Genomic DNA, 265,389 nt, shown 5'->3' on the forward strand with positions numbered 1-265,389 from the left:
TTCGAGCCCTGTTTCTTATACACTTTCTTTGCATTCTCCCCTCAAGTTCAGGTGCTCTTCCCTCAGACACCAAAACCAGCTCATGCCCTCTGGAGGTAAGACATCTATATAGTCATAGGATAAATGCAAATGTTACCTATGTTCTGCTATATGGAAAAGAGATTCTACTTTAATTTTGTAATTTGAGTAGGATGAATTGTTGGTTTGTTTGAGACTTTGTGTGTTTTTGTCACTTGGATTAAAATCACAAACAGATCAAGCTCAGATTAGATTGTAGATAAAGCATAAAAAGAGGAGAACTACTGAGGCCCATTGAAAGAGACAGGAAGAGAACAGAAGGGGTAGCTTGGAGAATGGAGATCTGTGAAGAGAAAGACCCAACTCAAACCAACTTTTGGAAAATAAAGCTAGAGAGAAAGCTCGAGGGTAAGATGGAAAATAGAAAATAGGACTCAGTGATTATGCTGTTGAAGGTTATGCTTGCAAAGCTGAAACAATGTAAGAGTCTGAAATTGTCTTCCCATGTATTGGACACATATTTATAGCACAAAAATGTGTGAATGTGGGCATTGGCAGGGATTTACAATGGTGAAGGGGAACTACTCTCGGACCTTCCTTCGCGTTGGTTACCACAAGATTGCAGAGATTCCTGCAGGCGCGTGTAACCTCAGCATCCAGGAGACAAGAAAGAGTCGAAACTATCTGGGTAGGCAGACACGACCATATTTAAAGGCAGAACTATTCACAAAATAGAGTGATAGAGTGATAGACATATTTGGGGAATTTTCCAGCTCTGCAGACTAAAAGCGGCATCTCCATCATAAATGGAAACTGGGTGATTGACAGACCTGGCACCTACTCTGCTCTGGGAACACAGCTGATATATCGACGGCCTAATGAGATCCGCTCAAGAAATGGCGAGTCCATCACTGCTCGAGGGCCGTTGACTGAGAACATCAATCTTTATGTGAGATACAAAATGACACATCTTATACGGGTACCTTTGAGATCCCTTCCCCTTGTCTTTTAGGGTGTTTAGATGCACTTTTTTTTTCTTTTGCAGTTGATCTACCAACAACCAAGTCCAAGTGTACACTATGAGTACAACGTACCTTTAAACACACAACCCGCAGCTGAGCCAGGAACACCTTCTGATTTTCTTCTGGCGCCGCTGGGTGAGGGCAAGCATAACAGAGACTGTATTTGAGTAACACTAAATAGTAGCAGTGTAAAATAAAGTCACTCTTTGGGGTAAAAAAACAACAACTAAGTCCTGTGCCTGTTCTTGTGTGTTTGGATCAAATCTGACTGCTGGGTAATTGTAATGTCTTGATTTGATTTTCTAAATATCTATTATTTTTGTAAATTCATTTGGAATTTTGATCAATTTCATACAGTCAAACTTTGTTCCAGAAAGGAGCATTTTATCAGAAACTAAGACAACAATCATGTGCCATGTTTTTATTTAATCTACCAAGATTTGACCTTCATTTAATAAAACTGTATGTGCAGCAATTGTAATTAACTGTTTAGTCAGAGGTATCTTTAATTTTGTCCCTTCAAAAATGCACCTTATGCTGGTTATCATGACAGTAACTACTTTCCTGTTGAGTATAAAACAGAGGAAACTGACATCCATAATCATTTTATTAAAAAACAAGACAATACCAGTAGGAGTTGTAAAACTGCTACTTTTACATTTCCTTTTGTAAAAAAGATAGCAAAAAGTTTTTGTGTATTGCAGGTGTTCAGCATTCACCTGCACTATCAAGCGGATGGTTTTAGTATATATTAGCTTTGTGATTTTTTTGCATCCTAATGGAGTAGCAGTTCCTTTTTCTGTTCAGTGTGAATAACTAAAAAAGGGTTTGTGAAAATTAAAGAGAGCATGTACAGGCCAACACAGTCCTGAAAACACATCTAATCAGTCTTAGTAAGTGTTGGAGACACTGTTTGAACAACCTTTTATACGTCATGCACTTTTGAGTTTTGTTCTGTACAATACTACCTCATTTATTCCCTTTTTCCTACAATTTTGCTCCACCCCACATACTTCCACTTTCCTGTAGCTGAGACTGTAGGTCCTTCCTATGCAGATGAGAGGGTGGATGAAGATGATGTGAGCAACAATCACATCATCAAGGAGACATTCCATCCCAAACAGGCTTCCTCTGACCCCAGTGTTGACTCTGAACCTCGGACCATCTACACTTGGACAAAGAGTGGGCACACAGAGTGCAGCATGACCTGTGGCACTGGTAAGAAACCAGGTGGCATGTAATTCAAGGGAAGAATAGCCACTCAGTGCATTCATTCTTTCCAACTTTAATTCAGATCTGAAGCCAACAATAGTTTGTCAGCTTGCTTCGGGGACATATTGTAGTAAAGTGTGTTAATAACAAGAAGATGAAAGATTCTTTCAGATTGCAGAAAAATAGAAGGGACTCCAAGCATTACTAGAGGTACTAAATACTTTGTTTTCTGCGGGTAATGTAGGTGGGTATGAAATTAGTAAGCACACTCTCACTTATTCAATCTTTGTGTACACGTGTGTGTGTGTTTGTCTATGCTCTCACCAGGAAAGCATCATGTCTTCTGGAAGTGTGTTGACAGGGATTCACATATGACCGTTCCCATGGACCTTTGTGACCCTGCCACTGAACCAACAAACCAGGAAGAGGACTGCAACAAACAACCATGTCCTGTATAGTGAGCAACACACATCCGAACACACAAGCCTTATGCCTGTAAACTGCAAGGAAAATGATGGGCATAGCTCATGCAGAAGTACCTTAAATCTGCAATTATATGCACCAGCCAGAAGGGGGCAACATTTGTCACTATTATCAGTGGGAAAACAACTTCTTCTCAGTTCCAATTCTGATATTCTGATTCTTTCTATTGATTCTGATTCTCATCAGTTCCTCATGCTCAAAATGGTGAAAAAGTCTAATAATTAGAAAACAGAGATGTTTTTATTCTAAACACTGAAGCTTAAAATGTTAGTTTATGTATTTATAGGGGTCATGTGATGGATTGGTGAGATGTCCAGGATATACCCTGCCTCTTACTCCATGGTGGCTGAGATAGGCACATAAATCAAATAAATCATTGCAGTAAAACAGGAAGGTCCAGTGTAATCACATGCAAAGGTACTAACAGAGGTTGCAGAATAGCAGCCAATCGAGTGGGGAATTCTGGAACCTACAGGACTTGATAATGGTGTGCTGAAGAATTAATAAGAAGACCTCCATGTAATTTTCTTATGGATTACTATTTGGACTTGAGTTTCAATTTCCAAACCTATTTACAAGTGACATTTTCCTTGTGATTGGCTACCTCAATTGGGAATTTCAAGTCTTATTTAATAGAGCTTGATAGTAATTTTGTAAATGATGGTCCCTTTTAGAACAGAATAACCTAAATGATAAAACAGAGTATGCTTTAGAGCAGTGCCACACTGTAATCAGCAAGTTGCATGTGTAGTTTTATTGGTTCTCATGAGATCCAGTGGTGGTCCATCAGCGGTATGGGCCGTGTCTGTGTCCAAGTCCTCCTTTCTCTGCAACCTTATAGCTTGAACATTCAACTTGAGGCTAAAAATCACACACACACACACACACACACACACACACACACACACACACAAAAGGCTGATGTCATCTTGGCTACATCCCTTTCTTTCTTTTTTACAATTTGCTAATGCCCTATATTCATAGATGTGACACAAACATCCTTTCAGACACACATACAGACACTGCATTAGTTCCACATGGGGCTGTGACTTTTGGGATGAAGCCTGATCATTCACACTCATTCGACCCGTAAGTCGATCATCTGTCACAGTCAGTCACTCTGACTTGCTTTGGTGTGGCTTTGGCTTTCTTGTTTTTGTGGTAAATATTGAAAGACATGAGATTACCATCGCCAGGATTTAGTGGAGCTTCAGTACATTAACTTTGTGTTTGGATGGGGATCTGTCAGATGCTTTGCCCACAACGTCAGTTACCAGGAATATGATGAATATATGTTTCAGTTACACAGGATAGCTGTCATCCTGAAATATATGGTTCTACTTAGAACACAGCAGCATCAGATGACTGCTAAACAGAGACTGTAGAAGTAATAGAAGGAAAGATTTATGGAGAACAAATTAACCTACTTTGCAAGCTTTTCATGTAATCTAATTCTAAACAAACAGCAGGTTTTGAAATATTTCTTCAAGCCAGTGTCCTGTTATTACACTTATTACTGTTGCTCTAAAGGAAGACAGAGAGGTGGTAAATATTGTAAATGGGGATGGTCATTACTGACTGTGTTACCACCTCTGATGTGATGTATCGCACTTTCCATTTCATCCAATCCTCTCTCTGTCCTCTGTGCCTGGCTGTCAGCTGGGATGTTGGAGAGTGGTCAGAGTGCAGCAGGAGGTGTGGACCTGGCACCCAGCAACGCCAGGTCATCTGCCAACAAGTAACCCATGTTCATCTCAATGGAACGGAGACTTCAGTTCCCGTGGCACCAGAGCTATGCGGTTCGTCCGATAGGCCAGTGACCAAGTCTACGTGCCAGCTGAAGATATGCAGTCAGTGGGAGATACAATCTGAATGGAGCCCTGTAAGAAGAAAACACACCCCATTATTATGAGTCTGCCACTCAACTCCAAAGAGACTAAACGAGTTTCAACACAATAATCAAACCTGTGTCTTTCATTCTCCCCTAGTGTTCAGTACCATGTGGTGTAGGCCAGCGCAGCAGAGAGGTGGTGTGTTTGAGCAACCAGGGGGATGTGGATGATGATGAGGAGTGTAACATGAACCTAAAGCCAGAAACTCTGCAAAACTGCGACATGGGAGTCTGTGCTCGCAGCTGGTTCACCTCTCTCTGGAGCCAGCGGGTAACACTGCAACTGTTTGTGTGTGTTTGTCAGGGTGCCTAGAGTGGGGGCCACAATAAAACTACGAGGGAAAGAAAAAGCAGCACCACATTGTGCAGTCTTTGTTTGATATTCCTCAGTGCTCTGCAGAGTGTGGTAGAGGCAACAAAACCAGGACAGTGGTGTGCCTGATCGATCACGTGACTGATCTGCCACTGGATGGCTGTGAGGGGGATCGCCCATCAGAAGTGACGTCATGTGACTCAGGCCCTTGTCAAAATGAGCTTGAGTGGTATACAGGACCTTGGGGAGAGGTAAGTCACACAAACACATGTAAAAACTCACAGAAGTCATTCACACAACGCTCACTCAAAGCCTCACTTTTGTCCACTGGTAATGTAAGTGTTCTGCAGAGTGCGGGAATGGCACACAGACCCGGAGCTTGGCTTGCATTTTCACCAACAGTGGTCAAAAGGAAGTTGTGGACCAGGTAAAATGTTCCAGTCTGTCCAAGCCAGTCACAGCTCAGCTCTGCAGACTGAAACCTTGTGGTGTCCAATGGTATGTCACAGAGTGGAGCGCGGTAAGTGTCCCTAAGGGTTGGTCCTTTCAACCACATTACAATTATGTTTACCTTATTCCCTGTAGGATGAAACTGCACATAGTTGAGGTTTACAATACACTAACTAGCAGCTGTTTGAGGAAAGCTGAGCACCATTTTGTAGAATCCTCTCTGACAGAGATGAGCAGCAGCACATTTTTTTCTGAAAGCAGTTCACAGCAACATTTGCCAGATATCCAAAAGACAATGCACCTATGAAGAACAAGCTGATTTTCTCATTGGTGTGTTGAAGGCTCAAATGCAATTCGGTAAAATAACAAAGCCATGAATAAAATGTCCATCTTGAATCCTTTGTAGGGAGTCCTTTGTAGCCAAATGCCAGTTGAAGTCTGGAGCTCATGGATGGCACTTTAGAATGTGTTTCTTCCTGCAGGATGCTTTGCCAGGCCTTTACTGCAGTTCTTTGTTTTCTTTTTCAGAAAGAGATTTGCTGTTTAACCATCACAGAAAATTCTACTGTTTTAGTCAAAAGCGTCCGGATGGCTTGTCTAGCATATTTTGGGCCATTGTCATTCTGTACTGTGATGTGCTGTCCAATCAACTTGGCAGCATTTGTTTCAATTTGAGCTGACATTATGCGCCTCTACACATCAATACAGCTGCTTCTTTCTTCAGTCAGACAATAATAAACACTAGTGATCCAGTGCCGCTGGACTGCTCCAATAGGTCCATACTATCACATTGCCTCGAACATGTTATATAGGTGATGTTGTTCAGGACTTCTCCATATCTTTTTCCACCCATCATGTCCCTGTTTGTAAGATCAGCCAATGATCTAAGCTTCTGATCATATGTGTACAGTCTTATTTCCTTATCATCTCAGCCACTACGATCGTCACTAACAGAGCAGAAACCTGGAACCAGAATGAACCAGAATACTCCAAAAATCCACTCAGAATAGTGATCTGCATGTATAAATGCAGTCAGAGATATGTCTGCCTCCTGGATACTGTTGGCTAGGGTTGTGAGGAGTTTTTTTATTCATTGTGGAAAGGATCCTGCTGTCACCCACCACTGCTGTCTTTCACGGTCGCTCGGGCCTTTTATGTTTCCGAGCTCACAGGTGTGCCCTCCTTTTATGTCCCTGCTATCTCTCTGATGGATGGGTTTTATTTTGGGGGCTTGAGCATAGCCTGTCTCACTTTCATTGAGAGCTCCCTTGGCTGCATGCTGTGTTCACATAATCATCAGCAGTTTCAGCTTCAAGTGCACCACTCTGTCTGAATAGCCTCCACACCTTTTTCTTGCTTAATTTATAAAGAAATAATGAAGAAATAGCTTACACCTGTCCATGAAATGACTTGAGTCGATTGTCTGACTACTTTTGGTTGCTGAATAAAAGAGAATTCTACACATTAAAGAGCTGTAATATTTCACCCCTTTCTACTATTTGGATATGAATACCCTTAAATGACCACTACTATGTACATACAGCATCAGTTTTGACAAAGTGGTGTCCACATTGGTACAATCAGTCCTGTGATTGTTTTCTGCATGATTCTGCTCTCTCTGACCATCACCTCAGTGCTCTCGTTCCTGTGATGGTGGCTTCCGGGTACGTGAGGTGCGTTGCCTTGCCGACAACATTACCCCGAGCGACCGCTGTGACCCCAGCTCAGTCCCAGACAGTCAAGAAGAATGCAACAAACAACCCTGTCTAGATGAAATAAGTAAGTCTGCCAAGCAGTGTTGTGCCACTGCAGTGCTACAGCTCACTCTGTGGTCACAGCAAAGTCAGACATGACCTGATAGGATTGAGATTTCTCAGCGATGCTGTCAAGGAGGATAATGTTACGACGGTAAAGATGGAGAACTTGTGTTCTGCTGTTTTGACCAGAGGGAAATAAAGAGGTCTTAAAGACACAGCAAGGAAAATTCAGGGTTTTATATTTTATGTTCTGTAGGAGGAGGTTGAAGAAAATAATTCATATAAATTTGCAAAAGTGTTTCTCAGAAGAATAAATAGCAAATATTATTTTCAAGTAATGTTCAAAGCTGTGACCATGGGAGAGCATGCTCTGGCAAATCCATCCTCCATGCTCCTCCTACATCAGAGTTTTTTTAAATGTTATTTAATATAACTATCAAAAAGAAATACTATGACATATTTTCAATAATGACACATTTTCAGAGCTTAACATGAGACTTGAAAATGCTATGCGTGGGAGCGGGCAGTTGATCTGTGGGGGAAATTTTTGCATGTTTTTAAAAATCCATCAGAAGCCCCTGTTCAAATGTGCTCATTCACTCTATTTGTACATATTCAAAACATATATTAAAGATATCATATAATCATAGATCTCTCAAATCGCTTGACAACATTTGACCAAGGACTGACTTCTAGAACGTGTGAATTTATGTCAACACTTCCTCATGTAGCAATGAATGAATTCGCATTACTTTTTCTAATCTCTTGTGTTTTCTTCCCCCCCCCCACAGATCCATCGTGCAGTGACCAGTACCATAACTGTATGGTGGTGGTTCAAGCCCGCCTCTGCATTTACCCATACTACAAAGGCGTTTGCTGCGCCTCCTGCACTCGTGCCCAGAAAACATACCCCAGTTCATTTCAAAGAAACCACATCCGCAGGTGATGCTGCCCCCAGATGCTTAAGTTAAGGTCACGATGGAAAAACACAAACAAGGAAAAGGTCACAGCACTGTCACTGCCAAGATGACAGAAAGATTTGTTTGAGGTGTGACAAAGTGTGCGGTTTAGATTTCATGAACCAAACATACAGACTTGAGTTTTGATTCTGTTCACCCTGAAAGCTGCTCTTTAAGTTCTGACCCTGTGTCATCCGACACCAAACCAAATGAAAAATGTCCTGAAACTTTTCTTTGAGGCCTCATTTAATGTACTTGTACATATATCAACAGTAATGTAAAACTAATGGTCCTCAGCTAGCATTTGTTGTATCATTACAGGGTCAGAGAATGTGTCTGAGGATTCATTATCGTTGCTTATCGTCTCTGCTCGCATTTGGCACAAACAATAAACTATTCTGGGTTAAAATGCGTCTCACGGTGCACGTTTTTGTTATGGCAGCTACTTTGCACCATTTTCCTTATCGGAAGCAGTCTACATTGCATATATTTTTACATATTTTAAGTGTACCAGTCTTAACAGGCAGAAATCAACTGGAACGTGATTGGTTGGCAGCCATTTTGGTTGCTGAGGCTTTGTGTGTGTGTTGCACGTTTAAATAGGTAGAGTTGGATGATGATAGCTTTTACTTTGTATCCTCATTTGACGTTACCAATACTTAGGGTTTATGTTTGATTTCTAAGATAAAACCTACAAGCCAGAACTGGCTGCTTTTGTCGACTGTCTTCAATCCACAGTTGAGAAAACAAAAACGCTTGAAGTGTATGAATGCCTGAGAATGAAAGAGGTTTTTAGAGGCATCTACTCCAATTTAAAAATGTACGTTAAACTGAAAAAAATCCCACTGCATGTTTACACATTTCTTTTCAGTCAAGAAGGACGTCACAATGAGCTACACACTCATTCAGGGTAGTAAGACCATCGCTTTAATGGGACAGCTGGGTTGACAGCATGTAAAAGGCCATAATTCAATCACATGAACTCAAAGCACAGAAACAAAAAAATAAAATAAAATACAAAAGAATCCAATGGCAAATTCACGTTGCATTCCATTTCTTCTTAAGAAACAAATTAAAAGCATTGGGACCAGAAGTCTAACATACACTCTCTCTCCCATTATGCAGCTATAGATAAACGTTAGTCGTGTTCCCGAGTTGCTTCTGAGTTTGTCGTCCACGGATGCAAGGCTGCACGGGTTAGGGTCCATGCGAGTTGGCTGATGTCCAAAAAGGAAATTTAAAAGACAAAAAAAAAATCTTTAGGGTGAGCCTAGGCCTTTGGCATTGAGGGATGCAGGGTCCACATTCACAAGAAAAATATTCATGTATGCTCGACTATATTCTCTGACACCGTTACCCCAAACACATTCAAGGCTCTCTTTCCATGCTGATAAACTTTAACTCATTTAATATATAGAAGTATATTTATATATTGTATAATTATATTAACAGAAATGACAACCAATTTTCTTTTTTTTTTCTTTTTGCTTCGTCCTTGGCATAGGGTGAGAGACAATTGGGTTTTAATGTCATTAATACCGAAGAGTTCTACAATAAAATGTTAAAAAAAAAAAAACAAAAAAAAAAAACAGTTAGCTAACTCCTCTAAACTATCCAAAAATGGGACAACAATCGCCATTTTTACCAGTCAGTCCTGAAAATACTATGGCAAGAGACGGTTTCCACCTAAATTTCACTGAGAACACACAAAATATGTATGTGTGTATATATGTATGTACACATATATACACCCATCAGTTTTGTTCAGCTTATCAAATGCAAGAACTGGTCTGTTTCGCATCGTACCAACATTCACCGATTCTGATATTGTAGAAGTTGTACAAAGACAAATACAGTAGGATACAATACAGTAAAAAATATAAAAACTTGATGTTTTTCTTAAATGATAATTTACAATTTACGAAAAAAAAGAAAACAAAAAAAGTTACCCCCTGAGGTCAAATGATGAAAACAGCCTCGTCTCATTTCACTACTTTTCTTGTTATTATCAAGTAGCGTGCTATGTAAAGGGCTGTAGGCATTATTCTGGGTGTCCCTGTATGACACAGTCTACCTGTGCTATACAAGTGCACTAGTTTGGGTGTCAATAGTCACTTGCGAGACATTAAGCGAAGGGAAAACGCGAAGGCACAATTATCAGAGGCAGAATGTACCTCAAGGATCGAACAACTGTTGTGGTATCAAGGGGGAGGAGGATTTAAAAACGTGAAGGAACAAAAGAGGACATACAAGTACTGTTGAAAGTGTGGTTCACATCTGAGAACGACAAGGCAGTGAATCGAGTTAAGGCCAGATTACTTGGGAACGTCCAATCGGAACGCTCGGACAGCAAAGACGATGTTAGAGCTATAAGTTTAAAATCAGAACTCTTATTTTTGTCATAACTTGGCTCGCTACATCTTTCTCAAGGTTAAGTCAATTATATTAAACAAGGATTTTTTTTTAATAGGATGCTATTATGCACAATAAAGTATAAATGCATATTACAAGAATATACGGGCTTCAGTCTATAATATCTCAGTATGGAGTACATCCAAGCATTCCGGGTGAGGACTTTGGCTTTGAAAAGTTAGTCTACATATGCACAAATATGAAACGCACATAGAAAACTCGTCATAGAAAAAAAAAAAAAAGACAAAATAAAAATCTAAATGGACTACATGGCTCACGCGGTAATCTGACACAACCACTCTCTCATAAAGAAACATTTATTTCTTCCACAAATAAAAACAAAAACTAAGAACAAATGTTTTCAAGTTTCACCTTTTCACACCCCTCACATGTTATCTGTAATGAGATGTGTTCAGGGCTGCGGAGGAACGAGAAATACAAAAAGGAACAAAATCTTGAGTTTGGAGGGCTTCAAGGGCTTAAGTTCAAGTTTGTCATTCCTCATGTGCAAGTCAGTATAAAAATGCTACAACTCGTACAACGCTTTTGTCAACAAGGGGCAGGCCAAGCGCCCCATAGTTTGCTAAATAACAAGGGGCTTGGATATTGGCAGGCTAGCTTGTTCTTCACGGATGCAATGCATAGTCTCCACTGCACTGTGTTATCTTTTCAAGCTCTTCATCTCCTCCACTCATGTAGAAGGAAGAGCAACTGTTGGAGTCTATCATCCTGTCCTATCTCTCTCTCTCTTACGGCTGAAGGGTCACCACCTTCCATTTCTTTCCTTCCTATGACTTCTGTTTGGGTCGACTGATCCGTTCATCTGATCGTCTTTCCAGATGTTTCTCACTCGCTGTCAGTCTCCAAGTCTGAGTCGGACCACTGCACTGGGCTCAGTTTCCCATGTCGTTGGGCGTACTCGATAACTGCCGTGTAGCAAAAATAGTACTGGTCCCAAGTCTGGATGCTGAAAGCCCTCTGCGCACGCATCCTCCGCACCGTTTGGTGGACATCCACTGTGCCAACGTCCTCCAGCTGGGACAGGCAGATGTCCAGTGTGCAGAATGTGCCTTAACAGAAAGCAGGAAAGAAGAGCAAGAGGAGAGGTTACACGATAAAGAAAAAAAAACAAGGCAGATCAATATAAATGCATGAACAGAGGAAACAGGTAACTGAACGGATACACCTATGTTCATGAGACTCCATTCTGCCTTTTTTTTTTTTCCTTTCCCAATGTTCCTGATTAATAGTTTGTTTACCTGTACGTCCGATGCCAGCACTGCAGTGAACAACCAATGGGGGCCCCCCTGGAGGCCCTCTCCAGCTGGATCCCAGGCTCTGGACTGCAGCCTCCCTCGTTTGAAGTACATGCTCACGGAAGTCCAACATAGCAGAAGCACTTTTAGGGACCCCAAAGTCTGGCCAGCTCACATAGAGGTAGTGGTATATGTCCCGTTTCTCCCCAGACTAAAACCATCCGGCAGGTTCATAGGAGGACAGAGAAATACATTTGCCTCTTTTCTTTGTACCACTGAGTTATCTAGTCAGAGTGGAGCATCGTTGAAATTTGATGAACAAATCAACAAAAGCAATCCCATAATCTGGAGCTGTCAAATCGTGTAATCCCTTGTAAATTTTGAATAACTTGAATGCAACATTGGTCAGATTTACCTGTGTGTTGTATAGTTCAAGATGGGATAGTTTGAAATCCTGAAACCCTTGGATGCGTGTATTTCTAACCAAGAAGTATCCGTGCTGCTCTGTCCTGCCATCCTCCAGAGGCCAGTACTGACCGCATTTGACACGTCCACGCTCCACAACCCTGAGAAAGAGTTTCATTATCAGCAAAAACTGAAACTGTGACATATGGAAGAAGTGCAACACGCAATAATTCTTAGATTTATTTCAATTTATATTCAGACCGTATGAACCCCCATGATATTTGATATTTTCCCCATCAAATTCCTTTTCAAAAAGGTAGAAATATTAATTAAATGGGTAACTTAAAAAAAAAAAACCTCCAAAAGGCTTAATTTCTTTACATCGTGTATGCTCGATGATTCTTCATTGTTGTGGAAAAGAAAGGCAACATTACAGAGTGGTAAAGAAAGAACTGTCTCAAACTGCTTTTCGTAATGTGTTGCAGGGCTGAAATGTAAAAATGGATGTAAACTATTGAGTGAAACGAGATCGTAGAGACAAAACATGAAACATCTTAGTCTCACACCATCTACAATTAAATAGAGGAGTGGGTGTGGTAAAAATCGTTAATAAAACTGATTTCAGGGAACCAACTTCTCACCTGGTTGTCATGACAATGATAAGTACCATCTGTTCCCAAACCATCCGCCAGAAGTCACCAAAGGTTTTTGGCAAAGGACCTGAGGGACACAAGACTGTGAGATGGTGGCAGTACGCTGCACGTGTCTGATGGCAAAGCGTAAACTCAGATTATCATCAGTCTCAGAGTTCTATCAAGAGGGAAATCACCACAACTTGAAAACAATAACTATCCGAAGCGTTGATATTAACATCCAAAGCTGCTTACTGTCAGCCTGGGATTATGCAAAGTGACAAAACCAACTGAGACACATCAATTTAACAAAAAAAGAATGTGTGAGTGTGTGTATAGGTACTGGAGCGTTAGTTGCTGCATGAAATCCTCTTAAAATGTGCAAAACATTTGCACAACATGGCAAATAAATTATATCAAAATTCTAGAATGCAGTCAGCTACTCACCCTGAGTAGCGATGTAGGTGTTGCGCCTCTTATACCCATCCATGAAACTGGCATTAATGTAATCCGATGTCTGTAAAACACACGGCACCAAGATGAGCAGGATTCACCGCTTTAAAGTCTAATCTCCTGTTTTTCTTTTCACAGATTGGTATCCAAGTCAGTGAGAACACCTGAACTCCCAGGGTCTGTTGCTTTACGTTTGCCGGCCATACCAACTTTAAATGTAAGATAATGACCCCCGTGTCTAGTTACCATAACACAAACACCGATAACTCAAAGCCACCCAAACACTGCAGATATACAGTAATCATGCCACTGGTAATATACACACAGCATGTATTTTGCTTGCGTGAATAAAACAAATGCCACATAAAACTTCTACATTTAGACTGCAGTCACATAAATCCCAATAAAGCATTTTGCAACTGAAGCCAAAGCAGATTCAGTCAATCTTAATTCATGAGATTTTAACTGAACTGTGATACAGTGATACATTTCCTGATCTTCTCGATCTCTCATTACTCAACTGAAGATCACTCGTTTCCTAAAATAACAAGTGTGCGCTTCCTATGAGAAGACATAGATAGTTAATGTGCCCGCAGCAGCGGGAACCATCTTCAAAGCTTTTGTACTTCATCAAGGAAGCGATAACATCAGTGAATGACATTTAATCAGAGATAACAGAAAAGGGAGAAGCTAAGCATCACCTCGTCCTCATCATCACACAGCTGGCAGAGTCGTACTCGTGACTGGTCCAGGCAGAGGACGTCGCTGTACCGGTTCTTGATCTGATTGGACAATTTTCTACAAAGGTGGAATCAACTTTATTGATGCACAGCTATCACAAAACTGATTTTTCACTAGCAGAGACAGAAAGACAAATGTATGAGGAGTCTTACTTGGAGTAGTCAAAGGTGCCTGCTGGAGGCTCCTTGCGGATCTCCTCATACTCCTGATAGATCCCCTTCTTCTTCTTCATCTTCACATACTCCACCAGCTCATGAACGGTCATGCCTCCCTGATCTGGCATGTGAACAGAGACCTCCAAGCAGCGGTTTTCATCATCGGGATCCCACGATGAGGACAGAGGTGGGGATTGTGAGGAAGGCTGGTTGGGCGGACGAGGCAGAGATTTCTGAGGCAACGGAGGCACCCCTTCCTCCTCTTCACAATCCTCATCATCCTCCTTTAGACTCTCATTCCGACACCTGCTGGCAGAGTCCGCTGCCTTGCCAGCCGCTGCGTCCTCATCGACTTTCTGCGAAAGCGGCGTGTCCGGTGGCGTGTCCGACTGGGGCGGAGCTTGGCAGCCGCGGCCGTTCATATTTGCATTGGGACCGCCAACACTTGTGTTGGCTCCGCTCATCGCTGAGCCATTCCAGTGTTGATGGTTCACCTGTGACCTGTCTGCTGAAGAATTTGGGCTCTGCTGGTGCTGGCCTAAGCCTCGAGTCCTGCCCTCCACTGCACCACAGTGGTTGTGTGGGTTAGCATTGTTGTCGTCATAGCAATTTGAGTTGGCGATGGCTCGCTCGGTACCCAGCTGTGTATTCATGTGGGAGTGGGACAGCGTTTCACCTATGCTTGTGTTGCTGTTGTCTAAGCTGTAAGAGCGCAGCAGGCTTCCTACACAGTCATGTGTGTCGTGTTCTTGTGTGTCGCCCTTAACGGTGTTCGTTTGCATGTTAACACAGGACTGGATCCAAGCCACGTGGCTATACTGTGATGTCCCGCCCAAGTGTTCAGGGAGGGAGGAGACTGGGATGTGACTGGCCAGCTCATGAGCTTTCACGGTGCAGACCTACAGAAAGAAGGAGACACATTCTAAACACATAAACACCTTAGGTGGTAATGTCAGTGAATGACAGAAAAACACACGCACCCTTTCCCTCAGCTTCTCGCGAACAAAGAGGCGGAGAACCGCGAAAGGTGCTCGAAACCAAAGCGGCGACGACACAATGAAGACACATTTTAGGCGGGCTGGAAACGCCCCCTGGGAAATACAAGCAGACGCACAACGTGATGAAAGGGGTTTTCCATTTCAGAGAAGAAACTCAAATTTACGAGGCAGCCACATGAGAGAACAGGAAAAGGCATTTACCTTCAGCAAATTGAGAATCTTGACACAGAGCTCGTAGTCAAAATTTCCATAACTGGAATTTGTCATGTCATAAATAAATATGAGACCGTCTCGTTGAGTTTGTATACTGGAAAGAAATGAACAAGATTTTTTTTTTTTTTTTTTAATTAAACAGATGTTTGCCTTGAAAATTATTTCAGTTGATGCTCAAATTCGTTTGGTCTTGAAAGTGTAACTTTGGTTCTTGCTTATGTGAATTTCTCATGAAAAGAAAAGCAGAAATAAGAACAGGAACTTTCCATGCCTGAGGTAGGGAAGAATATATAAACTCAAATGTGAGGCTTTTCTTTAAATAATCAACAAGTCTTCACTCTAACATCAAAGAGTAAGAAAAGTTACTATTAAAAGGCAGAAAACGAGGGATAAATGGTCAGCACTTTACTTCTCTATGGCTTTGTCCAGCTGATAAATGATGGCCTGCAGCACAGCTTTGTGGGTGGTGACGTCTGGCCGATGGAGGCGGGCAGTGAAGAGAGCGAGAGCAGCACCTTTAGCATCTCGGCCAGGCTGGTGGGAACATCAACAGGTCACCATAAAAAGCACTGCTAATTCAATGAGAAATCTTTGCTCCACTTCAACTGACAACAAGAATAAAAGCAAACATGCATTTGAACAAAAACATTCACAGACACAAAACTCTTCTTTCATGATGAGCGTGTGCAGCATTTTTGCTTTTAGTTTGGTGCGTAACCGTCAGGCTCCTGGCTAACATTTTGCACAAGTGGCACTAGTGCTGGCAACACAACATTTTAGGGAGAACTTCCTACACAAAAAAAAAAAACCACCAACACAACATTTTCATCATAGGTCAGATTTTCCATTCCTAATAGCAGCACTGCAATTAAAAATCTGGTTATAAACAGACAATTCACTGAAAAATCCAAAATTCTGTTTTCTTCTAAAGGAAACATGTCAGAGTGAGGTGCAGCTTTAAAAGAAAGAAATCCTAAAGTTAATAAAATAGCAGTTTAGTATTTCTGAAGGCTAAACTGTATTCAGATATTTCTCAATAATATAGATATGACTGAATAAATACTCAAGTGTTGACTTGTACAATACATTTGGGGTAAGTGGGTTTGTTTATGCATCATATTGTATCCAGTCATTGAAAACAAATTCTATACTATTAAAATCACATACAAGTCCAGCATAATACACGCTCCCTCGTACAATTTATGATTACAATTACAGAAAATTGGTGTTTTGTTAAATCCCACCCAAGCTCCTGCCACAAAAAGCTACGAAGCGGTCGCAGTCAGTGAACTTCACTGAATGATAAACTGGGGCTCCATTGTATCACAAGACTCAAAATAACATTACTCACCAGAACTGTAAATTTGCCACTCAGCAGCTCAGAGCGCAGGGGCTCCTCGTCTGGGTTTATATTAAAGATGCCCTCTTTGATTCTTGTGTTCTAATTTTGAAACATGAGGAAAGGGACAGGATGGAAAATGTCAGAAAATAGTATCTCCTGACTAAACCAGCATCAAACAATCAATCACTTAACAGCAGCACAAACTATTAGCCTGAAGGACAGCTTCCTCAGTTTGTAAATAAAGGTAAATTTGAGCGATCACACTTATATTTCACATGTCCTGTCATCAGTTCATAACCTTCATGACACTGAACAGCTGTCAAAGCAATATTGTGTAGCTGGAAAACTGTACCTCTCAATACATATGATTACATGCTGTAAATCTATTTCCTGCTGAAAAAGAGGAAACCTTAAACAAATCATTAATTAACTCCTCTAACTTTCATAATGTACACAAAAGTTGCGTCTTCACGTATGTAAATACATGAACAAATCATTCGCACATCAAATGCTTCTACAAAATTGGTCAGAATATTTGAAAAAAAATAAATAAATAAATCTGCACTTTTTAAGCACCTTTGAGTCTTTTAGATGACAGATTGTCAATGGTGTCATCAATCAAAAATAATACCGTACCTTATATGCTTGAAATAGCTCAATGGCTCTGGAGACGTCAAACTTGCGGGCCATAAGAAACTTAACAGCTGTAGGTTGGGAGACGAGTCCAGCACTGTGAGGCAGCTCCCTGCTACGCACCTCACTCAGGAACTCCTCCACAGCCTGGAGAGACGTGGCAGAAAAGACGGGAGGAAAAAGGTGAGATGGCAGATGTGTGTCAAGAACAAAAGTAGCAGTATATGCTAAGAGCACAAGTCCATTTGAGTTTATAATCATAGGTAACAATCTGTAGCTCCTTCTCATTTGTTTGACCCAAACCTAAGTTGAGTTCAGACCTGACAGAAGGTGCAACTACAGCTTGGTTCATTACAAAGGAAAAAATACATTAAAAAAATCATCTTGATGGGATGCACTGGTGTTTATAATCTGAAACCAGCACAAGTATCATATCAGATATAATTTTTGGCATATGGGGTAAGCCACTCTTGTCTCATCAAGTTCATAAATGAAGGTGTCAACATGCCACTGATCATTACCAGCAGCTCTTAACTGTAGAAGAGGGGAGAATGTAGGGCTCCGTCTTATCTTTGTTCGGGGTGTAATGATTCTCAAATGTATTACAAATGTGTGTCTCTTGCTATGGTCCATCTTCTGATGGCTTGAGTCATTTCTCCAAATACATTTAAAAAAAGAAAAGAAAAGAAAAAAGAGCCACTACCAGTTCAGTAGAAGATCTTTTACAGCTCTGCAGTGTAACATTTGACACATAACTTACTAAGAAGAGTGACAATGCTACATGATCGACAGAAATCCTTAAATGAAACTTGTGATTTGATTGATAACAGACGACAATGCAGAAAACTGATCTACCACCACAAAACAGGAAGAAAAAAAGCCCTCAGCTGTGTGAAAAAGATAATTTCAAAGCACGTTTCTTCCCAAAAGTGATGAAATTTTGATAATTTCCATACACTGTTCTTTATACATACTGCAGCCATGCCTGTAAAGATATTTGTGAAAATGTGATGTACTCTGAACAATAAGCCAAGAAAGAAGTGGGTCCAACACTGCAACAAGACACTTAAAGCAGTAGATGTATTAAACAACAACGGTTGCAAACGACCAGTGAGATCAGACCTGAGGCTGATCCGATCTGGCTCAGTCAAGAGGAATTCTTAATCGTATTTGGCTAAATGGAAATTCTTCACATGTATACAACGAGTCGGATCGTTTCTATCCCATAGAAATAAATGCACATCCTTGAACCACACAAAGGTAAGGTGATGCAATGAGTTTCCGAGGGGAAAAAAAATAAAAAATGACCGAAGCAAAATTATACAGGTGTGTGACAAAGAGTTTTGTTTGATACCTAAGAAGAGCTAAAGATTGAACGAAACATTGTGTCAACGTGTTTTGACAGCATTTAATGTCTAGTCCCCCCCTCTGCTCCTGGATGGTGCACAGAGCGAACTAAACTGTACGCGTCTACTTTTACTCTCAGCTTGTTCATAGACCACAAGACAAAGAGACTTGCTGATGAACTGGGAATTGAGTTTGTATGACAACTTTTACTCCTCTCCTTTTGACACATTTTATGCAAGAATGCCCACTTTTCACATGTCAAAAGAGTTGAATTCTGGTTGAATGCTTTGCAGCATGTAAATGCACATCATGTCAAATATCTTTCTTTAATGGCCTTGTAAACACTTCCAAGTTGAATCTCTCATCAGGATGCTTTCAATCAGAATTTATTCATATTTGCCCATATCAACATAAGCTGAGGTGAGAGATGGCGAATGCAAATGAAAATCGTTCATGAGAAACAGAGTAAATGATGGAGACCGTAGGATTACCACCAGCAACTGAACATCAGCACCGAGATGTTCGATAACGTTAACGGGGGTGATCCAAATAGGAAAACGTCGATATCTACAAATGTTTCAAATTTCTTTAAACAGACAGTAAATTTGGCGTTATTTGATATGCATAGACTTTAACTACCAAGAAAGCTATTTGCCGATTAATGAAGCAGTCGTATAGTTTAGCTGTCAATAGCAGATGACAGTAAGACGAGCAGCCAGGAGATAACAGTCATCAGAGTCACAGCGTGACTTTTAATATTTGGTATCAATGTCAGGCCCACCCCTTTTATTACAAAGCGATGACAACAACAATGCTAGGAATCGGAGGATCATTTCTGTGAATTCCTGTGTGCATCCGATAGACAGAACGCTGCTTGTTAGTCGGCTCATAGCGAACACCCGTGTTGTTGAGAGAGTCACGATCTTTGTCCGTTTTCACTGTGTCATGGTATAAAATTGCAATATGCAATTAAAACAACCATTTGCTTGTCATTTTCCACTTAACAATTTGTCCAATACAATGCTTGACTTCTCGCAACGCAGCTGTTGAGGAAATTCCCTGCAAGTCAACAATAGCTATTAGCATTAGCTAACGGCTAGGTTACATGTGGTAGCTTAATAGCTGTCGTTAAAGATAGAAAACACACAAAAGGCACTTTTATAAGATTAACAATAAGCAATGGAATTTCGCTATTAAGTTAACATAAGCAATGTGGACATATCTACGTGGCCCATGCAACGGTGGGTTATTAAGAAAGCGCGTACACGAGACACACTGCCGGCTAAATTATTCCCTTCACTACTAGCAAACGCCATCATGCTAACATACATGCTAACTACTGTCAGTCACACCGGAGTCAGTCGACCCAGGAGAGAGCGAACGGGCCACGGCTGTTTACTACACTGCATCGTTCCTAGGAAAAATTATATGAAGAGATGTATTTTAAATACCACCGGTTAAAGAAGAAAATGATAATGACATAAGTTCACACAGAAGATGATGGGAAGACGAGGGGAAAAAAACGTCAAGAGAGCCTTACCAGCTGCTCCTGAGTTGTCAAGGCTTCCGCCATCTTGAAGCCTCCGCAACGTCGCAAACGGGCGCGCCCACCAGGCGCTCGCTCATGCACAGAAACGGATACGCCCATAGACATATATACATATATATATAAACATAGGTATATATGTTATGGCATGCCGTTCAGGAAATTAATCTTTGAATATATTGAATGAACCTTGAATATATGGAATGAAACTTTGAATATATTGAATGAAACTCTGAATATATTGAATGAACCTTGAATATATTGAATGAAACTCTGAATATATGGAATGAAACTCTGAATATATTGAATGAACCTTGAATATATGGAATGAAACTCTGAATATATTGAATGAACCTTGAATATATGGAATGAAACTTTGAATATATTGAATGAAACTCTGAATATATTGAATGAACCTTGAATATATGGAATGAACCTTGAATATATGGAATTAAACTTTGAATATATTGAATGAAACTTGACTGACGTCAGACTTCACGGAAGTGCCTGCAGCCATCTTGTCTAAGGTGTGGATACTGTGGCGAAAAGCGAATGACAATTAGTCAGTCCGCTCGGAATTTTGCAGGATGAATATTAAAGTATGAGAACATCATTAACACACTGGCGAATGCATGTACGGGCCAAAATCCTCCCGATAACCCTGCGCGTTCTTCTAACGAAGAAGTCGTGGCAGACTTACGACATCAGGCCAACCTCAGCATGCCTTCAACCTCTCAGGAGTGCCCCAAAACGGCAATGCATGCTATATATTGTTTAGATACAATAAGAATCACCCACATTCATAGACCAATGCAGGCTGAATATTTAGTTTAGTATTGAACGTATTTGATGATCCGCGACACAGCTTTGTTCACGTTACTCACAGCAGATTGCGGACAGACAAATGCATCGTGCCCAAAGTGGACATTGTGTCACGGATCATCATATACGTTCATTACTTAACTAAATATTCAGCCTGCATTGCCGTTTTGGGGCACTCCTGAGAGGTTGAAGGCATGCTGAGGTTGGCCTGATAAACAGCTGCCTGCCCGTTCTTCTAACGAAGAAGTCGTGGCAGACTGACTTCTTCGTTAGAAGAACGGGCAGGGTTATCGGGAGAATTTTGGCCCGTACATGCATTCGCCAGTGTGTTAATGATGTCCTCATACTTTAATATTCATCCTGCAAAATTCCGAGCGGACTGACTAATTGTCATTCGCTTTTCGCCACAGTATCCACACCTTAGACAAGATGGCTGCAGGCACTTCCGTGAAGTCTGACGTCAGTCAAGTTTCATTCAATATATCCAGAGTTTCATTCAATATATTCAAAGGTTCATTCCATATATTCAAGGTTCATTCAATATATTCAGAGTTTCATTCAATATATTCAAAGTTTCATTCCATATATTCAAGGTTCATTCAATACATTCAGAGTTTCATTCAATATATTCAAGGTTCATTCAATATATTCAGAGTTTCATTCAATATATTCAAGGTTCATTCAATATATTCAGAGTTTCATTCCATATATTCAGAGTTTCATTCAATATATTCAAGGTTCATTCAATATATTCAGAGTTTCATTCCATATATTCAAGGTTCATTCAATATATTCAGAGTTTCATTCCATATATTCAAGGTTCATTCAATATATTCAGAGTTTCATTCAATATATTCAAAGTTTCATTCCATATATTCAAAGATTAATTTCCTGAACGGCATGCCATAATATGTCTACGGATACGCCCATGTGCATTTACTGGCATTCCACATAACGTTAATGACAGGTGTGGTGCCAAGGTAACCATCCCTGATAAGTCTATCCCCCTATACGCGGGAACGCGCTCTTACAGTAGAGTTATGTCCACATTACCACACTCGAATTCACCCACGTAAACGAAAGAAAACAACTCATATACATTTTTTAATTAATTGTTTAAGTGTTGCTATGCTGTCAATAGAGTTTTGAAAGTCACGTGTAGCTCTTTGTAAAAGACATGCTTTAATTTTTCTGGACGTCTTATTGAGCCGTGTTCATGCAAAAATGATCATTATTGTTAAGATGAGCTAACGCATTGTATCTACGGAACATTTCTCTATGAGCCGAAATCTAAGTTAGCACATGATGTGTTTTGTTTTGCATTGATGCGTTTTGTTTTGCAAACACATCATATCAAGCTTCGTTACACTAATAAATATAGTCAAGTTTGTTTTTCTTTCCTTTTTTTCCAAAGAAAGCTACAGTCTGAAATCATTCACACCCCCTCTCTATGATGAGCAGAGTGTGTGCAAATATAATGCGCTTTATTTTACACGTGCCAGATCAGCATTCATTACTTTATAAATATTTTTTTCTTAAAGTTGGAGGGGCAACACTTTCTAGCAACCTGAATTAGTCAGTCTGCCAGAATCTGTGTCCCCAGTCTTTATTGCCCATTCTACCATCAGATGGTTTATTTTATATATATTTCAGATCATGCTATCGTAGATCACGCTGAATAACTCCACTAAATATAGGGAAGTTTAATATTTCTTTATTAAAGTTAGAGGGGGATAAAGATTCTGGTGAGGTGGACTAAATCTGTATCTGATCGCACCCCACTATATAGTGTTATATTATGCCATTTGGCTCTATTTGCTCTGTCGAGGGAGACACTTCTCATCAGGGATAACTACCTTGGAAGGACACCAATCACTGGTTAAAAAACTGTGCATAATAATAACAACAAAAATAATAATAATCAGTACTTAATGTGCAAAATCCTCTGTATAATAACCACTATATAATAATAATAATAATATTAATAATAATAATAACAACAATAATAATAATATAACAACAATGCGCAATTTCTTTTTACGAGTCCATGTACAACTACTGATACTGGAGGTATTACCTGCTACTGTATTTCTCTGTTGTCTTTCTTTTTTTTGTCTCTTGCTTACTGCTGTTACAATGTGAATTTCCTCATTGTGGGACAATAAAGGAAAATCTAATCTAATCTAATCTAAACCCAAATTAAGCTTCAAAGCTCAGCTTGTTTATCAATAAGCCCATCAGAGATATTTAGGTGTTAGTAAAAAAAAAATTGAACACAGACTGAATTAGTTCAGTTCCATGCATTAGCTATTTTACCGTTTGGAGCAAGCGATTCAGAAATTGCAAATATTGACAAATGCCACATTATTTACTCTTTTATTTCCCGCTCACAGCCCACAAACAGTATCTAGCCACAGCCTGACCCCTACTTTCATACACTCTTTTGCTTTAAATTTTCACTTTTGGGAATCTAATAATGTCACGATCATTTCAGTAACTGAACGACTTATCTAGGCTTTGATCAATAAACACTGAGTCAACATTTAGTATTCCCACTAATCAGTTTTACCTCTAATTGTGCACGCCGCTGATTTAGTAGTAGTAGAAGTGATGGTACTGGGAGAACTGCTCGCACGTGGGAACTGTAGTAGGTGCAGCCTGTTTTCCGCAGGACACATTTAGTGATACACCGAGGTGGCACTCCGGCGGTCTTTTTGATTTCTAATGTGTTGTTTAGCATAGCGCACCACAGCGTTTATACCCAGCAGTTCAAAAACATAAAATACAGTTTATAACCCCGTGAAAAGAGTTCCTTGGATGTCATGTTAGTTAACATTCAATTCCTCAGGCGTTTGTCAACACCAGTGTCAACATCTTCGGCATGACCTCGGGTCCTCCAAAAAAAAAAAGTTACATGGGACAGCACCAGATCAAAAGGAAAACAAGGTAAGTTTGGACAACACTTTACCTTTGTCGCTGTTTGATAGAGAATAGTTGCGATTCTTCCTGTTGCCTGGAAACCTCTTCCAGCGTGGTTAACTGACGTGTCTGACAACGTACGTCAGTTGTGCCTGTGTTAAAACATCATATCTCTGAGCGCAGCATCCAAGGTAATGATGAGCCACCCGACGGAGACAGACTGTTGCAGAATGCACGCTATCTGTCAGACAAAACAAGCAAATTGCACAGCATTAGCAGAGATGGCAGCATGGTGAGTCAGAGTTTTTGTAAAACTTTTTCTGACAACTCTTTCGACTGAAAATATGACAACCATTTTTTTTTTCTTCTCCCCATGTTAGGCTAAAGGAGCTTGGTTGCAGCCGGGGGAATCTTCCTTAGCTCTCGATGAAGAGATGCTGCAGTTTTTGGATGCTGCTGATGCTGTAAAGGCCGCTTGCTCAACAACACTGAACAGACCTGCTCAGAAAGAACCAGGTTCGGCAGGTGCCTTTGCTCCTCCTCGACCCTTTGTTCCGACTGCACACGAAAAGAAGGAGAACGGCTTAGTGCAGATGGGGAATGGGGCATCTCCACAGCCCACAGATGGGAGACCCAGCAGGGGCCCTCGTTCTCAGGAGGGAGACTGTGGGCGTAACGGGGATTGTAAGAGACCTGGATGGAGAACTGACTGCAGAGACCTTGCTCAGAAGCTTCTCTTCAGTGAGGACTCTGGGGAAGTGAATCATCCTCAGAGGGATCAAGACAATTTCCATTCAAAACCTGCTCCCGTCTCTGCCAAGCCTCTGCCTTGTCGGAAAGCTGTCAGCTCCAGCATGTAAGTCTTTACTTAGATGTTAAGTAAGTTTAAGATGTGTTTTTCCTTCATTTTGATGACCTGCTTCTATATTTTTCAGTTTGCATTTTCCTACTCACTCTTTATACTTAAATAGGCAGACACACAGAAGAAAGAGCTCACCTCCTAGCAATGACAAATGTCAATCAAGAACGGATGCTGATCCACCGCTGGATGTATCCAGGGACTACATCTTATTCAGCCCCACACGTCTTGCAGCAGCTACGAAGAGGGCCAAACTCCAGCGATCGTTACAGAATCAATCCGCCTCTGTGCTCACAGTGCCCACTGGCATGGAGCTCAGCACTCTCAGTGACACTCTACCTCAGCCAGGTGAGGTGCTTTGAGCACAACCGGAAAACCTTCTTCCTCTATTCGTGTCTCTGTCGTTAATTATGTTTTTTTTTTATTTTTATTTTTTTAAATTTTTTTTTATCCCTTTCACATCTTGTCAGGCTAGATTAAATTGCCATGGTGGGAAAAAAATGCAGAGGTACTATATGGACATTTTTTTCCCACATGTTATAGGGATTAACAATTTGTAAGCACAAAACCAAAAAAAGTAGTATAAAGTAGGAGTATAAAGCTTCGAAAGTAGATTGGATGCACAGATCCTCTTCAAGGCAGAGCTTAAAGACACACATTTGCACTCTTATTTCAATTTGTATCAGTCCGTTTGGGCTGTTTGCAAACAAGGCTTCAGTTAAATGAGCCAGAGAAAAGGCAGGTTTATGTAAATATATACATAAAGTATGTGTATAAAACGCACACACATAGCTGCCAGGAAGCTCAAAAATACTACATAAAAATCAGAAAGTGGTGGTTAAAAAAATAACTGGTGAACACACTGAGCTATTGAAGCAGAAAGCCAACATTGCAGGCTTGATACTCAAGACTTCTGTCAATAGTCTGACTTTAGTGGTGTGTAACGGCGGGACCTTCTGCTCTACTGCAGGCACTGCCTTCTGTGCTCCTGTGGAGCAAGCTGAAAAGCTGCTGTTATCCAGCTGGGGTTTACCGAAGCCCGTTCTGGAGCGCTACCAAAAGCACGGAGTGACTCGAATGTTTGAGTGGCAGGCTCAGTGCCTCACTGTGGGAAAGGTGCTGCAGGGGGGGAACCTGGTGTACTCGGGTAAGGAGCGCAACATTTGTTTGCAAAGGGATTCGTAGAGCAAAACGTCTTGGCTCATTTATTTATTTATTTGTGCTATTTTTATATATATTTTTTCATTGCTGAATTCAGCACCCACCAGTGCCGGCAAAACTCTTGTGTCAGAGCTGCTGATGCTGAAGCGCGTGCTGGAGACCAAAAGGAAAGCTCTCTTCATTCTGCCCTTTGTTTCTGTGGCCAAAGAGAAGATGCACTACCTTCAGGTGAGGGAGAGGTGGGCAGACAACTCAAACGCACGTGTTTTGTTGGATTGACAAGCGCTCTGTTTGCGTTTAGATGTCTCTCTGATTGGATCTCTTTCCTCGTAGAGTGTATTTGAAGAGGCGGGAGTTCGTGTAGAGGGGTACATGGGCAGCACCTCGGCCGCTGGAGGGTTCAAAACACTGGATGTGGCCGTTTGCACCATAGAAAAAGCAAATTCTCTCATTAATAGGCTCATCGAAGAAGATAGCATGGGTCTCTTAGGTATGGCAACTGTCGTAATTGTGCATAGTCAGATTATGAATTAGTCACTGGAAAGAAAAGTGATGCCAGATATTGGATAATTGTTCATTCTAACAATCTCCTAAATTCCTCCATTTTATGCCACAGCACATGCCTTTGCATGGACCTCTTGGACTGTATTTTTTACAGAAGATACTCTAGTAGAAATACTTGCTGCTTGTGGCTCTGATTGTACATAGCAGAACACAGATTGCGACTTTATGACAGGATTACGAAGTGTTGTCTCTGTGCTGCTAGGTATGGTGGTTGTCGATGAGTTGCACATGGTTGGAGATTCTGGAAGAGGATACCTGCTGGAACTGCTTCTGACCAAAATCCGCTACATCGCACAGAAACGCAGCACCACGGGGTCCGTGTCTATGAGCTCGATCTCCTGACATTTTCTTTACAAAAAGCTTTTGCAAATTACACTCTTCTGGCACACATGCTAATTAGTGTTTCTACAGATCTCTGTCTGAGGGTGTTCAGGTAATCGGCATGAGTGCCACTTTGCCAAACCTCTCACTCCTGGCGAGCTGGTTGGGTGCAGAGCTTTACCAGACAGACTACAGACCTGTGCCCCTGCACGAACATCTTAAAGTTGGCACTAACATCTACGACAAGAGCCTCTCTGTGGTCCAGCAATTCACCCCTTCTCTCCATATTAAGGTAACTGAAATGGATTATGGTTCAGAGATGATGCAGTTTACACTCCCAGCAAGTGAATAAGATGACAGTTCAATGGCTTTACAAATATTTTAAACTACATGTTTTCATATAGATAGAACAAAGCCAGTATGCCATATATTTAAACCCAGATTTTTCTTGTTTTGTTTTAAAATATTAATTTATTTTTAATTTGATGGCAGCTCCCTTTGAAAAGGGGCGACTGTGTTCCATCACCTGTTGTTTTAGCAGCACTCTGTAAGTGTGGCAACTGAAAACACCAGTTGCTACGGGTTTGAAAGTGAAAGATGTATGTGCAGAAAGAGTTCAGGCCTCATGTTGCTGAAATGAGCGACGCCTTCCCTGAAAAAGATGCCGTCTGGATGGCAGCACGTGTTGCTCCAAAACCTGGTGATGCTGCTTTACTGAGCTGGTCCTTCTTTCTTTTGGGCTTTTTACAATTACAAATTGAATGTATAATTGTGCGTATTTGAGATAAGCTCAGTGAAACCTACAGAAGTCCAACATTTCCGCATGATTTCCCACCATAAGATTCAGAGGACGGACTGACTGAAAGTGCCGTCATGACAGGACTGCTTCTTGTTTTCTTATAAAGGTGATGTGAAAATACAGCTGCATCTCTGAGTGAAATGCGTTTTTCTTTGCACGGTAGAGCTTAAAGTTGACTTTGAGGGTGATGAATTCTGCTCAGTTACATTGGTTGTTCCTAACTGAATTCAGTGAGTTTCACCACAGAACCGCGCCTGTTTTTAACACCGCGCTGACAGCCTGATGGCCTGAAGATAATGACCTCCTCCCACACATAAGAAGCTCTCTCCTGATGCTCTGAATCTTTGACTGATGATCCCTACATATAAACCCACAAATTCTTTGCAATTTTACATTGAGAAATGTTGCTTTTAAATTAATTGAACCATTTCATATATAATCTGCGATGGAAAGACGATCCCCGGCTCTCTTTACTTCTGACAAACTCATCGTTTCTGAGATGGTGTTTTATGGTCTTTCTATATCCAATAAAACTGTTGCTGGTTAGTCTAATTAGTGGTGAGATGTTCCACAAAATGTTTGCTTTTATTCCTTCAAGCTTTTCTCAAGAGGTTTTGGCATCAAATTCAAATGAGCATATGTTTAAAGACAGATTGTGCTCAAGCATTCTCTCACTGAACTAGAATGTTTCAGACACCTGTAAACCATCGCTTTCTGTTGCGTTTCCATTTTTCACAGTGTCATCAACAGGCGAACAGCAATTTGTTTAGTTTTCTATGATTTTCTCATGTAATTTGACTGACCGCTCCTCTGTTTACAGGGTGATGATGACCACATTGTGAGCTTGAGTTACGAGACGGTGAGAGAGGGCCACTCGGTGCTCCTGTTCTGCCCTTCAAAGAACTGGTGTGAGAAACTGTCGGATTCCATCGCTCGAGAGTTCTATAACCTCAGACATACTGGTATGTGAAAGCCGAATAAGAATAAGAGCAAGACTGTGCACCACGTATCAAATGTCAGATTTTAAGGGAAGTTTGAGCTTGTCGTGTTTTAGTAAACTGTGTCTAAAACTTTCAGTTGTCTTGTCTTTGCTCCAGACCGTCAGGGTGAAGCGGAGCCTCAGCCGGTGTGTCTTAATCAGGAGGGACTGGCGGATGTAACAGCCCAGTTGAGACGAACTCCGGCTGGTTTGGACCCCATCCTGCAGCGCTCTGTGCCGTGGGGGGTGGCCTTCCACCATGCTGGTGAACGCGTTCATGTAACCCTTTAATAACAGCATGTATTTCTCTTTTTTGTCAGTATATGTAAATGAGATGAAATTTCACTCTGCAGGTTTGACATTTGATGAGCGGGACGTGTTGGAGGGAGCTTTTCGTCAGGGCTTGGTCAAAGTCCTGGCCGCTACCTCTACCCTCTCTTCAGGGGTTAATCTTCCAGCCCGCAGGGTCATCATCCGAACCCCAACTTTCAATGGACACCTGCTGGACCCGCTCACATACAAACAGATGGCTGGACGGGCAGGGAGGAAAGGAGTGGACACTATAGGTACGGAAAAAGAAAAACACTTGTTTTTTTGCTAGTTTGGATGTCTGCGGTACCTTTTCTTTGCTATCGTATCATTCTGTTCAACCCCTGTAGGTGAAAGTGTGTTGGTGTGTAAGCAGGCAGAGCGCCAGAAAGGTATTAGTCTCCTTAAAGGTGCTCTTCAGCCGATCAGCAGCTGCCTGCTGAGAAGGGAGGGTGAAGGTGTCACAACTAGCATGCTACGAGCCATCCTGGAGGTATGATTAATATCTAACTTAAACCGGCAACAGTGGAACTACCTAATGCTGTCAAGATTCAGTTAAATCCCCTCTTATGCAGTAGTTTTCTCTATATTGAACTGATATACAGTCAAAGGTAATGACAAATACCTGCATCAAGATGTCTGCAATTGTTTTATGTCCCGTTTTCACATCATTTTAACTCACAGATAATCGTTGGCGGCGTGGCCAGCACTCCACAGGATGTGGGGTTGTATGCTTCGTGCTCACTTTTAGCTGCCAGCCTGAAATGCGACGGCAAGAAAGAATCTAATGAAGAGACCAACAGAGGAGCTATTGAGGCCTCTGTTGAATGGCTGATGGAGAATGAATTCATTAGTATTCAGAAGGAAGGGCAAGGTAATGTGACAGTTCTGCTAGTGCTGTCATACCCAACCTTTACTTGGCATTACCTCTATTAATGTGGTGATCAACTGGCAACAACAGATATTTGACACTTTAGTCATACTTAAACAAATTTTGCATGCTTCTCCAATGGATCAAAGCTAATTTATCATTTGAGCTTATATATTGTTGATTTTTCTCTGATTTCTTTGCACTTCCAGATGAGCGCTACTGTCCAACCCAACTCGGAGCTGCGACCCTTTCCTCGTCCCTCTCTCCTCCAGAGGCTCTGGGAATATTTGCAGATCTCCAGCGGGCCATGAAGGGCTTTGTACTAGAAAATGATTTGCACATTCTGTATCTGGTACACATACTTTAACTTCGTAAAAATGACTTCTTGTGACTATATGCTTTCTCTTGATCTTCCCAATACATGTTATAAAGCGTATCAGTTCTTATTTTTGTGGTAAACTAACAAAAGTGTTAAAAAACAGTCAAAAGCATGAAGTCCTATGTCTGAATCCTACTCAGATTACACCACTGTATGCGGAGTGGACTACCATAGACTGGTATCAGTTCTTCTGTTTGTGGGAGCAGCTACCGTCGTCGATGAAGAGAGTGGCAGAGATGGTTGGTGTCCAAGAGGGCTTTCTTGCACGATCTGTCAGTGGCAAACTGGTTGCCAAGACAGAAAAGCAGCGTAGACAGATGGCCATTCATAAACGGTAAAGCACACATTTGTTGATTACTGCACAGAAGGTACATGTACAGGCTGTCTTTGTTAACAGTCCCTTTACTGGTTCTTTACTTTTCTTCTGTTCCTTTTTATCAGGAACTTGCTGTTTGTGATATTACATCCAAATGTGTGTATGAAAACAGTTGAAACGTTTAACAAATTGAATTTTCCAGTTGCAGTTATCAGTTTTAAAGATACCTGAACGCTATACTTTGATTTAACACATCAGCTTTCGAGTAAAAGTTGTGTGCAAAGCGTTTAACGGTCTAGTTTGGGTGAGAGAAGGTTTAATCTTGCTGCCTTTATGGTACCGAATTACTTAATTCTGTTAATTTGTTCTTTGTGAGCTCAGTGATCCCAATCATTAAGGCGATTTCATAAAAGCTGAAAAACCCCACTGATGCATGTGCCCCTTCTTTTTAATCTCTCCTCAGGTTCTTCACCACTCTTGTTCTGCAGGATCTGGTGAATGAGGTGCCTTTGGGAAATGTTGCATCTAAATACAACTGCAATCGCGGGCAGCTACAGTCCCTCCAACAGTCTGCTTCCACATATGCAGGTGCGAGCGTGAAAGTGTTGAAACTAGCAAGATGGCATGTTAGGCTCTAAAATCTGCTGCCTTTTAACTCTCCACAAAGATATGTTAAAGATATGTTAAACAGGACCCTTCCTTCCAATAACAACTTGAGCAGCTTATAACAAGAGGCAGCATCACTTTTGACATGATTTTTTTCATAGTAAGGTATCTGTCAAGTGACTTTAAGATGGTCTAAATGGTCCTATTTTAAGACTTGGAGGTTAGCTATCTAAATGTGGCTCACAGTGAGTTTCTCTGGGTGCACATCGTCTGAATGACCTTTGTTAATCTATGTAAACGCAGCAAGAAAGTGAAAGAAGGACAAGACGAGCTCACTGATGGAAAATGACATACTGTACGTGGCTCCCTCAGGTATGGTAACAGTATTCTGCAAGCGCCTGGGCTGGCACAACATGGAGCTGCTGTTGTCGCAGTACCAGACCAGGCTGAGCTTCGGAGTCCAGCGGGAGCTTGTCGACCTGGTCAGAGTGTCCCTTCTGAATGGGACACGAGCCAGAGCGCTCTACGCCCAGGGTCTCTGCACTGTGGCAGAACTAGCCAGGGCAACTGTTGCTGATGTGGAGAAAGCCTTGCGGAATGCAGTCCCATTTAAGAGGCAAGTGTGTGTCAGTGTATGTGTAGTATGTGTAGGAACCATACTAGTCTCTAAAGAAGGCATTTGTTCATAACGTAGTGCTCCTAAAAATAAAAAATAAAGGCTTCTCATGCAATATGGAACACTGTATTTCAAAATGTTCTATTAGAAGCTTTCTAAATCAGCCCAACTTACCAATTGTGTCATTTCAGGATATGAATACACTATGATAAAATATCAATTTTATTTCCTGGCAAAACCTAAACCTATATGACTGCCTCTCAGTGGAACCTGGTAGATAAGTGATGGAGGCCGGGAAGATACCAAAGTGTTATCATGGAAAACTTGCTCATTTTTTAAAACCATTTCACTCATAAGTCCTTTTAGTTCAGGCTGCTACCCAAGCTGGATCATAATTATACGTAGAATCAAAACTACAAATTCTTTTAAATGTGAAACTTTATCGAAGTATGAACTTTGCAAACCAAAATGTCTCCAGCAACTTCTGTGTACAAGCCACAACACGATAGTCTCTGATAACACATGTGCGTAGCCAGCCGATTCATCTCAAAACATTTATAACTGCTGTTAAAAAATGTCCATAGTTTTCACTGCTCTCTCTATTTTATGTACCTCTGAAAATCTTCAGTTCTAAGCGTGCCGTGGATGAAAGTGAAATGGAGGCAGCAGAGAGGCGAAAGCTCCGCTGCGTGTGGGTCACGGGTGGACGAGCTCTAACAGAAGAAGAAGCTGCTGTTGAGATAGTGTCTGAGGCGAGGCTCCTCCTTCAAGAAGACCTGGCTCAGTTAGGAGTTCAGTGGGATCCGGCAGCACTTCCCCCTTCCTCTGTCTGCAGCCCTGATGATCATCCCAGTAGGGACTCAGACACTCAGTCTGACTCTCAACTCAGCACACACGATGCGCAGAAAGACAGCTCTGAAGGGCATCAAAAGAGAATGCAGAGAAAGAGTGGAGGCACGGACAGGTTTAGCAAGAAAGAAGAGAAAGATGTTAACAATGAGAAGAAAGTGGTTGAAGGGAAAAGAGGTCAAGACGGAGGGGCCAGAAATGAAAACGCTGCTGAACCAGAAGTCAGGCAAAAAGACAGAGAGAAAGAGCCAGTTCCAGTAGAAAGAGCCAAAGAAAAAAGGAAATCTAAGGCAAAAAAAACTGAGCATAACAGCACAGACAATCTAGAAGAAAAAAATGCAAACAAAGAGTCAGAACAAGATGGAGAGATGAGTAAAGGAAGCACTTCAATCAGACCAAAGAATCAGGTGAATCAGCCTGCTGCTGAAAAGAGCTTAACACAGGAGTTGGCTGAGATTGTGTCCAGCCCCCTACCTCTGCCTCTGCCTCTGCCTCTGCCCTCACCGTCTCCGGCACCACCCCCCCGCTTTAGAGCCCTGATATCCCGGCATGAGCAACAACAGAGGTTGTCTGCATCCACAACAGAGTGCCTCACTAAACTCACTACCTCACCTTTGCAGCCAGGAAAACTAAAGCACTCTAGAGCTTTAAGCAAAGTCCTCCAGTCCATACAAACAGACAGAAGCCCACAAGATGATATGAGGGCTGCTGAGACATCCTACTCAAAATCCACAGTGATTTCCTCTGTCCAAACTGCAGCGCCTTTAGGGCAGGTGCATACGACTTCTGTTCTTGGCCCTGTGCAAAAAACCCCTCATGCTCTTTCTGCGACTACACAAGCAGATATGCCGGACTCCCCGCTGTCTGTCTCTCCTGCCTCGGTTCCCTTTTTCTCTCCCAAGGCCAAACGAAGGCGGGTTGATGCTGCAGAGGTAGATAAGTTTTCATCACCTGAGCTGTACGCAGGCGATAAAACAGATGAAGATGGGGGACAGGTTAACGTGGGAGAAGAAAGTTTTGGGGACAGCTTTGAACTGGACACTCAGACAGAGAGAATAATCGTTCAACAGACATACAGATGCAGGGTTCAGAGTGATGGAGGTGCAGCTCAGTTGGTAGAACTGCAAGAGGTAAGAGAGGAGGAAAGGGTAGGAGCAGCTGTAGACCAAATGGGAAACCTAGAGGAGAGAAAGAGGGACGTTGAAGGCTCGAACATAACATCTCCAAGATTTAATATTTCTCTCACAGATAGCCAGATGGCGCTCATCCTTAACACCAGCCATCAGGTAAGTGACTGCAATCACCTGAAGGTCATGAATACAGTTAAGTATTAAGCTTCCATAAAAATCTAAAACTATGATCCTGTTTTCACAGATATCCCCTGCTCCAGTTGCTAGTGATGAAGGGGATGAAGATCAAAATGAAGACGCGCTTGATGATCAGCACCCTGAAGCTAATCAGGCTGCATCGGAAAGTCCTAACAGAAGCAGCAGCTTCCTGTTTGACAGCATGTATGAAAGTCCCGTAGTGGCAGCTGTGAAGCCACACCATGTGCCAGACCTACCAGATGAAGAAGAATCTGCCAGCCAGGAGGTCAGAGTTGAGTGTCTTCTTCCAATGACCCATCAGAGACGTCACAGCGAGCTTCTTGCCAACCAGGAAGCTGAAGAGCAGGAGGCAATCCAGTGGGGCGAGTCCTTCTTTAACCTGTCGGAGTGGGGTGACTCGCTGTTGGTCGGTGAACACTTTTTGGAGAGACGGAGTCTGTTGAGACACGCAGAGAACACTGAAAGGGAGCAAGAGGTGCAGCAACCAAACATAGACTGTCAAAATGAGCGTGACGAGGAGAAAGACGTCAATGCTGGTGAGAGACATGAAATGATTCATGCAGAGGGGGAAACTGCAAAAGAGAGGAAAACAAATGAGGAAAAAGAAGAAGAAATCGATGCTTTATGTTCAGATAATGCAGTTCTAAAACATTCACCTGTGCAGAATGCACCGGAAAGTACGTTTTATTGCAGTCCAGGTTTACAGGAAATCTTTGACCGTTGGCCTAGTATGACTGAGCAACCCGGCCACACAGCCTGTCAAACGCAAGCTGCTGCTGCTGCTACAAACACAGCAGATGCTCCACTGTTGCCACAGCCAGTGATACAACAGGTCAGAGAAGGGAAGAAGTCCCAACAGCATGATGCTGCAAACAATGACTCCCAAAAAGGACAACCCTCCCAAAAAGGCAAAGAGAATGCAACAGAGAGACCAGGCTCTGCTTGTGACCTCATCCCCCCGACCCAGGAAACACCACCTGTCACACCAAGAGTCAAACTGACCACCTCGTTTGTCCAGTCAACTGTCACCACTCGGCCACTCGGACAGTCAACTCCTTCAAACCCCCTTCAAGAGGAATCAGCAAACATAAAATGTCCTACATCTCACACAGGAAACAATGTTTCAGCTTCTGACAGTAAAAATGAGGCAAAAAAGGAACTGAAGTCTGTTCCACGCTCGAGTTCAAATACCAAACCATTGCTACACAGGAGCAAGGACCCCAGTCTTCCCACAGAGCGTGTTTCCCCCCCCTCACCACAGCCCAAGCCTCCCTCTGACACAGAGCCTCCAGAGACTCTCGAAGGCTTCACTCTTCAGTTGTCCCAGGATGCATCGCTCTGTTCTAGCAACTCTGAGACATTCTCCATCATAGATGTGGCAAGCAACAGGCGCCTCTTTGACACTTTCATTAAAGAATGGAAAACAAAGAAGCGATACTCTGTGGCTTTGGCCTGCGAGAAGGAGAAGCAGAGACAGCTGCCCGAGGCGGAAATAGGAGGGAAACACAAGAGAGGTAACTGAAACACGTGAACAAATCTCACATCTTCATATAGTATTTAACGTACGGCCAGCTCTCACCTCTTTGTCCGGCAACTATTTCTGTAGGGAAGTCTTTTTTATTTTATTTTTTCAGCTACAACACAACTGAAATGAATCTATGTTGAATGCAGGCTCCTCATCCATGCATGCTTTCTGTCTGCAGCTCCTCAGAAGCTTAACATGGCTGACGGTTTTCCAGTAAGAGACAACAAAGGACTTGTTTTGATAGGACTGTCTGTCTGCTGGGGAGCGAGTGATGCATACTACATATCTCTGCAGCACGAGCAGAGCAAAGGTACAAACCAGCACGTTGATACACGCCGTCACAGCTTTAAAAGTGCCTCCCTGAGTTTACTGTGTCTGGTACCCCTCAGGTCTGAGCGCCAGTCTGGCTCCTCCTGCGCTGGACGAGGATTTGCCAGTTAATGAAAGGCTGGAACAGGTGAAGGTCTGCCTGAGCAGACAATCAGCTGGTCACGAGGTGCGTGTGGTGGTCGCATATGACATCATCAAGGTGTACAAGACGCTAGTACTAAGCTGCGGCATCAGCTTGGAGGGACGATGTGAAGATCCAAAGGTGAGAAAAATGCTTCTTCAAACAGTAATATGAAAAAAACATCAATATAGTCAGGTGACACGTGTCTACCATAGGTTGCGTGCTGGCTGCTGGATCCTGGCAGCGAGGAGAGGACTCTTCCCAGCATGGTGACTGTCTACTGTCCTGAAGAATTACCTCTGCTGGATGGACTCGGGAATGCGCATTCACACTGTCCTCGTGTCAGGGCAGCAACCGAGAGCGTGCTGATACATGCCGTCATGAACCACCTCACTGGCTTGCTAGAGAAAGATGACACGCTAGGTATAAACACTGTCCCTGTACAGGAAATGTGGTGAAAATGATGTGTTTGGATGGACTTTCAGCATTGTTGTCCGTTTGTGTCAGATTTATTCAGGAGAATAGAGATGCCTTCCCAGGTTTGTCTGGCCCTGTTGGAACTGAACGGACTCGGCTTTAGTGTTGAAGAGTGTGAAAGACAAAAACACGTGATGCAAGCCAAACTGTCAGCGCTGGAATCTGAAGCTTACAGACTGGCTGGACACAGCTTCTCCCTCACCAGCGTCGACGACATAGCGCAGGTCCAACTCTCCCTTCACGACCCCAATTGTGCTTTTTGATTTAACAGCAAATCTCTCAGAGAAGTAAATGTGGAAAAAAATGTTGAAGAAAAGCAAAATTCTTAAATTCACACTGTAGGTTTTGTTCTTGGAGCTCCACCTTCCTCCAAACGGTGACGTAGGTGAACCAAGAAGTAAGAAGACTCTGGGCTATGCCAGGAGAGGCGGTGGCAGAATACGACTCGGAAAGCAGTTCAGCACCACCAAGGTTTCTGTAGCGATATGTGATTACTGTTTTTTTTTTTTAAATTTTATTTATCAGGCATGGCAAGTTTATTGTTTATTGCAGAATGTAAAAAAAAAACAATACAATAATTGTATTGAATCAGATCCAGTATAATATTTCATGCAGCATATATCATCAGTTGTCCTCTGAAGCACCTTCCAAGTGGCTTAAACCACAAGTGAACAATAGATGTTGACCTCAGCACAAGATTGATTTAGTAATAATGATGCGTTAATCACATGTTCTTCTCACAACATGGTTCGAGGTACCCTGCAGCAGTCAATTACATTGACTTCCGAGATCTAAGAGTGTCATTTTCCACATCAGGATGTTCTGGAGAAGCTTCGCCCCCTGCATCCGCTGCCAGGCATAATTCTGGAGTGGAGGCGGATCACCAATGCCTTGACGAAAGTGGTGTTCCCCCTGCAGAGGGAGAAGCAATATCACTCTATACTGGAGATGGACAGGATATACCCCATCGCCCAGACGCACACGGCCACAGGTAGAACGCATGCACACACCAGGACACCAGTAAAGATTTGACATTCACAAGTTTTTACTTCAACTTGTGATTAATCCAGTGTCAGTGTCCTGTTAAATCTTGCTATTGTAAGACACACTGTTATTTTATGTAAACACATAACTTGCAGTGTCATTCTGTTTTTAGGCAGAGTGAGCTTCACTGAGCCCAACATACAGAATGTCCCAAAAGACTTTGAGATTTGCATGCCCACAGTGGTCGGTGAGAGCCCACCTTCACAAAACGGCTTCCGCAGGACCAACAAACCAGGGTAGGTGTGTTCTGCATCAAAGGTCCCTGCTCATGATCTTCTTCTGTCTGCTAATGGGTTATCAGTGTTGCAATTTCAATAAAGAATGTACAGGAAATAGGATTCATAAATTCCCCAAATCTTCTAAACCTGCAGTCACGATAAAGGGAATAGTTTTTTAAGAGTTTAGTCCATAGACTGTCAGAAAAAGAAGGATGTAGCCGTCCAATCTCAAATATAAAGCCAGTGCAAAGACGCCTTTAAGTTCAATGCCTCTGCATGCTCAAGTATTGTTGGCTCAAGTAGACGTCCATTAAAAAATGACTTAAACTTCTCTCATAAAATGCAAAGCCTGAAGGTGCAAAACTTGGTTCCTTCTTAAATAATTTGTCAAAGATAACATGCTATTGTTCAGTCGGCTTTCATCACTGTCCAGGCCCAAATATGGTCACTTCTGGCTCCAAAAGCAGCAGGATGGTGAAAGCCTGAGGGTTCAAAAACCAATGGGGCAAGTCACAGCTGCTTCTTCCATCATTCATTTACAGTTCATGGTTCGACCAGTGCCTGGAGGAAGATTTTAAATTTTTCAAAAACAAAAGTAATGCAGCGTGTACTGATCCATATTTACTTCTTTTTCTTTATTTGGGATGTTGAATCCAGTCTTTCACAGTAATTTTCATGATAACCCCTATAGCTTTTCAACTGTGCAAATCTTGCTGTGTTGAATGGAGTTCAGTTTGAAAATGGATTTCTAATATAAAGCCACGTTACTCATATTGTTCACTAAAGTATCAGAATGCACAACGCTGCATTCTGTTAAGAGTGGAGATGCACTTAATTTTGTGAGGTTACTTCGAAGCTGACTATGGTTTGAGTAAAGAGGAATAAAAGGTGTTGGAAATGACTGGCTGTTATTAAAATGTTGTTTCAGAAAGAGGAGATCCTCTGTGTTGCCGACGGTTACTGCTGAAACTGCAGAACAGGGCCCATCCTTCTCCGTTAGCATGCGTCATGCTTTCATTCCTTTTTCAGGTTTGCATGGTAACATAAATCAGTCTTTTTGCATGTGGCTTAGTTTCGGTCATCAGCCATGTTTGTTTGTACTGGACTGTAGGCGGAATGATATTAGCAGCTGATTACTCCCAGCTGGAGCTGCGAGTGCTGGCTCACCTCTCAAAGGATCAGCGCCTTCTGCAGGTCAGTGGCAAAGCAAGACAACGTTTCAATTAAATCTGTCAGCGGAGTGAAGTCACAGAGCCTCTTTGTGTTCACAAGGTGCTGAATGGAGGAGCAGACGTGTTTCGCTGCATCGCTGCAGAGTGGAAAAGTGTTGACCCAGAGTCTGTGCAGGACAGCCTCAGACAACAGGCAAAACAGGTCCAACTAGGCGGGAGAAAAAGGTTTACATAAATGGAGATGCATGGATTCTCACTTGTAAGCTCACCTCTGTGTACATGTGTTGGTGGACAGATTTGCTACGGCATCATCTATGGAATGGGAGCGAAGTCTCTGGGGGAGCAAATGGGTGTGGAGGAGAATGATGCTGCCTGCTACATCGAGAGTTTCAAAGCCAGATACAAAGGTATACACCAACACTAACCCCCGATTTATTTCTAATCACAAGAAGTACTCTTTAAGATTGCGATATAGTGAAGGTTTGCTCGTTATCAATGGTATACAGTTGCTTTTAAAGGATCTGATAAATACTGTTCATGGCACAAAACCACTCAAAGTACGCTCTGGAGCAAATACAGATGGTAGAAAAAGATAGAACACACTCTTTTACGTCCAAGGTTTCATGATTCAGGACGGAATAAAACAATCCTCTGGTCCCAGCCAGATCTTAAAGTTAGGCACATTAAGCCTCAAATGAACATTAACGCAACATACTACATTGTGTAATTATTCAGTCAGCAAAAATTAAGCCAAAATGCCGAGGCAAACTAAGTTCACTCTGACTGTTTGAATAGGAGTTAAGAGGGTAAGTGGCAGCTAATTTCAGCTCATCAAATGCACTTTCTTAATTGATCAGCAGCAACTGTGAGCGCTTCTATAAAAGCAGGACTGCTGTAGATTCAAATATTGGTGTCGATTCTCAGTCGTCAGGTCATTATTACACTAGGAGCTTGAATAAAGGCAAATGGACTTTGTTTCTTGGTTCTTTAAAGCGTTTCACCTGTCATCCGATGGAAGTGCAGAGCTGAAGAAAGAACCCGATCCAGAAACCGCTGGTCTGAAACACATATGTCCATGTCCTGTCGTCCATTTCAGGGATCAGTGCTTTTCTTAAACAGACGGTGAAGAAGTGCACGAAGGACGGCTACGTTCAGACGCTGATGGGCCGTAGGAGATATTTAGCTGGAATCACCAGCACCAATACACACATCAAAGCTCATGTAAGCATGCTTGTCCATCAGAGTGCAGACACCGTGTTTTACAAAAATACACAAATCCTCATTTAATGCCCTTTCTGTGTGTCTCCTTTGCTGATTCAGGCGGAGCGTCAGGCGGTGAACACGACTGTACAGGGCTCAGCAGCTGACATTGTTAAACTCGCTACTGTAAACATCCAGAAACGGCTACGAAAAACATACCCTGCAGCACCTCTATCTCACCAGCACACACACACAGGTGATCTCAACACGGTCGTCTTCTTTTTTTCCTTAAACAAACAACCCATGCAGACAGAATCACATTTGAGACTAAATGAATCATGTCTATTCTCATGCCAGCTCAAAGTCGGCGCAGAGCTGGGACGGCTCCGCTCCGGGGAGCCTACTTTGTCCTGCAGCTGCACGATGAGCTCATCTATGAAGCCGCAGAGCAGGATCTCATACAGGTGTGAAAATCAGTGGTTGACCTGTCTAATTGTGAGAGGTATTTGGAAAATATCTGTGGTCACTTGATGGATTCATACTTTTATTCACTCTCTGGCAGGTTGCACAGATAGTCAAGAGGGAGATGGAGTCTGCAGTGAAACTATACGTGAAGCTAAAGGCCAAAGTCAAAGTGGGAACCAGTTGGGGGAACCTGCAGGACCTCGATATATGAAGTTAACATTTTTTAAATGCAATGAAAAGAAATGATTTTGTAATTTATATATATAGATGGATACTATCATTTGCAAATTTTTTAAACACTATACTGACAGCTATGAAATGTAAAATAAATTGAGTCTATTCTAGCGCTACAGGAACTATTTAATGTATTCATGGATAGGCTCATCAGTGTACAGCATCATGACATGTGTTATATACCACTGCAATCATACTTTGAAGATGTCAAGTGTAACGTAATGAACCGAAAGGATATTTGTACAAGCTCAGAAATGTGTGGATTCTTAAAACAAAGACACTCAGACAGTTTTAATCTTGAGGAAATCTCTGAATTCTCACATTTTATTGGACCACTGGTTGAGCTGGTTGCCACGAGAACATACATCATTATCATCGTCTCTTCAACACTTTAGTTTTACACTTGTGAAATTCACTGCTGGAGAAGGGTTTCTAACATGGCAGATATTCGCTTTAAGCAAAATGCACCGCCTCCGATTATGGGCGGAGAAATAAACGAGTGGCGAGGAAGGGCTTTGTGTGACTTTAGTCTCGACTGTGTTGATTTCGGGCAAGAAAAAGTTTTTCGAAGCAGATCTGTTCCTGGATCTTCAATAAAGATTCCATTCAAAACTACAAGGACAGCGTTGCCCATACAAGCAGTTCAGACCACCAGCATTTCAAAGAAACCTTCACAACCTTCAAGTGGAACTAAATAAAAGGGCGATTAATTTGCCTGGACAAACACTTGTGACGACTTGTTTTCGCTAACAGTTAACCAGTGCAACATGACTCCACAGAGCTCAGTGTGACACAAAAGGAATAACAAGTAAATAAATACATGTCGTAGACATACATCCCTAAATGTGATTAAACCATGAACAGCAAAGATTTCTTTAGACAATTTGTTTTTAAAGTAGGAGTGTGATCCCAGATGTTGGTACAGATGTTTTATGTCTGTATAAGGCTTTTCCTTGCGGCTAACAAGTGTTTAACTTAATCCAGTTTAATCCAATGAATTACCATTTTAACCATAATGTGTTTCAATGATGTCAGTGCAGCGACTAAGTAAATAACAAGTTAGGCGAGGCTGGCAACTACGATCAGGTGGTTCCACCTAATGGAGCTACACAGAGAAGATGCATCATGACTGAGTTGCAATGCGATAACAAACAAAAAAAACGCAGCTTTTCCGAGGATGCTTACATGCATCAACACTAAACCGTTCAGGTGATAAAAGAATGCATGTGTGGAGGAAAAGTGACCAATCATCTGCAGACACAGTGATACTGAGTTTCTTTGGTGGGTTTTTTGCCACTTTCCACAGACCTGATGAACCATTCAACGATGCATCATCTTGACCTGCTGCAATAAGAACGATCAACAACTGGCAAATTCTGAGAAAGCGGATGATTGAATGACTACCGACTAAAATCTGTCTCTGTGCCAACGGTCCTGCTCACACTCCGCTCCTTTAGAGCCAAACAGATTTGAAAACAGAAGTGAGAAATGAGCTGTGTGGGTGTAGCTTTCTGGGAAAAGCTTTTTGTGTTGTTTTTTTTTTTTTTTTTAATGTTCTGTTGTTTTTTTTCCTTTAAGGCTTACAGCCACAAAAAAATAAGATTAATTAATTAAGGCATCAACACAGGCAGGGCTGTGCATTTCACCAGAGTAGAAAACAACAGAAACAAAAAGAAATATGTACAGAGGTACAATAATAAGTGCTACTCAGGCAGCCTCGTGTTCCACTGGCTAGATGTGAGGCAAGAAAAACTGGGGCCACTTGTGGCCCCTCTTGCTCCGTGAAGTACTGGGTGATTGTGCTGGGACCAGGAGCTTTTATGATCCTGCAGGAAAACTCTTGGCCCTGGCCTACGATCTTTTTTTTTTTTTTTAACAGTTTACATGAAAGAAGAGACATAAGGACACATGAGGTTTAAAGATGACATCTCAGAAGCTGTCAGGGCGTCTTGTCGTTGGGACTGAAGTAGTACCTAACAGGAGGGCCGGGGAGGTCCTCGTCGCCGTCGGCCTCTGGAGCGAATGATACGGTAAGGTCAACGTAGCGGCGATCCACTGACGGTTTGATGAGCTTCTGCATCCTGTGGGAGGCCGAGGTTAAACGCATAGATAGAACTAAAGTGGTAGTAAATATTTCAGCGTAAACAAGTGATAAGAATCACATTCTCCCCATTGTCTCAACAAGCGTCACAAAAATGGGGTTTAAAAAAGACAAAGAAGGAAGCACTTACGTCAGTTTCAGTCTCTTCGAGTGTCCGGGCATCACGGGTACATAAAGCATCTTCACACCGTGGACAACCATAGTGGGTTCAATCCCATACTTTTCCTACAATAACACAGCAAATGGTCAACTAAAACAAAAGAAATACTATAGCTGGGTGATATGAACCAATATTCGTATGCCAGTAACCGTAGAATGTGGCTCCACACCAAACAAAAGAGCCTGTTGAGATTACCATAAAAATGTGAAGTCGGCGAAGTGAATGTAAAGAAGGGACTCGAGAGTCACTCATGCCTGCCTGGATGATTCCGATTCACACCGAATGGACCTAAACTGGAAAATGTGTGACCGTACTTTTCCCAGATAAAAAGGTTTTCCTCAGAACCTTTTCGCCTTTACTCACATTTAAATGTTTCCTCCACACTGGAAGCAACAGAATGCCTTCATCTTCCTCTCTGCCACATTTGCTCAAAAGGTTGCTTCATTTTTTTTTTTTTTTAAGAAGAGTTCTGAAGTAATCAGTCACAAAGTCTAGCTGGCAATGGTGTAACCCAACGTGATTCCTCCAGATCAGGTGTTTTAACCAGGGGAGTGACCTATGTGATCACCCCTCATGTGTGTGATGAGGGGTGTAATCGAAGTGGTTCCCAAAGCGCTGCAGTAGATTTCACCATTTCGGCTGGTACAAAACAAAAAAAATATGAAAGTGGTTACCCAAATATATTTGAGCGACCATTTGCTTTAAATTACAACTGCCTGTCATCGAGGAAAAGTTTTGGTCGGGTAGTCCAAGTTGACAAAGGGCAGCTTTTTTTTGGCAGAACCACGTGAGGGAGGGAAAACATAAGGACTCTGATGTGGCTGCTCCTGCAACACACTTCCACAGAATTTAGCTAGTGTGGCCAACATGTGGCTACAAGTAAGGGTGATGCCTTTCTTAAGAAAATCAGAAAAAGCTAGAGGCAAGTACAGCTCAATTTCTGGCTGACTTACAGAGGGAGAAGAGTGGGCGGGGCTGAGCCGGAAAGAGAAATACGCACAGGCAGCTTTACAGGAGAAACAGATGGTGCTTATATCAGGATAAATGGTGTTGTCTGATTTCACACCTTCTCTGACATACATCTGAATACCTCTTATAGATTAAAAAGTTGGTATATCGCCCCGGCGCCTCAGCAAATGAACACACAACAATTAGGGAACAGCATCTGAGGTAACAACACTGAACAATGCAAGCGGATGCCTCACCCTCACTGCATTCATGAAGTCCGAGAGAGTGAAGTCCTCGTGGCCAAAGATAGTCCAACAGTCCCAGATGGAGAAATAGATGTTGTTCCTGCAGAAGACACCACGATTGGTAACATCTCAGACAAAACGCAAAAAGGGAGAAAGCGCAAATATCCTCCTACCTGATGAGTGTCTGCTTAACAGGGGCCGTCTCTGAGAGCACCACAACTGGAATGGCCAAGTTAAAGAAGCAGTTTTTGAACGATTCAAAGTCATAGCCTCCAACCACCTTGATCAACTCCAGGGACACCTGAATATGAAGAACTAAATGTTACTGTGCAGCTTGACATCGAACAAAGGAATCCTTTAAAAGACATTTTCTGACAGCTATGTGCAACACAACACATTTTATTTCTAGAAAAAACAAATCAAATAAATGAATGCAAAACAAAATCCTGATCGACACTCAAATCTGAAAAATCGAGGTTACAGTCTGTTCTCACCAGTCCAGCTACGGCAGCTGTGGCTGTGGCGATAGCGGGGATGATCTTGCCGGCAATGCGTTTGGTCTTTAGCCTGTCGGCTGGCTGGATTGAGTACATCCTGGCTCTGAGGGAGGATGCTGATGTGACATAATCTATGTGGCCGTTGCTGTCGTCATCCTTTTCAAACTGAAGGGGACTCATCTGTAAACCCTCTGCAGTGAGCGGAAACAACAAGTGTTAATGGTAAAACATTGTTTAGAGATTAGATTTACAGACTAAACTGGAAAGAAAAAAAACAATCTCACACACTTGCAATATATAATAACTCAAGTTCTGGGATAATAATTTGATCATGCTGAAATGTCTGGATACCTGGTGTGACCCTGTCGGTAGCAATGGCTTCGTCCAGCTGTGCGATGGCCTCCCTCTCCTCCTCACTGCTTAGAGGCAGCTTCATATGATCAGGCTTCTTTGCCGACTCATCTGTCTCTATACACTGCCAGTGAAAGATCCATATGAGTCTATTACTCCCCCCCCCCAATACTCAGACAGAAATCAAAGGCTACGTTTAGTCAGAAGCTTACTTTCTCTGAAGGTCTGTACTCGGGGATCTTCACATCAGAGAGAATCCTCGTCACCGCCTCTTCAGAAAGATCCTGACACAGATAAAACCCAGTCAGTAAGCGATTGAGTGCGTGTGTGGCTCAAACTGATTATACACAAGGGTAGTTGACCTACCTTTTCTGAGTAAGGGATGTTATAAATCTCAGCAAAGAGCCGTGCAGTACTGACGATGAAGGTGAAGTGCCTGATGGGAAGAGCAGTAAGATTGGACGAGAGAAATGCAGCAGGAGAAAAGGTATGAACTCTAACGTAGGAGCATACTCACAAAGAGTCTTTCAAGTCAAATTCAAGAGGTGTTGGAGGTCTTTTTGGGGACTGCCAAAACAAACCTGTGGCGGGAGATAGTTAGAGACATGTCAGGCTGTAGTTATGCATCATGAATTATTGTGTTACGATCGGATCACTTTATCGGTTAGCAACTGATTCGTAAAATAACTCACTTCCATCTTTTAACCTCGTGTCCAGAGGAAAGCAGTGCAACAGTTGTAGGGCCTAGATAAAACCAGGAAATAAACAATGTAAACAATGCGCAGAAATGATGTAGCACTATGGGCCTATCCTCTATGCTTTAAACACATTTTTAGGGACAGACCAAATTACCTTTCTCTTGAAATACTTTTCAAATTTCAAACGAGCCATAGTGATGCACTGCTCCCACTGACTGGGCCGTCTGCTGAGCAGCTTAATGACCTGGAATGACCCCTCCAGACTTTCCCCTGCCTGCATCCTCTACACACACACACCCAGATAAACAGGGCAGGTTTACAGGCATGTTAAATGAGCGAGAACAACATGTGCGACATAGTAAATCTTACCTGTGTCACTACTTCAGCTGAAGGGTGCGTCTGCCAGAATGAGTTGTACATGGAGGGCTTGTGGAAAAAGGCACTCTCAAACTAGACAAGGAAAGGGAAAAAAAAACAAAACATGAAGCAGTCTCCATAACAATATGTCCAATATAACAAAATGCTGTTTTTCAAGCTGTGAGACCTTGTCTCTGGCCCACTGAATGGTGTGCTCTATAACAGATGGGAACGACTTGAGAGTGCAGAATGGGATCTCCTCCTCTGGGGGGTCTCGCTGGAGGCCAAAAGCATAGACATTTAAGGATGATGACAGAACTGAATAATTCAGGTATTTATAGAACATATGAGGAAAAAAATCTACATACAAACATCACCAGAAAATTAAGACTCTTGCATAGACTCACATGGCTATTGTAGGACTCCGTCAATTTTGGCACAATGATCTCAGTGTGTCCTTTAGTTCCCATGGTGCCAGAGTCCAGGAGAGGTCTCTGATTGGACACACAGCGGCTGGAAATAAGATTGACACCTTTCAGTTGCATGAAACACTTTCATGACTCGAAATTTGTACATTGATGCCGTGAGAAAATTTAGAATGAGAAGATGGAGACTTGAGATAAAAAAAAAAAGCTACAATACTTAGGAAGCCACTGGATGTTGGATTAGAGCAGCAGAAACTCGGGGCAAAACAAAAAGAACCATAACCATAAGAACTGAAACCTCTCCATCTTGAAAAAGGCAGACCAACGTTGACTGGCTGCACGGCACCGACTCGCATGCATGAGGAAGCTTAGATTATATCACACACAGAGAGGCAGTGACTTTGTTCTCCAGGAAACACACCATTACTCCCCTTTACAGTGCAAATACGTTTTTGCAAACCTGTCCACATATCTCCGCGCCTCCACGTTGTCCAGTGCAGTGACCACCACGTTCTGCGAGGAGTAGAAGGAGTCATTGTAGATGCCTTCAGTAGCTGGACACACCTTGTTTAAGTGAGCATCGACCTGCAGGTCGGGGTTGATGTCATGAGTGGCCTCTGCTGCGGTGGTACTTTTTGGTTTCTGAGACAGGTAGAAAGGATGGAAGGGATAAAAATTGTGCGTGAGAATCGATTTCAGCAGACACGAAAACCATGAATACGACATCTACTCACCTGTATATGATAGGGTCTGAAGAGAAACTGCCTGTTGAGGTTCGACTTTTCTATGAGGTCTGGGTCTGTGATGCACACCTGAGAAGTAGAATATGCAGCACAGTAAATTCCGGTAAAGTCGCATTACCAACAGATGAAATACATGCCAAAATGCAGTCAGATAGCAGTATGAAAACAAATGGAGGAGACGCCCACCTCGCCTGAGCTCTTGGACAATCCCACCCCGAGCAGAGCAAAGTTTTTTAGCATCTCACAGCCTATTGCACCACAGCCAACCTTGAGGAAAACAAGTAAGGGTTGACTTGGATATTTCAGTCATGACCTTAAAAACCATTCAATGTCCAACTTCATTATGCTGATAAAGTCCAGTTCCTACCATGAAAACCTTGAGCTTGTGTAGATCAAGACACATTGATTCCCCAATGCAAGCTCGTAATCCGTCATATCGATCACCTCTGGGGATAAACTCCTCAGCAGAAAGAGACTGAAGAGGCCTGACTACTTCAATGGTGTCAAGATAAAACTAAAGACATGTGAGAGAAAGAAGAGAATGAGATCACTTTGACACTTTGGAGATAAAATGAAAAGAGTAAAGAAAAATGTATATAAAAGCACTAAGGGAAACTTAGAAAAAGTTAGCGGCCCTACATATAGTAGAAAAAGGGCTGTTAAGCATCAACACACACTGTCTTTTACTTGTGAAATAGAGGTCTACGACTCAAGTTTAGTAACCTACCCATTGCTGCAGTGGTGCAAACTTCCCTGTGATGGCCTTGAGAACTTCCTGACTGGCTATTCCTCCTACAGCTGCAGCTAGTGGTGGAAGAGTTCCTCTTGCTGTCCTGGACAGGCAGCGCACCAGCTCAGTATTCAAAGGAGCCTATGAGGAAGGAAGGAAGGAAGGAGTGGGAAAAGAAAAAGGGCAACATTAGTCTCTAGTATATTAAAAAAATGACAAGATTGAAGAGGCATGATATCAGAACAGCCAATATCCCATATGTCAGTTATTTCCAACACATTATGGATGATAGTTAATGCAGAACTCATTGCAGAGAGCATCAAGGCTCTCCTGTAGCAGAATTAACATCCTACTGTGTTTGCTCATACTGCACACAGGCAGATGCAGACATAAAGCACAATGCTACACAAAACTACTTGAAATAGCATGTAAAATATGACATGTTTATCCTTTAGCATTTGAAAAAAAAAAGTGCACTTATCCTACTTTAACTTGATTAGATGAGGCTCTTCCAGAGTTCTGACTACAGCCACAACATGGAAGGCAAATTGCATGTTAAATTCAGAAAAACTCACTTTGTTCTTCAGAGTTGCATTCACTTCCTCAGTCAGTTTCAGTAAAACCTCAGCATCCTGTAAACACCTGAAGGATGCAAGCAAATCTGCTCAAGACCTCAATTATCATCCCATCACATTTCATCAGCGTCACACACTGACAAGCAGCATAACCGTATCCTCCAGTACTGAGGGAAAACAAAATACAGAGCAGTAAAAAGCTGAGAATGGGAAATCTTGTTTACCCAATGTTGGGAAGTCTACAATGCTGCTCCTGGAAGGTGTCCAGTGCCAACATGGCTGCATGGATCTGTAGCGGGGCCTGATGGGTGAAAACAACAACAAAAAAAATGGGATTCCACTTGTTTGTGCATGTGCACTCATGTTACTCGGAAACAGGAAGGCAGTGTTATATTCAGAGTTGATTTTCTACGTATTAGCTTCACACATTAGCCATGCTGCTTAGCTGATCATTGTAACATGCCTGATGATGTAAGCCAGCTTCATGAGGCTGGAAAAGCCAAAGCTAGCTGGTTACCTGGCCAGCTAAACTCACCTCTGGTTTACTGAAGTCTGGAATCAGCACCTGAGGATCACGCAGCTGCTGTTCTAATGTTTCCTGAAAAAGTGAACATATCCAAAAGCACTTGGTTAATATAGTTAATTTGAACATCTAAGCATTTTTCCTCCAACTGTGAGATTTCTGAAGGCAAACTATCCAACTTACAAATTTGTATGTCTTAGGCATTTTCACCAGAACAAAGAAACCTCCGTGTGCATATGGTTGGAACTGTGATGTGTCTCCTACTGCAAAACTGTGAGGGGAAAGGACTAGTACAACACACACACAAAAGATGGGAAAACATTGATTAAAACATAGCTTTGATTATGTTACCTTTATATTGTGTGGCCTCAAACAGCAAAATCTGCAGATGGAAGCAACGTAGATGCAATACCTGAAACCTGTCGTACAGTAGCGTTGAGCTCCTCCATGCCCCTGACCTCTCTGAAGATAACATTCTGGCCTGTCTGTAGACCATGCGGCTGGTTGTCCATGCAGGTCACCACCCCAGGATTGTCCTGAAACAGAAAAAGTAAAGAAGCTGAAGGAATTGCTTTTTGATCATGCAAAAGTGCCCAAATTCCAGCTAAATCTCCTCACGCACATCTGCAACTGGTTTTAACATTAAACAACAGAGAAAGGAAACTTGTGGAATGTGAGAGCATGGGCTTTACTTGGGATATGCTTTGGATGAAAATCTCCTTTGGCTCCTCTCCTGTGGGATCAGACACTTCAAACTCCTCTCCAAAATCACAAAACACTCGCACACAGATACCGTATGCGTCGCAGCAGATGAACTGGCAAAGAAAAACAAAGGCAACGCAATTTGATTAATCAACAGGCTAAATGTTTTCTTTGGACCGTATGGGTGTTTCCATAGGCAGGACAAGGTTTAGCTGATGCTTTGTTGCATAAAATCACAACAGGGACTGCACACTTACTCTGATGGGAGGCTGTTGTGAGTGGCAGAACTTATTTACTCTCTTCTGTAGGCTCAAACTGGCCTCCGTCAAAATAACACACTGCAAGAGAAGATACAGACAACCACTGAACGTTACCCGCAGTTAGCAGTAGCCAGTGGAAAACAGCACTGCTTTTAATTTAGGTTAAATGCAACCTGAACCCAAATAAAATTGGAAAACATATCATTAAAGTCCAAAAATTTTCCAAAATTTCATGCTGATGCTCCTAAAATATTTAATTAGGAGCGCCAGTGTGGCCATTGGAAAAAGTTCATCTGGAGTCTTGCTGCAGGAACAGCCTTTCAAATTTTAGTCATTATTTGAGACTTTCCACACTTACAATCTACGCATCAACACCAGGAGGCGTGCTAGACAACTATTTTGCTTAGACTGGGTGTGAACAGATTCTGAAAGGCTTTGACTTACCTGATACTTTCTGAGAAAACCGAGATCAGTGTTGTCGTCCAGTGGAGAGGAAGACATCTCAACTTGGACATAAGGGTTCAACTCTGCGACCCGAGGACACACTGCCTCCACTCTGTGATAGCAACATAAGAGCCTGGATGATCAGGTCTAAGACCTAAATAATAAACATGCTCAGTGCTCACCAACCAATCACAAAAATAATCACAATGGCACAGCTAAAAACAAATACTTGAGGATCTCTTTCAATTTTTCTCTTGTATGGCCAAGGAGACTAGTTTTGTTAGTTACCTTGACCTCAATTACTAAAAAAGCCTGGTTTATTTTATCCAAGCCAGGTACTGGAAATGTTTTACTTTTTTTATACCATGTTTCAAAAGGTCACTTAAATTATTTTTTAAATGTATAAAAGCACAGCGTCCTCAATCATCATCCTTAAAATACCAAGTAAGGTGATATCTTTTGGAGGAGTGGCGTTTCATCGCTCCACTAGAGCCTTTTTCGAGTCAAACCCAAGACTCTTTCTGGTCTTTTTCCTTCAACTGTCACACAGCTGCACATGACTCACGACATTTCACCTTTGAGGCGAGCATTACCTTTTCCTCTGGTTCAAAACATCGTCTTTGCGGATAAAAAAGTTCAGGCCAAGATCCCAGGTCTCACACAGCTGTGTGTCGTGAAGGGTCACCGCCTGCACAGGACACACGTGTACACAGATTATTGTGCTGTATGTGCAAACAAATCTGATTCTCAGGATGCACTAAAAAAAAAATAAAAATGAAAAGTCCCAAGATGAATCAAGCGAGCTTACCTTCACACCGGCAAGGGTAATATTCTTTGCTGTAAAACCAAAAGTCAAATTGTTTAGTCTCACATCACTCTTGGCACTGCGGGTCATCTGATAAATTTGGCATTAAATATCATAGAGTGATGTGATGCTAAAATATGTTGTCTTGCCTACCTATCTCAACCCCCAGTGCTCCCATTCCACTGAGAAATACTGAGGACTGGGCCATCTGGTGCATAGCACTGTCTCCAAGCACATATCGCTGGCGGCTGGAGGGATGAAGGATAAAGAAAGAGTGTAGTGAGGAGCACTGAAGAACAAAAATTGCACTGTCATTTCCTGACTCGACTGCCACACCTCATTATCTGTAGTTTCATGATTACTGATTAATCAATAAGATGCCAAAAGGTGTACTTGCCTGTAAAGAGAGTCGTCAATCTCCATCAGGTCTGCAGCCATACTGGGAGGGGAAGGGGGGGTTCTGCAGTTTCAGAGACAGCGACTCTACCTAATAAAAAAATATATATAGACAGTGATTAACACAGCTTTCGCATACATTATTTAAACCAACGCCCTGTTGTATGTTAGCTACATAGCTAACTAACTATTAATGCCAGCCAGCTGACAGCAGCGCAACGCTGTTGGCTACACTAGTGTCAACTGTGGGACAAGGGGAAGAAACTATTTCTAACCGTCAAAGTATTGTAACAGATGTAACGTGACTACCTTAATAAGTCGAGCTGGTTTATAAAGCTGCAGAGGAAAGCTCAACGTTAGCAGCTACAGCTAGCTAGCAATGAGTGCCACTACTGCCTGGTGCCGGTGGCCAGGAAACTCGTGAACTCGTTAAAAGTGATGACACATATGTTAGGCCACATAAAACTCGTCACATAATCCAGATACTATAGGCAACACCATCTTTATCAGGCAACTTGTAAATTATCTTGTTAATGATTTTAAAATTTGACTAAATATCCTACGTAGATACCTGACAGTTCGCGAGAAGGGCTACGGCGAATGAATGGCTATGACTGGTTAAAATCTGAGAGTGGTTCCGGGTTACAATAATCACATGACCAATATAATCCAATTATATCAGAGTAGTTTTTATTCGCTGGATTTGTGAATAAATTTAGCATGTTTTGGTGTTCGGTTATGTAACACAGCCAAACTTTAAAATATTTTTTTACGGGAATCTCAACAGATAATGTTTAGCATTTAAATTTTCATCAATTCACCCATCTATTTAAATCCAGCATGTTATACAAGATGTCAAGAAAAAAGAGAAATAGTAGAGGAGAAGGCAGATGGGGTTCTGCATTTCCTTTTAAGACTCTAAACTTTGATACTATAAGAGATCTGTTCACTTGAAAATAGGAAATAGACTAGAATAGAAATAGACTGATGTTTTAGACATTTTGATGAACTTGAGGAGTATGGTTTATCCCTTTGGACTTGAAGTTTGACATTACCTCCATCAACCAGAATGTTCTGGTTTTTCGGTCTGAGCAGAATCATTGCTGTGATGTCTCAACTGTTTTCATTATGCTACAGACAAGGAGAGTTTGAACATTTCAACCCCTTCCTTTCGAACGATCATGATCTGTTCAATGTACTATGTACAATGTGTTATGCTGGGTATCAGTGCTCAACTCTTTGACTGATCTCTAATGTTTAAAAAGCTTTGCATTGTATAACTACATTTTAGGGATCTACAGAGAGCTTGGTGAACCGGTCCAAGCTGGAGAAACAGATCAGAACAGCTGGTGTGCCACTGTTTAAAGAAACAAAGGTCAACAGCCAAGTGAAACATTTACATCTGTCTGACTTCAGTTCTGAACGGTGAAGTGTGCAAAACAGAATTATTCTTGCCTTTGGTATGTTAATGTAGAGTTTATTTCTTTGATCTCTTTATCTTTGTTTTGAAGTCAGTTTGGTCTGAAATATTAAAGGCCTCCATGTTCACTTAATCTAGGACAAAGACTGACCTCAGAGATTTTGTGTTCTGTTTGTCTGGGGAAACTATCCCTCACCTTCAGACCTCTGAGGCACCCTCCCTTTCATCATATTGGTCAAACTCACATGGGAACCTCCCCCTTAAGTGCACCCAGAACTGTATGCTTGCCAACACCAAACTTTAAACTCCAAAGTACTTCACTTTCATCTCCTGCAGGTTTTTACCAACTCTTGGCAATGTGGAGCTGTCATATGGCACTACGTCGGCTCCAGAGGATTGCTGCTCCTTTGAATATCCCCAGGAGCGTAACAAGTAAAGTGCAGAGAGAGATGTCATCCCTGCCAAGGGTCTACGTCACCAGACAGATCCCACCAGAGGGCCTGAAGATCCTCAAAGAATCTGGACAGTGAGTCAGAAAATTGTCCTACTATGTTATTTAGAATGACCTTCTTTTAAAATACAATACCTTAACTGACCAATGAAATGTCTGCTGCATCGAATTTAATGTGATACCCACACGTAGTTAGGATTATCTGCTTCGTTCATTATGTACTTTGAGTTAACATTTTCCTGTTGGTTGGTTTAAGATCAGACCTATCAGTCTAAAGGGTATTCCCTCACATCAGTGCTAAATAAATATTTCACAGGATCTTAAAGTCCATTTTTCAGCTAGTAATAAATGTGCCACAGGTTGAAGTATTCCATATCAAACCAGGAGCATTGTCTGCGTCATATTTATGTTCTGGATGTGTTTTATGCACTTCTGACCACCATTATTCCTGATAAAGAGGTATTTGATTTGCCCCAGACCTTAAGTTAAGGTTTGTGTTGCCCCCAGGGTACAGTTTGAGCTGTGGGACTCAGACGATGTCCCTGTTCCAAGGAAGGAGCTGCTTCAGAAAGTCAGAGGTGTCGACGGTCTGCTCTGCGTGCTGACAGAAAAGATTGATGCAGAGTTGCTGGATGCTGCAGGTGTGAAGTTAGTCTTCGAGTTTGTCCGTTAACCTGAAGGCAATAAAGAGTTTTTTCAGCTGATGTATGCGTTTGTATGTGTGTGACGTCCTGTAGGTCCGAACCTGAAGGTCCTCAGTACCATGTCAGTGGGTTTTGATCATTTATCTTTGGAGGAGCTGAAAAAAAGGTGGTTCCTATCTTTCTCCTTCCGTGTTACACAATAAAGTCAACAGGCTTTCATGTGTGTATACTTTTTAAAGATTCTCCTATTGGAATTTCTACAAAGAAAAAGGCTTAACATGCAAACATCTAGAGACATAGATGTGTAATGTTGTGTGAAATGTCTCCCCGCAGAGGAATCCGTGTAGGTTACACCCCTGAGGTTCTGACAGATGCGGTTGCTGAGCTGACTGTAGCCCTGCTGCTCACAACCTCCAGGAGGCTCATTGAGGCTACACACGAAGCCAAGACGTAATGCTTTACACGCAGTCACACACAAGCTCAACACTAATAATGCACAGCACACCAAAGTTTATAAAGTGCACATATGTGGAACTTTCTTCTTCTTCTCTTACTCGTGTTAGTGGTGGCTGGGGCACATGGAGAACTCTGTGGCTGTGTGGATATGAGCTGGCCAACAGCACTGTGGGTATTCTTGGTCTAGGAAGGATCGGTATGTGTGGCACAATTACATTAGCACATCATGGAGCCATTTTCCCTTTGATTTAGATGTTTTCCACAGTGTTTCTGGGTCTGTGTGTTTGTGGGCACTAAGGTGTGGCTATCGCAGAGCGTCTTGCACCTTTCAAAGTAAAGAAGTTCATCTACACAGATGTGGCCCCCAGGCCCGAGTTGGCCAATGAGATCAATGCAGAATATGGTAAGGAATAGACACAGTCCCACCAGCTTGTTATCCTGTTACGTGGATGGGAAATCAATTCAAGGGGAATTTAAAGCACTGGCTTGTCAAACGTAAAGATCATTTCCCACAGATTTCATCCTGCAAAAGATACATCAGAGTGATTGTAGTTAGCTACATACTTTGAATATAATACTATACTATTGCTGAATCTCTCACTTGTTCTAGTGTCTTTGGATGAGCTGGCAAAGCGGTCGGATTTCCTGGCTGTGTGCTGTGCTTTAACACCAGAAACAAAAGAGGTCTGCAACAAGAGCCTCTTCTCCAAGATGAAAAATACCTCCATCTTCATAAACACAAGCAGGTACCCCAACCTCAATCAAAAGCACACCTTCAATTAGCTTGGAACATATTTCTAAAGATGCTCTCCAGTTATAAACATCTCCAAGTGAGAGCCCCTGGCACCAAAAGGAACTCCAAAGCAGCTAATCGTGATGTTAATCACAGATTAACCAGGAGTTCATGTAGAATGTTTTCAGCATCAATTGATAACAGTTCAATATATACAAAAAACGGCAGGAAATTGTAACAAAAATTCCCAAATCCTTCATTCATTCAAACTTTAAAAAAAGACCACAGTGAAAAAAAGCCCTTTCTGTGTTTGTCTCAGTCGGTAAGTATGTGCTCTCTGTTGTGTCAGAGGTGGGGTGGTGAACCAGGACGACCTGTATGAGGCTCTGTCTACCGGGCAGATAGCAGGCGCTGGATTGGATGTCACTGTCCCTGAGCCTCTGCCAACCAGCCATCCGCTGTTTACCCTCAAAAACTGCGGTGAGCCTCTCAGACATTCATACTGGCCGTTCTACTATTATCCCCCCGCTCTTTTCTCAATCATTTGTCTTTTGAATTCTCTCATCCCACAGTGATTCTTCCACACATTGCGAGTGCCTCCTACACCACCCGTAACGCCATGTCTGCCCTGGCGGTGAACAACCTCCTCCTCGGCCTGCGGGGCGAGCCGATGATCAAAGGGCTAAAGCTGTAATTTCACCAATCCCTTCCCTTCCGTGCCTTTTCACAAAATAATGACAAGCAAACTGAGTTTCATGGTTTTTATTAAATCTATACAACAACTGAACATACCTTACAATCTTCATGACCTTCAACAGTAAAGAGACAAAACATAGGGCCACCTCATGGTTACACAATGCGAGTTACATAGAAAAAGGAACACAGAAATCCATCTGTTTTGGCATATGAACCAAAGCCCAGCTTTAAAAGCAACAGGGCTTAAGGCAGTGACTTTTATAACGAATTTACGCCTTTGCGACATTATCAAAAAAATCTGGCATATTCATACCGGGGGTAGTGCAGTCAGTGCATTTTTCTCACAGAGACTCACATGAAAAGCTTTGAAGACAGCATCATTACGACTCTTTACGGGCTTCTCTCTTTGAAACATGGTGACCATCTTGGAGGGTGAAGGCTGGCTGTGAGTCAGGTTAGAGATTTCATCATCAGTGGGTATTTTAAACTCTGCAGCCCAACTGCAACAACTTCACCACCGATTACACGTGATGACCGGCAGGTTAGATTGTGTTAACAAGGCCATTTTTCTTCTGAAATAAAGTGTCAAGAGTGTAGATTAATGTCTCAAATATAGGTGATGCATGTACTATGACAGTGTAATGACTCAACATTAAGGTGCCGACAGGATTGGAAGCAGTGCCCCAGGTCACGATACATCAAGAATATACAATACAAAAAGGCAAACGGGTCAAGTGTTACTTTTCATTTACGCTCACTAAAACAGAACTCTACAACACTGCAGGAACAATGGTCTCAGTTAACAAACTCTTGACCAGTGAAGCTGCTCTTATATACAACCTAAAGGCAGGTTGATGTACAATTACTGATATGAAGTTGCTCGAGTCCTATGGTGAAATGTAGTTATCTAACTTATCGTGAATGTCAGCACATACCAAATTACACGTGGGCAATAAGAGACACGTAAATATAATTTCAAAAAGCCAAATAAAACAAAACAAAACAGAAAGAAAGAGAGCGAGAGAGAGAGACAAACCCTGTAAAAACATTTTGCTTTTGAACGAACAGCGTGTGAAACGCTCCTTCACCTCTGCGGACATGATTGGCTGCCCGCTGAAGGAGGAAAGATAAATGCTAAACTCCTGGCTTTCAGAGCCAGATTTCAAAGTGAGCAACATTTTCACAAAGTTCTAGATTCCAGTAAACACATTAGTTGTATAAAAGACTGATTTGTCGAAGTGCTTTCGTGTCAGATGCAACACAACGTGAACCAGAGGAAACATGGAAAAAGCACTTGTAGTACAGTAGGAAATGTTTACTTCGCGAGCTGTTCTTCAATATTTACATTTCTCTTTTTTTTCCACCTACATGCACGATGGACTCCTGTCCAACAGGTCTTTCAGGAGGCAAACAATTACCAAAGAAGCTTCTCTACGGGTGGCGTAAATTTTTTCCCCCGTTTTGGCCACAGCTGAACTTGTTTTGGTGTTTTTCAGTCAGCGACTCGCTCAACGGCACATCTTTTACGATCATAAACCACATTAAACTGCCAATCGTGACACTAAATAAGCTGTATCTCCAGTGGATTTCCCTGTCAAACTCACATTTCAGTGTTCAAATGTCACCGTTACTCAGTATCATACATTTTCTTTCAAAAATAGAGGCACGGTTGAGAGGAAAGAGAGGTTTTCTTTTTTTAACTCCCCCAGGGGAGGGGATATTTAGAGTTATTTAAAGTCTCCAACAACGTACATGTGACAAAGTACTGGTGCCAAACCTTTCAAAGCGAGGAAGTTATTATGTCGTGTGAAGTAAGGCCCCATCATTACAACGAGATTCAATTTGCCTGCTACAAGAAATATTTGACATTGACCAGACTAAGCGACACCATCAATGATCGTTGGACCAAAAGGCAACTGCAGAGTTTTATAATCTCACGTCTTGATTTAAGGATTGAGTACGCATGAAAAAAAGTGGAGTATCTATACATTAAGTGTTCTTTACCTCGATTCCTATTTTTATTATTTTTTAAAAGCTTCAAATAGAGTTCATGACATTTTAACTGCATTACAATGACAAAGTTAAACAAATCAAACATGAAGCCTATGGTTATGCATTTGGCAGATGTTTTTATGCAAAGTCACTTACAGGGAGGCAGTTAGGGTAAGCAGGTCTTGCCGAGGGACCCCTACTGGAGGTGGCACCTTTCGTGCAGGGGATTTGAGCCCAGGTCGCCCACATGAAAGGTGGAAATCATATCACTACACTGACCAGACCCCCCATCTACTGACTCTGTCGTCTCCTGTTCGTCAAACTGTCAAAAAGCTACAGATTTTCCAGCACTACGCAGGCTTGCCCAACAGCACCGACTCTTTTTTTGTTTTGCACAATAAGTTCTTAAGTAATTACATACTTACAGTTCTCCACAGTCTACATGAAGGCCCGTAAACAGAACAAGGCACAGTCAGTGTGAACAGTTGGGAGAACTCGATGGGACGCTGCTACAGATGCCGAATGCAAATTCTTCAGTAACAACCTGGTCAAAGTTGCTTCCAAGAGTAACTACAAACGATTCACTTCGACAGCTCACGATTTTTTGTTTTTTTTTGGAAAACACAATACAGTCAACTGTTTTGAAAGCTGACCTGGCTTACACGATGTAATGATAGACCTTCATAGTCTTTATATTCATAGAACATACACTACAGTGGCTAAAATACAGTCGAGTGAATCAAAAGCAATCTATGTTCCATTTTTGCTCCTCCTCTATTGTTATCATTTTTTCCTACAAAATAAAAGGGTTCACAACAACAGAATCCTCAGAGTAAGGGCTTGTCCTGAACAGCATGTAAGATTACACCACCGTGGTGGGACTGGTTAGTTTGGACAGAGCAGATAATGAGATCAAGTCGTTCTTTCAGAGCTCGACAAAAAAGAAAAAATGTTACCGCTTTGGGGACTAAACGTGTTGAAGTTGGCATTATGCACTCGACTCACTTTGACCCTACAGCAATGCGTTGGACATGTTGCTGTTCTGCCAGCGCAGACATGTTGTCTTGGAATGCTTGTACAGGTGTGACGACTGGCTGAAGCGTTTCCCACACTTCAGACACGCGTAGGGTTTCTCTCCTGTGTGAACGCGGATGTGTTTCTTGCAGTCGGTCAAGGTGAGGAAGGTTTTGCAGCATATCTTGCAAGCGTATTTTCGTGCTCCCTCAACCACCAGGACGTTGTGCTCTGAGAGAGCCTTCTTGCACTTTGACAGAACATCTGCTGAAGCCCTGGTAAGCTGAGGTGGGAGGGAGGTGGGCCTGCCACTGTCATATCCTCCGCTCTCGTTGTGAAGCAGGGGATTGGCCAGACTCGAGGAAGAGGAGGCGGCATCTTGAAGAACTATTCCTACTCCTTCACCTCCCATGCCAGCAGTCATTTTTGGAGCGATACGTCTGTAGCTTGGATAACCCGAAGCGGCTGCAGTCGCTCCTCCCGGCCCTTTTGAGGGGCGCCCCAGTGAGTGAAGCCCGAGACTGGATCGCTGGAAGTCCAAACCGAATGGATCTACCCCTCCTCGCCCTCCACTTGCACTTCCACCGCTTCCTCTGGGGTTTCCTAGACCATCATGCAGGGGGCGGAGGAACAGAGAATCAGCCTGCAGGTTATCTCCAAAGCTGTTTCGACACTCACTGCTGAGCGCACCCGACTGCAGAAGAGACGAAGTAGCGGAGCCAGACGGTCCAGCACCGTCCTGTCTCAGGAGAAAGTGATGTGCGTCGGCATCTCCGGTCGTTGTGTTGGGAAGGTCATCCTCTCCAGCAACCAACCCCGACCCACCACTCCCAAAGTCCTTGGGGCTGAGGAAGCTGGAAATGTTGAAACCAGATTTACCACTGAGTCCGTTACTGCAGCCAAAACCTCCAGCGACTCCAGCACCGCCTCCCATGCCGCTCTTGAGGAGGAGCTGCGAGCTGGACTGGAGCAGGGGGTCGGAGCTGGGCTGGGGTTCAGAGGTGAAGCTGCGGTCGCTGCTCTCTGAGCTCAGCTCCACCTTCTCCTCCTCTTCCTGACACCCAGGCTCAGCCGGGTAGCTCCCCTCTGCCTGTGACGTCACGTCACTGTTTTCATCTGCTGCCTCTGGCGAACTGAGCGGCTCACGTTTAACCATCACCTATGTTGAAAAGAAAAGAAAAAAGTAGAGCCAACAGAGATTTAATAATGATCAGAACTTTAAATGTTTCTCTAATAAAATTAAGTGAAAAAAATAACAAGAAAGTCATATCGCAATCATCAGAATATCAACATTTTTACCTTCTGCTCCTCCTCCTCGACCTCTTCTTCCTCTTTCCCTGATTTGACCCCTGCTCTGTTGTCCTGGTGATCCTGGTCACTGATGTCCTCTTCTTTGCTCACACCCCCCTGCATTCTCTCCCCTTCACAGTGTCCGCTGTCTGACTGACTTGGCATTTGAGGGTCATCTTGAGACACTGAGACTAACCCAGTGATTGCAGGATCTAACTTGGATTCATCTCCCATCTTGTGGGAGTCGGGTGAGAGAAGTGCGCCGTCCTCTCGCTCTGCATTCACCCCGTCTTCTCCTAACAAGCCCAGGTTAGGGGCAGAGGGGCGCTGCCTCTGTCTGGGCCTCTCCTCTGAAAGTCCCAGAGCGAGCGAGGGCTTACGTTTGTGGAAGCGCCGGACTGGGAAGGAGGCCCTCTGCTCGACCCCTCTGCCGCCCACCCCGTCCTCCTCCATCCCTCCCAAAGCAGAGCTCACCAAGCTGAGCCCCAGCTGCTGCAGCAGGAAGGAACGCTGCAACTTCGACGTGGCAGCGCTGGCAGCGAGATTAGCATTAGCCCCTAAAGTTGGATTCCCTGCTAAATCTGCCACTTGCTGCTGCCTGTGCCTCTGCTGCTCCTGCTGAGGGTGGTGACGGGTGGGTCTGTCGGATGAAGGGGACATAGGCAGCGTGCGCGTGGTCAGGTAATGCTTGCAGGCCTTGACAACATTGTTGAGGTGCAGGTGCGAGGCAGCAAGGAGGATATCCATGACATTGCTCTCCCCCAGCATCAGTGTTGACGTGTACATCATGTCCACCAGAGCAGCAAAAGCTTCAGCTGTCACCACCTGCAAGCACACAAAGTTTAGTATCATGCCATCAGTACACAGGAGCGACACGGTCTCTGTTAAAAGTCCAAACCTCGCTGTCCAGCTGGATCATGTTCATGCTGGCATCTCCCTCAGCGACGGTGAACAGCGCTCTGAAATGGGTGCTGCAGGCCGCAAGCACCGAGCGGTGGGCCTTGAAGTGCCGGCTGCCCACCACGATGACACAGTCGCACAGCTGGCCGTGAACGCGCTGATAGTTGAGCTGCTGGAAGATCTGTTCAAAGTGGCCTGGGAAATCCATGGCCCTGCAGACACAACAGTCCACACGCAGAGGAGGAGGCAAAATCACATGTGGGGAAAAGCAGCTGTAGAGCTGAAAGATTCAACATCAACAGAGCATCAATCAACTCCACATATGTGTCTTTATGCAGATTCTGAAATGTGACGGTCTGCTAATTTTCTCTGTTTAGGTCTGCTGTATCGGATCAGTCATAGTAAGCAACCTCACCATAATCTGGCCCATTATATTAATCAAAATGACAACAAATAGCCTGTATGAAAGTAAAGCTGTAGTTTCACTGAGGGTTTGCACATGTGAAAATGAACTGTTTGATAGCTCCGTGATCAACTGTTGTTAGTAATGATTAAAAGGCTGAATCCTGCAGCTTTTTAATGAGGGCCTTAAACTGTTGTTAGTTAAAAAGCACCATGAATAATACCTGCCTGTGGTTGACTATGTTGCTACTAAGTAACATTAAGGAATAGCTCGCACGTAAGCTAGTCTAGTTGTTTACATATGCGCATGGTGAGCAGTTAACTTTCAACTCCTCTTACACAGTAGCTACAGAGCACACCCATCCTCATGGACAGCTAGCAAGTCACTGGTCAACATATGATCAGTTAGCTAATTAAAATGCAGTAGCATAAAATATCATTGTGTTGTTAGCACAGTGAGACATAGAGCCCAACATATGTAACATTACCTTGAATTTTCCAAAAACGCTAATATCAAGAGCCAGAATAAAGTCCTGTTCAGAAGCTGACGAAGCTAAATTTAGCTGGCTGTTACCCAGCAAACTGCCTGCTAGCTACAGCACCAGCGGCGGCATTCGGTACTCCTGGGATGATCCGCTTGTCTCTTTCGGACTTCCCCCTCACCAAATTGTCCCCTCAAATGTAGCTATCGACAGCTAACGCCGCTGCTGCATCTCCCGAGGTCCACGTCCCCGCAGTTTGCCCGTACAGGATGATGGTTTTAGCTGCCGGCGGTAATACGGTCACCGTTGGTTTCAAACAGACGGACAGACAGGTCTTATTCTCACAGCTACCGGCGGATAGAACTAATGGCTAACATTATGATGATGGACATCGGTCCCATCTGGAGCGAGATGCAAGTGTTGTATGTAATTTAAAAAATTTGCCCTAACTCAGACGGTTTTTCCACCCAGACTCACAGGGTGGCGCTGTGCTTCACAACGACTTTCACGAACCCCGTGAGGCAAAGTGCTGCAGTTTTATAGTTTCACCGCACGGTGTCGCTGCTGTGTCTCAGAGCATACTCTGAGCTCACTGCCAAAGGTTTTAATCAGTGTGAGGAAAATACACATTCAAAATGTCTTTCCTTTATCAACATTGGAAAATGGTCCTCTCTTTAGAATGTTTTTCATACATCTATTCACACAAACACTCCTGCAGTGTCTAATTAGTTAAATAGAAATCTAAAGAGTGAGATATTGGGCTGTAATAATACAAATTACAAATTGGCTGCAAATTTGATGGGTCAGTCAGTCAGTTTTTGTGTGTGTGCAACATGAACATAAATGTCATTTTTAGAAATCAAATTTATACTAATTGAGGACCAAGGAAATGTACATCATTGTTTGATATTGCATAAAGAGTGTGGCAAGTCTACAGACAATGGTAATTTATTTTACTGTTTGCCTCTTATTAATAAATTTTCCACCAATAACAATAATACAAATTCATTTCAAATCTAAATTGGGTCATAACTGAGGTTTTGAAGTTGAAATTGAAAAGTGGTTTAAAAATAAAATAGTGGGAAAAAGTTTAAAAATCGAATTCCCATTTCTATCAATTAAATTTAAATTCGAAGCTAATTCTGATTTAGCAACTAGCAGAATTCCTAACTAAATATGTCAGGATTCTGACCTAGTATCTTATAAGTCGGACTTACTATCTCAATATTTGGACTTTGTATCTCGAAATGTTAAATGTAGCATCTCAAAACTGAATTTGCATCTGGAATTGTGACCAAATATAGATATAAAAAAAATACTTCAACATTAAGTGGGAAGTCTGACATATTTAGTCAGTATTTTGACGTCTTGGAACGTCATTTTTTTATAAAACATTTTCAGTGGCAGAAATGGCATCCCATACTATGCAACATAAATCAGAGTCACGGTAACAAATCTTGAATAACTACCTCAGACGCTCAGAATTAGCCCTGTTGTGCTGAATGAAATAGTTTTTGACGAAAACGGAAGTTTGGCGGAAGGTAACATCCTGGCACACATGAAACTGTCATGGCTGCCTCCTGCTCGTTGGTTTGTTGCGGAGAGGAGACGGAGTCCGATAAAGCCGTTATAGGTGACTACCTGACACTTATTTCACATTGAAAGTCCTGTAAAGATGATTCTAACAGCAACGGTGACAGCGGGTGTTATGTCGAGCTGAGCGGGGCTGTTTAAATAATGCTGTGCGCGCACACGTGGACGTGCCGCCCTCCGCCAGGACTGTGTTGACTGTGTTCTCACATATCACACATACACCTGGGAGTTTACCAACATGATATGGGTAATGTGATGACCTGTTCACCTTTGTGTTTCTCGCGTACAGTTCGCTTTTCAAACGGCTGCGTCCAAAATGCAGACAAACTGGATTTCACCATGTTCAAGGACACAGATGAAACCAACCCAAGGAAAAGGAGCAGGCGGATAGTGGTGAGGGAGATGATGTACTGTGTGACACAGGTTGCCTTGCGTTGCTCTCAGCACTCAGTGACTTTGTTCCCTCTGTTCTCTTTTGTGGAGGTTGCTGAATCAGACAGGCTGTCCTATGTTGGACAGAATTTTGGAGAGGGATCGTTGAAATGCAACAATCTTTGCAAGTAGGTGAATTGAGTATGTTTTGATACATCACAGCTTTTTGTCTTTGTAAAACAGGAGTGATAAATGTGTTCGGTGCTTCTTCAGATATTATGTTGGAGTGTTGAACAGACAGACCATGCAAATGGAGGTACACAGCGCTCAGATGTTCAACATGAAACCTGTCATACCAGGTAAAGAGAAAAGCAGTCGTCAAAATACGCTCACAGTGAGAACGAAGCATAATCGCCAACCAGCATATGCCAAATCAGTCTTAACTGGCCAAAAACATGCTGGTAGATGCCATTTAATCTGTCTTTGCCACCAGGAGAGATAGCAGAGACTGAGAACCCACAAGACACTACTCTGTCCTATAGAGACAAGGTACAGGGTTTTATCCTGATGTTTTTTTCCTTCTTCTTGGAGTTGAATAGGACTGTCCTCGAGCAAGGAATGAAAATAAAAACAAATCTAATGTCTCATTTTTTTCTTTAGGTTGACTCATTGATTGAAGCCTTTGGCACCAACAAACAAAAGCGAGCGCTGAGCTCCCGCAGGCTCAACCAGGTGGGCAGCGACACCCTCCAGCATGCAGTGGCTAAAGCTGCCAGCACCGTGATTGACAAGAAGGGTGTGGCAGGTGAGCTGCTCCTCTCTCTTATTTGTGTGAATTTCAGGGGTGTTGAGCCTCTTTTTGGAGAATTCTAACCCTAAATATCTGCTGCTCGAATGGTCGTCTTTCTCTATCTGTTGTCTCATTTGATCAACTTTTTCCCCACTCAGCTCTTCAACAGGAAGTGGCTGAAACCGAGTCCCAGGAAGCTCTGACCTCCCACCTGCCTCCCTGCAACTTGGACGCAGACAGTCGAGAGAACGTCTACCCGTTCGATGAACGTATCTTTTACCCGTTCTGTGTCACCGTGTGCTTGTGTGGCTGAGACGAACGTAAGGGAACACAGTTTTGCGTTTGGAGCTGCAGCAGAGTTTGTCTTCACCCTTAACTGACTCCAACAGTCCTGAGTCCAGTTGAGTTTGCTGCTTTGGAGCAGGCTGGTTCCAAGATGGCTGCACTCACCCCCGAGGAGCTGCAGAAGATGAGAGATGCAGGAGGGTAGGTCAACAAAGACCTCTGCTTTCTGGGATCTCAGCTTTCTGGGACAAAAATTCTCATTTTTCCTTGTACTTTTTCACTCGAGGTACCTTTGCGTCTTGAGGCATCTGGAGAATATGGCAACTGTGGGTGAAGCCAGAGACAGAGTGTCACGCTGCGCCTTTTACCTCTCGATGCTCCTTAAGCTGGCACGGCAGAAGAATGTCTCCCACAAGTGTGAGTGATGTTGTTTTTCTGTTTCTCATACAGTGCCGACAGAAAGTTTTTGCACCCTTTGCAGTTCAGGATTACATCAGAATACAGATACAGGGGAAAGATGCAAAAACCAAATATGGCACATTTTTGGGCATTTCTGCACTCATCATATTGAGACGTATAGAAAATGGAAGCAGTGTGCCTAAAATAAAATGGAGCAGTAGTCATTCCAAACGCAGCTGATTTGATTTTAAGCTCAAAGGTGTCTTGTTTTAGTTGGTTGCGTATCAGACGAAACGAAATGGCCCTTTAATGATTCTGACTGGAAACGGGGATGAAGGAAGAAAGGTTGGAGGTTTCAAAGGAAATGTTGCAATTCTGATTAATTCTTTTTATATAGACACTTTAGCAGAGTGTTTCCCAGCCATGTGTTCTTCCTCCAGCACACCTGATTCAAATAAACGCGTCAGCTCTTTCTAAGCTCTGCAGAAGGCTGATGAAGACCCGTTCATTTGAACCAGGTGCGCTGGAGCAGGGAACATGGAAAACATGCCAGGTGGTGTGCCTTGAGGACCAGGGTTGGGAAACCTTGCTTTAGAAGTTAGATTGAAAGTTATCCCGACCCACAAACATCCTTCAGTTGATGTTTTTCAGTCAGTGTACTGTGTGGTTGACAGTGATTTCCTTTGTGCTTTCTGAATGAGAATTGTGAGCAGTGTTAGACGACCTCTGAGAGAAACCGAGGTGCATGCTGAATGTGCAGCCTCTGTGAAGCGTTCTTAAAAAGCTGTGATGCTCCCCGTACAGTAAAACATGGCGATGGCAGCGTCATTCTGTGGGGATGTTTCTGTGGGACAGGGGCAGAAAGACGGAGACTGAACCTTTTCTGGAGTGCGTAGGATCTCCTGCTGGTGTGGAGGTTTTACTTTTCAGTAGCGTCATAAATCATTTCTGTGGCTTTGGGAACGAATGCACAGTGAAAACGTGCACACTTCACACATTCCTCGGGGCATGCATGAACTCGTTTTTTTACAGCAACGTGGGCCTCGTACCAGGCGAAGGAGAGGCGACGGCGTAAAGACTGGTGATGGCTGGAAAACTATGCTAGAGACACTTGAGGTTACCAAAGGGGCTTAGCAGGGAGTCCAGTTGCTTCTTACGTGGAATATTTCAGTATTTCTTCTTTGATAAATTTAGGAAAAATCTGGTTTTGCTTTTTTGTGCAGATTGAGAGAAAATGAACTGGTTCCACGTTGAGTTTGAAACTTTAATGTGAAAAACCTGTCCGATAGCTTTCTGTCTGCACTCCGCATGTAAACTGACCTAAAAACCTGCTTCTAAACTTTAGCTAATAATGGCTCATGTTTGTGTGCAGTCGGGAAGGAAGAGGGCTGCCCGCGAATCATTCAGATCAAACTGCTCAGAACCTTCACCGTTGAGACGTTCAACAATGGCAGGTATGATGATCGGAACGGGCTGCTGCTTTACTTTCTAAACCAGAACCATTTGTGTCACACAACAGTGTTTTTGATATCGAGTTTCAGACAAATAAACTTGATCTTGATCCTTTTTAGGGTCCAGAACATCGTGTCGACATCAATGCGTTCCAAAATAGCAGCATACAGCCTGGCTCTGCTGCTGCATATGGCTTGCATGACTGCTGACCTCTCATTACTGCACCGCGACCTTGGAATTACTGAGACCAAGTAAGAATAAGAGCTTCATTTACATGCAGTGTTCTAACACAAAGTTTCTCTGGTTAAATAACACCGAGCCAGTAGTGTCCTCTCGCTCAGGTTGACATTGCTGTTCTTAGTCAAATTTCTACTTTCATACACATAGCTGTGACACCTCCCACTGTACTGAACCGTCAGCATGAGGTGTGTTAAAGGAGCTCTGAACATAGAACTGATGCATGCGTTTACCTACAGGGTGATCGAGATTGCAAAGTCAATGGGACTGACTTTAATCAAACCAGCCCGGGGCAAAGGTGAGGAGGCTGGACTGCGCAATGACCACAAACAGGCCTCGCTTATTCTGCCTCTGATCAAATACGATCAGTTCATGGAGAGACGAAAGCGTAAGAAAATGCACTGAAGACCTTAAAGGAAATGAAAGAAAAGGACTAAGGGAAGACTGTGAGAAGTGGAACTGTCACAAACAAGAACTGTTTATTCGTGTATTTTGTAGACAAATAAAGTGGTTGACTTTGAGCTATACATGATCTCATTACTCGACGCTTACAAGTTGAAGGTACAAAAAAAAAAAAAAAAAGACTATCGGGCTGTAAACAACCTCTAGATGATGGAACATCCAGCTTAAACATGTAGGCACATTTGTAGACATCACATATTGCACACTAAACATCTTTCTCCTTCTTTGGTTGTTACCAAGCGAGTCTTTGTGATTGTATGTCACCCTGCAGCATGTTGTCACCATCCTGAATGCTAACTGTAACGTGTCCCACTGAAATTTAAAAAAAAAAAAAAAAAAAAATCAAAGACAGCTGAACAACTTGGAGGACATCTTCAGAAACTGCAGACTCACCAGGAAACAACATCTCTGTGCAAGAGGCAGAAGCTTAATCTTGACTTAGGTTTTCTCTTTTTTTTTTTTGCATATACACCTCAGACCACGACACACTCGTTCTCCTCGCTACAATCATCGATTTACTTTAAAAAAGTCAAAACAAGGCACAGCTTTACTTAGTTGACCATGGTTGAAGCTGGCATCTCTGAAACCTCCGGCTGGGACTTTTAAATGTGCACGTACTAACCCGAGTCCCGGAGGCAAACTGACAAAACCGACAGAAGTTCACGGTGAAAAGGAACATGATCAAAGGTAAAGCTTTAGCGTAATCTGTGTCAAACATACGGTGATGAAAAGATCCAAATGGGCTGCGCCCAAGCTTCACCTTGTTCTGTATTTTACGGGCGCACCGTTATTGTATCGTAAAATTAAAACGAGTCTGATTTACAAAATGATTCGCCGTCCTTACATACTGTGGGACAGGTGGCCCGCTTCTACCCCTTCGGTTGCGTCTCTTGACTTCTTGAGACGGTTCACTGCATGAGGAGGGCATTGTGTTGGAAAGTCGAGAGGACTTTGGACCGTGGACAGTTTAAAAAGTGATGCGTCATTGACGTCTGGCCACTGGAATCCACGTTGGTTTGTCAGGGCTTGCCAGGATTCACAGGATGGAGCAGAACATGCTGCCACTGTGGCAGCCACTTTCCACCGTAGCGCCGACCCTGGCAGTCATGGAGATTCCAAGTCGGGAGGGATACTGGGATGAGGACAGGCCGGCATGAGAGCTCGCCAGTGGGCGAGGAGGAGGGTTATCCAGAACCCAGGGTGGAGCAGATGTACAGCTGGAAAATGTAAAAGAGATTACCAAACGTATTCAGACTCCTTTGAAATACATTGTGGCAGATTTATGTGTACTTCACACATCTAACGCCAATATTCAGTCTCTTTATTTTAATTGTCGTTCTTGGTCTTTGCTCTTTAGGTAGATGTCACACTTTATATGCTGAATCATCAGCTAGTTTCCATCAATCTGCTGTATGGTGTTAAAACTGCAGCCCAAAACATCACTATGAAAGTATTAATAGTGACCATGAACTATAACAAAAAAAAAAAAAGACCCCACTTCAAACACACCTAAAAGTTCAGTTTAAAAAGTGGCTGCATAGCCCTTTAACTTCGTTAGCAGAGGGATCTTCTTCAAACTCGGCAGTAAAGTTCGCTTTGGCTGAAGGATGAACTTTTACATTCAAGCTTTGATTAGATTTGAAGTTGGAAAAAGTGACATTCTTCTCCACAGAAGGAGTCATACATTAATGATACAAAATCTGACAGAAATGCCTAAAAGGAGAATCTGGCCATAATGTCACACCATCACTCTGGAGATGAAGGGCAGATTGTGATCATTTATCTTTTCAGACTGAGTCCTGAATTAGTCACAATTCATCTTGAAACTACGCAGATTGTATAGATGTTATATGTTCAAAAGGTGGATGTGAAGAGAATCTGCAGGTCGGTTGGCATCTAAAAATAAGGCGGAAAAGGTGCAGACGGATAAGGCCACTGATGCCTCTGAACACTGCTATATTTCAGTTGCTTAGTTACCTGTTATTATGCCTCAGAATACTGTTGTTGCACAGCACGCAGCTCTCATTGCCAGGGTCCATGTGTAGCAGTGTTTTTTTGTTCTCTGGGTGGCCCTGGAACAAGATGTTGTCATGCACAACACCTTTTACTGGCCCCAGCAGAGCAATACCACAGCCCTGTGCTGGTTGCACACGGTTGCGCAATATCTAAAGACAAAAAAGATAGAATTTATTTCTTTTTTAAATCACTAACGTGCTAAAGTGATGTATACATCGTGTCGATTGCATCTGAAATAAGTCTAGTCCTATGTTAGAGTCTTGAGTCATCCCTCTTTTCTTTATAATTTCCAGACTTTCTGGTAATCTTTTTAAGCTGTTGTGAGCAACAGTTCTGAGAACGGAACAAAAGGCAGCCAACATCCAAAGAAGAGCTTTAGGATGTCCTTCCAGAAGCCTGGAGAGCTATTCCCAAAGACTTATTAAAGAAATAACAGGAAAGCTGGTCTAAGAGTGTTCAGACTGTGTTGAAGAATAAAACTGATCAAACTAAATATTGATTTTCATGCTCGTTCCAAATGTACTCTCTCAATTTTATATAATGCATACATTCCATTCATGTTTGCCCATGTTTATTGCACTTATTTATCCTGGCAATATACAGTATAAAGAAACAAGGGGAGGCTCAGGACTTTTGCACAGTGCTCAAGTCTACCGGTGTATCACTCAATCTCACCTTTATATCAGTGCTTGCAGACACCTGGATCCCATATCCGCTGTTACCAACCACATCGTTCTCTACTATCTGCCCGTTACCACTAAGCCTGACTCCATGGCCACTGTTTTCGTAGATGCCATTACCACGTAGCTCAACTCTGCAGTCCTTCTCCACTGTAATACCACCTCGACTATTTTTAAGAATGCAGTTTGTAACAAGTCGGGTCAGCTGACTGCTCTGCAGCACGGCGATGCCAGGGCCACGGTTGCTGTTTATGAGGTTCGCGAACACATTCAGGGCTTCGCTGCTCTTCACATATAGGCCAACTGCTGCAAAAAGACAGAAAGCGGGAGAGACCGTTGGAGACAGAGAGCCACTGTTTGCATTTGGTTCAACGGATCGGTTTAGTACCTCCGTTGTAGCTCACGCAGTTGCCTTCCACCAGGGCCACGCTGATGGAGCGGCGAGCAGAGTGCCGCTCATCCTCGCTGTCCAGATCGCTTTCCCAAGCAAACAGTTCGCCCTCCTCATTAAAGTTCTCCTGACCTTCTCTTCCTTCTCCTTCCACTCCTCTCCTCTCTCCAATGCCTGCGTCTCCACCAATCCCTTCCTGTCCAGGCCAGCTCCCCTCCCTGGCCTCAATGTTCTCCGGGTCCTTTCGGCAGAACACTGCCAGCCCATACATGCAGTTATGGAGGATGTAGTTTCCTAAGAGCTGGGGGAGGCTGGACGACATAACCCACACACCGCAGCCTTTATTACCTAAAGAAATCAGAGGAGGAAATTAAACACTTGGAGCAAAGCGTTGAAAGAGGAGCTGTTATGCACAAACAATCAGGCTGAAGTGACATACAGTAGACATGGTTTCCCTCAATAAGTCCACGTCCTCGTTCTCCCACCACCACACCGTCTGAGTAGCCATAACAGATGTAATTGTTCCTCAAGATGGGGTCACCTCCTCTGCGGATGTCCACACCCCCCCACTGGTTCTCCCTGATCACATTCTCTGGAATTAAAATGCCGTCATATACACATGATGAATCCAGTCATCCCGATGGGTGATGTAGACCATTAGAAGGGGCGGAGCCACTCACACACCTGTTATCATCCCTCTGCCATTCTCATTGATGGCAATCCCTGCTGCCTGGCCTTGAAAGATGTGATTACCACTAAGAAAGAAATGAAGAGAGAAGTGGATTAATTGCTTAAGTTCAGACTTTGCACAGACACTGAATAGAGCAAAGCCAACAAAAACCCTATTAGGAATGCATGTGCTTCAAAGTCAAAATATCTGAAAGAAAGTATGCAGTTTCTCTGCTAAACAATACTGCTTTTCATTTTATTACTGAGAACCTTTGTCCTCTCTCCCTACTGAGAACACCCATCGAGAAACTATGAACACTGAACAATATCCAAATAATGGCAAGCGCAGGGTCAACGCAATCCCAGGCAAGTTGGATGTTTGTGGAGTCCAACCTACCTCACCACGGGATTCCCGCTGAAGAGAATATACACACCGGCTTCCTTGTTGTTGTAGATCAGGTTGCTCCGAATAGAACCTTTCCCGTTGCCAAGAACAACAACCCCAGAACGAAAACCACTATGAATTTTGTTGCACTGCGGAATGAAAGATGGTATACAAACAGAGTAGTGCATACAACACTAAGACACGTTTCCAGCAGAGCTAACATGCCATGAGGTTACGGGTAAGAGGGTGTTAACGACCAGTCATGAAATGCTTTTGAAAAATCAGAGACAAGCTGTATGTGGAGTTATGTGAGAATTACTGACGAATGCTTCCAACTTTAAAAGATGGTAATTTACCAGAATGGTGGGGTTAGCCCCTTTTCGGATGTCCAGCCCCGCCTCCCCATTCGAGTGGATGTTATTTTCCGCAATGAGGCCCCGAGCAGACAGACGTAGAAACACGCCTGACGCACGGCACTCGCACACCTCATTTCTCAGCATCACAATCTAAAGGAGGGGAGAGAGAAAGAGGGAGCTCAAGTAACAGCTTGACCTGGAATTTGCTGCTAAATTACTAATGATCAAAGCCACTTCCTTAACTTGATATGCTCCTCAAACGGTACTCTGCGTATTAGAGTCACTAAACCTGAGAAATCTTAACGTGTAAGGATGATAATTGAGATTTATCAGAGACAAAGGTATAATGATTGAATTTACTGTGGAGTTCTGGATGCAACGGACAGCATAGTTCAGCCCACGGAATATATTGTCCTCCAACCGAGCTTGTCCATAATTGGACACATGTACACCGCCCTTCCCGTCTCTGAAGAGGCAGCGTCTGAGGATGCAGCCAAGTGTCGATGTTCCCAATATCAGAGCCTCAGGGTCCCTTTCTAATTCTTGCTGAAGGGTGAGGGGTTCAGGGGTTAAAGATGGGGGGTCAGGGGATGACGCAAGTGGCAGAGAGCCATCTGCCCGGAGCTTGAGTAAATGAGATAGGCTGTGATGGTCACAGGGGATTTTGTAATCCAGTGTAAACTGTTTCTTAGTGTTATCATTTCTCTCGCTGTCTCGGTTTTCCTCTTCTCTCTCACTGTGCTCACCATCACTCCAGCCATCTTCAATAAATGTGCCCTGACAACCAGAGTCTCCACCTGTCCTTCTCTTCCAGTCCTCCATGCTCACACGCTCCTTTTTAACATTACCATGGGGAGGGTCAGGCTCACCAGTGGAGCTGGCCTGAGGGCCTTTGGGGGAGCTGCAAGACCCAGATGGGAACGTCCTGGCTAGGGCAGCCAAGTGTTTACAAGCCCAGTTCCTTTCTGACACCGGAGGACCTTCCACAGTCACCGAAGCTGTGTCACTTCCTGAGAAATCACAGCTGTCCAACAAACTGAGCACAACACCCAGCAAGTGGGCAGAGCTGCCTTGTGAAAAGGAGCAAAAACGAGCCTGGCAGGTTCCGGGACCACGGATTTGCAGCTGGGCCCCCTCAAAGTTGCAGTTATCTAGCTGGATGTGACCCCATGATGTCTAGAGGAGAGCAGGGAAAGAAAAGTGATAGCAGTCAGACAGAAAGAATGAAATAAACTGGAATTAAACCTGATTTGTGGATTCAAGAGAGAGTCAGAACCTCTAATGAGACATAGCGCTCTGTGAAACCACAAGCTTCAACTTCACCTTGTAGACAACAGTGGAGAACCAGGGTGGCATGAAAACCAGGTTACACAGCCTGGCAGTAGGGCACTGCTGCTCCATACACACCAGGAGGGCCACCTCGCCCAGTCGGCCCAAACCAACCAGCTCCACTGGCACTTTCAGCGACACCTCAGCCTGCTCCTCATACACCCCTGGATGGAGAACCACACGATCATATGGCCCCACCACTCCAAGAGCCCCTCGCAAGGTCTCAAACTCACAACCGGGCCCCACATGCCAAACCCTGCGGTCTTTTCTCCGACGGAAGAAGAGGAGGCAGGCAGAGGACTGCAGCTCTGGTCCATTCCGAGTCCAGGTGCGGGTGGCGAGGGCGTGCTGCTTCAGTGCCTCTCTCCAGGAGGGGGGCTCAAGATGGGGCTGACTGGGCCAGTTGGGATGCCGACACTCGGGGCAACCAAGGCAGAGCTGCCTCCAGCGGGTGTTATCCAGAGAGAGAATGAGCTCCCGCCAGGCACGGCACACCTGGCAGCAGCGGCCCAGGTCTGGGAGAGGAAGATAGGCCAAGATAACCCTCCACAGCTCCATGGGGAGGCTACCCACCTCCATGGCAGCAGAGACACCGGCTGGGGGGCACTGTGACGATGGGGAGTACCTGGAAACAGCATGTAAGACGTGCACACGCACGTGCAGTTAAAGCAACAGGAAACCACTCAACCGTTACACAACAATAACATACATATATATATATATATTTACATATAAACACCACCATACAACTATAACCCTCCGATGTCCAGTGTCGCGGCATCAGTGGGTTTTTTTTTGCTTTGCTTTTTTTTTTTAAGTAGGAAAACAACAGCAAATATTCAACATTTTTTATTTTTCCTGTCAAGTTCACTTCCCCCAGCGACATCTAATATTTACACACAGGCCTGCAGCTTTTTTCTCAAAGTTTACAACGGTTAAGGATGGTTAGCTAGCGAGGTGACGCTAGGTATTGCGAACTAACCCTCTGCGCAACTAACGTTAGCTACAAACATCATGAAAAATGAGAGGCTCACCTTTTAGCAGTTTGCCATAGTTCGAATAATCAACACATGCCGGCTCGATGTTTACACCAGCGATCTACCTGGCGGTACAAGTCTCCTCACAGCCTCCGCCAGGGTTCACAGTAGTCCATGATGACTGCAGATGTGCCATGGAAATGGAGCTCAGGCGAAGGCTACCAGTTTACGGCAGGAGACAAAAAAAAAAGATCTCCATCTTCCGCTTCCAAAAAGTGGGCGTTGACGTTAATCCGCCCCCTCCTCCCCCTCAAAAGACGCACGCGCGCGCACCTTGGGATGGAGCATGGGGGCTCCTGCTGCGGTCAGGACAGATGCAGTTAAAGATGGCCAGACAAACCTTCAGTAGCTACCAGACAAAGTTCGGTTAAATCACCGCCACAGTGCGTTTCACTGTTGTGTAATTTGAAAGGAATTTCGTCAGTATTTTAATGCGCCACACCAAATAATACCTGCAACTTGCAGATGAATACTGCCTCCATGGTCGTTATTGGCAGTGCCAAGTCAATTATCAGGATTGGGTGGCTGTCGGGATCAAGATGGCATAATCAGATATCAATAATAAGAGTTATTGTGACTTCTCTAGATTAGATGATAAAACGGTGTAATTATACTGTAGTTACATTTCCAAGGATACTTGGTTAAAGTAGTTATACATCTAAAGTATGTCAACAAAAACTTTACAGAAACCAAATGCTTAGAGTTAAATAGCATGTTTTTTCCAATGACAATTGTACTTGACCTGTTCCAACTGCTAAACTTGTTCCACTATAAATCAAAGTTCTTCTCAGGCTTCCAGTTCTGTTAATGGTTAACCAGCTAATTCCTGAATCTGTTTTTAATTTTGCACCATTTTCATTCTCCTGTCTTGACCTTTGTAGGATTTTATTTATTTTATCATAACTTAATTAGAATTTTTGTTCTGTTGTCTTCTGAGCGGCCCCCATGCAGGGGACACTAGCAACTTGTTAACAATAAATTAGATTTCAACAGTTTAATTATGATTTAGTGCATTTAGTGATTTAGAATCAGAGTTTTTTTTAGATGTTGAACATGAGTCTGTGTGCAGCTGTTGTCCAAACGTTCAGTGTGAGCCAGGAATGATGGAATAGTTTACAGTAAAACTTTGCGGCTGTTTAAAATAAGCAAATGCATGCTTTTTTTCTTTTTTCATTAGACACGTTCTTTCCTTCTTTTTGACCAGTCGGTGCATATCTTAAGGCTAAGAACAACCAATTAGCCTTTTAGATCGACTCACTTTCACTGAAGTGTGAAGAGGGGAAAAGAATTCAATTTTTTAAAACAGCTGCAAAGTTTTGTTTTGTTTGAGGTTGTGCACACACACAGTTTTACAAATGCACGCACAGAACTCTGTCATCCGATAAACGACTAAACATATGAAATCATAATGGAATGTTTTGGGTAATTTCATTAATTGGCCTATTAAGATAAAATAGAGGGCATTAACTGTTGAAAATGAGTTGGGTTTTTTTAAAATGCTGCTAGTGTTCCATGCTCTGCAGTTTAGAGTGTCCTGACTTCTGTCCACTGCAGCTGGGACACTGACAATTCATAACTACATCACATGACCCCATTTTAAAAGAAAAAAAAGTATAGTATTTGAAGTATGTGGCCCCAAAGATTTGATTTACATTGTGAAACTGCAGCAGAGGGCACATAGCTGCTCCAGCTCGCTGCATCTCATTTCAGGGGTTAAAAAGTTGAATCGAAACATAAAAGTTACTTCTCTCTTGTAGCTCTGTCCTGAGTCTGTCCCATAAAGTGGTCAGTTTGCAGCACATGTGGGTTCTGCACATCTCACTGGCCAATAGTACCGTTTTTCTCTGACTGTGGTGTGGTATGAAAGGAAGAGCTTAAATGTGTTTTTATGTAAATACATAGAGAATTTACTCTTGGTGGTTTACATAAATAAGTGAACCTATTGCATCATGCAACAGTTATCTAATTATTGTGGATAAAAAGTACTCTAAATCTGCTGATCGGAGACTACACAGACAGACCAGAGAATGATAAAAATGAGTGAGCTGAACTTATATTCAGGCTATTTAGACACAAAAGGAGAGAAAATGACCAATTAGGCAATCAATCCTATTCAAACAGATCTAAGAGAGCTGGGACTCCTTTCATTAACAATCCAAGCAACCCGAGCAGCAACATTCCAGGAAACTGGTCACTCAAAGAAAAATGTACTGACTTGATACGAATAGGTTAACTGTGGCAAAAGTGACAAAGAAAGCCGACTCAGTGTGTGCACTTCAAAGAGTCAACCATAATGTCAAAATTTGCTGATAAAAATCTGAAAATGGGATGAAGGAAATCCGAGTGACCGGTTGTTCTAACTGTTTGTGCTTGTGCATTTTAAAACTCAAGTGTATTAAACCAAATGCATGACCCAGCATGACCGCGGTTCAGTGTGTGGCTGCTGCCATCACAAGCCAAGTCTCTCAAAACTGAACCAGAGAGCATTCACTTGTTGATTTGACTTCACAGCTGTAATGGCTCACTATTTGGATCTCAAGGCAGAGCGGTAAGATCGGCTCATCCAAAGAGATGAAAAGAAAGGGGAGGGAAAAAGAGGATAAAAAAACGGGGGTGTTCAGAAAAGGCCAATCTGGCCAGCAAAAAACAGGACTCAAACACAGGAAATACTAAACTCTTTCGCAGACATTTCAGGGAGTTCCATTTAAAAGTGAGTTTAAAAGTGCAATAAATCATTTCCACATTTCCAGAGAAGCCCTTGCAAAATCACTGACAGAAAGCAACACGTTTTAAGTCAATAACAGCTTGCACTCCCTAATCATTTGGGTGGAAGGGTGGAAGGCAGCCATCGTTTTGCTTGTGTGGAAAAACTTTCATTTTGGGATGATGTTACACTGATAGCTTCAGCTGTGACTGAAGTGGTGCTTCAGATTGTGTGCATCGATGCCCAGAAGATGGCGATGTTCTTCTGTAGAAAATTTGACTCTGTCTGTAAAACATCCTCCATGGTGCAACTCAAGAAATGTGTATTTCCCTATTTCAGCTCAATGGAAAGGATTTCTGTGCCTCTGTGATGAGGGCTATGCAGAATATGAGGAGGCAGTGTAGTGTTCTGTGGGACACACCACTTTTCAAGACTGACCTGTTTTATTAAATGTCTTCTTGAAAGCAGTATTGGTGAAATGTTCTTTATGTCCTTCCTGGGGAGAAATAATGAAGAGAATCCATCCATCTATCTGTTCTAAACACCTGCTTTGAACTGTTTAGGGTCAGAGGGGGTTGGAGCCTATTGATTTTATATCAGGCAAGAAGTGGGATGCACCCACTGCAGGTCTCCAGTCCAACACAGGGTTAACACAGAGACAAATAGCCATGCGCACCCATATGCTTCACATGCATTGTGGGCGAGAAAGCCCGTTGAGATCTGTGAGGTGACAGATCTAACCGCTGCACCAACATCCTACCGCAACCCCAAAGAGTCAGCTTTATTCAAAAGCAATATCAAATCAAACAAGGTTTAATGATTGATTCCAAGATTGTCATTTAAATCCCAAATGTCAACAACCCCCTTTTATTTTTTCTCATGGTAAAAGGTTTGAACTTTGTATTAAGTTTTCCAAAACCACAATAAATGACAAGGCGCTTGATGAAATCACGCCAAAATGAGCAATCATCGCTGGTATTAGAAAGGATTGCGTTTCATTCACAATTGTTTTTTTAATGCAAAGAGCACAAATGAATATGTGTGTTTACATTATGCATACATAGGCATGGATATGTTTAACTGTTTGAATAATGTCAGATTTCTGTTGTTAAAGAAACAAAGACACAAAGCTGATAAGTAAAACAACAGCAAAACCTGAAACATGCCTTGTTTTTTTCACAGACACTACCGCAAAAATTTTTTACTCCTGCTTCGTGTGAAAAATAAACAAGCAAGCAAGCATTTCATTACTTACAAAAACCGCTCTTTTAAATTGAGCAGGCATGTGTTTTTTTTTAAGATGTTGAGCACAAAATCATTTCCTGTCACTCTGTCCCTCTTTGTATTGGCACTTGGGTCTGGGCAGTCTTCACGCAGTCTCTTCAATGCTCCAGCTGCTGCACAAATCTTTCCTATGAAAAAAAACTTTGTGCTCCAAAGTTACAATCAGTGGTCCCATGCTGAAAGCCCTGATAGCGAAGGTATGTTCTTCAAGGTGTTTGCCTGCAGAGTAGAAAAAAACCCCCAACATGTTTTAAACAGCCAGGCCAGATCACTTTAGTGTCACAAACTTTCTGGGAAATTTGTACTAATGGCCACTGAATGGGAATTGAGATCAAAATGTGTCAATTTAAAAATATGAGTTAATTTGAAATGAAATGTTATGTGAATTCCCCTTTAGCGTTTTGACTATGATTTAGATGATCAGAAATGTTACAGTATTTCAAATTTTCTCTGCAGTCATTGTCATCTTTCTCTAAACTCTGACTAAGGGTGAATAACCACTGAATAGCACATGGGGCATTCAGCTGAAACCAATGTAACAAAATACCCCTGTGTTGCAAGATGCTTCTCAGATTTCCCGGTTTCTTTCAGCTGGATAACCAAAACAAGTACTAATCCATATTTCTTTGCTCTCGTGCTAACCTATTCACTCAAACACAAAAGTAAAGGTAGACTCACCCAGGAAGTTTGTGCTTCAGCACTTTTTTGACCCATGGAGCATTAGGATCCAGACAAATCTTTTTCTCATCCTTTTTAAGAGTTGCACTGCAGGATCAGAAACACATCCCAGACGTCAGAAACAGTTTAAGACCTTGCAACCTAATTATCCCAAACCCATCAAGACATAAGAATTCGGTTCAAGAATGCTTAAAGTATTTTGAGTGCATATAATCATTGCAACTTTGCCCAGAGGACATACATTATCTCAGTGTCTTTGCAGTGAGAGCTTGGAAGGTTCACCTCCACCATTCCTATGAGGCGCCCAATAGGCCTTTTCTCCTTGGTGATGCATCGGCATCGAATAATTACACCTTGATCCCCCATGGTGCTACCTGAGATTTTTAAGATGTCAGAGAAAAGTAATAATCAATCAACCAAACAATCAATGTCTGTACTTTAACAAATACTAAATATATGTCTGTTTGCACATGACTGTAATGCTAAGAAAGGATGTTACATTTCCATCCCCATTTGCATATTTAGTAGCTACACTCACCTTCAGGTATGGTCAGGAGGAGCAGGAGTGCCACAGTAATGATGTGAGACATACCTGCCCGGAGAAGGAATCCAGATCTCAGAGCTATAATCTAAATCAAAAGACTACTGTTAGTCACTAGACTGCAAACATTTGTTTAAAGCTCAGCTGTCTCCTCTGCAGCTGTAAGCTGTGTTGCAAGTGTGCTCTGCAAACACTTCTGCTCTGTTTATATGTCCCTCCTCCAATCATTCGAAGGAAGAGTTTTTTTTCTTTTCTTTTTTTTTCTAATAAAACTGATGAGGATAAGCACATCAACATTTAGGGAAAAAAAGGAAGTGCAAGATTCTAAGGAAACTGCTTTATTTGTCTTCTACTCCATTCATGATTCAATTTGGCATTCATTATCTAGTTTTTAGGTCTTGACTTTCTTTTTGAAGTTCTGCATTTGCTGTGACTCTCAGCAGGAGTACTAAAGAAAATAACTAACTCATTGAAACACTGCTGCGTATGTGACCACTTAGCAGATGGTTATCTGTAACTTGAAATTCAGCACAAAACCAAATGCAAATATTTTTCTTCCCTATTCTCCTCAAAACTTTCATATGTGAGATCAGTTATGCAGTTATTTGACAGTGGTAAGCTATGGCAAGCCAGCAAGCTTGTCCTGACATGACATTTAACGTCAGAGGAACATAATCACACAGATGGGGAATGTAAGCTGCGGGCTACCCACCAGCAGACAGATACCCCAATTTTATGTTTTATATGATTTAGGGATGACAACAATCAATTCTTAGTCACAACCCTACTATTCTCCTGGCATTTGTTGTCTTAAACCCCCCCTATCATTTCCTGGAATTCCCTGGAAATACTAATTTCCTCCAGCTCTCACTTCCCTGTGTTGTAAATCCCTGATAACAACAGTTCAGCCCATACTCACACTAGCTGTATACTTCTGTAGACGCCGTAGAACAGAGCCAACTTGGAAACAAAAACCGGTGTGACAAGTTCATGATTCAGTCTTGGCTTTTCCCAGCATTTGTTTTAATTGTTATCATCCTTTGCTTTTGTGCTTAGTATCAGCATGCAGAGTTTTGTGTACTCAAGGATTCTTTAAATCACACATGACAAAACAGTGAAGATAGAGGTCAACTGGCAAATTTGCCATTCAAGATTAAGCAACCTCTGTGTATAGCAGTGAAGTCTAGCATGCCATACTAATGTTTACTGTAAGCTTTGTAATGGAATGCTATGCAGTCTTCCTTCACTGTGCAATCTGCAAGTTAATCACAGTGTGGAAGACAGGATATGTTGCAAAATAATTGTCTGGTGACAGTTAGATTTAGTTTGTATTTGGGGTTTACTTTACCTGCATAATTTGTACACATTTATCTGTGAACTTTTAATCTCTCCACAAAATCATGTATCACACATTTAGTAAATAGCGAGAAACATATTTCAAATTATACTTCTGTAAAAGCTTTACATGTTGCTGTTAATAGTTTAAAAGTAATCAGAAGAAATTCTCTTGAAACTTTGTAGGGGACACACGATGAAAAAAGTCACTTTTTTGCACTTGAGAGCACATAGTTTGATGTCTGACGTGACATATCAACTCAAAAACAAAACCTTTTATTTTGTTTTGAGCCTATGCAGTCTAAAAAAACATGATTCACTGAGAGGCTCAAGTTTGAAGTCAACCGTTAAGTCCCAGTAGCACCTCAGTGTAGTAACCAGCCTCCCCATCTTTATGAAATAAAAATCATTGGCGGAGATAAAGATGTGTGCTGCATTCAGTGTACCTTGGAAGTGGGAAGTCGACACTCTTACTTTTGCTCTTTTGCTTTGTTATTAACAGCAAATCTCATCGGCAGTTCTACAGTTCACTTAACTTAAGAAAGAAATGAGCTTTAATACATTTAATGTTTTATATTCCAATGAGGAAAGCTGACAGCTTGTTGGCCTTTCTTTAATCTTTTTTTTTTTCATCGTCGGAAGTAGGAAATTCCAAGTTATATTTGTTACTGAACGCAGCATCAATTGCAGAACAGCAATAACCACAATTAACAAAATTAAATATTTAAACACTGGTAAAAATGTTGCTATTGCCAACTGAGAAACTAATATTTCTTAATGTTAGCCTCTAAAAATCTAAAACGATGTCGATTGACAGCGAAGCCCGGAGTTTATCGAGCCTGTATGTGACAGATGGGCTGCAGTGTAATTATTGACATGTCTGTTACCTACTGACAGGCCATAAATGACTTGTTTCTATCTGTGATGCAATGACTTCCCAACCTGGGCCATTTTAACACCTGACTTGCGACACAATTGTGCCAAATAGAGGGATTAGCGTCAACTGTCAGTAACTGAACTGCAGATGAAGAAGAAGCTATTGAGAATAAGATCGGTGTGAGTAAGTTTTGGAACTACATCATCTTTCATTTGATAATAACATGCAGAATGTTACTTAGTGGGAATCTACTTTTGCATGGGAGTTGAACGATTTCAGAAAAGAGACACACCTCGCCTGAGAGAAGGGTGGAGTGGAGTCAAATGGCTCATTCCACTCCCATGCACGTGTAAACTGTCCCCTTTATATATTTGTGTCAGTTTCACATTTTCATCTCTTTACTGTTATTTCTTAGATATATCCTACAATATTGTTGAATAATAAGTTAAGACAGTTATCATTACACAAAGCCAACTTCCACAACTAAGGAAAGAGCTGAGGCTGTCACAATCTATGTATTTTTGTGTTTTTCTGTCTGGTTTCAGTTTTTTGCCATTTCCCTGACCTTTTTCCTCAGTTCCCTCCTTCTCATCAGCTCCACTCCCTTCACCTGTGTTCAGTTTTCCTCAGCTGCTGTCATTCACTAATCACTCTCCCCACAGTATTTAAACTCCCGGCTGTCTTCACTCTTTGTCAGATCCTCGTCGTTGTTCATCCGTGGTTTTCCGGTGGTCCAGTTCCTGCGTATTGTTACATTCTGGTTGTTGTTTCTTTGATGTTTTTTGTCTTGACAAGTTTAGTTTATAGTGTTCCGGCTTTGCTGCGATTTTTGTTACTCTCCAAATAAACTGAGTTTAGTTTTCCTGGCTATCTTCCACACCTCCACTGCCGAACCGTGACAGAGGCAGAAGTATTGTTGTCTGTCTGTCTGCCAAATTTCATGCTACTTGAATTTAGATAGGAAGAAACAATTTTGTAGCACATTCAGGTCTGTCATAAAGATTACAAATGTGCACCTTTCTAATTTGATACATGTATTCATCATATTTGGGGGATTTTTTTTTTCTCTTCACAACAATGACTGACGGTTCCATCTGGGGTCACAGAGTTTGGAAATATCCAAAAATCTTTTAAAGAAAAGTTTTCTTTAACTTCCTCTGTGGTTGTCAGAGCCTGTTCCCTCTATTTGTTGTGTGCCTGTGTGTGGGTGTTTGTAACACAATTCTGCTATATACAATTTAATCTTCAATTTGGTTACTGTAATTTAAGGTTTAACAGTTTGCTGTTACTACTGTTATGTATTTAAGGACAAAAAAGATGCCATAAACAGAACCTGAACACCTCATAGTTTAAAAAATGTATGAATGTAGAATCTGCAGAATTCTCAGTTCTCTCTGCTCCCAGAATAGGAGCAATTATTTTGAGGAAGAACGTGGTCTTTTTAGGACCTACCTTATGCTGGTCACATGCCTTTTCTCTGCAGCAGAGAAAATTTTAAACCAGGAGATTTCCAGTAAAATTTATCACATGTTTTGTATGTAACCATATTATTTTTTTTTCTTGTTTCACTTTCCATGCAATAAAAGCAGAATTGACCAAAAAAGGGCATGTATGACCAATCAAAGGTGGCCTCGATTCTGTATCAGCTTTAATGTTTTATTCAATAAGAAAAGAACAGATAAATACAACTGAAACAACTTCACACTTTTAACTGCTGGACCTTGTCCTCTGTCCAAAAACCTTGAATCCTTGCATGTGGTTTAAGTAAGGCAACATCTGATGTATTAATGTGACAAAACTGTAAAATTTGCCCCATTGTTACTCAATACATCCCTCTGCTCTTCTGTGACGTGATAACGGATGTGTTTGAGCCTATTGAGGTTGCATCAGGCTTAAGTCCCATGAAAGTTTCTGGCACTCTGCCTGCTTTAGGAATGTCTAATCATGAAGTGGCAGTTCAAAACTTTTGATGGGTCCATTAGTAACACGTTTGTCAGGTTGTTTAAAGGTCAGTGGTTAGAACATTGAAAAAATAAAGACTGTATATTTACATTACATGGTGTGTCTGATATATATGTACATGTTATAGAGCAACTCACAAGAGCCCCTTTCGTGAGCTTAAGTGCTGTGACAAAACTTTGAGGTAACATTGATTGGCCACTCATTCACAGATTGCATCTAATTGTTCTTTTCATTACACACCAGCCGTGAATCAGCTGTCCGTTGATCAATCTCAAATGTGTGAGCACTCATGGAATGCAAATGTTGACAGAACATGAATCAACAGTTTGAAAAGATTTTCTTTCAAGCATTCTTGTTACAATAATCAGTATATTACAGATGTTTTAGTCACTGTGATTTTCCTCGTGTCACCTGGATCTTTCATGATAAATCAGCGACAGTTAGAATAGGTTAGCAGAGGAACTCGTGCATGGTAAATTCCCACTCAGCAGGAAACACTCCAGTGTTGTGCAACCTGCTTGAACTAACAAAATGAATCATTTCCAGAAGTTGGCTATAAAAGGAGAAGCCTCTCAGCGCTAGATTCAAACAGCACAAGGAGAAAGCAGCTGAACCTGGAAGGGCAGAAAAGAAACAGAGCTGAGAAAAAGAAGAATAGAGCAGAATAAAGCACACCCTCTCACTCTTCCTTGGCTTTCTGAAAGGAATAATATCCTTCATTGTTAATTACTGCGTTTCAGAATTTGAAAAAAAAGGAAAAATGACAAGCAGCAGAGTTATTGTCACCTCCATTGTGGTGTTCTTGGCCTTCCTTGCCATCAGTGAAGGTAAGTCTCATTTATCAGAAACAGTAATGAGCTAATTATTTTATCGCATTGTTCTTTTCTTCAATGCACAGAGAGATATTGGCATACACTCTTGCACTTTGTGACCATGCAACTCCTGTGTCTGTATAGGGATGAGTCTGAGAAGCTTGGGAGTGGAGCTGCACTGCCGCTGCATCCAGACGGAGAGCAGACCCATCGGCCGCCACATTGAGAAAGTGGAGCTGATTCCTGCCAACTCCCACTGCGAGGAGACTGAGCTCATGTAAGAATCAAAGTGTTCATCATCTATGGATTGTGGTGATGATTGTACTTGACCGATTTTGTCGTGGTCACTTGTTGGCTCTTAATCAAAACTTACATCTCTGCCTTTTGCTTTGTTTTGCAGTGCCACCCTGAAAAAGTCCCGCCAACAGGTTTGCCTGGACCCTGAGGCTCCCTGGGTCAAAAAAGTGATTCAGAGGATTTTGTCTAAGTAAGTTGCACCTTATTAACATGTCTGCTAAATAAGGAACAAACATACCATGTTTGACTCCACTCTTGTCTGGATACAAAAAAATAATAACCATTCTTTTCTCTTTCCCTTTTTCTGCAGTAAAAGGCGCTAAAGAGAAGCAAGAGACGCTTTTTCACGAGTTAACAAATTCAAAGTACCACAAAGTATTTATTGATCCAATGAAAAGTGCCATTATACTTTCATTTTAATACCACATAGTTAATGTCCTGTTGAAATTGACAACAGAATCTATGTCCTCAAGTTGTTTGTATCAAACATGCAGTTTATGTCCATGTCTCCTCTTGTTTGAATGTCACCTACATTTGGTGTTGCCAGTATCTTATTTAGGCTGTTCTTGCAGTTTATAAACCTGCACTACTGTTTTCTTCTATTGTGATTGAACATATTTATTCATGTATCTATTTATGATGTCTATTCTATTCAAATAAAAATATTCACCTCAAATCCTGAATAGAAATGCTTTTTTTTTAAACAGTTGTTATAGACTGATTTATTGTGCTGCATGTCCTTTGCAAGGGAGGAATTTGGGATGTATACTACTCGTTAAGAATTTAAACCTTTTATATAGAATATATCTATTATATAGACATAATACTTAGCAGTCAGACCCTCACCTTGACCAGAACATTTGACAGTAAAAATACTTAAATCTAAGACATTTATTCTGTTTAACAATGTCCCCGCTTTAGACAGTCATTGCTGATGCCTCACTGTAAAAGTGACCTCTTTAAGTTTTCTTTTATTACTTTGTAAAGGCATCTGCAGTCCTCTAGTTCAGTCCAGAGCTTCCATACATCAGGGACATCTCCAAAGCATTCCGATATAATGCGAAGAGATTCCAGATGATAGCTCAGATAGGAGAGAACAGAACACTGCAAGACAGATTTATATCACTTTTGGCCTTTTATATTCACGTTTTCTTTTTTTGCACAAGTCGAGTTTATTTGTATAGCACATTTCATGTGCAAAACAATTCAAAGTGCTTTTCATAACATAAAGGCTTTGCAGCGGGGAGTGGAAGAAGCATTAAAAATACATAAAAAATATAAAGAGAAGGAAGTAAAATAATCGAAATTATTAAAAACAAGTAACAGATACCATGCAAATTTCATGCATAGACACATGAGAAAAGAAATGTTTTTAACCTGGATTTAAAAATGTCTGACCAGCTGACCTGAGTCCTTGGATCTAAGAGCTCTGCTGGGTTTATATTCTCTGAACACATCACAGCTATACATTGGGCCTAAACCATTCTGGGATTTGTAAACCATCAGTAGGCTTTTAAAATCTATTCTGTGACTGACTGGAAGCCAGTGTAAAGGTTTTAAAACTGGTGTGATGTGTTCAGATCTCTTAGTTCTGGTTAAAACTCTGGCAGCAGCGTTCTGGATGAGCTGCAGATGCTTAATGCTCTTTTTGGGAAGTCCAGTTAAAAGACCATTACAGTAATTGAGTCTACTGGAGATGAATGCATGGATGAGTTTCTCTTGGTCTTTTCGGGAGAGAAAACCTTTAATTCTGTTGATGTTTCTGAGTTGGTAAAAAGCTGCCTTGGTGACAGCTTTGATGTGACTGCTAAAGGTCAGATCTGAGTCTATCAACACTCCAAAGTTACGAACTTGGTCAGTGATTGTAAGGGCCAGAGTCTCAAGATATTTACCAATGCTGACCCTCTTCTCTTTGCTACCAAACAGTATGATCTCAGTTTTGTCTTCATTTAATTGTAGAAAATTCTCTCTCATCCAGGTGTTTATTTCCTCCAGACACTGACACAGTACGTCTGCTGGGGTGCAGTCATCTGGTGACAGAGACACATTTGTGTATCGTGTATAACTGTGACAATTGATGTTAAAGTTCTGCAACATCTGACCCAAAGGGAGCATATACAAGTTAAACAGAAGAGGTCCAAGAACTGACCCCTGGGGGACCCCACAAGTCATGGCCACTCGCTCAGATTCATAGCTGCCAATTGTAACAAAATAACTCCGGCCTTCTAAAAAGGACCTCGAGAAAGTCCAACCCAGTTTTCCAGCCTATGCAACAGGATCCAACAGATCTCCAACAACACAATAGAAAGTTTAACTGCTTTGGGCCTCTAAAGTTTCCCTTAACCATCTTAGAGTTTTACTGGAAAATATATTTCGGCTATGGTTAAGAACTGTGAAATGTGTCAAGGAGTGCCAGTTTAGTATTTTTAAGATGTCACTTTGTTTTCAAGTATCAGCTGAATAAAGTTTTCTTTTTTCTTTTCTATTGCTGTTTAATTTAATGAAACTCCTACTTGAAGCTTTAATGATACATACATTTATTCATTTCATATTATTACTATTATTATTATTGTTTTTGTTCTAATATACAATCATTACAAATATTGTAATTGAGCTACATAACAATTTGATTTCCCCTCCAAGGGGGATGAATAAAGTATTTTCTATTCTATTCTAATACATATTTCACATTTTGGAGTTAAAAATTGAGTAACGAAGTAATTCAGAACTCTACCCGAGAGTAATGCTTCTTTTGGTACACCAGTGACTTTAGTTTACCCAAATCAGTATGTTGCTTTCTTCCAGAGAGGCTTAATTTCGTGGTAACCTGAGTTAATTAATATAAAGTGTACCATTCATACTGATTCAAATTAAAACTTTAGTTTATCTGCAGCAGTAACCGTATCAGTTAATTAAGCTTTGATAATTCCCTTCAAGTTGTCACATGAGTTTTGAAAATGTGAAACTTATTATGTCTAAATTTGCATTCTTTTGCCATTGAAGGCATTTCGTACCACAGTTAGAAAAACAACTCTGTGTGCAGTTACTACATCAAATCACAACAGTCCAGCAGTAGGACTTTAGTATTAACCTTCACCCTAGTTAAGGCTAATTTTTTATCATTATGTAAAGAAACTACCATCTTAACATGGCATGCGAAGGACCCTGCAAGTTTCCATCTGCTTATATGTTTTATTCAAACTGAGTCTCTGGAGAGTTTCAGCTCAATACATATTGCATGCAGGAAAGTCTGCTACTCTGCTGATGTTGCTTAAAAAACTTTAGTCAATGTTCAGCAGTTCATTCAACTCATACATATATTGTGCAGAAATCTTGAGCCACCACTTTTTTGTTGATATATCAACAGGATGATGGGGGCAGTGATTCACATAAACGGAAATCTAGTATAGCAGACAAAAACACACTTTGTACAATTCTAACGAGGTTGAACGTTAATACTGGTTATGGCCACCTTCTTTGAAACAGTCTGAACCCGCTAAGACAAGCTTTCTAATTTCTTCAAGCAGTCTCCAGGAATAGTTCTCCAGGCTTCTTGAAGGACATTCCAAAGCTCTTCCTTGGATGATGAGTGCCTTTTGTTTTGTTCTCTGTCACGATTATCCCACCCTGCCTCAATGATATTGAGGTCCAAGTTCTGAGGAGGATTCATTCATCCCTCCATAGGACCTGTTGCCACTGATTTTCAGTCCAGTTCTTGGATCATTTGGCATACCTCAGTTTCTCTTCCTTAAGAATGGCTTCTTGATAGCCACCCTTCCATGAACACCATTTCTGATGAGACTTTAGTGAACAGTAGATAGATCTCTATCTTTTAAGGACATCAGTTTCAGATACTGTTGCAGATACTGTTTTTCAGTCCTGTCACTTCTTCTTTTGTCGTCCTTGGTCCAGTTTCAGGACACACTGCACACCATGCTGAGATATGCTTCGCGTTTTAAACTGATTGGTGTTGAGAGACAACTTGTTGGTAAAAATATTACATATGATTTGATTTAAAAAAACTGCATGCTGTCAAACTGTGTTATCTCTGTATTTTACTTTAGATGCATCTCAAAAAGTGGGAGGAAATTATGTGTTTTTCAACAGCCTGCAAGTGCCAATAGATACCATTTAAAACAAGTTCTTTCCTAAGTTGTGTATTATGTGAAGGCACAACAGCGTCTCATCCTTGAGTTAGGGGCCTTTCTTATGCTTAAATGAATCAGAAAAGTGTTAAGTGGCTTAAGAATAAAGAAAAACTAATTTCTCTGCAAATGATCAAGTACAAGGACTGAGCTGAAAATGAGTGAAAAAGCAGCCAAAGTACTTCAAAAAGCCTGGAGAACTATCGGTCAAGACCACTTTAAATGATTACTGGCTCTTGAAAGTCTGGCTCCTTGGATGAGTGGAGACTCAGAGTTTAGTAAACAACTGCATGTTTGGAAGTGATTTGCAAAGAAAAACAAGAATTTTCCCATGACATCACTGATACTCTGACACTGGCTTCAAGTATTGTACAGTCACTGAAATCTGTTCCTTTTTATTTATTTACTTTGTTTGACTTTTTTGGAGTCTTTACTTTCATCCAACAAAAGAGCAAAGCATATCTCATCTCATCATTAATTTCTTTTTGTATCATATCAGCCAATACAGTAATACCTTTATATGTCACGGTGGATGTATTTGTCACTGTACATGATTGCCAGCTAACTTCTGCTTCTTCTGTACTGTTGCATCAAACATCCCAAACACTGCCCTTAATTGCCCCTGTTGGATGACTCCTCACGTCACACTGTGACTTGCAGTTTGATCCCCTGACAAGCTGTTGATCATAGACATTCTATTGCAGCCTTCATGTACTTTCTGTTCTCCATAACCCAAACTGACTGAGCCTTGACGATCATTTTTGTGATTTATGAGCCTCCCGTCTGTTATTTGTTTAAACTCATTTCACACCTCCATGGCAAATGTGTGTTCCCACCCTTGTGTGACAGATTCAGAAGTTTTTTGACAGTTGTTAATCCCCTCATTGGTAAATAGTGGCTTCAAACTAAATATGTGCCCATTTTTTAAAAGACTGCTGACAGGCGTAGCAAAATGCTGCATATTTAGACATGTTGTACTCCAGTCATGCATAGAGGTACAATCAGCTTTTGTTAAAAATATTCAAGAAATATATATTAAAATATTTGGCTCACAAATTGTGGAGGACATGGAGGCCGCCAGAGAGCCTACCTCATCAACATCCTCTGTCCTCTTTTGGCCGTGGGCAGCGACCGCTAGGATTGTATCTGTGTGTTCATGAGACCTGTCGACATCGCCTGTAGTGGTTCGGTCAGGCTCAAAATCGCTCTTCTTTTCTTGTTTTGACTGAATCTCCAAATGAGGATGTTTTTGTTGTAAGACACGATCCATTATGATGCTAAAGCTATAGCTCCTAGAAAGCTCAAGTAAGGTCAAAAGTTCAATGCTTTCTGCACCCATTGGTTGAATGTTATCCCGCATTTACCATTTTTTTATTTTTCTTGGTCTTGAAATTATATATTTTTTTGAATGAAAGTTATAGTTATATTTCAAATCAGGGAATAGCCATGGCACAACCCAGCTCCTCTCTGGTGCTGCCTGTTGAGGCCCTGAAACCTTACTGGTAGGGTACATATTGTTTATCCACTATTCTTTCAAGTATTTTACGGAGAAAAAGATGATTTGCTAATGAAACAAAATCAAAGCATGAAAAGATTTGATTTAAGACAAATTAGAGTTTTGATTGTAAAGAACTTGTTTATACATTTCCCCCCTCTGCTTCAGCTGTTGAATACTTTCTAGTCCTCACAGATGCCATTGTGATACATGTATGTTTTAGCCAAATGCAGTATGGTTACTCGGCTTTATGGCATCTGCACTGAAAATGGTCACGTATGGTTAGCCTAGTGCTGTTAATATTATCTTTACACAAACATGTACTGTTTTTGCCATGTTGTTCATTGTTACTGTCCTGTGAGAGGATGCAGGGAAAGGGGCGGAGCAGAGCGCACAGTTGGGGGTAGGTGCGGTAGTGCGGCGTCTGATGCGTGCAGAAAGACAACACATCGTTGGACGGAAACGCTCCGGAGACACCGAAATGCACACAAAATGCTGCGTCCACGAGCTGTGACAAGCCACTGCATGTGAAAAGTAGGAAGAAAGCGCGACCAATAACGCCGGAAGCTCTCGCGTCCTGACCGAAGCAGCTCGCGCAGGCAGTGCTCTTGCCGCAGAAATCATTCCAACAGAGCTCTTTGCTGATGCGACTGAGCCGTGCATGAGTCCCTCCGTTTGGTTTGCAGGTTCAGGACAAAATCGGGCGGTGTTGACGACCGAGTGAGGGTGATAGAGCTTGTGAGTGCACCTTATCCGCTTCTCCATACAGCCTTTGGCACCTGCTTGAGGATGGCGTTAACGATCTGCACTCGATTTACCGACGAATATCAGCTGTTCGAGGAGCTGGGGAAGTAAGGAAGCATGTGTTTTTTTTTCTCTTTATCATATGGCATCGTCCCTATGTGATTTGTCGGCTCGTTATGCAATGGGCCGAATGTCTGTGTGTGTGTTTTTTTTTGTGCGCGCCTCTGAGAGTTTAGTCACTAACCTATGATGCAGGGGGGTGAATAAGCTATCGAGTGAATCTTGTAGGCCTGTGCATTGGATTTTTGTTCGTTTTAATCCCTTAACCGAAGCATTGCTTTGTGCTTACGAAAGAAGATGTCGTCATTTTCCTCCATCCTATGCAGCCACTGATGCTGCATTTCGATATTTGCGGTGCCCCAGCAGGGCGAGGAGCACCTGCGTTAAAAAGCTCCACCAGGGTAAAAGGCATCGGTGTGTGTGTGTGTGTGTGTGTGTGAAAGGGGGGAATTTGCAAACCCACCCTCTTTATCTCTACCTCTATCACTCCCCTCCCCAAACCCTCCTCCCGCGTGACAGCAACGCACACACACACGCGATTGCATACCACGTAGCTGAAGAAGACACACTCCCCTGCCATGCAACGACCTGCGGTCAATTATTAGACCCCCGGCAGGGAATCCCTCACCCCTCAGCGAGAGTTGGAAAGAAAGATCTGCGTACCTACACGCGTGTGCATGTGTTACCTTGTTTTAAAAGTCAACGTCTTAAGTCGAGCTCATCTGGAGGCCTGCGCCTATGTGTATTTTTGTAGTCTGACCCGCAATCTGCCCAGCACCCTGCAGTCAGTGTACACAGTCCCAGATGTCTGCAGCTACAGTAGTGTTGACCTCCAGAAAGCAGAAAGCGTTAGCCTAGAATATTGTACTCTCCATCCGCCTGTCTCCTTCCTGAAGGTACTGATCTTCTGCAACCCACCTGATGGAAATCTCTTCTTCCCAGTCCTTTTCCATTATAATCATATGCAGCCTTCATCTTACACCATGCTGTAACACTCATTAATAATGCATTCATGTTGCTTTTATAGCACCTCTTAACTCACCTGATCCCTTAAATACTGCAGCACTATTTTCTTAGACAGATGTGAAATGGATACACCCCTATGTTTTGGCCAAAATGCATTTTTAGGTGATATGACAATACAATTATAAAAAAGATATGGCATTTAAATTCATACAGCATAATGAGCATAATTTTTACAAAGGTGATAAAATTCAGATCCAGCTGTGAAAGCATCACTTTGACTTTTTTTTATATATTTTTTTTTCCTAACTCCCCTAGCAACATGGCTGTAATGTTTCCAGATGTTCAAAAACAAGCCACACAACACAATTTATTTTTAGATTTAAATTCCCATCAGTCCAGACAATCTTTGGTTCCATACAAAAATCTGTTAACAGACTCTTAAATATTAGTTTAAGTTCAGATTGGTGTTACTCTGCTGCATCGGACGAAAGAAAAGGTATCACATTCTGCAGATTTGAGTGTTGAGTATAGAAATTAATTACAATTCCAGGGATTTTAGGGAGTGTATTTATTAATGTATTTGTGCATCTGTCTTCATTGAGGTATTATGTGAAATAACCTGGGGAAAAAGAGGAGCAAAAAAGGAAAAACAGAAACCCATAGCACAGATGGCTCATTTCTCGCAACAGTTTTTCGCCCTTTGCCCTTTATTTACTTCCAATTCAAGTGCAATTACACTTTATTCTGTCCTGTTGGACACCACAAACATATGCTCTTCACAGTGCCATGCTGGCCAACTACATTGGACTGTCAGCAAAAAATCTTATGTAACATGTTATGCTATGATTTTTTTTTCCTTTAACAAATCCTCTATAAATTAGAGGAAAGCTTTAGTGGCAAGCTGCTCACTCCAGAGGATGTTAGATAACACGCTCATAGTACTCATCGCTGTGTACTCAGAAGCTAACCATTACATTGACTCAAAGCATAATCTATTTCTGAGATGCCATGCTGATTAAATCAAATGATGTAAAGTACAGTAACCTCACCTCTCAGACATTAAAGGAAAAAAAGTTAAACATCAGGGTTGATTTGAGGGTGAGAATACACACTCATTTGATCTTTTCTTGAGTTGGTCAAAAGGTGTTGATTACTAAAGCTGCCTGCATGGCTGCAGAACCGAGCAGATTTGAAGCAGGTGGACCACTCCATGGCTGCATTTAGAGATGAGAGACGCAGCACTCGTTCCTCTCCTCCTTCAAATATAGCTGGCCTAGTTTTTTGATCTTCATACACGTCCCTGACACACCAGAGCAGCACATGGCTTAAACAATAGTAGGGCTGGTTGGCACGTTTGTAGGTGCTAATAGCCATTTGTAGAAATCTGGACAAAGTGTACTGCAGGCGTGGTTAGAGAGTGAGAGTCTTTGTGAGTAACCACCGAGCTACTGCATCTACACATTGGTCATATTTAAAAATGTAATTTCACTGCAAATAATAGAATGTATTTCATTAAAAAACAAAATCCCTTTTAATAAAATAAAGTTTACTATGGTTACAATGGAAACACCTCTACAGACTAAGTATGGGCTGATATTATTAGATCCTGATGGTATGTTTAACTTAAGCAAAGATATCACAGTTTCACAGTATTTTGGTAATGTGATTACAGAATAAAAGTGTAATTTTTAAATGTCTGATTGAAAAAAAACTACTTTTTTTTTTCAATTGAGCCCAATCTTGTTTTTAAACAACACATAGAATAATTTGGAACATCAGTAAACATGCATTAAACACTAAACACTACTGCATTAAACATAAATTGAAACAATTTAGCATTATTTTATCATTAATTTTATATAAAAACATGACTACTGTCCCCACTAAGAACAATAGAAAATGTGAAGGTCACGTCTTCTTTCTTTTTTTTTTGAATGCCATATTGTGTTTTTGCTTGTTATTAGGTTGTCTTTTGTATGGAAACACCCTGAATTCTAATTTCAGGATAGTGTTTCTATGCTCAAATTGTAGGACTTGTCTCTGAAATTACATCCAAGTCCATTACTAATCCTCATAACCAAATTATAAACATATTTGTCCACTGCGAGAGAATAAAAAAACAAAACAAAACACATTTTTATGACTCTATGACAATAATGACTCATAAGATTCTCTAAATGTAACAAATTAGCTAAAAACAAAAAGGGGTACGATTTTGCGAAGGACTGGATTTTCACTAGATTTCATAGTTTTTAGCCAAATAAAACCAAAACTAACCAGGTAACAATTGTCTTGAATGGAGGTAACGGGAGAGCATTCCTCACAAGATGATGTTCCCGTCCCAGCACACAACACTGCGTAACATATCATCACATTCTCTATAATCAAATAACGGACTGTATGCTACTGATTCAGTTATTTTAATGTTGGTACACATGAGAGTACTGTGTACAAACCAGATAACATGTCATTTTAAAAAAAGTCCCAATAACAGATGTTTAAGATGTAAATGCATACATAGAAGTGATACCATCTTAACTAAAATTACAATATTAAAGTAAATGCAACAACTTAGCAGGAGATTAGTTCTTCTTTGCTTATTTCTGGTTTGTGGAGTAATATTAAGAGGGTAGCTCGCTGATGTCAGCTGGTCAATTAGAAATGTTATCTGCCTCGGCAGCAAGCCAGTAGTAAATTATTTATTTCAGCTGTGCTATACATGCTAACTCTCAAAGCTGCTTGGAAACCATGATGGTTGATGCTCCAATAGATGGTAAAATGTATCATATACTTACCACAGGAATGGCGGGCCTATTCCACACAAGCCTAAGTTTGGAGGGCAAGTCTACCTCAGGTTTAACCATGTTTGCTGCTATCTTGCATTAATACTGAAATGCAGCATTACACTGCATTTCCTCCCCATCAGTAAAGTCACAATCAAATATTCTTAATGTCCAACACTATATGGCAGTTTGACAAATGCCGCTGATAAATGCTTATGGGAATAGAAGCTCAAACATTTTTTCAGTCTGAAGCACCTGGCTCACATTGAAAGGCTAATTTAAGTCAGGCTTTTCACATTAAGCCCAACTTTTCTTAGCCTGTTTTGAAACCCTTCTGAAGGTTTTGTGTGTGTATGTTCATTTTCAGGGGCGCGTTCTCTGTGGTCAGGAGGTGCGTGAAGATCTCCTCTGGACAGGAGTATGCCGCCAAAATCATTAACACCAAGAAGCTTTCTGCTAGAGGTAGGACACACAAACGCACATACAGAAACACAAACTGCGCATGACCAGAAAAACATTCCCTGAGTGTCACCGAGCTACATGCTGATGAGCTCTGAACATCGCTGCCCCTGAAACAGGCTTGAGGCACGGAGAGAGAGAGTGTGTGTGTGTTTGTGCACGTCTGTGTGGCAGGGAATAGGAAGACAGACAGACAGACAGAGGGAAAAAGACTCATCTGCATTTCGGATGATTAAGTTTTCTGTAACAGTGAATGTATCAAGCAATATGTCCTTTATTTCCTCACTTGCACTTTTGTGGTGTGGGGTTCTCACGTCATATATTTGTTCTTAGGTTTTAATGTAAATGTTTGCCACACACAACCATAAGTGTGTGCATGTGTTGCGTATTGATTCAGGGCTCTGGCTGGTCTTGTCGTCCCAGGGGCAGATCTCTTGCGAAGCCGACCCAGTTCTTTCACATCCGTCACTGTAATTGTAGCCGCTGGCCTGGTTGCCTCAGGCTTGGGACGCACACACATGCACACACACACATACACTAGCTCATAAATACACACTCACAAATGTGCACGCACGAGCACAGGCTTGACCCAACCTATTTGTGAATACTAACCAATGGTGTCGTGCCTCTAAGGTTTCTCCTTTTCTTTAGCCTATGTTGAGTTTTGTCACTAAGAGTTTGTTTGTAAAAACTGGCGACTGATATGAGAACACACAAGCAACTAAACCAGGGCATAAAAATGTATATGTCATAAAAATAAACTGTTAGACTACAAATGTCTCAGCAAGGTCTGCCAATAAAACCAGAGCAGCCACCTGTAAGCACGATTTCATATGAATGTATACACTATATCACTTCAATTTGAAAAAAAAAGAAAAGTGAAAAAAAAACCTTAGTTATCTACAAAGGAGTTTGTGAATATTAAATTATACCCAATAATATACGTGTTTCAGCCTCGTCGTTTTTGTTTATTTCAGCTTCAATACATCTCACTTAATTAGAGATCTCCATATTCTATGTTTTAGCTACTTAATATTAATGGGAAATTTTATGATATAATCATATTATTGTTTCAAAAGGTAAATTAAAACCTTAATAATAATAATGATAATAATAATAAAAAATTATGTTTACAGACTCTGGGGTTTGCCTGTTTTGAAGAAAACAGGTTTGGGGCTTGGAAACACTTTTTTGGGAATTGTGTCTCACCTGGCAAAGATTAAAATGAGGGCACATCATAAACTTATGTGACTGACCAGTTTCAGCCCAGAAATGATATAGTATCCCAGTTATTCCCAGAGTTGAAAGTAACTCCTGAAGAGGAGCTCTTTTTCACTTTGCTCTTGCAGATGTCCACCGCAGTTTTTGTTTTTTACTAGTTAGGACCACTATGTCCTTAATTGAAGTACAACCACAAAAGATGTTGCCTATATGATGGAAACGTGTCTTAATTCACATTTATTAGCTTTTCAAAAGTTTTACTTTCGATTTGCTTCCCAAGTGAACGCTGACCCAACTACTTTTTACCTGTATAATCTTTAGAAATGACAGCTTTTGCAAGATGAGCATGCTTTTCAACCAGGCATTCATGTCACATGGATGATCATTGTAAGGAAAAGCATTAAATGTACCTAATACCTTTTTCTCAACTTGATTCCTTAACCTATATTTACACACCGTTTACACAAACAGAGCGCTGTATAAAAATAGCTCAACAGATGGCCATTTAAACTATGCATTTATGCAAAAAGCGTGGCTAACATTCTTATGGGTATGAACAAAGTCCTGCTGTTTCTCGGCCGCAGCTCTGAGTAAAATGCTTATCTTTGTTTGTCTCTACATGTTTCCAAATTCTTAGCGACTTTAGTGCTCCTGACCACTGCCTCTGAACAACATTTTCATGGATTTCTTGCGTGCTGTAAATCTGCTTATGTAAACCTTCTCACTACCTCCTTCCCTCTTCTGTTGCATAGCAACCAGTGTTTCCTTGGCTATTAATGAAAAGGATATTCTTTTTGTAGGGTTGAGTTAAGTGCTTCTGAGTAGTTTGTCTCCTACCTTCAGTAGTCTGTCAGAGTGCTCTCAATTTGGAGAATCGAGGTGGAATTCTGATGGTGGAGCCAAGCTAACAGCTTATCAGAAGAGACACAGAAAAAGTTTAAGCGAACACTAAATTATGAACGTTATACTGAAAATAATTTACCTCCACTGCATGTTCCCAGCATCAGAACCTTCATGTTACAACACAGTCCGCTGTCTTGTCTTGTGGGGGCGAAGAAAGACTCTCTATGCTCCAATATACTTTAAAAAAAAGTTAATGCAACACAATGTTCTGTTCCACATTGGGCCGTCTAAAACTGAACCATCTGCATGTCACACGGGTAACATGACTGTGTTTCCTGTTGTTGTTTCAACATCTTCTGTGGCTTTGGCTGTCATAACTCAGACTTGCAGAGAAAATGCGCAGAAAGCAGCAACTTGCGATGTTTCCACAGCTTCAGAGAGGAGCTGGCTGGGGTGTTGTAGTGAGCTGATTCCTCTTGCATAGCCAGACTTATCACCTCTATGTTAGAGATGGATTAAGTGTGGCTGCATCGCCTTAACATTCTTGGATTGGGGAAAAAAATACATTGTTTATTTGTATTTCCAAACCACAGTTTACACTACCACACCACAATCGCCACAGTTGTCTTAGGCGGGTGTAAAAACAGGATGCAGTCAAGGTGCCCTAATCAGATCGCAACAAACTCTTTTCAGACCTTTACCGCCATATATCCAAATAACAATAGACTGTCTGCATTATCTCAAAGTACTCCACAGTTAGATAGGCAGTCTGAAGCATACATATCCTTTATATATCTGGTGCAAGTGGTCAAATCTTTGTAGATGTGATCTGAGCTTTTTAACCAAAATCTGTACTTTTCACTTAATTTTTTATTTGCTGTTGTGCACGCGTTTTGTCTTTACACATTTAATTTTGATGATGGAAATGCGTGTTCTGTCATGAGTACAGTGTATTAGATCTGTATTAAGAAACAACCACTTGCTGTCTTTGCAATATTTTTCAATTCATTTCACTCCAACAGCCCCCTGTCTCTCCCCAACTTGGCAAACTCCCTCTGCTTGTTTTCAGCTCTTTTGCATTTAATTTTTCTCCTCTTTTATATCTGCTCTCCTTTTTTGGTTATTTACAAGAACCGTCATATTCTTCACCAGGAGCCAGCACCCATCCCCTTCTTGCAAAATCTTCTCCACTAATACCATATATTCCTGCCTTCATCCCTGCATCCTCTGGCTTATCATTTTCTTTGCTCCCTTAATCTTTCTTCTCTTTCCTGCTTCCCTCTCTCTTGTCTCAACAGCCCTTTTGCACTTTCTCTCTTTCTGTCTCTCGTCTGCCCATGTTGACTCTCCCGCTTGCTGATTGCAGTGCTGGTAACAGACACGTCTGCAGATGGATCAGTGTCTCGCCATTTGCATGGCCAGATTTTCCAAAAATCCCTGCAAAGAATATTCTCACCTCTTAGCGTGTGGGTCAGTGTGTAAAAAAACACACTCACTTTATGTGTATGCATTTCAAGGTTTACATACCGGACATGCTGGTCTGTCAGATATGGTCTTAGCCTCTTTCTGCGATAAGCTTTAGAATTGCAACTCTGATTCCCTTCTCTCTGCCAGGATCATGACCTCCCCCACCCACCCTCTACCACTATGTGTTTGCGTATGCGTGTGCATGCGCGTGTGTGGGTATATATAATTGAAAGGGGTTTAGGATGGGATTGGTGGCTGAAATGCAGGCAGATCAAAGCGTTTGCGTTGGATGTTTTCTGGTTATGAAGGCACGCATGTGTGGTGGGCCTGAAGGACCCGTCACAGTCCTGCAATCTACAATCCTGATTATGCAGCATTTCATTAAGAGCAGCAGATGAGTCAGTGAATGAGAGGAGGCAGAGGGGATAGAAAGGGGAAGAAAAGGGTAGGAAGCAGACAGAAAGGAACAGATAATCAGAGAGAGGGAGGGATGATGATGGCACGTCAGTATTTAAGAGTTTTTGTTTGTGCGTTCAGAATATTCCTCACAGCAGTTGTCCTCTCCCTTCATGCATGTCAGTGTCCTGTCACCACTGCTCTGTCTCCTCTCTCTTGTCACTTTATATTTGCTTGTGTTGTGCTGTGTGTGCGGCTGTGCTGCTGCTTGTGTATATGCCTGAAATCCCTTATCTGTTCGAGTGTCGTCGCGTAGGTGTCTTGAATTTTTAAAATGAAATTTCCTGTCCATCTCACTCTGCAAGTATTGCATTTCACTGAGAGCAACAGGGTGGAGAGACAGGACTATATTTAATTCAGAAATATTTGTTTTGATGCACCAGTGGAGGATGTTTGTCATCATGTTTAATCTCTTCGAATTTTTATTTTTATTTATCTGAATTAATCAGAAGTGTATCATTTCGTTATATCCCTTTGAATCCATTTTGCATCGCTGATGAATCACTTTGTTACTGATCTTCCTTCAGGATGGTTTCATAATGTGGAGGCATAGTTCTTACAGTTATTTACTCTATTTCTATATGTTTTTTTTTTAATACGGTACACTTTCTGTGGTTTTCCTCTATTATACAAGATAAAGATTTATGTGCCCACCTGCTTTCCCCTCCATCTTTCTTATCGTTTCCAATCCTGTGTTCCTCAGGTATCACTGTTACTCTGCATCGCCACACTTTGAAGTGAGTTGAACGGGGGATGGAAAGAGAGGGGTGGGGGTTGAGGTACGATTGTGGAAGAGGCAATGATATTGAAATGGAGAAACAGGAGGGAAGGAAAGGAAGGAAGGATCAGTGACACGAAGGGGGGCGGGTCACATGACTCATTGGGTACTTGAAAGCTAAAAATAAATGCCAGTCGTGTCTCGATCTCACACACACACACACATGTGCACGTACACAATGTTGAAGATATCTCATCTTTTAAAAGGAGCCAGGTTTTTGGTTTCAGTTGATGCTCTCTCGGCTTGCAGATCAGTCTGACAGTGGAAATCGGGATGGTGTGAAACATGTGACGAACATGTTTTAACATGACTAAATCCTGAGTACAGTAAAAACTGAAATTCTAAGTTATAATTACACTCCAGTGTTAGGATTTGTAAATTTTTTTAAAAATTTAATTTCCTTGCCTTTCATTTCCTGTGTTTCTGTGCTTGTTTTTTTTTCTTTTTTGGGTTCTTAGTGATTTGAGTTATTGGTTTTTTAATTAGGACTTATTCTCTGTTTTTAGTCTGTTCTTGATTTGCCTTGCCAGTTTAATTTATAGTTCACTCTGTGCTACATTCTCACCAATAGTTCTCAGTTCTCCTGTTTGGTCCTCAGTCCCACACTCACCTGATTTCAATCTGTCACGGCTGCAGTCAGTTCCCCCACAGTATTTATGCTCCTTGGTTAGTTTGGTTAATCTTGGGTCTGTTGTCCGTTACATATCTTGTAGTTATCATATGGTTAATTTGGTCTTTTGCTCTTTCATTAGTTTCTGTTTTTTTCACCTTGGCTGAGCTTTTTGTTTGTTTGAATTAAGTCACCTGTTAAATTTCCATCAGCCTCCAGTCAGCTGTTCTGCATTTGGGTCTTCTTCTCTCCACCACCGCCAAACCGCAACGTCCAGATGTTTCTTTTTGTGCTTTAAAGGGGAACTCCGGTATTTTTAAACCTAGACCTTATTTCTGGCCTGAAATACGTTTATATACTCACAGAGAATAGTTTGGTGAAAGTCGGCGTCCTTTGGAAGATATTTAGATTACTTGAGATCTGTGTATATTCATATAACGGGAGAGAACAGGGCATTGACAATACAGCCTCTAAATAAGGCATTATCTGTCTTTAGTTCACCAATACTTTAAGACGAATAAATGAATGAACACGTACTATTGTACTGTAAGCTCATAGCTGCTGTGTTGTTGTTATTGGCGGCTATCGGGGGGCTTATAGAGGGCTTTCTATACACTCGTCTATTGGGATGACGTCATCGACGCACGCTGCTGCAGCAAAGTTTATTTACTCCTTGCTTCGTGACAGTCGGCTAACTTCACACATAGTTTGCTACTGATAGTTTTGTGCAACATGGCAGGATATTTATCAGATTTTGATGACGTGAACGACGACTTTGAGTAAGATGGAAGCCCTTACCGGAGTGAATGAGCTGTGCTCCAGCGGCAGGCGTCGATGACGTCATCCCAGTAGACGAGTGTGTAGAAAGCCCTCTATAAGCCCCCTGGTAGCCGCCAATAACAACAACACAGCAGCTATGAACTAACAGTGCAATAGTATACGTTCATTCATTCATTCTTCTTAAGGTATTGGTGAAATAAAGACAGATAATGCCTTATTTAGAGGCTACATCGTCTAAGCCCTGTTCACGCCATTATATAAATCTCGAGGAATCTAAATATCTTCTGAAGGACGCCGACTTTCACCAAACTGCTGTCGGTGAGTAGATGAATGTATTTCATGCCAGAAATAAGGTCTAGGTTTAAAAATACCGGAGTTCCCCTTTAATGTTGAATTACAAACCTATTTAGTTTATTTTTGGCCAGAATAAATGACACAGTTTCTATATGTATGTTTGAACTTCATGCTATAACACTGCTAGTGAATATTCAAAGTTTGAATAAAGGAAAGAAGATCAGACAGTTGATTGTGGAAACTATTATTAATTTATGGAAAAACAAGCAGCTCTACCACAGCTTGTCTGGGTCACGTGGGCCTTGGCTTCTGCACTGAATTAACTGCATGATGGACAGGAGTCAAGCAATGTCATGACTTTTTACTGATTGAAAATTAAAGGTAGACTTAGCTGAAACTTCAAAGACCCTAAGCAGTCTAAGCAATCTGTAAACCCTAGACTGTAGTTAGGAATACTTTGGATTCTTCATCTTTTCTTTCGAGATTTATTCTAAAGCTTTCAGCTACTCCGGCGCTCATTAGTGGATAGAGTTTGGTTATATCTCACATAATAGCAACTTCATCATCCACATGACAAATTGGCATACCTTGTCTACTGATAAAGGTCACTAGGTGTGATAGCTCCCTCCGACCTCCTCTGATATCATGATATGATTTACCTCAAGGTTTAACGAAGAGATTTCAGTTGCAGTTCAAAACTGACCTTGTTTTGCCAGTTGAACCTAATAGCTGCCTTAATAATTTGCACTTTTTTTTAAATCTTCAATTTTCATCGGTAAAACAATCTTTCCGTTGAATACAGTATGAACTGATACAGGCTCAAATAACTGTACATTACGTTGATTTTGCCATCTCTTTATTTTTTATCAGATCAAATAGAGGAATAAAATGCCACAATGAATGAAAAGATTCATAGGTCGTACTGTCCTGCATCTCCTCTGGCTTTCATGACAGCTTGAATTCTCTGAGGACTTCACCAATGAAAAACAATATTCTTCATCAGTCAGGTTCCAACTTTCTTGTACAGCAGTCGACAGATTAATTTAGGATGGAGGATGGAGCCTTTTCACGGACCTTTCTTTTTTTTTTTTTCAATTTCCGCCACAAATTTTCAGTCCGATTAAGATCCAGACTGTTTGTGCAAACCAGTTTCTTATAGTTCCGTCACAAACATTGACTCCTGTTTCTGTCCATTTGTTTTTCATTTCTTTTGTTGTGCCTTTTCTATTTTCAAGGCATATTGCTCCTAGTTTTCTGTCCTGATGCTTTGACGTTTTCCTTGGTCGACCTGTATGTTTCCCTTTTACAACCTTCCCATTTTGCTTGTACTTCATGGAGTTTAAGAATCGTTTCTTCCACTGACAGCTCACTTGTTTGGCCATGGAACCTGATACTTAGCCTATTGCAACAGCTCTTTAAGCTCTTGTAGGCCCCATTTTTGCTGCAGACTCATTTGCGTAAAGAGGCTTGTGCAGGTGATTCCATAATTTTTTCCTCTATATTCTCTAAACAAAACAAAACAAAAAAACATTTTTTTTAGGCATGCTTCACTAAGTTTTCAGCACCTGTGCTTGGTTTATTAATTTACAAAATTCAAAAGCCAAATGAACATCCTGCAATTGTGGTGATTCCATACATTTTGCCTGGGGTTGTACCACTGATCCTGATGAGACCAGTGATTATACCAGAAAACCTCCCAATGAGGTAACAAAAATGAGTATGCACACACACAATTTTTACATTTTAAAAATGTCAGGATTTAAATAGGTTTAGGTCTGCAGAGAACCCGCAGCATGACTAACAAACTTATTAGGCTGCAGAAGGGCATCCTTAATTACACAGTATGTGCCTCCTACCTCTCTGCGTATTGTATGTCAGCCTCTGTTTTTTCCTCCTTGTCTGACTCTGTGGTATTATGTTCTCAGAGCAGTGTCACTGCTACAGAGCTACTAATAATGGGTATTTCATTGGTGAATCACTAGCCTGTTCTCTTTCTGCAGATATGTACAATTCATTGTATTGCAGTCTCCTCTCTGAGAGCCTACTTGATAATATGTTTATGTGCATTCAGTCAAAAGCCACATATCGTAAGAGTTCAACAGTGACTCTTGAAGACGATCCGATTGTTTGTCGAAAACATGCATTTCTTATTTATGTCCAGCCGAATTCTATTAACACTGTAGTTTGAGCACTTTAAAATTAAGTCATGAAAGTAAAATGAGCATAAACATAAAAACTGCTTCTTTTTCTTCGTGTCAAGATGCTCGCAGACCATCAGTGTTAATCTAATGTGTGCGTCTTCATTACACTTGGTTTGCTAAGGGTAGACATTAACGTATGTTATGAGAGTCCCAGACATACTCTTGGAACAGTTTTATCTCTGACACCAGCCACCTTTTGTTTCTCCTCATAGGGGAAAGCAGGGGAGTTATCAGTTTCATAATTCTTCTTCTATTGGGAACCAGCCGAGGATGACGATGTCTTACTGTCTGATAGTTTTATTAGGCCCCCGTGCTTTGCAGGGTGCAGAATGGAAGTGTAAGGAAGAGAAATGCTTAGCTGCCAGCTACAGAGGATATTACATTCACCCCGCTACATATTTTTAATTAAAACTCTTAATTAAATTGGAGCACAGCAATTACTGCAACTTGTTGTGGTGCATCTGGTTTGTGCATTTGTGTGTGTATGAGGGTTAAGACTTCAGATGAGTCTCATTTTCTTTTTTTTTTTCCATCAGTTAAATTATTGATTGTTTAAAAGGGTTAATATCATCCCAGAGGATGTTTTCAATTAGTTTTAAAGCTTTGCAACTTAAAGTTTTACATTAAATGACCTTTCCAGGAAAACATCTGAAATGTTTAAATGTAATTACGAAAAATAGTATAGACAATCTAAATTGGTTTTCTTTACTTGGCAAATAATTTGTTCTATTAATTGACCATCAGAACTATCATGATAATTGCTTGCTCGTATGTCTACTTTTCAGTTGTAATCAAACTACTTCCAATTCTTTGAAGGTGTACAATGCCCAGATGTCTGGTGTTCTCTGTGTGATGTGAAAACAAGGCTCTGTAAGATTCAAATTCTTTTGTTTTACTTTTACCTCCATGCAAACTGACCGCAAATATAGTGCTATCATAGCATAAACTAAATAGATGTCAAGAAACTGACACATATCCATAATTTACTTCATCAGCCATTTTTAGCTTTCATCTGTCGGGGCAACTTTGATTGCGCTTTCGTCATGGAATGGTAGAAAGTGAATAGTTACTGGTGTTGGTTCTTAGCTGAGGAGCCATTTTTGGTTCAACCCACTTCTAAAAATACTTTGGTATTAGCTCCCTTGATGACTGGTAATATATACACTGTGGAGAAGAGCAGGTCAGCCTGTGTTCTGCTTTTTGTACCTGGCACGTCATCTGTCAACACTGGTGGAGGGTCAGTAAACAAGACTGGGGTCTTGGCTATTTTGTCTTGATTGATTAGAGATCACAGAATTCAGCTCAATAAACCTTTCAACTTCAAGGAGATGCGTACAACCTTGGTTTGATCAGAAATTTTATTTCAACATTAACATTAAGTGTCCACAAGAATTTAAATAGGTGCAAAGAAAATGTTCAAAATCAGTATTCAGACACAGAAAGTCATGTGCACGTTTTTCCACAAATAGAAGAGTTTACAGCCATAGTTAAACTCTTCCTCATGTCAATGATGTCTACATGAAATGTAGTTAGCTTACCACTTAACATTGAAATTGTTCTTACTTAAAGAAGAATTAAAGAAATTAGGAAATAAAAACTGCAGACAGATGACATCATCTTGGGACTGAAAACCCACATTGTTCTTTTTTATCATGAAAGTGACAATATTATGTGGATCTGGTTAATCACAGAAGGCACACATCATATGGTCACAATAACCTCAGACTGAAGCTGCAAAACAGGAGTACGAAGATTGAAGTTAATTCAGGTGCCGACAGGGCCAATAAGCAGCCTTGGAGGTTGAAGAAAAAAAAAACAAATTCACTAGTTATAGGTTGTGTATGCAGCCTGCCTGTCCTTGTTTTGTCTACTAATGCTTCTTCCTCTGTTACATTACTGCTGCTGCAGTTTTTCTTGTCTAACATTACTTTTTCCCCCCTTTTTTTTACTATATTTATGCAGCATATTCTAAGAACCAAGCCTCACTAATGAATACAAATGAAAAACAATACTGATGATCACAAATTTAACGCAATATTTTCAACACCAGAAAGGTCATGTTATCAGTTTGCCTCCGCTTGACAGAATGCTTCTCCATCTAGCGACACACATGGTGTCATCTTTGTTTGGATCTTTATTTTGTACATGTAACTGTTCTCCTCGGTGAGTTTTTTGTTCAATCTTCATTTCTGACTTTTTCCCTCGCTCATTTTTCATTTAGTGTCTCTGTCCTCTCCATCTGTTCCTAAATGTGATACCACTGGACTAACAGGATGTCAAAGAAGACACTACACTGCTGCAGTGCGGTTAAAAAATGCCACACATCAGAGGCTAAAAGAAAAAGAAGCAGCAGTAGGGAGAGTCTGGACGGTTCTGTTGTACAAATGATCTTTATCTTGCAAAGCAAAATTGTGAGTGGATAACTTGTCAGTAACTATTCTGTCCAATATTTTATAATTAACAGATTTTTGGATGTGTTATGCCTCTTTTCAGATTTTAGGATAGTTATTTTATTTTTCATTATTAAATTCATCAAAGAACATGAAAGATTTGTCAGTTGATGAAAACCGTGCCAAATGGCCAATGCGATTGTGAGGCAGAAACCAATCCAACTTTAATATATGATAACAAAAATGCTCTGTACATCCACCCACAGATGTCTCTCAAAATGTCCATTTTCTATTCCTGTTTCATAGAATTGAGGATTGAGTGGATGTCTCAGCAACTGAGTAAAAAAAAAAAAAAAAATCTTTCTGGACCTGATATGCATTGAATTAAACAATATGTCAAGATCAGATTTATTTTCATGCACATGAAATTCGTCCTCTGCTTTTAACCCAGGTTGGCACCTGTTGACACATGACACATGGTCACACACTCTGTGACAGATGCCATGCACTGGAGCAGCCAGCCATTCACAGCGCCCGGGGAGCATGGGGGTACGGTGCCTTGCTCAAGGGCACCTTGGCCATGACAAGGAGGTGGACTGCCCTCCACCCCTCCAGCTGTCAGTTTCACCAATCTTTTTGAGTGGCGAGAGTGGGAATCAAACCACCATCCTTCCAGTTATTGGATGACCCACTGCAACCACTGAGCCACCCATAACTTTTTGAGTAATCCTGCTAAAAGGGAAATAAAAAATCTTGATTGTTCTATGAACAAATGTTACAACAAACAACAAAATCATATTTAGTGGCATATTTGTTCCCCAGTCTATTATTTTGATTGCACAGAAGGGCCCAGCATTACATTTGTGAATGATCGGGCAATGAAAATTACCACCAATTATTAAGCTGAGTTTGAGGTTATATGATAAACAAAGATTAAGATCTCTCCTTTCTGCTCCCACAGACTTACAGTGAGGTGTGTCTGACTGTTTGTCTGATCATATGATCTGATCATGAGGCACCTTACCACATGGTTTTGTAATTTAGAACAAAATTGTGGAGACACAGAATAACTCTGATAACCTGTTATGTTGTCACATTCAGCACCCTATCCTTTCTTTCTTCTCCCTGCCTTGCTCAACTGCTGATCTCCCAACATTTTTCTACATGGATATTAGTATTTAGTACTTTTCAAAGTAATAAAGTTAAATTAGAAATACCAACTAAGCAAAAGTTAAGCGTTCAGCCTTTTGCCTAAGCCATTTTTACACATGCGCTGTGATGTGATGAAATCCTGAAATTTTCCATAGATGTTTTAGAGAGGTGGTATATACGAACACATATTTAAATGTATTATATAGTAAATATATATGTAGGTAGGAGTTACTCTTTCATATCCTATTCTACTGACCTGTTGTTTCCTATCTTTTTGCTCTCTTATCCTACCTTTCAAGTGTTTTTGAAAAGTCTGCAGTAACTCCCTGTCTCCATTCCAGAGGGCTATGTTTTTTATGTTCAACAGCTTTTCCAGATCACTGGATTCGGGGCTTGCTCTGGGGAAAACTTTTTATTGTTCTTGTTTTGACAGTCTCCACCCAGAGGTTGATGCAGCCTGTCACACACTCATAATATTAGCCAATCTCCATGTGGATCCAGTCTCTAGCCTCAAAGCACCCTTTCAGAGTTTGTTCAGCTTCCTGAGACCTTTTCTGTCAATGCTGCATTATCGTCTTAATTCCCTTGTTTGAAAAAAGTTTAAAAAGTTACATTTTATAATTCGATAGAGTAAACTGACTGACTCATGGAGTTGACAGCCTTTTGTTTTTGCTCATGTTGTTTCATGCCTTTCCTCTGACGTGTACAAGCCATATTTGCCATGTGAAATTTTTGTTTAGAAAGCCTAAAAGGCTCAAAGATATTTTTCTTTATGTTATTATATATGTACTTGTATTAATATCCGATGAATGGCTTTAATTAATGGCTATTTATTCTATATTCAGTTGGGTGAATTTTTAAAATATTTTTGTAGGCTAATAGTTTAATTATGCCATAGAAATGGAAAGAGACAAGTGAATGATCAAATTTACAGAACTGCGACAGCGCTACTTATACCGACACCTAATGATGACACCATGCAGCTCACTCCAAACAAATAAATGTAAACTAAATTATGCACATTTTCTAAATCTATAAACTGTTTTGGTGGGCTTTGAGTTAGGTTTTACTTTTAATTTTGGTTCTGTTTGATGTGATCTGAGTTGGTGCTTCTCAAGCACTACACCCAACTGCCCAATTTATTTGTTTATCTATATATATCTATTTTATAGCACAGTGTGTTTCTTTTTGGCAAAATCAAACAACATTGTATTTCCCTGATTTCGCTGGCAAGTGGTTTATCAGGGGCTGAGCATCAGACATTGTGAAAGCTCCTATTAAACCTGTTCATCATTCTTTGTACTTGAGTGTGTCAGTGTTTCACTGTGTAAGATTTCATGACAGATCTCTTTATTGACACGGAAGAAAAGAAGGCTGCTCTTCGCTATTTTCCTCAAGAGCATATTCAAAGAAAAATGACTTCATATTTAACACAAGTTAGAATTTAAAGAAATCCCCATTCAAATGGGGGAAAAAGATGTATAAAGAAGCAGTTTTATCTTTTAATCTTAGATTAAGTGGCTTGCCATTATATTGTTTGAGTTGTAATTCTGTGTGACTGAGTAACATACTTATAAGCACTGTCAGCACAGAACAGGCCAAGTGGCTCCACACCTGAATGATGGTAACTTACTTGAGTAGCTCCACATTTGTCTGGACAACTACAGCAGCTTCACATTCTGTAGAAATGCTGCTGTCAGTTTTAACTACGTAAGCAAAGTGTCTGTGGGAACACGGCTCAAGCCTGCACATGCATAATCACATAAGTGTTCGAAAGCTTTTCTGTCAGCCAGTCTCAGCTCATTGTTGTCAGTTCTAGTTTTCTTAGGGGTCAGGCAGAGTCAGATTAGCTTGTAGCTGAAATGAAAGTGATTTACCCATCCATTACAAAGTAGAAAAAAACAGTTAAGCCAATTCAGACACTTGTGCACTTATTTGCTCTGATCTAATGTATTTGCATGTCTCTGAAGTTTGCAAAGATAAAAAAAAATCTCTAATCTCTGTAACCTGTTCATATCTTGCGCATTGTTTCACAAAAATTCAACCCACCGATAGTAGCATAATATCAGATTTCCCAAGTTTGGCAGAGATTTTAGCCAGTTCCTATTTTACACTACAGCTGTATGGTATTAGCTGCAGTCCTTTTCTTTTCTTTTTTTTCTTTTTTTTTTGTAATTTAGATAACATGCTGCAGAGACCTGCATTTGACAGCGTTTAAGTAGAACTTAAAGGTCAATTCCTTACTTTTCATTGCTACTCAAGTTGACTTTATGTGTTCCATGTGTGATAGATTGAGTGGTTTTACATTTACAAAAGCATATATGTTTGAATTAAAGATGGAACTATGTGTGCTCCAACAGAACTAGTCACTTGTGCTTACCTGTATGTTGTTCTGTAGAGTTTGATAGTTGTGTGAGAACTCTCAGATGTCTGCCATTTGCATGCAAGGCTGGTTCCACTGCAGAGGAGAGGGGAGGCCTGACGCTCTGATTGGTGCAGGAGTTGCTAGACAACAGATGTCCAGCCATCTAGGCAGTGTACTACCTGTGGAGGAAGGAGAGAGAGGGGAGGACAGAGTGAGAGAAAAGTAGAGGTGGAAAATGCTGGAGTGAAGTGAGGCATATGACAGACGTTTGCAGTGTTGTGTTTGTCAATGATTAAAGCAAAAAAAACTTAACATAACCACCTTTTTGTGCTGTTGATTTAATTAGAGGAGAAAACACTTTCTCATTTAAAAAAAAAAAAGATGCTCATGAAATCCTTAATCAGCGATGTGCTGCAGGGACAACTCCTCTGTTTCTTGAGTATTCAAGCCTCAGCCTGGGATCGATGTGCCTGGTAGAGACCAATTTTATTCAATTCAATGTTATTAATATCGCCAAATTACAACAAATGTAATCTCAAGGCACTTCAAAGATACAATCCAATTCAAGCCAATTAGAATCCAGCTCATTGTAATACAATCATAATCCAATAATTAAATTCCAAATTAGTCCATTCATACAAAGCCAATTTAAAAAAAGTAGTGCAGAAGAAGAATTACAGTAGTCCAGTCTTGAAGTAACAAATACACGGACCTTTCTGCATCAATCTAAGACAGGATGTTGCTAATTTTGACAATATTACAAAGGTGAAAGAAGGCAGTCCTGGAAACCTGTTTTATATGTCGACTGCATTTGAATAAAAAAAAAAAGAATAAAAAGATCCACATTTTCCCCATAGGTTGAGATATTTGACCTTTTATGGTGATAAACTCCAATGATGGGAAGCATCAACCTGGACATGGTAATCAGAATCTGAATACACCAGAACAGAGGAGTTAGTATTCCTGCTGAATGAACTTGAATAAGCCATTATTGAAAGGCTTACATAGGTTTTAAACATTCAACCAGATTGCTAGATAGTCTTTTTTGGAGGGCATTGGTGATTGATTTGTATCTGTGTGTGCAGCTAGATGTGTTTTACAGAGACTTTTCTTCTCCCAGAAATGAGGTGAATGCATAATAGTCTTTTTTAAAATTATTTCTAACCCTAACCAAGTAGTTTTGATTTTTGTTTTTATCCTAAGCAAGTGATATTATAGCCTAAACCTAGCGTGGAAGTGACAAAAGTGTCGCTCTAACATGTTGTGTTGATGTGTCACCAATACAACTTTTAAAATGATGTTCATTAAGCTGACGGTGGTGTTGTTTAAAAAAATGCATGTGAACCCAAATAAAATGAAAAACAGAGTTTGTGTTACACTTAGAGAGACTCTAAAGGCTTGTGTCTAATTCTGTAGCGTGGTAAGACTGATGGAGGGATGAGTGACCTTGCTCAGAGGGTCCTGCTAATATTGCAATAACGGCTGAGCTGCCCTTGTCTCTGGCTGTGCCCCTGTCTGTCTGCTGCTGTGCCTGTGCGTACAGCTGGCAGTGTATTTTTCGACAAAATTAGAACTGGCCTGCTCTCGCAGATAATATGGCAGACGTGCGACCTCACATAAGTGCTGTGGGAGTAATTGCAGACCTTCTTAGACATTTCCACTCAGTCTTCTTACAGCTGTAGCTGCTGCTCTAAGGAAATAATTATTTTTAAGATAATCAAGTTCATTGTGGTTGTCATTGCTCTTTTGATCATTTACACTATGGTATTTGATGAAGGGATGTGAAAAAAAAAAGAATATATATTAATTTAATCTGGAAGGTCAACAATCTGATTAGCAGTCTTCTAACAACACACCTCTTCATCCATTGTTTATCACCTCCTTTTCTGTTTTCGCCTCAACAGCTCATGTTGCTCAGTTGTTAAGTGTTTCATTGTCAGATTTTTATTCTGAATTCTTCAACAGTTTTCACAATGAGCATATAGTTCTGGTATTTTAACTAAGCTGTAGAGATATTATCAAGTTTCTTTTCTGGATGCGTGCCCTTTCCTTCCTATAGATGTACCACACACTGATGCAAAGCAAACAGATACCCAGACCTATGCATAGAGCAAGCTGCCTGGTGTTCTTTGTTGGTCTTTCCCTCACGTTGCACAGAGCCTGCAGTTTCCATAGCATCGAGAGGAGCAGAGGAAGAAGACACAGATGAGAATGAAAAATAGGCGTCCTATTTTATTTGTGAAAAAAAGAAGCAGAATCTGCTGCTCTTGTTTCTCTCCCTCACTTTTTCCTGCTCTCTGTGCCTTGAGGAGAAGTCGAAATGGGTCGCCTCAAAACCCTGCTCTGTTACTCATGGTAACGACTGCTGTTCTGACTTGTTCAGAATCAGTCACTGGATCTAGGTTTCTTCAGACACACATATTTGTTAATCACTTCACATACAAGAAGTCAGATAAAATCAGTTGGGCTTTACTGAAAAGAGATTTGAGATCCTCTCTGCGTCACCATATTTCTTGCTTGAGGGTCTGTTGCAGCGGAGTAGTGATGCAACATCTGGTATTCTATCTTTCTTCAGTTAATGAAAATGAATAGTTTTGTGTGATTATTTGACATGTGCAGTAAGGCTTTTTCAGTTTTTAACACATGACCTGGAGCAAAATTGACACTGTTTTACCTTACAAGCCCTGAATGATGCATGTATTGCACCAGCATTGTTAAGACACATTAATATAATAGTTACTAATTACTGATTGACATGACGACACAGGCAGTGATTCAAAATTATATGTTTATAAGGTTTCACCTCACAAATGGCTTTTATTTAATATTTCTAGTTTCCTCGGAGGCAGAGAAATAAAAAGTTTTAATGGACAGCTTTAGGTTTTCCAGAAAATTCTTAGATTTTAGAGGACTGTTTTAAACTTAGCCTTAAGTCTGAATAGGCTCAGCTTAATCTCCACTTCTGAAATAAAGCTAAACAATTGCTTTAGGTGGTATTAGACCAAAGTATATGTAATTGTGGTTGAGGTCTCACTGACTAATTTGGCGTATTGATGCTCTAAGATCGGATGAAATATGAATGAAATCCTTCATGGCAATAGGCAAACAGGTTTTTCTCATGAAGGGAATAACTGATTAATTATAATATCTTGTTTTTCCATTGAATATCTGAACATTAGAAACTTGAGTCCAGTATCATTTAGGGGGTTTCAGTAGCAGGAATAACCCCCCCCCCCCCCCCCCCCCCCCCCCCCCCCCCCAAGAAATCAAGAATTATTGTTATTTTGTGACCTCAAAACTAGCCATTTACATCAGCAGATGACACAGGTCATCTTACCGACAGACACACCAGTTGCACCTCTGCGTAGTTACAATAGTCGACAAAGTTTTTCATGGCTTTTGTTTACCTTGCAGGCTTGAAAGGTTATTGTGTGGTTATGGGCATTCAGGCAGTTACAGTATGCACCAATCGAGCACGGATGTCACCAAATCCTACATTTTTCACATTTTTTTAAAAGTCTCAGTATCTTAGAAAAAGGTGACTATAAGAGGATGTTCCCGAGGATTGTGTTTTGGAAGTGTTTTCCTACACATAAGTTTCAAGAGGATGTGATGTGATTCTTTTGTGTCGAAACTGATGATTAATGACATAAAATCAATTATGCACATATTTCCTTATGACTACATTCCAGAGTTCGTCCACAGTCTTCAACAGGCTCTGGTGCATCATAAATATCATTACAGAAAGGAACATCAGACATGGTAGCAATGTTTTGAAGGAAATTTTGAGGACTGGTAAACCATGTATGTGATTTGGAAAAGAATTGCTTTGAAAAACTCCACAAAAAAATCAAATGGATCTCCTTGATGGAAAAAAAATGGGTTTTCCAAATCCCCAAATGTCCCCAAGTGTTTTTTCACCTTGCCTCAGAAAAAAAGAACAATCTACATTTTTACATTGACTGTAATGTAAGTTAATCTTTAGAGTTTGTGAAACATGACTTGTTTTGTCCTCAGGGTGGCAATGGGAACCTGCAGGTACATTTGAGAAGCTTAAGAATAGTTTCACACCAAAGGTCAGTGTGTTTGTGGTTTGCTGAGGCATGCCTGTTTGTGGCACACAACCAAGCACATATCAGGTCACATTATTTCTGTCAAGCATTTCGGTTCTGATAAGGAAAAGAGCAGGCTGACGCAAGGACAGTCCACAGAGACAGACTCAACTGATACAGACAGTGATGCCCTAATGCTTCTGCATCCTCCACTGAGGCAAAACTAAGTTTCAGTCAACTTCACGTTAGATGTCTTAAAGAGCCAGCCGAGAATGTTAGAATGTTAAAATGTTAAAATAACTCATCTCTGTTTGTGCCTCCTCTGCTTTTCTTTCAGATCATCAAAAGCTGGAGAGAGAGGCGAGGATTTGTCGTTTACTAAAGCACCCCAACATCGGTGAGCCGAGTGTCCCCGATCCCTAAATACGCACACATAAAAAAACCACACATTTTGTTCAGGTCCCTTGTGATTTCCGATACGGCTATTCATCTTCGAGACACAGTTATGAGACAGCTGGAGAGAAAAAGAGCATAAGTGTGTGTGTATGTGTGTGTTTTTCCAAGTATCTAATGATGATGTACCTGTGTGCTTTCCCAGCTGAGTCATCAGACAAAAAGGGGAAACTACCGACCCTTTACACTCTTTCTTCCTCATTGTACCTCTGATAGAATCTTTCTCTATCTTATTTTCACACTCATCTGCAAAAGCTTCCCTTTCTTCACTGTTCCTGTTTCAGATCTCTCATATCATTCAGCTTTCTATGATAAGTGTGCTTGTATAAAGTTTGAGAACAACTATCATTGAAAAGTTGTCTTGTTAACTTTAAAAGCTTGAAATACAAGAGGACAGTACATGATTGAGGTACCTTTCTGGCAAAGCCCAAATGCTCAGTGGCTCTTGTGAACATTGTTCAATTTTCAGTGTCAGTATGCTGTCTCTACGCATTTTCCATTTTGAACAGCTGCAGGGATCAAGTGAAAGCAAAGAAGGTGTTTCTTTATATGGAATTGTCAGAAGAAGAGAAAACAGTGATTTATAAGTGAATAATCCTTGCCTGAGTATGCATTCATTACTGGGATTATCAAGATTTAGTGTTAAAAAGTTCAATAAACTCAATGCTTATGTGGCTTATACTGCTAAGCTTTCCCATTTAAAGTGAGTTTAACACACTTTATAGGAAACACTCTGTTTTAATTTGTAAAGATCTGACCAACATTGGTTCATCAGTGGTGGCAGCTTTTGCTGCTTGATATGGGCCACATTTACAAGGACATTTTTGAAAATAGGATTATTCTCCCTTTGTTTCCAAATGTCTTTTACAGGGGAACATTTTTTCCCCTCCTTCTGACCCTTATTTCTCATCTGTCCTGTGATTGTGTGTTTTTTTTTTGTTAAATTTCCTCTACAGTAAGACTCCATGACAGCATATCAGAAGAGGGTTTCCACTATCTGGTGTTTGATCTGTAAGTAATAGACTTTCTCTGTCTCTCTTGTCACAGAAATGCACAAATGAACACTGACATTTGACATTTTTAGCTGTTTGAATGACGTTAACATCATATTTAGACAGGTTATTTCTCAACTCCATGAAACCCAAGCAATTGCTTTGCTAATAACAACTTAGTCTCCTTCTTGGCATTGGTTGAACCCATGAAAAACTGCATGTGCATTAAAATAAGACATTTTAGTTGAGTTTTTTTTCTATTTTCCCAGTTAAGGAGGATGTTGACAGTTAGAGTGATGGGGACTACATTTGGAGTGGAATGTGGCAGTCAGACATGAAGGACAATTTATCAGAGATTTCTTTCTAGTAGTGTTAGTGTGCAGCGCCAGATTGTGTAGATGTCATCTTTTCAGGTGTTGGATCAAGAGAGTGAGCAGGTATTTGAATCCAATATGCCGATTCACTCACTCATTCATCTTATATACCTGCTCAATAGTATTAAGGGTTGAAGAGGTGCTGGATTTTATCCCAGCAGCCAGCGAGAGGCAGGGAACACCCAGGACAGGCTGCCAGTGGACCACAGCCAATAAGCTAATTTAGGCGCATTTTTTCAACGCTGCACAGTGGTGTGGTGGTTTGCACAGTCACGTCACAGCAAGAGCGTTCCAGGTTCGATTTTCCAGCTGGGGCCTTTCTGTGTGGAGTTTGCATGTTCTCCCCATGTATGTGTGGCTTCTTTCCCCCCAAAAGCATGCATGTTAGGTTAATTGGTGACGCTAAATTGTCCCTAGAAGTGAGTGTGAGCCAGCCACTGGGGAGCACAAGCCAGTGTATCTCTAGTGCCGGTCCCAAGCCCGCATAAATTGTGAGGGTTGTGTCAGGATGGGCTACCGGCATAAAACGTGCCAAATCAATGATGCGAGACCTGATAAAGGGAGAGGCCGAAAGAAAGTGTATTTCTTCAACTTTCAACTTTGTATTAGCTTTGAGGTTGATTTTATTTGTCACTGAGACTGTGTTTTTGTACATTTAGGAGTGGATATATATTATTTTCCCATTTGTAGTAGCTTTTTAATAAGTTTTTACAGGTTTGAAAGGATTTTTTTCAGTATTGTGAATTTGATACTTTTTTTCTTCTTCTAGTTTGGATATGTACTGTGTTACTTTCTTTTTATGACTTATTCGTGTCATTTCCCCACACCCTGATACAGTAAGCTGTAGTTTTAAGGTTACTGGGCTTGTGCCAATATGTTGCTCCACACAGCAATTTAAAAGTAGTTTAAGTTTATGAAGAGCTGTTGCAATCAGCTTTTGATCTTTCACCTTTCCTGCATGTACTTGTATGTGCTCACACAAAAGCTATTATTTATTCTCACACCACCTTTTATAAACTAAACTCTTACAAAGATAAAGGTAGCATTGTCGTACCTCATGCAACCATACAAGTTCCCAAGCAGACATTCTCCAACATTAGTTATGTAATTGGACTCTATGTTGTTTAATGGTGTTTGAGACAACATGAGCTGCAATGTGTGTCTCAAATGTGTACATTTGAAGAATATTAAGCATTTTCTTTCAGTTTTTAAAAGTGGAAGAAAGAATCATGTCAAATCTAATGTTGTCTCTGTCCCTATAGGGTGACAGGAGGAGAGCTGTTTGAGGACATTGTAGCCAGAGAGTACTACAGTGAGGCTGATGCCAGGTAACACAGCCCCCTCCACCCCCACACACAATCACCACTAACACACACACACACTGCTGAACACAGCAGCTTTCATGCATCTCTTTCTGTTACTGGTGGGAGCTTTATGTGCACATTTGTGGGTTTCACATATGGTCGTCTCAAAGGTATGATATCGTTGCCTTGTCTCTGAGGCATCTCGTGGAGTTATTTATACAGATGATTAATGACACAAAGCCTGCAGTATTAATCATACACTGACTACCGTAGAGTACCTGCTTTTTGCTGAAATATGGCCTCCTAAGAGAAAGAACAGAGTGTGCACTGCATGTGTTGTGTGTGTCTTCTTGACTAAGACGTTGTACAGCACTGGTGTTACTGTATTGTTTAATACATTAAATCTACTGAAATATGTCTTGCTGTCTTGTGACTTTATGTCATCAGTCTAGAGAATAGCCTCGCACATCTGAATTCTTGTGAGGAAAACATAGATTGTTATGAAATTGTTTCTTTCTCTCTTCCCCTTCAGTTACCTCCTTTCATATCCTCTTATTGTCTGCCTTTCGTCCTTTCTTTTCGGTCTCTCCTGCTAATCACGATCCCGTTCACGCGCTCCCTACAGCCACTGCATACAGCAGATCTTGGAGAGTGTCCATCACTGCCATGTCAATGGGATTGTTCACAGGGATCTGAAGGTTTGTATGACCACAGACATTGCTGCAACGCAGACCACACCAACCAGATGACAACGTTCAGAAAGATCCACATTCTTTATCTTTCCATCTTTTGCCTCTTTTATGATTTCTTTGATGGATCTAAAATAAAGTAAAAAAAAGTGGTTTAGCCATCTGAGAGAAAGCATAGGTTAAGTAAAATGGATTATTTGCCTCATTCTCTTGTTCTTCTTAGCAGACAAGGATTTATCCCTCGCTCCTGCTCTGCTACAGTCATGTGACAAAGAAAGTATGCCCTCCTATTCGAAGGTTATATGTATCGGGACCAAAAAAAAAGATAATTATGTGGTCCTTGCCAGGTCTTAAATGTAGTTAAATACAAAATCAGATAATACCACTGTGTCATGTTTTGTTTCACAAAATCTAAGCCAAAATGCAGAAGCAGTGTGTGGAAAACAAAGGCCACCCTTACTGCTTTTGTAGGATTTAAGAAGGTAAGTAGCAGGTCCTGTTAATGATGATTAAATGCTATTCAGCAGGTGTAAGTGCCTTTTATAAAAACAGAAATGTTGTCAGTTTGCTGGGTTAGAGCATTCAGGTGTGTGTTAATGCAATACCAAGGAGGAAAGACATCAGCAATGAGCTTAGAGAAGCAGTTGTTGCTGCCCATCAATCTGAGAACGGTTATAAGGCCATTTCCAAACCATCTGGTGTTCATGGTTTTTTAACTTGTGATTATTCACAAGTTAAAATACATTCAAGACAGTTGCTAATCTTGCTCGGAGTGGACATCCCAGCAAGTTCACCCCAAGGTCAGACCGTGCTATGCAAAAAATCCAAGAACTACTTCTCAGATTCTACAGGCCTCAGTTACCATGTTACATATAAACATTCATGACAGTACAGTTAGTACTTTGGGAGTACTAAGTTTGGGAGGGTTAGCAGGAGAAAGCTTCTTCTTTCTAAAGGAACACACCTGCATGGCTCATTTACAATGTTACACCTCAACAAACCACATGAAAGAAACAGCAATGTTCTTTGGATAGATGAGCCCAAAGTGTTTGTGCGTAATGCACTGTGCTACCTTATACCAACTGTAAAGCACAATGCCCGAGAGGTCATGATTTGGGCTTGTTCTGCATCCATCGGACCAGGACATTTTGCTGTCTTTGAGTCCAGCATGAACTCCTCTGTATACCAAAGCATTCTAGATTAAAATGTGAGGTTAGAGCTTGGCTGAAACTGTGTCATGTAACAGGACAATGATCCAAAACCCAGCAGCGACTCTACAACTGAATGACTGAAAAAGGAAAAGTTTTTCAGTACTCCAATCAAAGCGCAGAATGCAACCTGGTTGAAACTCTGTGGTGGAACCGTAAGTGAGCTGTGCATAAACAAATGCAAACATCCACATTTCAACAAACTGAAGAAACATTGCAAAAAGAGTGGGCCACGTCATACTGAAAACATTTGGTTGCTAATGAAGGTGGTTCTCCAAGCTCTTCAAGCGTGGGATGATGCATTTAATTTTTCAGACACCATTTGACATTTTGGCTTAGTTTTTGTTAGATAGCTATTGAGAATATGTAATATGTCATCTGTTGCTGTTCATCTGAAGTTGTATTTACACATTTTTAAGACCTGGTGAAGACCAGATGCTTTATGAGGATGTCTTGACACACAGAGCTTTAGAACTGAAAGAGGGCGCACTTTCTTTTCCGCATGACTGTTTATTATGATGTATTTTTGATTTTTAGGAGCTTATAGGTATTCTTGGTTTAATACCCATCCTGCCATTATCTTAGAGTAAGGATCCTGCTCTATTACTAGCTTGATGTTGCAGTGATCATTGCGGCACTTTTTCAAGTGTGTGTGCGATAGGACTGAATGTCGTGAAGTATTGATAGGAATAGGAACAATCGGGAGTCAGAAGCTCAGATTGGATCCTCATTTGCATAATTATGTAAAAATGGGAACGGTAGTCTGTATTCTCATAACTTCAGATGAGTATTTTTTAAAATGGAGGACAAAGGGAAGAAAATGCAAAAAAGCTTTCTTGAATGTGGCAACTGCAGCTAGACACGAAAACTATAGGTAGTTATGACTGCACATGAGATGTCCAAACCCACTGACTTTGTTAGGACAGATATCCTTTCATAAAATAATGTGAAGTTTTTATGTAGTCCGTACTCGGGAGGATTTGTTCATCCTCACGTAGATAACTATGCAGATGTGTCCAGTTGTCAGTGAGCGTCTGTGTCATGTTGAGTTAAATATCTGCTATGAACTGACTGCTTGCAGGCTGTCTGTGTTTAGTCTCTAAATGTTAGGAAATGAATTATTCAAAAGAGCACACTGTCTCACTGGCCTTGGGTTACCAAAGACCTTTCTGCACCTGTGTCCATGTGTGTTTTTGAAAGTGTGTGGGCATGTCTGCACGCTGTGGGCTCACAAATATATATATGATTGTGCCAAACTGTGTTAGTGTGCACTGTGTGTTTGCTGTTACTTATACGTGGCTGAGTCACTTGTTTTTACACCGCACCTTCCCCCTGTATCTTTCTCCCTTCACTGTGCACTTTGCTCCCACTCATGGATTTTAACGGTGGATTGGTGGCACTGTGGACAAGAACGTCATGTCCACTGCCATATCACTCCCTATGAATCCATGAGGCAGCGAGTTCACAGCTCCAGCATAAAAAAAAATGTCCATGGTCACCTAGAGAGTTGGTCCCGTGCACATGTTTGTGTCTCTGTCATTTGTGTGGCAGAAAGGGAGTTGCCTCAGACACTGATTTAAGAGCAGTTTAGTGTCACTGACCCCTAATGCCTTTGATTAGGATTTGGTTTGGCTAATCTGATTTTAGATCTGTGTCTGTGGGCAGCTTGGTCCCTGAGCGTGTGACCTCTCACTTCTAACCTGTTTGACTCCGCCCCCCCCAGCCTGAGAACCTTCTATTGGCCAGTAAGCTGAAGGGGGCGGCGGTCAAGTTGGCTGACTTTGGGCTGGCTATCGAAGTACAGGGGGACCAACAGGCATGGTTTGGTGAGTATTCACCCATCCGTTTCTTCAATCCTAGACAGTTTGTCACTCAAACAACCAACCAGTCAATCTTTCATTTTGATAGTTGACACTGGTGGGGAATTTCTTCCTTAATAGCGAATAAAGAGAAATTCAACCAAAACTATGAGCCAAATATAAAGCTATTTTTCAAAACTCAGTAAACATGTATGGATTATTTCAACAAGTTTTGTAAACGTCCCAACCTCACCTTGCTTTTTTTTCTATCAGAAGATTTGCAGACATACTAGTAAAATCCAAATTAAAGCCATTGGGATTTGTAAAGTTAAAACTATTTTACAGGGAGGGAGTCACAGTCACGATTTTGGTCTAAATTAGTGCGTAAGCTCAGGTGTTCAAAAGGGCTACTTAGAAATGACATATTGGGGCTGTGGTTCAGTTGGTGGTTTTGTTGTCTACCAGTAAGACGGCCAATGGCTTGGTCGATCTACATGTTATAGAGTCAAAGACACAGCACTCCACATGGTCCCCAAAGTGCTCAGTTGTATGTGCATCTCTTATGGAGAAAAAACTGGACTGAAGATTAGAGGCAACAGGTCTCATGGAGTGATGAATCCTCCCCATACCTCAACGTTATTGAAGCAGTGTTGGATCATCTTGACAGAGAACGTAACGAAAGGCAGCCAACGTCCAAAAAAGAGCTTTGGAATGTCCTTAAAAAAGCCTGGAGAATTATTCCTGAACTACTTAAAGAAATGACAGAAAGCTTGTCCAAGAGGGTTCAGGCTGTGTTGGAGAATAAAGGTGGTCAAAATAAATATTTAGAGAGAATGATGTGAAATTAGATAAGAGGTGGCTCAAGACTTTTGCACAGTGCTGTACTGAGCCGAAAAGCTCTTGTTAGTATTTTCTGTTTTCTGGAATATCGAAAAAGATATTCAAACTGTAATACAGCAACAAAATGAAACAAGAATTTGGAACCTTTGGAGTCCAATTTTTTTATTTTCTAAAATATGTTGAAAAAAGCTGATTTTTATAAAAGAAATAATAACTTATTTGCATATATAAAGAATTTCACAAGACTTGCCTGAGAATTGTTGTTTAAAAGTTCACAACATACTGTAAAAGTTTTGTTGTGACGTGTTTGTTCAGATATTTACCCCATCTGTAGTGTGTCACCTCAACTAAATCTTCTTTTCTTTTCCCCTCTGTAAAAATAGTTGATTTAATAAGCAGTATCCCAATGGCTCTAATGTTTTGGATACAAATATTGAGACGGGTCTTAGGAGTATTTTTTAAAATAAATTAGCACCGGCATTATCCTTTGGCAAAGGTACAGGGTGAAAGCAGTCTTGATTCAGTCTCCCACAGATTTCCCAGAAATCAGTGAGTGCTTTGTATAAACACTCTCTTATCTAAATAATTAAACTAAAACAATGTTACTGTAAACATTCCCTACCAGATGTCCCCTGCCAAAGTTTAAAAGCAATGATGGCAATGGCATTAATTGTAAATATTTGTTAGACACCCATGTAATTACAATAAATTTCCTCGCAAAGCGCTGAATTTCCTGCACCCATCTATCATTTCACCTCTCGCCTTCTTTCCATGTTAAACCTCTAGGTTTCGCCGGAACTCCAGGCTACTTGTCTCCAGAAGTTCTGAGGAAAGACCCGTATGGGAAACCAGTGGACATGTGGGCCTGTGGTAGATAACACTCAAATTCTTTCATGTCAACTATATATTTGAATTTGATGATGGACCTTAAGTCTCAATAACCTGAACCATGAAGTGCAGCTTCATGTTGCTGGGATTGTTTGTTGAAATGAAATAGAGTGTGTACTTTATGTTGTTAGAGAATTACACAGGCTATATAAGTAATAATATACTACTCGTATACGTGGCTTGACTTCACATATAATTTCCTTTTAGGTGTGATTTTGTACATCCTACTGGTGGGCTATCCTCCCTTCTGGGATGAAGATCAACATCGCCTCTACCAACAAATCAAGGCTGGGGCCTATGATGTAAGCATAACTGAAAACATTAAGCCTGAACAGATATGATTTATTTGGATTAATTCCCCCTAAAGTGTAGAACTATACATTTCTTCTTATTTTTCCTCCCTCCTCTCTCCATAAATTGCTTGAATAGTTTCTTTTCAAACTTGATGATTTTAGCCTCACTCATATGAGAATTGACCTCCACATACAGGGAAACTCAAGCTGATCTCATCTCAATCCTTTTGAAACCAAATCCTTTAGAGAAATTTTGTTTACAATCTTAGAAAAATATCAAATTTTCAGAAAGTTCATCATAACTTCAAACCTGTAGTGAATGATATCATACATAACTTGACGTTTGTTGGTCATGCCAACTAATTTCCATTATATGTATGGTCAGATGAAAGTTAGGTTCTATTTATTTATTTTTTCCTCTTCTGGCCTGGTTGTTAATGTTCTCCTCTTCTTTCCTTCGCTAAAATAAGGAGCATCCCATGTGCTTTATTTTGTCCCTGTCAGCTTTTTCTACGTAATTAGTGTTTTTGTAACACTTGTTTTTTGACAGTTCCCATCCCCAGAGTGGGACACTGTTACTCCTGAGGCCAAAGATCTGATTAACAAGATGCTAACAATCAACCCCAGTAAACGCATCACTGCTGCAGAAGCCCTCAAACATCCCTGGATCTGCGTATGTGAAACACACACACATTATGATGCACAAATACATGCACACAGACATATTCAGACACTCAAAAGAAAGACATATACACTGATAATGATTTACTACCCTACACAACACTTATTAATAAATGCTTAATTACCTACAGTAATTACCCTGAATCCTAATAACTCTTCACAGTTGCATCAATGTCTCTGTCCCCTTTAATCCTTCAATCCTCTCAACCTCTTCCTCCAGCAACGGTCCACTGTGGCTTCCATGATGCACAGGCAGGAAACTGTGGAGTGCCTGAAGAAATTCAATGCCAGGAGGAAACTCAAGGTGAGACTTCTGCCAATCGGTCATGTTTCTATTTAAGCTTAACAATCCATCAAACCATTTCTCTTCCCCCTCTCTTTCTCCTTCACTCAAGACTTCGCTGTAACTTTAAAAAAAAATGACTGTTCTCTAAAACCCTTCACATTGCACTGCTGCTGTGCCTCTCTTTTCTTGCTGCAACCTTATAATAAGTCTTCCTCCTCCTCTCTGTCTCCTCCCTGTTTTATACCATCGTCATTTCCTCCTTTTTCCCTTCTCTTCTGTCACTGCAGGGAGCAATATTGACCACTTTGCTGGTCACCAGAAACTTCTCAGGTATGTTTCTCTCAGCCTGGTGTTCAAGAACTGCTTTCCAAAACATATCTTCTCAACTAGAGACATATACTCTAAGAAGGCTGGTTGGTGGAAAGTTTCTTAGCCTTTTATGCTGAAAGTAGTTTGGTAAAGTGGTCTTCTCCTGACACTGTGTCCCAACAAAGTTGGTAATAGAGTGGAGAAACTCTAACGTTGTAAACAAAACGAAAAGAGATGTTTTGATGTATTTTGACATGCCATTGATCTGTTTCTGTATGAAACAAAGACGATTTTGGCACAAAAGAGGCCATATGTAAACAGAGTCATCTCCCTATGATCTCTGTAGCTGTTGTTCTATCACTCTATCTCTATTTTGCCATACTTTTTTGCATGTATTTCCTTTGACATGTCTCTAATTTTCTGGGTCTTACTAGCCCACTTCACTCTTCATTCTGCAATGAAATGCATCTGAGCATCTATTTCTCTTTTATTCATCATTTTCTTCTTTTTTCAATTTTCTTTCCTTTTTTGGGGGGGATTTTGGTGTCCATTTGAGGTAAGATTTTATTTGGAATGATGGGGAAATGTGTGGGGTTGGTGGGCCCAACCGATAAGTTGTGATAATTAGGCTCTTGTAATCTCTTTAATAGCCTGTTAAAGATGCATGAAGATGAGGCATTTGACATTGGCAACAGTAATATTGAACCTTGCATCGATATAAGTTTGCGCTGTAAATTCACAGGAGTGTGGCATGCATTTTGAAATGCAATTTAGTGTTTTAATTCTTAATACTGACATAAAGTGAGGGATAAGTGGTGATACGTGTGGCTGCTTGGGGTAAAGTGCATGTGTGTGAATGTCAGTTTAAGAATTTTGTGTGAGTCTGGTACTCATAGGCTGTCCCTCTCATCACCTGCTGTGTATACACGCAGTTGACCCCCTACCTATCAGCCCCTCACTTATGAATTAGTATGTGGTAGGATAGCGGTCTTGCACAAAACATTGACGTTATTCAGAGCACTTCTTTGCCTTGCTTTATGAATCTTGCGGTTGGGATCTTGCCCCTGGAGTTTGATGACAAGCACAGTTGATTGATATGCTTGCTGCATGTTAAGAGAAGCCTCAGGCACAGAACTCTGTTCGTAAACTCTAATGCTGAACTCTTGTCTCTTTCTTTGCTTCTACAGCAGCCAAGAGTTTGCTCAACAAGAAGGCAGACGGCGTTAAGGTGAGTTGCTTTCCACAGAGAGGAAGGTGCTTGGTTCTTTGCATTATTCTCTTGGAACGTTCAGTGTTGGCGGGCCTTATTGATTATTATTACTATGCATTGTGCACTTAGCATCATCATTCAGGGACAGTCACTCAAAGCTTTGGGAAGTGGTTGTAATTTACGGATCACATAGATTATATGGTATGGTTTTGGGGTATATTACTGTCTATATTCAAAAGCGTATTTCTTATTTGAGAACAAGATTCCTTGTCTTCTCGCTCACGTATAACACTGCTCTCCCTCCCATTCAACAAGCCTCTACTTGCATGGAAATATGCTCTCTTTCCTCTGAAAACTGTGTTTCTCGTCTCAGATCCACTGCTGCTTGTACAAATCTCCTGCTCTCCGTTTTTAGACCTTTCTCTTGCATTCATATTTCTTCTGTGCGCTAGTGTCACTCTTTCTCATGGATTTTCCCTTGTTGTGAAACAAGCCCCTCAAACCTTTCCCAGCGAAAAAAGCCACAATATGAAGCTGAGATCACCGCTTCCTTGTCGTTCGCCGTGCTCATTTCACTTCACGGCGTATCAGTACTCGTGTGACTACTGCTTAACTGGCTTCAGCAGATCACTTGACAACATGAATCACACAAACCAGAGAAGTAAGTATATATCTCATCATAAAGATGCTATTTTAAAGCCAAATCTGCAGTTTAGGTTTGTATCTGGCTGGCTGAATTTAATTGAATTATTTTTCAAAGATGGATCAATGCTGTGAGATTTATAGCCATCGAACAATGGTACATTTCTTGTAGTTTATTTACTACATTTTTACTGAAAAAATAATAAAATTACATAAAGCTAATTTATTGAAATCTTGCTGTGGCATAGCCTGAATAGAAATAATATTTGTAAAACAACAGTATTTTTCTACACCTGACCTCACCAGCTGTTTTAGTCACATTTGCTCCTGACATGTTTCAGTTGATAAACAATGGTATGAAGATGATAGAAGCAACGGTATCCCTCATTTGATTGAATTGGGTTGTGGTGAATTAGACTTTACTTTACTTTCTTTGCAAACTGCCCCGAGGTTACATTTATTGTAGATTGGTGCTACATAAATAGAAGTGAAACGAAGTGAATTAAGATAAAATTATCTGATATTATGATCCATTGAACCCAGTTTACCAATAATCGCCTGGATGGAATGCTGTGGAGTAAAACCAGTACACCCACGAGGTGGCACTGATGCGGCAGAAATATTTGTTTCACAAACATGCAAAAGCAACAAGTGAAAATCTTGACTCAAAGGTTTTGCAAGATCACAGAAAATCCCTGATTCCAAAGAGAAGGGCACAAACTGGAGAGCAGGATGTTTGTACACGAGGCAACGAATGTGAGAGCAGGAAAAAAGCAAGTTCAGTTACGTAAGGCATGTTTCCATGCAAACAGGGACTATTTGAGTGTCAGGGCAGAGTTTAGAAGAGCAGTATAATGCAGGGGGGTGAAAACAACAAGTCCTACTTTCCATCTGAAAAACACGCTTTTGATTAAAGATGGCAGTATACTCTCATTGTATAGGAGTTACATGTCTCGCTTTATGACTAATCTCTTTCATTTCTGTGTGTATTTCCTGAATTTACCATGTCATATATTTTCCATAATCATTTCATCTTTACTGCAGAGGCCCTGTTGTGCTCTAACCTAGTTTCTTTCTGAGATTAAGGTTCAATCTGAAATCCAACACCTGACGTTCAGTAGAGGCACATGTGCTGACATCAGTGCAAGTTTCGACAAGCTCCAAAGAGATTTGTGTGACTGAATTATTTGTACGGCTGCTTTTCGTACAAGTTATTGTTCATTTTTGGATTGGACCTCTGCACACAGTGTTTGAATCAGTGTTTCTGTGTTTGGGTCTTGCTAAGGCCGCCATGATATCACACGACAAGATCCACGACTTCCTAAGTGTTTCGTTTTTGGTTTTTCTCTTTTCAAGAAAATTTTTCAGGAGATCCAGTTTTTTCACGTAATCAGCTCATGAATGAATGCTTGTTTTTCTCACCTTTTTCTTACCTTTATAATTACCAATTAAAACAAAGATTGGGTGGATTAACCGCATCACTCAGCAGAGGCCATTAATAAACAGGGAATTCCAAACAGACGAATGTCGGTGAGGACGTGTTACAGTATGAAACTTCCAAATCAGTATTGCTGTTTTCTTTTAGATGAAAACACTATTTATGACAGTGTCTTGGTATATTACACAGATTGCTTCCCTGCTTTCTATTTTATAGAACTGTTATTTCATTTGCTGATTATGAACTCATCTTTTTGTGTAATAATAGTTCTCTCTTTGTTGCTCTTGTGCTTGTACAGCGCTATATATAGATAAAACTGAAGTTGAACTCCCTTCAAAGTTGAGGTACTTATATGGAAATTCTGAGCTTAAATCTTGAGCAACCTTATTACAGCATCAGTTTATAAAACTTCCTAAAAGTTCCATGGCTCATAATCTGACAAACACTCAACGAGCTGTGGTTTCCGTGGTGTGATGGCACTGATGCAAATTAAAGCATGTGGTTCCATGATCAAAAATAACAATATTTTGCCATTTTCCCTATCTTGCACTTTGATAAATATATAATGTCAGACAATACTCAGGTTAGTTTTCCCTTTAATGTATAGACAAATAAAAACATGAGCGAGAAAAGCTTCTCTGAGCACTTAAAGTAGATTTTTGAGAAAAAAACACCAACATTTTTTTAAGAAAAGAATCTATGCACCTATTTTTCTTGGAATCCCATCCTCTCGCTCGACAGGAATGCATGCACATGTTAGGTAGGAGGGGCAGCAGTATGGAACATGGCTACATCATCACCTCATTCAGGATAAGTGATTTTCCTCTGAATATGCCCAATTCATGTCTCTTCAAAGTCAAGACGCTTACAGTATGATTCTATGATGATTGTGGGTCAGGATGCTTTCATTATATTGTGTTGTGATTTTTTTGCTTGTGAATTTACAATTTATTTAATTTATTATTATTTTAAACTATAATATGTGCTTTATATTGACAGGTAGGGTGATCAGAAATATTTTATTTTATTTTTTTATTGTTATCTCCAACGAATCTGCCAAAAAGTTTACATTTAAAGAAATCTATTAGGATGATAGTTCCCCTCCCAATTATTTTGGTATCGCTCCAGTACAGCTCAGTTTGATATACTTGTTGTGCTACTGCCAACATCTGATGCTAGCTTTCCTCAATACATCCTCCATTCTCATATCTTACAAGGTATACCTTATGTAAGATGCACAGCTGCCATAATTTGGTCATGGGCCTTAACAGTACAGCGCTTGGTAGCATCACATCTTTTGGACACATGAGTTGGGTTGCTCACTTTGGAATGGGAGAGAGAGAGAGAGAAGGAGAAAGAGAGAGAAGGAGAAAGAGAGAGGATGCACCTCTGCGTGCCCGAAAAGTGTGTATGTGTCATGTCCCCTCTACACTGCCCCCTGCAGGTCAACAACAAAGCCAACACAGTGACCAGTCCTAAAGACACAGGCCCTGCCCCTGCACTGGTATACACACTCAGTCTCATCCACACCCACACCTTCTTTCACAAAACATCTGAACCTCACATGCCACTGTGGAGCAGGTGCAGGTTCACCATCTCCACAGAGTCAGAACATTTTCCCCTTGATCTCCACCATGCTTGACAAGATTTGAATTCTTTATAGGCTGTGTAAGAATGTTGATCAAATCAAGGGAAGTAACATGAAGTGAAACAGCTGTCTAGCTCAGTATCAGGCTATCCCTGAATGAAATAGTATGTAAAAGCATTTGTGAGTGCACAGCATGTCTCGGCTCCAAAGTCTTTGTTACAGCAAGCCTTGAAAGATATTCATAATTCAGATTGGTGTATTCATTTCCTCATTCATCTGAATTAGATGTGCATGCATGGTGAATGTAGAGCTTGGCCAGACTGGAGTTTTGCAATGCTAATCTTGGGCTGAAACAATAATCCTTTATTCACATTGGGCTTTGACTGGTGTGGCCCTAAATCTGTGATTAGGGCATCCTCCTGCCCAGCACCCTCTCCTTGTCCCTTCCTTATCATCTCATTACATGCATGAACTCGTTCCATGTCATTGGACATGTCTTATTCCTTCCAGTTTTGCATTAGAAAGCAGAATCTCTGACAGGAATCCACATGTGCATAATGCAGGATGTTTTGCTGACATAGTTTGTCTGTGCATGGCATGTTATCGGCTTCTCAACTGTCTCGATTTGGCTTTTGCGTAGTTTCTGCATTGGCTGCGTAAAGGCCACATGACCTCTACTCTGCATGATGTAAAAGATTTTCTGTTCCCTCGTTTGCTGTCAAGTTGATTACGCATGAACACATGCACATGACATCTGCTGTCTCTTTCTCTCTTTATCCCTCTTTCTGTTTTCATCATCATGCACACACAGGCACACACATGCACACAGTTTAGACTGCTGATGTTATAATCTAGTGTAATCTGTGTGAGTGATTAGAAGGACTGAGCTGGTCATCAGGATCGATTCCACAAAAGATCTCTGATTACTGATGCAGAACACTGGAAGACCAAATAAGACCAGAACAGACAGATAGACATATAGATTTATAGATTTATCAATGTTGACTGTCTTCCTTTACTTAGAATTCTAAATTTCACACGAACACATTCCCATAAACAATGTCTGTGCCATCATGCCTCTTTTAGTGTTCTTTTGTTATTTGATCTCTCATGTCCTCGTCCTATGTTCTCTGTAGGAACCACAGACAACAGTGATCCACAACCCCGTGGATGGAAACAAGGTAGAAAAACAAAACCATAGTTTTGATTGATATTTACTCTTAACTTCAGAACAGTTCGCTCCTGTACAGAGGGCTCTTTTCTCCTTTCTCATTTACAGTGAATAAATACACCCTCCCCCTGCTCTCTCCCTCCCAAACTATCAGCTGTAGTAGACTTTGTTGTGCACTCTAATGATCCGTTAATAACAAATGATGTTCGTCAAACTATCTTAGTCTTCCCAAGGATTAATCTGATTAAAGCCCAGCCGTGGACCTCATTGGATGTTGTTCCTCCTCTCCATCCTCCCTTATATCCATCTGGAGATGTTACTGCTAAAGAATAAATGCCAAACCTGAATTTGCAAGAGCAATTGGCAGCCAAAGCTTTTTATTTTAGCGCTCACTGATATTTATGAGGACTGGTGACCTGTCCTGGGCGTACCCTGCCTTTCGCCCAATGATGGCTGGGATAGGCTCCACCCACACCCCACCCACGACCCTACAGTGGGATTAAGCGGGAATGGATGATATTTACGAAGTAAAAGCCAATTCAAGGTTTCCATGTCTGCGCATGGGTAATTTTTCTCATCTGCAGCAGTCTGCAGGGGCACAGTGGATTCTTTGCATCTGACGGCAAACAGCTCAAAAATGTGAGAGTGTGGAAACTGAAACACTTTAACTGACAACTCATGCATCTGGATTGCTCTCCCACTGTGAAAAGAAAAACGAGGCCCTCAACAAACTCTTACCCCCTGCAAAAAAAGCATTTTATGTGCCTGTTTCAAATGTCTGTATTTAATTAAGAGGTGAACAAAAGAATCCATTACAAATAAAGAATCGTTTTGTCATCCTACGACAGGAATCGGTTGAGAGTGCCAACACTACCATAGAGGATGATGATGTTAAAGGTAGGGAAATTACACAGCAGTCTGGCAGCAACAGTCAGACCCCAACATTTCCAATCAGACTGACCGCTCCTGTGTTTGTTTTTCTTCATTCTGTTTAACCACACAGTTGGTAACTAACTACTGCAAAACCCCCCTTTTCCTTACAACTATTGCAAAATGCTTTTTTAATTTATTTTTTTTATCCTGGCTTACCCTCGAATGCAACTTCTTTCTCTCATTTTATGTCTGAATGTTTTTACACAACATTTTTTCTTCAAACAATTTTATATTTTCAGTATTGTATTTAATGTCACCCCTCTCTATTTTTCTCCCTTTTCTTGTGTTTTGCTGCAACTATCATATTTCCCCCATAATTCCTGACCTATAAAAACATGCTTGTCTTTGTTTCATCCCCCACCCAACACACACACTTGACACCCAAATCATGCACCCATCACTCATGCAACCTCTGTCAGCCCTTGGTCTGGGCAGCTTAGTGAGCGGTATGTTGAGCTCTAAGAGTCGTTCCTCACAGATGTCTGACTCAAGACAGACTCCCACCTCCACAGTTCAGAGTAAGTCCCTCTGCAAAAGGGGAGATGCCCTGTTTCATTTACATTACGTAGAACAATGACCTCTCTGTGTAAAGTGTCTCAAATCCCATGTTCCTGGTATTAAAATAATTTCCTACAACCTCATATTTAATCTGAGATTTGATAGTCTGTGATTTTATCGTATTGTTCCTTATTCTACTCTAGTTATCCCCTCTTCAGTTGAATTAAACCACTGTTTATGATCCTTGAATATTTTTTCATTTAATTTATTCTTACGTCTGTAAAGAGGATGCTGTCCTGCATATTGTGGCTTGTAGATAGAGATCTCCTCTCTTGTCTTTTGTTCCGACTTATCCAAATACTGTAAAATACAGTAAAGAGCTAATTTATATCTACATCCATACACTCCGTATTGTAGTTGCTGTCTGTGAAGGAACTGAAGGTGACAGAGTAACCTACAGTTTTTTATTATTTAACATGTCTCTTTTGTTGCAATATTTAAGTAATTTTTTCAATATCCCCCAGCCTGCACCAATAACAATAAAGGTAACTGTCAATGTTACTTAGTTAAATCTAGATACATTGCATCTGAGCGTTGGCTTGTCTGTCCATTTTGAGCTTTGTTGGGTGAAAGATTCCTGTCATCCTGCATTTTCCTGCCTGATATCACCATTAGTCATGGGAGGCTTTATCCCATTTTTTTTCTTCTTCTTCTTTTTTCTTTCTTAAACTCAGACATGGAATATCTCAAGAACATGTATTTTTTTCAAGCCTTCCATTTCTAATACTTTTGAAATCCTGCAAATGCGTAGCCTAGAACCCATCTGAACCTGATTGGATGTCAGATTTTCTTTATCTGCACTCAGAACATTTGCCTAGAAAACAAAACCACAGCGTTTGCTCCATCTTTGCTGACGATGATCTGTGCTCTTGCGTTGTAGCTCGCAAACAGGAAATTATTAAAGTCACGGAGCAGCTGATCGAGTCTATCAACAATGGAGACTTTGAGGCCTATGCGTAAGTCCACTTCTGTTTATGTAATGATATCTAAGCATCTGATTATTGGTTTGCTGACTCTTCTGATTCTGTGTTCCTTTTTTCGTGTAACAGGAAGATTTGCGATCCTGGTCTGACTTCCTTTGAACCCGAGGCTCTGGGAAATTTGGTGGAAGGACATGACTTCCATCGCTTTTACTTTGAGAACGGTGAGCTTATGTAGAATCATAGAAGTGCCACAGAAAAGAGTACATAAGTAAAAGAAAATGAGTGAGAAAATATAAAGAGATGCAAAAGAATAAATAAATGTTTATTTTTTTAATAATATAACTTCATTAGATCATTTATATTGCTGTCTTTTTACTAAATCTTTTCAACATGGCTTTTTTCCATTTCTTTTTTGCTATTCCTTTGTAAGTTTGTCCATAGCCTTTGCTGTTTTTCACTGTATTTGCTGTTTCTCAATTGCTTTTACTTTTGTTACTTCTCATTTCCCAAACTCTCTTGCTATTTCCTGTTTACTTTTGCTTTGTTTGTCAGTTGCCTCAGATTTTTCCATCTCCTATGTTTTGCAATTTCTGTGCTCTTCCACTGAAAAAGCTGTTGAGAAATAAGCAAAGCAATTTAAAAAGCAAAAACATTTTTTTCCCACATTTGTTCTGTCATCAATTCGTCTTTATATTTCCTCATTCACATTCTTGTTCTTTTACAGCTTTATTGTTTTTTGTGGCACTCTTTATCATTCTATAATCTTAAGAACATTAATTGTGGAGAAAACAGATAAGCTTAGCAGTGAATGTTTAATATGTTTAGCAGAAAGTGGAACGATATGTTCAAATTTTATGACAAAATGTATGCATTTTCATTTGTTTTTTTAAAACAAAGAACTAAAGATTAAAATCTCTCTCATACCATGTTTTGTATGATTTGTAGCTTTCTCCCAATGGCGCCAGCAAGTTGTGTCTCAATGAGACATTAAGATGAAGGATTTGCAATTGTTCTTATCAGTTTGTTGAACTTTTGCTGGCCAAATGTGGTCATTTACATTTGTCAATGACCAATCTATTGCACAAGTTAGTTGCTGCAAATCGCTCTTGAACAAACTTCTTGTTTATTGTCAGGGGTTGAAATGATATTATAGTAAATGTTTGCAAAAAAAGACAAACAACAGTGATCACATGCATCTATCTCGACACTCTCCTTTGTTTAGGAATAGTGAAGGTCTCCAACACAGCGAGTGAGTTCTTGAGAATGTTATTGGAAGAGATTATAAATAGGGCATTTGTATTAATGGCATGAACTGTGTGCTAAATATCAATATTAGGTCCTGTCAGTTTACAGTTTGTGTTTGCTGGTACTCTGCAAGGGCATTGGTTAACCTTGGAGCAAAAACTCACTAATGAATAATGACTGCCATAAATTGCAGAATGTTCTCAGTCTGGGTAAAAATAGTTCAGATAAACCAGTTATGTCCCAGAAACCTCAATCACTTGGCAAGCATGTGGTTGTCTGCTATCCAACATCAACATATGGAGACCTCAGTTCGTTGTGTTAGTTACAGGAAATATCACTGTTTTGCTTTTGCACAGTAATACAGCTGCATAAGATTTTCTTTCTTGTCCAACACAAGGTGAGAATATTTCATCCACAACATTCATGCAGTCTGTTCTCTTTGTGATCTCTTATTTACAGCACTGTCCAAAGGGAATAAACCGGTGCACACCATCCTCCTGAACCCACATGTGCACCTTATTGGGGAAAATGCAGCGTGTATTGCTTATATTCGGCTCACCCAGTACATGGATAGCAGTGGCATGCCACGCACCATGCAGTCTGAAGAGACCCGTGTGTGGCACCGTCGTGATGGAAAGTGGCAGAACATTCACTTCCATCGCTCAGGCTCCCCCAGCATCCCATCCCAGTAAGAGCCCGGAAGAAATACACAACAGAAAGTCTTGATTTTGGTGAACTCATGCAGACTAAGACACACGCATACATTAATCTATATATATTTGTAGCACAGCGAATGGCGCAGTTTACCTCTTTGAAGGGAACACATTTACAAATACCAGTTAGCCAACTTTGCCAGAATGGCAACTGCACATTTTATGAGCTGTAGCTAGTAAATGCAAGGTGCTAACGGTAACTTTTTCTTTTATCTTGACACTTACAACTGCTCATATGACGATGTCCTAAAAGCTTCTGGTTTACAGCACACTACCTTACTATAGTTCTATATTTATAACAATATACTGCACATGAATCATTAGATGCGTTGAAATCACGTCTTAATGTAGACCACATCTTGATTACCAATGTAAAATGAATTTGGCAACACACCTTCACACTCATTCAACACACAACTGAACAGATGATTAAAATCAATGAACACATTTGATTTGAAAATGTGTCACACTGATGTTGTAATTGCAGTTTAGCTGGTTGAGATGTTAAGACTCTCCCATATGATTGAGTTTTCATAAAGAAATCTGAATTGAAATTCTGGTTGGGAATGCTATTCCTGTGGAAGGGATAAAAAGAACATAGACGATGCATTTCAGAACCCTTGTGTGGGTGGACCTTAAGCGTTTAAGGTCCATTACTAGTTATTAATGCCACTGAGCTGTTGCATAATGGCACTGTGTCAGAGTCTTTAAATGTGACCAACCACAATTGTGCTTTTTATGCTATTAAACATCCTTGTATACTGATCAGCCTCTACATTAAAACCATGTGCTCAATATTGTCAAAATTTTGACTTATCAGGAACATTAGACTTAACAGTGTGTAGATGAGTTTCCGTTGCGGTTTTCACATTTAGAAGATGTTAATAAGAAAAAGCGAAAGGAATTGGTAGAAATATCCACCTTCCACCTTTCAATTCAATTAAATTCAGTTTATTTATATAGCGCCAAATCACGGCAAATGTCATCTCAAGGCACTTCAATGATACAGTCCAATTCAAGCCAATTAGAGTCCATGTCATCATGATCATAATCCAATCAAATCAAATGAATTAAATTCAAAATGAGTCCAATTCATACATACAAAGCCAGTTCAAAAAACTATTTCTTAGTTAAGGAAACCAACAGATTGCACCGAAACCTTCATGTTTGCTTGAAATGGCTTTTGTCTTTTTCAAAGAAGACTTGATGGAAATTAGGGGGAATGGACGCAACTTTTGAAATTGCTTCTGACCAGATATATGTTGAAATGCCATGACTCACTAGCTGTTTCCAGTGTGGACCGGCAAAAAATAATCTCATGTGAAGGACAGACGTCTTTCTAAATATGATATAATATCCCAGATTTCCTTCCTTCTTCTACTAAAGAGCAGACAATGACAAGATAGCCTATGTTCCATAGAAGAGCCATAGAGCATAGATATATAGGCCGAGTCCCTGACCCCACATCAACAATCCATTTAGACCTGAAGCACCCTCTAATCATGGGAAGTCTGATACCCATATGTTGTATCAGGCATTAATGGGTTAACGACTTGCAAAAGAGCGGTTTCTCAAAAGGCCACACTCTGGCACCTGGAAGCAATCAGTGAGTAGGACATACAATTTGGGGGGACAGAAATGCTGCATGAATCTAATTCTTGTCTCCTCTGCAACATAGCTCCATTTACCTGCTTTCAGCCAACTCACAAGAATGTCCCTCACAATGGTAGGAGTCATAGTAAAGCCTGTATGAATGCTTGGACCTAAGGTTTCCCCTACAGAAGGCTTGATTTTAGCATGTTTATTTGTGATCAACATGCTAATTTTTTATACTTGTCAGTGGTTTTAATGTTGTGGCTGATGGATTTACAAATGAACCAGTCTGATTTCTTGATATTTGATGTGTCACAGTAAACTTTTTTTTTTATGCTCTTTGTACCGTGTCAATGTTTCTTCACATCATTGTTCTCTTTCTTCTCTTCTTGCAGTTAATGGAATATCAGTATGTGGTCTAAAAAACAAAGAAAAGAAAAAAAAAAAGAAAAAGAAATCCCTTCAGCATATCTAGTGGAGCAGTCAACTAGCCAAGCCACGACTGCTCTTTAGACCTTTGACCCTTCTATAAGGATATGACGTCGCACAGGACACAAGTATTATTACATTTTACCATTATGGCATTTTATGAATGGACATCATTCGAAACCACCACCGGGTGGCTGCACACCGTATTTGGACATAATGAAACGAGCATATTGAGAATGGTTTTTTTGTTTGTTTGTTTTTTAAGATGTTTTGGTATGCATTTTAAATATGAAGTAGAGATGTTTAAAATTCTACGACTCTAACCTCTCCCGAAAATAAGTTCTGTATTTTTATGTGTATTTATGTGTGTGCAACTCAAAAACATTTGGAAGATCAGAATGTTAAAAATTGAGCTTGCTTTAGTTCTGGTGATGTATATACATTGTGATTGTTGATTAAAAAGAAAAAAAAACAAAAACAAATACTGAAATTGCTATTCTTGCTATCAGAGGACTTAAGAGTTTACGTAAAATCCAGTTAATGAGCTACATTTATGTTTGCTATGAATCAAGTCATACTGTTTAAATTGTCAGATTTCAAACTATAGTACTAATTTAACTGTAAAGAAAAGCAAAGCAGCTTACACTTTGCATTGAGATATGTTTGCCTTTATATCAGTGAAATAAGAAATAAGAGAATGTAGCATATATGTAACATATGAAAACTCAAGACTATTGTGTAGTGCATGGCGGGGGGAGGGGTCGTTACTGTGAGTAAGAGCATATGAAACTATATTATCTTCTGTTTAAGTTGTCAAGCACTGACTTGTTTGCATTTGTTATTGTTGTGAATCAGTCCTTTCCCAAATGTTTCGAATCCAGAATCATGGAACTGTTGTAAAATCTATAACAGCGTTATGGCTACCCTCCAGCATAATCAAAACCTCATGTAAAACAAGAGGGGAAATACAATATTGGTTGCCGAAGCACCCCTTAGATTTTGTATAAAACGGAAAAAAAAACCAAGATCATTTTTCATAATGTTTGTACTTGTATTGTATGACTGTATGTGGGGTTTCTGTTGTCATTCTATTGTTGTCATACCACTGTGTTGCTTTGCTAATTGCATAGAGAAGGTTTGGATAATGAAGATGGAGCTAAAGGCCCTGGAGTCTCTTTCTTCATGTCAAGTGAAAACTTGACCATCACAAAAGCATTGGACTGTAAAATATTGCAGTCAGGAGAATGAAAGAGAGTTGGACGGTGATAAAAGTTGGGATGTCTTCCTTGTTGATCAGTGCTTCTGCTAGCCAGTGGTCTAACCATGGCAGGACTATGACAAAGTCTTTGTTGTCCCTACTGTTTGCTATTTTCAATTTGTCTCTTTTTTTTAAGGGGAAAATATGATAAATGTTTCTTTTGACAAAAAGTATGATGTCAATGCAATGCACCACTCCTTATAAGGTGTGTACCTGTTGCCAGCATGGCAATGGATGGCTTAACATGTTTAAGAAATAAATATATCAGCTAAAAGGTGTGATAAAAAAAAGAGTTTGAACTTGGCTTGAGTGTATGATTTGCTATCCTCTCAAGAGCAGGAAAGGAGGATGGCATAATAGGAGTGCCACAAATAAATTAATTTGTAAAAGAATTAAAAAATTAAACAGGAAATATAAAGAAATACAAAAAAAACAATGTTTTTTTTTCTATTTTGTAATATAATTGTATTAATTTATCTATATTGTCTTATTTTTCCTTATACTTTACACCTTTTGCTTTTTTGTATTTCTTTATTGCTAATGCTTTTGTTATCTCTCAGTAGCTTTTGCTCAGTCGTTATTGCTGTTTCTCAGTTGCTTTTGCTTTCCCATTTCACCATTGCTTCTGCTATTGCCCCTTCCATTTTTCTTATTTTTTTGTCTATTGATTCAGATTTTCCCGCTCTAAGCTGTCTTTTTACTTTTTCTGCTGTGCATTCCCCTAAAAGATAACAAAAGCATTAAAAAAAGCAAAAGCACTGTGCAAGAATAAAGAAGAATGGAGCCGTATGAATAAGTTAATTTAGTTATATGGAAAATAAATTAATCTTTTAAAATACATTTTTTCCATCTCTTTATAGTAACTCTATTTCCTTGTTTTTTTTTCTAGACTTTTTGGCCCTCTTATCCTACCATATTATACATATATGTATGTATATGTCTATATTCATCTCTCTATATATACATATATATATATATAGACATAGTAATAGTAATAAGTAGTACTTAAAGAGTGTAGCACAAGGACTGGGTCATCATAGATCTTTATTGATGAACTTATTTGTACTTTTATATTTATTCCGAATGAAAATGAAACATTGGTACATTGACTACGGTGAAACAGTTTTTAAATCTGTAAAATTTAAATCTAATATCTTTGGTGGTATCGATGTCCAAAATATTAAATGAAGACATAAAAATAATGTAGCTTTTTAAAAACTGGTTCCCACCTGACTGGCCATTGGAGAGCTGACTTGGCTGGCTCATGGTGTGTAGTTAGTAGAGTTAATAATAGATCTAGTGGAGGAGGACAAATTAACATTCTTTACTAAAGTAAAAGTACAAATATGTTGTAGAATTATTGTGATACATTTAAATACCCTGCATCGAATACTTAAGTAAACGTGTTTATCATCACAGAAATGTCCTCAATATATTTAGTGTTAGCAAAAATATCTCCCATGTGACTGTTAGACTGTTACTTGTGCATCAAGGCCAAAATAATCTATAACTTTTTAGATCTTGGGCTGTTTTGATTCTGTAAAATGTCTAATTCCAGACTCGCACAAGTAAAAACAACACATCTAATTATTTATTTAATGGTATCCTACCTATTGTACATTCATGCCATCCAGTTTTTTTTTTTTTTATCCCTACATAGAGGCTTCCAATAGAAATATGTGGAATTCAAATTCAGCAAAATGAACAAAATTAAGCTAGCTAAACCTAGCTTTATCCAAAGTTCAGATATCTGCTCTGGAAATGAATCACTGACTCCTCTAATTGATTGATTGCTTGGTTTGTAAAAATATTTGGCATAGTTGTTTCAAGTAGTTTTCCAATTTTCTCTGAATTTCTACTCTTTATTTGAGTGTTTTGCTGTGCATGTTTAAAAGGTTGGGTGCATCAGTTTATTATTAAAAAAAGGCTGTTTTATGAGTTCTTATGTTTTGTATTAAAATATTTCCTTTGTAAAGTTGCAAGTGACCAATGCTGTAAGATGAATGCCCTAAATTAAAAGTTCAGTGTATAGGTTCCCCCCAATTAATGGTGGCGTAGCAGTAGAAAGTGGTAGAGTTATCTCAAATGTGTACCACAATAAAGTACTTTAGTAAAAAAATCAAATTTGGACATGTTGAAGACTTTTTTTTAAAAAGTGAAACATAATTACTCTATGTACCTCCTTCAGATTAATGGATTTCATAAAAGCCTGTGTATGGATGGTATATCTATTTCTTCTCCCCACTGTTATGGCAGCTACTTTGATCATTTTGGTGACATTTCTTCTCCAACTTTTTAAGTGTCTTCATAACTAGGCATTTGCCGCATTATGAAGATGGCTGATCGACTTACTCGGAATTAAAATGATACCTCTCACCAATAATATTTAGTTGTGTGATAATATTTTTTATCTCTAATCCAACATTTTTATACAGGTTTAACAGAAATCCACTGCTGAAATTCTGCTGATATCCAACAGAGGACAGCACAAGATCTGCGTTTTCCTCAGACCCATGACAGATATGTCCTACTTTTCTTGTCTCAGACCCTCAGCTTTATGAAGGACAACTTAAATATATTACAGCACTAATGGTTCTTCATGTGCAGTAAAAAAAAAAAAAAAAAAATTTAATTATATAATCACACCCGACACTATATTTGAAGACTTTTATTCTCTATCAGTCATAGATACACTGCAGCCATTTTGTTTTTGTCTTTTTGATACAGTAATACATGCCCCTGTAGATATTTATATATGCATTGTATATGTATATAACTGTCATCACAGAAAAAGGGATGCTGATTTTTAAATTAAAAGCATACCTGTCACAGTGAACTTTCACTAATTTGCATTTTACATTTTTCTGAATCACAAAGAAAACAGTGATAGTGAAATAAATACATGTTGTAGGTACATACATTAGCGATGGTCAGAGGTGTGGATAATTGTGTATTTAAGCTCTCAACCTGCCTATCTGGTGTTACTACATCTAGTTACTGTACGTGTGCACAGAAAGCATGGAGGCGTCCCCACCTGACATTCAGGAGTGCAAAAGCAATAGTTTTTTTAAAATAAACAGTTCTTTTCTTTGTTGACAGAAACCAGCACACACTCTTTGTCCACTCACACAGACCCATTCACTCTCAAACATATCATACACCGGGTTCAATACTTTGTGATTGAAAAGGTGAACCTTGAATGAAATAAAGATGTTATTATCCGGCAACTTCGTCAAATCAGACGTATTTGATGATGTTTTACCCAGTGACGAATACTGAAGAACCTGATAAATGAACTGGTACTCTATGCTAATCTGTAAAATATACCAAAAATTTGAACAAAAATAGACTCTAAAATAATACATCTTCAAACAACTGAGTTTATAATTCTGTAAAGATAATACCAACGATATTCTCCTCAAACTAGCAGTCAGTGCAGGATTTCTCTCAACACATGCATAGACAAACATTCAGTGCCTACAGTCTAGCCTCACTCACACATTCGCTGCCCGTACAATATGAGTCAATATCAAACATTTAGGAGAAAGCCCAAAAGGGTGCACATGATAAAAAAAAAGACACACATAGAAGGAAAGGAAAGGCTAAAGGACAACCCACTGAACAGCAAAGCGGTCAAAGCTAGGATCAAACTGCCAGATGTTGATTAGTCATGCCTGTTCTACTTCACGTAAGTGATTATTAATTCCTAGGCTACAGATGTCAGTAATTTTCAGATTACAGATAATATATAATTACCAAAGGACAGAGTGCACATAGTTTACGCAAAACACGACAGCAGCAGTTAAATTCAGTGTTGATACAGTCTGGTTTGGGACATCTTGACCACCTGCATCAAAGAAAAACAAAACATGGAGACTAGAACAGTGCGTGAAAGTTTCTCAGAAAAGAACATCTGAGTTGCGTGAGGCAGTGCAATGTGAAGTACTGTCTTTCAGTGTGAGCACCGACTTCGACAGCAGTACCAGTATTTTGTTGGTGAAGTGTGCTTCACCGAGAAGAGATTTGTGAGTTAGCTAGTGTGATCTGTGTTCCTCTGTTTTCTTTACTGGCATCTATTTAGTATTTTTCTTTGTTGTTGCTCTACCACAGGATCAAGACAAAACTAAGACAATTTTGACGTTCAAAACAGAATTAATCAAGAAAACAACAGAAGGCTTTCTTTGGTCACAAAAGGCAAAAGAACAGCAGAACACAAAAAGGAAATAATAAATACATAATTTCAGTTCTTTGCGATCCAAAAGGTCATCTTCCAAAACTAAAATGGGAAGACTGTGGTAGCTCTGAGGTGCCGAGGTACACACTGGGATTGCATGTGGCTAATGCATAGGATTAGGAGGGATGTTAGCATGGACAGAGCCAGGGAGAACTCATTTTTCTACTCTTCCTCCTTCTTTTTGTCCTCATCATTGTCCGTTTCTTTTTCAGGGCAGCGATGAAAGAGCTGGTGGAGTCGCTGCTGGAGGTCACAGGGTTTTCTCCCTTTTCTGTGGTTGTCTGTTTCCCTTACAAGGACCTGTTTGTGTGTTGTGTGGACCAGCTCCCTTCACCGTTGTTCGTCTGAAGGTCTTAGCTTTACGCATGTGGGCCCTAAAGATATCACAAATGCAGAGGACAGTTCAGTATCTTAAAAGAACTGATGACATCTATTGGAATAAATGACAGATTGCAACCAACTGAATAGGCCCCTTGTCATCAGTGAAAAATGTGAAAGACCCACACACATTATATCATGCTTTGTAAATCCAACATTCATATGCAATCACATGCACTGCAACTTCATAGTTGCTTTCAAGCTGCAGATGCCTCGATTTCACGTATGAATGATGAACAATATCATAAATTCCTATGTGTAATCTGCATTTATTTGTCTCCACTCATTTAGACAGAAGTTTATTTTTGAGTTCCCATTCCCATGTTAAAGTTGTCTCCTAGTGCAATGTACCATTACTATGGCGCATATTGAATTTTACTTCTAAGAAACATAATTTTTCCCAGCTTTTCTATTGTGTGGCTCCTTCATTTCTTGGGTTTTAATATTCACTGTGTGCACGTGCAAGTTTCTCAATACAACATAGAATCAACAAACATTTATTAATACAACTATAGCTGACTTAACCATGTGACAAATGTAAGTGAAACTGCATACATGGGACAATCAATCAACCATCATCAAATAATTTGATTTAATGTCAGACATTAGGCTTAGAAAATGTTGTCTCTGGCACAATGCAATCCTAAACTCAAAGCTAATATGTCTATTGTATGTTATATTGAGAGGACAAGACATTACAGTACACTTACCTCAGCTAAATTAGCAAATATCAGTCAATATTAGTTAATTAAAAAATTCACACTCATAAGTAGTCACACATAATTAAACAGAAATACTGCACCTATCTCACACACAATCACACACAAACAAACACGTACACATGTACACACACAAACAAACCTCCTGACAACAGTTCCATCCTCCCTGACAATTTCTCTCTCTACCACAGGAGGGAGCTCTGCTCTGCTAAAACCACCTAAAAAACCCAGTGCCTAGCAACATGAAAATGAGAAATGGCAATGATACACACAAGGATTGAAGCTTCATGATGACAAATACTGATGCAAAAATGTTATCATAACCTTATTTCCTTAAAGCAGGGTTACTGTGAAAATATGTAAATGGTAACAGAATCATAACCGATAACAGAATTAATTGATTAATTGCAAATCATTTCAGCTCTGTTTTAAAAGAAAAAGGAAAATATGTCAAATTTATGTTTGAAAATGTTGGCTTTTTTTTAAACTTAATGGCAGCAGCACATAAAAAAACGGGGGGAAAAAGACCAGTGGCTGTATTCACAAAGCTTTTTATCTTACTGCTAGGAGTGCTCCTAACTTGCGCTAAAACATTTTACGTAGGAGTTTTTCCTTAAAAGTAATTCACAAAGCCGCTGAGACCTACTCATAAGGATAAATCACTAAGAGCTAACTAAGAGTGACGCACCGTTGCTATGGATTCCTTCGATTGTCGTGCACGGCTTTAGAAGCGCTCTGTACAGTGATTGGTTGTAATATTCCTAAATCGTCGACATTGCAAAGTTGCATTTTTCCTGTTGTTAAATAGTTGGGGACATTATTGCATCCATCACTAATTCTACCACAAGTTTAACACCCTCACGATTTAGCCTATGTCTCTGCAGTCCTCCAATGCCTCCAAAACATTTCGTCTCGCTGCAGCCATTTTCTGATTCTTTGTGAATAGGTCTTGCTCAGTTAGGAGTCCTCTCGAGGACTTTTAAGCTCTCCTACAGTTAGATGCTACTTTTAAGCCTAAAATCCTTTGTGAATTGCTCTTAGTGTAAATAATTAGGAGTCCTAAATTTAAGACTGACATGCCCATTATTTTTAGGAGTTTCTCCTAAATTCGCCATTTAGGAGCTACTGTTAGCCCTAAGATCTTTTGTGAATACGGCCACAGACCTATATGAATATACATACACACACACATATATATATATATAATATACATACATACATACATATATATACAACTGGCAGGGGGAGCAAACAACTGAAAATAATGTTTCTATGCATAATACAACAAAAACATTTGCTGATTTTATCATCTACAGCTGAGGTTTTCAAAGTGAGAGGCAGTCCTTCACAAGAGGGCTCGATGAATTGAAGTGAGAGAATACAACATTGTATCAATAGAATCACTGAATTGTTTGTGATATGGTTAAAGAGCTCAGATACTTTTCATCATTTTTTCAGATTTACTTTTCAGGGAATTTGTTTTTTCAAAAGTCAGAAACTAGTTAATTTTTTAGGACTGGACTGGCGACCTGTCCAGGGTGTACCCCGCCTCTCACCCACTAACTGCTGGGATATTTCCAGCCCCCCTGCGACCCTGAGTTGGATTGGGCTGGCATAGAAAAGCGATGAATGGATGGAGACCATTTATGTATTTAGTTCAGTGTGACTATATCAATCATCAGTACTTGGTTATCTTAGCTCATTTGCTCAGCGCGTGTGACATTAAACAACATCATCGTAATCCTATTTGCCTCCAGGAATTGAGAAGGAAAAAGCAAAAATATGGAGTGCGTGTTATGTACATCATTTAGTGGTGTTACCTGCTTGAAATCGTCTTGGGCTGAGGGGAGGTCAGATGCCAAAGATGGATCACCCTGGGAGGTCATTTTCCTTTCCCCCTCCAACACAGTTGTGTTTTCTGTGTAACTGACCTTACAAACATCGGCTGTCTCTTGCTTTGATGATGGGAAACCTTCAGATTCAACAAATGTGACCTACGCCAGGACAGATAAAATCATATTTTTATTCTGCTATGAGTGAAAATGCTATTGTCTCTGACTTTCTCTCTTACAAATAGAATGTTAAGACAATGATAATGAATCCATGTAACAGTTGGCGGTATACATACCTCCGTGTGGTCTCCATCACTCATGAGTATAGTCTGCTTTACCACCTTGGAGTACCCATCTCCCTCCGACAGGGTGACAGACCTCTGAGGAGCTCCTTCTAACGACACCTCTTCATGTTCCACGCCATCCGCAGAAACACACTTGCGGATAACTTTTCGGGTAACCTGAGCAAGACAGTGTGTTTAGACATCAGTAATTAATGATGCATTCATTTAGGGTACCAAGTAGCCATCTATACATTGTGCTTCACATATTTTAAACACCACTCAATTAAAAGATTTAGCAATCCAGAGACACTCTTTATATTCACAAATGGACCTACCAGTGAAAATACATACATGTAATACATTTATGTGAGGATGTATAGAATCTTGCTTTACCCTTTTGACAACTATGTGTCCATTTTCATCCTTGTACCTCTCCTCTGTTACTGACTGATTAGGGAAGTCAGGCATTTCATCAGCCTGAAAGGGAGGCAGCACAAACAATTATCAGGAATGCCAACTTATGGTGCTCATGTTTAAGTCTTAAAGGTGACGCATGTCAGGGAGGAAATATGACACACTTTAGGTTAAAAGACAAAATAGGGATTTGGGGAAACTGCAACCAAACGGAATTAAGTTGTTAAATCAACATAACAACTAACAACAGCATAAAACACTTTCAAAAGCTTCAGCCATCAGTGCAAAAAAATAATGGCAATTTATGTCCAGAAACACACATTTGAACTCATTCTAGTTTAATCAAACGTGGTCAGGCAGTAAACAGTGAAGAGCTAGTCTGGTTAAGGTCTACTTTCCACACGCTAGTGGAACACCATCGACCATGCTGAATCAGATACCTGAATGACAACTCTCCTTCGTACTATTCTTGTGGTCAAAAATTCATCATCTGAACTTTCTGACATTGATCCAAGCTCTGCGATGATCTCCTGACCAAGGAAAACATATCTGCTCAGATTTAATGGATGACAATATGCCCTTTAAATAGTACATCTGCAGCAAAGCAAGCAATAAAAAGAGCGACATGGTGCACTTTCCAGTGCAAAAAAGCATTTAGAAAAGAAATCATGCCTTTATTTCTAAAATAAAATATACAAGTTGCTAAATAAAAACAGCTCATAGCTTATGTTATCACCAAGTGATGCTGCTAATTACAAGCAGCAAAGAGACATGCTGATTAAGGATTAGTTAAATCTGAAATTAAAACAAAGCAAGGGTTATAGGGTGTTTTAGATCCAGTCCATGGGCCAGAGGGTTAGCAGTCATTCATCTCTGAAGGAAATGTAACATTTGTTAAAACTTAACTTTTGGGAACAACTTGCAAGTTTTCACCAGGTCTCATCTTACCCTTCTGAGAGACTTATTAGTATAAAATGTTCCAGGTGGTTGTGAAGCCTCACACATGGCGAATTCTTCATCTGATGTCTCTGAATAGTGGAGTAATTCTTCACTTTCTTTGCATACATGATGAAGGGGCTCACTAATAAAAGGAGCATCCTCATAATCTTCACTTCCAGAAGACAACAGCCCTTTCCGATTCACCTTTTCCTGCTCTCCAAGATGGCTGAGCTCATCCTGGGCCTGATTTCCACTTGTTCTTGTCTCAAGGGCATCAGGTTCAGTCTCAGAGAAATCAGACACCCCTTGTTTGCAGTCAAAGTAAGGCTCCGGGTCAGAATATTCAAAAGTAGAGCTGTCTGCGCCACTGTGCACCACCTCTGCATACCCTGGAGGTATGTGGGTATAGATATTTTCAACAGAGGAGGTGTCGGCATCCCCAAGAGGGATGCTGTACTCCTCATCAGAAGCCGATGAAGCCACCTCAGCTTTTGACTGGACTGAACCAGACCGAGAGGCAAAACATTCGTAGCTGACAGGAGTCTGGATTTCTTCAGAGCGCTGTTCACAGGTCTTTTGCCTCGAGTCATCTGAAGATATCTCCAATTTCCCTAATGAAGGATACGGCTCTAGTTCCTCAAAGCTGAACTGTCTTTCAGTTGTAACTGAGTCAGGAGTCAAATCAGACAGAGACTGAGAAGAAGTTGTTTGAATGGAGGTTCCGTCACACAAAATTTGATCTTGGATACTCTGTGTTGATGATTCTACTGTCACACCCTCTGACTCATGACACTGTGTGGTTGCGCCTTGTCCTTCATGACTTGGATGAATGTTGCTTGTAAACTCTTCCCCATGAAAATGAGTCAGGTTCTTCTCAGGCGTTTCAGCATCTGAAGGAAGTTTTTCAATAACATTTGAAGCACGTTTGCCGGATGCTTCAACTTCTTCACCAAGGCTTTGGGGAAATTTTGGAATTGAAAGAGCTTCAGTAAGGGATTCAGGAGTATCTTCATCAATATCAAGACTAGATGTAGAAGTTTTTGCCATATCAGGAGTGGCCGCTACATTAGTGTTACTTTCTGCAAGCAGTGCAACAGATGACATGCCGACTCCTACGATTTGACTATTTTCTGGAGGACCTTCAGGTGAAAGCTCTTCAAACTCGGAAATTTCACCAACTTCCAAGCTGTCATCAAGGGATTCTGACAAAGATGTATCAAGTGTCTCTGGTCTACACTTAAGTCTCATCTCCTTCAGATCTGACAGAAGCTGGTCGAGCTGAGGCGACCCAGAGCCTGGTGGTGTTGGCGTGGAGTCCGAGGACACGATGGCAAGTTTATCCAGACTGTCTTGTGAGTCTGGGGTCAAAGAACCTGGTTTAGCGAAGCCAGAATCTTCACTTTGATTGGGCAATAAGAGCTTTTCATCCTGTGGAGAGCTACCTTGACTAGTCAATGTGATATTGTCATATTGTGTTTTACTTAAGTCCGAGGTGCTTGGAATTGTTAATTTCAGTTTTGCAATGGAAACTGCACTTGGGTCAGTTAGAAAGCCCTGACTTTGTCCTAAATCAACATTTCTCTGTTTGGATGATTGTGAAATATTGCTCTTGGAGGATGAAGATGACACCTGAAAGAAATGATACAATGGAATGGGGAAACAAATTACAAACAAAAATCATTTGTGGTTCTTTGGGGATGAAATTAAGACTCAAATGAAACATGCATTTGTCACAAATACTATTTCAAGCACGGCAGCAATATCTCCAATACATTTTAACTTCTATTCAAAATGCATACATGTCACAATTATCAACATATTATTAACATCTACAGACAGATGACAAATGAATTGAAAGATCTGAACCCTTGACCTCTAATGCATGTATTACATGTTTTCAGAGGAGACTGAACTGGGCTAAACACCTCATCTGCACACATTTTTATTTACTTTGTCATCTGTCTGCAAGTTAATAACATTGATTTAATCAATAACATAGAATCTAAAAAGCAATACACCACCGATTAAGATGCTTATAGAGGGGGGTCTCTTTAAAACATTCTTAATAGCAATACGTTTTTAATAATGACACATTTTTTATGTGTATATCTGTAAATACACATATATGTGTATTTATATGTCATTTTACAAAATAATAGCAGGGGACACATAAACTCAAGTGAAATTCAGGATTTGAAATACCATGACAGTGAGAATGTCAAAACTGTTTCCAATAGGGGAATATTTGTGATTGTCATGAAAATACTGTCTGCAAGTCTACCCCGTCTCCTGAAGGGTAAATTATTCTGTTCTTACCATTAAAAAAAAACAACCACTAACTAATTTACCCCTTTTGTAACAAATAATAATTATTAAAAAAAAAGTTTAAAAAAGATTACAACATGATGTTGTGTTCCGAGTAAAGACGTTCGAGGGGGCGGAGGGTGGGAGGAGGGAAGCAATTAGAAGCCGGACCTTGCTTAAGAGAAACATTTATGTCATCACATTTCATTTTGCAATTGAATTAAATTGGTAGTTGAGCTTACTGTATGGCTGCCACTGGGGCATAGTCTCAGAACGTTTCCATTACAAATTGAGAGCAATGTCTTTATAATCCTTTTTTCATTGTGGTTAAGAAATGAGTGGGAACATGTGCTTTACGAACAGGAACTCACATGGCAAACAGTGCATACCTCTCACAGCTGCAAGGTTAAATTTTCATGGCTGTTAATGAATATCTTAAGAGGTCAATGCAAGTCCAAAAAATTCTAATCTAATTATAATATCACTTAGTCACAGTCATCTCTATTAGCTTTTCTTCACTACAAGATCATTATGTCTGCTCCAATGCAAACATGCCACAGCAAGTCAGTAAAGTCTTTGTTTGTTATTAGTCGAAGCTTGAGAAGCACCTACTACATTCAAACTTCATATATAAATATATAAATATATATATCTATATATACGTTCCTCTACTTTCAAAGCCAACACTGCACTCACTGACAAGCAAGAGCTTTTGCTGGCTTACCGACACCATGGAACCTTTTTCTTGTTCTTTCTCAATGATTTTCTTTTTGTGTTCTTGGGGTAAGAAACTTGAGCAGGTGTCATCTTTTTAAACGTGATTCAGGTACTGTCCATTCAAGTTCACACACAAGTGGGCTTTATCTCATTGACTCTTTGCTTTGTTCATGGACAACCTCTTCAAGCCAGACAGCATGATGAAACCATTTTTTTTGTATCAACAGATGGTTATGTGACTCAACTCACCACAAAATTGCCTCAAAATGTGTACCTGATCTAAGACTATTCGGTACCTTTGATATCTAGGGAAGAGGCCTCATAAAAAAGACTGCTCATTAATGTTTAAAATAAGGATCCTGATTCAGCTGACTCAGTTTGTGTCATCAGCGTTACATTGAAAATCTGTGAGCTGTAAAACGAAGAGACATTGTTACTATGTAAAGCCAATAAGAGAAAATGAAAATATCTGGCAGAAAAAATAGTTCTAAAATACTTCTCAGACCAGTTATCGACTCTGTCTTAAAAAAATAATCCACTTTAATAGAGTCAGAGACTGTCAACTGAGTAAAAAAAAAAGACAGAAACAAAAACTTTAGGTAGATGCAAATACATTTTATCTATTGACGTTTATTATATGGTCAAACTTTTTTGGTACAGTATACAACAGAAGTCGCTTTAAGAATCCATATCAGGTAAATTCAGAATATTTTGTGATACATCTAAGAAAATTACTGTTGAAAACATGAACAGTTTGAGCAATATGATGTACTGTGGAGTTAGACTTCTGAACAATTTTAGTCATTTTTATGACTAAAAAAGACTCTTTTCTTTGGGAAATCCAGATTTCTGGAAATCCAGAAATATATGATGAATAGCAGGTTGTTAACTCAGTCCATAAAACAATTACCGGATCACATCATCATAACTAGCTAAATATTCTATCAAACTATACATCGGACATCTAGCTAACTATGCTACTTACATTTTAGTCCACGGCTAGATATGAAAGTATGCGTTTGGTAATCCACATGTAAAGTGTTTGGTTTGACCTCTGTCAATCAGTATCTTCAGCAGACATGCCCCATGCTAGCACGCAAGCCCGATTTTCAAAAAGAATTGTCAACCCGTGACATCCTTTTCACAGCTTCATCAGTCTACTCCATTAGAGTCAGTCTATGTCATGGTCGAACTCAAGATAAGTGCTTATTTTCTGATGACTGTAAAATCTTCACAGGATTCAAAGTTTGTGTCGAAATTAAAATGTTCTCTCCTCTGTACATACCTGTTTGATTTTGGAAGTGTGCTTTGGATTATAAACATGCTGGAGTATTACTCTTCTTCAAAGTCTCTACAAGACATCTTGTAAATCCAGCATTTTGGGATGCAAACACGCATTTATGGTGCTGTCTGTGAATGTCATGTCTCAATTTCTTTTTTGATATGAAACCAAGAGATGAAGACATGAGATTAACAGGATAAAATGAAGAATATTCTGGGTTTGACAAGTAATTTAATTTTCATTTCAATTACATAGTTCGGAAGACGAAATGACCAGAAAAATGGTACCTAGCTTTTGAAAGTATGAAAAAATTTTGGATGTGCTTGTAAGTTGTTTTTTTGCAAATCATTTCTGCTGTGTGGTCCACATTTACAATGTCTCAAGCTTTTGATTTTAATTGCACATTTATTAGGAGGTGACTCAGATTTAAACGATTTGGTGTTTGAGAGAAATTGTTGAAGGGTGACTGACTTCTGTTGTATATTGGAAAAGGTTGATCATAGTTAAGGTTCTTTAGCAGGTTCAGACAAATGGTAATGACAGTAACAACATTTCCCCTTATAATGTGGATCACATGAGTGTGAAATAAGCAATGGCTGGCATTTTTTCATTGTTTGCTGCAGTGAAGAAGAGCTCTCAGCTGACAACGGTTGGAGAACAAGTGAGAAAGGGCTGAGTGAGACTGAATTATCATTGGAAAAAAGACCACACTGCTTTTGTGCCCCTTCTGTGTTGGCCTTAACAACATCTGCATAAGTAAAAGGTCTGTTAGCAGACAGCAGAGGGGATGCAGTTACAGTTACACCTGAGTGTTTGGCCTCCACAGCTGAAGGAAGTAAATCTGGTGAATCTGCTCTGTTGTTAGCAAACATGTGTTCGAGATTAAAGTCAAAATCATCACATTCTGACATTGTTGACAGAGGTGATGTTGGTCTGTGTTCAGAGTATTGTAAGTAATAGTTACAGTGTTGATTATTTATTCGACCAAAGAATATGAGAGGAGACAAAGTATGATCTTCATCCTCTGCAACAGATTCTGGGGAGGATGCTCTAAAATCTGCCAGCCAGTCATTTAAGAGTGAAAAGTCAAAGTCAGAGGACACAGATTCTGGGGACAACACCCTGCTACTAAATAACTTATCCAGTCCAAAGTCTGATAAAACTGACTGCGGGGACTCTGGTCTGTCCTCTTCAAAAAGAATTTCCAAACACAAATCAGCTCCTTCCCAGTCTGATGAAGTAGATTCTGGTGTAAACGACCTGTGTCCCAGGAAACAGTCAATATGAGCACATCTGAACTGAGGAACAGGAGAGTCAGGAGACAGGAGCCTCAGTTCACTGTGAGAGTCCAGAGACTCTGGAGAATGTGGTCTTAACTCAGACACCCAATCATCTATGAAGGAGAGGCTGTACTGATCTTCTGATGACACAGAAGGAGGTCGCACATCTTCAGACTCTACAGATGTTTTCCTCTGAATTGGCTCTCTCTGTTGTTCATAAGTAATGCCTCGCACAACATCTGCATAAGTAAAAGGTCTGTTAGCAGACAGCAGAGGGGATGCAGTTACAGTTACACCTGAGTGTTTGGCCTCCAAAGCTGAAGGAAGTGAATCTGGTGAATCTGCTCTGTTGTTAGCAAACATGTGTTCGAGGTAAAAGTCAAAATCATCACATTCTGACATTGTTGACAGAGGTGATGTTGGTCTGTGTTCAGAGTATTGTAAGTAATAGTTACAGTGTTGATTATTTATTCGACCAAATATCCAGAGAGGAGACAAAGTATGATCTTCATCCTCTGCAACAGATTCTGGGGAGGATGCTCTAAAATCTGCCAGCCAGTCATTTAAGAGTGAAAAGTCAAAGTCAGAGGACACAGATTCTGGGGACAACGCCCTGCTACTAAATAACTTATCCAGTCCAAAGTCTGATAAAACTGACTGCGGGGACTCTGGTCTGTCCTCCTCAAAAAGAATTTCCAAACACAAATCAGCTCCTTCCCAGTCTGATGAAGTAGATTCTGGTGTAAACGACCTGTGTCCCAGGAAACAGTCAATATGAGCACATCTGAACTGAGGAACAGGAGAGTCAGGAGACAGGAGCCTCAGTTCACTGTGAGAGTCCAGAGACTCTGGAGAATGTGGTCTTAACTCAGACAGCCAATCATCTATGAAGGAGAGGCTGTACTGATCTTCTGATGACACAGAAGGAGGTCGCACATCTTCAGACTCTACAGATGTTTTCCTCTGTATTGGCTCTCTCTGTTGTTCATAAGTAATGCCTCGCACAACATCTGCATAAGTAAAAGGTCTGTTAGCAGACAGCAGAGGGGATGCAGTTACAGTTACACCTGAGTGTTTGGCCTCCAAAGCTGAAGGAAGTGAATCTGGTGAATCTGCTCTGTTGTTAGCAAACATGTGTTCGAGGTAAAAGTCAAAATCATCACATTCTGACATTGTTGACAGAGGTGATGTTGGTCTGTGTTCAGAGTATTGTAAGTAATAGTTACAGTGTTGATTATTTATTCGACCAAAGAATATGAGAGGAGACAAAGTATGATCTTCATCCTCTGCAACAGATTCTGGGGAGGATGCTCTAAAATCTGCCAGCCAGTCATTTAAGAGTGAAAAGTCAAAGTCAGAGGACACAGATTCTGGGGACAACGCCCTGCTACTAAATAACTTATCCAGTCCAAAGTCTGATAAAACTGACTGCGGGGACTCTGGTCTGTCCTCCTCAAAAAGAATTTCCAAACACAAATCAGCTCCTTCCCAGTCTGATGAAGTAGATTCTGGTGTAAACGACCTGTGTCCCAGGAAACAGTCAATATGAGCACATCTGAACTGAGGAACAGGAGAGTCAGGAGACAGGAGCCTCAGTTCACTGTGAGAGTCCAGAGACTCTGGAGAATGTGGTCTTAACTCAGACAGCCAATCATCTATAAAAGAGAGGCTGTACTGATCTTCTGATGACACAGAAGGAGGTCGCACATCTTCAGACTCTACAGATGTTTTCCTCTGAATTGGCTCTCTCTGTTGTTCATAAGTAATGCCTCGCACAACATCTGCATAAGTAAAAGGTCTGTTAGCAGACAGCAGAGGGGATGCAGTTACAGTTACACCTGAGTGTTTGGCCTCCAAAGCTGAAGGAAGTGAATCTGGTGAATCTGCTCTGTTGTTAGCAAACATGTGTTCGAGATTAAAGTCAAAATCATCACATTCTGACATTGTTGACAGAGGTGATGTTGGTCTGTGTTCAGAGTATTGTAAGTAATAGTTACAGTGTTGATTATTTATTCGACCAAATATCCAGAGAGGAGACAAAGTATGAACTTCATCCTCTGCAACAGATTCTGGGGAGGATGCTCTAAAATCTGCCAGCCAGTCATTTAAGAGTGAAAAGTCAAAGTCAGAGGACACAGATTCTGGGGACAACACCCTGCTACTAAATAACTTATCCAGTCCAAAGTCTGATAAAACTGACTGCGGGGACTCTGGTCTGTCCTCCTCAAAAAGAATTTCCAAACACAAATCAGCTCCTTCCCAGTCTGATAAAGTAGATTCTGGTGTAAACGACCTGTGTCCCAGGAAACAGTCAATATGAGCACATCTGAACTGAGGAACAGGAGAGTCAGGAGACAGGAGCCTCAGTTCACTGTGAGAGTCCAGAGACTCTGGAGAATGTGGTCTTAACTTAGATACCCAATCATCTATGAAGGAGAGGCTGTACTGATCTTCTGATGACACAGAAGGAGGTCGCACATCTTCAGACTCTAAAGATGTGATTCTGGGAATTGGCTCTCTCTGTTGTTCATAAGTAATGCCTCGCACAACATCTGCATAAGTAAAAGGTCTGTTAGCAGACAGCAGAGGGGATGCAGTTACAGTTACACCTGAGTGTTTGGCCTCCAAAGCTGAAGGAAGTGAATCTGGTGAATCTGCTCTGTTGTTAGCAAACATGTGTTCGAGGTAAAAGTCAAAATCATCACATTCTGACATTGTTGACAGAGGTGATGTTGGTCTGTGTTCAGAGTATTGTAAGTAATAGTTACAGTGTTGATTATTTATTCGACCAAAGAATATGAGAGGAGACAAAGTATGATCTTCATCCTCTGCAACAGATTCTGGGGAGGATGCTCTAAAATCTGCCAGCCAGTCATTTAAGAGTGAAAAGTCAAAGTCAGAGGACACAGATTCTGGGGATAACGCCCTGCTACTAAATAACTTATCCAGTCCAAAGTCTGATAAAACTGACTGCGGGGACTCTGGTCTGTCCTCCTCAAAAAGAATTTCCAAACACAAATCAGCTCCTTCCCAGTCTGATAAAGTAGATTCTGGTGTAAACGACCTGTGTCCCAGGAAACAGTCAATATGAGCACATCTGAACTGAGGAACAGGAGAGTCAGGAGACAGGAGCCTCAGTTCACTGTGAGAGTCCAGAGACTCTGGAGAATGTGGTCTTAACTTAGATACCCAATCATCTATAAAAGAGAGGCTGTACTGATCTTCTGATGACACAGAAGGAGGTCGCACATCTTCAGACTCTACAGATGTTTTCCTCTGAATTGGCTCTCTCTGTTGTTCATAAGTAATGCCTCGCACAACATCTGCATAAGTAAAAGGTCTGTTAGCAGACAGCAGAGGGGATGCAGTTACAGTTACACCTGAGTGTTTGGCCTCCAAAGCTGAAGGAAGTGAATCTGGTGAATCTGCTCTGTTGTTAGCAAACATGTGTTCGAGATTAAAGTCAAAATCATCACATTCTGACATTGTTGACAGAGGTGATGTTGGTCTGTGTTCAGAGTATTGTAAGTAATAGTTACAGTGTTGATTATTTATTCGACCAAATATCCAGAGAGGAGACAAAGTATGATCTTCATCCTCTGCAACAGATTCTGGGGAGGATGCTCTAAAATCTGCCAGCCAGTCATTTAAGAGTGAAAAGTCAAAGTCAGAGGACACAGATTCTGGGGACAACGCCCTGCTACTAAATAACTTATCCAGTCCAAAGTCTGATAAAACTGACTGCGGGGACTCTGGTCTGTCCTCCTCAAAAAGAATTTCCAAACACAAATCAGCTCCTTCCCAGTCTGATGAAGTAGATTCTGGTGTAAACGACCTGTGTCCCAGGAAACAGTCAATATGAGCACATCTGAACTGAGGAACAGGAGAGTCAGGAGACAGGAGCCTCAGTTCACTGTGAGAGTCCAGAGACTCTGGAGAATGTGGTCTTAACTTAGATACCCAATCATCTATAAAAGAGAGGCTGTACTGATCTTCTGATGACACAGAAGGAGGTCGCACATCTTCAGACTCTACAGATGTTTTCCTCTGAATTGGCTCTCTCTGTTGTTCATAAGTAATGCCTCGCACAACATCTGCATAAGTAAAAGGTCTGTTAGCAGACAGCAGAGGGGATGCAGTTACAGTTACACCTGAGTGTTTGGCCTCCAAAGCTGAAGGAAGTGAATCTGGTGAATCTGCTCTGTTGTTAGCAAACATGTGTTCGAGGTAAAAGTCAAAATCATCACATTCTGACATTGTTGACAGAGGTGATGTTGGTCTGTGTTCAGAGTATTGTAAGTAATAGTTACAGTGTTGATTATTTATTCGACCAAATATCCAGAGAGGAGACAAAGTATGATCTTCATCCTCTGCAACAGATTCTGGGGAGGATGCTCTAAAATCTGCCAGCCAGTCATTTAAGAGTGAAAAGTCAAAGTCAGAGGACACGGATTCTGGGGACAACGCCCTGCTACTAAATAACTTATCCAGTCCAAAGTCTGATAAAACTGACTGCGGGGACTCTGGTCTGTCCTCCTCAAAAAGAATTTCCAAACACAAATCAGCTCCTTCCCAGTCTGATAAAGTAGATTCTGGTGTAAACGACCTGTGTCCCAGGAAACAGTCAATATGAGCACATCTGAACTGAGGGACAGGTGAGTCAGGAGACAGGAGCCTCAGTTCACTGTGAGAGTCCAGAGACTCTGGAGAATGTGGTCTTAACTCAGACACCCAATCATCTATGAAGGAGAGGCTGTACTGATCTTCTGATGACACAGAAGGAGGTCGCACATCTTCAGACTCTAAAGATGTTTTCCTCTGAATTGGCTCTCTCTGTTGTTCATAAGTAATGCCTCGCACAACATCTGCATAAGTAAAAGGTCTGTTAGCAGACAGCAGAGGGGATGCAGTTACAGTTACACCTGAGTGTTTGGCCTCCAAAGCTGAAGGATGTGAATCTGGTGAATCTGCTCTGTTGTTAGCAAACATGTGTTCGAGATTAAAGTCAAAATCATCACATTCTGACATGGATATGGATGAAAGACGGGATATTGGTCTGTGTTCAGAGTATTGTAAGTAATAGTTACAGTGTTGATTATTTAATCGACCAAATATCCAGAGAGGAGACAAAGTATGATCTTCATCCTCTGCAACAGATTCTGGGGAGGATGCTCTAAAATCTGCCAGCCAGTCATTTAAGAGTGAAAAGTCAAAGTCAGAGGACACAGATTCTGGGGACAACGCCCTGCTACTAAATAACTTATCCAGTCCAAAGTCTGATAAAACTGACTGCGGGGACTCTGGTCTGTCCTCCTCAAAAAGAATTTCCAAACACAAATCAGCTCCTTCCCAGTCTGATGAAGTAGATTCTGGTGTAAACGACCTGTGTCCCAGGAAACAGTCAATATGAGCACATCTGAACTGAGGAACAGGAGAGTCAGGAGACAGGAGCCTCAGTTCACTGTGAGAGTCCAGAGACTCTGGAGAATGTGGTCTTAACTTAGATACCCAATCATCTATGAAGGAGAGGCTGTACTGATCTTCTGATGACACAGAAGGAGGTCGCACATCTTCAGACTCTAAAGATGTGATTCTGGGAATTGGCTCTCTCTGTTGTTCATAAGTAATGCCTCGCACAACATCTGCATAAGTAAAAGGTCTGTTAGCAGACAGCAGAGGGGATGCAGTTACAGTTACACCTGAGTGTTTGGCCTCCAAAGCTGAAGGAAGTGAATCTGGTGAATCTGCTCTGTTGTTAGCAAACATGTGTTCGAGGTAAAAGTCAAAATCATCACATTCTGACATTGTTGACAGAGGTGATGTTGGTCTGTGTTCAGAGTATTGTAAGTAATAGTTACAGTGTTGATTATTTATTTGACCAAATATCCAGAGAGGAGACAAAGTATGAACTTCATCCTCTGCAACAGATTCTGGGGAGGATGCTCTAAAATCTGCCAGCCAGTCATTTAAGAGTGAAAAGTCAAAGTCAGAGGACACAGATTCTGGGGACAACGCCCTGCTACTAAATAACTTATCCAGTCCAAAGTCTGATAAAACTGACTGCGGGGACTCTGGTCTGTCCTCCTCAAAAAGAATTTCCAAACACAAATCAGCTCCTTCCCAGTCTGATAAAGTAGATTCTGGTGTAAACGACCTGTGTCCCAGGAAACAGTCAATATGACCACATCTGAACTGAGGAACAGGAGAGTCAGGAGACAGGAGCCTCAGTTCACTGTGAGAGTCCAGAGACTCTGGAGAATGTGGTCTTAACTTAGATACCCAATCATCTATGAAGGAGAGGCTGTACTGATCTTCTGATGACACAGAAGGAGGTCGCACATCTTCAGACTCTAAAGATGTTTTCCTCTGAATTGGCTCTCTCTGTTGTTCATAAGTAATGCCTCGCACAACATCTGCATAAGTAAAAGGTCTGTTAGCAGACAGCAGAGGGGATGCAGTTACAGTTACACCTGAGTGTTTGGCCTCCACAGCTGAAGGAAGTGAATCTGGTGAATCTGCTCTGTTGTTAGCAAACATGTGTTCGAGATTAAAGTCAAAATCATCACATTCTGACATTGTTGACAGAGGTGATGTTGGTCTGTGTTCAGAGTATTGTAAGTAATAGTTACAGTGTTGATTATTTATTCGACCAAATATCCAGAGAGGAGACAAAGTATGATCTTCATCCTCTGCAACAGATTCTGGGGAGGATGCTCTAAAATCTGCCAGCCAGTCATTTAAGAGTGAAAAGTCAAAGTCAGAGGACACAGATTCTGGGGACAACGCCCTGCTACTAAATAACTTATCCAGTCCAAAGTCTGATAAAACTGACTGCGGGGACTCTGGTCTGTCCTCCTCAAAATGAATTTCCAAACACAAATCAGCTCCTTCCCAGTCTGATGAAGTAGATTCTGGTGTAAACGACCTGTGTCCCAGGAAACAGTCAATATGAGCACATCTGAACTGAGGAACAGGAGAGTCAGGAGACAGGAGCCTCAGTTCACTGTGAGAGTCCAGAGACTCTGGAGAATGTGGTCTTAACTCAGATACCCAATCATCTATAAAAGAGAGGCTGTACTGATCTTCTGATGACACAGAAGGAGGTCGCACATCTTCAGACTCTAAAGATGTGATTCTGGGAATTGGCTCTCTCTGTTGTTCATAAGTAATGCCTCGCACAACATCTGCATAAGTAAAAGGTCTGTTAGCAGACAGCAGAGGGGATGCAGTTACAGTTACACCTGAGTGTTTGGCCTCCAAAGCTGAAGGAAGTGAATCTGGTGAATCTGCTCTGTTGTTAGCAAACATGTGTTCGAGGTAAAAGTCAAAATCATCACATTCTGACATGGATATGGATGAAAGACGGGATATTGGTCTGTGTTCAGAGTATTGTAAGTAATAGTTACAGTGTTGATTATTTATTCGACCAAATATCCAGAGAGGAGACAAAGTATGATCTTCATCCTCTGCAACAGATTCTGGGGAGGATGCTCTAAAATCTGCCAGCCAGTGATTTAAGAATGAAAAGTCAAAGTCAGAGGACACAGATTCTGGGGACAACGCCCTGCTACTAAATAACTTATCCAGTCCAAAGTCTGATAAAACTGACTGCGGGGACTCTGGTCTGTCCTCCTCAAAAAGAATTTCCAAACACAAATCAGCTCCTTCCCAGTCTGATAAAGTAGATTCTGGTGTAAACGACCTGTGTCCCAGGAAACAGTCAATATGAGCACATCTGAACTGAGGAACAGGTGAGTCAGGAGACAGGAGCCTCAGTTCACTGTGAGAGTCCAGAGACTCTGGAGAATGTGGTCTTAACTCAGACAGCCAATCATCTATGAAGGAGAGGCTGTACTGATCTTCTGATGACACAGAAGGAGGTCGCACATCTTCAGACTCTACAGATGTTTTCCTCTGAATTGGCTCTCTCTGTTGTTCATAAGTAATGCCTCGCACAACATCTGCATAAGTAAAAGGTCTGTTAGCAGACAGCAGAAGGGATGCAGTTACAATTACACCTGAGTGTTTGGCCTCCAAAGCTGAAGGAAGTGAATCTGGTGAATCTGCTCTGTTGTTAGCAAACATGTGTTCGAGGTAAAAGTCAAAATCATCATATTCTGACATTGTTGACAGAGGTGATGTTGGTCTGTGTTCAGAGTATTGTAAGTAATAGTTACAGTGTTGATTATTTATTCGACCAAATATCCAGAGAGGAGACAAAGTATGATCTTCATCCTCTGCAACAGATTGTGGGGAGGATGCTCTAAAATCTGCCAGCCAGTCATTTAAGAGTGAAAAGTCAAAGTCAGAGGACACAGATTCTGGGGACAACGCCCTGCTACTAAATAACTTATCCAGTCCAAAGTCTGATAAAACTGACTGCGGGGACTCTGGTCTGTCCTCCTCAAAAAGAATTTCCAAACACAAATCAGCTCCTTCCCAGTCTGATGAAGTAGATTCTGGTGTAAACGACCTGTGTCCCAGGAAACAGTCAATATGAGCACATCTGAACTGAGGAACAGGAGAGTCAGGAGACAGGAGCCTCAGTTCACTGTGAGAGTCCAGAGACTCTGGAGAATGTGGTCTTAACTTAGATACCCAATCATCTATAAAAGAGAGGCTGTACTGATCTTCTGATGACACAGAAGGAGGTCGCACATCTTCAGACTCTAAAGATGTGATTCTGGGAATTGGCTCTCTCTGTTGTTCATAAGTAATGCCTCGCACAACATCTGCATAAGTAAAAGGTCTGTTAGCAGACAGCAGAGGGGATGCAGTTATAGTTACACCTGAGTGTTTGGCCTCCAAAGCTGAAGGAAGTGAATCTGGTGAATCTGCTCTGTTGTTAGCAAACATGTGTTCGAGGTAAAAGTCAAAATCATCACATTCTGACATTGTTGACAGAGGTGATGTTGGTCTGTGTTCAGAGTATTGTAAGTAATAGTTACAGTGTTGATTATTTATTCGACCAAAGAATATGAGAGGAGACAAAGTATGATCTTCATCCTCTGCAACAGATTCTGGGGAGGATGCTCTAAAATCTGCCAGCCAGTCATTTAAGAGTGAAAAGTCAAAGTCAGAGGACACAGATTCTGGGGACAACGCCCTGCTACTAAATAACTTATCCAGTCCAAAGTCTGATAAAACTGACTGCGGGGACTCTGGTCTGTCCTCCTCAAAAAGAATTTCCAAACACAAATCAGCTCCTTCCCAGTCTGATGAAGTAGATTCTGGTGTAAACGACCTGTGTCCCAGGAAACAGTCAATATGAGCACATCTGAACTGAGGAACAGGAGAGTCAGGAGACAGGAGCCTCAGTTCACTGTGAGAGTCCAGAGACTCTGGAGAATGTGGTCTTAACTCAGACACCCAATCATCTATGAAGGAGAGGCTGTACTGATCTTCTGATGACACAGAAGGAGGTCGCACATCTTCAGACTCGAAAGATGTTTTCCTCTGTATTGGCTCTCTCTGTTGTTCATAAGTAATGCCTCGCACAACATCTGCATAAGTAAAAGGTCTGTTAGCAGACAGCAGAGGGGATGCAGTTACAGTTACACCTGAGTGTTTGGCCTCCAAAGCTGAAGGAAGTGAATCTGGTGAATCTGCTCTGTTGTTAGCAAACATGTGTTCGAGGTAAAAGTCAAAATCATCACATTCTGACATTGTTGACAGAGGTGATGTTGGTCTGTGTTCAGAGTATTGTAAGTAATAGTTACAGTGTTGATTATTTATTCGACCAAAGAATATGAGAGGAGACAAAGTATGATCTTCATCCTCTGCAACAGATTCTGGGGAGGATGCTCTAAAATCTGCCAGCCAGTCATTTAAGAGTGAAAAGTCAAAGTCAGAGGACACAGATTCTGGGGACAACGCCCTGCTACTAAATAACTTATCCAGTCCAAAGTCTGATAAAACTGACTGCGGAGACTCTGGTCTGTCCTCCTCAAAAAGAATTTCCAAACACAAATCAGCTCCTTCCCAGTCTGATAAAGTAGATTCTGGTGTAAACGACCTGTGTCCCAGGAAACAGTCAATATGAGCACATCTGAACTGAGGAACAGGAGAGTCAGGAGACAGGAGCCTCAGTTCACTGTGAGAGTCCAGAGACTCTGGAGAATGTGGTCTTAACTCAGACACCCAATCATCTATGAAGGAGAGGCTGTACTGATCTTCTGATGACACAGAAGGAGGTCGCACATCTTCAGACTCTAAAGATGTGATTCTGGGAATTGGCTCTCTCTGTTGTTCATAAGTAATGCCTCGCACAACATCTGCATAAGTAAAAGGTCTGTTAGCAGACAGCAGAGGGGATGCAGTTACAGTTACACCTGAGTGTTTGGCCTCCAAAGCTGAAGGAAGTGAATCTGGTGAATCTGCTCTGTTGTTAGCAAACATGTGTTCGAGGTAAAAGTCAAAATCATCACATTCTGACATTGTTGACAGAGGTGATGTTGGTCTGTGTTCAGAGTATTGTAAGTAATAGTTACAGTGTTGATTATTTATTCGACCAAATATCCAGAGAGGAGACAAAGTATGATCTTCATCCTCTGCAACAGATTCTGGGGAGGATGCTCTAAAATCTGCCAGCCAGTCATTTAAGAGTGAAAAGTCAAAGTCAGAGGACACAGATTCTGGGGACAACGCCCTGCTACTAAATAACTTATCCAGTCCAAAGTCTGATAAAACTGACTGCGGGGACTCTGGTCTGTCCTCCTCAAAAAGAATTTCCAAACACAAATCAGCTCCTTCCCAGTCTGATGAAGTAGATTCTGGTGTAAACGACCTGTGTCCCAGGAAACAGTCAATATGAGCACATCTGAACTGAGGAACAGGAGAGTCAGGAGACAGGAGCCTCAGTTCACTGTGAGAGTCCAGAGACTCTGGAGAATGTGGTCTTAACTCAGATACCCAATCATCTATGAAGGAGAGGCTGTACTGATCTTCTGATGACACAGAAGGAGGTCGCACATCTTCAGACTCTAAAGATGTGATTCTGGGAATTGGCTCTCTCTGTTGTTCATAAGTAATGCCTCGCACAACATCTGCATAAGTAAAAGGTCTGTTAGCAGACAGCAGAGGGGATGCAGTTACAGTTACACCTGAGTGTTTGGCCTCCAAAGCTGAAGGAAGTGAATCTGGTGAATCTGCTCTGTTGTTAGCAAACATGTGTTCGAGATTAAAGTCAAAATCATCACATTCTGACATTGTTGACAGAGGTGATGTTGGTCTGTGTTCAGAGTATTGTAAGTAATAGTTACAGTGTTGATTATTTATTCGCCCAAAGAATATGAGAGGAGACAAAGTATGATCTTCATCCTCTGTAACAGATTCTGGGGAGGATGCTCTAAAATCTGCCAGCCAGTCATTTAAGAGTGAAAAGTCAAAGTCAGAGGACACAGATTCTGGGGACAACGCCCTGCTACTAAATAACTTATCCAGTCCAAAGTCTGATAAAACTGACTGCGGGGACTCTGGTCTGTCCTCCTCAAAAAGAATTTCCAAACACAAATCAGCTCCTTCCCAGTCTGATAAAGTAGATTCTGGTGTAAACGACCCGTGTCCCAGGAAACAGTCAATATGAGCACATCTGAACTGAGGAACAGGAGAGTCAGGAGACAGGAGCCTCAGTTCACTGTGACAGTCCAGAGACTCTGGAGAATGTGGTCTTAACTTAGATACCCAATCATCTATGAAGGAGAGGCTGTACTGATCTTCTGATGACACAGAAGGAGGTCGCACATCTTCAGACTCTAAAGATGTTTTCCTCTGAATTGGCTCTCTCTGTTGTTCATAAGTAATGCCTCGCACAACATCTGCATAAGTAAAAGGTCTGTTAGCAGACAGCAGAGGGGATGCAGTTACAGTTACACCTGAGTGTTTGGCCTCCAAAGCTGAAGGAAGTGAATCTGGTGAATCTGCTCTGTTGTTAGCAAACATGTGTTCGAGATTAAAGTCAAAATCATCACATTCTGACATTGTTGACAGAGGTGATGTTGGTCTGTGTTCAGAGTATTGTAAGTAATAGTTACAGTGTTGATTATTTATTTGACCAAATATCCAGAGAGGAGACAAAGTATGAACTTCATCCTCTGCAACAGATTCTGGGGAGGATGCTCTAAAATCTGCCAGCCAGTCATTTAAGAGTGAAAAGTCAAAGTCAGAGGACACAGATTCTGGGGACAACGCCCTGCTACTAAATAACTTATCCAGTCCAAAGTCTGATAAAACTGACTGCGGGGACTCTGGTCTGTCCTCCTCAAAAAGAATTTCCAAACACAAATCAGCTCCTTCCCAGTCTGATGAAGTAGATTCTGGTGTAAACGACCTGTGTCCCAGGAAACAGTCAATATGAGCACATCTGAACTGAGGAACAGGAGAGTCAGGAGACAGGAGCCTAAGTTCACTGTGAGAGTCCAGAGACTCTGGAGAATGTGGTCTTAACTCAGACAGCCAATCATCTATGAAGGAGAGGCTGTACTGATCTTCTGATGACACAGAAGGAGGTCGCACATCTTCAGACTCTAAAGATGTTTTCCTCTGTATTGGCTCTCTCTGTTGTTCATAAGTAATGCCTCGCACAACATCTGCATAAGTAAAAGGTCTGTTAGCAGACAGCAGAGGGGATGCAGTTACAGTTACACCTGAGTGTTTGGCCTCCAAAGCTGAAGGAAGTGAATCTGGTGAATCTGCTCTGTTGTTAGCAAACATGTGTTCGAGGTAAAAGTCAAAATCATCACATTCTGACATTGTTGACAGAGGTGATGTTGGTCTGTGTTCAGAGTATTGTAAGTAATAGTTACAGTGTTGATTATTTATTCGACCAAAGAATATGAGAGGAGACAAAGTATGAACTTCATCCTCTGTAACAGATTCTGGGGAGGATGCTCTAAAATCTGCCAGCCAGTCATTTAAGAGTGAAAAGTCAAAGTCAGAGGACACAGATTCTGGGGACAACGCCCTGCTACTAAATAACTTATCCAGTCCAAAGTCTGATAAAACTGACTGCGGGGACTCTGGTCTGTCCTCCTCAAAAAGAATTTCCAAACACAAATCAGCTCCTTCCCAGTCTGATAAAGTAGATTCTGGTGTAAACGACCTGTGTCCCAGGAAACAGTCAATATGAGCACATCTGAACTGAGGAACAGGAGAGTCAGGAGACAGGAGCCTCAGTTCACTGTGAGAGTCCAGAGACTCTGGAGAATGTGGTCTTAACTTAGATACCCAATCATCTATGAAAGAGAGGCTGTACTGATCTTCTGATGACACAGAAGGAGGTCGCACATCTTCAGACTCTAAAGATGTGATTCTGGGAATTGGCTCTCTCTGTTGTTCATAAGTAATGCCTCGCACAACATCTGCATAAGTAAAAGGTCTGTTAGCAGACAGCAGAGGGGATGCAGTTACAGTTACACCTGAGTGTTTGGCCTCCAAAGCTGAAGGAAGTGAATCTGGTGAATCTGCTCTGTTGTTAGCAAACATGTGTTCGAGATTAAAGTCAAAATCATCACATTCTGACATTGTTGACAGAGGTGATGTTGGTCTGTGTTCAGAGTATTGTAAGTAATAGTAACAGTGTTGATTATTTATTTGACCAAATATCCAGAGAGGAGACAAAGTATGATCTTCATCCTCTGCAACAGATTCTGGGGAGGATGCTCTAAAATCTTCCAGCCAGTCATTTAAGAGTGAAAAGTCAAAGTCAGAGGACACAGATTCTGGGGACAACGCCCTGTTACTAAATAACTTATCCAGTCCAAAGTCTGATAAAACTGACTGCGGGGACTCTGGTCTGTCCTCCTCAAAAAGAATTTCCAAACACAAATCAGCTCCTTCCCAGTCTGATAAAGTAGATTCTGGTGTAAACGACCTGTGTCCCAGGAAACAGTCAATATGAGCACATCTGAACTGAGGAACAGGAGAGTCAGGAGACAGGAGCCTCAGTTCACTGTGAGAGTCCAGAGACTCTGGAGAATGTGGTCTTAACTCAGACAGCCAATCATCTATGAAGGAGAGGCTGTACTGATCTTCTGATGACACAGAAGGAGGTCGCACATCTTCAGACTCTAAAGATGTTTTCCTCTGAATTGGCTCTCTCTGTTGTTCATAAGTAATGCCTCGCACAACATCTGCATAAGTAAAAGGTCTGTTAGCAGACAGCAGAGGGGATGCAGTTACAGTTACACCTGAGTGTTTGGCCTCCAAAGCTGAAGGAAGTGAATCTGGTGAATCTGCTCTGTTGTTAGCAAACATGTGTTCGAGGTAAAAGTCAAAATCATCACATTCTGACATTGTTGACAGAGGTGATGTTGGTCTGTGTTCAGAGTATTGTAAGTAATAGTTACAGTGTTGATTATTTATTCGACCAAATATCCAGAGAGGAGACAAAGTATGATCTTCATCCTCTGCAACAGATTCTGGGGAGGATGCTCTAAAATCTGCCAGCCAGTCATTTAAGAGTGAAAAGTCAAAGTCAGAGGACACAGATTCTGGGGACAACGCCCTGTTACTAAATAACTTATCCAGTCCAAAGTCTGATAAAACTGACTGCGGGGACTCTGGTCTGTCCTCCTCAAAAAGAATTTCCAAACACAAATCAGCTCCTTCCCAGTCTGATAAAGTAGATTCTGGTGTAAACGACCTGTGTCCCAGGAAACAGTCAATATGAGCACATCTGAACTGAGGAACAGGAGAGTCAGGAGACAGGAGCCTCAGTTCACTGTGAGAGTCCAGAGACTCTGGAGAATGTGGTCTTAACTTAGATACCCAATCATCTATGAAGGAGAGGCTGTACTGATCTTCTGATGACACAGAAGGAGGTCGCACATCTTCAGACTCTAAAGATGTGATTCTGGGAATTGGCTCTCTCTGTTGTTCATAAGTAATGCCTCGCACAACATCTGCATAAGTAAAAGGTCTGTTAGCAGACAGCAGAGGGGATGCAGTTACAGTTACACCTGAGTGTTTGGCCTCCAAAGCTGAAGGAAGTGAATCTGGTGAATCTGCTCTGTTGTTAGCAAACATGTGTTCGAGATTAAAGTCAAAATCATCACATTCTGACATTGTTGACAGAGGTGATGTTGGTCTGTGTTCAGAGTATTGTAAGTAATAGTAACAGTGTTGATTATTTATTTGACCAAATATCCAGAGAGGAGACAAAGTATGATCTTCATCCTCTGCAACAGATTCTGGGGAGGATGCTCTAAAATCTTCCAGCCAGTCATTTAAGAGTGAAAAGTCAAAGTCAGAGGACACAGATTCTGGGGACAACGCCCTGTTACTAAATAACTTATCCAGTCCAAAGTCTGATAAAACTGACTGCGGGGACTCTGGTCTGTCCTCCTCAAAAAGAATTTCCAAACACAAATCAGCTCCTTCCCAGTCTGATAAAGTAGATTCTGGTGTAAACGACCTGTGTCCCAGGAAACAGTCAATATGAGCACATCTGAACTGAGGAACAGGAGAGTCAGGAGACAGGAGCCTCAGTTCACTGTGAGAGTCCAGAGACTCTGGAGAATGTGGTCTTAACTCAGACAGCCAATCATCTATGAAGGAGAGGCTGTACTGATCTTCTGATGACACAGAAGGAGGTCGCACATCTTCAGACTCTAAAGATGTGATTCTGGGAATTGGCTCTCTCTGTTGTTCATAAGTAATGCCTCGCACAACATCTGCATAAGTAAAAGGTCTGTTAGCAGACAGCAGAGGGGATGCAGTTACAGTTACACCTGAGTGTTTGGCCTCCAAAGCTGAAGGAAGTGAATCTGGTGAATCTGCTCTGTTGTTAGCAAACATGTGTTCGAGGTAAAAGTCAAAATCATCACATTCTGACATTGTTGACAGAGGTGATGTTGGTCTGTGTTCAGAGTATTGTAAGTAATAGTTACAGTGTTGATTATTTATTCGACCAAATATCCAGAGAGGAGACAAAGTATGATCTTCATCCTCTGCAACAGATTCTGGGGAGGATGCTCTAAAATCTGCCAGCCAGTCATTTAAGAGTGAAAAGTCAAAGTCAGAGGACACAGATTCTGGGGACAACGCCCTGTTACTAAATAACTTATCCAGTCCAAAGTCTGATAAAACTGACTGCGGGGACTCTGGTCTGTCCTCCTCAAAAAGAATTTCCAAACACAAATCAGCTCCTTCCCAGTCTGATGAAGTAGATTCTGGTGTAAACGACCTGTGTCCCAGGAAACAGTCAATATGAGCACATCTGAACTGAGGAACAGGAGAGTCAGGAGACAGGAGCCTCAGTTCACTGTGAGAGTCCAGAGACTCTGGAGAATGTGGTCTTAACTCAGACAGCCAATCATCTATGAAGGAGAGGCTGTACTGATCTTCTGATGACACAGAAGGAGGTCGCACATCTTCAGACTCTAAAGATGTGATTCTGGGAATTGGCTCTCTCTGTTGTTCATAAGTAATGCCTCGCACAACATCTGCATAAGTAAAAGGTCTGTTAGCAGACAGCAGAGGGGATGCAGTTACAGTTACACCTGAGTGTTTGGCCTCCAAAGCTGAAGGAAGTGAATCTGGTGAATCTGCTCTGTTGTTAGCAAACATGTGTTCGAGGTAAAAGTCAAAATCATCACATTCTGACATTGTTGACAGAGGTGATGTTGGTCTGTGTTCAGAGTATTGTAAGTAATAGTTACAGTGTTGATTATTTATTCGACCAAATATCCAGAGAGGAGACAAAGTATGATCTTCATCCTCTGCAACAGATTCTGGGGAGGATGCTCTAAAATCTGCCAGCCAGTCATTTAAGAGTGAAAAGTCAAAGTCAGAGGACACAGATTCTGGGGACAATGCCCTGTTACTAAATAACTTATCCAGTCCAAAGTCTGATAAAACTGACTGCGGGGACTCTGGTCTGTCCTCCTCAAAAAGAATTTCCAAACACAAATCAGCTCCTTCCCAGTCTGATGAAGTAGATTCTGGTGTAAACGACCTGTGTCCCAGGAAACAGTCAATATGAGCACATCTGAACTGAGGAACAGGAGAGTCAGGAGACAGGAGCCTCAGTTCACTGTGAGAGTCCAGAGACTCTGGAGAATGTGGTCTTAACTCAGACACCCAATCATCTATGAAGGAGAGGCTGTACTGATCTTCTGATGACACAGAAGGAGGTCGCACATCTTCAGACTCTAAAGATGTGATTCTGGGAATTGGCTCTCTCTGTTGTTCATAAGTAATGCCTCGCACAACATCTGCATAAGTAAAAGGTCTGTTAGCAGACAGCAGAGGGGATGCAGTTACAGTTACACCTGAGTGTTTGGCCTCCAAAGCTGAAGGAAGTGAATCTGGTGAATCTGCTCTGTTGTTAGCAAACATGTGTTCGAGATTAAAGTCAAAATCATCACATTCTGACATTGTTGACAGAGGTGATGTTGGTCTGTGTTCAGAGTATTGTAAGTAATAGTTACAGTGTTGATTATTTATTCGACCAAAGAATATGAGAGGAGACAAAGTATGATCTTCATCCTCTGTAACAGATTCTGGGGAGGATGCTCTAAAATCTGCCAGCCAGTCATTTAAGAGTGAAAAGTCAAAGTCAGAGGACACAGATTCTGGGGACAACGCCCTGCTACTAAATAACTTATCCAGTCCAAAGTCTGATAAAACTGACTGCGGGGACTCTGGTCTGTCCTCCTCAAAAAGAATTTCCAAACACAAATCAGCTCCTTCCCAGTCTGATAAAGTAGATTCTGGTGTAAACGACCTGTGTCCCAGGAAACAGTCAATATGAGCACATCTGAACTGAGGAACAGGAGAGTCAGGAGACAGGAGCCTCAGTTCACTGTGAGAGTCCAGAGACTCTGGAGAATGTGGTCTTAACTCAGACAGCCAATCATCTATGAAGGAGAGGCTGTACTGATCTTCTGATGACACAGAAGGAGGTCGCACATCTTCAGACTCTAAAGATGTGATTCTGGGAATTGGCTCTCTCTGTTGTTCATAAGTAATGCCTCGCACAACATCTGCATAAGTAAAAGGTCTGTTAGCAGACAGCAGAGGGGATGCAGTTACAGTTACACCTGAGTGTTTGGCCTCCAAAGCTGAAGGAAGTGAATCTGGTGAATCTGCTCTGTTGTTAGCAAACATGTGTTCGAGGTAAAAGTCAAAATCATCACATTCTGACATTGTTGACAGAGGTGATGTTGGTCTGTGTTCAGAGTATTGTAAGTAATAGTTACAGTGTTGATTATTTATTCGACCAAATATCCAGAGAGGAGACAAAGTATGATCTTCATCCTCTGCAACAGATTCTGGGGAGGATGCTCTAAAATCTGCCAGCCAGTCATTTAAGAGTGAAAAGTCAAAGTCAGAGGACACAGATTCGGGGGACAACACCCTGCTACTAAATAACTTATCCAGTCCAAAGTCTGATAAAACTGACTGCGGGGACTCTGGTCTGTCCTCCTCAAAAAGAATTTCCAAACACAAATCAGCTCCTTCCCAGTCTGATGAAGTAGATTCTGGTGTAAACGACCTGTGTCCCAGGAAACAGTCAATATGAGCACATCTGAACTGAGGAACAGGTGAGTCAGGAGACAGGAGCCTCAGTTCACTGTGAGAGTCCAGAGACTCTGGAGAATGTGGTCTTAACTCAGACACCCAATCATCTATGAAAGAGAGGCTGTACTGATCTTCTGATGACACAGAAGGAGGTCGCACATCTTCAGACTCTAAAGATGTTTTCCTCTGAATTGGCTCTCTCTGTTGTTCATAAGTAATGCCTCGCACAACATCTGCATAAGTAAAAGGTCTGTTAGCAGACAGCAGAAGGGATGCAGTTACAATTACACCTGAGTGTTTGGCCTCCAAAGCTGAAGGAAGTGAATCTGGTGAATCTGCTCTGTTGTTAGCAAACATGTGTTCGAGATTAAAGTCAAAATCATCACATTCTGACATTGTTGACAGAGGTGATGTTGGTCTGTGTTCAGAGTATTGTAAGTAATAGTAACAGTGTTGATTATTTATTTGACCAAATATCCAGAGAGGAGACAAAGTATGATCTTCATCCTCTGCAACAGATTCTGGGGAGGATGCTCTAAAATCTTCCAGCCAGTCATTTAAGAGTGAAAAGTCAAAGTCAGAGGACACAGATTCTGGGGACAACGCCCTGTTACTAAATAACTTATCCAGTCCAAAGTCTGATAAAACTGACTGCGGGGACTCTGGTCTGTCCTCCTCAAAAAGAATTTCCAAACACAAATCAGCTCCTTCCCAGTCTGATAAAGTAGATTCTGGTGTAAACGACCTGTGTCCCAGGAAACAGTCAATATGAGCACATCTGAACTGAGGAACAGGAGAGTCAGGAGACAGGAGCCTCAGTTCACTGTGAGAGTCCAGAGACTCTGGAGAATGTGGTCTTAACTTAGATACCCAATCATCTATGAAGGAGAGGCTGTACTGATCTTCTGATGACACAGAAGGAGGTCGCACATCTTCAGACTCTAAAGATGTGATTCTGGGAATTGGCTCTCTCTGTTGTTCATAAGTAATGCCTCGCACAACATCTGCATAAGTAAAAGGTCTGTTAGCAGACAGCAGAGGGGATGCAGTTACAGTTACACCTGAGTGTTTGGCCTCCAAAGCTGAAGGAAGTGAATCTGGTGAATCTGCTCTGTTGTTAGCAAACATGTGTTCGAGATTAAAGTCAAAATCATCACATTCTGACATTGTTGACAGAGGTGATGTTGGTCTGTGTTCAGAGTATTGTAAGTAATAGTAACAGTGTTGATTATTTATTTGACCAAATATCCAGAGAGGAGACAAAGTATGATCTTCATCCTCTGCAACAGATTCTGGGGAGGATGCTCTAAAATCTTCCAGCCAGTCATTTAAGAGTGAAAAGTCAAAGTCAGAGGACACAGATTCTGGGGACAACGCCCTGTTACTAAATAACTTATCCAGTCCAAAGTCTGATAAAACTGACTGCGGGGACTCTGGTCTGTCCTCCTCAAAAAGAATTTCCAAACACAAATCAGCTCCTTCCCAGTCTGATAAAGTAGATTCTGGTGTAAACGACCTGTGTCCCAGGAAACAGTCAATATGAGCACATCTGAACTGAGGAACAGGAGAGTCAGGAGACAGGAGCCTCAGTTCACTGTGAGAGTCCAGAGACTCTGGAGAATGTGGTCTTAACTCAGACAGCCAATCATCTATGAAGGAGAGGCTGTACTGATCTTCTGATGACACAGAAGGAGGTCGCACATCTTCAGACTCTAAAGATGTTTTCCTCTGAATTGGCTCTCTCTGTTGTTCATAAGTAATGCCTCGCACAACATCTGCATAAGTAAAAGGTCTGTTAGCAGACAGCAGAGGGGATGCAGTTACAGTTACACCTGAGTGTTTGGCCTCCAAAGCTGAAGGAAGTGAATCTGGTGAATCTGCTCTGTTGTTAGCAAACATGTGTTCGAGGTAAAAGTCAAAATCATCACATTCTGACATTGTTGACAGAGGTGATGTTGGTCTGTGTTCAGAGTATTGTAAGTAATAGTTACAGTGTTGATTATTTATTCGACCAAATATCCAGAGAGGAGACAAAGTATGATCTTCATCCTCTGCAACAGATTCTGGGGAGGATGCTCTAAAATCTGCCAGCCAGTCATTTAAGAGTGAAAAGTCAAAGTCAGAGGACACAGATTCTGGGGACAACGCCCTGCTACTAAATAACTTATCCAGTCCAAAGTCTGATAAAACTGACTGCGGGGACTCTGGTCTGTCCTCCTCAAAAAGAATTTCCAAACACAAATCAGCTCCTTCCCAGTCTGATAAAGTAGATTCTGGTGTAAACGACCTGTGTCCCAGGAAACAGTCAATATGAGCACATCTGAACTGAGGAACAGGAGAGTCAGGAGACAGGAGCCTCAGTTCACTGTGAGAGTCCAGAGACTCTGGAGAATGTGGTCTTAACTCAGACAGCCAATCATCTATGAAGGAGAGGCTGTACTGATCTTCTGATGACACAGAAGGAGGTCGCACATCTTCAGACTCTAAAGATGTGATTCTGGGAATTGGCTCTCTCTGTTGTTCATAAGTAATGCCTCGCACAACATCTGCATAAGTAAAAGGTCTGTTAGCAGACAGCAGAGGGGATGCAGTTACAGTTACACCTGAGTGTTTGGCCTCCAAAGCTGAAGGAAGTGAATCTGGTGAATCTGCTCTGTTGTTAGCAAACATGTGTTCGAGATTAAAGTCAAAATCATCACATTCTGACATTGTTGACAGAGGTGATGTTGGTCTGTGTTCAGAGTATTGTAAGTAATAGTTACAGTGTTGATTATTTATTCGACCAAAGAATATGAGAGGAGACAAAGTATGATCTTCATCCTCTGTAACAGATTCTGGGGAGGATGCTCTAAAATCTGCCAGCCAGTCATTTAAGAGTGAAAAGTCAAAGTCAGAGGACACAGATTCTGGGGACAACGCCCTGTTACTAAATAACTTATCCAGTCCAAAGTCTGATAAAACTGACTGCGGGGACTCTGGTCTGTCCTCCTCAAAAAGAATTTCCAAACACAAATCAGCTCCTTCCCAGTCTGATAAAGTAGATTCTGGTGTAAACGACCTGTGTCCCAGGAAACAGTCAATATGAGCACATCTGAACTGAGGAACAGGAGAGTCAGGAGACAGGAGCCTCAGTTCACTGTGAGAGTTCAGAGACTCTGGAGAATGTGGTCTTAACTTAGATACCCAATCATCTATGAAGGAGAGGCTGTACTGATCTTCTGATGACACAGAAGGAGGTCGCACATCTTCAGACTCTAAAGATGTGATTCTGGGAATTGGCTCTCTCTGTTGTTCATAAGTAATGCCTCGCACAACATCTGCATAAGTAAAAGGTCTGTTAGCAGACAGCAGAGGGGATGCAGTTACAGTTACACCTGAGTGTTTGGCCTCCAAAGCTGAAGGAAGTGAATCTGGTGAATCTGCTCTGTTGTTAGCAAACATGTGTTCGAGGTAAAAGTCAAAATCATCACATTCTGACATGGATATGGATGAAAGACGGGATATTGGTCTGTGTTCAGAGTATTGTAAGTAATAGTTACAGTGTTGATTATTTATTCGACCAAAGAATATGAGAGGAGACAAAGTATGATCTTCATCCTCTGCAACAGATTCTGGGGAGGATGCTCTAAAATCTGCCAGCCAGTCATTTAAGAGTGAAAAGTCAAAGTCAGAGGACACAGATTCTGGGGACAACGCCCTGCTACTAAATAACTTATCCAGTCCAAAGTCTGATAAAACTGACTGCGGGGACTCTGGTCTGTCCTCCTCAAAAAGAATTTCCAAACACAAATCAGCTCCTTCCCAGTCTGATGAAGTAGATTCTGGTGTAAACGACCTGTGTCCCAGGAAACAGTCAATATGAGCACATCTGAACTGAGGAACAGGAGAGTCAGGAGACAGGAGCCTCAGTTCACTGTGAGAGTCCAGAGACTCTGGAGAATGTGGTCTTAACTCAGACAGCCAATCATCTATAAAAGAGAGGCTGTACTGATCTTCTGATGACACAGAAGGAGGTCGCACATCTTCAGACTCTAAAGATGTTTTCCTCTGTATTGGCTCTCTCTGTTGTTCATAAGTAATGCCTCGCACAACATCTGCATAAGTAAAAGGTCTGTTAGCAGACAGCAGAGGGGATGCAGTTACAGTTACACCTGAGTGTTTGGCCTCCAAAGCTGAAGGAAGTGATTTTCCTCCTGTAACTAAATTGTTTTCCATGTTCTTACCATCTTCTAACTGTGTATCACAGAATGTTTCCTTTATATTTTCTTCTGATAATGTCCGTCTTTTTGATACTGTAGTAATTTCATCTGGGAACTGCAAAACAATTTCTGTTCTATCAACAAAGTTAAAGACCATTGGTCCGGGTATTTCTCTGTGTTTCTCGTACTCTGAGTTAAAGTTTATTTTGGATGATTCAGCCCCATGCCCCACTTGATTTTCCTCTGAACAGTTTTGTGTGTCAATTTCTAACTCATCATCCATCCAATTTGATGATCCTACATTTGTAGAGGATTGTGGCACAAACTTCTCATACCAGTAACTAATGTAGGACTGAGCGCTTTCATTCTCCTTTGTTGCGATTTTAGGTGCCTCTGTATTCAAATGAATAAGCGAGTCTTCACTGGGTCTTAGATATTTTTCAGACGAATCAGCAGGTGGTCTTTCGTCTGTGTTTATATGACATATTTGTGTATCTGGTGAATCAATACTTTTTCTACCTGACCTTTCATGAAGAGATAGTGAAGGAGCATTAATAGAATTTTGCATACGAACACATTCTTTAAACTGGAACTGGGAAACTGAAAAGTCTTGGTGAATATAGACATCTGATGTGCCAGATTCTTGAGGTAGAGGAGTAATGTAATCAGAACCTTCCAGTTCTTTTGTCAGATAGCTACCTGGATTTACCTCCTCACCAAATACTGCAGGGTAAGCATCAGAGATAAGCGGTGGTGACAATGAATTTCCTCCTGAATATAGCAAATAATAATCACAGTATTGTTGCCTAAGTTGGCTCCGGACTGGTTCTGAGTACAAGAGTTCGAGAAATGAGAAACTGCACTGAGAGGACTGAGATTCTGGAGAGAATGGTCGACCATCCCAATCGGATCCATGACTAGCTGTAAGTAAGTCAGGTGAAAGTGTTTTTCTGGCATGTGAGACATCTTCAACAAAAATCTCCTCAGATTCAGTATCTGATGTCACAGGTGAGAATGCTCTGCGCTTTCTCTTTATATGTATGACTTCAGCCGCAGTCTGACTGTGTTTAAGTACTTTTGAGTCAGGGGACATTGGCCTACACTTATCCCATGACTCAGAGAAGTCAGAACAATTGGGGTGAGAAATCACAGGGATGGTAAAATCTTTCAAACCAAACTGTTGTTTATGTTCATTTGTTTGTGTCTGACAAGGGTTCACAGTGTAATCCTGTGTAACTTCTGGTGAAATGCACCTGTCAGACATGGGTGAAAGTGCCCGACTCTCTTCCAATGCACTGGAAAAGTCTGCAAGCAAAACTCTTTTTTTACCCAGAGGAGAGTCTGGTGACATTGCTCTATAATCACTGACTGACATGACAGAATCAGGAGACGACATTCTAGATGTGTAGTTATCTAATGTCCATGCGTCTGCAGGGAGGATGTCCTTGTCATTACCAGGTGAAAGTGAAACACGCTGCTTCCCAGACTCCAAAGAATCTCGGGTCAAAGGCCGGTACGCAATAAAAGCGGAAGCTGATGTTTCAGCCCTCTTATGCCCATCTTGTGGGGTGAGATGGGCGAAAAGGCCTGAGGAGCCACTCTTCGTATTTGCCTCGGCTATGACTTTATCACTGTCTGGACTAAGACAGCACCAATTACAAGAGGTATCAGTTGAGTCACAAACCATATGAGGACGGCCACTTTTGGTAAGACTGTGTGGCAAAATAGCCTGTGTTACCTCCATTTTGTTTGGTTTCACCATGCTATACTTAGTGGTAGCAGAAATGGATTCAGCTGTCTCTACATCATTGTTGTCATCAATGAATGGCATGTACCCATCCTTTTGTACTTCGGCTTTTGTGCTCTCTTCCTGGCTTGACTTATGAGGTTTGAATTCCACGTCTACATCTGAAATGTGTGGGATCTTGTCATGACCATACTGCACTTTGTAGAATTTGGCTGTGGCCTCATCAGTACTCCTCTCAGAGAGCTTGCTCTTTTGAACTACATCTGTGTCATCTTCCGTCATCGCCAGAGTTGGGTGGTGGTCCTCCGGTGCCAAGGCTGATAGGCTTGGTTTGTAGATTCTTCTTACATTGGTTTTGGCTGCCTCTGTATTACCAAGTTGAGGTGTACAGCTGAACTCATCACAAAGCTCACTGAAGTCAGTTTCAGCTTTGTCTGACTCAGACAGACTCAGGCTAAAGTCTCTGATTGATATGGGTGAGAGCTGCTTCAGAATTACAGCCAACTGGCCTTGTTTATCTTCATAACCAAACTGCTTCATCTGTAAGTTTTGGCTGCAGTCATCTTTGACTGGAGGGCCACCCTGGGAAGACCTGACGAAATGACCTTCAACACTGCTGCAGACTTGCTGGTGTTTCACTTTGGGGTCATAAACCTGGGTTGCTTGTCTTCCCATTGCTGCTTCTTTTGAAATGGGTGGTGTACTTACTTGCTCATCTGAGATGTTGTGACTCGCAGGCTCTTGTGAGATTACATCCTCGGAGGTCCAGAGATGAGGATTAGATTCACTGTGGGAGGAAAGAGACTAGATCAAAAACCATGACTTTGATGATGAATTGGATATTACAGAGTAGGATTTGGTGGTATTTGGACTTTTCAGTAATAAACAGTGATTTTTCTCAAACAACATATAAAATCAGATCATAATCTGACTCCATCTGTTTCCCCTGTAAAGCTGAGCCAAACTGAATTTCTCCTGCTCATCACTTGCGGTTCTGCCCTGTCCCAACGTTTTGGTCTGTATTTGTCACCATCAAGCTGAGCTGAATGTGCCTCCAACTTCTCCTAATTGTTGCCAGCTTAACAACTTTTGTTTGCAAAAGCAACCATCCTAACATGTCAGGGTTTCCCCCAGTGCTTTATAGGCCTGGAGGGCTGCCAGGCTTTTCTCAGAAGATTTTAAAAGGCAATGTTGTGTTTGTAAAATCAGTGACTGCTAATCAACATGGAGTTTTAATATGGGTTATTTCACTAAGCAGCTATATATTTTCAAATTAAGTATTTTAATAAAATTCTTGTGAGACTATAAGTGTGGCATTAAGTTAAAACTGACCATTTGACCCATATTCATTTTGGTTCATATCACCCAGCCCTATACCAAAGTCTAACAAAACTAAAGAGCAACCACCTCTAACAATTTAACCCGCTGTGTAACTGCAGTGTGAAGATGTGGCATTGCTCTGTTTCCTAGCATGAACACGTTAGGATTCACTGTCCTCCAGAGAAATAACAGGTTGCTTTTCTTTGTGACCGTCTCTCCTTGAAAATAAAGTTGGGTAATGTCCTTTCACACATGTAACACCCAACAGTGAACTGTCCTTCTCAGCCATGTTCTCAATAGAAGGAATATCCTGTTTGAGATAGGTAAGGGCTGCTGTCTGGGTAGAGTGTGCAAGAAATAAGATATGATGTAAAAAATATGCTGCAGGTACATGGCAGTTACTAATTAGGTCATATACAACAGAGTCTCTTAACCATGAACATTTCTGTATCAGTGTTGATACAAAAAGAGTCACTGCTACTGAAGTTATCAGGAATCAATGAGTAGTTTTGTCGATTTTGTCTTCTTATGATTTGAAAGCAGAAGCATGATAGAACTGGCACTGACATGCCCACTTCAAGAACTCTGTAGAAGTACCTGCTCTTTTCACACATTTGCTCAGTTGGTTAATACGCTAATGTTGTACTATGGCAGCGCCATATTACTCCTCCTGGTGGTGTCTAGAAATATTTGGGACTGAGTAGCATTTGTGAAAGTAGCTTAGGTTACACTACAGATATGCATTGCAGAGTCAGGAATCAATTCAAATGAAAAATTTACTGTGGGATCTCGAGCTCCTCCGACAGGTCTCCATGCATGCTCTCTGAGTGGATGTGTCCCACAGGCTCCGCCCACGAAGGAATATCAAGTAGGGAGGCGACTGAGAGGTCTTCCTCAGAAACGGCTGGAGGTGGTCGGCGGTCGGACTCGACCCTTCTCACAATTCTGGGGCTGTCGGCATCTTCTTGCACTGAAGACAGGGCGACTGACACTAAAAAAGAGACATTGAATTAGAGAACAAGCAAAGACACAAGTGGGCATGGTATCAGATTGAGCTCTCAGTGAGGTTTTACTACCTTCGCTGTGATCTAGGGTCTTCTCTATCTCTGCGTAAGTCCTGGATGTTTGCTCTTGAATGGACTTGTTCATCTGGGTTTCAATAAGGTGGACTATGTCCATGCGGTTGATCTTGGTTAGTCTCTTAATCAAACAATCCTCTGTGGAAGGATAATAACCTAAAATTAACATAAAATGACTAAATGCCACAGACAATGAAACTAAAAATTATACAGTTTCTTAAGTATTTGAGGCTTTACCCACCCTAATACATTTTTGTTTGAAAGTTCAAGCGGGCAACAAGTTTACCACACGCCTTTACAGTTACTTCAAATTTGTTTGCTGTTTTTAATGGCCAATGACACAAACCAGAAAACCAAGGAAAATGTAAGCACTGATTCAGAGAAGCAAGAAAAAAAACCCTCTCATATTGGTCTGATTGACATAAAAACCACAACGCTTATGCTGTGTTTTCCAAAAATCCACAGTCATCTATATTGTTCTGGACACTCTGATGGTAAGGAAATGACGTCATACACAACTGGGCCATGAGTGTCTTTCTTGAGAGGAGATATGTGGATTTTACCCTGCAATGGGCTTGTCTGTACGGATATGTGAACAGTTTTATTTGTATAATTCTGGAAAATTAGGGAAAAATGAAAATATATTTGGGAGGAAAAAGCTTCAACTACAGAGATAAAAGAGATAAACAGAGATAAAATATCAAGTGAAACTTGTCAGAACCATCTGCCAAGTACCTGTAGCATGTTTGCCTTCCCGTTCAACCCATCGCTGCAGCAAGGCATGGCTCTGCTCTTGCAGGGAATTAGGATTCTTAGACCTCACCAGCTGAATATCATCATCACTGAATTCAAGTTCTCTAGCCAACTCTGGGGTGATAGATAAAAGCAAGGAATGGTAAAATAAAATAAAAAAACTACATAACATATATTGTGTTTTTCTGCTACAAAATGGATATCACATGTTTTATGTTTCAGGCTAATTCAATTACAAGGTCAAAATAAAAACATGTGATACACATGATTTTTTTTTTGCAATGAACTTCTGATATTTAACTTGAAAAAAATAAATAATTGATATAATCTAACAATTTGACAGCTTACCAGTCCAGCTGAAACCAAGAAGATCTGCAATGATGGCCAGTGTCTCCTCCTTTCTGTCAGCATCGTCCTGCCAATCAACTAAAAATTCCATCATAGCCAAAAAGTACGTTTACCATTATGTCCAACAGTTCAATGTTGTTCAATGAACAATATCGTTTTTTTTTTCATATTGCAGGTACATTTCATGTAAAATGTACTTCAGCTTGGATGTAAAATGTAATTTCCTGAGGATCTTATGCTATAGGCTGGAAACTAAATGTGAATCTGTAATGTTGACATGGATGATAACATAAAGGTTGGATTTGACAGAAGTTGATTTGCTTATGGACAATTACCATTTGGTCACAATAAGCGCAACATGCTTTTATTCATTAGTGTAAGCAGTGTCGTTGATGTGCTGGTTAATATAAGTGCTTGCAATGTGCTGGTTAATATTAGTAAAGCTGTATTACCGGAACTGGTAATACCAACAGGTCAGTAGTCAGGATCAAAATTTTTAAAGCTAGTTCCTTAACTAACATAGCATTCAATCTTGAGATTACATCTGCACAAACTCAGATGGAGAAGAAACTTACCAAAATGCAAAACACCATAACCCACTTACACAAACAAGCACACAAGTGCACACAAAATACAAAAACAGTACAAGATGGGACAAACAAATCATAACATTAAAGAAATAAACGAGTACTGCTGACATAGTTCTTTAGAAGAGAAAAAAGGATCCCACTGCTATGGAACGGAAATGATAAAAAGCCCCATATAGGTCAGGCCATACCTGTTGTACATTCTGGAGTTTGATCATCAACGATTCTCTGCATCTGAGTTTCCACTGTGTCATCCCAGCCAGGCCTGGATTCAAATATATCCTCTGTCCCGCATGATGGATGCACTGCTGGCAACTGATTGCCATCAGAATCTGAACTGTATGAGGCTGGAATGTCATATGTAAAGATAACAGAATCTGGACTCATGTGACTGGCGCTGCTCATATCATCGGTCTCCAAAGAGGACCTAAGAGATGTTTCTAAAGTGGTGGAGGGTTGGAGGTCTTTCCTTGAGGGAGAACTACAGGGGGTCTTAACGACTAAAGGTTTATCTTGCATGATGTCAGCAAGCTTGGAGGGAGAAAGGCTGGATATATTAGTGGGTTGACTACTGTCAGAATAACTTCTACCTTCTTTAGAAGAGGCTTTACTTGTGTCGCTAGCCTCAGATCTAGTCCTACGAGAGAAGGTTGAGCTTCTTTCTGCTTTTCTGTTAACCTGATCAAGCCTCGATAACTCGGGGTGTTTCATCATTATTTCCTCTCTAGTGGTGCCTGGGTTGGTTGGCATGGGTCGGGGTGAATCATAATGATGTGCTTGAACGCCGGGCTGTGCAGCTGACAAGGTCATTTCTATGACTGAGCACTGGCCATCATCATCCTCGTCAAACTCATCATCATCATCAGGGGAGGAGTCTGAGAAATCACACTCATTTTCAGAGGACATCCAATGGGCAACTGCCGATGTGTCTGATTGAAGGTCCGCTATTGTGGAGTCTAGATAATCAAGACCAAGGCTTTGAAGACCTCCATCCTCAGTTTGAACATTTGATAGACTTTTTAGAGCACTGGGGGAAGCCAGCTGAATGTCTATTGTTGTCTCCGGTTCTGATTTATCAAGCAAAGAATTGATGACAATTTCAGATTTGGGACTAGAAATTACGTCACTGATACCCTGCGTAAACTGGGATCTTGGTGTTCCTTGAATATTTGCGTCCGAAAGAGAATCAGTGCTTTGGAAAGTTAAGTTTGACTGAGATTCCGTTGTTGCTTCTGGGGCATAATCATCAACTGGATGTTCCCCAATGGGAAAAAATGCATATCCTTCCCCTTCCTCATCAAAGGTTCTTCTTGTCATGTCAATGGCTCCCCCTCTGGTCATTTCAAATAGTTTTCCCTCTTGGAACTGAAATGGATTAGGGCTTCTCGCACTACAAGGTGTCTGAACAAGCATTTTCTCAGGTGTTGTTTGGCCCTCTGCAGAACCACAATCCATTTGTTCCTCAGACTCAGCCTCTGTCTTTAACGCTAGATTGCTGTAGTCCTCACACTCTTTGTCACGGTCAAGCTCTGAAGTAGATGTTACAGCCTGAGGTTGGGTGAGAAACCCTGAATCATTTGTCAGTGAGGCCCCAACTAGTTCATCATCATTTGAATAGTACTCATCTGTCACAGAGAGGGAAACAAGTGTGTCAGTGACTGGGGAACACACATCTTTGGTCTTGGCTTGTCTGTGAATTTCAGCTTCTTTTTCTGTTAACAGGGACACAAAGTTCTCACTGTCTCTATCAGCTTCCTGTTTGTGGGCTGCAGTTAAACACTGTGAATCATCAACTGACTGAGTCGTTCTGAGTTGTGACTGAATTTCTACGTTCTTTGTCATGCCCGAACTATATGTCTCCTCATCAAGACCAAGACTGCTCTCTGTTACACATTTCTCAAACTTGTTTTGTAGTGTTTCCTCTGAAGCAGACTGTATAATTGGGCCACATTTTAGATCTAGCTCACCATCTTCATGATCACCTGTCTGAAATAGTGAAGTGGCACCTAATGGTTTGTCTTTCATCAGTTTAGACTCCTGTTCCATCTCATCAAATGTTTTAATCTTTACAGCCATTTTAAACATCTCCTCCTCTGGGGTGAATTGTTTATTGGTTTTATCATTCTCGCTGTCATCTGAGTCAAGAGAGTCTTGCCTGCTTTGCATGTGAAGACTCTCACTGGAAGACATTTTATCATCGGTTACTCTGTCTGTGAAATTGGAAGACTTATCTTCTTTAGTTTCACTGTCCATTTGGGTGATCTCAACATTGACCTCTCGCTTGTCCTCCTCACATTCATCAGGGAAAATATTTTTGTCATAAGCAAAGCATACTTTGAGCTGGGAAGCATAATCCTCATACACAGCTGTCTTGGGAGGCAGCTCGTGTTCTGCATCCTTCAATTGAGTAGGACTTCCTTCAAGAGAGTCTTGACATGGAGAGTCTTTGGTAGGGCTAGGCTCTATTGAATCTGGGGATTTCTTTGAAGACCTATCCTCCATAAGAGGACTCGCTTCTAGTGAATCTCGATGACACAGCTCTATATCTGAGTCATCGAACGCCAAAGTGTTAAGGTTCTCTAAATCAACTGGTCGTTGTGGTGTGTTATAACTACTTGATTGTTGCACAAAATCATGTGTCTTAAGAATTACTTGAGATGCATCAAGCATGATATCTTTGGGGTCAGTTTTACTGTCAGCTATTGTTGGATAGAACTTTGTAATGTCCACTGTCCTTTCAGTAGAGTCAGTGAAAGGCGCTGCTGCTCTTAGTGAGGTGTTGGCTTCATCCTCCTCAGATGGGACTCTCTTGGAACCATCATCTCCACCAGAGCATGTATGCCATCCACTTTCCATAGCTCCTATCTTACTGATGTCAACAATGTCAAAACTTGTATCTTCAGGGGAAATCATCTTTTGTTCATGAGACAATGTAAGAGTTTCTCTTCTACTGTCTTTTGTCAGGATAATTTCTTTGAAGCTCTCATTTACAAGATCCTCCTCTAGGAGGCTTTGTTTTGTCTCTGGCTTTTCTTCGAGATATTCATCTAGGTCATTGCCAAGAAGCGACAACATGCCTGACATATTCTTATCAGTTGTCAACTGCTGGTGTTGTGCCTGTCTCTCGATGTAAACTTGTTGGAACGGGGTCTCTGATACTGAACTTGATGTAGGTTCTTTGATACCAACTTCCTCAGTCAGCAATTCTTCACTTTCTTGTTCCTCAGTTTTGTCTTCCAAATGTCTACTTGTCTGTATTATTTGTGAGCAGCTTTCATGGACAAGATCCTCTTCTGCATGGCTTTGTGTTGTCACTGGATGTTCTTCGAGATATTCATCAAGGTCACTACTCAGAAGCGACAACATGCCTGACATATTCTTCTCAGTTGTAGACTGCTGGTGTTGTGCCTGTCTCTCAATGTGAACTTGTTGAAATGGAGTCTCTGATACTGAACTTGGTATTTGTTCTTCGACTCCAACTTCATCCTTCTGCAAGTTTTCCTTAGCTTCTTCCCAAATCCTGTCTTCTAAATGTTGTCTTGTCAGTATCATTTGTGAGCAGCTTTCATGGACTAGATCCATGTCAGTGTGGCTTTGCTTAGACTCTGGCTTTTCTTTGAGGTATTCATCTAGATCACTACCCAGAAGCGATAACATGCCTGACATATTCTTCTCAGTTGTAGACTGCTGGTGTTGTGCCTGTCTCTCGATGTAAACTTGTTGGAACGGGGTCTCTGATATGGAACTTGATGTAGGTTCTTTGATACCAACTCCCTCAGTCAGCAATTCTTCACTTTCTTGTTCCTCAGTCCTGTCTTCTAAATGTCTACTTGTCTGTATTATTTGTGAGCAGCTTTCATGGACAAAATCCTCCTCTGGGAGGCTTTGTGTTGTCACTGGATGTTCTTCGAGATATTCATCTAGGTCACTACCCAGAAGAGATAACATGCCTGACATATTCTTCTCTGTTGTAGACTGCTGGTGTTGTGTCTGTCTCTCGATGTGAACTTGTTGAAATGGGGTCTCTGATACTGAACTTGGTGTGAGTTCTTTGACTCCAACTTCATAATTTTGAAAGTCTTCCTTAGTTTCATCCCCAGTCCTGTCTTCTAAATGTTGACTTGTCTGTATCATTTGTGAGCAGCTTTCATGGACAAGATCCTCCTCTACATGGCTGTGTGTTGTCATTGGATTTTCTTCGAGATATTCATCTAGGTCATTGCCAAGAAGCGACAACATGCCTGATATATTTTTATCAGTTGTCAACTGCTGGTGTTGTGCCTGTCTCTCGATATAAACTTGTTGGAACGGGGTCTCTGATACGGAACTTGATGTAAGTTCTTTGATACCAACTTCCTCAGTCATCAATTCTTCACTGTCTTGTTCCTCAGTTTTGTCTTCTAAATGTCTACTTGTCTGTATTATTTGTGAGCAGCTTTCTTGGACAAGATCCTCCTCTGCATGGCTTTGTGTTGTCACTGGATGTTCTTCGAGATATTCATCAAGGTCACTACTCAGAAGCGACAACATGCCTGACATATTCTTCTCAGTTGTAGACTGCTGGTGTTGTGCCTGTCTCTCAATGTGAACTTGTTGAAATGGAGTCTCTGATACTGAACTTGGTATTTGGTCTTCGACTCCAACTTCATCCTTCTGCAAGTTTTCCTTAGCTTCTTCCCAAATCCTGTCTTCTAAATGTTGTCTTGTCAGTATCATTTGTGAGCAGCTTTCATGGACTAGATCCATGTCCGTGTGGCTTTGCTTAGACACTGGCTTTCCTTTGAGGTATTCATCGAGGTCACTACCCAGAAGTGACAACATGCCTGACATATTCTTTTCAGTTGTAGACTGCTGGTGTTGTGCCTGTCTCTCAATGTAAACTTGTTGGAACGGGGTCTCTGATACTGAACTTGATGTAGGTTCTTTGATACCAACTTCCTCAGTCAGCAATTCTTCACTTTCTTGTTCCTCAGTTTTGTCTTCTAAATGTCTACTTGTCTGTATTATTTGTGAGCAGCTTTCATGGACAAGATCCTCCTCTGCATGGCTTTGTGTTGTCACTGGATGTTCTTCGAGATATTCATCAAGGTCCCTACTCAGAAGCGACAACATGCCTGACATATTCTTCTCAGTTGTAGACTGCTGGTGTTGTGCCTGTCTCTCGATATAAACTTGTTGGAACGGGGTCTCTGATACGGAACTTGATGTAGGTTCTTTGATACCAACTTCCTCAGTCAGTAATTCTTCACTTTCTTGTTCCTCAGTTTTGTCTTCCAAATGTCTACTTGTCTGTATTATTTGTGAGCAGCTTTCATGGACAAGATCCTCCTCTGCATGGCTTTGTGTTGTAATTGGATGTTCTTCAAGGTATTCATCAAGATCACTACTCAGAAGCGACAACATGCCTGACATATTCTTCTCAGTTGTAGACTGCTGGTGTTGTGTCTGTCTCTCGATGTGAACTTGTTGAAATGGGGTCTCTGATACTGAACTTGGTGTGAGTTCTTTGACTCCAACTTCATAATTTTGAAAGTCTTCCTTAGTTTCATCCCCAGTCCTGTCTTCTAAATGTTGACTTGTCTGTATCATTTGTGAGCAGCTTTCATGGACAAGATCCTCCTCTACATGGCTGTGTGTTGTCATTGGATTTTCTTCGAGATATTCATCTAGGTCATTACTCAGAAGCGACAACATGCCTGACATATTCTTCTCTGTTGTAGACTGCTGGTGTTGTGTCTGTCTCTCGATGTGAACTTGTTGAAATGGGGTCTCTGATACTGAACTTGGTGTGAGTTCTTTGACTCCAACTTCATAATTTTGAAAGTCTTCCTTAGTTTCATCCCCAGTCCTGTCTTCTAAATGTTGACTTGTCTGTATTATTTGTGAGCAGCTTTCATGGACAAGATCCTCCTCTGCATGGCTTTGTGTTGTCATTGGATTTTCTTCGAGATATTCATCTAGGTCATTACCAAGAAGCGACAGCATGCCTGACATATTCTTCTCAGTTGTAGACTGCTGGTGTTGTGTCCGTCTTTCAACATGAACTTGTTGGAATGGGGTTTCTGATGCTGAACTCAATATCAGCTCTCTGACTCCAGCTTCACTTCTGTGCAGGTATTCATGACCCTTCTCCCCAATCTGGTCTTCCAGATCATCACTTCCCAGTATTATTTCTCTGCAGCTTTCATGGACTAGATCCTCATTTGGATGGCTTTGTTCTGTAACTGGCATTTCTTTGAGGTATTTGTCTAAGTCACTACTGAGAAGTGACAACATGCCTGACATGTTTTTCTCAGTTGTAGACTCTTGTACCTCTCTCTCATTGCAAATTTCTTTGATTGGAGTCTCTAACACTGCACCTGGAATCGGCTCTTCAGCTTCAACCACATTAACCTCTGTATATCCTTGTATCTCTGCACTTACCTCATCCTTCACATGAGCACTCGATGATTTGCAGATTTTGGTGTGAGTATCTTTTTCAAAGTCCACCTGAAGAACATCCTCCTCTGGAATACTATTATTCACTAGCCTGTTCAGGAGATCCTGTTCTAAATCACTGTTCATCAGTGATGCCTGGAGAGATGTGTCCATTCCTGTGTGGATTTGTTGAAGTGATGGCTCCTTGATTTTGACCTCTGTTTCTTCATTGTCACTATGAGTAGGGAGCAGTTTGCTTTCATGGTCAACAGTATTTTTTTCACTTGCTTCATAAGTATTTTCATCACATGAAGATGTGCTATACTTTTCTTCTTTACTTGTAGAGAAAGTAAACATTTCATTGGTCGTTTGGTGGGTTGCTGTGAGTGTTTCAGAATTTTCTTTCACTTCTGAGCTGGAACAAGAGGTCCTCATATCAACACTAACGTCTGAGGATTCAGACAGGCCTTCATGCTTGGGACTCACAAAACTTTGAGGACTTATGTCTTCCCCAAAACAGGGACTGTAAATGGATAGTGGATTTGACACAAAATCATCACCCAAGGTTTCCTCCTGAGGTACCCCCAGCTGATAGTTAACATCTGCAGTTGTTGATGTTTGTCTAAACAGTTGATACTCAGGACTGTCCTCAAGCTCAGCTTTTATGTCAGCAGTGAAGTCCTCAGAAGGTCTGCGATCAGGGCTGATCTGAGTATCATCAGAAAAACCCCTTACGGCTATGAATGGTTCCTCTAACTGCATCCGGTTTATTCCTTTTCCTGGCAACTGTTGCTTTTCTCTCTTAGGACTAACCCTTCCATGATCAAACTGAATACTCTTTGCATTTTTCACTGTCTCCCCAAAAAGAGTTATATCTGAACTTTGTTGTGAATCATCAGTGTTATCTCTCTTTGAGCCTACAGTTTGGGCCTCTAAATCAAACATTCCATATTCATTGACATCACTTTGTGTTGTGGAAAATGTGGTAGTACTGTGTTCAGGTCTTTTAATCTCTTCAGGGCCTCCAGGTCCAAGCACTTCAACTTGAGATTCCAGAGATTCCTGCTTTGTCTGGATTGTTTTCATCTGCTTCTTTACAGACATAGTGTTGTTTACTGGCACTTCTGCCACCTTGATGGTGAGTCCTTCATAACTTTGCTCTCTGACAAAGCTTGCTTGTTGATCGTCTAAGTCTGTTTGGTCAGATGTCCTCATATTTGGCTCTTCTAAAGGACTTTGTTTCACTGTCTGTATCTCATCCTCATTCTGGAATGTTTTCATCAGCTCCTTCACAGACATACTGTGCTTCTCTGACTCCTCCTTCTGTGGGCTAACACTAATAGGGTCATACTGAACTGTATCAGCAACTTGTACTGTCTTTCCCAAGATGGAAACATCTGAAATTAACAGCGATTCATCAGAATGATGTTGAGTTGGAAGCATCTCTTCAGAGGCTTCAGATTCAGATATTAGTGTAGAAATATAAGGAGCCGTGGTTTTATGCTCTAAAGGCCCAGGTTTAGTTTCTGGGGTATCCTGTTTTGTTTGGAATATTTTCATCCGCTCTTTCACAGACAGAGTCTCCTTATCTAGCAACTCATCACTGTCATGCAAGTCTTTGTGTGGGCTTTCATCACTTCTAACGTCATACTGAACTGTATCAGCAAACTTCACTGTCTTTCCAGTGGAAACCCTTTCTGATGTTAACAGTCTTTCCTCAACGTTATCTCTATTTAGGCTTACTGGTTCATCCCTTGTGCCTGTTTTAGCACACGTTTTTACATCCTGATGTTGATGGAAAGTCATGGGGCTGTGAGTTTGGATTTGTGATTTTGGCTCATGTGTAGCACTCTGATCCATCTCCTGTATTGTTTCAGAAGCTGGTGATTCAGATACCAATGTTGTAGGTACTACTTTGTGTTCAAAAAGCCCAGATTTACATTTTGAGGGGTCCTGCCCAGTTTGGAATGCCTTCATCAGCTCCTTCACTGACATAGTTTCTTCTAATCGTTCTGTCTGAGATCCTGGAGATTTAGGAGACTTGGGAACTATGGGAAGTTCTGGCATGGTTCCCTCTGTCTTCTCTGTGGTGAGAGAAGATTTTGCCTCACATGTTACACCTTGAATATCTTTTTGCATTTCTTCCTCTTCAACTTTGCTCTGTAAAGCTTTAACTTTGTCCTTTATAGACCCAATAGATGTCTCAACAACTAGAGGAGAAGGTGGAGGTTCCATAACTGCGGTGGTTGCAAGGCTGTCCCTAAGAACAACATCACCATCTAAAGACTCCTCAGAACTCACTCTTTCCAGCTCTCCCTCAGAGCTGCTACACCTAGACCTTTCTCTTTCTCTAAGTTTCTTTCTAATAGGTTTCTTGATATCTGGGGGACGCCGTTTGCCATCACGCTTTATGATAGCCTCCTCAGATCTGTCCAGAACAAGATCTTCTTGGGAATCATATGTCACAGGAGGTCTCTGTTCCACATGATCTATCATTGAGACAACACCTATCATGTCTTTCGCCTCTGTGTCAACCCGGCTTAAAGCTTTAATGCAAGGTTCTTGTGAGACTGGTTCTTCAAAAGCTTTCACCTCATAGAGTGAAGATTCCTCTTTTTTAGCACCATCTTGTTGCGTTATTGGCCTACTATTAGTCAACCCATCTTTGTGAATTTCTCTAACCTTTTCTAGCCTGAACGGCTCCAAAACAGCATGAGACTCTTTTTCTTCCAACCCTCCAGCTCCAGCTCTCTCCTGATACACATCTGCAATAAAAACTGCAGAAGTTTTGATGTCCGACATGTCTGACAGGAGGTCTGGACTTGCAAGCGTTGCAGGATCAAGAGGTTGGTTAGTTCTGAAGGAGAGTGTCTCAGTTGACTCTGATTCATCATCTTCAATGAAAGAAGTTTCAGAACCAAAAAGGGTAAAGAACATAAGGGACAAATGAAGCGGGGAAAGAGAGACATCAGAAAACTGTCATCAAGACAATGTCATAAAAAATCCATGTTCAGTTCACAGAGTAAGAGGGAGACTGGAAAGGCAGGGATAAGGAAGTCTTGAAAAGAAGGCCAAAAAGAAGATGATAAAGTAGTCCAGAAAAGTTTGAAGGGGAGAAGAGCAGCCACAGCATAAGCAAAGCGGAGAGGAGTAACTAAAGGTAGGTAGAAATTGGACTTAATAATATAATAAAAATCTGAATTATTTGATTTCTATGTATTTTGATGTCTCATACAGAATGTACAAACAGGACAAAACAGAACAGAGAAACTTTCATATGGCACAAAAAGACAACAAGACTGGGTAACAGACAAACAAACCTTCTCAAGATTGCTGCTAACATGGCCGTGTCTGCCTACAAATTAAAACGATAAAACACTTAAAGAAAATTAAGGTTTTTAGCGAATGGTGTAGATGAGCAGTCAATAAGCTAATATTCATGTCAAGTGATATCACTGCAATATTAAAAATATCTAATATCTGTAAAGTTTAAAATGTGTAAATGCTACTTTTAGATTTACTATGTTTTGTGACCTTATGGCACTATGAACTTATACAAAGAAAAAGGAATACAATGTGATGTGAAATAATGCTAAACTGATTTGAAGTGTTATTCAAAATGTGGGAAAGAAATGAAAAAATCATGCAAAAATGTATGATGACAATAAGAATAAAGCAACAAATGCAGACACTGGAAATAAAGAACAAACAACCTGAAATATTTTTTGTTAAGTTTGTGTTTCAGCACATCACTGGTAAAAGTGTTAGATGAATGTAAACTGAAAATGTGAAATGAGTCAAAATGAATACCTCTCACATATTGCTACCATAAAACAATTATTTTCAAGTTAAGGTGAACTTAGCACAGATGCTGTTAAAATCAAAACAATTTTTTGAATGAAAAGTATTATTTTGACCTCAATTGATGAACAATTAAAAACAAAACATGAAGCTTTTGGAGAGATGTAAATGCTTGAGGGAGGAGAAAGTCAATGCAGTCTGGAGTGGGGGAATCACAGCCATAGCATAGCTGCCAATAACAAACATGTAAGTACCAACAATGTTAGTAAAGCAAAATAAGAGAGCAGGGAAAATCTAAATAAATGTGTAAGGTTTTTTTTTTTAACAAACACATCACAACCTTTATGATAAGTAATCTTATGTCAATCAAATGATGTATCTCCACTTTAGAGTCCTATATAACATACAGTCTAAGATACCCGCAACTGTTTTGGTCTCATGCATGAATCTATCCGGTATTCAAGTCATTATATGCAAAAACATCTGAAAATAATTCATTTCTGAAACTCAAATGATGAGAATGAGTATCGCGGAACAACAACTTACATTTCTTTTCACTCTTGTCACTCTGCAAAAAAAAAAGGTTTAAAACATAATCGTTAGAATCTAATCATGTTACCATTCTTTCAGCAACAGTCTAACAGTATCCTTTAAACCTTTCTGTTTTTACCTCATCATCTCCATCTTGGTCTGAATCAGACTCCTCGAGAGAAGAATAAAAATAGGTGAAAGCAGTGTTTCGGTCACAGCAGTCAGAAATGATGCACATAATGAAATAAATACCAACTTAGAAATATTCAGACTCACCTTTGAGTATGCTGGGAGAGTGATGTTTAGATTGCAGATAGCGTTGTGGTTAAGACTCCGGTATGTGCGTGGTTCCTTGGTGAAAGACAAGCGACCGCATGGCTCTTGTGCTGTGTCCCTGATCTGTTCATTGATAAAAGTTATCAGCTCACGGTATGCATGTAAGTTGTATTTTGATTTGTGACTAGTTGATTGTACTGTCATACTTTAATAAAGAGGGCCAGTCTGTTCTCTTTGAAGGCAAAGAAACTGAACACATGGTGCTGTCCACTCTTGGTAAGTGGCACCAGATTTCCAAAGCAGTCGGCATATATAGGTTTTCCCTCCAGCACCTGTATGAGGATACAACAGTTATTTCAGGACTCATTCAAACCATTAGTCCATATCCAACCTTTGAAAGCATTATCAGGACACAAATAACAATCAGTTGGCTAAATTCTTCTATTTGAACCTATTCAAATTCTTTGTAATCTGCTCTTTCATCCGTTTTATTTTCACTCCCTCGGCATTCAGGATACTAATTTGGCAGTAGTTCTACCATTCCTTGTCTCACTCCCTTTAGGTCAACAGTCAGTACCTCTCCATGCATACAAGTATAAGATGGGAATCAATCTATTGCTCAAAGTATGTCAGGTGCTACAATAGGTGGCCATATGCCCTCGTTTAACTTGTTAGAATTGGGCTTTTTTTTACCTAATAAGTCACAGACAAAAACCACTGACAAACTATTTTAGCTGGCACATTGGTACCAAGTCAAGCAGTGACTTGGACATCTTTACACATCTGTACACTATGTACATGAATGCGTTTTCTCGGTCAAAGCCTGCAATTGGAACTGTGTAGCATGTACCACATGCCTTGGTCAGTCTGAGCCTCACTGAACATTCGACTCTCTGGCACATTATTTGAATGTGGTCACCCGATTATAGTGATTTCCGTTTGAGTAACCAGTTTACGTGCATTTTCAATTTTTTTTCAAATGTCATGTAAATATACTGACTTTTTCCCACTGTTCCCTCTACTTATGTCTTCCCCACAATAACACTGCACCTCAACATCTCGGCTGCGGGCAACTTCAGTGAAGTTCTCTTGCTGCTCCAGCGTTTTGTCCATCTTGTCGTCTGTCATGCAGAAACAGCGCAAACGGGCCTCAATGGGGTCCAGCGTCTTAGCAAAAATGACAAACTTAGCCATGTATGGGACACAGATGATTTCTCTGTACAGCTGAGAGCCAAAACTGACAGACTCTTGAATCTGTCTGCAGTCTATCAGCCAGAACCTGCAAATATAAATCAGACTTTTAGTTATAAACAGATAGACATACCCAGAAATAACGACGAGTTTAAAAGAAGATTGAACGTAAGCGTAAGATACCTGCCCCCACATGTAAAAGGAAATAAACAGCTCACCGTGCAGACACATTTGTGGTGAAGGAAACACATTGGTTAACAAAGGTGAGAGGTGTGGAGCCAGTGATGTCTTCCCATTGGGCAGGAGTGGTTCCCCCTGAAACACAGACCAAAGGCTTGTCATCTAAATTGTAACACCGGCTCACTCATTTCTTACTAATTTGTGGAAATTTCAATTTTCTACTCAAGCAAGTAAGCCAAGACAGGCACCCAAAACTAAGACTGGCATTTTACATTTTATTAGTCAAGTCAGTTCATATTCATAGCCCAGTTTTATAAACATTAAATGTTTTCCAAAAGTGCTTTACAGAAAGAATCTAAAAACGGGAAATAATTTGAAATCACCAGAAACACCTCATTATACTCAATATTAGAGATGTTTTCATTCTGATATTGTTAATTCATTGTACATATATTTTTTTCAGTACTTACCTGTAATACTGCAAAGCAAACGCAGAGTGGGGGTCTCCCCACTGAACACTGAATTAGGCCCATCACTAATGGAGTTCTTGGGAATTGGGATTGTCATAGTGATTGGTTTATGGAATTTTCTCCGTCTTGGCTCCAACGTGACAATGGGACTGAATGTGGCTTTATTGCCAAGAACCTTTCGCACCATCTCAACATCAATGGGCTGAGCCTAGAACAAAGCAGAAAATGTGTCAACGCAGATAGAAAGACATAATTCCCAGCAGTCTATTGTTCTGTTGCTTCTAATGGATAATGTTTGTAAACACATTTTGCACAGAAATCTGCAGCATCTGCGGGAAAGAGACCAGATTTTTGGAATGGGATGCTTTCAGGTTTCCATTTGTAGTTTGAGTAGTATTGACCAACCACATTAGAGACGGCTTTCATTGCTCCGCCTCTTTTCTCCTCCACAAGGACAAAAGAGGCAGAGCACACTGGGCAAAAAGCAATGTACGAGCCACTGTCTAATGACAATTAAAGTCATTAAAACTTTAATAATAAAAAAAAGCTTTAGATATCACCCAAAGCCAAGAAATACTGACTTGCCCCCAGAGGCATAGTCTTAAGACAACAACCCGTGGATTTCCACATTGTTCAACTTATCAATGAGCATTATTGTGTCCTCTATGTACCTGTAGCCCAACTCTAATCTTCTTCGTGAGGGCACCTTCAGGGAAGACAGCCTGGACCTGGGGTACGAGGGTACTACTGAGGACCCCGCCCTCTGGACCAATGAAATGACTGTCCTGCTTTATCCTTGACACCACAGCAAAATACTGTGGGAAGTCCCTGGTAATGATGCGGCAGATTCTTTTCTTCTCAAGCTCTTCAGGGGAATCCAGTTCTGTGAGAATTAGAGACAATATTACTATTTACTTTTATACTTATTAGCTGTTTTTCCTATTTCACACCATCATCTAAGCAATTGAACTTATGAAAGCCAAACTTTGTCCAGCTTCACTGATGTACCCTATCCTGTGCTACATGTAATTCAGATCATTTTGTGGCAGTAAGTTTCTGTGCTGATTGTTTCCCTTCTCAGTTCCTTACTTTCATCCATGCCGTTAAGTATCTGGTTCAGTTCCTCCTCTGTGAAGTCACAATGGTGTTCCTTCCAGCTCTCTCCTGTTTCACTCCTTAAGATGACAAGCTCTCGCTCTGTGCCCCGCAGAGCGGCAAAATGAGGAATCTCTACAATCACGGGCCTAAAGAGGGTTTAAAATGTCAAATCAAAAACAAATTGTACTTAAAAGTAGATGTTTGTCAGAGCTGGCTTCAGATATAATCACAGAAAATATAATCAAGAGAAACTCATGTTTCAAATTTGACCGTTTCATGCTAAGAGAAACAAACAGCTATAAAAAAGGAATTGGAAAATGTCAACATAATGTCAACATAAAGAAAACACTCATTCCACATCAGGCAAGCAGAATCCAACTGGAAACAAGACTGGAGACTTAGGAAAGCATGGAGGATACTCAACAACATATGGTGACAGGTAGCTTCAGATGAAGACTCGGAAGGAAACCAAATGAAATGAAAACAACCAAAGGTTTCTACAACGTAGTGTAATTATAAAGAAAATGTATCTATTGAGGTGGGCACAGGGGAAAATAAATGGGTGGGGTAAGTGACGAGGATTCCAAGGTGGCCCGATGTCCCCCTCCCATGATCCTACCCGAGGAACTTGGTTCCTGGAGGACCCAGCTGCAGGATGCGACTGACCAGGCTCTCACCCTCATTCAGAGGGGGTGGAGCTGTAGGAAGGTGAAGCTTACTAATCCATAGGCAGCACAGAGGAGGAGTGAAGAAGAAAGTATGAACACACAACACAACCGTGTAAACACATTCACAGAGGCAAACACAAACTCAAGCTCTCACACAATCAGTACACACACTCAAACTTTCACCTACCCCAGGAACTGAGCTCCAGTAGGTCCCACTTCTATAATGCGACCTGCCAGCCCTTCACCCTCCACCATAGGGGGCATTGAGGCCAAACGATGTCTCTTCACCAGCCTGCAGGTCACCCGCGTAGGTGCAGAACACTTTCTTGGGGGTACGATGATTCGCAGGCCATTGTGACGGCAACCACGCATAGCTCCGCCTCTGGCGTCGACCATGAAACTGACCAGGAAGCTAAACAGAGACACCCCAGCAAAGGATAAACTGGTATATGGCCTAAATAAAGATTGCAGTATTTCTAACAGATGTTTAGCCCGTCTGTAAACTTCCATGCAGACAAAGCAAACAAAGCAAAAAATGCGAAAGGCTGCTTTGATGACATGAGTAGAGACACTGAACAAGCAGAACAACAAACTTCTGTGCCTTCAGAGGCAACAGATTAGAAAAGTGTAGAACCACATTACTGATTTAGTAGGTTTTATGTTAATGGTCGAGAATAAAAAAGTTCTGAATATGGTGTAATCATCCTATTAATGTTAAACAGAAACTCATTGTTGCAACATTTATTTCAGAAATGATAAAAATCATGTCGGGACTATGTATCTGCGGATCATCAAGATTAAAGGACTCAGCTCTGCATGAAGAATAAAAAAACTTGGTTAGAGCATTGCTAGTTAACAAAATCCAAACTCCTGGTAATATAAAGTCATGCAATCCAAAACCATGCACAGAAACAGGATGGGAATGAGGAGCTCACTGAATAGTGACTTTGAGAAGGAGAAAAGTTGTTAAAATAAAGTATCACCTGCTGTTGTCATGGTCTAGGCATGGAGAGGAACGGCTAGGAGCAAAACACAGCAACACACACACACACACACACACACAAAACACCAACAAAACCAAGAGAAGAGAATGCAAAAGAAGCAACAAGAGAGTAAACAAAGAGAAAGAGAGAATAAAGAATGAGTAAGAGTGAGACCGACCAGACACAGGAATACACAGCAGCAAAAATGAAGGTAGGGAGAGTAGGAAACACAGACATGAAGAGCTAAAAAAATAATATATGAAAAAAGTAAATTTGATTTGGACGTGACTCGTGTACACTTAACTGTCAACAAAAGTGCACAAGCAGCGTGTTAAACCTCAATCCTAACTCTGGCATGAAAACAGACAGGTGGGAGTCTCTCTGAAGCGAGACAGTACAAAGCACGTTGTTTTGTTTTGCATCTATAATGTTCAATATAAATGTGTCTTCAGTGGTACAGAACATGTGGACTCAGAATCAGACCTGAAAAAAGGTCAATAGAGCTGTTTGAATTGACATGAAAAATAATCGTGAAGCTATTTTTGCAGCCAACCCTTTGGCATGTTGCACAGCTGCATGAGACTCTATAAATCAAAGCAGCAGATGATCACAGGAACAGTTTGTGAGCCCAACATGTACAACTTTGCACACTAAAATAAGGCTCTGAATCCCAAATGATCACCTTCCAGATGTGCAGACAGCCCACAAACGTTTGTGCATACATTGACAAGCTCCTCTGACGTGTCAAGTGTGCTAAGGTGCGGACTGTGAGGGGATGTAGCATGAGACCTGACTTGGAGAGTGCACGTGTTTTCATGAAGACGGACTGAACTTCCGAACCTTTCATCAGGGATTTTCATGAATTTTAAAAACAATTAACACTGCAGGGGCCAGAACACATTACATATAAACATAAAAATGTTCCCTCCCTGAGCAGCTTTTTACACTTATTTAACAAAATAACATCTGGATCAAATCTGAAATTCTGAGGAAGTCGGTGATCTAAATGGTTTCTCTGGAAGTCACTAAAAAGTGAACTAGATTTGGATAGCACGATAAACATGTTGACTCAATGAGAAAGCAGCTGTGAAGCCTGCAAGTGTGTCGAATCTGGACATTTGTATGCACGTCTGCACATATAAAAAGTGAGAATTTGTATGTAAAAGTTTCTGGGAGTGTCTGTGTGTGTGTGTGTGTGTTGGTATACCCAGAGTGAAGCAGACTGGAGGACAGCACAACATTATCAAGGTGTTCAGCACCCCAACTCAGCCGGAACGAGTCCTTCTCATGTTCTCTAGACAACGCCGACACCTACAGACCAACAAACATCAGCTGGTCAGTTGGCGAAAGCAAAGCCTGAGAAAAACAAATACTTTCACTAAATTTACAACACACACTCTCCGTATACTCAGTACTCACTTGCTGGCTTGTCAGCAGGTCCTCAATGAGAACTCCTTCTCTCTGATGGAAGCTTTGGTGAATAGGAGTGTGCTGTGGCCTGTTGGAAAGCAACATTTTCTGACTGCCTGTGTGTATGTGGTCAGCCAATCAGCAGCTGATGAAGGTGCAAGCGAGGTGTTGTCACTTATACAGTGCAATTACTCTGTGAAGCTAAAGCATGTGTGTGTTGTTTGTGACCTGTCCAGGTTGTGGCTCAAATAGCTGAAACCGTCCAGATAATGTCCTGGCAGAGAGTCGTCTCCCAGCTCTCGGAGGTCTTCTGCTCTCAGGTACTCCCCTCCATCACCTGTCATAGTGTCCTCACCTGTAAAACAGACATTTATGCTGCCATACAAATATTCCAGCAACTCTTACAAGTAATAACTATTAACTCTATCAGCTCATTGAACCCTCAGAGAATCTGATTGAGAAGCTTCAGTCATATAAAATTAGTATAATATGCAATATGAAATGAAACAATTATCATCATAATTGTTATGATCATCTCCACAGTCCCCTTTGCTCCAAAATGCAGATCCTCGTGCAGTTAGTATTTTCCAGTTAGGGCCATAAACACACATACTGTACTGTACTTAACTAGTTCCTTTTTTCTTTAATTTTATTATTATTAATTATCATATGTTCCTGTTTTGTTTTTGTCTCTTGTACGTTCAGTTAATCTGTAACTTTGTGTTTTGCTGCTAACTACCTAAAACAGGTCTCTCTTGCAAATGAGACCCTGGGTCTCAATGAGATTTTACCTGTATAAATAAAGGTTATTAAAAAAGTTTTAAAAATTCCACTGAAATCTGAGTAGAACCAATGAACTATAACGCATTAGATCAAAGAAGGATCTTAAAACAGTCAATGAGATGCACAACAACAACACACACACATATTGGATGTACTATGCAGTTAATATGGGGATCACAAAGTTGAGAGCACATGGCTAAAGACAAAATTCTCACAATCCTTTTGCTGGAAAAAATTCAATGTAGCACTGCACAGCAAACTGGCAGAGCAGAGCAGACATTTAGCTGTACCTTCCAACTGCACACACATCTCAGATATTGGTTCATCTTCCACCCTCAGAGCTATGAGACGACATTTTTTTGTCATTTTTATCATTTTGTATCATTGCACAGAGGAAAAGGTGTGGACGATTCGATATTTTGCTTATTAGCAATAAGCTTTATGACCTTTTTACTGATCAGCAGCACATTACGTTTGATTGGAAAAACGTACCTTCTTCATCAGATACATCAAGGATCTCAGTCATGGTTTCTGGAACATTGAGTTTGTGTTTTTCTGTCACCGTCTGGCATGAAAGCCATCCACAGTCATAAAAATAAAACCAAAAAAAAAACCCACACACAAGAGTCAAATTAGATTCAGGACGTTTAGAAGAAAATTTACTGGCTCCAGATTTGGAAGCCTAAAGGTACTGCAAGCTCACCGTTGTGGTAGTGATGACCTCTTCAGTGACCACCTTCAGTGTGTCCACCACAGAAATGTAGCCCAGGCGTTTGGCAATCGACAGAGCAGTGTTCCCATTCTAACAGGTCGAAGGACATTTGTGAGAGAAAACAAGAGACTGAGAAAGGACATGCCCACTCTAATGAAAGACATTTTATGTGAGAGGAAAGAGTCTTACAACTGTAGTGGTGTTGGGCTTGGCTCCGTGCTGCAGCAAAACGTTGATTATGTGGGTATTCCCTTGTTGTGCCGCCTGATGAAGTGGTGTGTAACCATTCTGGTAAAAAAGACAAAAAGAAGATGAATAAAATAAAAGACGGAGTGTGATATTTTGTTTATGCACCATGAAAATTCATATGAAAGTGACTAAATGTATTTTCTGATGGCAGATTAAACTGAGCTGTCCTTGCATGCTTCAAATATAAGGTGTGCATACTACCTTGGTTTTGGCATTGACATTGGCTCCTTGCTGTAGCAGGAAGTTAACCATCTTGACATTTCCATAGTGGCACGCCACAATTAGAGGAGTGTATCCAAGCTGCAGTGTTAAGAAGGGAAAAAAAAATGAGCTGATCCAAATAAGTGCCACACTAACTCTTATTTGGCTCTTTTCAACAAAGCCCCCATATTGTATTACACGTTATTAATTCAGACATCAGTATGCCTCTAAAAAGCTAGTAAGTGGCTATGCTGAAGCACAATTAACAAACATGTCAAGTTCCCCTGTGAGTGAGACCGCACAGAATATTCAGCCATGTTAATTAAACCAAACCGTATGGAGGTGAAATGCGTATTTCAAAGAAAACTGTGTATAAACTGTGTATGAACTGAACAACGGCTCATCAGCTCACATTAAAATGAGTAGCAAGATTACCCATCAATCACAAATGCTTGCTAGAGTTTCAAACTAAAAAGAAAAGGAAATAGCTTATTTACATATGTACTGATGTTGTAGTGATTAATGATATTGCTATTAACTTACTTTAAAACAATATTCAAAACTCTATAAAAAAAACTGTCTCATATCTTTAGGGAAACAAGCTTAGCTTAGTTTCTGGCTTAGATATTTGCAAGCCAAGCTAGCTTTCAGTGCTGAAATAACTGCAGCAGCAGAAAGGTGATTCAGTGACCACAGTGAGGCATGGAGAGAGTGTTGTCTGGACTTAGAGATGTTGTAGGCCTGTTATGTTGAGAGGATTTCTGTTAAGGAGAGTTCCCATAGCTAACATTTCCTAAGCAGGGAACAGGAGACACTGTTTTTGGACATTCACATGGAATGCAGCATTTAAGGAAGGAAGTGAATGCACAAAGTAAGACATGTAGAGTAAGACAAGTAGTTTCCAAATATAACTTCTTGCTCATCAAATTGTGTGTACTATGATATGATGTTACTACTCCTAATGACTTTATTTTACTTTGTTTATGTCAGTATATGCTTTGTGGTGTCCTTTGGGTATATGTATGAGTGCTTGAGTTAGTACTTTAGTTTGCTGGTCCAAGTTGGCATCATGTTTCGCTAGCACTTCTGCTGCATTGACCCTGTCTTCTTGGCCTGTGAGATGCAAAGGTGTCAGTCCACTCTGTAAGACAAAAAGCATACACCTTTCAGCTTTCATTTGCAAATTAGCGTGGATGCAAAGCAGTGCACTTTGGACATGAACAGGTGGTTTAAAATCCTAATATTAAAATCTTGTGTGCATGTGTGACCTTAGTGGCAGTGTTGACGTGAGCTCCTTTGCCCAGCAGCAAGCTGACCATCTCAGCGTGTCCCTCCTGGGCAGCCAGGTGCAGGGGGCTGACTCCCTGCTTGGTCAGAACATTGGTTTCTGCTTCATACTGCAGCAGTGCCAAAGCAATGTTTGTCTGGTTCTTTTTGGCTGCAATGTGGAGAGGGGTGTAGCCATTCTGAACAAGGAGGGAGGTTAGTTGTTAAAAACCATGATAACAATCTGAAATCAATGAGCAAAGGCTTCTTAACATTACTTTCAACATCACCTTTTATAAACCCAGCCCTACAAACAATATCAACAACATAAATACATTCTCCTTGTTTAGCTGAGACTTACCTTTGCAGTGGCATGAGGTGATGCTCCTTTATCCAGCAACAGCAGAGCCACCTCTTGGTTGTCATAATGAGCTGCTACATGTAGAGGAGTTAGGCCGTTCTGTGAGAGTAAGCAAGACTCTTAAATGACATTTTATGAAACAACATACCCATTGCATTTTGTCACTCAATTTCCTGTTAAACAGTTTGACTCCATAATACATGTATCTCAGAAATAGCAACTAATCTTATTATTCTACCAATATTAGTATTTTATTGGACTCATATTTGATGCTTTAGTGTTTCATATGATCTGTCTTCCAAACACAAAACCTTATAACCAGGATTGAATTTTTTTTTCCTGGGAAATTTATCAAAAAAAACATGGAAGAGTCGTTCTGCACTTGTGGGGATTTACAAATTTTGTACCATTTAAACACTTTCTTGAATATTTGCACAGCAGCGCGGAGAGGAAATGCTGGGTGGGGCCTGACCAATCAGAGCAGACAGATTTCTGCAAAGTAACAAAGATTGATAAAGTCTAGATACTGGCTATGTTTTGGTACTGAATGTGGCTGCTAACAGCATTTCTAATCACGTCATAATATCAACCTTCTCACATTCGCACAAAAAGATTTTTCTGAAAATCAGTTACAAATGAAATGAGTTTACAGTCGATCTTGGATACCATATAAGTGACTGCAACGTGAATCAGTGGGCAAAGAAACATCTAAGGTGTGTATGCAGGGTAAGGGATAGAGACAGGACTAGCCCCCTTAAGTGCATGCACAAGTCCTGTCTGAGCATGCATACCTCTCTCATTACGTGGCCTCTCACTTCTGTTTTTACATCATATTTGAAAAATTAAACAAGAAAATGGCCGTCCACTTGCCATTTAATGCAAACTTTAATAACATCACTCTGGAGAAACCTTAGATTTTGCTTGAGAATCTGCAAATGTACATCTTGAACCCACCTTGCCAGCGTCATCAAGAAGAGCTTTGCGCTGAAGGAGAAGTTTAGCTACATCAAGGCTTCCATATTTCGCTGCTACATGTAATGGAGTGAATCCTTTCTGTGGAGGTAGAGAGGGGAAACATTCATGTTATACGTTTCCAGAGTTTTTTGTCGTTATGTCTAGCTTTGCATTCATTTGCGTAATAACACAGTGTCTTTTCATCTCTGTCTATAAGCAGCTTTTCTACCCTCGGCTCACCTTGGTGGCCAGTGAGTGGGAGGCTCCGGCCTCCAGCAGCACAGCAGCAGTCTCTACCTGACCCTCTCTGGCTGAAATGTGGAGAGGAGTGTAGCCGTTGGTGGTGGCAGCATCCGGATGGGCCATGTGCTGAAGCAGCAGCTGGACGATATCTGTTTTCCCCAAACGAGATGCAATATGGAGGGGAGTCTGGTCCTCCTGCGGTTAAGGAAAGAGAATGTGTGTTTTTGCAGAGAGGAAACATGGTTAAAGAAATGCTTGCAGAGGTAGCGGAACTGGATAAAACAAAGGCAGCCAGAGAGTAACCTTTAAACATAAGCAATAAAGGTCTGCCTGCATTTCACTGAATGGGATTTACTGTAAATAAAGGAAACAACCTTTAACTGCCGATGCGGACTCACCCTGGCCATGGCATCCACTAACGCTCCATTTCTCAGCAAACAGCGAACCACTTCCATCTGTCCTGCCCGCGCTGCCATGTGGAGCGCTGACTCACCACGCTAGTATGCAATGACACAACATTTAAGAGCAGAAGGACTCTGAGCTGAATGAAAACTTGGATGTAAGAACATCCTCAGGCATTAGCACTGAGTAAACTGACCACTGAGCGGAAAGAAAAAAACACTACTCACAATGTTACGGACATCAGGAGAGGCTCCATTCTGCAGCAGAAGTAGAACAATGTTGAGGTGACCCATGAAAGCTGCTACATGGATGGGAGTCAAACCAGACTGGAACAAGGAAGATGAAACATACGGGAACAAAGACAAGTATGATGTTAAAAAACATGATGATAAAAGGAAAAAAACTGACAGCATTTGCATATGCAATCCTTAGAGCTGACCTCAGTGATTGCCTGGATGGAGGCACCATATTTAACCAGCAGTTCCATCACCTTCACTCGGTTTTTCTTACAAGCGATGTGGAGAGGAGTGAAACCATTCTAGTAGAAAGAGCAAGAGAAGAATGAACAGGTGTACACTTCATTCCTGTATTATCTGCAGCCAGGGGAGGAATGTTATTGTACTTCATTGCTGGACCCTTACTGTACAGCTGGTTTGGCATTTCTCTTTTTTTAGAGAGGAATGATGACTTCTAAACTGCACACTGGTTAATCCAGTTAAGTATGAGTCTGTGACAATGCCTCTATTGGTGCTGCTGTCACAGTTATTTGAATTCCTACCAGTGCTCTAGCATTAGGATTGGCCCTCTTGTCCAGGAGGAGCTTGGTGACTCTGTAGTGGCCACAGTGAGCCGCGACATGCAGTGCCGTGAGGTAGTCAAGGGTAACATCATCAACAGGCGCCTTGTGTTGCAGCAGGAGTTTCACACATTCTATGTGGTCACCCTGGGCTGACATGTGCAGTGGGGACAGTCCGTTCTGTATGGAAGCAAGAACAGGTCAGAGAGTGGTGGCAGAGACAAGGGAGATAGGAGATAAAAGATTGCAACACAACTGTATCTTGCAGTAGAATTAAAAGCAGCATAATTTTAGAGCAAAAGACTGAAGTATGCTGAAGCAGTGACATCACAGTCGGACACTACCTTGGTTCTTGCTAAAATGGGTGCTCCTCTTTCCAGGAGAAGCTCCAATGCAGGGTCATGTCCACTCCTGGCCGCACAGTGCAGGGGGGTCAGACCATCCTGTGGGACGATCACATATTTATAGATGAGGGCACAAACACATAAACACGTGCCTGTAATTGCAGTATGTCACAATAAAGCTGTCACCATAAGTTGGCAGATGAGTTGTTTCATTTAAAAAAAAAAAAGTGGATGTCCAGAATCTAAACAAGCCTCACCCTTGTTTTAGCATCTATCTGAGCACCTCGATCCAGCAACAGAGCCACCATGTTGGTGTTGCCTCTCTTGGAGGCCACATGAAGAGGCGTTATCCCATTCTGCCAAAGCAGACAAGGAGCAAAGAGAAAAGTACAGTTTGCCACAAAAACTGATGGAATGACATTCTCAAAAATGCAACCCAATAATATTTATTCTTTTATGAGCAGGAAATTAAATTACACCAAGAGCTTGAATATTTTGTATAACATTTATGTTTCTGCTTCTATTGGGTAAAAAGGTATAGACAGAAAAAACTACCTAGCTACGTAAATGTATCAGTCTCAGCCGAAAACATGCAGGAGGCAATAACGACATGACAGATGTAAATGTAGTTGTTAAAACTTAGATTTAAAGGGAAAGTTAGAATATGGAATAGCAAGCAGACTGTTTTGTAAGGGTCAAAATACAAACAGTCGCACACATCAAGTTTTAATAGACAGAGTGGAACAAAGACCAAGAGTCTTTATTTGTTGAGAAGAAGAAATGGGGCTCTACCCTGGCCGTGAAGTCAACAGCGGCCCCTCTGTTCAGCAACAGGGTGGAGACGTTCACGTTACCATAGTGAGAAGCGATATGCAGGGGGGTGAAACCACTCTGTTTATGACAGACAAGAACAGAGTGCAGAGGAAGAGGGTGAGAGGCACAAAACAGATGAGAGAGAGAAAGAAGGAAGGAAAGGAAAGAAAGCAAGAGAGAAAGAAAGAAAGGTGTATCTGTGGTAGATACATGAAAGAACCCTGATTCTATTGAAGTGTAATGACAAGGCAGCGTGCTTAAAAAAGACACCAGTATGAGAAGAAACACTATAAATGAGCACATCCTAAAATAGCACATGCAATATATAATGCATGCAAAACTCAATATATCTGCTGTGCTTGCTAAAAAAAAACCAACTATTGTGTTTATGGATATTTAAAGACAAAAAAGGTTGCAATGAAGGACAATAAGCGACCAAAACTGAAGACAGAGCAACTATATGTCGGCTTGAAACCATGTGTATCTTCTTCAAAAGACAGGTGAAGTTTCACATAAAAGCTACAAACACAAATATCTACAGTACACTTTTGTAGGGCGATTAACTCCTTACCTTCCCGTTCTGATAGACATGGTGCAATTTAATTAAGAAACAAAGTTAACTTAAAGATCCACAAAGTGTATCAGAGAAGAAAAACAATGACACCAACATGCTCCAAAGTACTCATGCTGTAGGTAAGGCAGAGAGAAAGAGTCATGAATGAAGAAGTAAAAATGTATCTGTCAATGTTTAACACTGACATTCTGTAACACAAAGACATTTTGAAACTTTTTAAAAACCCCTTTAAACATAAAAAAGAAATCCTGAAGCAAGTCATTGGTAATCAAACTATTAATATCGATAGCCATGCAGAGTGTGACAAAGCATGGTGAGATCCATGCATTCATATTCATAGTACATAAATCTGACGTGCAGGATTTCCCTATGTCACAAAAGTCCCCATTAAGTAAGGGGCAAGTCAGCACAAAAGAGCTGATATAGATGATGAAAGGTGACTAAACAGAATCAGATGAAGAGGTGATGAGTCAGTATACCTCTGTGGTTCTATTGACCATCATCTGGTTAGGATGCATTGAGAGAGAAAGAGGGGATAGGGTGTAGGATTGTTAAGGAAAGGACTTCACAACTGGAATATAAAACACAGGCAAAGATAAGGAAGCACACAGCAAGGTGCAATAGGAGGGGCCAGCTCTGCCAGCTTTATTATATTCTGTAAAGTGCATGCAAATCATCAATGAATTGAATGAAACTGGCATTTTGATACATTATTGTACACTTCTTGCTACTTCCCTGCTTACTTCTGTTATTTCCTCGTTAATGCTACTTTCATGCCTGTTATATATACACCCTCCCCTTCCTTCTGTTTCTATTCTCCCTTTATATCTCTTCCTCCACTTCCATTAAACCTTCTCCTCCTTTAAACAGTTTGTTTGGTTCCCTCCCTCACCTTAGATTGGACATCAGCGTTGTGGTCATTCTGGAGCAGGAGTGCAGCAGACTTGGTGTCGTCTTTGCGTGCTGCTATGTGCAGAGCAGGCAGGCGGACCTTACCCTTTGTGTCATGCTCCAAAAGCAGGGAGACAACTGAGTTGTGGCCCTGCTGGAGAGCGATTGCAAGAGGAGTGAATCCATCCTAGAAAGTCGAGAAAAAAAAAGAAAAAGAAAAAAAAGGTTTCAATTCATTTGGGAAAAAACAGAGGAACTCATTCATACATATATAGGAATTTCACACTCAAACATACCTCTGTTGCAATGCTTTGGTTCCCTTCATTTTCCAACAGGTATCGCACCACCTCCAAATGGTTCTCCTGGGCTGCCATGTAGAGTGGAGTGAAGCCATTCTGTAGAGACAAAAGCATAAAGCACATGCACATACATACAGTTTAATAGAAGTTAACATCTTGTTCTTGGCTGTAAACTTTTTAATGCATTTCCTTCCCTAATAATTGTTAAAATTCTCACCTGTGACTGAGAATTGACATCTGCTCCCCTGTTCACCAAAAGTCTGACTACTTCTTTTTGTCCAGCCAGTGAGGCAATGTGGAGGGCACTGTTTCCTTTCTGCAAAGAAAAGGTCAGATTGAGAGCAACAAGCAAGTGTGCAGCCTGTGTAGATATGTTCAAAATCAGAGTTGATTGATAAAGGTGTAGATATAAAATGTGTGATGGGACACAGAAATCTCTTTATTTTAATTTTTTGGTCCAGGTCATTACCTGGACCAAAAAATTAATACGGCGGAAGTATCAATTGCTATCTCCACACTGAAACAAAGGGCAAACACTGAAGATTCAGAAATTGTGCCCGTAAAATAAGCCATTAGGACTTCGGTAAAGGTGCAACTTGAATTTGAAAGTTTTTGAGCGAATAATCATGAATCTATGCACAACCGTAAGTTAGCAATTGTCATCGGCAAGGTAGTCTCACCTAGCACTCTATTGGCTATATTACTGTCAATGGGACCATAGGACTTGAAACTACTAATTGAGTGACTTAAAGTGCCTCTGATAAAAATGAAGTTTTTGAAGCTGCGTCTTTGGTCGTCTAGGCCGAGCCAGGCTAGCCGGCTATCAGCAGCATATCCAGAAAGCTGTGACATCACTACTGAGAAGGTGGCACTGCTACACCACATAAGTATAATGAAAAGAACTTGTACAGGAAGTACAATATTAATACACAAGCAAAATTATACTGCTTCAACTTCACTGTTTCGCTTTTAAGTGGTTTTTGATGTTTTTGTAACATTTACTATAGCTGTTCTTTGGTTTTGATGGGTAGTACAGATGCTTTAGAGATGAACCAGCTTGAACACACTTCACTTCAGGTCTTATTGTTACTCAAATGCGCTACTCCCACAGGGTGAAACGGGTTCGAACATTTGGAAGGTGCATAATCTGAAATCACACGAAAGTGCCAGGAGTGACAGCTATTGTGAAGTTAATTTTGGTGCACCAGGGAGATGACGACGACTATAAACCAAACATAAGGGCAGCTGGCAGCAGTGACCAGTGCTAAGCTAACCTATGGGAACTGGCCATGGCAGAGCGCGGTAAAGTCAGGTATAACATATAGGGAAAACAGAGTTTTAAGCTGGTCGGTGGAGAAGTGGGTGGGGTCAAATGTTCATATTCATAGATCCCCATTCACTGAATGAGGACAAAATTGCAGAGTCATACACAAGACATTTAAGGCCATGAGAACTTTTTGTGGCCAGAACCTAAAAATGCACAATCTGACAGGATTACTACTGGAGTGGGACTTTAACAATGTGTCAAACAATCACTACTGTTCTAATAAAGTATCATTCAGCAGGAGAGGTACAGCTCTCTTCCTGGAACAGGTGTGAACAACAGCTGCAAATTTGCATTTAAAGTGACAGACACTGGGACAGATGTTTATAACAGGTCTGAAACCTCGGGTATTAGAGACATGGAGAATGAATGATGTGTTACATTTTCAGCTGAAACTTGAAAGTCATTCAGTGTGGACATGTAAGAATTAGATTAACATTTTAAAATGACATGCCCCCTCTATTATCTCTTTCTCAAAATCCAAACAACATATCTGTTGTAATTTTCAGGAGATGAGTTACAATGAACGCCACTGAGCGTAATTATGTCAGTCCAAGGACATAAGCAGCATAGTGACAGATTCCATGTCAGCTGTCCACTCACTGCTAGCTTTTAAATGTGAAGCACAAGATATAAGCAGCATATACTACACACTCACTTATTACTCTTGCTCCATCAAACTTAAGGTTGAATATGTATATATGATGCAAGTTTGGACCCACTTCCTCTCTTTTAAAACAGAGGACTTGAGGGAATTTCAGAAAGTAATACAAACTCTTCTTCCTCCATCCTTTATTTTTTCTTTGACATGTGATCTTCTATCTTCCCCCATGCAGGGCTGAGTATCAGCTGATGGAAAGTTGATACAGAATAACAGTCATAATAACACTAATTAGTTTGTGTTTGCACCTTGGTGGATGAGTCAACAGGTGCTCCTCTCTGCAGCAGTTCCTCCACTAAATCTGTGTGCCCCTCCTTAGCTGCCAGGTGCAATGCATTGAGTCCATTCTGCAAAGACAATATTAACATTACATTCAAAAGAAAACAGATAAGCTAAATTAATTATTATATAACGCCAAGATAGTCATGGATTTACTTTACAAACAGAAAGTGTCAAAATGGGAAACATACATTCAAACATTATCGAGGCATTTTATGCAGGGAATAGATGTGATAATAACAGTGTAATCCTGTGCATTGAAATATAATATTCCTGCAATAAATGCATACCTACTTATTTGAATATCATAAAATTGTTGAGACAAGATAAACCTTTGTTAAAATATGGAGTAAAATGAGCAGCAATAATCCAAGCTGTACATGTTATTGTATTTGTCCACCATCTGAACTTTTACTGGAGCCCTTTTGTATATATTGCGACGTAAAAACAGCATTTCATGCTTCCATTTTCAAATCAGACAAACTCAGACGATTTAGGCTATCTATACTCAGAAAGTGCTGCATCTGTCATGGAAAAAAATAGCATTTTCTTCCCCTCTGGGAACATCAAAGGCCTCAGATCCATCAAAACAGATCTGCACATAAGTAGCAGCACAGGAGGAGGGCAGAGCCTAAATGTTTCACACTCACAACAGAAAAGATCTATTCATTTAATACACATGCACACATATCTCCTCTGAGCCAGAGGTGTGTAGAGAAGAAAGATTCACCTCATCCTCCTTTTCTTCCATTTCGTGTCCTTTTGAAAGTTAGACAGAACTTCAAAGTGTTTGCTTATCCTTCAGATTCCCTGCTCCTTAAAAGCCACTGTCAGTCCTGTTCTGTCAGTTTGTTCTGTGTATATATCTTCTTCCTTCTTAAATGGTGCTCAAACATGGATTTCAAGGTGATCAAGCTCCATTCGGTTCCTTGACTATCCCCTTTTCCGCAGGCTCAGTGAAGCGGCCCGGATTACAAAGAGTAGCTGTTCTGCTGCTAACTCGTCTGATTCCTTCTCTGCTGCATGTGCAACATGCACATACACACAATTAAGAAAATAGACACACATCCCCTCTCGCTTGCTCTCTGAGTTGCGAAATGCCAAACAGGCAACAGGGTGTAATGTTTCTGCTCAGTCATAGACACTATGTGGGACACACACACACACACACACACACAAAGATAGATGGTCATTTTTAGATGCCAATGAAAATGTCAAGCTTTCAAAAGGAGAATGAAGTGGGCATTCCTGAAAGGCCAAAGTGTTCAAGAGGGTGTCTAGTTGAGGGCACGTGATATGACTTTAAAAGGTAAAAATGATGCTTAAAGTAAATTATCATTTGCCATACACAGTACTGCTATAGGTTAGCTCTACTTTGTGTCTTTGCCCTGTGATTTATGCACATTTACACTTTCTTTTGCTGTGATGAGTGTGCATATCCCGAGCTTGAGATGTTTGCCTCACTTTGCTTTGGAGAAATGCTCATCACTTTTATCAGGTCAAACAGCAAAAGCTTCAAGTGTCATCACCTCAGTAAATTAGAAATTATGACAGAGTAAGTCGGTCTGTCTGTCAGTCAGATGGTGCCCCGGTGACAAGAGAAATGAAACAATGCCCAAATAAGGGACCAGACGCTCTTTGCTGACATTTGAACAAGCAGGAGAGTCTGTGTTAGCGTCAGATGTAAAATGGCGGACCCTGACACAGCAAAAACAGATGCAATCTTTTTAGAGTGTTTCAATCACATCTAAACCATTATGTATTCCAGGAGAGACAAGCATAACCACTAACAAACACACATATGTACACACCCTGTCACACAAACTGATCTAAAGCTCCTTTTGCTCTGAGCTGAACTGTAAGTGAAAGCTTCATTTAGCTAATGGACGTTCAGCCTCAGCAGTTTGAAGCTCCCCCCCGCAGGACAGAAACTGATGACCTCCGTCCAGCGCAGATTAATGTTTTCACTCCTTTTGACCATTGACCCAAGTGGTCACATTTATGTGGTGTTGCTTTAAGGACACAAGTGTCACGTGAGGATAAATGTAGGGGGCAAGAAAAGGGGAAATAAAATAAATGCATGCAGCTTAAAGAGTAATATCACTCACAAAGGATTAACAGTAGATTAGAGAAAAGGTCTAGGCTTCAATTGTGGAGCAGAACAGCTCATATACACAAAAGCACACACAGCTCAGGCACAATCTCTCACACAAATACACCAACAGATAAGTCTATTATAGTAAACCCAAAATGGAATGTCCCCTTTTTCCTCTCAGTAGCTCTTACATTCACAAAGACACACTGCTTGAAAACTGGTAAAGAAGTTTTCTACCAAGACAGTTATCTGTATTTGTTAGCCTCATTCATAAAATCAGTTCAACACAGAGGCATACTAATATGACTGTGCCTTTGGCAGACTCGAAATATATCTCTTTCCTTCTCTTTAACTTGTGTGGAACGCTCCCTGCCACTGGCACCAGACACTGCCAGTGACTTTTCAGTTGATGCTTTCTAAGATTGGACTCTTCAGTTACAAATGAACACACTGCTAACGTTCAGGTTTAAATAAGCTAGGCAATGCGATTTAGATTTGTATGATTTCATACCTTGTGATTTTCTTACCATCATATCAGTGAGTCTGTGGGCTATGTTGCTAATGTGTGCTTTTACTGATAATGACTTTGCAATTGCATATGAAGTGCTTTTCCTCTAATATTACTTTGCTCATTTCCTTGAGAGGTGGACCTGTAGTATTATAGTGGTTGTGGAGGTATTTCATTCACTAAGATTCAATATCTCTTTGAGAACAGTAAAACCACTGATTGTTGTGTTTAACTTCTCAGCTATCATCAACACTAGAGACGATTCAGCTTAACCTGTTACTGGATTAGTTCCAAACTAACGTGAGTTCAGATTTCAGTTTTACTACACCCAAAATATCCTTCCGTTTGAAGTTAAATGGAGGGCTTGTAGATATGTGTAGCCTTACACAGGCAATACCACTGAGACAAAAAGATGTTTGTGTAATATGTGTGTTCAAATTTATAACCTCAGATAGATCTGCACTCATCAGTTCTCCGATACAATTTGAAATGAACAGATTGGGTGGCATGTACCTAATATCATTCCCTAAAAACAAAATAACACCTATGCTACAGTCTATGGGCCTCCAAACACATACAGAGTCAGACTAAATGAGGGCATCGCTGAGATACATATGAAAATGTCAGCCAAACTTTTGATCACCTGACAAGGTCTCAAATTTCATCATCTGACACTGAAATACTATCAAGGGCAGAGCTCTCCTGTTGCAAGACATGGAGTGTGTGTGTGTGTGTGTGTGTGTGTGTATGCACACAAGCACAGCCATGTATAGTCAGCCTTGAACAAAACAAAACTCACGGTCTCTATGTCAACAAATAGTGGAGCTATGAGTGGTCACCTGCTACTTCCTCGCAACCAGCCAGTTTCAGTCCGATGTATAAATAGTTGCTGTTAATTTTTCCTCAGAATTACAAAAGGCCAACAGCAATGAGACAGTAGCGTATAACATATGCACACCCACACACAACACATAGGCTCATTTAACATCCTCCTTTGAGCTACCTTGTGACTTCTGCAAATCATAATGCGACAGAGGGGATGACAGAGCTGCAGGGGGAAGGAATGCGCCTGAGGGTGGGTATGGGGGGTTGAGAGCAGCTGTCAGTGGGAAACAGACCCCCACAAATGTAACAAGGATTGATGGGGGGGCACAAGTATAGAAATGACGGTGGTTATAATAGTGGTGGTTTGCTTAGGCATGTGCTGAGCGAGCCAAATTCTGTGATGCCAATATGACACAGTAGAGCAGAGACTAGCTTAAACTGGTTTGAAAAGCAAACCCCTGGTTTGTATCACATGTACTGTGTTTTAATAAGAATATGTATATTGTGGTGTCCAATTCAGGCAGTTCTTGAGTTTATGATTAATATTTGGAGGGTAAAACTTGAATTATATAAAAGTAAACTGTATTCTACACTGTCTACTCAATACATGAGAAATGCTTTTACCTCAAACAAGATTGATTAGTTAACTGTAGTATGGCTAGATTTATTTGTCCAAACCTTGATACCATCATCATCCTTTTTCATTGATAACAATCTCAAACTAAGTGCTTACAAGACTTTTTGTCTCTACATTATGTTTTGATGACAAACCTTTGGATATTTACAGGTGCAAGAGAATACCGTAGATTATTTTGAAAGTAGTGACTGAATTGGCCAACATGTGCCAGCTATCTTAAATTATGGTAATCAGAGATGACTGACATGAAGAAAAATCAACAGTAGAACTCATGGCAGTGTTTGATAGTGAAAGTAAGAGCACTTTCACATGCACAATGCAAAGTGAACTCAAGTGTTTGGACTTAACAACTGTGAGCCTTTAGAAAACCACTTATCATGAGGTTTATCAAAAAAAAAGAAAAAAAAAAGAAGAAAAGCTTCAATTTGCTCGGGAGCATAAATACTGGACTCTGGAGCAATGGAAAAAGGTCACATGGTCTGATGAATCCACTTTATTCTGTTTCAGAGTGATGGGCACTTTAGGATAAGACGAGCAGCGGTACAGCAGCCATCATGCATACAGCTTAATGTACAAGCCTGTGGAGGCAAAACATGACGTCATCTCAAAATACAGAGTGACCATGAACGAGTGGTTAAGGGAGCACGAGACATCATTTTCACACATGGTTTGGCCACCAAAAAGTCCCAACCTTAACCCGGTTAAGAATTCCCTGGATGTGCTAGAGAAGGCTTTATGTAACGGTCTGACTCCAGCATCACCACAGCTGTTCCAGTGTGGGTGAAAGACTGAAATCCCATATTAGATATTATTAGCTATAAGAAGCACTAGATTTCTGTCTTGAGGTCTCCATTCAGATGAATAACTCCCTTCAAAGTTGTGTCTTATTCGCATGTTTTCAGCATGTTCTGACAAGTCGACGTGGTATATCACCGGTTTGAAGTAGGAGGGGAGAAAAGAATGCAGATCACCAAGGGCGTAAGTTTGGTCTTAACTTTCGTGGGGACACTACCCTCCTCTCACACACACACAGAAAAAAATAAAATAGTCACTGAATTAAGCTGACCAAGAAAATACTTGGATACTTGATCAATTGAAGACCTAACAGTCCAGCTGCTGCTTGCACAACCTGCACTACATCTGTACTGGATCTCCGAGTTTCCTGAATGATAAATAATGCATCAATGAATAAAATGTAGACCTTATATGATGACTATATGCATTACACTTTTCAAACTTACACTAACACTTTTCCATAGTAGAATGAGTGTCTACGTTAGCCGAGAAGGCTAGCATAGTGTGGGTAGTTACTTACTCTACTGACTCTTTGGGTGGTGAAATAACTTTTCTCTCTTTCTCTTTTCTCTTGTCTCTTTTCTTTTTTAGTGACATTTTCTTTTTACAAAGCAGAAACCCGGGCAAAAATGTTGAGACCAAACGAAATATTAATGTGAGGATTTGCTTTCATGATTTTGTGGCGTCAAGCCTGTCTGCAACAGCCAATCTGATGTGTCAGCGCGTCTCCTCGTTGGGAGCGGTGACAAGAGGGGCATGCTGACCCTTCAGCCAATCAAATGGCAGCATATCTTACCTTGTTGCATTGCTGGTTACACTGAACATTGCATCGAGAGGGCAATACTTATCTACAAATGCTTAATACTACGAATGAGTTTGTGAAAAATATTATATTTAATGCATTATGTAAACAAAAAAAAAATGTTAGATTAGAATATTATCAAAAATATTGGTAGGGATAACTCTGTCTTTCCCAAACTTTGGTTGTGACTTGTCCCTCTGGTCGCTATGCAAACTTATGCCCTTGCAGATCACACACAGCAACAGAAACAGTACCGGTGTTGAGAATCAAATGTAGCCTGTGTCGTGGTTTGTCAGAGGTTTTCTTACCTGGTTACAGGTGCCAATGTCTACTCCATTTTTGAGGAATTCAAGGACTTTGTCAGTGTTTCCTGCTCGAGCAGCCCGGAGAAAACTGGTGTTACTGTCAGACTGGAGGGGGAAGACAGATATCAGGCTAACATTAGAAACTCAAACACGAGAAATATAAGCATTTCTAATGACACCAATCACATTTCTCTTTTTGTTTTGATAAATCAAATCTATGTGGAAATGAGATTTTTGCCCTTTTTACATCAGCAGAAAAACATCCATTTCATGCGAAAAGCTAATATGTGTTGCATGGTTTTCTGAAAGTCAGGCTGCTTGTAATAGAGTCTGAATAAGAAAATCAACCATTATGTAGCGGATAAAACACACACACATGCACATCTCTATCACATTACATGATCATTCACTTCCAGCAGAGCCTCAACCTTACATCAAACCAGGTCTTCACACAAAAATGTTCTGATTTACGTTAATTTTACGAGTTGAAACCCAAAGCCGTGAGCACAGTAAATCTGTGTTTCACTGGATTTCTGTGTATAAAACCACTGAAATGAAAGTTTAACACTGAACCAAGCAAAAGTGGTGACCCACTTCTCCTACTCTTAAAAGGATGTAACAGAAGGACAGCACCATCCACGTGTTTTTTTCATCTGAGCTCCATTCAAAATCAACCCCTCCTTCAACATTCCACGGCTGCATATCTCACAGTGGCCATAAATAACTCTCCAAAACAGTGTGAGAGTTTAAAAGGCCAAGAGTGGATCTGATTTAGAAGCTTATGTTGATATCAAGAGGAATCAATTCCACCAATGTTTTTTTTTTGTTTTTTTTACTATTGCCATAAACAGAACATGTTTTACAGTTGAAAAGGTAAAAGAAATAAAGTGAAATATCAGAAAATTTCTAAATATTTTCTAAACAGCTGCGAATCATTTAAACAAAATGACATATTAAATCTGATTTACTAAATTCTGACAAATAATCAAAGACACTGAAACCTTTCAAAGACAGAACTATTTATCTCACTATGGTATATGTATGGGTTTATACACCCCCCCCAGAAAAAGTGTTTGGTGTCTGAAAACATTTGAACATTGTGCAAAATCACAAGAAAAATCATAAATCAATCAAAAAACAAAAACTAATAAGTTTTAATGTCGCTTTCGGGGAAAAGCGCAGCGAATTAATATATGACGGCATGTTTCGTTTTTGTAAATAACGTAAATTCTTGCCTTATAATCAAGACACTTGTCAGTTAACTATTTGACTATCAACTATCAACAAGTGGAATAATTGTTTAGAAATCATAAAGATGAACTTCATTGTGCTACAGAAACTGAATGTCACAATGACGTGAAGGTATTTATGTGTTAGTCAGACACTGCCGGGTGTTAATGAGCACTATGAGCTTCTCACTATAAGTCAGGCCACACCCCTGTGAAGGATCACAGGTCAAACCTCCCACATGAGGGGTCACCACACATAAATGCACACAATTACTCACAGATACATAGACTCTAGCAGCACAGATGTAAAAGAACTTAATCAGCGCAATTCATGTATCAGAAAATGCAGTCATTAAAGCAGCAGAGACATGGCCTTTCCACCTCTTACCAGTAAATAATCCACCTCAGGTCCAGAGTCAGCAGCCTTGTAGTAATCAGTGTGTTGGTCTAGGTTACTGTCACTCCCATTGGACTTCAACGCTTTATCTGATCCGCAGGCTTTACATGTCGCTGCATTACCCATAGTTACAATCCAACTCAGATATGAATATCCTTACTATACCTGATTATTATGCTCCTCTTAACTCACTTTAGGACGATATAGTATTGCATGGTCCACCAAAGTCCACTCTGCACTTTGCACTAGATAAAACTCCTTTCCATTCTATTTCCCTGATGACTGTCTGCATGAGTCAGTCCTACAGTGCATCAAACGCTTCGTCCAAACTTTCCTAACGTTCCAACAAATCTTACTTTCTTCTCCATTAACACTACCATATCCTTTTCCATCTTCCAATAACTCAACTCCTCAGCCTTTGACACCTCTGGCTCTGTTTCAGTCTGCGTGCTGCATCTAATCCAAACCCATGTGCTCTTCCTTTAGCTTTCCTCTTTCTCAGTAGGCTAACAACTGCAGACATAAACATTTAACACTCACAGTCTCTCCCGCTTGGCTATTTTTACCATTACAGATCATCAGTTCAACCAAGTCCCCAGCCCCTTGCTGTGTGTGACCAAGGCGGGGTGCACGACAGCTGTGTTGCAGTCAGAATGTGGGCTGCGTGGCCTACAGTGCTCCCCCAGAAAATCCAAGAGTCAGGAAGGAGAGACGGAAGTCCAGCAAAAACACAGCAGATCCAATATAACTAACTTTTCTTGCTTAGAATCTAATATTAATTGCTATGCCAAACTCATCGTGAGGGATCCATTTAAATCCTAACTGAACTCCTCTCACATGCTGTGCTCTATATTAACAGGAAACATTTAGATTATGAGCAGAAGAAGCACTCTAACCACAGTGTTTCAGTGTGCTTTTAAGTCTTAGTCAGTATATAATGCATACACAGCACACAGGAGTAGTGTGTGTGTGTGTGCGTGTGTGTGTGTGTGGTATGTTTACTCTGTCAGGGCTCTGAAGTTAAGTTACTCAGGAGGAATATGGCACAGACCTTTCTAAAATCATATGATATCCTATTACAGATGCAGTCAGGTGTGTCTGAGCGAAGGAGTGCTTTTCAGTCTCAGTGTTTTTACTTGTCAGCTTGTCCACATGTCACACTTATCTGTAGGCCAAGAAAACTAGGAGAGACAGAGAACCAGCTATAAGCTACAGGATTTGTGTCAATTGATCCTGAGTCATCCAAGCAGTTAAGGATGCTGGATTATACACTTTACTCTGTCCAAGTGTCTGCTGACATAGGGTAGAAATCAAACCTCTTCTCAGTATTGTATCAGCACTGAAAATGCCAAAGATCACAAAAGCCTCAAAAATTCTAAAATGGACAAAGATTGGTAAGAACAACAGACTTCCGAGATCTGACTATCCAGCCAAAGTGAGTAATTAGATAAGAAAGGCTTTGGTCAGGCAAGTCACGAAGAACCAGCAAGATGAGATCACGAGTTCCTTCTTAGAGAAGGCAAAACCTCCATTATCCCGGCGTTAAATGATGGCCATTCATCACTTAAAGGCACAATGCCAGCTTGCTGCCATTCTACCAAAATTAACTGTCTCAAAAGCAAAAAGCTACTCCAATCAGACATGTTTGCACTCATTAGATCTGAAGACAAATCAATATAATGTGAAGCTAAAGTTTATTCTACTCAAAATATTTGGCAGTGCAACAGACACATTAGCAAAGCTCCAGCAACTGAAGACTGAAGACCTAAAAGTTAGTTAAATTGCTCAACTGAAGGTGGGCACATATGAGGACACGATGCTAAGTTATGTACAGTATCCAAACTTCTCGAGTATACATGCATTTTAATTTGTTTGGTGTACAATTGAGGGCAAGCAAATGTTGTTCAGGAACTACATAAAACTGATTCTGCTTTGTCATTGTGATATATAGTGTGTGAACAGAACAGAAGGAACTGAATCAATGTTAACATGAGTCTGAAACATAGCAGCCTCTGAAAGCTTTTCACATGCATTTCATTTCAGCATGATCACAGTCACATTGTTTGCTGTCACAGCTAGCAGTGCAATGGACATGCAAAATAGATGATTATCCTCATAAAGCTTGATTGGGTAAGATATCAAATCAATAATGAGCCATGTTACAATAGTAGCTCAGTAGGTTGGACATACACCCAATAAACCAAAGGCTAAATATTTGCTGCAGCAGCCTGGTTTTGTTTCCAGTTTGGGCTCTTTGCTGAGGGATTTCCTCTCTTTCTCCATTTTGCCAGTCTAACAGGTAACCCTGTCTAATAGAAGCTAAAACGCCAAACAATATCTATGAAGATGTTAAAACAATTGACTTGATTTTCCTTTTTTGTAAAAATTTTAAACTATTCTCAAGTAACTTGCACATTGTTCCATCACATTTGGACAACACCCTCTCCCACAGACTCCTTCAACTCCTTCAGCCTACAAGTGTTTGTTGAGGAAATTGCAAGTATTTTAAATCTGTTTTACCTGACGCTTTCTCTCAACTTTTTCCCGCTGCCGTTTCCTCTTCTCCTTGGCTTTCTGTAGGGCTCTATATTCTGGATTTAGCTCAAGCTCACGAGCTTTCTTCAGATGTGCTGCAGCATGTGCCATGACCTCACTCTTCTACCTCTTTCTGTCCCAAAAAATGGTTTAAGAGATGTTGAAGATTCACTTTATTAACTTTCATACACGTGACCCGATCAGGCACTAAAACTATCTAATTTTTTTTACCATAAAAAAAGTATTTGAATGTATGAAAAGTAATAAAGATTCACGCTGCATAAACATTATGCAGATAGATCATTTCCACATGATCAAAGCAAAACCACCTTTAAATTAGTGGCAATCCTCAACTAAAAAAATGCCCCCAAAAAATTCCCCTCTCCTCTGGAACAAAAAAAAAAAGAAGCCAGATGTCCTCATGCGCTGCAAAACACGGGTCCACTCGCTCATCAATTCCAAATGGTTTTACATTATCTAATGTGCACAAGCGCAGGAAAGGGAGACAATGACTGAAAACTGTTGAATGATTAGAATAAAATCCATCCAATCACACACCACATATCCCAACATACACACACACACACACACAAATACAGGGAATGATCGAGACCAGATGTACATGAAAACTGTCCTCTGTATGAACAGATGTACCAACAAATGTGCTTTTGTGTATGTGTGTATGCGTGTGTGTGTTGGAATAAGCATGAATGTGATAGTTACTTAATATGTGACCTGCAGTCACAGGAAAATGTTTGCTGTGACAGCTGTTTAGAGAGGCTGCGTGCCACAGCTGCTGTGACAGTGCTCTGCATGAGTGACAGAGGTACACATCAGGAGATGAGGTGGGAGGGTGGAGTGACCAAACTGACTTATTTCAATATTCAAATGTTATATTTAAATTTCATATTCAAATATTTAGAGATTCATCATGAGAATAGATATTTAAATGCAGATCCTGTTACAAAGACTACACAAAAGTCTACGCAAATAAATGAATTACAGATACAAAATGCACATAGAGATAAAAAGCTAAACAGTGTGAGAGTTTAAAGGCTAAAAGTGGATCAGAACAAAACAACAGGAAAGTCACCGTGAGGATGAGGGAAGAAAGGGCTTGAAAATGTCCATTAAATAAAACAAAAAATAAGAACGATGTTAAATAATCAAAGAAAATAATAACATAGCTTAGTTAAAAAAACTAACACAGCAACAAAAATTCCCACGCCTTATTCAAGCAGTCAGAAATCCACAAATGATCAACAAGAGATAGATAAATGCCGTTACATAAGCTTGAGAAACTGAGCCTGGCTTCCTCTGGCAGGGAATTTTTGGAGGACTGTATGACGTAAGCAGCTAGCATAAGCGACTGTTTCAATTCAACTGTCTAATATGTGAGGCATTTTAATTACTTTAACTATTCAATGTGGGCCTCTGGCAAAAATGTTGCTCATATCTGTCTTAAAGGTGGAACTTACACGAGATGTTAGCAGATTTATGCGTATTTATTCATCAAATACATTTCAGTGTTGTGCTCTATAGCTGATTGATGCATTGTTTTAATTTCACTTACACCATGCTGCAACCTTAAGGAACAAAGAGAGAGTGTTCTAAGCAAGAAAAAAGGTTCATTTAATGGGGGGAGAAAAATCTAAATTATCAGGCTAAAAGAGGAAAACAAAAAGAGGTTTGAAAGCAGGGTCATATTGAGTACGGGCTGTATTCTAGTGATTGTCCAATGGGGCACCAGCAAGCACAAAGAAGTCCCAAACTCTTGCAAGGTTTAGGCTTCCCCCTGCATGTGCAGAAAGTGGTCTTGCCTGAATCTCAACTGCGCTATGCCCTTATACCTGCAGCTGATGGAATATAACTTGACAGCTCATGCATCTGAGTGCATGTGTGTGTGTGTAAACCACCAGCAGATAGCTGTCAAGGTCTCTCTCAGTCAAAGCACTTAATGGTAGCAGTTTGAAATTTCAGCACCAGGGACAGGGGCACTATCTCACACCTCTATTTCTGTTCACACATTCTGCCCGATATGTTTCACAGGCTCAGTCAACAAAGACAACAGCATCAGCAACATTTCTTTCTTCTAGTAATCATGAATGGGACACATCTGCTGAATCACTCCACAGCGCAGTCTAAAATGTTTTACTATGGTGCACTGAAACCAGCGCTTCATTTAGTACATGGCAATCCTGCGGTTAGAGGGGAGTGCACTTATCTGTTATTGCACTCTATACCTCTAGCACTCTCTGCTGGAGACATGTGCAAACATCTGTGGATCTCAGATTCAACCTAATAGATGGAATAAATACCAAATAACAAAAGAATGCCATCGCATGAATTACGGTTGACTCGCAGCAGAGCAAAAGAGCCTAAAACACTTAAGTGTGATGCTGCTGAAATGTTCTGTTATGAGCTAGACTAAGAAGAGACAGAACAGGAGAATATAATGAACTCTTCACAATTCCCAGTCATTTTTTATGTCCCTGAAATTAAGTGCCTCAAAAATGCAAATGAGGTATTAAAACATGCAGCACTTTGCATACATCTTAAGTAATTGGAAATCCAAACACTGGATAAAGCAACGTTTATGAGTCATGTTACAATTTGTCAACATATTAGAGTCAAAGGTTTTGCTCAGCATCCCAATGTTTTGGCCCTCTAGGGGCATCATTGAAAATACTTGGTAAAGAATTTTCTCAAAGAGAGGGAAAATAATTACACAGACCAATTCAACAATAAGAATAAAGGTAGCCATTTACACACCGTCATACTGAAGTATTATGGGATTACATTTCAATGACATTAAACATGACATCTCATCATTTAGCTGTGAAGGCACTGAAAAAGGTGCTGGTCAATGTGAGGGGCTATTATTGATATGAACAATGCAAACGCAATGCACTACAGAAAATAAAGACAGATAGAACTGCTCATGTTGGTGTGTGAGTGCCACAGAAGTGGAGGTTTCTGGAATATACAAAAAAAGAAAAACAACAAGAGAACAGTCTTAAAAGCTTTTTATGTATCTTCCACTACTCGGTATAAGATTATGTTGTCATTTTGTGTTTTATATCTGGCATAGTAAGAATAGTTAATGATGCATATCTGTTATTTTAAAGTGCAACCTAATACTGGATACTGAAGCATCCAACATATTGTACACAGCAGGCAAGTCTAGACTTATAGAAATAATAACTATTGTATTTCCTGACCCATTGAGTTTCAGATCTAGCAAACAAAAAATCCATTACAATTGATCAGCTCTACCAAACACACACACAAACAACAACACTATAGTCACTTGTCTGCAAAAAGTATACTTGCATGTATGGTCAGTAACCTCTATTGATCCCTGATGCAAGATAATAAGAATATGGAGAATAGATCATAAAGTTGCAAATAATGTGTGTGTGTGTGCACTGTCCATTTAAGAGTCATATTACACTGACAGAGGACTCCAAAGAGAAGCTGATGCAAGCTCTTGTTTCTGTTGTTTTAGTGGATCTGACACATAAGGAGAGGGTTAATGGTCTGCTTTCCATATTATAGATCCAAAGGCTTTTATTTGGCCCATTAGGATTCCTTGATAGACAGATATGGGAGACGCAGAGACCATTTTGCAACCTTGTGAGAGCTTGTGCAAATACTGCAAACTGCGAATATGTGTAACCAAGTATGTTGGCAAGTTTATTGTCATGCACGTGTGTATGTTTTTGTAAGAGAAACAAATCTTCCAGACTCACATTATATATGTAGCAAATATAAGTGGCTTTAAAAATAATCTAATTCTAATCTGCTCATTTTGAAGGACTGCCTATATACAGATAAACTCTTCATATTTCATATAAGTTGGATGAATGCCTTTACTGAATCAAAACACGTTTTTTTGTAATGTGATGCACAGGATTGGCAGTAAATGAGCGAACTGAGACTGAAAATTTCCTTACCTCTGCTCCTATGTGATCTTATTTGTTTATGTTGCTACAGTGGTGGCGTGCACATTTTGCATCCAGTTGTTGAACTGCTAATGCTACAGTGCTGCCAAGCGAACTTCTGCCAACAATAAGAGTCAGGCCTCACGTTTTAATGGAAGGAGGATCTTTCTTATTTTAAGAGATTTAAATAATCTAGAATTATTAAAGCTTCTACATTCTAATCACAATTTTCAGCCACCTATCAATTGGTCCTCACTGAGAAATGCTTTTTTTTTAAGTCACTTTACGTGACTTAAAAACTGACTTGACAGAATTACAACATATAGATGGCCCCGCTCACTTTAATTTGACTATAAATGCTCTAACTAGAGTCACGATCCATTTAAGCAGGCCATATCATTCTTTTGGCTTTTTAAAAAAAATTATTCACTGTTACGTAGCTTTTTGAGAAAAGCTGTGGCACAAAGTTCAGACAAAATTATTTCTCCTTTAAAGAAGACACCGCTCCTGTACTATCTGACACACCCTGTTTCTAGTCTTAGGTTTTTCTTCACTGATTTGATGACACGCACAGCTAGCAGCTGGTTCGGGACACCTCAAACAAAAAAACCCGAGAGATTGTGATATCCAACATCAATGACCGCAATGTAAAAAGAATGTATTTTAGTACAAACTATGAACAGTTTCTAACCTGAGCCAAGCCATGTTATTGCTAAACCCAAATGAATTGGCAAGCATTTTAGTAAAATGTTGTTATTGAAGGAACATATGTTGTTCTGGATCTCAGGTCACATGATGGTCTGTGGTTGAATGCGCAGAACTTGGCTGCTCCATCCACCCCATTTCCCACATCCTTATGAGGATTTTGTGGTTTCTTAAACAATATACTTGAGAGTGACATCTGCTCTGATGTGGAAACGCTTACATGGGTTGTACTTCTCTTCTGCCACTTGTACAAGTCGTGCTTTACGGGATGCCATTAAGACCTGTATTGAGGGGTATAAACAAGCAATTCATATGACTGTTTCAGTTGGGGGACTTGTTGAAATAAGAGCATGTACCTATCCATTTCTGACAACTCAGCTGACCCATTAAAGAAGACTGGAGCTTTTGGGATGGGGGCCTTAAAGCACTAGGAGCTAAAAATCAAGCGTTTAGACAAAAAGTGACAACAGGCACTTCATCTGTTCTCGGTATGACAAAAACAATTGTTGACTTTTTTTTTTTTAACATTGAAGCATGTTCCCCCATCTCAATAAACCACCAAAATCAAATAATGAACCACAAATTACTAACAAATGGGTACTTTAAAATCAATTACTGGAGAAACAAAACCAAAGAGAGACCCTTTTTCATTTCTTGCTATTGTAAAAGTTTCACAATTACAATCAACTCGGCAATTGCTGAAGTAAAAAAGTTTGGATTAAACAGATGAAACAGATAATACTCTTTGAGTTTATAAAAGTTAATGGTGCAAGTATGGTGGTCCACAGGGAAACAGCTGGCTCCACTGTTGTACTTCATGCTTTAATATGGAAGTGGTACAGAAATCCAAACCCACCTCTAAGCAAGAAAAAAAAAATTTAAAAGTATTGAAAAGAGTAATGAAAAGTTACCTTAAAGACAAGCGCACGTCATAATAAAACCTATCTTTATTTTATTTGTTTATATATTAGCTGTCCGTGAATACATCCTCCTGTAAATATAATTATTCCGGCTCTCTCCCATTCGCCTCGGCGCTCTGATTCGATGCAGGAGATGTCCGTGGGCAGGGATCTTTCAGGGTGCGCTGTTGTTCATCCAAAACAAACTTTTTCTCTGTTGCCTGCGAGTATTTCTTTCATGGCATGTTTCAGCAGCGAAGCGGAATAAAAGCAAATTACAACAAACAAATAAAAAAGTAGCCTATGGTGATTAATGTGACGTTTGTGGAAGCGACAGCGATAGTAGCGTCCTTAGTAACCACCATAGCAACGTTCCCTGAATGTTGCTTTCAACAGTGTATTATAATGTTGAAACTATTTTCAAATGTTTATTTTCGTCTGTGAATAAAAGGCAGGTCAGCCCTGACTTCAGGCTTTGCGCAGCCGCATTGGATGCTCATGTTGACGGATATTCGTAGGATTATGCACGAAAATCTGTGCATAACTTCTCATACATTTTCATACGAACTGTGGGTGAGAGCAGCCTGGAGTCTGCACAACCAGAATAATAAAAACAAACAGGATCTTTTCAGTAGGTTGTTGCAGATTTTTCTGAGCTGACTGATTCACTGACAACACAGAGCGTTTTCGTAATTCTGCCAACAGGCATGACAACTCAACAAAAGAACAAGAACAAAAATACTTCCCTAAAAATAAAGGAAAAGACATTGCACTTAAAGAGTTGACCCTGCATGTGGGAGGTTTTTGGTTATGGGCAACCTGAAAATACCTTACATGTCTATCATGTCTGTTCTTCTTGTACTGCTTATGCAAAAGACTGAAAAAATATACAATGCAGAGGCAGTGATAAACTGGCTCATGTCAAGTCATACAGCCTTCTTCGACTGCTTAGGAAAGGTCAGAGCCATAAAGTGCACCACACATATGCTCTCCCCCTCCCTGGCCTCTCTCCTCGTTTCTCACAAAACCAAATCAGGCAAAGTCAAATTTGATAGCAAGCGCACAAAGCGGGCAATCAAAACTCCAGGCCGCACCCAAACAAAATGAGTAATGGCACTGAGGTGGATGCATGGGAGGGGCTTAAATGAGAAAAGTCATATAACCATGATGCAGTAACGTGATATACCCAGAATGAAAGTCAGTTGGAAGAGGAGAAAAGTCAAGAAGATCACACCCTGTTGTTGCGGGACCAGCGTTATGTCTACACATCCCCATATGCGTTCGCAGATAGATGGAAATGTGATTTTTGACTTAGCTGATCTGCCAGTAACATGACTAGTCATTCACTGTTGCAGTCGTGTTAACAACTCTTCCCATTTCCACAGCGAGAGCAGCGCCTCAATAGGGAAACAGCTTTGCAACAATAATCGAATGCTGTAATAACTTTTTAGCTTCATTATTTACTGTTCTCAGTTTTGTTGTTGTTGCTCCAGGAAAACAGTAAACAATATATAGAAATTGAGACAACAACTCTTGTAATTGATAACAGGTTTATAATAATAGATTTATATCTAAAAGCTATGAATAAAAAAGATATGAACAAAATCCTCACAGCCACAAGCAATATTTACTGTTTCTCTGTGACAGAGGCGAGTTGGTAAGATACCCACTAGCTTAGAAATGGCAGTAATGTTAATTTATGGCTTTCTCCTTTTTACTCTTTGAAGTGGAGCCTGTCTCTTGGGAACACATGATGTCAGCTTGCCATTCCCCTTAATTAGATGAAAGAGAGGCCTTGAGCTCACTGGTTAAAAAAAAAAAAGCTCCCACCAGACTCAAGTAAGTACATCACTCGACAGCAGATGCTCCCGAAGTTAAACATCGATATTCCAGAAATCAGAGTGAAAGCAGTCGCAAATACACTTCCTTCTGGAAGTATGGATCTGTGTGTGTATGTGCACGAGCGTTGGGAAAACCAGATGATAATGTACGGTTATCTTCTAAAGGGTACATATTATGGAAAACAATCTCTCTTTTTGAGTTTGAGAGCATATGTTTGGGTGTCTAACATGGAAAACTCAAAAACAACACGACCCTGTGGGATGTAATCAAAGGGTTGTTCACATCCCACAGGGTCTGAAAACATCTTTCAAAACCAAACTGCAATTCAACAAGGTTTTGGGAGACATACTAATGTCCAGGTTTGGATTTGATTGATTTGATTTCTACACACATGCAGAAAGAGCACAGGTGAGTGTGTCGACTCGCGTGTTAACATTACACACACATACACACTTGTGCTCTTTCTCCTGACAACACATACAGTCAGTAAAAATACGAGAAAGCCAGCAGGCTGTTTTTCAAAGACTTTTAACAGCTGTATATGATTTTAACAGCTGTACACGATCACTTTCTGTCTTTTGACGAGTCATATTTCACAGGATGGTAAGACGGAATAATTGAGTGGTTTTGAAACCTTGACTTCTGAAAACAGGACTCTGTGAATAGAGATGAAAATGTATGGTAGAAAAAGGAGCTGTTGCACTGTATTTCTGTGATAGTTTGACCAAAGCATGTCTCAGACATTAAATTAGGAGCTCAGAAAATTGTGTCAGATTCTGAAATAAAGAGTAAACCTCATTTTTCTTGCCAGACCATCAACAGTCAACACGACACATCCTTTTCTTTGGAAGACTGTATTTCTGTCTAATGGCTGCTCTCATCTGGCGTCAGATGACAAAGCGTATTGAGGCAGAAACTGATTTCCCTCCAAGTCAATGTATTATGAATAATGCGTGTGACCTAAAATTTTGCTGCAGTGCACAGTCAGACCATGAATGCTGAGTGATGCTGTCTGACTGAGAAAGAAGGACAGGAAGGAAAAAGAAAGACCGAATATAACACTGTGTGAGACAGAGAAAGCATAAAACAGGTGGAGGTGGAATTAACATCTAATTAGCAGTCATTCTTTTCTGTTCTAGTTTGGGCTACGACTGGTTAGGTTTCAGGAAGCAAGATTATCAAATATATTAATAGTGTGGGTATAAAACAGGCAGCTGCCTGAGTTAGCCGTTGTCTTATCAGTTTTGGAGCAGTGGGATGTTTTTTTGCCATGTGTTTGCTTGTCTCTGTCTGTATTCCGTGCCGTGAGCCACAGAACTCTCAGCAACCCCACGAAACATTTAGTGCTTTCCTGGGAAAAAGCCTTCACTTGCTCATATTAAATATGATATGATAGGAAGTTAGGAGACAGGGAGAGGAGGCTCATCAGGAAGGAGCTGACGGTTACCAGACAGAGCACATTTACATTAAGGTGTTTGAGCAACGCTTCTGAGAAGTCCATTGATCGCCGTGCCACACCCAGCTATCTCTCCCCCTTTCTTCTGCTCACTGGAAAAAAAGTGTTATAAGGTCGTTATGAATAATTTAGATCTAAATGCCTCCCATTGGCCCAGTCCAAAAACAACCGCCCTCTACGGATGAATCTCTAGTCAATACGTTATTCCAATAGTTTTGCCAGTATTGCTCATAATCTGCAGCTGTGGGCAGTTAAACCAGTCTAACAATTTATTTCTTAAAACAAAGTTGTTGGAAAAGCACTATGATGATGAAGAATGACTCATCAAAAGGTGCCACCTCCACCTCTGAAACATCCTTCAGTGGGATATGTATCAGTGCAAAATGGTGTCAGCTATAACTAGGGAAAGCCAGCTAGTTATTAGGAGCCATGATGACTGGAAGAGAGAGTCCAGGAATGTCTTGAAGTTGTTTGTACCTAAACATAGACATGCCGATGCACAAAATATAATTCGGACCTGGGACATGAATGCCAATACTTCTCTCACCAGTGTATCAACATTACATGTTATGGAAACCCATACGAGACCCAGTTAACATTGTATGACTGTTGCCTGTGTGTTGCATCAGAGCTTGGTATGTGGAGGGAAGAGTATCCAGCCTGGTATGGCAGCTCTATGAGATAAGTTTACCGAATATGAATATTTCACTGTCAATTCTTAAGGACACCTTAAACAAAAAAACAAAAAAAATAATAACACCAGTAGTGAGATGATTAGTCACTCTGAAAGAATGTTGAATTGCTCAATAAAAAACGTAATTGATCATTAGCTGCAATCCTGGGTCAATTTGTAACCCATGCAGCCCAAATTTCAAAAAGCCCTCCAATCAAAACAACCAAATAGGTCCATAATAACTTAAATGACGTCCACTAAACTGCACCGGCAGCAAGAAGAAACACCTTTGGGTTACATTCAGTCAATAACACAACGCTCTACTAAAGCACATATCACTTCCTGGTTGGTTTTACATGAAGGGTCATTTTGACAAATCACATGCAGTCGCTCCTATGACCACTAGAGGTTGCAAATTCCATCCATCCATCAATTTTCCATTCCCACTTTATCCAGTTCAGGCTTGCTCCAGCTTGCAGAGAGCTGGAGTCTATCCCAGCAGCCACTGGGCAAGAGGCAGAGCACACGCTGGACAGGTGGCCAGTCCATTACAGCCCCACAAAGAGACAAACAACCACACTCACACACTCCTGACATTAATTTAGAATCACCAATTAACCTTACATGGATGTTTTTGGACTGTGAGAGGAAGCTGGAGTACCCAGAAACAGTGTCGGATAAAATAAACAGTCAGGTTACAGTCAGGCAACAACATATCATTTTACTAAACCAGTTTTGCTATTTCCTGGTTGAGTTTAGGTAATAATGCTTCATCACTTTAATGGACACCATTTTGCTGGTTGCCTTGGTGACACAATAACTCCACATGCAACACATTGCGCCATTTCTAGTTGGACTTAGGCAATACCATTACTTGCTCAACATTAGAAACTGAAAAAAAGGTAAGGGTTAATAAAAACATCAAAGTTTGGAACAAAAATATTTCTTCTACTTTACCACTACCGTGTTAGTTTAAGGATAAGTCTTACATTTCTACAAGCAGTTGATCTCACAGTCAGTAGAGTTTGCAAAGTCTCAGAACAGCTCTTTCAAAATATGAGCCAATGCTTCACCAGTCTCCCGAATTTACATTGCTTTGTGTAGAGCTACCATATTGATTGTATGATACATAGCAAGTAGGACCGGATAATGAACCTATTGATCACGTCTGAACAGAAACCATTCCAAATAATGCAGCACCAAGTCAGGATTTTACTGGAAACAATTATAAATTCTTAATAGCATTTGGTAAAAATCAGTAGATGTACTGCAGTGGTTGATTGTGGTAATTCACAGGTGTCTACATAAGCATTTATGAGCAGGCAAGAGCTCTAACAGCTCCTGTAAACTGATATGTAATACACTCTGTGAGGGTGTCATGTGTATGGACTACACTCTGTACAACTGCACCTACAGAGACATCATTCAGCCAAACATTTCTATTAGACATCATTCACGGGAAGGCAGCTGTGGTCATACGGGGGTGGGTGTGTTGATGTAGTTGTTCTGAAGTAATGTAATGAAGGCCATGGCTCCATTAGTACTCCCTTCCTGCAGAGTCCCATCATCCCACTCCCAGTGGAGAAAGACAAGCAGACAGATAGGCAGGCAGAAACAGAAAGGCATAAGAGATGCAGACAGAGAGGCGGAAATAAGAGAGATGAAAATGTCAAAGGCTGCGGTGTAACCTGACCTTCTGGCACATCAGGACCTTGGTGTTGGGGCTATTGGGGAGTGGAGTGGGACAGGGTGCGGGCTGAGAGGGAGGGCGGTATTTTGCAGAGAAATGGGAGATGGGTGTAGAAATGGCAGCCAAGATGAAAAGGAGAAAACTGGGTTAAAGTGTCAAACCCCCATGTTAGGGCAGTGAGGGGAGATGAAGCTGTGAGGGAGGAGAGATAAATGGCAGGCTGAAGGTGTGGAGGGAATGTGGTGCAAGAAGAGAAGGGAAGCAGGACTTGGTGCCGAACACCCAATCAGCAACAGGCAAAGTTGCCTAAAACTGTAAGACATCTCTTCACACAAGATTACTTCATTCATGTTGAGGCTTTTAGTTGAGTTCAGCATTGAGGGGAAGCAGGGCTTAAGTAAAGTCTTAAGTACAAATATTTTCACCAGTCAGTATCAGACAGAAATGGACATTTATTCTATTTTTTTTGTTGTTGCAGAATTCATAGTTAAACTCCAGGGAAATGGGTTGGGACATACAGAGAGTTTACAAATCAGAGAGCAATCATTCATCAGCAGCTAAAAGGAGCTCGCATAAGCCCAGTGAAACAGAACCAGTTCAGCATGCAGATATGTGGACATACTTGGCTAGGAAGTGGCTATTTTTCTCCAGGACTACCACGCTGGAGACAGGCAGTATTTTTAGAACCGCAAGTTAGATCCTCACATCACGTGTCCCCTTTGTCATTTTCTCTTTTTGTCACATGCACGTAGAGCTGTTATTACTGCAGTAGAGTCCTTTACAACATTAAGCTTTAATGAATTCTGGATATGAAATTGCATCCTGACCTATTGATTTGTGTTTTGCTTTTACCAAACCTTTCCTCAGTTAGAGAGCCTCCACCAGATTAAAGAGTCAGCACCTTCAAACTACAAAGAAACAGTTTGCCCTTTTCACTCTCTCAAAACCCCCCAGTTTAAACGCAACAAATGATGTTTCCTTCAGCGCTGAAGACAAGACAACAATGTCCACTCTGACAGTCTATCTCGTAAAGTCATTTAGGGACATTGCTGTGAACAGTGTTTTTTTTTTTTCTTTCTTTTTTTTTGTTGCAAGGTAACGTCAACCTCAGGCTCTAAAGAAGCCTTTCCACTTGAGAGAAGTTAAGTAGTCGTCTTTGTACTTTTAAGAACGATTTAAGAACAAGTGCATATGCTCAGTCACAGTTTAGCAATGACTAATCTGCTAATCCTCTGTCTGTTCTAATGAAACCACATCTACAAAAGAACATAATCGTGTTCAGCCTCCTGTTTGTGATCAGCAGGGCCGATTTGAACTTCTTCAATACTGATACCACAAAAACTCTTGGTTGCATCTGAGTATCCGATCACAAAGGCCCCACCCAGCCACAGGAGCCTGTGTCTTTGTGTCTGTGAGTGCATGTATATGTAGCACTAGAGTCCATTACTGAAATCACATTATCCTCAAAGGGTGCACTGAGACAGGAAACAACCCTCAGCCATCTCCTAACTCACACACACCGACCCAAACACACACACTACATAATCAAGAGTGGATAATGAAAATGAATAATAAACATTTTCTTATTAGTTTTTTCCACCGAAAACTGACTTGTGGGTGAAAACAAGCTGTCTGAATACACTCAAAGTTTCCTATTTCCTATGTGCAGTAACATAGATTTTTAGCAACATACCTGTACTGTAGGTCATGGCAATAAATATATGTCATGGTGTTGCTGTGCCAACATGAAAGGAACAGAGAGAGGATCTGCATAGTTACATAGAGACTTCAATTCAAAGTCATGCAGTAATAAGCAATCCAGCCCTGCCCTGGAAGGGCCTCCTGGTAGGCACACACGGTCAGTGTATTACGCTGAAAAAGAATAATCACAGCGGCTGACTTTACGAACAAAACGCGCGGCCACTTTGTGTCTCATCCACAAGGCTACGAATCAACAAGGGCTGAACAATGACAACATAAAATGCACAAAGATCTAGTGGGATACTCAAATTTGGAATATGTTCACACTTGAATCGAGGGTCAAATGCAGGAAACCCTTCAAAATCACAGCCACTGATGCTCCCCGTCTGGGTTGTACAGCCTAATACGGTCCATCTAAAGTATACAGCTCCAGCGCTACATGTGAAGTTGTAAACATTCCTCGCTCAGAGCTGTCATGGTAAGTAGAAGAGTCGGTGCAGAGGTGATAGTGTTTATTTTGACGGCCATATCAGCTGGCACGGCTGCTCTGTTTGAGCCCTTCACTCCACTGTTGCAGGCTGCTACTTATGATAACAGACAGTATCTCCGTTTATAAGCAGCTAATTTATATGGAAAACTAATAAAATCTGTCAGATCAGCAGCGTCGGTGTGTAGAAGCAAGGCAACGCCTTTGACGGCTCTGCCTGAGCGCACAGCATCAGCAGCGGATCGAACCGCTCGCCTCTCGGCTGACTGGGCCGGTTCGTGCAGAGGCAGAGCAGGCTGCGGACAGATACCCACCTGCCGTATGCGGTTCTGGTGCAGCGGTGCTGGAGGTCCACCCTCGAGGGACGTGTTGCTCGAGGAGGCCGTTTTCAAGTCACGGTCGGAGCCGCCGCCCCTGGAGCGACTTTCTTCGGGGCTACTTGACATCTCGGACTGACTGCTAAAAGGCGCAGTCAGTAAGGGTCTTTTTTTTTGCCGGTGTGAGGTTGATTTCTGCTCGGGCCTCAGAATCCGCAGGGCTCGGCGAGACCCGGGAACATTCTGAGACAGTCAGTGATCAAACGTGAGAAGGAAAAAAAAAACAATACTGCGACTCTTCCAGACTATGAGAGAAAAACGAACGCTCCCTCTGTTCAGGGATGCTCTTGGTGTGCAGCTTTATCTGCATGTGTATGTGTATGGACACGTGAACGCGCTTCCTTTGGATGCGCTTCCCCGAAATCTCCGCAGGACTCGTGCTGCCTTCCGAGCTGACGGGACTTCTTGTAAACGCGCCTCGTTTATGACTAATCTGGGAAATGCCGTTAGTTCATTTTACTGAAATACGTGTTGTAGTGTTTTATTTTCACTTAATATCACGAAAAACAGAATTTACTCTGACAGAACAACCGTATTTACGATTCAATTTATACAAAACACATAAACAAAACGTTTCCAGTGGTAATTGAACGCACCAGCAAGCAGCGCGAACCCTGTTTTGCTCTCCTTTTTTCTTGCCTCCACCCCTCGTGCTTCTGCAGCAGTAGCCTAATAGACATGAAAGTTGCCAGTTTGGTTAATGATGCCCCATGATTAGATAAAGACTGTAAGATTACTTGCACTCACACATATGGTGGCAACCCAGACACATTGAGTTGGGCTTACATAATGTGATCTTGCTTTTAGTATTCGTCTGCACCAACCTTGTCCTGCCTTTCTTCAAAAAGCTATAAATGTAACTCAGGTTGACAGGGCAAAATCAATAACAACATATTGGAGGCATGGGAAAAGAGCAGGACTTGGTTAAAGGAGAGATAGATGGAGAAGGAAATATAGTAAAACAAATCACAATAAACTGGCAAAATATCACAGTTGGCATAGAACCTAAAGCGTGGCATTGGTTAAAATGTAAATATGTGTACACATGCTGCACATTTTCAATGGCTGTGACACATGAGAATATGACAGAAACACAACTACACAGCTTAGGTCCTAAGTCATTACTTTGCATATATTTATTAAACCTAAAGAACTGTGTAAAAGTCCTGAGCCACCTCTTATTTCTTTATAGTTGGAATAAGGAACCAGACTTTCTTATAATCTTTTAAAATGGTCTTGAGCAATAGTTCTCGAGGCTTTCTGAAGGTCTGTCAAAGTTTTTCTTTAGTCTTTCTAGCAACCTGTCACAAAACCATAGGACAAAGCTTTTTAAAGGTTCAGTGTGGGGATGAAGTTTTACTAACACCTTAAACAAACAAAAAGTCTGATGGAATTAGTGGATCAAGTCAAATTTAATCTTAGAAAAAAGCAGTAGACAGAGAATGGCAGATTTTAAAGCTTAACAAAGATGGGTGGATTGGAGGCTTCATCATATCAGTTTGCTGACAATATGTAGAGAAGCTCTTGATCAAGACAAGATAATCATCTCTATGATAATGAGTGCTCCCTTTTTGAATAGTTCTGCAGTGTAGCACCTTTAACCATGGTCACATGTGCATTATAACAACTGGCTGCTTTAAGTATATTTCTGACTAAATGTAATCCTGATGTTGAGGAGTATTTTTTCCACGACAGAAGCAGCAAATGTTTGGTTTTTTTTTTGGTCCCTCGCACATCTTCATCTGACCTTGTTTTTAGGGGTTCTTCATTGTGTGGAAACATTAATACTTGCAAATTCATTTTTTTTTTTTTTTTTAAAACAGAACAACTGAATTAGAACACTTCCATCACCTAATGCTGATCTTCTCATTAGAAACCGTCACAACAATGACGCACGCGTCTCTCAGACACCACTGCAGGGTATCACGATGAAAACATCCTATAAAACTAATCATCAGCCAGTGGCTTAACCGAAAAATATTCCACTCCGTTGATCTAAAGCTAAAAACGAAACTAAGCTACATCGGAGACAACAACCGCGGCGCAGTCTAGATGTAAAACATTAGATTAAGGATTCATGGAGCGGGTGAGACACACAAAAACAAACCAGTAAAAATATAAAAATGCTTTATTAGACATCTAACTTTTACAAACAAGACATCACTGAACTGGCTTCCATCAGTGACAGCAGCACCAAAACCACCACAAAACACCAACAATGACAAACAACAGGAGACGAGGACGTATGGTGGGAAAGCTTTTGAGAGCCAAACGGTCAAACACTACTTTACTTTGGAGTCTTCTTTCTTTTTCTTTTTTTTCCCCTCAATGTGCAGAGAGTTGGTCTAGGTTGTCATGGCTACGGTTGGAAAGATGGGCCTCCAAAATTTCACCAAACAAGTTCCTTTTCAGCAAGCTGTAGGCCATGGGCAGGACCTGTTTGATAACCTTGTGGAAGTACTGGAGGAGAGAGAAAACACAAGATAAACGATATACGTCTTTGACCTCCACCTCCATGTGTTGTGCAGAATTCTAACTTTCAATTGTGGTGCATCAACATTTTGAAGACACGATTAATTCTTCATGTTTATCACTGCTGTAAAAAAAATAACCGAAAACCATGATGAAAAAGTCAATTTACAATGAAATCTGAAGTTTTAACCTCTTAAACGGTTTTCATTTCCTGCTTTCAGGTTTTCTTTCACAAGCTGAGAAATAAAACGTTTTACAGAAAACCTTCAACTTTATCTAAGCTTTTTTTTTATTATTATTATTTCTAAAAAGAAGCCTGAGGTCTGAAGGGTTAAGAGTAAAATCAAGTTGTTTCCTGGAGAAAAAGCAAAGCCAACGTTTAAAATCTCAGCTTTAAAAAGTCCGTAATATACAAGTTTTTCTCAGGGGAGAGATTTCCTTTGTTTTTGTGTCAAATACATATAACCATCCAATATTTCTAATTGTTGCTAACATTTTTCCCCCCTTTCTTCCTTATCCCATAATTTATAGTTACATTCAAAGCATTGCAGACCCGTTACTCAAAACTTTAAAAGACTTACGTGAGACCCATAAGAGAAGAGGTCTATCCCTAGTTCATAACCCATTCCATAGTCGCACTCGTCGTTGGCGAACTGAACAAACGTGATCATCTCTTGGACCGGTCCGAAGGCTTTGACGCGCTCTTCGTCATTTCGTGCTTCTGCAATGGCTTTACAGATCTTTTTCAGACCAGCTAGGAAGGCAGAGGTGAAAGTATATATGTATATGAATAAAGAAAAACTGCATACTCCATACTTACAGGGGTTCACATCATCTATGAGCAGTGATGGAAAAACACCTTCAGATATACAAGCTCACCGTCTGTTTCCGGTAGTTCTCTGTATCCTACATCATTCTTGTCTACAGGCACAACGATGCCGGCGCCGTGGAACGTCTTGGTGACCACCTGCGGTTTGACAACGACTTGTCATTACAAAGTGCCAACTCAAAGCAGAATATCTCTGGTTTGGCCTTGGTACTATAGATGAGGTCAAAAGTTAGGATATTCCAATCTAAAAATGACTTTTTGGTTGTCTTCACTTCAGTGATGTTTAAATCCCAAATATAAGCAGTTGCGAATGACACTGGTACAAAAGTGGATGTCCAGAAAAAGCTAAACTTTCTTTTCTTTTTGCTCCACTGTGCATGTTACCTTCTTGTCTCTCTGCTTCATCGCTTTGGTCTTCTGCTCTAAAGAAAGGCCCAGAGTCTCTGCCCTCTCTCTCAGCTTTGCCTCCAGGTTTTCCAAATCTTCTTCCCCTGATCTTTTACTGCCCCTCTCTTTCCTCTTTCTCAGCAGATGCAGGCTAATGGAGGAGAGATCACACAGACCAACAGAAAGTAAGATAAAGAAAAGCACAGCGGTATCAGCTCTGCTTCCCGCCCCAGTATGTTCAACTACTGAAAATAACAATTAATATACGTTGGCTTTTACTCACTAGACTGCAGCAAACATGTTGTCCCCCATCTGTGTTACAGTACAGCCCTTCTTAGCTTCATTTTCCCCAACAAACGAAGGAAGGGAGTCTGGTGTGTCTCTGAAAGATTTGGGGAACAATATTTAATACAAAATAAAGTAACTAGCATCGACAATCGCCCTAAAATGTATTCAATACTGTTTCCATATCATCAATTTCCAACTGTGTTCTGTCACTGTCGTTGATAAAATCATAGCAACAAGGTTGTAATAAAAGCAGTTTTATACCTGTAGTAGCCCATGTGATGCTGGCTTTCCTCACTCCCACGAAGGATAGTCTGAAACTCTGGGGGGTCATAGAAATACCTCCAGTGAAGGTGGACGTTTGGCTGAGAATTCTTGGAGTTTCTATGAGCTCCAGCCAAAATGTCAAAAGGACCAACCAGCTGCAAGCCCAGCACGTCCTTCAGTGCACCTGCAAACACAGCACTGACAGCTACAGAACTACAGAAAACACACTTTACTCACAAAATGGAAGTAACCATCAATCTAATGTTCCAGCAGCTCAGTCAGAGTTTGTTGTAGCATCAGGTAGAGCAGGGATGGCCCTTCTCCAGTTCCTCGTGGCTTTCAGACCAGAGTTAGTCCAGCCTCAAACCCAAGCCTTTGTCTGGCTGAATGTGCCCAAAAAATCCTTAAAAAGGAGGCGTCCAACCCACCTCAGCTAGTACCTCCAAATGCGGAGGAGCGGAGGGGGTCTACTCTCTTTTACGTAATCAAATTTTCCAAAAGCTTCCCTTTGTCTCAGATGGTCTAAGAAAACACAGAAAGACCAGTTCAACATCTGAGCTGAAGATTCCTGTTGCATCTGATAAACCTATGTGACCTCTCAACAGTCTAAATTGACAGATAAAAGGTGTATTCAACACAGCAGTGCTGTTAACAATGCCATCGACTCTATACAGAAGAAATCCTCAGACAATACATTTTCAGGCAAAAGTAGTGGCAACAAAGAGAACTTCAGGTCTTACCTAATGCTGTACTGCTATCATCTATTTGTTGCTAGTACACTCTCTGGCATTTAGTGCATCCCAACAGATTTTCAACTGGCTAAGAATTATTAAAAATAAATAAATATATTCAAGGATCTGACTTGTTTCCTAAAAGTCTATAGAGAAAAACGAATTTCAGAAGTGCACATTACTGTGATAAAATAAAAGTTATTGTTGAGAATATACCACAGGGGTTCTCAGGACAAAGTTTATTGCAGAAATCCCAGAAGTGGAACAGATCCTCTGGCATTTGGAAACCATACAGTTGTGCCATCTCATCACGTTGCTCGGAATTCACTCCTGACAGTGGCACAGCTTTGGACTCATCAGTTCGGGCTTTCTTCACAACTCCATTAGTGGAGCCAGAGTCCTGATAAAATGAAACAACAATCAATCATGTGATTCTGTCAGTTTATTTGGTGCATTAGGGTACAACTATGCACATTCACTGTTAATTGAGATGGATGTGATTGTTTTACTAAGGAAGCTCTTCCAAAAATGTTACCACCCCCCCGTACAAAGTGACTTCCATTAAAGTAAGTAGGTCAGGTTTTATCAGTGTCTTGGCAACTGTTGTTGAAGTGCACGTGCACCTGAGTTGAGTTCGGTGTACTTTGTAGAAAGGGCCCAACTCTTCTATCCAATGGGTTTTGGGAAAGCTTTGCTAAATCAAATCAGCTGTTAAAGCATCTTTCTGGCCTTAATGAATAAAAGCACCAATCAAATCACGACTTGTAGACAATTCTCTCGCGCAGAATAGCGAGGCGTTTAACGCTAACGCCAAGAGCCTTGCCTAGCTACCATAAACACTGTACACAGGTCGGTGACTGAGTGCTACTGATAGGAAACCACAAGCGTCTCTGAAGAGGCAGGTTTGCAGCATCAGTCAGCAGCAGCTGCCATGTTGTCGTCCAAGCACCGCTGCTCAGTCAGCATGTCCAACTGTTCTATACACTGTATTTCACAAATGTTTGCTAGAAGAGCCCTGGAAACCATGCACAACACACCTTACTGCCGGAGGAAAGCGTTTTTTAAACAAACATTTCTGAGACCCAACAAAGGGAGTCAAAGCTCCATAAATTTACCTGAATTGATTTAGGTTTTCTTTTTGCGCGCCCTGTCATTTTCTTCCTCTTGTCTCTCCGTCGCTGTCTTCTTCTGCAGATTTATAGCAGCATCAGCTTCGCCACGTTAACGCGCATCAGTACCCCCCAGAGGCCGAATAGGATCAGCGCAGCAGTTGCATGCAAGTAAATAAATAAATAAACTGTCCCCGGCCATCTATTAATAATAATTTATTATATCAAGTCTATAAATAATGCAGCTTTTCAAAATATTGTGTGCAACAAAATTATGGCATATGTGGAAAATGTGAATTGAATTAACTGAAATGATTCATGATAAAAAAAAAAAAGAAATAAAAAAAGAAACTTTTGCAAGCAATTCAGAACCAGAAGTTTTGGACAATATTGACACAAACCACAAGAATACTTTTCAGAATCAGCAGATACTTTCATCCAAAGTGCCAACACGTCAGGGGTGATGGGGGGTTCTTGGTATGCATCTTGTCCTACTTCAACATGTAGACTGGACACGTTTGGGATAGAAACAGCAACCTTACAGTTAAAGGATGATCACACTGATCACAGAGAGTGACGAGCCATGAGCATTTTTGAATTCTACGACGTCAGAAAGCTTTATAGCCAAGATATACAAGTACATCAAGATGTTTATTTTACAAGGACATTATCAAAACTGCAGGTTGAGTTACATGTCAAAAACAGGCTGAAAAGCGAGTGATAACAAGAGGTACTGTAACTACTGTGCCTATCTCCTTAATATTATAAAAATAACACATTTTATCTCAATAGAAATATGCTCCCCGAGTACATAAAACCTGAATAAAACTTCACAAAATGAATGTCCTCATTTGATAACTTGAGGCTGGAAAGCACTACTTTTTGCAAATGTTCAGACTGCACACAATCAAGAGCCTATTTATGCATTTGCAAATTTGCAATTATCAGTATAGGAGTGATTAAAAAAAAGGGAAAAGATCTTCTGATAGACTTCAAAATGAAAATGTTCAAATTTATTTGGCAGATATTCACAGTTTAAGTGCCAATTAAATAGGTCAATGAGAGTTCACATTGCTCATGCACGACAATATGCTCTAAATTTGTATGCTGTGTCCAAGAGAAGATGGAGAGTAACAGATTGCTTGGTAAGATTTCCTTCTGTTCTGACTTCTCAAAAGCCGCATGTTTCCGTTTTCTCTCCATTGTTCTACTCCTCTGTCTGTGTGTCTTCCTCATTGCTTCCCTCTCTTTCCAGGATTGAATTACGACTGCTTTGATGTTTTTCTTCCTTTGCATCTTCAGCAAATTGTAGCCAGTTTTCTCTGTTCTTCTTACAAGCATTCATCAGTGGAGTGCAGGCGTAGAACAGTTTTGATACAGCCTGAGGATGACAAAGAGCGGATGGTTGACAGAAGCTGAGGGCACAGTTCGAGAGAGATGGACAGAAACACAGACAACACTGTACGATCTTTTGTGGCAAACATGCAAAAACAAATGCAAGCATGCAGTGTAACGTGTATACATTCACAGACATTAAACACCTCCAGCAATAACGCACCTTGTATAGTGGATAGCAGATCTCGTCAATGTATTCAACTTGCATGTGAGGCAGACGGGTGCTGTTTTCTCTGTTCATTATGTCCTGATGAGAGGAAAGTGCACATTGGTCATTAGAATAGCCATGGTTGAAAACCACATGCTTTTTCTAACATTACCTCTCCTTAGAAAAATCCTGGGTCCTGGATCTTTTGGACATGTCCGAAAAACCTCACCCTCAGAGCAGGTCAGATGCCGAACTACCTCAACTGGCTCTTTTTGATGTAGAGGAAACGCAACTGTACTCTGAGCGTCCAGGGACCCCTTTGAGGGATTTCCTTTTGGCCGGTTAAATTGTGGTCTCGTTCTTTGGGTCACAGGCCACAGCTCATAAATATATTTGAGTGTTAATTTGTAGGTTGAATGCAAAATTCATAGCCTGTCTTTTTGGCTCAGCTCTCTCTTTATCAAAACAGACCAGTGCAGCATTCGCATCACTGCAGGCAATCCCATGAAGCCCAAACTCCTACACTTAAGACAACAACACAGTCCTACGTCAGAGTAGGCATCCACCTCTTCTAATTAAGGACCAACGTCTCAGACTTGGACATTACAGACAACTGCGCAAATAATTTCTTTAAAATATTTTCTTCAGCCACTTTGCTACCAGCAGCCTGTTGCAAAGACGCATCCTTTGTTTCCATTTCTTAAGTTGCATCGTCTCACCCCTGGCTTAATGATACTCTCCGCGCGTTGCGCACCAATCTCAGAGCTGCCGAAAGGAAATGGCACAAGTCAAAAGATCCTGCAGATCTAGCTAAACTCCAGGCGCTACTGTCATCATTCACATCCAGTGTTACTGATGCAAAAAAGTCTTTCTATATCAACAAGATTCATAGTACTACTGACAGCCGGAAACTTTTTTCCACCTTCAAAACTCTACTTAATCCTCCGCCTCCTGCTACCAATCTAACACCAGACACCTTTGCCTAATTTTTTACTGACAAAGTGGCAGCTATAAGCAAACAGTTTACCGAACCTTGTACCACAAAATCTGCATGCAGAAGTCCTACTGCATCATTTTCCTCATTTACCCCTCTCGCTCAGAGCAGGGTGTCTAAACTTCTCACATGTTGCCGTCCTACTACATGCCCGCTGGACCCCGTTCCTACTAATCTTCTCCAATCCATTGCTCCTACTGTAACTGCAGCAGTCACGCATGTGATTAATGCTTCACTGACATTGGGCACATTTCCTACCACATTCAAGCAAGCTCAGGTTACACCGCTGCTCAAGAAACCTTCCCTCCCTCCAACTCATGTGGAGAATTATCGGCCGGTCTCTCTCCTCCCGTTTCTGTCTAAAATCATTGAAAGGGCGTCTTTAAGCAGGTCACAGATTACCTCTCACATAACAACCTCCTTGACCCAAACCAATCTGGGTTTAAAAGTGGACACTCCACCGAAACGGCTCTGTTGGCTGTGACAGAAGCCTTAAAAGAAGCCAGAGCGACAGCTAAGTCCTCTGTACTTATCCTGCTCGACTTATCAGCAGCATTTGACACTGTCAACCACAGTATCCTTTTGTCCATACTCTCTAGCATGGGTATCACAGGGAGAGCACACTCCTGGTTTGAATCATACCTCACTGGTCAGTCTTTCAAAGTATCCTTGCTTGGTCACACTTCTGCAGCGCACCACCTCGCCACAGGGGTCCCCCAAGGTTCAGTACTGGGACCTCTTCTCTTTGCCATATACACCAACTCACTGGGACAGATCATCCGATCACATGGCTTCTCATACCAATGTTATGCTGATGATACCCAGCTCTATCTGTCATTCCCACCTGACGACCACACGGTCTCAGCACGAATCTCAGAGTGTCTCTCTGACATATCAACATGGATGAAAGTCCATCATCTCAAACTTAACCTCCCAAAAACTGAACTGCTTGTCTTCCCAGCCAAACCAACCATACACCACAGCATCTGCATCCAAACTGAATCCCTATCTCTTGCTCCATCAAAGGTTGCAAGAAACTTGGGTGTCATGATTGATGACCAACTAACCTTCAAAGATCACGTTACCTCGGTTGCTCGTTCATGCCGCTTTGCATTACTAAACATAAGAAAGATCATACCATACCTAACCCAACATGCCACCCAACTCCTGGTGCAGGCCATGGCCATCTCCCGCCTTGACTACTGCAATGCTCTCCTAACTAGTCACCCAGCCTATACTATGAAACCTCTGCAGATGGTCCAGAACGCGGCGGCGCGTCTGGTCTTCGATCAGCCTAAAAGAACACGTCACCCCTCTGTTCACTGAACTCCACTGGCTACCCTTAGCCGCCTGCATCAAATTCAAGTCACTGATGTTAGCCTACAAAGAGCTTAATGGAACGGCTCCCATCTACTTGAATGCTCTTGCAAAGGCTTATGTCACAACTTGGTCCCGTTCGTCCCAGGATTGTCATCTAGCAGTGCCTACACCACGCCTAAGACAATCCAAACTCTTTTCATGTGTCGTCCCACGATGGTGGAATGACCTACCAAGCCCTACCAGAACAGGGGTGTCCCTGTCCATCTTCAAGACACTCTCGAAAACCCAACTCTTCAGAGAGCATCTCCTATCCTAGCACTTACCTTGTACTTCCCTACCCCCTCTATCTTTGCACTTTATCTTTCTGCACTTCCTTCTATGCCTGCACCCTATCTCTACTCTGTCACCTCTGACAGAGTCAGACTAGTGGGTTCCTTCTATGTAGTTTATTGTTAGCTTTATGTAGCTTGTTAAATCTTCATTTGTAAGTCGCTTTGGATAAAAGCATCTGCTAAATACATAAACATAAACAACATAAACATAAACATAAACATAAACATCTACAAAAAATGCTAAAGATAATACAGTTAAAAAACACATGTATATACATATATACATATATTTTTGCTTCAACAGGGTGATATTACTTCATGGTGCACAGGGTGTTCTCAAAACATTTGAGGAAACTGGACGAGTGGAGGACAAATGAAGTGGCAGGCCTAAGAAAATACAATCTACAATAGATGAACAGTATCTGAAAGCAATGTCTTTCTCGAGCTCACACAGGACATGAGAGCTACATCTGGCTCCTCAGTTGATCGATCTACTGTTTGCTGAAACCTCGCTTTAAAAGCAAGGTAAGATAAGCAACATTTCCTAATGATGGACTGAAAACTGGACTGAAAATCAGTGGCAACAGGTCTGATGGAGTGATAAATCCTCCCCAGAGCCCAGATCTCAACATTTGTACTTGACAGAGAACGGAACAAAAGGCAGAAACAAAGAAAAGCTTTTGAGTGTCCTTCAAGAAGTCTGGAGAACTATTCCTGAAGACTACGTAAAGAAATTACAAAAAAGCTTGTCCATGAGGGTTCAGGCTGTGTTCAAGAATGAATGTGGTTCCAATAAATGCTAACTTTTAAGTTTGCTAGAATTGTACAAACTCTATTTTTTATCACCATATTTCCATTTTTGTTCCAGTAAATTGTTCCATTTTGCCAGTTAACATATAAAGACGTGAGGGGTGGTTTTGCACAGTAACTAGAAGCAAACAAGCCAAAAAATGTGTCTCTGCACAGCAAAACACCAACACACTGAGAGAGATTACTTTTGTACGTTAATTTTTTTTAATTCATTCTTTTTTTTGTTTGCTTCTTTCTTATCAATATCCTGCTTAGTCTGCCTCTAAGGCACTTCCACTTTGATTTCATGTTGTTTATATGTGGCAACACTTTACACCAGCATGTATTTGTAGATTTTCTGCTCATAATCTTCCGTTTGGCAACAGAAGGGTACAGTGGATTTTGAGGATCGATTGAATGGTATAACTCATAACTGGCACGACTTACAATGGGTTTGATTTTGAATTCCTCCCTCTCTTTGTCGCCTTGTGCAAAGAACTCCATAGCAACCAGGTTGGCAATCTGTTGAGAGAAAAACTAAAGTCAAGGTTGAGGTTGACTCAAAATTACTGAGAGATGAAGCACGGGGTGTTTGTTCATATGAAAAGCATTTTGCAAGACCAACCCTTTTTTGTTCAGGCCAAGGCTTTGTGATAGCAGAGAGGTCACTCGCTGTCATTAACATCGATCTGTTGGGTAAATGAATAACTTAAAAGACAACTCCCAACCCTGCTCTGTTAAATACGTCGTTAGGACATACACTGATTCATATCATTTTGTCTCTCACCTCAGCAAATCTCTTTGTTTCTCACTTTTCCAGTTGACTCTACTTTTCTCAGCAAGGGTAAAGAAGTCTTTTCTTCTCCTAAAGAACAGCGAGAAGAAACAAGGGTCAGAACAATTTCTATATAAGGCTTAAACTACAGTTTCTTTGACATTCGGTGTTTGTAGACCTACTGCATGTAGACGTTCAGGTCAGTGGCAAGGATTGCCCTTTTGATCATGTGTAGCACAGCTTTGTGTTCCTCCACTGACAGACCGCTGAGAATCTGACTCCCCTGGCATGAGTCGAGAGACAAACCACTTGGTGACCACCAGAGATAGTCAGGCACAAAAATGTTACGAATGACAGTTCGTTTCATTTCGTTTTCACGTCTCAGTTCATTTACTTGACAAGTCTTTGCTGCGATCTGTGGATGTGTCTGATATAAATCTGAATGTAGAAGTGAAGTGAGACGAAACAAGACGAACAGAAACAGACAGATAAAGGGCCCAAAGAGAAAAAACAATGGAATGTGACAAGATTTACAAGAGGGAAGATCAAACAAAATCATTTAAATACAACATACTTGCAGACTGGTCAAAAAAAATGAAAAGTTCACTTGATCATGTCTTACATCATTGTTTAAGATGAACATGCACAGGTTGTAGTGGTGGTTCTCAAGGGAGGAGTGTCCATACAACTGAGCTAAAGGCTGCTGAGACCTATGAGAAAAAACAACAGTATATTGACTGCATATAAGCAGGGAGTGATTGACAAAACACATGTACAACATGTAGTCACTGATATAGTAATACTTTTCAATTGAGTAAAACAGGCAAACAAAATATTAAACAGCAGAAAGGGCGTGGCGATGTTTACCTTTCTATGTAGGAGTTACTGACTCCTCTGTGGTCGATGTCATGGTTCAGGGTGGCTATCATCAACGCTAAGATCTCCAGGCGGGAAAAATTGTTCTGACACATAAAAATAGTTGCTGTTACTGTCTGTAACTCTGTATCCAAAATTCTTTCACATTGAAATCAATCTGTGCACATATGCTGTGTTTTATACATAATGTCATCTCACATGCATTTTTGTGTGGTTGGAAAAAGTTAAGCATACGTGAACAAGCATACAAGGATTTAGATAACTAAATACTTGTTTCATTTTCAGAAAATAATTACCTGTTACAGTTACTACAAAAGACTTACTTTTTTTCCACATTGATATTAATTGGTGATATTAATTGAGAAAATATAGCACAAATGCATAATTAAAACAGTTGAGCCAGCCAACTGAGACAAACATGTCCAGTCAATAAAAAAATGTATGCAAAAAAGTGAAACATTTTCAGCATACATTTTCATCATATATGACATCTAAAGTGCAGTTATAATGTCCTTAAGCTAAAAAGAGTTGAAAGAAATTTACATGGAAACATGTTGCAAGTTTGAGATAATAGTTGCTTAAACCATGTTAAGGGATAAAGAACTTTTTTTTTTATTGGAGTTGGACAATTAAACATGTTTATATCTTATCTGTGCAATTTTTTTTTTGGTCTCCAACACTGTGTTGTTATAAATAGGCCTACAGCAACACATTAGCGTCGGACTAGTCAACCACTGCCATCTTGTTGTGTATCTGGCCACTAGCTTTCCTGAATGGCAGAATTGATTGAGCTTGGACAGCCTTCCTAACATGCAGAAGAATATTGAAATGCAAAACTTGAAATGCAGCACTTGTGCTGATGCTTGAGGGGTTGCAGCTAGCACAAAGGCTTTAATCTATGCTTGGATTGAAAGTTACCTATCTTACATTGCCAATGTAAGGGGATAGTATGTGCACACACTGCACCAACTATTTAAGGAGATTTGAGGGATGTAAACCTACACAGAGAACCAAAGTTGTGAGAGTAAATACTGTCAGTGGACACTTGTTGGATTGATTGAGGCACTTTAACAGAGAGTTGAAGATCACTGCTAATATCTGCCTCATTTCTCACTTCACAGCTTTACAAACTTATACTGGAGACAGCTGTGATGAGCTAATATATTGATCCACTGCTGCGACCACTGGGTTGAGTCTCTCCCTTGCCTGCTGGCATACTCCTGTTACTTTAAAATATTGGCTTAATTGTGAGCAGAACACACCCACCATTAGAGTGTAAGATGCACAATTCAACAATGTTGATAACTTAGAACAAAAGTGGAAGGTAACCAGAATATTCAAAATCTGTATTCATTTACTCGTCATTCATATTTGATTTAGAGTTAATAACACATTTTTCTGTGACTAAACAAACTCAAAACACATATTTCTGCATTACGCTGATTTGAATAAAAAGCTAAAACACTTATTTCTACACCGTAGGACTCAGCTATGTCAGATCTGACTGACTGACCTGAAGAACCCAAAAACACATGTAAATACGTCCACCACCTTTAAACATTTAATGTAAAATGTACGAGTTTCTTAAATCAGACATACAATGTACTCCGAATCACTTCTCTTTACAGTTACTTTAAAAATGATGACATGATACAAAAATTAAATGAATACAAAGTCACAATTTCTCCTGAGTCTAGAGAGTGTTGAAATATGTGAACGACAGAAATCCCCTCAGCAGAGACTTAACTGATGTGTAATTCTCACAGAATCCAGTTAAGAAGTTTGAGTGAGGTCTAAAATAACCCTCTTTACCCACCTCTGAGGAACCCTGTGAGTCAAAGGACACCCCTATAAACCTAAGAACAGCTCAGCTTCTGAACTTATTAATCAAATGACAAAATATAACCATGGAATTTTTCTAATATGCAGGTTAGGCATACTTTAATTGTACATAAATTTCCCTTGTGAGTTATCTGGTCATCCGAGGCACACACACACTCACACACTAACCTGGAGCTGGTCTGTAGCCATGAGCATGGCAAACATGCTTTGAGCAGTGCTCAGTGCATGGCTCCAGTTGTGATAAGGCACATTGCTCCTGTAGCCACGTCTCACACTCAGGACCCATTGGCACAGACTCTGGAGGGAAGACACACGCATCAGAGATGGTAAATAATCCTAATTCCAAAATGGTTGGAATGCTGTGTAAAATATATATAAAAAAATAGAATGCGATGATTTGCAATTCTCAGAATCCAATATTTGAGTCGCAATAGAACATAGTACACATAAAATGCTGAAAGTGTGACGCTTTACTTTATCATGAAAAATATTAGCTCATCTTGAATTTGACTCATATCTCAACAAGCATCCCCTCTGTTTTTAACAACAGTCTGTAAATGTCCTGGAACTGAGACCAGAGGCAGGACCTTTTCCCATTCTTCTATAATACAGGATTCTAGCGGCTCGACAGTTCCAGGTCTCTTGTCATATTTTGCATTTTATGATGCACTTAATGTTTTCAGTTGATGACACTGTGGCTGGTAGCATAATAGCACTTAAAGTCAACTAAACTAGAAAACCATGCTCTATAACTACAATCCATTTACCATGGAACATTCAAAGTCTTCTCAACTTTACATCAAGGAACATTATTCTTAAATTGCTTAACAATTACTTGATGTAGCTTTTTGCAGATTACTGAACCTTTTTCTGAGAGACTCTGCCTCTCAAAGGTGCTTTTTTTATACCCAATCATGTTACTGACATGTCGCCAATTAACCTAATCAGTTGCAACGCGTTCCTCCAGCTGTTTTCAGTAAATAGTCAAATGTCTCACTTTCAACATTTTATATGTTTTGTACATCTTATTGTGAATAAAACACCAGTGCATAATATTAGCAAATGATTTTATGAAAAATCCCAACTTTTTTGGAATTGTGGTTACACAATAGTGATCAAGCAATGATCTATAAGGGATTTATTCTATTCAATTTGAACTCTTAGCAATTAAACTCTAATCTAATGAAATACTCTCAGCTGTTGCAGTAAAATCTAATTTCACTATGTCATTTACCTTGTAATCGATATTAAACTCCTGCACCAAATTAAGGTCCAGGAACATGCGAACAGTGGCCTGGGTGGTCAGATCTTCTGGAAGGCCAAAATCGGAGAAATGGAAATCAAGAATGTTCAATGATTCAGCAGGGGGAATCCTGACCTCCTGAAAACAGAACCCCATCATTGAAATACACATAGGTCCAGAGAATTCAGCCAAACACTCATTAATAAAAAAAATGCCATTCTTTTCCAACCTTTTCCATCACACCCTGTAAGCCATCTAAGTTTAACATGCAGGAGAAGGTTAATTTTAGCCACTCTCTGCACCCATAACAGCTGATCAAGAGCAATTAGTTGTTAGAGCATTAGGTGAATGTTGGGATGACAGCCTGTTAATCAGTCACACAGCTACAAAATCCATGACAGACACTGTGATAAATACAAGACGTGAAGGAGAACAGAGCAGCTAAAAACAGCAGAGTAAATGTGAGAGATGTCAGAAAGATTCATTCAGGGAAATGTGGAAGATCTTTAGAAAGTTTCAGTACAGATAATGGAGGTGTTGCCTAAAGGATTAGAGCATAGACAATGGTTTATCTTTGCACATATGTGAATTATGGTAACAAATTGGTGTGCCGCATTTTTTCCCCAAAGATTTTGCAAAAAGTACTTGATACTGGGAAATGCTGAAGTTGTGGTCAGAAGTTGTACATACTCATGAAGACTGTTTGTACTCTGTGGTTCACTTTGACTTTAAGCAACAACTACGACACAATTACACTGCAACTATGCTGCATTAAGATTGTGCCTGCTTGTCATTCAAACTCTACAAGATGAGGAAAAAAAATGACCTGCAATGCCTGGATATCCTGCTCTGTTGCAGTAATGTGATAGGCGAGAACCTGTGAAAAGGAAATACACACATTTCAGGTTTTTGCAAACATATGAATGCATTACCCTCCAGAAGTCTGAATTCACCTAAAAGACACTCATTTCATTCTTTCCACCACAGCTTTGGTGAAATGTAACATTATTATACAACAGTGTCAACGAATGTTAAAGTTATGTAGCTCTCAAGCATCTTTTCTAGACTAAAAGTTTTTTTTTGTTTTGTTTTTTTTGCTATTGTTTTTTTATTTTTAATTATGAAAGGCATTTAACTGATTCAAAAGGTTGAGGGGCAACAGACAGCTCTGCTCTCACGTTCTGTCATTCTGCAAAAATTTGTTTCAAGACAATCAGGAATAATCTAAAAAATACTGATTTCCATACCAGGTTTTCAAACATTCTTTCAAAAATTTGGAAGAAAAAAAAGGCAAGACTAAACCTACAAAACAAACACCAATATCTGCCGCTGCAGCTCAGAAGACACTCCCTCTAAGTCAGTTCACTGAAGTTCAGTCTGACCTGCTCCACAGTGAGGAGCGCAGAGCAATTTCCTCTGCAGGAGATAACTTTCTCTGTGTATGTAGTCTGTCTGATAGATGCTTAACTCTACCTCAACTGACAGCTCAACCTGATGACACATGTGCCACAACAGTATTGCCATCAAAGGTCCAGAGACAGCTCATGGTAACAGACTGGCAAAGTTTCTAGAAGGGAACAACTCTGACACCCCAACAAAAAGAGAAGAGACTGAGATCGAGCAAGGTCCATAAGACTAAAGTGAGGATAGCTGGAACAGAGTCTTACGGAGAGACATGTCAGTGTTCAAACTATTTTGGTTGTGTTTGTCATCAAATAAAGATAAAAATTATTTCTAATATGATCGGTGATGGTGATCACTTTGGAGGTGTTCTGCTGCAGGTAAAGTTGATGATCTTTACAAAATCCAAGATGTACTCAACCAACATGGGTATAACTTCAGCTTGTGGCACCATGCTAGTTTCAAATATCCTAACTTTAGCATGCAGCAGGACAATGACTCAAAGCACACCTGTAAGCTGTCAAAAACAGCTTGGAGAAGAAAGAGAAGGATGTCCTCTTCAGTCATCCAACATCATTCCCTTAGAACTTGCTCCGGAAGACTTTGAACCAGCAAATCTACATTATCTCTGGGAATGTCTTCAAACTGCAAGGGGAGAGACTGCGGTGAGGTATCTTGAAAACCTTACTGCCATGATGGTCATGTGTTTAATGAGCTGTGATCAAAGGCAACTACAGGTGACTATTTTGAAGACGTAGTCTGTAAAATTTGACTTTATGTAGATGCTCAGAATGTTTTGTTTTGCAATGTCAATAAAATTTTCTTAAACCACAGCTGTGCTATAGTTATATTTTACCTCTTGGGTGGGGACTAAATACATTTGACTCTCAGATAAAGAAATGAGCACTATACTATGAGAAAAAGGTACATTCTCACCTCCTGTGTGACTTGTATACTGGCCCTCCGCACCTCAGTTATCTGGACAGCCTGAACATACTGTAAGGCCAAGCCACAGTACACAGCCAGGTCTTCCAGGAGGCGCTCATCATACCGGTTAAAGGCTTCCAATTCACCGGAGTCTCTGCTCCGTTTGTTCATCAGCTGGCACACGGCTAAGTGACAATACAGAAACAGGCAGTTGAGTCAGTTTGACAAAGAAGTTATAAAACACGTCCTGGCTTTGGGAGCAGACCGGCCCATTCTCACTATGTGATGTTGTGAATGCGAAACATATTGTTGTTGTGAACAGTACATTTGAATCAAAAGCAAATGGAAAATGAGGAAGTGAAAAATAGGGTCACATGTTTGTAGGCTCTATGAGAGGGTCTGTCTGCAAAATGCAAGAGTGGCATCAACCGAACTGTGAGTAACATGAGGTGGACGCAGCCTGAAACCTCCCAAATCACACAGAATCCCACAAGCTATCAAAACAAGATTTTGTTGTCACAATGGCAGATTGTTTAGAAAAGCCAAAGACAGGATGGGAGTTGGCCATACATTCCTTACATTTTGACCCCTTGGGTCACTAAAAAACATTCAGTTATTATTTAGAAAACCTGTTCAAGTGGAGATCAAAAGACTATAAAGGATATAAATCACTGTGTTGACATCTGAAAAGTAGCTTTGCACTGTTAGGTGAAATGAAGTCAACACAAGGGAACTGATCCGTACATACATGTGAAAGTTTAAGTAAACTATTGCGATAGCTCAAGTGTAATTTTTCATTTCTCTGTTTTCTATTACAAACTATGAGTGGTCATAACCTATAATAGGTATGCCCTATCAAATCTTGGATGAATCCTTGCCTTAGAGGACTTTGTCGCATGCTCATACGTAAATACTCAAGAATGATGTTAACCACATATGCTATTGCTATTTAATCTTGCCACATCCATTACGTCAGGGCATCAGGGCCAAGGGACCCCTTTTGAGTGTGTCAGGGAATTCACTCGTTAAATTGTGGGTGAAATAATGAAAGTGAGAATGAGAATATATCATGAGCAAAAAAGTGGTCATCGCTGAGCATTTTCACTTTGGAACTGCAGTATATCGATGACAGTATCAAAATCACTAATTCAGACAGTCTGGGATTCCAACATATCAATCTTAAAAACCATTCCAGTCATCCTGTGTGATGGAGATGGTCTCAGTTTGCAACCGAGAAGAGTGATGGAAATAAGGGCAGGGCTTCTTCTACTTCTGATCTGGGATGATTTTTTTAGTGGCTCGAGAGGTGTCTGGAAGGGGACTTTACAAGTCCTACTAGTCACCAATCCAGGCAAAACGGTTGGAGAAAATTTTCCTTTTTTTCTGTTGAATTCACAGAAAAAATCGAATTCATTGGTCATTGATCGAATAATTTTGTAACCTTGATCAATTCAAGCTGAACCATTCATGTTATAGCCCTGCAAAGAGTTGCTTAGGGTTGTATCAGAAGTACCTAACCTTGTGTACCATCTTTTTTCTTACCTTGAAAGAAATGCAGTGGTGCATTTGAAAGATCTGAGTTTGTGACATTAAACCATGAGGGTAGCTAATAGATGAGCCATAAATCATTAATATTCAATGCTGCCAGTCAATAGAGGAACTTACCGATAACATTTTCAGACCTCTCGTTTCTGACAGGGCAGCAGATGATACTCCTTATTGATTCCTCAGGACTCCTTGCCATATTAAGTGTTTCCATAGCAGTCAGTGTTCGACAGGCATATGATGGATCTACATCGCTGATGTCACGCTCCCTGGGAAATGATGCGCTCATCTGGTATTAAATTACGAAACACTAAATAGGAAGGATTAAATAATCAGTGCGCAGGCAATACCTTCTGTAGATCTGGCAAGCTGATCCGAGCTCCTCACACTCCATGTGTATCACACGTGAGAATGAAATCTATGTAAAGGCCACCGGAAGAACAGAGAATATCAGAAAATCAGATGTTTTGAAAGATTTTAATGATATAATTTAATTAGAATTTTGAAAGAAAAAAATGAAAATATATCAGGCAATGCGGATGATGTACCTCTTTGTCCGTGGCTGAATTTTGATCACTGGGGATGAAGATGGTGCAAAACTGAGCATGTGTGAAGGGCATGATGGTGGCAGCCATCTTACTCAGCAAGGCCTCAAAAGAATGGTGCTCCCTTGATAACACCTGTGCCATCTCTATCAAAGCCTAGCAAACACGCACATACATTCATAGATATGTCACATGGGCATACATGTTCTCATAGAAACAAACAGATAACATATTATTCGGGGGTTGAGTTACCTGGCTGCGTTTAGCTTCCTGTCTAGAACTCTCATATAGTTGGATGTTTTCCAGAACCATCCCCAGCATGTCCATATGATTGGACAGTACCTGTCCGATAAAAGTCACCCACATTCAGTTCAAACTAAGTGCTGCCAGGTAGCCTGACACTTACACGTGGTTCAAATTTTTATTTTTTATTTTTAAGTATAAGTGATAAAACTTTGCTGTGTTGTAGTAATTCTGTTAATCTGCAGTCTCTCACCTTTTCATCCATGTTTGTAAAAGCAGAAAGTGAACCATCACAACCATTTATTTTGTTGATCATCACCACTACACCAACCACCTGTCCACAGAAAGAAGACAATGTTTACAACGTTGGTTATAACCTCTGTTATAAAACATGGACACACTCTCATGAAATATTCCATAATACCGTGTATGTATCCAATACATTTGTCATGATTAAGCAGAAAATAATGAACAATACCTCTCCTCTGTGGTTCTTGATGGGAACACTCAAAAGAGTCCTGATTTTTGATGACTGATTGTTATGCACGTTAAAAATGGGGTCCTGCAGAGGTGAAACAACACATTTGCACAATACTACAGGTAAGCACTGAATTAAATGCATGTGGACATGTGTTCAGCACCTCTGTGTATTTCAGATCTTGAATTAATCCAGCAGCAACAGATTTGAACACCTATCCTAACTTTCTATTATTCAAATTCTGGTGCGCTACAGCTGTCTGAGCCATATTTCTAATCAGTCCTAAAAAAAAATATCCATTCAAAAACCAGGCTGACCAGGGATTAACTCTCCCAGGAAATGGCCTTCAACCCTAATGGCATTGGAGGTGAAAAGAAAGAGAGCCGGAGAGTACACCATCTGTAAGCCTTTTAAGTGGCCTGTGCCATCTTCCCTCATTGTGCGGGTGTGTTGGTGTATGCCAGGGAAGCACACACTGCACTTTAGCAGGGTGCTTCACCATCTTAGTAGCCTAATCACAGGTTTATCAGTGGAAGTAGTCTCTAAAAGGATTAAAAATAGGTGCGTTTGACGCTCTCCAATGTGCCACGAAACAACCAAGTTGTCACTAAAACCCAGCCTTGAGAAAGTGGGTGACTCAACATGTCCTCATTCCTGATTTTAAATTTCCCATTGTGTCATGTGTGTAAACATCTTTGTCAGAGCTCAAGCTGCACTCATGAAATAAGCAAGATTTACCTGAGATGCATCTCTCAGGTTTATTGGTGAACCTGTAGCCAACACACACTCCATGACACCCTTCAACAGCTCCTGATGTGGATGACTGTACAGGCTGCTCTCGCTCCAGCTCCTGAGGGCTGTTAAGGGCACCACTTCCTCCAAGTTGCTCCTTCCACCACAGTCTTTTCCTGCAAGTGAGAGGGAACCACTTTCAGCTGAAAACAGCTCTCCTGAGTGGTTGACGGCTCCCTGACAGAGCTCTGCAACAGAGGCCATCCCTCTTAGGCCTCCTCCAAGGAGCCCCATCATCCACGGGCAGCCTTCACCGAGGCCACAGGCAGCAGTCTTTGTGGCAACAGGCGGCAGGACCTGTGAAGGGCAGGGAGAGCAAGGGCAAAGAGGGGAAAGGGGGCGGCAGGGGGTGAATGTGAAGCGGGAGGAGCGGGGAGAACGAGGGGAGCAGGGGGAGTGACACAAGTGATCCATCCATTCATGGGAACTGAGATTTGAAGTGAGGGGGTTGAGCCTGTCTGCTGAAGGAGAGATGTTCAGATGGGAGCTGGTCAATGAAGCAGATGATCTGCGATGAGGAGCTATCGTGAGCAGGTTAGAGTGGTCAGAGCTGCTCCTGGGAAACCTGGGACTCATGCACGACATCTCTGGCTGAGGACCGCTCACCCTAAAATCACAGTCAGCACAGATTGACTCACTTTGTGGGAGAGCAAAGGTCAGGAAAGAAAGAAAGAAAGAAAGAAAGAAAGAAAGAAAGAAAGAAAGAAAGAAAGAAAACAACATTGTTTTTGTAGAAATCATGAATTAGTCATATATAACACTGCTAATAAAGTTTTTTTTTTCAACACGCTTCATTATCCCACGTTTAAAAAGTATACCGCATTTATTCTTATCTATCACACATAGGAGGCTATGGTTGGAATATAAGGATTCTTACGTTGAAGATCTTCGTGAAAAGTATTCCCTGGTGAAATCAGAGTGGTCATCCAGCCATGCTTGGTCGCTCGACAAATTGTGGACAAATTCCCCGCTACGCGTCTTGGATCGGGGGCTCCACAGCGGGGAAAAGAGCCATCCGGTGCCTTGTACTATCGGCGAGTCGCTCGCTGCGATCCTGCGGACGGACTTCTCTGAGCCAGCGTCAGGAGCTGGAGAAGCCCCGTGAATTCTGCCAGGCTCCATGGACTCCGGTGCTTCAGGGCAGAGACGGGCTGGACATCCCCTCATCCGTGTACAGCTAAAAGGAGAAACACCTGCCATGTAGGAGGAGGTAGAGAGGCAGATTAGTGACGTGTCAGAGAGCAGGGCGACATCTATAGAGAAGCTTCTGAGTAAAGGTAATCCTCTGACCTTTTTTTAGCTGTTCTGGGGCAACGGTACAGGGAACCGATTTAAACTTCGGCACAGAATTAATGGACTGAGTCCAGACTCAGGGTTTGCATCATCAGCAATCGGTTAGTGTCATTTTCATTTTGTCAAGTTCATCCGACTATCCGAAGTGGGTTTTGAGTGTCCAATAGAGTACATGTGTGCAAACAGTGAATTTAGCTTTATTTAGTAGACTGCAGAGGAAAAGTCCTGTGCCATCCGAATGATAATTTTTTTTATATTACCAGGAATGGGGGGAGGGGGGGGGGGGGTGCAAACAGCAATGAAAATACAGAAAGTAAAAACAAAGTTTGTACAATTCTAAGTTGAAAGTCAGTATTTGCTATGACCACTTTTTTTTATCTGCTTACTCACCATTTTTTAGGCCTTATCTAGGCTAAGTGTCCACTTATCCAGTTTTGTCACATTTTCTAAGGACACACCATGTGGACACATTTTTTTCAACGTTTTAAAAATTACATCTTCCGAGATCATGTGCAGGGACAGGACTGGAAATATGTGAAAAAGCAACCAAAGAAAATTTTGAGAGACCCTGAAGAGACCCTGGAGCACCATTGCTGAAGACCACTTTAAAAGATGACAAGAAAGTCTTGATTGCTTTGGTGGATCAGGAAGTAAAGAGTAGCTTGTGTGATCCTAAAGGAGTGATGGAATGGTTGTCTCTGAAAACTTTAGGAAGAAATGTCAGGTTCTGTTTGATACTGCAGATCAGCATTGAACATTATCACTTCAGATCTCAATAAGGGATTTGTAAGGACAAGAGGACGTAAAGGCTAAAGGGGGGGGGGGGGGGGGGGGTTATGACCATATGCCAAACGTTTCTGTATAACAGAGAGCTTTTTGAACACTTTTGTGTTCCCAAGAGAAAAACCTGCATCTGGTATCAGAAACCAAGTAAACAAGACAGCTGTGTGAGTGTTTTTCCCCTTTAAAACATGATTCTATCGTGTAATTTAGGTTTCATTTAGGAAAAAAAATACTTTTACTATCACAATCACCTGTGTGCATTTTTAGTTTCTTCTGGCTTTTTGGGTTGAGCAGAACCTGATAAGTATAAAACCTAAGCGTTGTTTTTAAACAGGAAGTAGCTTTCTGAGAAAAAAAAGGACAATTTGTTTATGTTATGATACCCTATGTCTATATAATGTTTAGAATAAGGAATTATCTCTCCAGCTATGGCTGCACACCACTAATCATTGAAGGGCTCCCTCTGCTGGTCCCAGGAGCTACTCACCACCTGCAGTGGGCGGATCCACCACTGACAACTGTGCTGTGATAGGCTTCTCCTGGAGGAGGCTGCCATGACACACTGGATGCTGCACAGAATCAGATCTACAGCATCGGCAGGCAGCGGTCCTCCATCCTCCTTGCTATCCCTCTCTCTTTCTCTTTTTTGTCCTTCTTTGCCTCTCCTCCTCATTCTGCCACCCTTGCTCTCTCTTTCTCTGTTCCTTCTCCCCTCCCTTCGACGGACACACACGGGCCTGTTCGAGCAAGACTGCAGCAGAGGACCGTGCACACACACACACCAGCAGCAGGAATAGCAGCAGCAGGCGGACTGGTAGGTGTGCTGAGGCCTTTCTCCCTCTCTCCTGCAGCACAGGCAAGACATAGCATTCTCCTTTGATCTCCGTCAAGGACTATTTATTTGACAAGTGTATGTCTGTGTGTGTGCGTGTGTGTGTGTGTGTGTGTGTGTGAGAGAGAGAGAAGGATCAGGGAGGACTACCACACCCTGGGATCATTTACTACCACTGGATAAATGATGCAGTGGACATTTTTCACACTTACACCATTTTTATCCTGTACTTATTTCTGTATTCATACCGAGGCAACACAAGGAATCAGTTCTCTGTTTGAATAGTATATTTTCCTCCACAGCACAGATATCTGCTCCCTTACTGGCTAGGCCTTGTAGACACATGTGCCTTTGCTAATGAAGGTGTTGAATGTCTAAGGTTACACAATGTGGCATGTTGTGTGCACGTATTATCAACCAGTCTGACGACAGTCGTTCTCTCTCCTTTCTGAACCTATCTTCTTCCCCAGCCTCTTCATCTCCATTGCTCTTCTGTCTCCTCCTTAATCACTCTCTTCTCTCTTTCTTAAACCCCTCTTTCTCCTTCCTCATTTTCTCCCTCTCACACCTCCTCTCATTTTGGTCAGCCGGTTTCCCAGGATGCCTTGCTTCAGGCCGCTCTGGTAGGCCCTAGCAGCATGGGCGGAGCCTGGGTGGGAAGAGATATTACGGATTGGACCCTTCCCCTGAGGACGGGCGCACTGGCGGGTCACCCTTCTTCAGCTTCAGATGGGCGAGGACGCTGAGAGCCCCAAAATCAACCACACCTTTCTGCGAGACTACGTCACTGAAGGTGTGTCACCGCTGACGCTTCGGGCTCTGAAAACGTACCGGTGTGACTGATCAGTTTATTTTAGCTGCCTGGGTGCCATATGGCTGCACGGAACAGAAGAAATGGAGGATGACCCTGATCAGTCTGTTACTGATCAGGAGGTTTGCAGCAGTTTGCAAAACATTGTAATGATCCAGTATTTGCTCTATAATTTGCAACCCTGTCCACATTTTTTGCTCTTCTTTTTCTGTCTGATTGATGTGTTCTTTCTTTTGTCATCCTCTTCTTCTTTTTATTCCAACCATCATCCCACCTAATTTTCTCCCATTTTTCCTCCCCAGCTGATGTCATCTCTACAGTGGAGTTTAACCAGACAGGGGACCTGCTGGCCACAGGGGATAAAGGTGGCCGAGTGGTCATTTTTCAAAGAGAGACTGAGGTCAGGTTACAACCTTGCAACAATCGGAACTCTCTGTATCCAATAGATTATAGTTTAGAGGTGTTCACTGAGAGTTGTCTTTTAATCACTTTCCTCAGTCTAAAGGGGAGTCAGAGGAGACAGGGGAGACAGGGGACTCTGGGGAGTACAATGTCTACAGCACGTTCCAGAGCCACGAGCCTGACTTTGACTACTTGAAGAGCCTGGAGATAGAGGAGAAGATCAACAAGATCCGATGGCTGCCGCAACAGAATGCCGCTCATTTCCTGCTCTCCACCAATGGTAAGAGCGTATGACATCTCAGGCTCTGACAGAAAAGCATGCTCAGTTTGAGTACGAATTAATTCTAAATGATAACAGAATTGACACAGTTGAGCATGGTATCAGTTACAAACTCTGGCACCATCGTTTTGTTATCTTAGTAGGATTAAAAGACATCCATCCAGCGTCACCATTTTGTTCTTGTATAACCAGCATTATTTAATCTGTGCTTTAATTATACTCCCATGTGAAACTTAATTGTTTATGAATTAGTGAGGCAACAATTCTATTTGGGAAAAAAAAATCGTTCAATTTAGAAAATGCTTTGCCTCCAAAAAGTACACTACAACAACATCTGGATTTAATTGATTTTCTTGATTCACTTATATCCGCCCAAATGAAGTGAAAGAAATGATTAAGTCCTCTCTTCATTTGTATGATCGCTGTGTGAGTTTTCTCTTAGCTAAATCCACGCTCCTGGTGTGAATATGTGAATATCCTGTCACAGATAAGACCATTAAACTGTGGAAGGTGAGTGAGAGAGACAAGAGACCGGAGGGTTACAACCTGAAAGATGAGGAGGGACGGCTCAAGGATATTTCTACCATCACCTCTCTGCAGGTACAAGGTCACTCTGAAGCACGCATTTATTTGTTCAGTCATTTATGTATCAGGTTGGCATTCGAATAGCCAACAGGCTCTTTGCTTGTTATGCTTTTGCTCTGTACCTTGTGCAACCTCTGGCTCTTGTGTCCTCTGGTTCTGTCCCTTCTTGTGTTGCTTTTTATGTTTTTTATCGTACTTTTTCTTATCTTTCAAATCTCCCTATCCAAGGTGCCAGTGCTGAAACCTACAGATCTAATGGTCGAGGTTCGTCCCCGACGAGTGTTTTCAAATGGACATACCTACCATGTCAACTCCATCTCTGTCAACAGCGATGGGGAAACCTACCTGTCAGCTGATGACCTCCGCATCAATATGTGGCACCTGGGCATCACAGACCGTAGTTTCAGTATCCTTTACGACCATGAGTTGCTTTGTTTATCTCGTACTGTTTTTAGTTTTAACCTCACAATAACAAACACCATTTCCTGCTATTCATCACTCTTTAGCTCCTGTGTAACTCAATCTCTCAATGCAGGATGCATCTCAGGTGTCAAAGAGTATGAAATTACCCAAACTCCACAGAAGTAAAGTATTTTGTTCACTTGAAATAGTAAAAATCAATTTCACCAACAGGGACAAACCACACGTTTATGTAAGTAAGCTTTTTCCCTTTTCAATGGGAAAAGGGAAATTAATTAATTACATTTATGAATTCACTTTGCATATATGTAATTATTTTCCCAGCCAAAATGAATGCGTTTAGTGTGATTACGTTTTGGTAAGAGCAAAGTAACATGCAAACTCTGTATTACCGTATAATTTTCTGTACTAATGTATATGACTGTTATGTATATCCATGCACTATAATGCTCATTAACAAAGCACATGGACTATATTTGACATTCATGCTGTTTGGCATTCAGTCAAGTAATAATTACCGATGACAACAACATCAACTGTACGTACTTTAGACTGAACCATCCGATGCAAAAAGTACATGACTACGTTTGCATATATATTTCAATGGGAGTGCTGTGAGTTACCAGAAGTGGGCATTTAGCGCAGGCTGTAGCATGCCACAGTGACTGCCTTCAGTGTTTTCCATTCAAATCAAAGCTGACCTAGAAAATCATAGAGGCATCTATGGAAGACGAGTTTAAATAATTCACTCAGCAGTACACTCCCTGCTGAACCACATAGGACAACCACAAATAGAACAAACTGAGGAACAAAGTGTGCATGCATATTGGGGGCTGGTACAGGAGCGTTATTTGGTTGGGATTATAGACTAAGAGCAAGCAGATTAATTTGTTCTAACTGAAAAGTCTGACAAAGATGAATGATATGCAAGTCACAAAATCTGAATGCTGTCATCACACTTTGTACATCTCCACTCCCCAGATATATGTGATGTTCATGATCTCTGTGGTTTTTGTTCCTTGACGGCCCTTCCTCTCAGATATTGTGGACATCAAACCAGCCAACATGGAGGATCTGACGGAGGTGATAACAGCAGCAGAGTTCCACCCTCACCACTGCCACTTGTTTGTGTACAGCAGCAGTAAGGGAACCCTGCGCCTCTGTGATATGAGAGCCTCTGCCCTCTGTGACAGACATACCAAACGTGAGCATGTTGAACAGCTTACAGAACTTAATGTAAACTAGAGGAGAGCATAAAGAATCCCTGTCTCACAAAACAAAATCTCAAATCATATGTGTAAATGATCAGTGAAGTGCACCTTATCACTCTGTGTTTAATCAGTTTTTGAGGAGCCTGAGGATCCAGGGAGCCGCTCCTTCTTCTCTGAGATTATTTCCTCTGTGTCGGATGTCAAGTTCAGCCACAGCGGACGCTACCTGCTGACAAGAGACTACCTCACCGCAAAGGTGTGGGACCTGAATATGGACAAAGGCCCTGTGGAAACTTACCAAGTAAGACAGCTCTCTAGATTAGTGTCTGTTTTTCTTTTTTAACTTTCCATTTCAAAAATACCTGCTCTGTAAGCTTGTTGCGCCCTATTTTTAGACATCTATCTAAAAAATGGCACAAGCCCTACATTGTCAGACTTGGGACATGTGTTGCTTATTTTTGGTAATACTACTGCAAATTCTGTACATTGTTACATGAGAGGTAAGTGGCAGACAGAATTTGCACAGATGCAGCTTGATGCAGATGTTGGGCTCGCATGTGATCAATCTGAATCTACCACAGACACTAAGGCTGACTGTGCACTTCTTTCCCAGGTCCATGAATACCTGAGGAGTAAGCTGTGTTCCCTTTATGAGAATGACTGCATCTTTGACAAGTTTGAGTGTGTCTGGAACAGCTCAGACAGGTAAGTGGTAGATGGGGACAGACACTGAACACTATATATGAGTACATTTGAAAGCTAAACAGTCAATCTGAGGCTGTTTACTGTGATCTTCTTAATGCCTTGCCTCTGCTGTTATCTGACATTTAAATCAATGCCAGAGACAAGCTTTGCAGACATCAAATCAATCCTCTTGCCCTCAATTTAGTTTTCCTCTTCCTTACCCTGCTTCCTTACCTTCTCTCCTCTCCTCTCTTCTGACCCAGTGTAATCATGACGGGGGCTTACAACAGTTTCTTCCGGATGTTCGACAGGGAGACAGGCCGAGGTGTGACCCTGGAGGCGTGGCGGGAGAGCAGTAAGCCTCGGGCTGTGCTGCGGACCCGCCGCGTGTATACGGGCGGTAAGCGTCGCCGTGGCGATGTGGGCGTTGACAGCCTGGACTTCACCAAGAAAATCCTGCACATGGCTTGGCACCCATCAGAGAATATAATTGCTATAGCGGCCACCAACAACTTGTACATCTTTCAGGATCGGGTCAACCCTGAGACACAGGTGCAGTGACAAGACTGGTGGGAAATGTGGGACTTTCATCAACTGTTTTACAGAATTACAAACTCAAATGTATATGAATGTTAAAGGGAGACGCTTAAGTCAGGCTGTATTACAACATACAGCAATTATGATAAAATTTGAAGACTATTCAATATCTTTAGTTTGATCACCAAGGAAGGAAGGTGTGTAATCCTTTTTCAAGACAGAGATTAACTGACATCTCTCGTGGCCATTGAGATGTTTTTGTAGATGCTACACTCTACTCCCACTTTTTGAAGATGTTTGCATAATTTTCCCCTCTAGGGGCAGTGAATGAGGTGCAGGGACACCTCTCCATCTCCAATGACTCAGTGCTGTTGATCACACAATGCTGCACCACTCACTAATGTACATTTCACACTAAATGTGCTTGTTAATCTAAGAGAAGAGGTCTCTGATGCGGCAAAACATACTTGAGATGACTGGATGAATTTACAAGACGTTGCATCTACATTGAAGCATTTTGAATTTGGAATGGTGTTATTGTGTAGGTCTTCGCGGTGTTCTCTTTTTCTCGGTCAGGTGACAGCAGCAACTGAACCTCTCCTTCAGAGCAGTGCTCTTGGAGACTGCATGCTTAATTCACCTGTTATCTTTGCCCTCTTCAATTTGCAATAACAGCAGTAACAAGAACAGTGCAGCAGTGTTCCTGCTTTAAAACATAAGTTCTTCTTCTGCAGGTGATATACGTACATACACTCTTTTTACAGTTAGCTGTAAATATTCTCTGTTTTTTTTTCTTTTTTTAAAGGCGATACCACATTGGTTCCAGAGAGTTAACAGATTTTGTTGAGTACACTGTAAATGAACATGAGATCTCACTTTAAAGAAAGGTTACAGAATCACACCATTTCTGATATTTTTGTGAAGCAATACATAAATAGTTATCGCTGGCTGCAGAGAGTGCAGGGAGAATTGTACACAAACCAACACTTAATGGTTTGTTGTGCGTTTTTTTTAAGCTCATATTTGGTTTCGATGGATGTATCAGAGGTCATTTCCTGTCCAAAATCCACATGATAATTGTGAGAATCAGTTTCTTAATGTTGGACTCTCTCCTATATCCTCAAATTAAGGCTGATTGGGATTCAAACGTAACAAAATGACTAAAAATGTAATTGCCATTAAGTGTGCAGAATTTAAATGAGCATTGTTTATTTTATAATGCTGAAGCACATTTTGATAAGGGATCTCACAATCATCAAAAATGTGCACATTGTTTATAAGTGAGACCCCCGATTCAGCTAATCAAAGTTATGATGAATTAATTTATGTTGAGTATGTTTGAGGGTCTGAGGTGATCATCAGTGCAATATCTCATTATGAACGTCACTGAAAAGTCTTTAATGTCCAAAAAATAACGTCACGCTCTAGTTGTCATACTTTATACCTCACAATGCCGCATGCTTCTCTGGGGTGCGACACTGAAAGCTGAAGATACACAGTCTGTGAACTGCTTGACAAAAATTCACTGCTTACAGTGAAGTGCTTTGTTCTCAAGTGACCTTGGTCGTGATGGGATTATTGTAAGTTGCTCAGATGCTGATGATAACGGTTGAAATAACAAAAATCAGTCAAGAGGGGGAGCGTCTGTCTCTTTGCACCTTTTAAAACATCTAAAATCCGAAGGGTCATCAGAAGCTCACCGTGTAAACCTTTAATCACAGGAAAAGATGAAATTGTCATCAAATGGGTTCCAGTTGTCTGCCTTCTCCCCACTTTTCTCCTCCTTTTCTTGAATGCAAACACAATCTTGTGCACAAACATAACCCACAAGAAAATGGTTTAAAGAACGACCAGCCACCCAAAGCATTATACAAAGCTCATCCTCTCAGGGATGAACTGTAGTTTAGTCAGTTGTAATCGCATCCTAGTCACCACCACATGCGAGCCTTGATAGGATTTGTGTTCAGGATCACAGCAGCAGCAGCATGTTGCCATTACTCAATGCTACTAGCGTGTATATCTATCATAGAAAAAAGACAAAACTAACCGTACAAGAACATAACTTAAAGAGGTGAATGAAAGGAATGTGCTAATAAAGTGATATAAAAATATGACAGAAATGTGTTGAACTTTTTTTGTCTGCACCAGGGAGGCATCATGTTTTTGGTCTATTGTTGTCAACAAAACACCTGGATGAATGTTTAAGATTATTGGTTGTCAGAAGTCAAGCTCACTGTGATATCACATACAGTATTTTGGCTAATCGCAGCATGAAAAATGTATTACAAAAGGCTCGACGACAGCTTGACAAAATTCAGCATAGCCGACACATTTTTGGCCCTTAAACAGTACCAAATCAACTGTAACATGATTTTTTTAGGTGAGGAAAAGAACCGTGAAGAGGTAACCTTTCAGTAAGAGAATAAGAGATTAATAAGAATATGACAGGGATAAGATATTTCTGAACATTTAATATGAACTGATGCGCCATTTAACTGCATCACAAGATACAAAGGCACTCACATTTATTGTGTATAAGCAGCAAATATCACAGGTTACAGGTTAATAGAGTTTAATACTGTCTAATAAAACCTTTTCATGTTCTGCCAGTCATGCTGTCTTGTAA

At 40.9% G+C, this 265,389-nt stretch overlaps 15 protein-coding genes and 1 long non-coding RNA gene across 31 annotated transcripts; 7 read left to right on the forward strand and 9 right to left on the reverse strand.

Moving 5' to 3' along the window:
* Positions 1–585: 585 nt before the first annotated feature.
* Positions 586–8,131, forward strand: adamtsl7 (ADAMTS-like 7). Its single transcript, XM_072383708.1, has 11 exons — positions 586–706; positions 792–967; positions 1,064–1,175; positions 2,070–2,258; positions 2,580–2,709; positions 4,395–4,617; positions 4,724–4,897; positions 5,017–5,190; positions 5,280–5,459; positions 7,024–7,168; positions 7,938–8,131. The coding sequence occupies exons 1-11, from the start codon at positions 586–588 to the stop codon at positions 8,090–8,092; spliced, it is 1,779 nt and encodes a 592-aa protein (XP_072239809.1). The 3' UTR covers positions 8,093–8,131.
* Positions 8,132–9,009: 878 nt separating this feature from the next.
* On the reverse strand, positions 9,010–20,286 carry ptpn9b (protein tyrosine phosphatase non-receptor type 9b). Its single transcript, XM_072383286.1, has 13 exons — positions 20,233–20,286; positions 17,349–17,492; positions 16,722–16,811; positions 15,780–15,904; positions 15,359–15,464; positions 15,140–15,250; positions 14,157–15,058; positions 13,965–14,061; positions 13,258–13,327; positions 12,820–12,898; positions 12,189–12,339; positions 11,777–11,984; positions 9,010–11,587 (listed from the first exon to the last, which is right to left on the reverse strand). Exons 1-13 carry the CDS (start codon positions 20,263–20,265, stop codon positions 11,364–11,366), a joined length of 2,340 nt encoding a protein of 779 aa, XP_072239387.1. The 5' UTR covers positions 20,266–20,286; the 3' UTR covers positions 9,010–11,363.
* A 3,547-nt stretch (positions 20,287–23,833) lies between these two features.
* polq (polymerase (DNA directed), theta) lies at positions 23,834–40,743 on the forward strand. The gene is made up of 35 exons (XM_072383289.1): positions 23,834–24,006; positions 24,163–24,271; positions 24,360–24,835; positions 24,951–25,186; positions 25,809–25,985; positions 26,097–26,227; positions 26,333–26,489; positions 26,766–26,877; positions 26,975–27,176; positions 28,504–28,645; positions 28,781–28,927; positions 29,016–29,228; positions 29,322–29,464; positions 29,656–29,845; positions 30,052–30,194; positions 30,362–30,555; positions 31,001–31,125; positions 31,516–31,759; positions 32,388–33,894; positions 33,983–35,450; positions 35,631–35,771; positions 35,851–36,053; positions 36,128–36,335; positions 36,420–36,613; positions 36,732–36,860; positions 37,206–37,380; positions 37,546–37,669; positions 38,580–38,680; positions 38,763–38,845; positions 38,924–39,025; positions 39,119–39,230; positions 39,920–40,044; positions 40,144–40,279; positions 40,381–40,487; positions 40,586–40,743. Exons 1-35 carry the CDS (start codon positions 23,942–23,944, stop codon positions 40,697–40,699), a joined length of 8,235 nt encoding a protein of 2,744 aa, XP_072239390.1. The 5' UTR covers positions 23,834–23,941; the 3' UTR covers positions 40,700–40,743.
* A 268-nt stretch (positions 40,744–41,011) lies between these two features.
* uba6 (ubiquitin like modifier activating enzyme 6) lies at positions 41,012–52,298 on the reverse strand. Of its 2 annotated transcripts, none has more exons than XM_072383287.1 (32): positions 52,254–52,298; positions 51,684–51,773; positions 51,440–51,534; positions 51,290–51,318; positions 51,075–51,169; positions 50,482–50,593; positions 50,035–50,115; positions 49,768–49,890; positions 49,488–49,611; positions 49,259–49,362; positions 49,088–49,150; positions 48,777–48,853; positions 48,553–48,619; positions 47,975–48,118; positions 47,615–47,761; positions 47,434–47,514; positions 47,239–47,316; positions 46,965–47,146; positions 46,487–46,592; positions 46,267–46,356; positions 46,092–46,172; positions 45,877–46,005; positions 45,717–45,768; positions 45,542–45,605; positions 45,391–45,460; positions 45,237–45,308; positions 45,025–45,148; positions 44,671–44,864; positions 44,350–44,477; positions 44,189–44,276; positions 42,954–43,048; positions 41,012–42,803 (listed from the first exon to the last, which is right to left on the reverse strand). In XM_072383287.1, exons 2-32 carry the CDS (start codon positions 51,722–51,724, stop codon positions 42,662–42,664), a joined length of 3,078 nt encoding a protein of 1,025 aa, XP_072239388.1. In that variant the 5' UTR covers positions 51,725–51,773; positions 52,254–52,298; the 3' UTR covers positions 41,012–42,661. The 2 variants fall into 2 exon arrangements, with proteins under 2 accessions (XP_072239388.1, XP_072239389.1); XM_072383288.1 differs by lacking the exon at positions 52,254–52,298 and adding an exon at positions 51,992–52,196.
* A 1,088-nt stretch (positions 52,299–53,386) lies between these two features.
* Positions 53,387–56,173, forward strand: grhprb (glyoxylate reductase/hydroxypyruvate reductase b). The gene is made up of 9 exons (XM_072383291.1): positions 53,387–53,628; positions 54,061–54,194; positions 54,291–54,363; positions 54,531–54,647; positions 54,761–54,849; positions 54,952–55,056; positions 55,264–55,399; positions 55,736–55,866; positions 55,959–56,173. Exons 1-9 carry the CDS (start codon positions 53,459–53,461, stop codon positions 56,078–56,080), a joined length of 1,077 nt encoding a protein of 358 aa, XP_072239392.1. The 5' UTR covers positions 53,387–53,458; the 3' UTR covers positions 56,081–56,173.
* A 177-nt stretch (positions 56,174–56,350) lies between these two features.
* On the reverse strand, positions 56,351–57,413 carry LOC140304602 (uncharacterized). The gene is made up of 2 exons (XR_011915279.1): positions 56,618–57,413; positions 56,351–56,582 (listed from the first exon to the last, which is right to left on the reverse strand). It is a non-coding gene; the product is annotated as an uncharacterized lncRNA (long non-coding RNA).
* A 684-nt stretch (positions 57,414–58,097) lies between these two features.
* zbtb5 (zinc finger and BTB domain containing 5) lies at positions 58,098–62,669 on the reverse strand. The gene is made up of 4 exons (XM_072383290.1): positions 62,169–62,669; positions 61,277–61,490; positions 60,388–61,203; positions 58,098–60,247 (listed from the first exon to the last, which is right to left on the reverse strand). Exons 2-4 carry the CDS (start codon positions 61,484–61,486, stop codon positions 59,087–59,089), a joined length of 2,187 nt encoding a protein of 728 aa, XP_072239391.1. The 5' UTR covers positions 61,487–61,490; positions 62,169–62,669; the 3' UTR covers positions 58,098–59,086.
* Positions 62,670–63,686: 1,017 nt separating this feature from the next.
* Positions 63,687–68,049, forward strand: polr1e (RNA polymerase I subunit E). Its single transcript, XM_072383294.1, has 12 exons — positions 63,687–63,795; positions 64,045–64,148; positions 64,239–64,315; positions 64,401–64,486; positions 64,621–64,676; positions 64,788–64,932; positions 65,076–65,186; positions 65,307–65,403; positions 65,489–65,619; positions 66,974–67,055; positions 67,173–67,304; positions 67,530–68,049. The coding sequence occupies exons 1-12, from the start codon at positions 63,732–63,734 to the stop codon at positions 67,693–67,695; spliced, it is 1,251 nt and encodes a 416-aa protein (XP_072239395.1). The 5' UTR covers positions 63,687–63,731; the 3' UTR covers positions 67,696–68,049.
* fbxo10 (F-box protein 10) lies at positions 67,736–74,796 on the reverse strand. 2 transcript variants are annotated; one of them, XM_072383293.1, is made up of 11 exons: positions 74,613–74,796; positions 73,573–74,203; positions 72,610–73,425; positions 72,250–72,399; positions 71,906–72,042; positions 71,524–71,594; positions 71,279–71,431; positions 70,837–71,187; positions 70,444–70,751; positions 69,730–69,917; positions 67,736–68,969 (listed from the first exon to the last, which is right to left on the reverse strand). In XM_072383293.1, exons 2-11 carry the CDS (start codon positions 74,155–74,157, stop codon positions 68,789–68,791), a joined length of 2,940 nt encoding a protein of 979 aa, XP_072239394.1. In that variant the 5' UTR covers positions 74,158–74,203; positions 74,613–74,796; the 3' UTR covers positions 67,736–68,788. The 2 variants fall into 2 exon arrangements, with proteins under 2 accessions (XP_072239394.1, XP_072239393.1); XM_072383292.1 differs by having other exon boundaries at positions 70,444–70,754.
* A 3,496-nt stretch (positions 74,797–78,292) lies between these two features.
* Positions 78,293–80,024, reverse strand: LOC140304607 (interleukin-8-like). The gene is made up of 4 exons (XM_072383296.1): positions 79,820–80,024; positions 79,523–79,655; positions 79,282–79,368; positions 78,293–78,822 (listed from the first exon to the last, which is right to left on the reverse strand). Exons 1-4 carry the CDS (start codon positions 79,869–79,871, stop codon positions 78,810–78,812), a joined length of 285 nt encoding a protein of 94 aa, XP_072239397.1. The 5' UTR covers positions 79,872–80,024; the 3' UTR covers positions 78,293–78,809.
* A 4,562-nt stretch (positions 80,025–84,586) lies between these two features.
* On the forward strand, positions 84,587–85,771 carry LOC140304606 (interleukin-8-like). The gene is made up of 4 exons (XM_072383295.1): positions 84,587–84,823; positions 84,953–85,085; positions 85,209–85,295; positions 85,416–85,771. Exons 1-4 carry the CDS (start codon positions 84,757–84,759, stop codon positions 85,426–85,428), a joined length of 300 nt encoding a protein of 99 aa, XP_072239396.1. The 5' UTR covers positions 84,587–84,756; the 3' UTR covers positions 85,429–85,771.
* Positions 85,772–91,143: 5,372 nt separating this feature from the next.
* Positions 91,144–138,970, forward strand: camk2d2 (calcium/calmodulin-dependent protein kinase (CaM kinase) II delta 2). Of its 13 annotated transcripts, none has more exons than XM_072383297.1 (23): positions 91,144–91,596; positions 95,666–95,760; positions 114,704–114,763; positions 115,776–115,830; positions 117,448–117,513; positions 118,115–118,187; positions 121,110–121,212; positions 122,812–122,895; positions 123,121–123,215; positions 123,757–123,879; positions 124,108–124,191; positions 124,461–124,503; positions 125,670–125,710; positions 129,217–129,276; positions 130,497–130,541; positions 131,380–131,428; positions 131,884–131,982; positions 132,487–132,507; positions 132,903–132,978; positions 133,072–133,166; positions 134,650–134,878; positions 136,582–136,629; positions 136,892–138,970. In XM_072383297.1, exons 1-23 carry the CDS (start codon positions 91,535–91,537, stop codon positions 136,893–136,895), a joined length of 1,710 nt encoding a protein of 569 aa, XP_072239398.1. In that variant the 5' UTR covers positions 91,144–91,534; the 3' UTR covers positions 136,896–138,970. The 13 variants fall into 13 exon arrangements, with proteins under 13 accessions (XP_072239398.1, XP_072239399.1, XP_072239401.1 ...); XM_072383298.1 differs by having other exon boundaries at positions 125,673–125,710; XM_072383300.1 differs by lacking the exon at positions 136,582–136,629.
* A 1,866-nt stretch (positions 138,971–140,836) lies between these two features.
* On the reverse strand, positions 140,837–233,508 carry ank2a (ankyrin 2a, neuronal). Its single transcript, XM_072383310.1, has 48 exons — positions 233,138–233,508; positions 215,269–215,370; positions 209,268–209,366; positions 207,252–207,350; positions 207,032–207,130; positions 206,737–206,922; positions 205,250–205,348; positions 204,715–204,813; positions 204,458–204,556; positions 204,096–204,293; positions 203,757–203,855; positions 203,545–203,643; positions 203,314–203,412; positions 202,913–203,110; positions 202,673–202,771; positions 201,719–201,817; positions 201,360–201,557; positions 201,134–201,232; positions 200,092–200,190; positions 199,831–199,929; positions 199,633–199,731; positions 199,422–199,494; positions 198,375–198,501; positions 198,156–198,234; positions 197,944–198,047; positions 196,737–196,772; positions 195,941–196,165; positions 195,705–195,803; positions 195,077–195,231; positions 194,659–194,870; positions 193,988–194,195; positions 193,556–193,652; positions 193,197–193,425; positions 192,353–192,478; positions 192,147–192,269; positions 192,010–192,042; positions 191,886–191,907; positions 180,535–180,612; positions 180,169–180,300; positions 179,431–179,571; positions 179,135–179,345; positions 177,743–177,821; positions 146,993–148,612; positions 146,485–146,574; positions 146,024–146,107; positions 145,643–145,807; positions 145,335–145,508; positions 140,837–142,791 (listed from the first exon to the last, which is right to left on the reverse strand). Exons 1-48 carry the CDS (start codon positions 233,267–233,269, stop codon positions 142,777–142,779), a joined length of 7,236 nt encoding a protein of 2,411 aa, XP_072239411.1. The 5' UTR covers positions 233,270–233,508; the 3' UTR covers positions 140,837–142,776.
* A 1,802-nt stretch (positions 233,509–235,310) lies between these two features.
* On the reverse strand, positions 235,311–239,403 carry hpf1 (histone PARylation factor 1). Its single transcript, XM_072383311.1, is given in 8 exon segments — positions 235,311–235,660; positions 236,254–236,426; positions 236,552–236,639; positions 236,886–237,039; positions 237,172–237,270; positions 237,438–237,624; positions 238,388–238,571; positions 239,287–239,403. Coding segments are annotated over 8 exon segments (1,137 nt in total). The 3' UTR covers positions 235,311–235,525.
* An 863-nt stretch (positions 239,404–240,266) lies between these two features.
* On the reverse strand, positions 240,267–256,171 carry pde5aa (phosphodiesterase 5A, cGMP-specific, a). 2 transcript variants are annotated; one of them, XM_072383846.1, is made up of 20 exons: positions 255,803–256,171; positions 254,872–255,532; positions 254,134–254,217; positions 253,909–253,989; positions 253,665–253,754; positions 253,416–253,568; positions 253,218–253,285; positions 252,988–253,136; positions 251,332–251,507; positions 249,821–249,871; positions 248,986–249,132; positions 247,920–248,048; positions 245,901–245,995; positions 245,656–245,743; positions 245,216–245,316; positions 245,046–245,123; positions 244,884–244,947; positions 244,706–244,780; positions 240,839–240,922; positions 240,267–240,661 (listed from the first exon to the last, which is right to left on the reverse strand). In XM_072383846.1, the coding sequence occupies exons 1-20, from the start codon at positions 256,123–256,125 to the stop codon at positions 240,488–240,490; spliced, it is 2,871 nt and encodes a 956-aa protein (XP_072239947.1). In that variant the 5' UTR covers positions 256,126–256,171; the 3' UTR covers positions 240,267–240,487. The 2 variants fall into 2 exon arrangements, with proteins under 2 accessions (XP_072239947.1, XP_072239948.1); XM_072383847.1 differs by lacking the exons at positions 240,267–240,661; positions 240,839–240,922; positions 244,706–244,780; ... (1 more) ...; positions 245,046–245,123; positions 245,216–245,316 and adding an exon at positions 245,341–245,471.
* Positions 256,172–257,513: 1,342 nt separating this feature from the next.
* On the forward strand, positions 257,514–264,875 carry ppp2r2ca (protein phosphatase 2, regulatory subunit B, gamma a). The gene is made up of 10 exons (XM_072383322.1): positions 257,514–257,815; positions 258,304–258,626; positions 258,947–259,044; positions 259,143–259,326; positions 259,814–259,926; positions 260,140–260,317; positions 261,371–261,535; positions 261,674–261,843; positions 262,156–262,247; positions 262,490–264,875. Exons 2-10 carry the CDS (start codon positions 258,563–258,565, stop codon positions 262,785–262,787), a joined length of 1,362 nt encoding a protein of 453 aa, XP_072239423.1. The 5' UTR covers positions 257,514–257,815; positions 258,304–258,562; the 3' UTR covers positions 262,788–264,875.
* The last annotated feature ends 514 nt before the right edge of the window (positions 264,876–265,389 follow it).

Source organism: Leuresthes tenuis, unplaced genomic scaffold (assembly GCF_036924035.1).
Source record: "Leuresthes tenuis unplaced genomic scaffold, fLeuTen1.0.hap1 SCAF_4, whole genome shotgun sequence".
NCBI lineage: Eukaryota > Metazoa > Chordata > Actinopteri > Atheriniformes > Atherinopsidae > Leuresthes > Leuresthes tenuis.

Bases quoted from the DNA above. Each gene is read 5' to 3' on its own strand.
- adamtsl7 (XM_072383708.1), top strand. From the start codon at position 586: ATGGTGAAGGGGAACTACTCTCGGACCTTCCTTCGCGTTGGTTACCAC. The intron at 707-791 runs GTAGGCAGACAC...GGAATTTTCCAG, and splicing joins AAAGAGTCGAAACTATCTGG to CTCTGCAGACTAAAAGCGGC. The intron at 2,710-4,394 runs GTGAGCAACACA...CCTGGCTGTCAG, and splicing joins AAACAACCATGTCCTGTATA to CTGGGATGTTGGAGAGTGGT.
- ptpn9b (XM_072383286.1), bottom strand. From the start codon at position 20,265: ATGGCGGAAGCCTTGACAACTCAGGAGCAGCTG. The intron at 14,062-14,156 runs GTAAGACTCCTC...CCACCTTTGTAG, and splicing joins GGCACCTTTGACTACTCCAA to AAAATTGTCCAATCAGATCA. The intron at 11,985-12,188 runs GTAAATCTGACC...GGATGGTTTTAG, and splicing joins TTGAACTATACAACACACAG to TCTGGGGAGAAACGGGACAT.
- polq (XM_072383289.1), top strand. From the start codon at position 23,942: ATGACCTCGGGTCCTCCAAAAAAAAAAAGTTACATGGGACAGCACCAG. The intron at 31,126-31,515 runs GTGCGAGCGTGA...TGGCTCCCTCAG, and splicing joins GTCTGCTTCCACATATGCAG to GTATGGTAACAGTATTCTGC. The intron at 31,760-32,387 runs GCAAGTGTGTGT...GAAAATCTTCAG, and splicing joins AATGCAGTCCCATTTAAGAG to TTCTAAGCGTGCCGTGGATG.
- uba6 (XM_072383287.1), bottom strand. From the start codon at position 51,724: ATGGCTGCAGACCTGATGGAGATTGACGACTCTCTTTACAG. The intron at 47,515-47,614 runs GTAGGAACTGGA...GTTTTCCTCAAG, and splicing joins ACAAGCTCAAGGTTTTCATG to GTTGGCTGTGGTGCAATAGG. The intron at 45,149-45,236 runs GTAAGCTTCTGA...TTTCACTGGCAG, and splicing joins AGTACAGACCTTCAGAGAAA to TGTATAGAGACAGATGAGTC.
- grhprb (XM_072383291.1), top strand. From the start codon at position 53,459: ATGTGGAGCTGTCATATGGCACTACGTCGGCTCCAGAGGATTGCTGCT. The intron at 54,364-54,530 runs GTGGTTCCTATC...GTCTCCCCGCAG, and splicing joins TTGGAGGAGCTGAAAAAAAG to AGGAATCCGTGTAGGTTACA. The intron at 55,867-55,958 runs GTGAGCCTCTCA...CTCATCCCACAG, and splicing joins GTTTACCCTCAAAAACTGCG to TGATTCTTCCACACATTGCG.
- zbtb5 (XM_072383290.1), bottom strand. From the start codon at position 61,486: ATGGATTTCCCAGGCCACTTTGAACAGATCTTCCAGCAGCTCAACTAT. The intron at 61,204-61,276 runs GTTTGGACTTTT...GTGTGCTTGCAG, and splicing joins TGATCCAGCTGGACAGCGAG to GTGGTGACAGCTGAAGCTTT. The intron at 60,248-60,387 runs GTAAAAATGTTG...TTTTCAACATAG, and splicing joins TCGAGGAGGAGGAGCAGAAG to GTGATGGTTAAACGTGAGCC.
- polr1e (XM_072383294.1), top strand. From the start codon at position 63,732: ATGGCTGCCTCCTGCTCGTTGGTTTGTTGCGGAGAGGAGACGGAGTCC. The intron at 67,056-67,172 runs GTATGATGATCG...GATCCTTTTTAG, and splicing joins GAGACGTTCAACAATGGCAG to GGTCCAGAACATCGTGTCGA. The intron at 67,305-67,529 runs GTAAGAATAAGA...GTTTACCTACAG, and splicing joins CTTGGAATTACTGAGACCAA to GGTGATCGAGATTGCAAAGT.
- fbxo10 (XM_072383292.1), bottom strand. From the start codon at position 74,157: ATGGAGGTGGGTAGCCTCCCCATGGAGCTGTGGAGGGTTATCTTGGCC. The intron at 70,755-70,836 runs GTACTAAACCGA...GTCTTTTTGCAG, and splicing joins CTGCGTGAGCTACAACGGAG to CAGTTGGCCTATATGTGAAG. The intron at 68,970-69,729 runs GTAACTAAGCAA...TACATTTTCCAG, and splicing joins ATTCTGAGGCATAATAACAG to CTGTACATCTGCTCCACCCT.
- LOC140304607 (XM_072383296.1), bottom strand. From the start codon at position 79,871: ATGTCTCACATCATTACTGTGGCACTCCTGCTCCTCCTGACCATACCT. The intron at 79,656-79,819 runs GTGAGTGTAGCT...TAAAAATCTCAG, and splicing joins CCTCCTGACCATACCTGAAG to GTAGCACCATGGGGGATCAA. The intron at 79,369-79,522 runs GTATGTCCTCTG...CTGATCCTGCAG, and splicing joins TGCAAAGACACTGAGATAAT to TGCAACTCTTAAAAAGGATG.
- LOC140304606 (XM_072383295.1), top strand. From the start codon at position 84,757: ATGACAAGCAGCAGAGTTATTGTCACCTCCATTGTGGTGTTCTTGGCC. The intron at 84,824-84,952 runs GTAAGTCTCATT...GTGTCTGTATAG, and splicing joins CTTCCTTGCCATCAGTGAAG to GGATGAGTCTGAGAAGCTTG. The intron at 85,086-85,208 runs GTAAGAATCAAA...TTTGTTTTGCAG, and splicing joins TGCGAGGAGACTGAGCTCAT to TGCCACCCTGAAAAAGTCCC.
- camk2d2 (XM_072383297.1), top strand. From the start codon at position 91,535: ATGGCGTTAACGATCTGCACTCGATTTACCGACGAATATCAGCTGTTC. The intron at 121,213-122,811 runs GTGAGTATTCAC...TTAAACCTCTAG, and splicing joins GGACCAACAGGCATGGTTTG to GTTTCGCCGGAACTCCAGGC. The intron at 122,896-123,120 runs GTAGATAACACT...ATTTCCTTTTAG, and splicing joins AGTGGACATGTGGGCCTGTG to GTGTGATTTTGTACATCCTA.
- ank2a (XM_072383310.1), bottom strand. From the start codon at position 233,269: ATGTCAAGTAGCCCCGAAGAAAGTCGCTCCAGGGGCGGCGGCTCCGAC. The intron at 207,131-207,251 runs GTGAGAATTTTA...TTGTCTCTACAG, and splicing joins ATGTCAATTCTCAGTCACAG to AATGGCTTCACTCCACTCTA. The intron at 193,653-193,987 runs GTAAGTACTGAA...TCTGTGTTTCAG, and splicing joins TTTGCTTTGCAGTATTACAG to GGGGAACCACTCCTGCCCAA.
- pde5aa (XM_072383846.1), bottom strand. From the start codon at position 256,125: ATGGCAGGTGTTTCTCCTTTTAGCTGTACACGGATGAGGGGATGTCCA. The intron at 245,744-245,900 runs GTAAACATCGCC...TTTTTCTCATAG, and splicing joins AGTAACTCCTACATAGAAAG to GTCTCAGCAGCCTTTAGCTC. The intron at 244,781-244,883 runs GTTGGTCTTGCA...TTCTCTCAACAG, and splicing joins CTTGGCCTGAACAAAAAAGG to ATTGCCAACCTGGTTGCTAT.
- ppp2r2ca (XM_072383322.1), top strand. From the start codon at position 258,563: ATGGGCGAGGACGCTGAGAGCCCCAAAATCAACCACACCTTTCTGCGA. The intron at 258,627-258,946 runs GTGTGTCACCGC...TTTCCTCCCCAG, and splicing joins GCGAGACTACGTCACTGAAG to CTGATGTCATCTCTACAGTG. The intron at 259,327-259,813 runs GTAAGAGCGTAT...ATCCTGTCACAG, and splicing joins TTTCCTGCTCTCCACCAATG to ATAAGACCATTAAACTGTGG.